At 47.9% G+C, this 233,276-nt stretch overlaps 6 protein-coding genes and 4 pseudogenes across 14 annotated transcripts; 6 read left to right on the top strand and 4 right to left on the bottom strand.

Annotated features, from left to right (window-relative positions):
• Positions 1-4,600: 4,600 nt before the first annotated feature.
• On the bottom strand, positions 4,601-94,714 carry LOC149332949 (glia-derived nexin-like). Of its 2 annotated transcripts, none has more exons than XM_089558506.1 (5): positions 94,200-94,712; positions 93,394-93,575; positions 5,590-5,856; positions 5,222-5,494; positions 4,601-5,106 (listed from the first exon to the last, which is right to left on the bottom strand). In XM_089558506.1, the coding sequence occupies exons 2-5, from the start codon at positions 93,505-93,507 to the stop codon at positions 4,897-4,899; spliced, it is 864 nt and encodes a 287-aa protein (XP_089414632.1). In that variant the 5' UTR covers positions 93,508-93,575; positions 94,200-94,712; the 3' UTR covers positions 4,601-4,896. The 2 variants fall into 2 exon arrangements, with proteins under 2 accessions (XP_089414632.1, XP_089414631.1); XM_089558505.1 differs by having other exon boundaries at positions 5,033-5,494; positions 94,200-94,294; positions 94,349-94,714.
• LOC149332951 (solute carrier family 2, facilitated glucose transporter member 8-like) lies at positions 18,174-22,607 on the top strand. Its single transcript, XM_089555777.1, has 4 exons — positions 18,174-18,199; positions 18,750-19,114; positions 20,357-20,580; positions 22,290-22,607. Exons 1-4 carry the CDS (start codon positions 18,174-18,176, stop codon positions 22,605-22,607), a joined length of 933 nt encoding a protein of 310 aa, XP_089411903.1.
• LOC149332950 (uncharacterized) lies at positions 23,869-28,350 on the top strand (annotated as a pseudogene).
• An 11-nt stretch (positions 94,715-94,725) lies between the features above and the next one.
• LOC149332948 (uncharacterized) lies at positions 94,726-98,319 on the top strand (annotated as a pseudogene).
• Positions 98,320-102,994: 4,675 nt separating this feature from the next.
• On the bottom strand, positions 102,995-126,272 carry LOC149332946 (BTB/POZ domain-containing protein 1-like). 3 transcript variants are annotated; one of them, XM_089558501.1, is made up of 4 exons: positions 126,102-126,272; positions 107,339-107,473; positions 104,355-104,572; positions 102,995-103,755 (listed from the first exon to the last, which is right to left on the bottom strand). In XM_089558501.1, the coding sequence occupies exons 1-4, from the start codon at positions 126,186-126,188 to the stop codon at positions 103,098-103,100; spliced, it is 1,098 nt and encodes a 365-aa protein (XP_089414627.1). In that variant the 5' UTR covers positions 126,189-126,272; the 3' UTR covers positions 102,995-103,097. The 3 variants fall into 3 exon arrangements, with proteins under 3 accessions (XP_089414627.1, XP_089414629.1, XP_089414628.1); XM_089558503.1 differs by lacking the exon at positions 126,102-126,272 and adding an exon at positions 114,426-114,678; XM_089558502.1 differs by lacking the exon at positions 126,102-126,272 and adding an exon at positions 111,026-111,079.
• On the bottom strand, positions 120,301-125,199 carry LOC149332947 (uncharacterized). Its single transcript, XM_089555773.1, has 2 exons — positions 123,174-125,199; positions 120,301-120,359 (listed from the first exon to the last, which is right to left on the bottom strand). The coding sequence occupies exons 1-2, from the start codon at positions 125,197-125,199 to the stop codon at positions 120,301-120,303; spliced, it is 2,085 nt and encodes a 694-aa protein (XP_089411899.1).
• Positions 126,273-146,850: 20,578 nt separating the features above from the next.
• LOC149332942 (uncharacterized) lies at positions 146,851-232,506 on the bottom strand. 6 transcript variants are annotated; one of them, XM_089558496.1, is made up of 5 exons: positions 232,260-232,506; positions 232,164-232,228; positions 150,551-155,654; positions 148,389-148,526; positions 146,851-147,328 (listed from the first exon to the last, which is right to left on the bottom strand). In XM_089558496.1, exons 3-4 carry the CDS (start codon positions 151,702-151,704, stop codon positions 148,496-148,498), a joined length of 1,185 nt encoding a protein of 394 aa, XP_089414622.1. In that variant the 5' UTR covers positions 151,705-155,654; positions 232,164-232,228; positions 232,260-232,506; the 3' UTR covers positions 146,851-147,328; positions 148,389-148,495. The 6 variants fall into 6 exon arrangements, with proteins under 6 accessions (XP_089414622.1, XP_089414625.1, XP_089414621.1 ...); XM_089558499.1 differs by having other exon boundaries at positions 150,551-152,202; XM_089558495.1 differs by having other exon boundaries at positions 232,164-232,506.
• On the top strand, positions 171,062-177,608 carry LOC149332945 (uncharacterized). The gene is made up of 3 exons (XM_089557594.1): positions 171,062-171,154; positions 174,111-175,574; positions 177,477-177,608. Exons 1-3 carry the CDS (start codon positions 171,062-171,064, stop codon positions 177,606-177,608), a joined length of 1,689 nt encoding a protein of 562 aa, XP_089413720.1.
• Positions 177,513-178,299, top strand: LOC149332944 (uncharacterized; annotated as a pseudogene).
• LOC149332943 (uncharacterized) lies at positions 220,205-220,766 on the top strand (annotated as a pseudogene).
• Positions 232,507-233,276: the final 770 nt, after the last annotated feature.

Genomic DNA, 233,276 nt, shown 5'->3' with positions numbered 1-233,276 from the left:
CAAGGTGTCATCGAGCCGACGCAGCATTCAGAATGGGCCACACCACTTGTCGTAGTTCGCAAGAAGAACGGAACCATACGCCTCTGCGGAGACTACCGGAGCACCGTCAATCTTGCGACTAAAGCGTCCTCTTACCCGCTACCGACACCTGAAGAAGTATTCAGTGTACTGCGTGGCGCAAGAATCTTCAGCACATTGGACCTCACCCAGGCGTATCAGCAGCTGAAGGTGAGCGAGTCAACTGCTGAATTATTGGCAATTAACACACTGAAAGGCTTGTACAAAGTCAAGCGACTGCCTTTTGGCGTAGCTGCAGCCCCGGCCATATTTCAAAAATTCATGGAGACAGTGCTTCAGGGCATCCCAGGAGTTTGTGTCTACCTTGACGATGTCATCATCAGTGGCACTTCCACTGAAGAGCATGCAGTGCGCCTAGAGCTCGTTCTCGAAAGGCTAGCAAACGCTAATTTGTGCATAAGCAAATCGAAGTGCTGTTTTGCGGTGCCAGAGGTGCAATTTCTGGGACACCGAATTGATGCGGAAGGCATTCACCCTACCGAGGACAAAGTGCGAGCGATCACAGAAGCACGAGCTCCAACAAACAAGCAGGAGCTACAGGCTTTTCTCGGACTCTTGACGTTCTACGACCGGTTCTTGGAACAAAGAGCTACCGTGGCCAACGACTTATACCAACTCCTTCGGAAAGATGTGACATGGACATGGTCGCCACGCCATCAGCGGTCATTCGATGCCCTGAAAGACCTGATTCGAAGATGTACAGTCCTCCGCCACTACGACGAAAGGAAGCCTCTGCTTTTGGCTTGCGACGCATCACCGTACGGAGTCGGCGCGGTTCTATCGCAAACTGACGAGCAAGGAAGGGAAGCTCCCATCGCCTTCGCCTCACGTACGTTGTCGCAAGCAGAACGCAACTACGCGCAACTTGACAAAGAAGGGCTAGCCATCGTCTACGCGGCGACACATTTTCACCAGTACATTGCCGGCCGGAAGGTGACCTTTATAACCGATCACCGACCGCTATTGGGCATTCTGGGACCACAAAGGCCTATGCCACCAACTTTGTCTCCGCGAATGACACGTTGGTGCATCAAACTCTCAGCGTACGACTACGCTCTGGTCTACCGCAATGGGAGTAAACATCAAAACGCCGATGCGCTAAGCCGTCTGCCACTAGACGCAACTGTTGACGAACCATTTCCACCAGGAGACGTTCTGATGTTCGAAGCACTGCCAGAACCTCCGCTTACAGCAGGCACAGTTGCAGCATCTACGCAGAAGTGCGCAGCTCTCCGGCTAGTTTACACAGCTGTTCAACAAGGCAACGTGCATAAACTCAAAGGGGACAACTTCGACGCTTACCGCAGGCGAGCTACAGAGTTGAGCACCCATCGCGGCTGCATCATATTTGGGTCCCGAGTTGTGATGCCGAGAGAACTACGCGCACAAGCTATGTCTCTCATCCACGCCGGACATCGGGGCATCGTTGCAATGAAAAAGTGTGCCAGAAGCTACATGTGGTGGCCTGGCATTGACAACGACATCGAAACAGTGGTGCGAGAATGCAAGCCTTGCCAGAGCAGCCGGAGCGCCCCGCCGAAAGCTCCTGTCCCAGAATGGGAAAAGCCAGACACACCATGGCACACACTGCACATTGATTTTGCAGGACCAATTGAGGGCTGCACTTTCCTTGTGGTCGTAGATGCCTACACAAAGTGGCTTGAGATAAGGCAAATGGGACAGACGACTTCGGCAGCAGTCATTGACAACCTCCGATCACTATTTGCAACGTTCGGCCTGCCGCGCAAGGTAGTGTCGGACAACGGAACACCGTTTGTGTCTGCGGAGATCCTCAAGTTTTATCGCGACAACGGGATCTCATCAGTTACATCGGCCCCCTACCACCCAGCGACAAACGGACAAGCCGAGCGCTACGTAGCCGAGCTAAAACGCGCCCTTGAAAGAGATCAGACAGGCTCGCTGCAGCGCCGCCTTGCGCGCTTTCTCTTCAAGCAGCACACGACGGTTCAGAGCACAACAGGCGAGACCCCCTCGAAAATGATGTTCGAGCGTGAAATGCGAACCCAGCTCACAGCCATCCTCCCCGAGCCAAAAGCAGAGACGTTCCGGGAAGAAAAAGCAATTCCGCGCTGCGGCACGCTTAATGAGGGGCAGCGCGTCCTCGCCCGACAGTTTCTGAAAAAGCCACGCTGGGAGGAAGCTACAATTGTCAGACGCATAGGCCTGCGCTCTTGGCTCGTCAACATACATGGCACAGTAGCACGCCGACATCTCAACCAGCTGCGTAGATTTACGACGCCGTCTGAGAGCTGTCCGCCAGCGGAGAGAACACGTGCACCATCTTCCCACATAGCCTGGCACCTCTTCCCGGAAGAAGAGACTTCGCCCAGGACAGACCTAGGAGACACAGCGAACAACAGCCAGCCTACAAGTGTTTCTCCCCCGAGCGCACAAAGCCAGCGCGCCTCCACGCGTGAGCGCCGACCCCCTGCACGATACCAGGCAACTTTCTAAGGGGGAAGGAAGTGTTGTGTCCCCTTATTGCTTTTGTGTGTGTGCGCCCCCGCATCCTCCTCCTAACGACCACTCGCATCCTCCTCCTAACGACCACTTGCCCTTCGTCGCACACTGTCGCCAGATGCCCCCCCATGGTGCGCCCCCGCATCCTCCTCCTGTTTTGGGAAGCCACTCCCTCCCGTGGACGCTTCTCCGCTCCCTCCTTTCTTCGGGCGGCCAGTTCGGCTCCTGCCTCGGTCGACGCTGGTCGCACCCTCATCGGCTTTAAATAAACGAAGTCTTAAAGTACCGTGTGCGTCTTTCGCTGCATTCAACACAGCGACCGGACACGACAAAAAGTAAACGCAAAAGTACAGCAAGTGATAAAAAAAAATTAAAATCTCAACATCCCTGCGGTTTCTACGCTAAAGTGCGTTTCCAGGAGGACGTACGCTGTCAAGTTCGCAAATCTGAAGACGCCGCAGGAAAATTTGCGGACATCTTGTACTTACTGCAGAATAGTGTGTTTGGTCACCTGATGATCTTGAACGCTTGTTACTGGTTTGGTTTATGGGTTACTGGGATTTAACGTCCCAAAGCGACTCAGGCTATGAGGGACGCCGTAGTGAAGGGCTCCGGAAATTTCGACCGCATGGGGTTCTGAAACGCGCACTGACATCGCACAGTACACGGGCCTTTAAATTTCGCCTCCGTCAGAAGGCGATCGCTACGACCGAGATCGAACCCGCTTGTTTGAACGCTTTTTATTCGTGACGCGGATTATATTAAGACTGGATAAGAAATGTGCGTTGTAATAAGCGAAATGTCAAACCACGGGCACTAGCAAGAAGTCCGATTAAAATCATTGTATCACAAACTTTTTCGCGTTCACACCGTAAAACAGCGCGCTTACACGGGACGAAGAAAGAAGACACGCACACACACAGCGCTGAACTTACAACTGCATGGTTTATTGCATTGCTCGCAATAAATACCGGAAAGGAAAACAAAAAACAACCAAAGGAAGGCGAGGAGATATCCTCCTGTCGCATCATGTCGTCAAAGGTTATTCAAGATATTTAATCTCTTTTCTTGTCAGTGCCATCGATGGAGTGCTAACGCATGACGCGCCTTTCCTGTCTATGATGAATGCTTCATATAGTTCACGTTTGTGCTGATGATTGTACCGCCTCAAAATCTGGCTTCGTCCAAGGTTAGGTGTGCAATGACAGGCAGATACGTGTTTTGCCAGCGTGCTGCCGTATCCCGTGCGGATGTTAATGGCGTGCTCTCGTAGACGGTCGTTTATGCAGCGTCCACTTTGGCCCACATAAGATGCGCCGCATGACAGCGGTATCTCGTAGATTATCTCCGTGTCACAGGTGGTGAACATTTTTTCATGTTTCTTACTGCACCGCGCTGGTTTTGGGGCATCTTCATTCACCATTCTGCAAAGCATATTGAGCTTTCTGGGTGCGGTTAGGACCAAGTTCACTCCAGCTCGCCCTACTATCTTCTTCAACGAGTGGCTGATCCCGTGCAGATACGGCATGACAGCCATCTTCGCGTTCACATGGCCTCTGTGCTGTTGAAAGAATGTTTGCAAGCATGTACAAATGCATTATGCGTCGCACGGACATGGATGATGCTGCGTAGATTACAGTAATGTGCGCGGCGGAATGACTGCAGTGAATGCTCAAAAAACGAGAGAGTTTTGGCGAAACCTACTATTTTGATCTTTTTTTATGAAATGAGCGAAACCAGGAATTTTGTTCCGCACAAAAGCGAGCTCTTTCATGGCTACGATTATAGAGTCAAGGCCGTGGCTAGCGTATTGTTATGCAGGAAACAACATACTCAACCACACAACGGAATACAAAAAGTAACAAAAAGGAATATACATGAAGACCCAAGGTCCAACTGAGCAACTTTTCTAGTTTTTCAGCGTGTCTGTGGACACCGGAAAGGTCATCATATCCTCAAACCTCTAGAGGAAGAGGGCACCCACTGTTGGTCCAGGGTCATGTTTGCTGGCATGTGCAGTAAATCGATGGAGACGACTGGAAACAATTGAACGCTCGATTTATTATCAGCGCGCTTATATTTGAGCGCTGTTTGACAGTCGCCATACGCTCAGCAGCCTGCGGCTACCTGCCTAGTGCCCACCGATCGCAGTGAAAAAAGGCGCTCGTTTCTTGAACGCGTAAATTAGAGGGGGGATAGGGGTGCGGAGCTTCGGCGTTTGGCCAGCATCCTTAGTTGGGGGACACCCTCTCTTCCGCTGTGTCACGTAGAGGTCGCGGCGGGACTCCTGGTTCATGTTCCTCCCCCGTGACACGCGGAAGAAGAAGCTGCGGCTCATCAGAGCAGCGCCGAGTTGTCGGGGCTCTCCGGGTGCGACTCGAGGGGCTGGCGGACGCACCCGTAGAGCAGGATGGCGCCCGTGGCCGTGCTCCGCACCAGGAAGAGGAAGGGCCGGTCCACCAGGAACACGGTGGTCGGCGCCACCTTGGACACCACCTCGGTCACCAGCGCCGAGGTGCGCGCGATCTCGTTGCCGTCCTCGGACACCTGTGGTCGCGCCCAGAAGAGGAGCATTTGTCTTTCAAGCACGACAGACCATAGATGCAGTCATATTTGGACCGATAGTGAACATTTCACATGCCAGTACACGATGTGGACACGCCTCTAGGGTGGCGGCCTGCAGGATCTCGGTGGAGTGCAGGCCCTTGAAGCCCGAGATGTTGGTGAAGTGCGCCTTGTCGGGGTCGAAGGGCCTGCCGGAGCCCAGCTCGTGCAGCATGTCGCGCAGCTTGTTCCGCGCCGTGAGCACGAACTTGGGCAGCCTGAGGCGCACGTTGGCGCGCGGCCTCATCCCGCGCACCAGGTTCCAAAGCGTGTCGCCGTACAGCAGGCTCTGCTGCGTCAACCGCACGCCGTCCACATCCGTCGGCAGGATCTGCACGGCGCATGAGAAGTCTGCAGTTGTACGGCGGCCTCGACTAGAGGGTTGAAATGGCGAGATGTAGCCCGGCTGGCGGCGCATGCACCCACCTTGAACTGCTCGATGATGGCCTCCACCTCGGGCAGCTGCAGGTTGAGCAGTCGGCACAGGTCCTCCTGGGTGGGGCCCTCGGAGCCGACCACAAGCGCCGCCAGCGTGCTCACCAACGATATGGGCGACAGGAGCACGTTCCAGTGGACGCGCGGCGGCTGGTCCAGCATGGACGCCAGCAGGGACTGCGCCAGTCGGTTCAGCAGGCGACCGTGCTCCTGCAGCGGCTGCAGCTCCGCCGGCAGCTGGGGCGGAGGCGGCGGTGCCTGCATATGAGTAGAATTTCATGTGAGGTCGCCTATTAGGAGATAATAGGCGCTGATATTGCCGATGTCTAGCGCAGTAATGTTAGCAGCCTTATAATCAATAACTTCGCGGGAATACAACGCTGCTACTGCTCCGACGTAAGTTTCAAATAGTTGCCAGTTAAACGGCCCACTGTCATCACCATCCTGGTGAATATCTGATGCCGGCAGTGTAACCCCTGTTCACTGAGGAGGAAACGTGATTCCTGTAAAGCTGACGAACAAGAAGAAAAATTGCCGAGGCTCAGCTTGGCTAAGCCTGGGGAATGCGAAGCATATTAGTGGCTAGGCTTTGTAATACATGGCTTTCCTTGGTTGAATACTTGGTCATTTTAATACAACCACTAGAAGCCTTCGTCGTGGGGGAAGACAACGGCATGGCTACAGCGGAACCCCGACTAACCCCGAGACGCGCGTTGGGTGAGCGCCTGGATTGCTACGGAAGCCGCGTCTGCCTGCCCGGTGGAGCGAGCGTTTCACCTACACCGAGTGTGAACGCGCGTTCGAAATGCGCGGGAATGCGCGGGTGTGACGGCTAGGGGTCCCACGGCGCGAGGTGGAGGCCGGCTCTCTCATCCGATGTCACGTGGTGTGACGCCACGGTGTCACGTGGCGTGACGGCTAGGGGTCCCACGGCGACGGCGCGAGGTGGAGGCCGGCTCTCTCATTCGATGTCACGTGGTGTGACGTCACGGTGTCACGTGGGGGTCCCACGGCGACGGCGTGAGTGGTAGCTCTAGCAATATGCTTCGCATAAAAAAAACGAGTCTCCCGGAAAGGATGCCAAGGCGAGAAGAGCGAAGTGCGTGGAATGCTCGTGATGGCGTCGGGGAAGGAGCCGCGGGAACTAGAAGGTGAACAAAGGTGCTGAGGCATTTGTGGCAAAGCTACGTACATCAGGCAAAGGTACAGCGGTTGTCGGATTGTTGTATGGTGTTCTCCCATAATGCTGAGCATGCAGTTCCCTTGAAGGTGGAGTTTCCACACTGTATGTGGACATTTCAGAGCGCAGCTCTTAGGCGCCGGTTCATGGCGTCGTCGTCTTCGGCGCAACACGCCACCTGACAACCGTGAGAGTTAGTAGCAGAGCGAAACGGCTAGTGCGACCGCGAGAGGAGAGGAGCTGACAACCGGAAGGTGGCTGCCACGGGAAGATCCCGGAGGCTGCATGGCTAGCAGCGTAACACGTCATCCGCTAGTGATGGCAGGTTGCGTGTGAAGAGCAGCGCTCAAACTTCGCTTTCGCGACTATCGTAATAGTATGTCCAATTTTTTCACTGCCTTGGAAGCACTCAGTCTTTGCAGACATATCGTACTGGGCGCTATGTGTGAGGAACAGGAGAACGGCGGAAGCCAGTTCGCCTGCCAGTTCGTTTGTCATTTGCTGGCAGTGGTGGCTATGCCTGGGACGCTGGCGCCGCGCTCGACCTTTCGATCGAGTACAACAAGATTTAAAAACTTTTGCGAACGGGTACAGAGAGCTTGTGCCACTGATTCCACCGTGCTATAGCAGCTGGGCGCGCAACCTAAATGTGGCGACGCCCAGCTAGGGATGTGTGCAGCTCGCGTAGACATGGTGGAAGCTGTTACACAAGCTAGCAGCACCTGTTCGCAAAAGCCCTAAGAGCAGGTGTTTTGACATCTGCGTGTTCCAGATAGAAAAGTCTGCTTCGGAGGCTCCATTTACGTGTAGATGCTCGTTCGTCTAAGTACTCGCCTTGTGCTGGAACGGGGGCAGTAGTTGTTTCCTATAGGACCTAGAAGAGGGTTAAAGCGACAAGGCTGATGTGCTGTTCAGCTACTATCTCTCTTCTCCCCGCGGAAAGTTTGTTGTAGTATATGGTATGATGCGGTACGGTATGAAGGGTTTTAACGCCCGAGAGGTGCATTTCGACTATGAGAGACACTGCCAAAGTGATGAAGGTTCCAACACGCGGAATCATTCCTTCGAATTTTGCGGTGTAGTTCCAATCGGTTAGTATCAAAATAAGCCCCCAGCACCTTCTCGCTGAGCACTGGTAGTAGTGATAGTGGTAATAAACTACCGTGGAAAGATTACCGGTAGAAGCACCAAAAAGTGGATGGACCACACAGTCCTGAGTGCTCAAAGGCGACACCGTTCGCTCAGTTCGGTCTATCGGTGGGAGGTAGCTGGGATGAAAGTTTTGTGCGAGTTGGTCCGCTCAGGCTTATGGAGGTGGGTGGGGTGGTAGCGGGTTACGGGAGACGGAAGCGTATACCTATCACGGAATCTGGCAAGCAGGCTTAGAAGAGGGAAGATTCGCGTACTCTGCAAGTTGACGCGGCGCTAGAGCGTTGAACTCACAGTATGGGAACTCCGGTGTTTTTCGAAGCGGTCGCGTTGGTCTGGAACAGAGAGGCCTGGTCGGTGGCGGTCTGCTGGGCACGGCGGTCTGTCTTCGGTCTCCGGCCACGAGCGCTCGAATGCCGCGTGCAGCGTGCTCCGACCCACTTCTTCCTCTTTCTCTTCTCCTGCCTTCTTTTCATCTTTGGATGTTTGTTTTATGGTTTATAAAGGATTGACGTCCCAAAGCTGCTCAGCTTATGAATGACGCCGGAGTGAAAGGGTCCGGAAATTTCGAACGCCTGGTGTTGTTTAACGTGCACTGACATCGCAGAGCACATGGGACTCTACAATACTGCCTCCATAGAAATTGGACCGCCGCGGTCGGTATCGAACCCGGGGCTTTCGGGTCAGTGGCCGAGCGCCATAACCACTGAGTCACCGCGAGAGCCCGCCGCTTAACCCTTCCGCACTGCCGAGCACCGAATAATGGAGGATCACTTGGGTACCGTTTGGTACGACAGTCAGCCCGCACTATAGCTGACCGCAACCCTCCTCCACCTGGAAAACACTACAAATGATCAGAAAACGAAGAGCCTCGTGAAGGAGTCTTCATCTCGACGATATGGTGACGGAAGTGGCTACAGTAAACGACGCGTAGAAGCCACAGAAGCCACTGATAAAATGAAAGAGGAGGAGGAGGATAAACTATTTAATAACAAAGAGAAAAACCTCCCTGGAAGGGCTCTCAGTACATGAGCCCTCTGATCTTCCCCTCCAGCCTAGGCCGGTCAATCAGCTCGTGTGGCCAGCAGGGTAGACTCCCACGAGGTTGCGGATGAATGGGCCGGACGCTGACGGAGTGTGGGCACTCCCATATATAGTGATATACTGTGTGTGTATGTGTGTGTTTGGTGGGGGAGGGGGGGGGGGCTCTCTCCGCATGTGGCACAGTATGAGGAGAAGTGGTGCGGTGGAAGAACTGAGCGAACTGAGAGGATGAGAATGAATCGTTTAAAGTTGTCGCCAATATATGCTTTGTAAGTGGTCTAGTGATGAGTGGACTGGTGGGTAGATGATGCAGCTTTGCCTGTCACAGCGCTAGTTTTGGGTGTGTGGTTGTGGGTTGGGGAGGTCATGCTAGAACAGGCCGGACTTATCAGAAAGCCTCGGGCTTTGAGTTGCGAGTCCGGGCCAGGCTATGGCGTGTGTACTTTCAATAAGCGCCCACATATGTTTTCAATTTTCCATGGGATTAACAAACGGGAGGGCAAGACAATTATAGCCAGTTTTCAACTGTTGCCAGAGTACGAACTCATTATGCCATGTGATAGCTCGAGCATGCAAAAAAATTTTAAAAATGCAGAAGACGCAAAATAATTCAGGGAGCACATAATAGATAACATTAATGATTCCTTAAGCTCATTTCCATTTTTTGCCAAGCTCTCAAGTTCTGAACCACCGAAAGTCTTATCGGCACAGTGCTTTTGCTTGCCACTTTCTCAGGTTTCGGTTTGGTGTTTATTTCTTTCAAAATGAAAGGGCAAGCCAAATCAAAAGCCGGTAGGCCTGACTAGACCTTGGCTTCCTGACACAGGCGGCAGCAGACACCTTTAGCGCAAATATGGGACAAAAAATGACACGAAACACTATAACAACAATATACACAGACAAGTATGAATTGAATACATCACATGATAGCTATACCAGCCAATAAGAAAATACAAATGAAGTAGCAGCACATATACTTGTTACAAAGAAGACAATAATGCATATGCATCAGTGACAAATTTTATACCACAGGACTTTTACACAGAAGCAAAACCACTAGTCAAAAACATATATTCGCGGCCGCAAGAGCATATCGGTGACTTGCGCTCTTTGGTTTCTAGATACTCGTATCCTGCCACAAGCTTACCAAGACTAGGGTATTGAAATAAATAAATAAATATTACAGTGAGTATAGGCCACGAAACGGTACAGGGTTCTCATCCAAATATGTTTTATTGCGAAAGCAATACTGCGCTAGGTTTTGAGCCTTCAGCGTCGTCCCGGCGGATCCACGTTTGACCTTTATCTTGGCCTCGTTTGACCTTTAGCTTGACCTCTGTTGTGACGTCACGCCAGACGGAGAGAAAATGGGGCCCAACTCAGCTCGTCGCTGCGCTGTCCCAGAGGATTCACGACGCGCCACGCAGCAGCTGCGCGCAGCTGCCGCGAATAAAAATTTAAAAGATACAAAAAAAGAAAGTCAGAGGATATAAAAAATAAAAATGGAATATTAAAAATAAAAGAAAAATAAAAAATAACGAAAGAAAAGCTGAGCACGGTGGCAATTGCCACCACTCCGTTTCAAAGGGGAGCTCCTATCTATCCATCCATCCATTCATCCATCCAGCGGTTATCCGCAACCTCGGCCGCCGGCTTTGGCCGCGTAGCTCGGAGCTTCTGGACAATCATCCGTTAGCGTCAGCCGCTCGTTTTGGCGACCGAGGCACGCATAAATCTCCCAGCACGTGGGGGCCCTCGTGTGGTGAGTATAATGCCATGTAAAACAAATGGGCAAAACTTTGATAAACATAAGCTTTACTAAGAGCACTACCAAGACACACCACCAGCCAAACCAGGCGCAGCCAGGGCTATTGCTTTTGAAATTTACCGGGCTTAACCAAGCTAAACCTCTGCAAATTTTTTTATACACTTTTTAAATACCTTACTTGATGTCAAGAATTCCCCGTCTAGTGAAATTTGATGACAATGGCACCTGGAAAGTCAATGTGTTTCCCGTAGTCGCTCCGAGTGATAGGCAAAAGTTTTCTTCGTGTTCTCAAATCATACATTACGGCAGGCCTGTCAGCTAGAGTGGCATACAATCGTTTACGGTGAATATACTGCAGTAAATGAAAATAATAAATTTGTTGTGCTGGTAGAATAGCATATTTTTTGTATAAGGGTTCTGTAGGCAAATCTCACGGCCTCCCATAATAGCCTTGAATGGCTCTAAGAGCTTTTTTTTTTTGAACAAGTAAAAAGAAATCGTTATGCATGAAGCATATAAGCACGGCGTCTTCACACAAACTGAAGAAACATTTTGCTTCAATCATTCGAATATAGCGTGCGGCGAACAGTAACTGTGAGGCTGTCTTTGCTGTTTTGGTGCTACATTTTCGACTTTAAAGTATCGCACTTACCACCTCCCCAACACGCGCTTTCGCTCTGTATTCTTCCGTGCATGATATTACCGTGTGTCATATTTCCTGATAACCGTAGTATTTTTTTTCTTCGTGCGGTAATTACTCCCCGGGTTTCCCGGATCGTAGAGGAGGCAGCGCGTGCGGGAAATCTGAGCTTTGGCCAGGTGCATCGAATAAATGCTTAGCTCATAGTCATGTGATTTCTTTCTTTTCGGTCTGTGTGTTCGTGCTAAGCACTCTCCATAAAGTACGGCACAATATTCATGAGGATTCTCTCTTTTGTATGCCAAGTCCTGGCTTTTTTAAGCCCGAAAGCATTTTTAGCTGCACTCCCCGGTTTCAGCGTAGTGTGTCTGTGTGAAGCCTCTGAGTAGCAACTGTAACTGACTGGCTGGGTGTCAGTGGACACCTCAATCGCTCTGAGAGTAGGCGGTGACGTCCACCTACAAACTGAGGCGTTATGCGCCTTTCCTTTTTTTGAAAACCAACGGAAAGTTTAGACTCTGTCGATTTTGAGAGAAGGAAAGACGCGTAACTAGCTCCCTGGGTCAGTGGATACCTCCGTTGCGCTTTTAAGTACGTGCCGGTGGTGTCGACAGCGTTAACCCTCAGTTTCAGCGAATTATGGGAGCCGTAGAAGTTAGCAGCTTCATTGCGTAATATATCCGAGCCCAACTGAGGTTCCAGCGTTTTGTTCTTGCTGAGTGGTAAGAGACAAAGCGAGAGTAGGAGAAGCATTACTTGCAACTCGCTGCCTTAGTCTTGCGCCACTTCTGGCTTGCCGGTGGCGGACCGATTGCAATGTTACAGGCAGATGACGCATGCTTGCGAAAATTAAATTCGAAACTAAACTGTAGAGGATGGCCTCAAGTGCTTTTTTTTTCAGCAAATTGGTGTGTGTGGCATTCAAGGCACACGACTTTCTTCTGGGCAAAAAAAAATATATGCATAAATGAAGGTACGAACTCAACCTGAAGCAGAAACTAGAGAATTGTAGATCTGTTCTGAAAGCCACGCACGTGCTCTTTTTAACTGAAAATCATAATAACAACGACTGCATTTGAGCTTCTGTAGCGCGCTTATACCTTTAGTGTTGTTTCGAGCCTGAGCCGGGCCCGCCCACTTGTCGGGCCGGGCCGGGTAGGTGAGTGCTTCTTCGGGCTCGGGCCGGGCCTAGGCATGTAATATAGAAACCGGACCGGGCCCAGGCGGGTGGCGGTACAGGGTACCAGGCCCGGGCCAGTAGTTAAGGCCTCTGCAGTACTAGAGGCCATCCGCCGGGCCTGTGAACATTATCTTGCAGGCGAAATATCACCTCTTGCCTCCCAAATTCTAAGACGCGCTCCCGCCGATCCAACTCGCACAAAAGTGATCTGGGCTCCTGGCCACCAGGGTCTACGAGGCAAATTCTAAGACGCGCTCCCGCCGATCCAACTCGCACAAAAGTGATCTGGGCTCCTGGCCACCAGGGTCTACGAGGCAATGAGGCCGCTGATGCGGCCGCCCGAGCGCTCACACACCGGGCTCCTCATCCTAGCTCTCCTGGCTCAGAAGCTCATAAAACGCTTCTGCGGTTTCGCGAAATCCTAATTCATTATTGCGACAGCCACCGTCTCTACCCGGCACCTGCCAAGGGGATGAGTAAGGCGGAAGAGCGAACTCTGCGGCGCCTGCAGACAGGAACTCTTCTCTGTACTGCCATAGCAAAACACTTCGATCCGAACACAGATGGGCGCTGCCCGCACTGTGGAGAGCTCTGCGATATCTTTCACATGGATTGGGCATGTGCTCAGAATCCCCACCTTCCCCCACCCCCACCCGAGAGGCATGGGAGACTGCCCTCCTCAACTGCTCCACACTGGAGTCCCAAAGGGCTCTAGTAAAGCGGGCGCGAGACGGGTCCTCGTCGTGCGGTGTCCCGGACTAAGGATACCGGCCATGCAGCAGGGTTTTTTGACCCTCAAACTCTCTTTGAACATTAAAGTTTTTCACCACCGCCATCATCCACCGGTGACCGGACGCTAAGTACGGGAGCATACGCATGAACGCGCTCATTTCCAGGGATTCCCTCATGTCCATGGCTTCATGTAATGGTGATTTGTTGCTGTGGGCTGGTAGCGTAGCTGATATGTCGGCTGAATATGAAGGAACGGTGCCTTTGAGTTAGAGTATGTATGCTGCTTAGGTACAGATAGATGGTCGCGTGGTCTGTGAGCAGGGTGCAGATATATGTCATTGATATAGATACCGCCAAGCATTCTGCCTCTGTGGTTTTCCTGGTTCTGAGGGTTGTTCCTCTTCGGGTAGTGACTGTGTCCAAGAAAGCGGCTGTGTGGGTGCCTGGGAATTGTGAATGAACGACGCCGGCATGGCCTTAAGAAAGTGGTCATCCAATTTTGAAGTAGTCCGAGCGGCGGTTAGCCACAAAGAATGCACACCTGACAACGTTAAGCAGAAGACTCTAGGGATGAAGTGAAACTCAAGTGACGATGAAATGGCAATATCTCTGGCCGGTGTGATCAGCTCATTAACGAGCGGTGCTGGAACGAGGCGCGCGGTGCTTCAGACGTCGGCAAGAATCTTCAACCTCTTGGCCCTCGTCGCACCGTTCGTTGTGCGAGCGAAGATCCTATTTCAAAGACTATGGGAGAGAGGTACCGAGTGGGATGAACAGTTGCCGAGCAACATGGAAACGGAGTGGGCAAGTTAGTGTTAGGACCTCGCCAATCTGAGACTGCTCTGCTTTCCACGTTGCATCGTGCCCAACGACGAATATTCCTGGCAGCTCCACATTTTCTGCGACGCAAGTCCGACTGCCTATGGGTTCTGCGCCTACTTCAGGATAGGAGAAGACAAAGAAACGGTGTGCGTCAATCTCATCCACGCCAAGTCACGCGTGGCGCCTCTAGAAGCCTTGTCGCTGTCTCGACTGGTGGTAATGGCTGCGGTAATTGCAACACGTATGGCCACCTACCTTCAAGGCCTAATCGATCAACAAATGAATTTCTCTTTTTGAACTGACTCAATGATTACACTCTATTGGATTCTAAGCACATCGAAAAACTGGAAACCGTTCGTTCAAAACAGAGTTACAGAAATACAGAGCGCAAGCAATCCGCAGAGATGGCGGCATCACCCTGGAACCCATATTCCAGCAGACTGCCTCATGAGAGGTACATGAAAGGAGCGAACCTCCTCAGCAGCAAGCTTTGGTGACATGATCCACGGTAGCTGAAAAGGACGCAACTTCATGGTATATGACTCAAACCGTTGTACCATGCAGCCGTATGGTCGTTGCAGGAGGAAGAAAGAGACAGACAAATCAACTTTTCGTTTCGGAGCCCAGCACTGTATTGCTGCGCGCAGAAAACTAACGCAGCCTTACTTGGTTGCTGAGAGTGACCGCCTGGATTTGAATATTCATAACCAAGTGCTGAAGATGAAATGCTACGGCTCAGTTCTTTACAGCGGAGGAGACTGACACTGTACGCAACTTCTGGATTAGATGTGCCAAAAGAGAAGGTTTCAAGCATGAAGTTATGACGCTATACCAAGGAGAAAACCTCCTCAACACGCAAGCTGCTCAGCTTCAGCTCTTTCGAAGATCCTGAGGGGTACTCTAGCTGAGAGCAGACGTCTATCGGCATCAGTGCTCTTAACCCAGGAGCTCCTTCGTTCCCAGGTCCGGTTTGTGGCTCATGTACCAAACCATTCACTCGCTGAGTACTGCATGGAGGAAGTTTCTAACACTCTCCCATCACAGTACCAGCGTCCTGTCACAACCTCCACCGCACCTTGGAGGTACGCAGCATGGCATATCAAGATCACAATCCCTGGCATTAAAAGAAAAACAAACACCCCCAATCCTGCACTTAAATACTTCGCGCTTGAGTACATCCATGGCTGCTACAATGCGTACCGCCACATCTACACTGATGGCTCTGTCACGTCCTTATCATCAGCGATTTGCGTTTGGCATCCGTCAACGTGCACAATTTCAGCGACACTCAGTCACCGCACCTCGACTACTGCTACCGAGCTCGCTGCTCTGCGCGCTGCACTTACTTACATTATACAACAACCGCCAACAACGTGGGTTATCTTCAGTGACTCTCGCGCTGCTCTACAATCGATAAAGTCACCAGGAAGCCATCAGGAGCAGATCGTCGATGACTTGAACAGGTTACACACCGAGGCCTGTGAGGTACGTCACCGTGTTGTGCTTCAGTGGTTACCCGGTCACTGCGGCCTCGCAAGCAACGATCGTGCTGACGGTGCAGCAAGGTCGGCGCATGGCGACACCTCCTTGTTCCTACCCATACACTTTTCTCGTAGTGATGGCGCGAGACTTCTCGCTGCTAAATCCTGGCAGATGCAACGCTCTCTGTGGTGTTATCCGCGGCGTCAATACAGACCCCTCCTTTGCATCGACCCCACTTGTGAATTCCGCATGCCACGCAATTTAGATAGACGTGACTGTAATTGCCTGCACCGAAATAGTCTGGACGTTGCCTTTACTAAATTCTATCTTTATGAAATTGGTGTATCAGGTAGCCCTCTGTGCCTGACATGTGGTGCGCGCGAGAATCTTAAACACTTGATCTGCCACTGCCAAATCCTTAATATTTATCGCAAGGCACTGTTAAGTGCTTTAGGACTTCGTCACGACGGCCCCGTGCACCTAGAGCATGTCCTTGGACCCTGGACTGATGCAACTTCGGCTGAGCGAGGGACAAAAGCTTTTTTAGTTTTTCTAAGGGACACGGGTTTAGTGGACATACTTTGATAGTCATCTAAGGGACACGGTTTTAGTGGACATACTTTGATAATCATTGTGTGTGTGAGAGTGCGTGAGTGTTGAGTATGTTTGGTGTCACTTTTTTTCTCACCCTCTTCTTTCATCCTCACCTGGAGTAGCATGCCAGGCCCATAACCAGGCAGACCTCTCCTTTGTTCATTAAAGTCTCCCTCTCTCTCTCTATTCCAATCGAGAGTCAGCGGCGCTCAAGGGTTTGACGTTGAGGCCATTGATTTTTGCCGGGTCACTGTACGCAGAAAGGATGGACGGCAATATCCAAAGTGACATCGCCCTATTCACATGCTCAAAAACAAGAGCCGTTCACCAGTAGCTAGTCTCTAATGTAACGACTGAATGCTTTTTACTGGCTCTACGAGCACTTTGTGGCCGGTAGGTGACTGCCATCGACTATATACAGGGACTATGATCTGGCGTTTAAGAGGCATGCAAAGATCATGTGCTACAAAGATTATTCGCAGCCCCGAAACGCAAGATTACAGCAATTCTCAGCAGCTGTCACGGCAGTTTATCGCAGAGAAAGCGGCATGGTGGGGATGCTGGTGGAAACGAATGGTGAAGACAGTCAAGGAAACGCTGCGGAAGGTCCTCGGACGCCAAAGCATTTCGTTCGACGAGCTAGCCACAGTGCTTGCGGACGTGGAGGCAACGATAAATTCTAGGCCACTGGCATACATGACCGAAGACCCAAAGGAACCGTCGGTCCTGACGCCCTCCCATCTCATCACAGGCAAATGGCTGACCGCTTTGCCCGAAGCAAGGACAGCGCCCAATCTTTCCGTGGAAGTGACATAGGTTGAAGATGGAAATACCAGCCAACGATTGTGAATTCATTGCGGAAGTGATGGTTCAAGAAGTACCTCCTTCAGTTACGGTCAGCCCACTTCACCTCTTCAAGTTCTGCGAATGCCATCGCGTGGGCGGCTTGGCGATCGTGCGCGGAGAAAATGCGCCGAGGCATGTGTGGTACACTGCTTGCGTTGTGGAGATCTTTGAGGGTCTAGATGCACACGCGCAGTCGTGCACCATGTAGATACCGTCCGGAGCCATCACAAGACAACACAGCTCCTGCATTCATTTGAGATAAGCTTAGAATGACTTATACTCATTTGTTTAGGGGTGGGGGGAGCTTAAATGCTCATAACGATACGGTAACAGCATATAAAGAAGCAGAAACATCAAACGCCGAGGCTTAACTTCGGGATAAACGCAATAAATAAAGCAGAGACGGCAGCAGAAGCCAGGGTCCACTTGGCGACACCCGAGCACTGTTGCAACCGGCGACATTTCTTCGGCCCGAGGAAAGGCGGACTTCATAGGAGTGCCTTACTTTCGACGCTCCGGAAGGAACCTGGAAAGAAAAAAATTTCCGCTTGAAAACATTATGTTCTGCAGCAGACGTAACTAAGTTTGCATAATACGATCTCATTGATAGCTGCTAACCTGTGGTTGTTATATCCTGTTCGAAAGGGGGTGCCTAGGAATGGTTAAAAGGCAGGCTTTCCTGAAACAAGTTGCCTTGTTGCTGTTAGCCGTCACTAGTTGGGTAGCTCCAATGGCTTTGTTGCTGACCTATACTGATCATGGCTACTCCACGCATGTTGTTGTTGGCCTCAAAGTAATGGCGCGTACCCATTGCGGGGGATGGGCCAAGACGCAAGCGGCGACTGACAGGTGCTTAAAACGTAAAAAAATAAATAAAGTAAAAATTATAAAGGTAATAATAATAACAATAATAATAATAACTATAATAATCCTAATACCAATAAGTAAATAAATAAAAGAAATTCAGATTTGTTGATTGAAAGAAGCTAATCAAAAACTGTGAGATCGGTGACTGAAAGAGGATAAAATGAAGGCGATGAGGCCTAAATATTTGCATGCGCAGCCGCTTGAGAGCTCATGCAAGAAGACGACGTTGGAATCAAGACGTGCGCGTCCCCGCTCCTTCCCAGCGTAATCCATGGCACAACGCAAGAAATCAGATGCGTACGTAGAAAATTTCCTATTCAACTTTAGAGAACGCTACTCTGACCAATAGTTGTGATCTCGACTGAAGGCGCCGAACGTATTCTTGCTTTTTTGCCTCCCTGTGTGGCATGCTATCGCGGCATGCACCGCAAAACGTTCGTCTCTAAATGCCGCCTCGATTTCGTACTTGCTTGGCAGAGCAAATGAAACTCAATAATTCATAGTAGCTGCGAAAGCCGAAGGAGAGATAATGAGGTTGAAATGGACACCATTCCGCCAGGATAACAGCACATGATTCCACAAAGCAACGCTAGTTCTGGACTACCACCCACCGATTCATTAAACACTATTTCTTCTGCGACCTACAATTCATGGCTTTTTTGTCATCACACGCGCTTGGTCGTCCACAGACCCACAGCGCTCGAACTCTGTGCCGTCCGCGCTCCGCAGAGCGACGTCTAGCGGCAGCGCCTGGTTCGAGATTGCGCATGTCTAATACTCAGCCCATACCCACCTCCCGCGCTGAACTGCACTGGTGGACGTTTTAATGCGCGACCTGGCTGTCCAGGGCCCCGCCAACCGTGCCAGAGCCGTCATCCCCGGATGGGGTAACGGCGCACGGCGCGGTCTCCGATCTCAGCGACAACGCGCAGTCGGCGGGCAACGCGGCCATGGAGGAGCTGCGCAACCTGCAGGCCCCGGCCAAGGGGGGCACGCCAGTCACCGACACCGACAGCACCACGGTGCGGGGCATCCACGTGCACGGCATGCTGGTCGCCTGCCTGGGATCCTGCGCCGCCGGCACCACGCTGGGCTTCGCGTCGGCCGCCATGGCTACCATCGAGCGAGAGTCCTGGTACAACCCGGCGACGGAGGACCGCTGGCTGGCTGACGCACTCCTCCTAGGGGCCGCCGGGGGAGCGCTCTTGTCAGGTGCTGCACCAGAAGGGGGGGGGGGGGGGGGAACTCAGGGGTTCCAGTAGGCTATGAGGGGCGTGTGTGTGTCGTTTTGGTTGCGGTGTCTTCGTTCAGTAGTTGCCCAAACCTTGCTTCGGAAAGAGGACAACCACCTCATTTTAGTGCGAAATCGCTATTTTCACCAGCAAAGCTGAAAAACCCGAGGTATGTGTGAAACCTCTACCTTTGACAAAGCGCCAGCGGCGGAGACCTCGCGCAGCTAGCTGCTCGGACGTTTTTGAAAATGTCAGTTTCTTCATGTTTGCTTCTTTTAAAAACGCTCTAACAGACGAAAATTCAACGAGGGGATGTTCTCCTAGCACCAAGCCGGGGTTGAATTGAATGTCTTCATTATAAAATCGTTTAAAACAGTTTTTTTCGTTGTTTTACTGGCTTTGCGCACGATAATAGGATGTAGTTCACTTTCAGTTTATCTCCACATGCTTTACATATAGGTTTGTCTTGTTTCATAAGCATGACATGACGACTATGATGACGTATTTTTATGGCGCAAAGGCACCTGCGGTCAAAGAGAGCCATGACAGAAAGTATTTTCGTATACTGAAGGTGGGGTCAACGGCCTGTTTCCGAAGTATTTCACCCTAAATAAACAGAGCAGTCAGCCAGGGTAAAGCTTTCACCCATTGTAGTAGCATCGGTGGATAGCCAGCGGCACTGGGGAATGAGTATGAAGTTGTGTTCGATATATTGTATGTGTCCAATTTGAAGCTAACACACTACTACAGTATAGCGTCCTTGATTATTACGTGTCTTCAATTTGTGGATATAGCCGCCACGGTGGCTCAGTGGTTATGGTGCTCGGCTGCTGACCCGAAAGACGCGGGTTCGATCCCGACCGCGGCGGTCGAATTTCGATGGAGGCGAAATTCTAGAGGCCCGAGTACTGTGCGATGTCAGTGCCCGTTAAAGAACCCCAGGTGGTCGAAATTTCCGGAGCCCTTCACTACGGCGTCTCTCATAGCCTAAGTCGCTTTGGAACGTCAAACCCCATAAACCAAACCAAACCAATTTGTGAATGATCGGTTTTACTAGGTTCAATTTGTTGTTCGGGTCGTTGTCCCAAGAAGCGTGCCATTTAGCTGTGAGTTTCTTATATAAACAAACCGAGTATTGCCTGGTTAACCTCCTTACATTTCCGTTCTATTTGTCGTCTGAGCTGCCTGCCGGAAGTGACAATAAGCGGCCTCTTCTCCGCAGGTCTTCCGCTCTGGGCGCTGGGCAGCCGGACGACTCTGCTGCTGTGCGCCGTGGGCCTGACGGCTTCGTGGCTCCTGCTGGCCTCCTCCTCCGAGTTGGTGGCGCTCTACGCGGCCCGGGTGTCGTGCGGGGCGTGGCTCGGCCTCACAACCATCGGCGTCAGCCTGTACGTGGCCGAGGTGGCGCCCCCGGAGAAAAGAGCCTTCTACACGGGACTCACCGAGGTCGGTGTCCTCTTCTCCTGCGGCAGCGCTATTACCCCATCCTGTCGCCTCTTTGCGACGGAACCTTGACGGGAACCAACCCACGAATATTCGCTTGTCCTCAGTAAGGTGGCCTAATGGTTCAGTACTCAACTGTGTGGCGTAAACGTGGAGGCTAACAAAAAGAGTTCAGCTCAAGTTACGGACAACGCACCGAGCTGTGGAAAGAAAAATTATAGGTGTAACGTTGAGAGACCGGAAGCGGGCGGAATGGTTGAGGGAACAAAAATTACATCCTAGTCGAAACTGAGAGGAAGAAATGGGCTTGGGCAGGGCATGTAGTGCGAAGACAAGTCAACCGATGGTCTCTAAAGGCAACGGAGTGGATTCCAAGAGAAAGCATGCGTAGCAGGGGGCGAAAGAAAGTTACGGACAACGAACTGATCTGTGGAAAGAAAAAATATAGGTGTAACGTTCAGAGACCGGAAGCGGGCGGAATGGCTGATGGAACAAACGCGGGTTAATTACATTATAGTCGAAACTGAGAGGAAGAAATGGGCGTGGGCAGGGCATGTAATGCGAAGACAAGGTAATCGATGGTCTCTAAAGGCAACAGAGTGGATTCGAAGAGAAGGCAAGCGTAGCAGGGGGCGGCAGAAAGTCAGGCGAGGCGGCGGATGAGAGTAGGAAGTTTGCTGGGATAAGGTGGCCGCGGCTGGCAAAGGACAGGGTTAATTGGAGAGACATGGGAGAGGCATTTGCCCTGCAGTGGGCGTAGTCAGGCTGATGATGATGAATGATTCAGTAATTTGATTTATTGCTACGAGGCAGCGCGCAGAGAGTAATTTGAAGAACTGACTTTATCTAGGCTTGCACTGGTAGGCCAAAAGAAAAGACAGGAAGCTACTGCGGTCCGGCTCCAAGTTCATCCAGTAGCGAAGTACAGGGATTGGTGAGACTGAAACTAAAACACAGACAATAAGTCAGTAGTTGCGTCCAAAAAAAAAGACCATAACGCTGAGGCAGCGTATGAGTATCGAGCGTTAGCACTATCGAACGAATATTAGATCATTAGCCATCTCCGCTACATCCGGTACAAATGTTTCGTTATATCCGGATATCTACTTGCAAGAAGACAAATCGCTTCGCAGGACTTCGAAAGTCCTACGTCAATTAGTTTGGCCGTAATGACGTTCCAAGTTATAAGAAGTCACGGTTTGGGGAACAAAAGGTCGTCGGTGCGAATCCTTATGATAAGCCACGCAGTACACGGGCCTCTAGAATTTCGCCTCCATCGAAATTCAGCCGCCGCGATCCCGGCCGCGGCGGCTGAATTTTGATGGAGGCGAAATTCTAGAGGCCCGTGTGCTGTGCGATGTCAGTGCACGTTAAGGAACCCCAGGTGGTCGAAATTCTCCGGAGCCCTTCACTATGGCGTCTCTCATAGCCTGAGTCGCTTTGGGACGTTAAACCCTAATAAACCAAACCAAACTTTGATTCGACTAGTTATCTTATGCTCCGTAACGTAACGCGCTGAATCGTATGATGCCACTCCGAACATTCTACGCCGATTAGGTGGTCCACAATCTGTGCACCAAAGGTCCCACTTGAATGACCCTGTGCTTCATACTAACGCGACCTTGAGCAATGGCAGCATTAGATCGAATGCTCTAAAAGTAATCGGAGTCAGCCACGTGGCCGATATGACTCGGCAGTGCTCGCGCACCCAGGTGGCTACCAGTACGGGTATCGTGGCGAGCTACGCGCTGACGGGCTTCTCGTGGCGACTGCAAGCGACCGTGTGGTCCATGGCTCCCCTGGGGCTGCTGGGCGCGCAGGGGTTCCTGGTCGAGAGCCCCCGGTGGCTGCTCTTGCACGGCCGCCGCCACGATGCGGAGACGGCCGCCGCGCGCCTCTACGGGTACGACCTGCCGCCGGAGTTGAAGCGCTGCAAGAGCCCCGACGATGGCGCCACGGCTACCGTGTCGTACGCTACACAAGCCAGGCCAGTATACATCCCGTCTAGGTTGAAACCGGGAGCTACTTAATCACCTAAATTTAGTGGCATGTTTCAATGCGGAAGCAATTCACATGAGTGGCGTCCGCAGGATGTGCCCGCAGGTTGCGTGAAAAATATTGTCCGCGTCATTAGCCACTAATTAACTATCACTAATTAGTCACTAGTTTACAATCACCAATTGGTCACTAATTAACAATCACTAATCAGTCACTGATTGGTCGCTGGCCCCATCATATGATCACAATGGCGTCACGTTAAAATCACGTGACCAGAGGAGGACACGACAAGTGTGGCACGTCTGCATCTCCATGACAACCACCTGCCAGTAGATGGCGCCACGGGGGGTCACGCGCTGCGCTAAGCCTTTATTGCGTCTACCCTTAAGGCGAAGCTTAGACGTTGCCCTAATTACGCAGTGACCCAGTTTACATGAACTGAAAGTTAGTAAGGCATTGGTGGAGAGTGAGACTGAGGAACCTGTTAATCAGTTTCATACGGTTGGTTAAAAACCCTTGAAGGTGTCCTTTTACGTATACGGGGTGACCCAGCTAGCGTGGGTTATATGTTTTAAAGACAATGATAGGCACTGAACAGCCATCTAAGCAGCATTCTGTGGCCGATTCATGTTGGAGATTTGTCCGCTGATCTCCCAGTTGAAATGCGCCAATGTGGGCAGCTCCAGTTGTTAAACGATCAGGGGGATCGAACTGAAAGAGTATTGTAGCCGGTCGCGCAAATGCAAACTCATTAGTTTTATGTGTACGTGCAACTTGGCCTGGAGCAGATGGCATCGTCGTTGCAACCGAGACATCGGTGCTCGTTTCCAATGAAATATCCCGGATGGCCATAATGGTCATGTAGGTCTTGTAGCTGGCACTGGCCAGAACGTGCCAAACGAGGCGATGCAATTCAAGGCCTGTATCTCGAAATGCTCACGCAGCAATTCAGCAATATCGTGTACGCACACACTTCCGCGCTATCTATATGCCTAAGAATGACGTCTTCTGACAAAGAACTATGAAAGTGGTCATCCTAGACTGGGCAGTTGGCATTGAGGCATCCTGCTAATATCAGAGTTTTCGATACCGGATCCTGATATATGGGCCCCATGAGAAACTTCGCTACAGCGATGGCCAGATACCTCTGAGCGGCCACGTCCTAATTCACATTCTATCCGTCGCGGTGGCTCAGTGGTTACGGTGTCAAGCTTCCGAGCACAAGGATGCGGGATCAAATTTGGGCCTTGCTTCGATGGAGGCGAGATCCAAAAAGCGCTCATATGCATTGCGATGCCGAGGCACTTTAAGGAATCCCAGGCGGTCGAAATTAATCCGAAGACCACCGCTTCGACACTTTTTTCTTCCTTCTTTCACTCTCTTGTGCTGTTATTTCGTTTAGATTATGAACACCACACGTGCCCGACCTGTACATATGTAGTGGAGTAAATTTATTACTTTTACCTCTATCACCCTATCCTTTTCTGCCTGTACCTTCAGGACCTCTTTCATTTCATTTCTCTAGTCTGCCTGCTATCGCTTTATTTCCGCTGCCCCAGCTCAGATGCTTCCCGTAGCGATGGCAGATGCCGGGGCTAGCAAAAATCTTTTCCTTCCTTTTGTTATTTTATCCGAAATAAACTACTACTACTACTACTACTACCACTACTACTCCCTCCTTCATATCCTCCCTTCAAGGCGCTGTTAGGGAGAGATATTTACTCTCGGAACGAATTAATTACTTCTCGATTCCCGCTTCTCCGCGTGCAGGCGCCTGTCGGCTTGCCTGGTGCTCCACCTGGTGCAGGGTTCCACGTGCGCCCACCTCTTCCTCTACCGGGGCACCCAGGCCACGGAGGGGCTGGTGGCGCAGGTAGCCGCGCCCCTGGCGGCCGCCGCCATCACGGCCGTGCACGCGGCCTTCGTGGTCACCTTCGCCTTCCTGACGCGCGTCTCGGGACGCCGCCTGCTGCTGTGCGTGTCCACGCTGCTGGTGGCCTTCTGCTTCTGCGTCTTCCCACCCTTCGAACACCTCGTCTTCAGGTCTGGCCGATCTGAAGGGATTCTAAGAATTCTGAAGGCTAATTGATCCCATTTTAATTCACTTACTGAAAAAGAAATGTTGACTCGTGTTTACCAGCGAAAGACTTTATTTATTGGTGTGAAGACTGCTGGATAAAACGAAACTCGGTTCAAACGCACGGCATTGATGCATGACGGTATGCACTAGCCTCTGAAAGGAGCAAAAAAAAAGCATGCATTGACGTCACCAGCGGTAGTGAAAATACCGTGAGGCTTCGGTGCCAGTGTTTAGCTTCATGCGGCTTTTTCTGCCGCATAAAGCTTCATTTCCCGTGAAAGCAGAGTTTACAACGAGGTACTCGGTCTCTGTAAGGCCACCTTCAATTTGTGCTCAGCCTGCCTTGAACGCATTTTGCACTCTGAACTCTGTGTCTGGAGCAAGGCACGTTGCCTTGATACATCGAAACAAAAGTGGGCGTCGTTCACGTCCTGGTAATATGGTTTTAAATATGTTAAACGTAGGGTTAAATACAGTGTTAATGGTGGTGTACAGTGATTTGACGCACTCGTACTGTGCCTCCCTGGTGACGTGGTCCAAGTGAGCGGTACCGCGGGATGTGAGGTGTAGCTGTCGCTAGGGGAACGTTAGCCGCAGCGTCCCTCTATGTCATTCAAGATGCTAGTTTCCGGGGACTGGCGCCTAGCTATTGACTAAGCGCAGCCACATCCCAGAGTTTAATTGAAATTAGTTTTGGTTTGGTTTAAGGTGTTTTAACGTCCCAAAGCGACTAAGGCTATGAGAGACGCCGTAGTGGAGGGCTCCGGAAATTTCGACCACCTGGGGTTCTTTAACGTGCACTGACATCGCACACTACACGGGCCTCTAGAATTTCTCCTCCAAAGAAATTCAACCGCCGCGGCCGGGATCGAACCCGCGTCTTTCGGGCCAGCAGCCGAGCACCACAGAAATTAGTTTTGAAAGGTTCCCAAATTGACCTCCTGAAGACCGCAGTACACCTAGGCTGCCGGTGCAGCACAGTTCCCTTGGTTCAGCTCAGTCTTTGCAAGGTACTAGTAAACGCGCGAGCGCTCGCAAGAAATATATAACAAAGGTAGCTACAGCACCAAATGAAACACTCAATGTGCACAACAAAACGAATTTTGCTGCTACTTCTGCTCTAAAATTAAATGTCTCGTGTGTATTACCCTATAGTCGGATGAAGCCCTACAGCGAAGCAGTCATTGGCCCTCAAAGGAGGCCTTTAACCAATGGCGTCGGCCAATTCTCATGACTGTGTGTTCAATCCCCTTAGACCTGCTGACATACGCAGGCTGTGGCGGATGGGAGGGTTTTGACTATGCATGGCTTAATCGGATTTAACCAACGCGTCACGAAAATCAATTGACGCCATTGGCAGGACGGCCTCCTTTGAGGGTAATAAGGGAGTAATTACTCATTGACGTCCACCCAAGCCCAGCCAAACGGCTACAAAGGAAAGCTACACAGCTTTCTCAGAAACTTCGCAGTTAAAGCAAAATTTGTCCTGGTCCGGGGTCCGAACCCAGGACCACCGTTTCCCTGACTGCGCTTGGGTGGATGTCAATGAGTAATTACTCCCTTTTTACAAATCTAATCCACCTTGGGGGGATTCGCCTAAACATTTGACCAATCCTTTGAGGAGTATTTGCCGTTTCGGTCTTGAGTTGCATGCGACTGCAGTGGAAAACGTTAGAAACTTGAAAGTTTGGGAAGATTTTATTGTAACAAAGACAGCGCAATACATATTGAAGATGCAGAAGCAGATCCCAGAGTGAAAGGCTGCTGAAGGGACGTCTTGTGATTTTTAATAGAGAGCAAGAAAAGGTTGCCGTCTTAAAACCTGTGCAAGAGTTTGTACAGAGTGTTGTAATTGATGAAAATAGCAACACGAAATGCCGTGACTTATGAAGTAAACACCCGAATGACCGTGGATATAATTTCTATTTCAAAGCTGAGCATTAAGCTTGAAATAGCGAAAAAATGATGTTACTGCAGGTGGCAAAATATGTCTTCACAAAAATGGCGCGACGTTCTAACCCACTCGCTGTTCGCTATAAGGCCAGAAAAAAGACAGCTTCTTTTGCGAAATGAAGGGTACGAAATTCACCTGAAATGAAGAACTCACTGATAGGTGCAGCCCGCACTGCTCCGAGTTCACTCTGTGTACAATTCTCTACATAGCGTGTCAAAGGGTTAACTCAAGCGAGAAGGACGTATTTGACTTGTGCATATCACGAAATGAAAATATCTGCCGTTCAGTCTCATATCACACAGTGGCAAGCGTTGTGCGATTTTTTTTTATTGGCCTATCAGCGCTGCACCTCTCTTCAACTTTATTTTTTATTTATCTGAGGGGTCTATTATAATTGCTAGCACGCTCGACTGGTCGCTGCTCGCAATAGTTGGGGCTCCATTGTGACAGCACAGCGCCAGGAACAAAGACACAGAGAAGAGACCAAAAAGTCGTGTCTCGCTTTCCGTCTTCTTTACTAAGTATTGCCACAATCGGGTCACTGTTGTCAGCATTTTTTTAAAATTGCTGGGGTTCAACGTGGCTTGAACCTAGTTATACGAGCGAAAGATCTCTTAAGCATGGTTTGCAGTATCTCAAATAAAATGTGAAGGTCAGGTACTGAATGGTAATAGTCATATGATCATGTGGTCACACTACCATAGCTTCGGCATTACTACCATGCAGTTGAATTAGATTTCACCTAGTGAGGCATTGAAGGTCAATGTCGATGTGGTGCCTACTGTCTCAGATGAGATGCCAAGGTCAGGGGACACGATCAAAGGTCAAGGTCAGGTATTCAATGGTCACAGTAATATGCTCGCGTGGTCGTGCTACCATAGTTTTGGTCATACCACCACTAAATTAAGTTCGGTTGGACCTTGTGAGGCATTGAAGGTGATTGCCTCATCCACATCGAAATCGGAAGTTATACCCCGAGGAGCAGAGCTCTCGCTCTAAAATAAAAAGCCCTGTTCGTCCCACCTACCTATATTTCTTCTCGCATTGATTACGCGCACAAGGTCGGCGTACCATTTGCAGCACTACTGTTTGCTTCGCATCTTTGAATCCCAGGACGTCATCGACAGCTTTACTTACTACTAACAACAAAAAACGATTTCGAGCTCATTTCAGCTCGAAATCATTAGTAGATTAGAATATGCACTTTTTATTTTCTTCACGGCGTAATCCCATAAGGCGATGACTCCGACTGCGCATATATATGTGTCCTTCTTAGAAGTTGTACCTCGAGGTGTAGAGTAAAAGAAATCCAGCATAGCGGCGGAACACGGCCTGCTTGCAATGTCCACGGTGCCACGTAGAGCCTCCTCTGTTGTACGCACACAGGCAGTGGTCGGCAGCAGCGACCCGCGGTGACACCAGCTGGCACGCCGTGTACTCGGTGATCCTGCTGGTGCTCAGCTACTCTGTCGGCCTGTGCCACCTGCCGCCGCTGCTCACGGCCGAGCTGTGCTCGGGGCCCGGCTTGATGCACCACGTGGGAGCCTCGGTCGCCTGGAGCTTCCGCTGGATGCTCGCCTTCCTCCTGCTGCACTTCGACCACGAGCTGCTGATGATCGGACGCGCCGTCAACGCGCCGCTTATGCTGGCTGTGACGCTGATGATGATCGTCGGTGGCCTGGCCGCCTTCTTGCCGGAGACGGAAGGGCGGACTCTGGGCGCCATCGAGAGCGGCGAATAAGAAACGCGCGCTCTTAGCAGGCCCAGCGGTGACCTCGGGGCCACGTCACCGTGTCCGGGTGACCTCAAGGCCACATCGTGCTTTATTCATTCATTGACATTAGTATCGTTCAGCACGTTCACTAGAAGAGCAGCAAGTCTCACGCGATCTGAAAGCTGTGCACAATGCTTGAGCACTTCTGGTAGATTGGACACTCTTCCGCGCGCAAAGTGGTCACGTGACTGCACTATTTCGTGCGTTTCCTGTTGGCGCAAATTACAACCTTGAAGTCTGTACAAGCATATGAAAGTAACAATCGGGATTAAAGATTTTTGGATAAGTCTTGCCCTTCTTTACCTCAATTCTTTGAGGTTCATGTGATTTGGAGGAGGACGGCGATGAGGACGAGTGGAAGACATGCATACACCACTTCTTAGGTGAACAGAGAACTCTAACTTTATGAACTTCAAAAGCGATACAGGAAATACGTTTGCAACAATATAAGAGACTCCACTCACCTCAAAACTAAAAAAAAAAGCTGACCTCTGATATTCGACTTCTCACAAACCGGCGGAACGTCTGCTTCCCTTGACGATGCTTGACTGAAAGCGAATTATATAGGGAGCCTAAGGTCAAGTTTGGCAGCGTTACAGCAGCCCCTCGCGGCATCAGGCGAATTTATCGGGAATGTAGAGAGATTGTTTCGCCTTGTCAAACGTGCTTCGTCTTCACTAAAAACTTGAAATCAGTAGCTACAACACTAAATAGACGGGAAACAAATTTTACCGCTGCAAAGAAAGTGGTATGAAAAGCAGAAGTGCGGACCACAGCAGTTCGCAGATCAAGCATTTTCTTTGTGGTATCGTCGGCTGAATCAGCATCGCGTAGCAGCAGTAGGAATAGTCTACGAGACAGGAAATCTCACCTAGCCCTTAACCAACTCGCTCGCTTAAGGGGTTGATGAGCTCGTGTTTTTCACGCCTGCGAAGGCAAGTGGCACTGTTTGCAGTATTCCGGGCCAACTTTCCGGCCAGGAAACAATTATTGGTGCACGGAATGGCTTTTGGCGCCCGGAGTATGCTATGCCCATCGACAATCAAGGTGGGCAAGCTGCTTGGTCTCAGTTATTCCGACCTTTCCTGGCTAGCTTCGCGAGTGCTTCTCGGAAGCCTCATTTGTCTCGGGCGATTCACCAAGAAGGTGATCATGTAGTTTTTACTTCGGGGTTTTCTTTTGTTTGATTGTCCTCGCGTTGGGTTTTCACTTTCATGAGTTTTAGGGGGTTGGCCGGTGCTTTTTTCCATCTTCGGGGTTTTTAATCTCTTCACTTCTTTCTTTCTTCCTCCTAAGTCAAACATGAACTTGCGAGGTCAAGGTGTGCTTGCTACCAAATGCGGTGAGCTCCGGCTCGCTCATTTTGGGCTCGCAAACCATGTCTTTCCCCAGCAGCGGCCACGTTCACTCTGGGTGGCATTCTTGCTACCCAGGGAAATGCATGATTTTAAGCTGATCCAATCCGAATTAGCAGCTCAATAAACAAAGGAAGAAGCTTCACGCTCTCATCCCACTTAGTCTGTAACAACACTTGGTGAACAATAAGATAAACCTAGGCAGCTCATTTTCCCACTGCTTTGAAAGCAGTAAGTGTGTTTTCCTGTGTTCAGGAGGCAGACATTGCTGCTGAGAATAAAATCTTCTATAATTCGGCCTCTGACGTCAGCATGTTCACTTCCACGGCGCCCAGTGACCCGTAAGGGTCAAGAACACCAATTTATTAACAAAGTTTTTTCCATCCATCCATCCCCAAAACGAGGAGTGAGGATTAAAATCAACTAAAAGATATGGCTCTGGTAGTTGTATGAAAAGTGCTTCTAAATCGTGAAGTCTGACGGTTAGATGTGGTTCAATGTATATGGAATATATTGTTGTGGTTTTAAAATCAAGGGCGGTGGATGCAAGTGCCTCATATGAGGTTTTTAGGTCAATTTTCCGAGTTGCGACACCACCCTGGACCACAACAGCAGAGCCTCCAGAGAGCCTGCTTGATTTCTGTCGGTCACAGCAGAAGACTTGATATTTTTTAAGAATATTTTTTTTCTGTGGTCCTAGGTTAGTCTCCTGGAGACAGAGTGCTACTGGGGAGAATGAATTTAAGATATCTGTTGTGTCAGTGTAGTCCTTTAAAAGTCCACGACAGTATCAGTGAACAAGAAATGCCATTGTTACGGAGCAGTTGGGGATAGGTTAAAACCCTAGGTTTGCGGGTCTTTTGGACCAGTTATAAGGACTTTATCCCTTTTTTTGCGCTCGAGAGAGCTTTGCCGCCGTTGCAGCGAGGGCGATGGAGGAGTTGTGTCCATCGCCTGCTCAGAGGTGCAGGAGGATCGTGCAGAACGCACGGGTAACTGTGGTTCAGACCTCGCCGTGTGAGGCGAGGCGTTGGGGCCTGCTGACCTGGAGGTGCGCACAGCCTGTTTCATGGGTGGTGACGCGGCGCTAGCTGCTGCTACCAGGGGCACGGGTGGCCCTGCTCCAGGCTCACTGTGTGTGGCCTGAGCAGAAGCTGGAAGCCGCTGTGATGCCATGCCCTGTTGCACCATATCGGCGAAAGTAGGGTGTTGAACCATTGAGAAAAGCTTTCCCGCTTCTCTGAAAGTGATGTTTTAACTCCGAGTGTGCTCATCCGGCCTAAGAACCGCCGCTCTCCCCAATTTCCATTGTATGAATGGTGACCCGGTACCTGAGGTTGACACCATTCGTGTATTGGGCCTGCACGTCCAGAACGATGGCAAAGACACCACCACCCTGAATAAACTTAAGCAGGTTGAAGGCGCGATATTGCACCTCATCCGCAGGGTTTCGGGACATCATCGAGGCATGAAGGAGCGCGACCTATGTCGCCTCATTCATGCCTTCGTCCTCAGCTGTGTGCTGTACACTACCCCATACCTACAACTATCCAAACATGACATAAAACGCTTTGGATACCTTGATTTGCAAGGCATTCAAGGTAGCACTTCATCTTCCCCTCAACACACCCAGACAGATTACTAGGCCTGGGCCTCCAAAACACGATCGGGGAACTGGTGGAAGCCCACCAACAGGCCCAATACATCAGGCTAACACAAACCTCCACAGGCCGGTATATGCTGAACTCCCTCGGAATCAGAACACCGGCCAATGACCCAACCCTCCTCACCATCCCACGACTCCTCCACCGGGAGCTCCTCATCAAGCCGTTCCCGGGGAATACGCACCCGTCCCACCATGAGCAGCGCCGCAGAGCCCGTGCGAAGGCACTCCATCGAGCGTACGGCTCCGAGCCGGACGCCGTAGGGGTGGATCCTGCCTGCACAGGTGATGAAGAGACAGTCGCTGTGGTGGACTCCTCTTCATCCACCCTTCTCACACTACCTCTCCCTCCAGACACCTCTCCAGAGGCTGCAGAGGAAGCCGCCATTGCACTTGCTATGACCCGCACGGAAGCCCGGTATATTTCAAGTGACTAAAACTGCGATTCTAAATTTTGCTCGAGGCCGAGTCCATGTCCTTGCTTTTGGCATACTGGACTCGCCCGATGCACCCCCCCCCCCCCCCCGCCAAGTGGAGCTGATATGGGTGCCTGCGCACTCTGGGAATCCCGGAAATGAGGCCGCCAACCTTTTAGCCCGAGGTTCTTTAAACCGGGCTCAGGTGGCCTCGGATCGGGGATTCACAAAGGAGCGCATGCACTCATTCAGCGAGCTGACGCAGGCATACAGCCCGCTCCAACCCCCCCCCCCCCCCCCGCACCCACCCCTCCCTAGATAACTAACAAGCAACGCTCTGGCGCAGATTACAGACACACACCCTCCCCTTAACCTAGCCCACTATCATCCCTCCTTCCCTGCTCCTGCTTGCGCCCTATGCCCAGGGGTGGTATTCTCCCGGTGTCGCCTTTTGCGACATGTCGCAGTCGCACTTCGCTGATTGGTTCGAGCCGCGGTGGCGGTGGCGTGACAACACGGATCCGCCTTCCTGCTACGTCGTCGTGACGTCGCCCCAATTTACTACGCTTAGTCGAACAACGGAATGCGCTGAAGCGATTCGCGCGGGCGACGGGCTACCGTTAGCGTACGAACGCAATCGGCAGTTGCGGCTTTTGCGCCCTTGGCGTGAAAACATGGCGACGTCCTTTCAAGCGAGAGCCGCCCGCTTCAGCCAATTCAGCAGTCCTTGCGATTCCGGTCGGCATGTTTACCGGCAACTACTGGTGTTGTTACTTTTCGCTATGACTTACCTTGCTTCGACGATAAAGTTTAAGCTGCAATTCAGCCTAGTTTTTTAGATACGCTCTCTATTCTGGAGCGCGCAAGCCTAATGGCACCTCCAGCTACACTGCTACCGTCTGCAACTGCCCGAAACGCAGCCGAAACCTAGCACAACCGTCCGGAACGAAAGAAAAATAGATTTGGAGCTTTTTCGCGGTGTTTTATAGACTTAAATGAAGTAAAGCGAGTTTATATTAAATTTGCAAATGTTTTTTGGTCATTAGACGTCATGTGATGGCAAATATTCTTGCTATAAAAGATACGAAACTACTGCTGCTAGTGAATCAGCAGTGGTAAATTGTCGCTTCTCGGAGTGAATGAATGCACAGCAGACGAAAGTGCCGGCGGCTTTTTCCGTTTCTTCGAGCATCTGTAAGCACTTTTTTAGGCCCCGCCCATATGCGACATGTCGCAAAAGGCGACACCGGCAGAATACCACCCCTGAACCCTTCGCTTCTTCCCTCTGCCCGGCGGACCCTCCCCCGCGGGACCTAGAGAACCTCAAGACCTTGGAGGAATGGGAGACCCTGCTGCGCTCGGAGGAACCGGCCGTGCAGACCATTGCCACCGGCCGGGCTGCCAGTGTATGGACCTTAGGAACATAAACACGAGTTCAGTGGGGTTGTGCGGGGACCCTGGGGCGTACCCCAAATTCCTCTTACAATAAATTTTTTTCTCTCTCTCCGGAGATCTCCACTGCGGCACCTTTCTTCTTGCACTCTCACCAATTCCTCCCTTCCTTTACGGCGCGGTGCAGGTGTCCACCGAAATATGCGAGACAGATACTGAGCCATTTCCTTCCCAGCTAATACATCACACGTGCTAAGCTTTCTGTAGATTGATTGTGTCCTTCATCCACACTTTATAAGTACGTTTGATCAGCTGAATCTGTATGATGCAATCTCGAGAGTCACCACCGCCTGATGTGACTGGGCGAGCTGCCTACTGGCGTCATCGAGGTAGGGGACGCGCGGTGAGGTGTGCCGCCCTAATCGGTAGCGAGCGACTGCCAGCAGCGATTTTTGAAATTCACTTCTAAACTATAGGGTCCACGCAAAGCTTTCAAGTTTGACTCCAATACCCAGAAAGGCGACCTATACTGATCTTCTACACTAGAATCTGCCCATCGACGTAATTTCAGTGTTCCTTCAAGGCTTCCATGGGGAAACAGACCTCTTACCTGGAACTCCGGCCAAGTGTCGATGGCCACTGCCACTTGGTTTGACCTAATAATGCCACATCAGTTTTAAATGATGGCAGTAAGTACAGGTACTAAGGATATTAGTCTGTACACCAGTTATAGACGATAAGACAGTGGTCAATGTTTTCCATTTTTATTCAGCCCTGCCGTATTTTATTTCAAGCAATGCGCAGTGACATTTTTTCATCAGCTTGTCTTGCTGATGGGTCGTCATGGTTTTCGCCATTCCGGACATGAAACAAACAGCAGCAGCGCGGCCTTCCCCTTTGGGCCACTGGGTGCACTGCTTTCATAAACGCTTCAGTGACGCTGGCGGGAGCTTCAGACGAGGCGGGAACTACTTTCCATCTGGAAAAAATGTTTTTGTAAATGTTATGATCACAATGCACTTCTTCGCGGAGCTTTCTAGCCTTTGAAAGCTAACGCGCACCCAAGAATGAAATGTTAGCACACCGTAACAGGAAGCTGTCAATAAATTCCAATAAGACAGTAGTAGATCACCTTGAAAAACAGCAGGCCGCCGCGGTGGCTCAGTGATAATGGCGCTTGGTAGCTAACCCGAAAGTCGCGGGTTCGACTCCGGCCGCAGCGGTCGAATTTCGATGAAGGCGAAATTCTAGAGGCCCGTGTACTGTGCTATGTCAGTGCACGTTAAAGAACCCCACGTGGTCGAAATTAACCATAGCTTCCACTACGGCGTCCCTCATAGCCTGAGTCGTTTTGGGACATTAAATGCTGTAACCCAAACCAATCCAAACCTTGAAAAACAGCCGGCTGAAATGTTTCTAGCAAGGTAGTTTTAAATACCTTTCTTTAATGTCCATAAAATAGCGCGCAAAAATAAGAAGGACATGGATTTCCCCCATGGCGCTACTAAGATCCCCCACCGCGTCACTGGTCACCGCCAACTCCTGCAAGCTTTCAACCCCGTCCTACTCCGCATCTGTGGTGTTAACCTCCCTGTCTCGCAAGTTATATGGCATTGTCACCAACTGCGCCCAACAGGAAACCAAGAGGCACTCGCCTGACTTCTGAAGAGTCTCTCCGCGGTGCTCTCTTCTTCCACAGGTCTGGAGGGACTCGCTTTGGCAGGCCACTGGCTCCTCAGTGACGTTCTTGGGTCTGCCGTCCACGCCACCAGTCTCGTCCGCCGTCCACCGCTGCTGTTCTCATTCGCCCATCGTTGGAGATCCTGTCGACTGCGCCAGATAAGTGGTTCGTACCTCGGGATGGTCTCCGAAGTTGTTGTTTTCTCCAGCAAAGTGCGGAATAAGATGCAGCCGGTTGCTGCCAGAAAAGCTAGATGATTTTATTTACATAGGAGGTTATAAGGAGTCCACCCCCTAGAAGCACACTGAAGCCACCTTTTATACATTCTCAATTCCCAAGGTACCTATCTGGGGAAACTTGGTTGTTCGAAGATCGCCAATCACATTCCTTTATGAAAACCGCCCACAAAAGGGCGGAACATCACCCTCTCGCCGATCCTCCCACCGCGACAAAAAGGCGGGACATTCACACTCTCGCCGGTCCTCCCACGCACAGATGATCGATTTGTGTATTTTGTTCACCCATCGTTCCGTGGAATTAGCAGTCCTTTGGCGGCAACTAAGGTGATATATACATTCTCGCTGTCAAGTCGGAGCCGTTCCGCACCGTGACGGACTCCCTTTCATTGTCGGTCCGCTGTCGGTTTTGAGCGAACTTGAGAATCCAAACACGCGTTTCCGCCGACAGTTGATTTAGGGGCCTCCGTCCCCTGGTTGCGCCGCCACGCTTCCCTCCGCAGCAGCCGCCGATAACAGCTGCTGCAAAGGTTAGCCAGCAGTGTCTCGCGTCCGTGAAGGAGGGGGCGACGGCCGTTTCTCGGCCTCGAAGGAGAGGGTAAGGAGCCACCGGCGGGCGCACGTGCGCGCAACCAAATCACTTCCCAGAACGGGACACCGGCAAGCAAACGTGTATACAAATACACACACACTCAGCGTGCTGAAACCGGCCGTTATTCACGTAACCCAGTCCCGCTGGCGCCAACTGTCGTCGCTGCAGACGGCGCGTCGAGTCCAACAGCAGTCAACGACCGTTTTTCTTTGTTCTCGGAAATCGAAGAGAAGATAAACAAGTTCAGTGCTGCGAACTGCGTGCAGCTGTGGAAGAGAGATACGAGGACAACCGAAGCGGCAAAAAAGTGCGTTAGTCTGATCGCTAAGAGGAGGTCGGAAGCACTGAAATATTATCAAGTGCGCTGCTGCTGCATCCACGGCAGTATGAAATTCTTGATCAGCACCAAAGGCACGCGGAAGCCATCGTAAGTCCACTGCTTTGATGCATGTTGTCACTTAGCAGACACCCTGAGAACTGCTTTAAACAAGATTGTTGTCATCATCAGGTTTCTTCGATTTGCTAAGTTCTGAACTGTCCCGGACATCTTGAGACTGTTGCAGATTCTTGTAGGTCGAATATCAGGCAGAGGTCCCGCACACTTCGGGGAGTCCGGGACGACAGATCGAAGAGACCAATTGGTATCGTTCCAGAGGGCGTAACTGTCATTCGCGACACCGCATGTCATAAGAAATTCTGTTCGACTTGGGTGCACCGGCTGGATCAGTTCTGCGGAGGCCTACATTGTCAGTTCAGGATGTTCAAATGTAACTTGCACTCCGCCGCTGCACTGGCAAAAAGAACGCACTGACCTGGTGCAGCAAGCTCAGCCCCAATCAAACAGATCTATTATCAAAAGTAGCATAGCTTGCCTCTATTTGAAGGCAGTATCTCTTGCTTTTTCGACCCCTCCCTCCATTGTAACAGAAAGGCCCTAGTGGTGTCTCCTTAGTTCCGATAGCTGAATGTACGCTGTACTGTTCGTGGCCCCTAGCGTTTGCAAACAATTATTGTTCGTCAGCTCTGTTTGGTTACGAACAGTACCGTTAAATGTTTGTGATGCGCAGTCCAGGATGTTTTTTGGTCATCTGTTTCGTCTTCAGGCTCAATTATGCTTTGGCCTGTTTAATTTTATTGTACCGTCACGTTTTTTTCTCATTATTCAAGAACATTCAAGCAAGACTGCCCATTCAGCATTTATATTGCTGCAAACAAGGGAGGCACTCATCTTTAAGTGCGCTCTCTGAACCTGCGGCACAATAACGCCATCACTGAAGAACTGTTCAGGCACCTGCTCCCAAAAAAGGCGACTTGCGCCCGACTTGCAGAATAGCGCGCGTAACCTTTTCGCAGCTCAAGGCTAATAAAGTGATGGTAATGGAAGAAATGCAAAACGAAAGTGGAAATGCTGTGCTCCTGAAAGACTTGTCGAATATAGCAGCTAAAGGAATGGCGGCTAATACAAGCAACGACTTGTCAGAAGTTCTGCGCGTTTTGACTGAAAAATACAAATCAACTGTGAGCTTCATTTTGTATGTTGGGTTTAACGGCACATGTGCTTGACGCATGATTGCCTTAGCTGCCTAAGGCATAGAAAATGTTTTCTGCAAGATTTAATAAAAATGTGAAAAGTGATCAGTGGTATAAAGGACCTAAAAGTGTACGCCTCCTTACAGATTGAGAATAATGAACTGCAGGGAGTGTTTTTTTCAAGACAATCGAATGAGGAAGTCATTTCAAGACTTTCCGGAGGTGCTGTTTGTACTAGCGGCAGCAAACTCCTGAAGACCAGAATGGCTTGTTTTTTTGGTAAGTGTTGAAAATGATAACGGGGAAAGTGAAATCAGTTGTTGGGCTGTTCACAACAGAAGACGGTGAAACCTTTTGATGGTTCTTTGAAACCTTTAAAAGCCTCAACCCAAGATGGCGAGCAGTGCGAGTCACAATGGCTGACAAAGATGTAAAAGAAAGAACCATTGCGAAAGAGCTTTTCCCATCATCTGCACTGCAGATTACAGGCCTTTGGCAGGGAAGTGAGCGTGCAGAAATTAGGTATTACAAGAGGAGAGCAGGACACAGTTCTGGATATCCTGCAATGCATGGTGTATGCAAAGAATGCTTATGAGGAGCTTTATGCCTTGCTACGGACATCAACAGCAGCTCAAGTAGTGGAGTACATTGACACCAACTAGCACTCCATTCATGCAGAATGGGTAATTGGTTTGAAACGGGAGCGTGGCAACTTCTTCAATTCAACAAATAATCGAGCTGAAAGCATGAATGCAAAGCTGAAGCAACTCGTTGAATGTTTCCGCTCTCTCGAGATGTTTGTTGAAAAGTTTTTTTTCAATCATCTACGCTCAACGAAGTGAACAAATGCATAAAGTGGCTGTTATGCTACAAAAGAGAAGAGCTGTAGCAAATGAAGATGAGGCCAGTGAACTGTATTCAAGGTTGTTAACACCGTACGCCTATGATCACGTTCAAGCTAAACTTGCTGCATCTATTGCCATAAGAAGAGTACTGATGCACTGACTGAGGCAAGCAGATTCTGTGGTACGATAGGACACTGCGTATGCCCTTTCAGGAAAGCTATGTTGCTGCTTGTCGCTCTCCCGAAGTCTGCAGGTTTTTTAAAAATTTGACAGAAACCTATGAGCTGAGTGGTGGTGTTGAGATCAATATGTGGAAGGTCGTGGCTTGACAGCCACCGATGATTATGGTGGACAGCCAGTGCAGCCACTCAAAAATATTCAAAATTCTTTCTGTGCACCAGAAATTTAGATAGGCAGCAGTCATTGCATCTAAGCTGGCAGACCGTGCATGAGAGGGCTCAACAGCAACATTCACAAGAGACTGAAAGTTCTAGAAACCATTCTGGAATGTTGGAATGCTGGGAATGAAGTTACCATAAATGAGGTGATACAGCCGGAGCAGTGCAATCAGCAGTTCTTTGATAATTGTGAGAAAGGTATGCAGCATGAACAATTGCAGCAGGAAAATGTTCAGACGCCGATTGCATTGGGCACTAACACCAGGCCAGATATGAACAATGCACATCTGTCACATGAAAAGGGTTCACTAGGCAGCTCTGACACCACTGCGGTTGTCTGCCAAGGGCAGGAGAGAAGTGTTGGAAAACCCAATTCATTGTCTGCAAGTGCTGAAGCATAAATGAGGGCCACACAATTGTCACGTGAAGAGGTCCCACATGGCACCGCTGACACTGCAACATCTTCTAGCTGCCAAGGTCAAACCGTCCAAGACGCAGCAGACACACTGAATATGGTTAAGTGCCGGCTCGAATGAGAAAGTGGTCGGCCAAAAGGCCAAGTTTTGAACGTCATTGGCTTGCCAAAAAAATGAAAAAGGACTGACAGGCCTTATGGACAGCTTACTGTGAGGCAGAAAAAAACAAAGTGTTGACGTGGCTAACAGGGGCAGGAAATGCAGCTGACGCTATGAAAGGGAAGCTGCTCAAAGATTCAGTCGAGTAAAGGCCTGAATATGTCCATAGTGGTATTCGTGACAACTGTGTGGACAGACTTTATGCGGCATTACTTTAATGAAAATGGATGGCAAGCTGTGGAGATGGGTGAAAATCAAAAAAGAGCAAAAGTGGAAGTGTAGTGAGTGTAAAACAAATTTAGTAGATGTAGATTCAGTAAGCTGTGACTGGTGCCTGGCTTGGAGTCACCTGCCGTGTTGGACTAAGCAGACAGCCAAAGACAGTTATGGAAATGCACACTCTGCAGTAGTACAGCGACAAAACGTGATTTTCCTTGTATTTGCAATTGGAAATTGTGTGAAAGAGCTGAAAAAACAGCCTTCATTAATCTAATGCTTCCTTGTAATGTCAATACTTTTCTGAGTGGCAGACAGCCTTCATTAATCTAATGCTTCCTTGTAATGTCAATACTTTTCTGAGTGGCAGACAGCCTTCATTAATCTAATGCTTCCTTGTAATGTCAATACTTTTCTGAGTGGCAGACAGCCTTCATTAATCTAATGCTTCCTTGTAATGTCAATACTTTTCTGAGTGGCAGACAGCCTTCATTAATCTAATGCTTCCTTGTAATGTCAATACTTTTCTGAGTGGCAGACAGCCTTCATTAATCTAATGCTTCCTTGTAATGTCAATACTTTTCTGAGTGGCAGACTCACTTTACTTGGTCTTCAAAAGACTCCTTTTCTACGCAGGCTGCCTAAACAAGGCACATGGCGATTTAATTTCTCTGGAACAAAGTTCTGCGGCACCGCAAATGTTTGTTTAACTGGAGCGTCAGTACCTCTGTCAGGGTATCACATATTACTGAAGGCCATTGTTTTTTCTGTGAACCGAGTACTAAACAGACAACCTATAAACAGTAAACGAAAACACTAGCCTCGTGTGACGATAATTCACCAGGTGATGCGCCAAAGGCCGCTGAAACACATTCTTTAGATGAAAATTTCACGCAACGCCTAAAAGTGCTAATAACAATAATATTTATTATCACTTCAAGGGAAAAGAAAAATACGTGAGGCAACATGCATGGTTGGACCGAGAGGTGAAAAGCCCGAAGCATTCCGCTGACGTGGTTGACTTCTGTGCCAACGATGCAACTGATCCTCCAACCATATAAACTACTCGGCCGCCTTGGCTAGGTTAAGGCGCGTATCCCCTCTACGGTTACCCGCCTTCCCATCAATGATCCCTGTGGCACATTAATTTTGTTAGACCGGTCAAACTGTGCATCCGATCGACCGAGAGAAGGAATTTGCAAAACTCTGGCTTGTACACATAAAAAAGCTGGGTATTTATATCGGAATGAAAAGCTTACAATAGAAACAGAAATACTAAGAACAGTGCTACACTGCTACATAAAGGCGAAATCAACAAATTCAACTTTTCAGCACTGTGCGAGTGTCTTGTCTCCTTCTTGGTATGTGTGTGTTTGCGCTGTTGAACCATCATTATGAATCTACACCAACTAGCCCAATCTGCAGTTCTTCTACAGTAAAATTCAACAAGTCTAGGATAAGGTGGCACAAACAATTAGATCAGAGCATATACGGATTAATTACATGGATATAAAAAATAGATTAAGGCAACACTAGAAGCTAGTTAGTTATATGGGGTTTTATGGCGCATAAGCAACTATGGCTATCATCCGCCAAACACAAGGTTAGATGATGTTATGTCAAGTGTACAGAGGTTACATTATAATAGATTTAAAACATTGGCTTTCTTTAGAAACTTATAAACAAGTGAAAACTCGACAAGTGTTTGCTCGCCTAAAAGCAATGCGGGATGAAATGGAATGTGTTCATTGTAAAATACCGTAAAAAATTTTTTTCTAAGTTCTTCGAGATGCGAACAAGAAATTAAAATGTGATTTACTGTGAGCTCGTCACCGCACATTTCACACAGAGGTTTGTCTTTTTTTGTTAATAAGAAGTTATGGGTGATGTGTGTGTGACCTATGCGTAAACGACATAAAATTACTTCGATAAAACGCTCTTTATGGCGGCATGATTTCCATTCTTTTAAAATGGGCTTTATGGTATGCAGCTTGTTGTGTCCTTCATTTTCCCAAGAAGCTTGCCACTTGGCACTTAGTCTGCTATGCACTAACTTCATGTAATCTCTAGGAGGCAAATTCACATGTTTTATTTCCATGGTTCTGGTTTGTGCAGCACACATGTCGGCTATCATTGTCCCTAATGCCATTGTGAGCAACACTAGAAGCGTACAGGCTATGTAGAATGTACGGGCATAGAACAACAACCAATAAAAAGCAGATGCGTGCAAATGGATCCTTCAGGATTGTTCAATGCTAACAGAGTTCTCACGTTCCGGTGGAGGCGAGCAGGGGGGTGACAGTGAGGTGGTCATGTCAGGGTACGGCGGACGCTCGGTTCTGCGGGAGGCACCCAAGAGACTGGATCTCCCTAAACTACACCACGGTGGTCTACATAGTAAGGCAGGTTAAGGCAGTCAACCTTGGCCGGCCGTGCGTAGCTTGTGGGCAGAAGACCGACATCTCGAACCGTTCACTCAGGCGGCCCGCTGATTGAAAGATTCAGATTCCCAGGAGCACCTAGGGAATCTCTAGATGCATCGCGCACGTGCTGGCGAATGCTTCCTGCTGCCATTTGAATGGTGGCTGTGACGCTTGTTGTGTGTCACTTTACGTGCGTGCAGAAGCTAAGCCATTTTTGCATGCTGGAGTGATCGGCGACATCGGGCAACTGAATATTCTCGATATTGCCAAGAAGGTATGTTATACTCATTTAGAAATTTAACCTGTGCAGTGGCGACCGCTTATATTTACCTACTGATTGTGTTTGTGCATTTCGGGACCTCATATTGAGGTTGTAGGAGCATGTGGTCATCGTCGCCTTTCTTTTGAAGGTCTTTCTGCGGTCCACACTGTGTTGCGAACAGCAAGCATTGCCAGCCAGTCCTACAGTACAGCCAAGGTGAAGTGCTTGTCGAGCGCGCACATTCTGAACCATGTGTGTCGTTGTCGCGGTGTTCATCGGGTATCAAAGGGTGTCACTGCTGCAAAAGCGAACCGAAGGAATGTGTGCAACGATGTTCACAGGTGCCTTTTGTCACTGCCGATAAGGGCCACAAAATGGAGGCGTCGGCTGCCAATCGGTCCCCGATTCGTCACACCACTGGCCTACAATAAAGAACTGCTCTGATCCAAAAGGCTCTTATTAGGGCCATGCCATCATTTCCTGACACATCGCACGAGATCATCCCCACACTCGTGCCCCATCATTTTCCATTTTGTTCAGTTATGTCGTGAACGATGAAGCTAGGCCTATCTCCATACTACCGTAGAGAAAGAAATTTGAAAGATAGCGAAAGATGGAGAGGAGGAAAGGAAATGGTGACAGCTGATTTTATCGGGTCAGGCAAACCGAAGGTGCCATCTACAGGAAGCGAGGGCAAAAGTGGTGTGTTGCCTTCTCAGAGGGGTAAGGTCCAAACACTCGGCATCAGCTCAACCACCAGAATCTCTTTTTGCCCGGACATGGCGCCGCCGCGCACAGCTAAGCAAGGGTGCTTGGTGGCGTACTGTAGAAGCAAAAATCTACTTTAACAGATGTCGATCTCCTGCGGGGAGCTAGGAAGAACTCTCGCCGCAACAGCTCTTGCTTAACTGCTGGTACTGACTTAGTAACAACTCTGTACCATTCGATGCCAGGACAACGTACCACCGTAAAAAAAATTCACCGGGCAAAAACACTGGGAATGCTATGCTTCTCAAAGACCTGCCAAATATAGCAGCCAAGAGAAAGGCTGCTAAAACAAACCCAGCGCTCATGCTTTGCAATGAAGCCATACAAATGTTTTAGCACGCAAGAAAATCTTTGCCTTCTGGGGGAAGTGGCCACAACAAGGCCATTCGGGGATGAACTGAGGTGACTGAGGGTTCTCTGGAACATTACCCATTAAGGACCGGTTTCTTTTTTTTTTTCGGTTTTCTTGAAATAAATATTATATTTTAACTTAATTCTAAACACATAACATAAGTCCCATGCAAAAAAACTATCGCTATTGTGTTATTAGTTTAGGAAATATAGCCCGTGGCCATATGGTCACGCTGGGCCCTTAGGCTATAGAAAAGTGCACGGAGTAACAAATGTTTATTTCAAGTGGCGAGAAATGAAAAAACATACTACTAAGTGAATATTTGGCCACTTATTTAGTGTGGTACGGTTTAAAGCATGGGATACACATGCCAATGTCACACTTTCAGCATTGTGTGCGCACCGCGCTGTTGCAATTGTCCCCAGCGCATCTTCGCCTCTTGCTATTGGGAACTGGTGCAACGAATTGGGCCACTTGGTCATACCATGCACCAGTCAAGACGTCACCAGTCTTTGGGGTTCTTCGTCGACCAGGTCCTTTCGGTTTATTGTCCCATCGCATCAGATAACTTTGTGCGATTTGCCTACGGAACTCAAGCTGAGTGACGTTGGACCCTGTGCTACGAATAAGTGCCCAAGCATTGCTGATTGACACATCACAAAGCCATGTGAAGATCGGCCACCACCATTTCTTGCCACGGATTCCGATCCTGTAGGCACCTACATTCGCATCCATCTGGTCTGTACCTCCCATAAAACTGTTGTATTGAGCAACAGCATTTGGACAGGGTAATTCGTCTCTTTTCTTCTGAGCACAGGAGTACCTGTCTGCAAAAGACACTGGCTCTACCCCGTGTATGGTGCTCGCGATGGTTACTACAGAATTGTCCATCCAACGGACAAAGATTATTCCATCGTCGCTCAACACGTGCTCTTCGTGTTCGCGAGGTTGGTGCTTCACGAAATCCGGTTGAGCGATAGGGCACTCTTTCGGAACACGGTTCTGCCTCACTGTGCCCGTACCTTCGTGGCCCTGTCCCTTGAGATGCCTAAGTAGAGGGATACTCGTGAATAAATACTCAAAATAGAAAAAGAAAGGAAGATGGTGAGCTTCTGCCGGTAGTTCATCCATCAATTGAAGAAGTGGCGCCGCAGCTTTCCCAAAGTCCTTTTCATATTTTGCAGACGTCCCTGGGTTCCCCTGATTGCCTTGATACACTTCAAAGTTTACAGGGTAGCCATTCTTGGCATTTGGACACCAAACTTTATATCCGAAGCGAATTGGCTTTCCACGTATGAACTGTTTACAGCCATGGCGACTGTAGTATTCAGTCATGCTTTCATCATAGCTAAGTGATACACAGGCTAAAAGTGCTTCAGAAACCTCGCTTTTAACAGTGTCATCAATGAGCGCAACTTTGTTAACTTGTCGCTGAGTGTCAGGCTCGCGTTGTCCGCACACTGCAGAAACCTCATTATCTGTATGAAGCGGTTTCTTTGCATGGCGTTGTGGACCATTGTGTTTCGCATGTCCATGCCGCTGTCCACGTAGCACTTTTTTCCTGGCAAGCGGGTATAGCCGGACAAAATGAGGACTCCGATAAAGCATCTCATTTCTTCTCTGGTGGCCTCCAGATCAGGCATATTCAAAAACAGCGCGTATTTTCGTGTTTGCTCAACCAGCAGCTCCACTATGGCTTCATCAAAAAAGAGTTCGAACAATTCCACAGCGGAAAAGTTCCTGTAAGAGGAAAAGTTTGGGTCGGGAAATATGGCAGGACTTTTTAGAAGATCCCACTTCTTCCATTTCGAAGTCAGAGGTAATTTCGCAGAAACGCCTTCATCACCCACAGGTGACGAGGTGTTCGATGCTCCGTTGCCTTGCCCACCATGGTCGTCATCGTTGTCGTCGGAATCACATCCACCAATGCGGCGTCCGTCCGTGAAAACAGTTTCGGCTCCGGCTCTCAGCTGCCTCACGCTCCATTGCCAATGAGCCCGCCGGAATCCTCATCTGCAGAGTCCTCATCCGAATAGCTGCTAGCCTCTGGTGGTTCTATGTAAATTGTTGACACGTCGTCATCTTCCTCTTCGAGTATCTTCGCTATTTCTTCCAACGTCAACCTATTTAGACAATAATGCATTAAATGAGTATTGCAGCGACAACCTTGCCATAGTGCGAGTGAAAACAATGCAGATATGAAAAATGAAAAAATTTACGGAGCCCTAAGGCCCAGCGTGACCGTATGGTAACACAGCAAAACATGCGCTCTTTCCTTCATAAAACAAACATCAATCCCTCTAAAACGCTGACCGGTGGTCGCATATTCAAAGACGTGTTATCTTTTATGCTGTGGATGTGACCACATAGTATTAAACCTATTAAATCACGAGCACGTATCATGCTCGTCATCTCATGCACTATGATGATTATCTTTAGGTAATAATTAAAAAAAAGACTGCGTCACTACTAATAAAGAATACTGCGTTTAGTTTTTTTTTCTTCCCAGGAGGTGGCAGCGCGCCAGAAAGCCAGATGACGAACAAGCTGGAGCGAGTTGGTGCTGCTTGAACTGTCCAACGGTATATGTGTACTGCCAGGACAGTTGTTTGGCCTAGTTGTCTGTTATATGCCAGCGAGCATAGATAGACAAGGAAAGGAGCTGCAGCAAAATCTCGTGAGAGGAATGCATACGAGCAGATTGCTTCCTTTAAAATAAAAAGAATACGAGGCGGCTCTATGTGTTCACTGCTGGTCACACTAATGCCACTGCTGATGCATCGATTTCAGGACGTCATGATTTAGTGCTGCTTGTGTGTGTTATAACCACTCCTTTGTGCTTTTATGCAGATTCCATCAACAAGGTCCTGCTTTCACACGTCACATATGCTTTCATTGGAGTCTGTTGGTAGTGGACAAAATCATTTCCCGGTATACTAGTTACATTTAGCGGAACAAATGTCCCACACCGCCTGTATGCGTGCTGTTTAAGCATTTCCTGTATTGGTACTGACTGTTCTCTGTCGCTAACTTCTCGTGAGTGTACTGTCAAAGTGATTAAAGTCTTCTGCATAAAATGCATATGCCTCCCAAAGGTATAATGCATATTGCCACCTAGTATTGCCAGGTGGCAGTTGACGACGACGAAGTAGGGCTCGCGCCGTGAGGAATCTGTCGCTTTTGCTGCCCAGCTTGCTTGGCCTTGCCTGTCTTCGCGCCTGGTATTAAAGCCCCCTTCGTCAACAAGTACGCTACAATATGCTTCCTGCTCCACTTTGTGCGAGCCCCTGCGAAATATGAAGCTGCAACTAGCTGCAGAACATCGGACACTGTGGCAGCAAACATAAATCAGAAAATGGTTGCACTGCTATCATTGACAGTGCCCTGCACATAGGTCTACTGGCACCACCAGTCAGCCGTATTATCAGGTAGCTAGAAAAAAAAAGCGAGTTTAAGTAAACCCCAGCAAAACCACTGTTTCTCTTGTGTGCCTAAATTATTTCGACAAGGGCAGCCAAAACTGCTGCCAGTGGATTGTCGTATGAGTCATAGGTATAAGAAGGCAAAAAGCCAGCTGAAATAGGCGGGCTGCAATTTATTGCATTTCATAAAGCACACATATGCTGATCAATACCGCACTTACAAAGTACAGTCTTTGAAATTGTGCACTCAGCAAGGTACAGTGACGGCTCGTAAATGCTTGCAGCTGCTTGCTAAGAGAAGTGCAACCAAAAATTGTCTGTTTACGCAGTGTAAAGTCAGCTTTTATGCATGTGGTGATCATGAGTCGTGATGAAAACTAACAGTTACCAATGTTTTTCCAGATATGACCTGTCAGTGGGACACTGCAGCGAGCCCCAGCGGTGGCAGCAGCCAAGTGGAGTGTGTCGAAGACAGGGAAAATACACCACCTGCAGCTGAAGAAGAGCAGCCACCTGGAGGAGTAGCAGCTGCCCCGCAACCACTGCCACAAACAACACCTCCAGTGCAATGCAGGAAGTGCACAAAACAGACAGCTATTGAAGGAGAACTTGGCGCACGCCTCAAAGCTGCTGAAGATGAAAATCGGAGAAAGAGGAAGGAGCACCTACTTAAAATGAAGCTCATGAGAGCTGAGAACGCACGTCACATGAAGAACGCAAAAGAAGTGCATGAACTGGAATGCGCTAATAAGAGGGCCAAACTAGAGCTCCTAAAGCTCGAAACTGCCACCATAAAAAATACCAGTTTGTAAACATAGAGAAATACTGTACTCTGAAAGTGCGGGCCATGTTTGTTTTGCTTTGCCACACTATGAAAAATGCTTGCTCGTGTCTTGAAGCTACTCGCCGAGTCAACGAGATGTGGCTGTTGAGCTTGCAAAGCTGGGTATGGCTGCTGAGGGTTGCATGTGTCCAGTTGCAGGGGAGCAGGAGGCATTTCATCACGAGTGGGCCTGGCCAAAGGGGCCCACTCATTAGTGGCTAACCAATAGTCAATAGGCCCGATGCAGAAAACACGGAAATTAAGGCACGCGGTTTTCATACCTTTTACAATGCTGCCTCCCAAGAGCTACCATGCTTGCCTTCAGCCGAAGCACTGACTGGCCTTTACAGTACAATTTAAAAGATGCAAGCTGAGCGCAGCGTCTCATTTCGTAGCGTCAGTCCAGCTGACCCTGGATATATAGAACCCGCATACTCCGAACACAAAGACTATCCTATTGAAAATACTGTGTAAGAGTATAGGACAATTGCGTAGTATATCGAACTCCTGTTGCGCCAGCCGTTCAATATTTCGAACGACGCGCTGGGGCCCTGGAAGGTGCGCTTTCCCCAAAAACACTCAGCTAGAGTTACTGTACAGTACTTATATAGTAGGAACCTTTACCGTGCGTGTTAACACAGTAAACCATGTTAACAATACCGGAGACACAGCGGCGCATGTGCAGTCTCAGGCTCCTGTTAACCACAAAAATTCACCGGAATAGTCTTTTAGCATACCGTGTACCACAGGCAGGACCGAAGTGTATCCTCGAGGCAGAAGTAAGAATGTTAGTTAGTTAGTTAGTTATATGGGGTTTTATGGCGCATAAGCAACTATGGCTATCATGCGCCAAAAGAAGTAAGAATGGACGCAAAATAAAAAGCACAATGCATAATAACGTAAGATAGAATAACAAAAACGACATAAAAAGTTTTGTTTTATATGATGACAAAGTGATGACAAAGTTTTACATGTCCGCTATATGCAGTGATAAACTTAGCAGATAACAATCGGCTGTCAAGCAAACAAATCTGCTGCAAGTGTCGTTCAGTGGTGTCGTCCCGTGAGTTACATTCTCTCTGTCATCATCATCACGATGTTTATCAACATCGCCATCACAGCCCAGTATCGTACCCGTTCGGCGGACGCCATCCGTGGTCTCAGGCATAAGGACACCTACCGGAACAAACTGGAGGCGGAACGAGAGCGACGTCGCAGGTTAAGAGTAAGGCCCTCTGTGGCTGCTCGGGTCCCAGCCGCGGCCCTGCCAACCGTCATTCCTCCTAGCTCATCCCCTCCAAGAATTCCAGAGGTGGATGAAATAAAGGTGCCGACCCTGGAGTTCCAGGATCTGTTTGAGGTACTGTCCAAATATCAGCTGCACTCCTCTGGCTTGGCCTCAAACATCTGTAACGGCCCACTAGCCACTTCCGACCTGTTACTAATATATGATAGATTTAAGGTAGCGCCAAAGACGAAAAAGGGGGGTAAGCGCAAGCTCTTTCAGGTGATAAAACGTCCCAGAGAATCTCAGAAAAGCTTTCATAGGAGGTTGTATGCATACCATCAACAGCTTTTTCGTAAGGGTCCTAAGGTGTTTTTGGACGAGCTGTGTAAGGATTACTCGCAAGGTCCACCCATTTCTCTCAGACATTCATCGACAGTAGAACCCGCTATTAGAGCCCCTCTCCACAGGTCGAATGGGTAGGAGTCCCTCCGGATATTCTTCCGAGGGATGCTCCTTGCTTCACCACCCGTGAGGTGTTGACCTGTTACCAATTCATGAGAGAGGGGTCCTCCCCTGGTCCTGACGGTCTTACCGTGTCTGAGTTTAACGATGGTGCTAAACAAATTCTGAATCACACATAGTCTACCTGAGGAGCTCCGCCTTTCCCGGACTGTTTTCATTGCCGCAACTGACATTCCTTTATTGGCAGTGGATCTGTGGCCCATTACTATTAGTTCTGTTTGGGTAAGGTTGTTTTCCAGACTAATATTGGGTCGCTTTTCACCCTATTATTCATTCCATCCACAGCAGAGCGGATTCTCGGACGACCGATCTGCCCAGTCCAATCTCCTCTTACTTCAGGGACTCATGAAATGGAGCAAAGTAAACAAAAACCACTTACTTCTATGCAGCTTCACTTTTCTCTCATGCTTCTCTTATAATGGCCGTCATTTCACAATTTCACTTGTACTGCTGCATCGGATGTGTTTAATCGCGCGTGCATTGTGTGTGTAGCAACCGTGCTCGTGCGTGAAAGGCTCAACCGACACTATAAACAATTGAGTCGCAGCTTCAAGCATGCCTTACAGCATAATTGACATCTTCCTTATGCTCGACACACCGTCGCAGGAGGAGATCAAGATTTATGCTTTGAATGCACAAGAGGAGAAGGGGCAATGATTTCTGGGCGAATATGGCTTTATCAACCTGAAGAACATGCCAGATCACACCTTTCGCTATCTATTTAGGTTCGAGAAGTATGACATGCATGACCTCTTGCACAGCCTGAAGATGTCTGATGTGGTGGCCAGCGCGCAGTGGGCGCAGGTGCCGGGAGACGAGGCACTCTGCATGCTCCTGCGGCGTTTTGCCCATCCTAATAGGCTCCTAGACCTAGAAATCCTTTTCAGACTTCATGCATCGGTCATTTCAAGCATTGTAGGCAAAGTAGTGGCTCACATCGAGTATTACTTTGCTCACTTGCTTGCAGATGTGACTACGCACCGCTGGCTGTCCCTTTCCAGCCTCAATGTATCCTCGGAGGTGAGGTGATTTTTCATTTCTGAGGAAAGCGGGAAGTTCGTGACCGCCGTGTTCTTTTTTAAAATATTTTCTTAGGCTCTCCACACAAAAGGGGCCCCGCTAGAAAACTGTTGGGGCTCCTTTGACGGGACAGCTCGATGCATCTTCCATCTATTGGTGACCAATAGAAATAGTTTTCAGGGCATGAAAGGTGCCATGCATTGAAATATCAGGCAGTCATGGCTGATAATGGCATCTGCCAGCTGGATGAGCAATACCGTTAGTGTGTTTCCAACTTTGCCTCAGTTTTCGTGTGCCACAGGATCTCAGATTCACGCCAGTTGTAGGAGAGTTAAACTGGTGTGTCACTTCCTTCTTACAATACATCTCAAGTCAGTGTCATAGTTTTCTTGAAACTTCTCAACCATCCGCTCATCGCTTGAAAGTTTTCATAAGCAATGATTGCATGAATGGGCTTGTTCGCTTTCTTACAAATATAGAGTCCATTGACCAAGATGTTCGTGTCTTGGCAGTCTTAAACAAGGGAGCATGAATCTCCTCCCATGATTGCCCGATACAGCGTTGTGCTTCTCGTCCTTAAGGCATTTGTTGTGGAGCGTTGACTGTACCTCACTAAAGTACCCTCTTGAAGGCTGCAGAAAATTCGAGTTCCCATTGGACCTCAGTGTCTTCATACCATAGTTAACTGTACTAGCTAGCTCGAGTGGCCCCTTAGCTCAAGATTCTTCACTATGGAAGATGACCCCTTTGCTTTCCAAGCAACAGTTAGATTTTCAGATATTGGTACAGAGCCAAGAAAGAACACTACACAGCTGCCAAGCAGCCATGTTATATTGCACAATCATGTGAGGATTCAAACTCATGCACGCGGAGTCTGGTACACGGGTAATAGTAGCCCAACACATGGTGCTTAAGTTTTCTACTGAAGCTAGACTTCAGTCATGTCTCTCCTAATTTTGTGGTACACTTTTCAAGGTGGCAAGACAGGTGCATGAATAAGAATAATTTATGTTGCCTCCATCTCATCTACATCGTTGACATCTACACCGTTGACATTGACCTAAGTGTGCACACTGCTAGTAGTAGCACAGCACTTTTTTTCATGTGTCTTTATGCCCTCATGCTTTCATGTATCCCTTTCATGGCTTCTGCATGTTTACTGTTTGAGAAGCACATTTCTCACGATTGTAGGGATTTTGCGGCTGTATGACAACCTGGTGAAGCTTGTGCAGGAACACAAATACGCTATGTACAGCGACCCTGCATATGGCCCTCTCCCGTTGAAATCATAAGGAGGTTCAACTCTTCAGCCCAACCAGGCCTACTGTTTTACGAATATATTTCTCACAATTGCAGGTATATTGCGGCAGACCATGCTCTATAACAACCTACAGAAGCTTGTGCAAGGACACGAATATGTCATCTACGGGGACCCTGCATATCCTCTTCACCTTCTCCTTTTCAAGCCCTACAGAGGTTTGACTCTGCAGCCCGACGAGGCATACTTCAATCGTGATATGAGCTCAGTGCGACAAGCTGTGGAGTGGAGCTTTGGCAAGGTGGCTGGCGACTTTGCATTTGTGGATACTCACAAAGTATTTTGCGGCAGACCATGCTCTATAACAACCTAGGTAAGCTTGTGCAAGGACACAAATATGTCATCTACGGGGACCCTGCATATCCTCTTCACCTTCTCCTTTTCAAGCCCTACAGAGGTTCGACTCTGCAGCCCGACGAGGCATACTTCAATCGTGATATGAGCTCAGTGCGACAAGCTGTGGAGTGGAGCTTTGGCAAGGTGGCTGGCGACTTTGCATTTGTGGATACTCACAAAGTATTTTGGGGCAGACCATGCTCTATAACAACCTAGATAAGCTTGTGCAAGGACACAAATATGTCATCTACGGGGACCCTGCATATCCTCTTCACCTTCTCCTTTTCAAGCCCTACGGAGGTTCGACTCTGCAGCCCGATGAGGCCTACTTCAATCGTGCTATGAGCACAGTGCGACAAGCTGTAGAGTGGAGCTTTGGCAAGGTGGCAAGGTGCAGGCTCTAAGGCGCATGTATAAGGTTGCCGCCCTCCTGGCCAAATGACATAGATACGTTTATGGCAGCTTTTCTTTTTGTTTTTTGCATGCAAAGCGCTGCTCTTCAAGGTCTAGGCGGCATTTTTTCTCAACCAGGACCACATAACGATCAGACGCTTACTCTAGTTTCTCCTTCACTCCTTTGTGTACTCAGCCCGCACTCTCGGAGCCAGTGCCGCTCATCTTCCGTCGTGCACACCGCTTCTAATCTCAATCTAGAGTTGAGAGTTTTCCAGCTGGCCCTTGCCCCAGACCTTAAGAAGAGAACGGCACAGTAAGCACTTAACGCTATTAAAAGACTCATGGATAAACATATGCAGGTATGCTATGCACTCCGTACTAATTGTAAAATGTGAGGGAATCACTGTTATGCTGAGAAGTTATTTGCCGTAGGTGATCATCTGTTCAGTAAAATGAGTCCCTGTGCAAAAATCATGTCGCATCGATGTTCACGTGGGAGGAAATTGATGACCTCATGTTAACCAGAAAAGACCAGTGGCTTCTGGAAAGGACACTGAGTACGATATGAGGCGCTGGAGGGAGCACAAGCTGTTCAAGTATCGTTTGCAGTACAGACTTCTAGATATTGACAGCATCAACAGCACGCTGTTCAAGTAGCAGTTTCGATTTGAAAAGGATGACTTAGATGATTTAGTGAGGGCACTGTGCATGCCAGAATGGATTGCGAGTGCACAGCGAGTGACCGTGCCAGGCCGCGATGCACTGTCTTCCGCTTTGACACCAGGCATATCCGAACAGGTGGTGCGACCTATGGCAGATATTCGAACTGTAATGTCCAGCGTGGCACCACAGGTAACCAATCGTATTGCAAAGGCTTTTGGACATTTGCTCACTGACTGCAACAATCACCTGTGGCTGACAACTACCTCTCTCTAGAAATTTGCAGACATAAGTTGCCTTGTTTATTTCTTGCTTGTTCATGCTGCACCATGCGTAAAGATAACGTGCATTTCCCACGAACCTTTACGCAATAAAAAATAAGCAATCGAAGCAGTCTGCGTGTTACACGCTGAACTCAACTGTGCCTTTATTTTATTTGCTTACTGCATTGATTTTTTTATTTTAATGAAGAAAGTGCCGAAAGGAGGTAGTGAAATTAGCCGTGCACGTTAACAGATAGTGCATGAAATTATCCTTGTTACTTCTGTGGCAAGCACTGATCAGTGGGCATTTCCGGAGATACCATAAAGCTTCGTTCAAGGTCTAACCAGACAAACTAAGCATTCCAGCACCAAGACAGCATTTGCCCAGTACTAATCAAGTTCAAACTGTCACTTGGTTTTCACTTTCAGCAGGAACAGAAGTTGGGGTGATAAACAGGGTAGGCCACCATTTTAATTAAGCCTTTAACTTTTAATTTGAACTTCATACTGAAAGTTGTGCAACGATAATCGAATGCATGCACACTCTTCTATGGGTACGACAAGATACTTCTGAAATGACTACCTGAATAAGCATAGGAAGTTCTGACGAGCACACACCCACGTAAACCGTGTGACCCATTGCAAATTATTCTCATGCACATTAAACAAAACATGCATGAATGCTTTCATTGATAGCACTGGCAGGGAGAAAATTGGGTACATTTTGAAACAGATTTCAGGAAAGCTATGTAGGACAGGTAGACAAGGCATATCCGAACAGGTGGTGCGACCTATAGCAGACATTCACGCCTCATCCATCTAATGTACAGGGTGCATCACATGTAATAAATCATACTGCAAAGACTTTTGGACATTTGCTCACTGACTGCAACAGTCACCTGTGGCTGACAACTACCTGCCTCTAGGAATTCACAGACATAAGTTGCCTCATTTTTTGCTTGTTTGCGCTGCACTATGTGTAAAGATAACATGCATTTTCCATGAACCTTTACGCAATAAAAAACAAGCAATTGAAGTAGATATTCCTCATGTGTCCTTAGTTATCCCTCCCATGAGCATACCATGCACGTGTGCCCATCGATGGGCCTGCCACTGGAGTATAGCTGGCCACAGCTAATAACAGTTGCGGAAGAAGGACCGTAGTGTACTGAAGAAAGCCAAGGTTGCCCAAAGTGAACGGAGGCTAGACCTCTGGCCCATTTATGGGTGCTTTCGTGCTTTGTGTTCGTAAATAGTTGCCTCATGCTGCTTTCTCTTCTGCTTGTGCGTGATATTTCCACACGCATGGAGAGCATTACTGACACCTTCTGCTAGATAGAACTGTGCAACGAAATTGATTTCACATCTAGTAATTTAATAAACGGATATCACAGTCACAGAGGTGGTCAGTGCAATGCATGTAATTGTGACGACTGCAGATTTAAAGAGTGTTCCTTCACTGCAGGGCACTGTTGCACTACTTTCTTCCTCTTCTTCCACTGCATGTGGCTTCCGACATCCCTGAGTGCATGCTGCTGCTGCTGAAACAGTTTGAAGCCTTGATAAAGTTCTACACTTGTTTCAAAGACCATTCGAAAGCTCCAGGATAGAGTTCAGCACTTCTTTGTTGACGATATATTTTTGACTCGATGGCCATTGGAGCTGCCCATCTAGTAGCACTCCTTTCGTCGTTAAGTTATTACTCTGATGGTTCGAAGGCTGTCAAAGTGCCCTTGCGACGATCATAAGTTTATCAAATCTTCATAGGACCCACTAAACACCCAAGTGTCCAGCACATGTTATACCATCAGTAGTTTCATGAATGCACATGAAATTTGTATTAGCAAGGCACCCAGAAATAAATATGTAGCAGCATTGTCCTATGAAATAAATATGCAGCTTTGTGTTCTTCTTCGTTCACCTCATGGAACTGACTTGTTTAGCATAGCAGTTTTTATTAGCACATATTCCTCTCTAACCCTTGCTTGCTTTTAGGAGAATACGCAATTAGATATTCCTCATGTGTCCCCACGTTCCTCGAAGAAGACAGTATAAATTTGAAAACTGTTAGCCCTTTACTACCTCGAGCAGGTGTGAAGGACTGCATACGTGAGGCCGATACATTGCTCGAAAGAACTTACTTTGTCGGCTAGTGCCAGAGCTACTGTGCCCATCTCCAGAATTACTGACGCGGACATGTCTTCGAAGGCATTGCTGTGGAATGCGGCGGGTGCTACAGAGGACGGACGACCACAAACAGCCAGAGGAAAGAAGATGAGAGGCCACGTGTGGTGCCAGATGCTCACCACAATTCCCTGTGGTTTGTTGTGCGGTTAATCCATTCAATAAAAAAATTATTGATTGGATACAGCCCTTTCTTTGGCTTAGTGTATTTCATTTAAGTACTGTGATTTATCATATTTTACTGTTGCAATGGTTGGTGCAGGAATCCTTCAGGACAGCAACATGTACAGCACATTGGAGAGGCTGGTAGGGAGCTGAAACTACGTCACCTACGGCAACCCAGCACACCCGCTGCAACCAGTTGTGATGAAGCCATACGGCAGCAACTTTCTGACCCCCGTGCAGCTAGCGTTCAACAGTGGTATGAGCCATGTATGACAAGCTGTTGAGTGGGGATTAGGTAATGTTACAGAGTTACATGTACAGCAAATTGGAGAGGCTGGTAGGGAGCCAGAACTATGTCATCTACAGCGACCCAGTACACTCGATGCAAATGGTTATCATGAAGCCATACGGCAGCAACTTTCTGACCCCCGTGCAGCTAGCGTTCAACAGTGGTATGAGCTGTGTACGACAAGCTCTTGAGTCAGGATTTGGTAAATTTGAAGTTTGCATTTCTGGACAAAGTGGTGCTTTGATTTTGTTGTCTCGTGTTGTTGTGCTGTATAAAAATGCATGCTATTTTGCACTGAATGTCATATCCTATAAAACGTGCAGGATATTTTCTTTATGACAAGTACCTTTTGTGATGAACCACACATCTAAAATCCAGTGAAGCGAATTGCCTCTCTGTCATCACCTGCATAACCCAGAAAGCTTACTTTTTATTTGTGCAGCTCATTGACAAAATGGTGCACGGCACCAATAGTGCCAGTAGCCACAGTGCTACACTGCCATCTCCAAGTGATGTGATGCTGGTGAGGCCTCCAGGGAATCGAGCAGGCCGCAGACCCTTGACACCAGCACTTCTGAGGGCAATGAAAATTGGCCACCGGCAGACGGACTGCCTCCGCAGCAGCAGCGACCAGTGCGCAAAAAAAAGCGCCCTACAAGTGTAACAGAGTTCCAACCAGCTCTGCTCACAGAACAGAGGCTGCTCAGGGAGGGTCTTGATTGTATGAATGGGAACAGCCTCACTCTCACTACTATGTAAGTGGCATTTGCCACAATGTAGACATTTTCTTAGCATACAATTGCTACAGTAGGGAAACTTGTACCTATTAAATATCTAATGAAGAGTTCTTCATTAGTCCAAAGGCACCTAACAAATGCGTGTGGGAAAGCCGACCCTTCTGAGGTAGTCGCCACTTTTATTTCTTGTCTCTCACTATGTGTTCTGTTTTTTCCCTTACCCCCCTTTCATTATATCTATATTTATGTTTACTATTTTCCTCTCTGACTACTTTTTTTGTAAGCCCCTGTCAAGGACATGTGATGTTACCCATTTTTAATAAAAAGAAAAAAATGTCTTCGCGCCCAAACTTGGGCCCGACATGCAAGACTTGTCCTGCAAACTGGCCGGCGGGGGCTGTGTCCCAACATACATGTACAATGTTGGAAATAAAATCGTAATTGCCCATGCAACGGAGCTCGTGTTGCGAGAAAAACATTACAAGCTGCAGGAGAAAATGGTCAGTGTCATGACAAAATTCTTTGAAACAGCATAAATAAATGAATTCAGCCACTACATCCTTGGTGTGGTTTTCACATCATATATGGATTCAGCCTGACACTGATGCAGGATATACTGTGTGTTGCAAGAACACCAAACAAAGTACAAGAATGACACATGTTCATAGAAAGAGTGGAAAAGAACATACTGCAGAGCACACTAATTTTAGAACTGAATGTTTTGTGTAGCCTTGAAGAAAAAAAAAGACCCAAGAACATCAAAAACAGCTAACTACACTGAATTCCTGAGACTGCTCCAAGTGTTACTAAGAGCTAATATCAGCATCTTTAATATGACATATGTCCACCATTACCAATTCCATGCAACAAAGCCTTGGCCCTGTAATGTTCTGAAGGGTTCTGTATCGCTTTGGGATTACCAGCAATGAGACAACAGATGTACTATCGTGCTCAATATGAGTTGCAACGCGCGGTCATCGACCGGGGCTCGTTCCGTGGTGTGCCTCCTCCAAACAGTCGCTCGGAATTCTGGGAGAAACTGCTGTTCCAGGAAACAACAGCACCCCCGCTCAGGAAAACGTTTCTCCCAGAATTCCGAGCGACTGTTTGGAGGAGGCACACCACGGAACGAGCCCCGGTCGATGACCGCGCGTTGCAACTCATATTGAGCGCGATAGTACACCCCATCAAAAGTATACAGCCCAAGGAGTTTGCTTGTGAGGCCTGCTCTACACCTAGTTATGCATGCTCAGCGACCATAGCCCCTCGAAAGAAGAATGGCTTCGCGTCCCCAGCCCTCCCAAGCTATGTACTGCTAGATGTGCCAGGGAGCCCCGTTAAACAGCTTAGCGAACCCCTTTGGCTGTATACTGTGTACACTACAGCCAGCTTCGCAGTCATGAGACAAGAAATACCTGCATGTGATGCAGAAACACTGTCACTATAAAATATACGTAGTGACTACAGTGAGGGGGCCCGTCCCTTCAAAATCTAGGCTACAGTGAGGGGGCCCGTAACTTTTAAATCTAGGCTACAGTGAGGGGGCCCGTCACTTTAAAATCTAGGCTACAGTGAGGGGGAATAACTAATTGTTGTAAACATGACGTTTAGTTTGCTTGCAGTTACACGTAATTATATATTTTTATAATTTTGTTTGCTTCCTCCGTCACCTGGAGCCGTTAGGCTAGGTTAGGTTAGGTTAGGCGTTGAGCCGTTGACAATGTACAGTGCAAGCAGCGTCTCGCGTCACTACAGTCGTTGGGTCCAGTCACTGTAGCGCAGATTTTAAAGTGAAGGGCCCCCTCACTGTAGCGTAGATGTTAAAGTGACGGGCCTCATCACTGTAGCGTAGGTGCTACACTGACGGGCCCCCTCACTGTAGCCTAGATTTTAAAGTGACGGGCCCCCTCACTGTAGTCACTGCCTAAAATATATTCTTCCTTGCGTACTTAACTATACAAGGATTTTAGAAAACATTCAGATGATATGTTGTATCCAGTCACCCTTGCAACAGGGAGCAAATTCCCATGTAGATTGTTCATGTATTTTTTATGGAATTTTTAAGCAATCAGTTCCTTTCGAGCTAAACAGCACAATATGCAAGAAACTAAAACATTGTACATGGCACACAATAGTCTTGTGTACTAATGTGCAATAATACAAGTTTTAAGTACACAGTAACACATAATGGAGCCTGCAATTCTCGTGGATGACTTTAATCAACTCTTTCCTTTGCTGATTAAGTGCAGGCCACTGGTGAGCCACAGATGACATGCAATATTTTGAAACTATCAATAAGCTTTCAAATTCGTTTTGAAATCAATAATACTGGGCATCCCAGCTAAATTTAATCAAACTTTTAAAAGACGAAGATGCTCCTAGGGCGGATTTTCTGCGACACAAGCTTCTTAACACTATCATGGTAAAAGCTGGCTTGGAGTGGTGACTTTGGAAGTCTGCAGGCGACAAGCATGGTAATTGTGTCGGGGGTTACGTGAACAACTGCAGCTGCTACAAATACTGTGGTGAAACCATGTTCGAGGCCGATCGCGATCCGAAGTGCCCGTGTGACAGGGCTATTAGGCCCCCAACTTCACCTAAAAATATTTGGCAGCTGCTTCTGGAGAGAGTTCTGTCCACTGCAAGAGTGTGCGGTGTTGTCAGCACAACATCTAATGTTCACGTGCTGCTACATTTCGCCAACTGTGCTCAATCACTTGGAACACAATGGGCACATTCTGTTCGTTTTTGAAGGCGGAAACATTGTCAAGCAGTCAGGTGTCCGCTGCAAATGGCATCCCTCAGCAATTTGTTGAAAGAATTATTATGCATCAAAATAGAAGGTGATGAAGAGCAGCTCGAATGAGACTAAGATTTCCCCTAGCCTTCTCAGAAAAGTGCCATGCATTTCCAGAGATGTCACAAAGGCTAAAATCGTGTGGTGCGACTGCATGCAAGCTTAAAACCTATGCGAGGAGCTGTTTCGCATATAGGTAATAAGCACAGTAGCATAACATAAAACTCTGAACAGGTGCATTGAAGAATTGCCTGCTACTCATTCAGCCACAGGAGCTGCCAATTCTGTTGCGGTGTGTTTTCACCGCCCCAGTTTGAACCGTCGGTGGCCGCCCTCCTTTGCAAACTCAAGAGGCTGTGATTCCAGGAGCCAGTGGTATGACTTTTTTTTACATCATACAGTCGAACCTGGATATATTGAATTATTGCCTATATCAAACAGATTTAGAATCCCCTTGGGAATCTCATGCAAAAGTATAGCTAATCTGTTTACATCTATCGAACTCACGTGTACCCCATATTCGATACATCGAACTCCATGCCACGCTGTGCCCCCGCAAGTGCGCTTCTCCCAGTGCACACCACCCTGGAAGTGGACTCCTCCCATTGATGCGCGCTCCTGCAAATGGGCTTCTCCTAATGGAGTTCACGATTTGAAATATGTCGTGCGCGGCACTGGCCTTGGGCAGCTTCGCTCTGAGCTGCATAAGTAACAGTCACGCGATGGGAACTTTGTGGGGGGTGTGGAAGGAAAAGGGAACGGCCATAGGGGCATGTAGGGAGCTGGGAAGAGGGAAACTGTGATGGCCGCAGGCCCGCAGACGGCCGATTTCTGCATGCTGGTTGGCTGACTCCGCTGGCGTAGCCAAAACAAGCGACGTCAGCTAGCCGTCACCAACGTTTTGGCCATTTTGGCTGTTACTACTGTCGGTGTTGCTTGTGCATATGCCTGGTGTCGTACTGATTGTGGTGCAGTGGTCGTTCTTTTCGCTTTCTTCACGGGGCCAAAGTGAGTTCGCTTCTGATTGTGTCCGCCGAGATATGCGAGACAGATACTGCGCCATTTCCTTTCCTTAAAAACCGATTTACCAATTTATCTTCTGACTTCTGCGGTGCCGTGCGTTTTCTTTTCACTTTGGTCTCGTGTTCAGGAGCCGTGAACGCAAAAAAACGAAAGAATTTGTACTTGGCAACAAAGGCGGATATCCTGCGACAGGTGGAGGCCAGCGAGAAAAAGTCGGTCGCCGATTCGTTCAGAATTCCTCGCAACACGCTGAGTACAATCGTGAAGAACAAAGCCGACATGAAGTTGAAGGCAGCGTAATCCAGTCGCCCTGAAGCGTGTCATATGCATGCTCCAACCTACGACAACGTTGAGAAAGCTTTGTGAGCCTGGTTCTTAGAGACAACTGCCAGAAACATCCCTGTCGACGGCCCGATGTTCATGAAAAAAGTGAAATGGTTTGCTGTAGCTCTCAGAGAAGAGAGCTTCACTGGTGGCACTGGTTGGCAGCAGCGTTTTAAGAATTGCTACAGCATCGTAGGAAAGACCCTCTCGGGTGAAAGCGATGCGACCAGCAGCACTGACACAGAGAAGTGGCTGTCCGAAGAGAGGCCAGAGATTCGCGAGAGCTTTTCGCCGTTGAAAATATTCAACGCAGATGAGAAAGCATTGTTTTGGCAAATGCTGCCAGATAAGACTCTTCACCTGAAGGGCAGTAGTGCATGCCATGGTGGAAAGAACAGCAAAGTGCGCGTCTCGATTTTGCTCGCTGCAAATATGGATGGGTCATGCAAACTGCGGCCACTGGTTATCGGCAAACGCAGGTCACCCCGCTGTTTTAAAAACACGGAAGGCCTCCCGGTTCGTTACGCATCTAATAAGAAGGCTTGGATGACACGTGGTCTTTTCACCGAGTGGCTCCAAATGTGGGATTCCGTACTGGAGAAGTCCGGCCGCAAGGTTTGCCTTCTTGCATCTAGCTGACCTACTTGACCCAACTATCCAGAGACATGAAGGACAAAACCAAGAGCCTGAAGAGCTGGAAAACCAGTTTGTGCGTGCTCTCACAGAAGCAGAATGTGACATCCTTGCTTATCTAGGAGGATTCCTGGTCAAGTTTGAGGAAACTCTTCTGGGCGCCAGGACGAGACGTTCTGATTGGTGGCGTGTGATAAAGGCCCTGCTCAACTTTTTGTGTGAAACAGGCCTGGATACTCGTCTGTGACCGCCTGTGCAGAACCTACATGGTTAATGACATGTGTCGGTATTTGTGTTGCAGACACCAGTTTTATGAGTTTTATGTGCGTCTACTAACCGCGATGCGAGTGCCAGCCAGTGTGGTGTGTGTATGTGTGTGTGTGTGTGTGTGTGTGTGTGTGTGTGTGTGTGTAGACATCACCCGTGAAACTCATTGTATTATGCCATCATCAGCCTTCATTCGCACTTTCCTTTTCCTCCTTTTCCCTTTCCCCTGTGTGGAGTAGCAGGCCAGGGCCATATGTTACCACCGGCCGACCTCTCCACCTTTCCCTCATTAAAATTCCTTTCTCTCTCTCTCTCTCCTGGTCAAGTCTATCATGAAGTCCATTGGTAACTGTAGGAACTGCAAAAATGCCTTTGTTGGAGATGCTAAAAATCAGTATAGCAATCTTATTATTAAGCTTAAAGAGTATGTGAAAAATTCCGAGAACCTCATTTATCCAACGCAAGCAGCGATTAATGTCCTTACAGAATCTGAGGGGCAGTTTAAGACTTTTGCAGATATGAAGGAAACCATGGTGTTCAAAACCCCATTCGCTAGCATTCTGAATGGCCTGTGCAAGGCTGTAAAGGTGAACTTAGGTTGCAGTGAAACACACCATGCTCAGGCAGGGAAGGTCCTCCTACCAAAATATACGAGGACAAGACTAAGGATCCATCTACGACAGCAGCATGCACAGAGGGTGGATGGAATGTCTAGCAAATCATGTGCCGCAACAGACCTGGTCTGAACTCTGAGCAGGATGGTAACATCATATGCTTAGATGCTTGCAGTCAGCTAGTTAATGATTTGGCCTTGCTTTCGTCGTGTTTTTCTATAGTTTGACACAACTCAAGAAAATAGGGCAGATGCCCTCAAAGAATTCTATCCAGCCAATGGCGTCAACCAATTTTCATGACACCATGGTTAATGTTGGGAAGTTGCATCACTGGGAGTGGCCGATGAACGGCAGTTAACCGTGGCTTAAAGGTGCACTGAAGAGGAATATGAACTTGTCTTTTTGCCGCAGGAACTCGATCTACACGTTCCTAGCATTCTTAGAAACAGTGCCTTATTGCCCTGTGTGGCCGATTTCCCCAATTAAAACAAATTAACGTCCAGCTCCTGCCTTTCTTTTTGAATTCTGCCTCGTACGGTGGGCGGAGTCGACCAACGCGTGGAGCGCCTTTCATCCAGTCCCGTGGAGGCTTTGCTTTCGCTTTATTTTGTTTTTAGGTTTCCATGAATAAATAGTTTCATTCGCAGATAATATAGCCGCAAAATAAGCCCGAAGAAATAAAAATACGTGCGGACTATTTGCTACTATGGGCTACTAAGTATTACTCCGCCGATGGCAGAGCGGCAAGCCGCCACGGGACTGGGTGAAAGGCGCTCCCTCCACGCGTTGGTCGACTCCGCCCACCGTACGAGGCAGAATTTAAAAAAAAAGGCGGGAGCCGGACGTTAATTCGATTTAATTGGGGAAATCGGCCACACAGGGCAGTAAATCGCAGTTTCTAAGAATGCTAGGAACGTGTAGATCGAGTTCCCGCGGCAAAAAGACAAGTTCAGATCGACAGATCGATTCAGATCGAAGTTCAGACAAGTTCAGTTCAGGAAAAGACAAGTTCAGATCAAAAGATCGATTCAGATCGAAGTTCAAACAAGTTGAGTTCAGGAAATCGGCCACACAGGGCAGTAAATCGCAGTTTCTAAGAATGCTAGGAACGTGTAGATCGAGTTCCCGCGGCAAAAAGACAAGTTCAGATCGACAGATCGATTCAGATCGAAGTTCAGACAAGTTCAGTTCAGGAAAAGACAAGTTCAGATCAAAAGATCGATTCAGATCGAAGTTCAAACAAGTTGAGTTCAGGAAATCGGCCACACAGGGCAGTAAATCGCAGTTTCTAAGAATGCTAGGAACGTGTAGATCGAGTTCCCGCGGCAAAAAGACAAGTTCAGATTCCTCTTCAGTGCACCTTTAATCAGATTGACCGCGTTGTCATGAAAATCGGTCACCGCTATTGGCTGGAGGGCAACGGTCGGGGGGCATCTGCCACTACTTCCTTGGGTTGTACCCGAATATAGCACTCCGACACTTTCACTGTGTATGTCGTGTGTACTTTGCTCGCCTGTAAATTGTTCACGTCTTTCAGTATATTTTTTATGTCACCTCTCTGTAGCACGCTGTTGCTTGCAAAATATGTGCACTAAGCAATGAAGCTGCTTTGCTTCAGTCAGCATTTGGAAATAACAAACTGAGATTTGCAATGCATACCACTAGTGTGTTCATCAAAGGTGAAGTTTTCAGGAGCAAGTGTTGGAACTAGATGCAAATGTGTAAACCACTGTTTCAAGTCTTTTGTGAAGTGCGTAACAGAAGAAGTGATGTAGCAGAAGTTGTCTTATTTGTGTGGCTAGAGCCTTAATGCATCACTACCATGCCTTGCATTATTTAGGAGCTGTAAAGCATACGCTCCCATAGAGTTGCCGTGGTGTTTCTCATTGTCATTTAGGTTGTTTGCGTTACTAGTCCTGCTGATTTAGGCGATTTATTGTGTCCTTTGTACTGCACTCATGCAGTTTGTTCATGGCTATCAGTATATTTTGTTTTATGTAGAAGTGTTCACTGAGCAACGAAGCTGCTTTACTTCGGTCAATGTTTAAAAATAATAAGCCTGTTTGCAATTACACCATTAGTGTGTGCACCAGATATGTTTTACAGGAGTGACTGATATGTGTACAAATGTTTCACAGATGCCGATGATGGTAGAATGTAATTTCGGATATACTTTAGCTGGCTGCGGATGCTTCTATATTCTGTCAGTTTATTTGAGAAAGGAAATGAGCGCCTTGCCTCCCCTTTAATTGACAGTTGCCAGAAGCGTGTCGGCAATAAAAGAAGCTTCTTGAATGTTTACATGAAGGCGTCTGAAAATGTCATTTGGTTTCTTGATTTTAGGTTTTCTCACTTGTCCCGTTGTTCGTATTGCTCCTCTTTCTTCGATTCCATTCCAGCAAGTCTCATGTTACACTCTGAACATTTCAGCCTCCTACTGAACACCCTGTGTAAGTTAGTTTCTCAGCACACATGGAAAAACTGTAGGCAATATGAAATGAAACACTGCTTTAATGTTAGCTCAATGGCAACCTGAACAAAACTAAGATGCTTACAACACTCAATCTTAATTTGTTAACATCAGCCTCAAGATTCCCTAAAGTTTTTTTTTTATTTACAAAATACTGCGGACACTGAGTCCAAGCAGGGTGGGCGAAACAAGTCAATCAAGAGACAAAAAAACGCAACATTTTAAAAAATAACAAAACAATATAGTAAAAACTGGTTAAAACTCATGGGACAATGGTTTAACTAGCTGATTCCAATCTTATTTTGCGTGGAAAAAACGAAAACTTGTAAGTGTCTGTTCTAGCGAATATAGGGGTTAGAGAAATGGGAGGGTGTTGACGAGTTTGTCTGGTTGGTGCCGGCGTTAAGTATGATGAGGGATCCAAACCAAGTTTGTTATGTAATAAGAGAGAAATAAATTCTAACCTAAGCTTTCTTCGCCGATGTTCAAGTAGTTCAATTTTATTAACCTCCATTAAAGTGGTTGGGGAGTCAGACCTTGCCTATTTATTAAAGATAAACCTGACAGCTCTTCTCTGTATTCTTTCCAGATTTTTTACGCTAGATTTAGTATATGGGTCCCACACTATGCATGCATATTCGAGTTTAGGTCTAATTATTGAAGAATAACAAAGTAGCTTAATGTTAGAAGGAGCATTTTTTAGTTTATGTCTTAAGCAGCACAATTTTCTAAATGCAGCAGAGCAGATATTGTTTTGCTGAAGCTACGGTGTGCTCGTATGGGGTTGCATAACTCATTGCGTAGGGCGTGCGTAACTGCTCGCAGAAGAGAAAAATCCACAAACTAATGGTACATTGCACACGCAAATGCCATTGTGGTGTCGGTAATAGAACTACTGGGGCACTTAAGTCTCTTCACGTGCTGTGAATGCATAAGCATTAGGTGCTACTGTTTCACTTCTGTTGCGTGGTTTTATTTCGAACCTACATAGACGAGCGTTAGCTCGGTTTTACGTGGTTCTTGCATGATTTACCATACCATTTTCGATTCTACTCATCGAGACCTTTCAACGATATATGATGATGCTATTTTTGATCAAATTTTTGGTCAAATAACTAATTAATGGTAATTAAGACCTGCAATTAGTCCAGTGGAATTATACTCAACACAAGCTATCCAACGATATATAGCTTGATGATGCAGCATAATGTTCGATTTTTAATCATGATTACCTAATTAACAGTCATTAAGACTTAAGATTAGTTCAGTGCAATTGTACTCAACATAAGCTATCTAACGATATACGACTTAGTGATGTAGCGTAAATTCCAATTACATGACAATTAACTAATTACCGGTAATTAATTGAGACCTACATTTAGTCCAGTGCAATTATACTCGACATAAGCTATCCAACGATAGAACATTTGTGGCGATTATGCCCGACATAAGCTACACAGCCACTACGGCCACATTCTGTACAGGCCGAGCATGAACCAAGTAATTGCTAAGCATTCAAAAGTGGGCCTGCGGAATCTTTTGATTACCGTCATAACATTAAATCCTGAACGCCCAACAACTAAGCTCGGTTAGTGCTCATCGTGACGAGGAGCCCTTCTACGTAATTGATAAACGCTGCCTTTTGGCGTGATGACGCGCGCAGAGGTGACACCCGTTTGGAAATGACATACTCAGTGTAATGCACCGTCGCTGAGAACTGCTCTATGTCGTCGGAACGGCGTCACCTGTTGGTACTAGCTTCGAAAGAAATGCCGATAAACTAGGATAGAAACTAATGTTGCAGATCGCCCCAGCGACCACGCCACTGAAAGCCGGGGATGCTCTCTTCATGGGCAACAACATGGCTGCCCGTCAAGTTTAGCGGCCGTTTTCGGCAACATTGGGAGAGATGTCACCACTCTAAGCCGGGCAACAGCCAGGCGACATGTAGGCTCCCTAGCCCCTGCTAACCACACACATGTGGCCTTCAACGTGGTGAGAGGGAATCTACACAACTAAAACGGTGATGCCTCTGGCTCGAAAAGTTTCACAGATTCCACCATCATCAGCTGCTTGTGAGCGAAACTGGTCCGACTTCGCCAACATTCATACTCTGCGTAGGAACAGGCTAAGTAATGACAAGGTGCAAAAGCTTGTTTTTGTGCACGCACATCTCAACGTGATGAAGAAGGCTACAGATGAAGCCAGTGATACTGACTCCGAATAAGTTGTAGAAGTTCACCTTTTCACCACCTTGTCACTGCATCCAAGGTCGAAGCAATGACGAAACAGCAGCCGCAGAAGAGACATTAGAGTTTTTTGTTATAACTGCCGTAACATTTCCCACAATGTCGTGCCTATTCACAGAGAACAGACCGCTTTCGCTGGATGCTTCTACAATTCTTTCAATCTGTGAAACCCTTGCACTTATTTGTGAAAAGGCAGAAAGAATTTCTCTTCTGTTATTTACATTATGAGAGTTATGGCTCTTGACACTGACAATAAACCGTTGTCATGCACAAAAGAAATTTTGTTTTTTTTCCCTTTTTTCCAAAATTTTGGAAAGAAACATGAAAAAAAATGTTTTTTTCCCGATTGTTCAAAATTTCCCGAAATTTTGCATCTGCTTCGGGCCCTAAGGATGGCAGCACTGGACCCTGTTCTTTCATCTGATGATGGTAGCACCGCACGGGCCAACATTTTGAAGGCATGTGGATGAACCCACGGTCAAACCTTCAAAAAATCAGCATGCTTCATTGTTTGCAGTGGAGACTGCAGTCCATGAAACATGGAGCGCCACAAGGACAATAAGACGCAGAATGCTTGCAGAAAGCCTGCATTCTGTCATTTGGTCAATGACTTCGAAAGGTCAGCATGATTCATTGTTTGCAGTGGAGACTGCAGTCAATGAAGCATGGAGTGCCACAAGGGCAACAAGACGCAGAATGCTTGCAGAAAGCCTGCATTCTGTCCTTTGGTCCATGACTTTGTTGCAATAGATGGGCTCACCCTGCCGCCCATTAGTGTGTGTGTTTTTTTTTTTTGCCATCCATGAACATATGTCTCCCACTTGTCGCTTTCCACCAGATGACCTTCTGGCCCGGGGAGCGCCTGGGGGGGCGTTTGCAGGCTTGCGCTCTGGTCTTCCGAAGAATTCAATTAGGAGCCTTGCCGGCTCACCCAAAGCGGAAGTTCTTTGCGTGAGCGCGGGCGCCGATGCCCCCCAAAGGTGCCGCGGTTGGAAGGGGCTTTGGACTGCGTGGGGAGAATCAGTTGTACTCCAGACGCCGAAAAACGAGCACCTAGCTTCGCTGACTGCTCGAGCGTTCCGAGAGATGTGCAGTTGCTTGCTATTGATTCCTTGTATTTATATGTAAATAAATTCCGCGAGTTAGGTTTCATCGACTGGATCAAGTCTGATAATTTATGATTAGGCCAACAAATAGCGGCAGCGACGCATAGTTACAACAAAAGTTCTGGTGCCGAAACCCGGGAATGGATTTCTTAGATCGACCGAACCCCAACAACAACGACAAGATGGAGGTGCTGAAGAAGAAAAGGAAGGCTGTCAGAGCATCAGCGACGCGTCTTACTAAAGAAGCCGACGACATCTTGGCCGCCGAGACAGCACCCGACATCGAAAAGGTGAGTGTTCTTCTCGAGCGCTTACAATTGGTGCAACGGCAGCTCAACGATGTGGACTCCGCGATCGATCCACATATCAAAGATGACGACGCAGACGCTGAGTTTGAACAGGTCCCTGGGTATACTCACAAGATTGCCATTAGCATCTGCAGATTAAAACTCAACACAAATACTGAAAGCCGGAAGGAATCAGCAACCACCTCTACGACTTCCGCACATCACAATATAAAACTTTCGAAATTAGAACTTTCGAAATTCGACGGAAGAAGAAAAAATTGGCAGCAGTTCTGGCAGCAGTTTGAGCCAGCTATTCATACGAATCCGGACCTCTCCCCTGTTGACCGCTTTAACTACCTAAAGTCACTGCTTTCTGGAGAAGCTGAAGCTGCCATCGCCGGGCTTCAAGCTACACCTGAGTGCTATACCGATGCCATCGAAATCCTTAAGCAGCGATTCGGCGACCAAGCGGCCTTGATACAGGAACACATGCAGGGGCTCATTGATATCCGGGGTGTGATGTCTGCGGGAAAAGTATGTGACTTACGGCGGCTCTACGATGACGTGTAAGTGCGTATGCGAGGCTTGAGAGCGTTAGGTGTTGGCGACGACAGTTACAACGCGATGCTGTATCCCGTCCTGCTTCGTGCACTTCCAAGGGAGCTCGTCCTCGCCTATCACCCCATGCATGCAGAGGACCAACATGCTCCGAGTACAACGTCATCTACAACGGCAGAAGATTGTGCCCGGTCCACGACATCCTCAGCAACAGCGAAGGTCAGCCGGACACCACTCAAGTCTCTACTTCGGTTCTTCAGACTGGAGTTGGAGAGCCACGACAAAGCCTTCGAGCATCGATCTGACACTGCACCCGGTAAGACAGTCTCATTTTCACGGGCCAAAGGAAGAATCAAAAGGGAGCATTCGACCTTCCTCGGCCGCAGTTTTGCATGGCTCAGCATCAACATCTTGTGCCGAATCTGCGGATGAAGCAATCACGGAGGGGAAGATTGTGATTCAGATCTGGATGTAAAGCAGAAGAAAGCAATTTTAACGTCCAAGGGCAGGTGCTTTCGATGCACGAAGCAGGGGCATAGATCCAAGAATTGCAGAGTGAGATTGAACAATAAAAAATGCACACAAAGGCACGCGACCTCCATGTGCAATCCCGCCTTCATTAATAACTCATCGAAGGGAGAGGGAGCTACCGAAAGAACTGGAGAAGTCATCCTGCATGCTTCCGAAGCCGAGGAGAATCGCCCCAAACAAAGTGTGCTAATGCCGACGGTGACCGCTTGGAACAAAGGGACCAAGACAAAGCGAATGCCTCGAATATTATTTGACAGCGGAAGCCAAAGAAGCTTCATTTCCGAAGATTGCTTGCGGCGGCTCGGTTGCCGACTGCTAGGAACCGAAATACTAACTATTGGAGTTTTCGGAGGAGTACAGAAGCAGCACACATTCCGATGCGTCGAAGTGCGTTTACTCGGAAAAGATGACCCCAAAACAGAATGTAAAATTGAGGCCTTGGAGGTACCTACTATATGTGACCAAGCCATCCCTGGTCCCGACGAACAGATCAGGAAGACTCTACGCGAGCTCTCATTGTCACCGGGTGACGAATTTCAGTATCCCCACACTGCCCTGATCGATGTCCTGGTCAGTTCAGATCACTTCTGGGAATTTCTAACTGGGAGGGTGGAGAAATTGGACGCTAGGCTAACGGCACTCGAAACAGTGTTTGGATGGGCAGTGCAAGGCAAAACTTCATTTTCCTGCCAGGAAGCGACTTGCGCTCATGCAGTATATCTAAAGGTTTGTGGCAGAACCCACTGTTCTGCCCGCGCCTCAGGTACACTGGAACTATACAGGACGGACTCAATGCCACCGCTATGAAGGAGAGGGCCACCCTGCTCATGACTGCGCAACTGAACACCGGACCAGACCAACCACCAGTCTGCTGGCACTGCCTGCAGCAGGGTCACTTTCAAGTTCAGTGCCTGGGAAACAGGCACCTGTAGCCACTGCCCCAGTGGGCATCTGCAACAGCGCACTGCAGGTGGCAACTACAGGCCCTCTTGGAGGAAGCCACTCTAGGATGTCCGGATCGGGTCACACCGCATTCCAGACACTGCTGGACACGGGTTCTAGCGTTAGCCCACTAATACTGCATTTATATCCTTGTCACGCATGCAGTATAACCATTGTTAAGCTTGACTGCGGTTAAGGCTAACCACAGTTACGGACATTCACACAATAAACCTAACTGCAGTTACTTTACTAACCGTGGTTACCACAAACTGAGGTTAGCCACCTCAGTCAGGCCCACTAACTGACACAATGGCAGCCCCCATGTCCGATGCATGTTGCTCGCGTTCCTGCGAAACGACCTCCCAAAAGCGTATTGGTCTGTGGCTACCACAGAGGCCGTAATACACATTTGAGAGGACAATTTGAGCGCACTGCGCTCAAATACGTGCAATATGTGCATATACCGCGTTATGGCGGAAGCACTGAACACGGGCCTGCCCGCGGAAGAAGGACCGTATACGCCGAAACAAGTTCGGCAGAAGCTGGAAAACCTAAATAAGCAGTACCGGTGAGTAGTATGCTCCTTCTCTAGTAAAGAAATGATAAATTCTATCACACTTTGCCTACTGTGTAGGCACAGGTGCGCGAGAGATGCTCGCCGCACTGTTACCACCAGTACAATTTAGGCCTTGCCCGCCGTCTCAACACCGCGCTAACGAGTTGAGAACAGAAGATGCGCAGCTTTTCTCGACTCAGTTTTCTTGCATTTACAGCATTATTATATCATTTCTAAGCATTTGTGTATGCTTCATTTATTTATCGGCAGCCACCAATTAGCTCTGTGCAGTTAGCTCGATTTGAGTTCATATGCGAAACTCTCGCGAAGGAGACAAGCGCGGTGCCCACGCAGCCGCCAATCTGAAACAGTATCAACTGCAGTACTCAGAATGGCAATCTGAAAACATCTTTCTGAGTCAGTGGAGGATATTATGACATCTTATTTTATCTAAAATGTCAGTTTCATTAAATGTCTCCCTATAAACAAAAAATGATACTTGACTAGAACACAAGGTGTAGCCCAAAGTAGACAGAATCACTGAAATTCGGCTGGTTAGCAATCTTCCTGCTAACCAGCCGAAATACAAGTTATGCTTAGTTCAATTCCAATATAAATCACATGTTGAAACAATCATTTCTATTTCTCAAAATGACCACGAGGTAAAAGCGCACAAGTATTCTCTCTGATAAGAGCACCACCTGAAGCAGCTAAGACTTTTCCAAAAAGCCTGAATTGGCAGCTATTAGGCTACGCTGTGAAAATGTATTGGCATCCGTGAAGTAGCCGTGATTCTTCCTGCATGGTACACTGTCTGCCTGTTGCACAAAATAAAGTCGCGCCAATGCTTAAATAGTTTGTCCTTTTTTGTCTTCTTTTGTAAGTAAGTAGTTGTGTGTCAGGTGTGTGTGTCCTATGCGAAGGCAACATAAGATTATTTCAGTGAAACGTTGCTGATGTGTGCATGACTTCCATTCCCCCAAGGTTATGAAGTGTAGTTTGTTGCTCAGTTCATTATCCCACTCCTTCTGCCATTTGTTCTTTATTATGTATCATCTTCATGCAGTCTTTAAAAGGTATTTTTACATTTTTTATTTCACCATTTTGAGGTCATACTGCTGCCGAGTCTGCTCTCTCGTTACCCTCTATGCCGACGTGGCTCGGGACCCAGTAGAACCTTATCATATGCCCTTGTGTTGTGACTTTTTCTATGTTATGTATGAATGCTGCCTAGCAAGGGTTCAACTGCATTTCTTGACTGCAGCGCTGTGGGTAGGTTCATAGAGTCGGTGTATATTATACTGTTTTCTATGTTCTCATCTACTATTTTCTCCACAGCCATACACACTGCATAACATTCGGCACTAAAAATTGATACATAACCTGGCAATCTTACTATTTTTTCCAATTTCTCCTGTACTACGGATTTAGTATTCCCATTCAAGATTTTTGCTTAGTGGGCAGGCAACCTTATAACTTGTGGGGTTTAAATTGGGGGAGATAAATACGTTCTCCCCGTTTAAGCGCGGCTGACTCAGTTCAAAACCGCGCTGACCCCACCCTGTGGTCGTGTACGCTATCGAGCGCTCGCCGACCACGGCGAGCCGTGCTCTGCGGGAACAAAGGAACGACACACTGGCTGACACAAACAAGGCATTTATTGCTGCAACAACAATAACGCCAGCTAGCAACAAAATACACTGAGGAATCGAGGATGTCCGACTCACCAGCACGGCTACGAGCGAACGTTCGCCCACGGTAGGGCAAAGGGATAAACTCCGATGCCCAACGGGACAGGCTCGGCGGGAGCAAGTTCCGACCAAGAGGCGCCCGCGGCGAAGAGCGGAGTGGCGTGCGGAAATGTCCGCTTGCGTTCCCAGTGCCGAGCAGAAGAGAGCCAGCTTAGCTATCCCTCGCGCGCGCGCAGCAAAACACCATCCGTGGCGCTGGTGTCGCTGCGACGCGAGCGCCCTCCCGTTAGTTAAAAGTAACCGAACCGAGAGGAGTGCTTTTCGGGGGCAGCTAACAACAGTGGGGTGCAATGCGGGGAAGTGACCGCAGGGGACGAAAGCGTCCCCACAAACTCCAAAGCTGAACGTGACCATGTTAGTTGTAAGGTATTGAAAAGTGGTATCAAGAGACGTTTGGTATGTCATTATGGCAAGAAAATGCATGAAATGAAAGGAGAACAGGTGATTGATGTGGCCTGCAGCTGTTTTGCCCGCACAGTCTCATTACTCTCTCCTATAGCAGTGTTAAATTAATCAAATAAATCAAGCCTGTTCCGCATTCAGCCCAGATGCATATTTTGCTTGCAGTGTCTGGGCATTCACTGATGACGATCAAAACAGCACTACTTGTAAGAAGGAACACCGTTTGTTGCATAGCTTTGCACTCTCCTTCAGTTTTACACATAATAAATTGTGGTGGTTATTTATTTGAAAAGGCTGCTTATTGGTATGGGCAGTGGTGTGTAAATGTTTATGAGGGTTTTCTTTCAAAACAGTAGGTTTGATACTAAGGAACGCATCATTTGTTTAGTTGTGCAGATGCTGGTTAAGAAAACTGCAGATCATGATATGCAGGACCATCACCCAGGTGAGCAGCTTATATATGGCCTTGCACTACTTTTTTTTTTGCATACAAATCTGGGAACATTTTTTTGAGCAACATTTATTAAACACAGGGGTACAGACCAGATGTCAGGCGAAAAAAAAGACTTTTTACTAGTTCTGCTTGTTACAAATATCATTTCTCAGAATGTCATTTTCCTTGCCTTTGTTACTTCACAATTTCCTGAAACTGGTGTTCAACAGCTTGTGGCAAGCCACTGGGATAATCAACCTGATTTGTTAGTGCAGTTGTAGTGTACTGCATGCTTTTGGCAGAGTAGTACTTGCATTGCTCCCAGTGAGAAAGTCAATCTGCCGAGTCAGTACCAAGTATAGTATGAGTAACTATTGAGATGGGGCTCCAAGGTTTGTCCAAAATTATCAACAAGCAAACATGTATCTATTCTTCGGGTCTAATATCATTCTTTCTGTACATGTTCTTCTAGATTACACATTACATACTGTGTGCTGGTACATCTTCAGAGTATGAAGGGCAGAATGAGGAGTTGCCAGTAGCATTTTAAAGTGTATGCATTGTTCATCTCTCCAACACTGTTCTGTGTTTTAGATACTTGGGCATGTACTCTCTGTTGGTAATGTCCACCATCCCATTTGGGGGTATGGCACTATGGAGTGTAAATGTTTGCAACAGATACATGCATATGTTCCTGACTGCACATCATCTTCGCCCATCCTTTATGCAGCTGTGCAAATCCACCTCTGAAGCCCATCGGAGAATACTGAGGCAGCCCATGTTTTGGCATCTGCAAGCCCCTCCCCCTCCCCCCCCCTGTGAAAGGATATTTCAGAGGCTGGCATCATCACAGAAGGAGGCAGTACATTCCAGAGCCCACCTCCCAGCAGAGTCGATGGGAACACAAGCAGCAATAGGTAAGAGCAATGCACAATGTTGACACATTAAGTATTCTGTAGAACTTGATGTTTTTAACAATTTGGCTGAGCATACTAATCAGAAATTCACATTTTTTCAGTGGATGACTTGCGAGCTGCTGGGCATGCCCCTTTCACGAATATTGGTGATGGCAGGGTAAGCATAAAATGATTGTCAGTTTTTTAATGCTGCATCTAAGTTATGCTTGTACTTTTCATTGCACAGTTCCATGTGAAAGGAGGTCTCACCATCAGCAACATCAAGGTAGAAAAAATATTTCAGCATTCAAAGCCAGCCCTAGTTGCGAAAGACATGGCCCAAGCATTATGGGGTTTTGAGGGGCTAGCCGAACGTACGTTCGATGGAAAGCCAGCTCCCAAGGACTACCACAAAGATGGTGTCCTCACAAGAAAACAGCCTACTCCTGAGAAGGTGGCCCTTATTGTTGGTATGCAACATTAGCCTCTAATTATAATTAATACAGCTTAGATGGTGAAAAAGTATGACCCCTGGCCCAGTCTTCTTGTTCAGTCTAAGTCCACAGTACTAGACACTGTAGCCTCTGATTCAGTCGACTTCACAGCAGCCCCACTCTCACATCCTTGGGACGCCCTTGCTCAGAACGGATGCAGAGATATTTACAACCTGCTGACAAGAATAAAGGCCAGACACACATGTTATAGAGTAATAAACTTCTACTCTAGACCTGGCGGCCCCTACACAATGGATGTGGTCCTTGGAAGTGGGGTACATTCTGCCATTACAGTCTTTCCTATGTATCATGTAGTGCACAAAATGGCAGACTCTCGAAAGAAACCCATCAGGATGGTTTCAGGAGTAGTTTCCAGAGGTCCTCATCCCGTCAGAGAGGCAACTAACAAGATCAATCTACTGGTCACAGAGAAGGCGAGCACTGAATGCGATGTGCACAGAGTGCTAGAGGAGGGAGTGCTCCTAGAACGAAAATGGTTCCCGAGAAGTAATGGGATCCGAAAAGCTGATGCCACCTATTTGGCATACCTGCACAATGCCTTCTTCGTCCCGATGAACTACGCAGGGAAGCTAATGGTCTCACATGCTCACTTTGCAGAATTGCAATGGCACAAGTCGCAATGGAAGCGGGTCTTCTCAGAAGTCCTATCAATCCCAAAGATGCACCGTGCGGAAAGAGTGACCGAAATCCTACTCATGGGGATCCTCGGAGGCAGTCAAGAAGAAGGCCACTTCGCCATTCTAAGGATGGTATACATGCTTCTTCTCGAATACAAGAATTCTGAACAAGTCTTTGTACTGAAACTGAAAGCTTCAACCAAGGCACTTCTTCCTCGACTTCTGAGCTGTTATCAGTATTTGCGGATATGACTTTTCCTCATTGTTTTTTTGTTTTTCTCCTTGACTTTTTGCAGAAACATTGACCTTCTGGGGCTCAAAGATGCGGAACACAACTCCGCTCCCGGGTGCATATTACCAAAGCCCGGTTGCCCTTCCCGCGTCCGAGCTTATGCTCACGTCCGCGACGGTAACTCTAGTGCTTAAAGGTGCTAGAGGCTAAAGGGAAGGAAGAGTGGACCTGGGTAAAGACCCTACACTTTCCCAGGCCACTAAGATCTAGTGAGGGCAAGTTCTCTGTGCTGACACGCTAAGCGTTTAGCACAGTTTTAAAGCTTGGCACATAATGAAAATAAAAACAGAGTTACCCGGCAGCCGAGAGGCTGTCGTTCCAAGCATCAATTTCAATTTCAATTCAATTTCAATTTATTTTCGAATTTCTTTTACAGGAAATACAAACACTTTTTGGACCCATAGCCAGCGGCTAGTTCGGGTCCAAGTACACGAAACACGTAAAAGCAAATTCAAAAACGGCGGACATATACAGAAAAGCTTAAGCGTTGTACAAGATTAAAAGCAAAGCAGTCTAAATAACACTGGTAGATAACATTCGGCGCGGCAAAAGAAAGAAAATAGCTTTGAAAACATGACATGCAAAAAGAACTTTCGGACATCAAGTGTTAGTAAAAACTATCGTGTTACATACAAAGTACATAATAACAGAAAACTGTGACGAAAAAAGAATTTCAGGTTAAATCAATTATTTCAATTAAGTGTTTTTTAAACATACCAGGAAAATTGTGTGAGTTTTTAAGAGAAATGGGTATCGCGTTCCAAATTTTTACCCCAGCAGACTCCACTAAACGCTCACCATATACATTGCGGATGGTAGGGAGGTTGAAATTGCCGAAAGAGAGGTTTCTAGTGGACCGAAGCGGGAGATGTAGTATTGATGCATGAAAAGGGTGGTTGTGTCTTACTATGTTGTGAATACATACAGAGATTTTTAATCGGTACAATGAATCAAATGGAAGGATCATTGACTTGCGGAATAACGGTTTGCTGTGCTCATAACGGTTGGACTTGTTTATTATTCTTAATGCACGTTTTTGAAGACGGATAATAGGATTTAAATACGTATGGTAAGTTCCACCCCATGCTTCGACACAGTATGATAGATGGCTTTCGATGAAGGCAAAATAAAGCATTCGTAATGTAGAGATGTCAAATAATTCCTTAACCTGCTGAAGAGCATGACATCCAGATGCCAACTTCCCGCAGACTGCCTCAATTTGGTGTTGCCAGTGTAAGTGGCTGTCAAATGTGACACCAAGATATTTAAATGAAAATGTGTGTTCTATTAGTGCATTATTTACAAGGATTCTGACATCAGTTGTAGCGATTAGTGCCAGGAGCTTCCATTGGAGAGTCGGCCTCCAAGACCCGGATGGGACCTGCCTGCTGTACACGGCGGCGGCAGCAGCAAGATGGTGCTCAAGTTCCTGCTGGGGCCAGTGGTTCCTGGTTCGTGGCTGTCCTGCCGGACGGATCTCCCGGCATCGCAGCCCCTCTGCAAATCACAGAGCCTGTAGACGGCCCTAAAAAAGAAGGGTATCACGGACTGCAGGAAGGTCGTGTCGGCAGACGGGGTGCCGGGTCGACCTCTGCGGGGCTGCCCGAGATTGTCTCCCAGGAGCTGCGGCTGCTGGTTGTTCAAGTAGCCAACGTGTCGCTACACGCCTGGTGCTGTTTGAAGTTGAACGCAGCAACGGATCTCTGATGTTTTCTGTCTTAAAGATGTTTTCTGTCTTGGGTTAAGGTGGCCTCCCTTTTCATTAGGGGCGCCGCTGTGTGGTGCCTGCCAGCATGGGCCGCGTATTTGGTGTCGACGCTGGCTGAGCTATTGCGAGGCATAAGCCTGGGTTTGTGGACCGCCTTGGGTAAGCGGTCAGTACAAATGGGGGCACGCAAAACTCCTCCTGCAGTCAGCCGACAGTAAGTCCTCGTTGGCCACCGAGCCCTGCATCAGGCGCGCCGAAAGGCAAGGCACAAAGAAAGTTCATGGCCGTTGCGTCGCAGGAGGCCTGCTTGCCGCGGGGAGGAGGTGCCCCCGCCCCGAACTGCCGGGATTTAGACAGGAGCCTTACGCTAAGCGTGGGTGGTATCCTAAGATGCAGCCATTTCGGAAATTGAGTACAATTGAGTACAAGTACGCATAAGACCTAGGCTGACGGGGAGCGCACACTGGTGTCCCCGCTGGGGGCGCCTGGCCCCCTGTCCATGGGTAGTGGAATGTGTACTGCTGCACCCCTCAGCAGGAATACGTCTGCACGCAGGAAACAATCAGAAAGCTGCCAATGATCCTGTTTCAGAAAATTCAGGATGTCCGCAAGAGAGTGAAGCGGTAGCTTCTTACCAACACGAGTGAAGATTGACGGCGCACACGACTGCAGCTGTGAGACTATAAAGTAGCTGTGAATTCATAGCTACTTTGATATCTCACAGCTCTTTAACTTCATTGTAGCTGCTTCACTACATTCAGGTTTTAAGCTTTTTATTCAGTACCTGTACCACCAGTAAGGCACTACAGCAAGTTTATACTATTAATTATTTTGTCATCCTACAGTTGGTTTGAATCTCGGATATCAAATAAAGTGCAAATCAAAGTTTTAAACTATGTTTAAGTTTTACTCAAGACTACAAACTGTCGCTGAGAGGCAGTGTAGTCGCATGGCAAGTGGTCGCTCTTGCCGAGTGGGACCACTTTCCAAGTGGTCCCTCTTGCGAGTGGTCTCACTTGCCAAGTGGGTTACTGGACAGGGGCCACTTGCCAAATGGTCCCACTTCGCAACTATTTGGCAAGAGCTCCTTTCCGAGAAGCGCTGAAGCCTTTGGCTGGCACAGATCAACTGGAAGGACTTGAAAAACCTAGACAATGTCCACGTATGCGGTCAGCACTTTATCAGAGGTAAGGAAAAGTGAACTTTATGGGTTGACCTACGATCGCTCTCTGAGATGTTTACCATGGCAGCGGTAACTGATAATGACCTTTGATGCAGTCCTCGCCGTCGCACCTACTTGCTTGTAAAGTCAATTTGTGTAACGCAGTGCGCACAATCACGCCTTTCATTTCTCCAGGGTGACCTTCAAATCTAATGGATGACACAAACCCTGACTGGGCGCCTACGCAGCACCTGGGTTACGAGCAAAGACCACCTGCTGGCATGTCCACCTGTTTTGAACAGTCAAAGACACAGCATAACAATGAAACTATAGCCAATACAGCAGCTTATCAGTCATCAGAGGACAAATGCACCATAGAGGCGGCACCTGCAGACGACTCGACGAATGAAAGCGTCAGTGTGCGCCCGGAGTCGAGAGCAGGTGTGTTTGATATACAAATACAACTTTCCGAGAGGCTAGATATTACAATTCCTGCAACCTGAGCAGCTAATAATGGTTTTAATTCTCATATGTTACAGAGGTAGCAGTACAGACTGATTTGACTGTGCAAGACATCTGTGCTGTTGAGGACGACAACAAGAAACTTGCTGCAGAGCTGCGCAAAGCAAAGGCAGAAAAAAACAAGCTAGAGATAACCCAGCCATCATTTCGTGGCGATGATGCTAAGGCTTTGTTTTATATGGGAGTGATTAGCTTTTCTGTGCTGCTTGCTGTTTTTGAGCTTGTTGATTGTCACGTAAAGCACAATGCACAAAATGGCCTAGGGAAGTTTGAGGAATTTATTGTGTTCCTCATGAAGCTCAAGTGGAATTTCCCAGTGCAAGAACTTGCATACCGTTTCTCTGTTTCTGATTCAACCGTGAGCAGAATTTTTGACAAATGGCTGCACGCAGCTTTCTAGCGTTTGAAATCGCAAGATAGGTGGCCTTCAAGGCAGGAGATTCAAAAGACAATGGCACAAGCGTTCTTCGAATATTTTGGTTCAAAAGGTGGCAGTCATGATAGACTGCTTTGAAATCAGAATCGAAAGGCCATCATCTCTTGAGGCAAGGACAGACATGGTCCAATTACAAGGTCAGCAATACCTCAAAATATCTAATTGGAATTTGCCCACAAGGAGTCATATCCTTTATTTCAGAAAGCTGGGGAGGCAAGACTGGTGATAAACACATAACTGAAAAATGCGGCATTCTGGATAACTTGACATAAAGCGATGTTGTACTCGCCGTGTGTCCTCACCTCGATAGAGGTTTTGTTATTGCCGACCCCTTTAGCTGTACTGTACTGTGCTGTACTGTGCTAAACTGCACATTCCTGCCTTCACTAAAGGCAAAAAGCAGCTCACTACTTAGGGAACTTGCGTGCCTACACTGAAGTATGCAGAGAGAGAGAAATGGATGGAAAGGCAGGGAGCTTAACCACACGATGCCCAGTAGGCTACCCTACACTTGGGGAGGGGAACAAAGGGGAAAAAAGGAAAAAGAGCGGCAATGAGATGAGTTTTCCAAGTGTCCAGCGACCGCTATGTCACGGGGAAAGACGGCGCGCACTAAAAACTTGAAGATTATAGACGGGAATACAACCCCGAGTCCTTTAAGAATCGCCGGGGTGCTTTCACCACTTTCCTTTGTGAGAAAGGTTGTGTCCAAGGCCCCAGAACCTTGGACTCTGTTAGAGCTCAGGAAAAGGACCAACAGAGAAAAAGAAGAGCCCGGAGTGCAGAAAAAAATGAAAAAGCAAAGGTATAAGAAGACCCCTGCAAGCAAGAGACCGAGTATTACAGCCCCGGGGCATTTTGAAGTACATGTAGTGGCTGTGCAACTTTAGAGCCAGTTTCCTCAGAGGTGAGTATTGAGCCCATTGTCCTGCTTGCAGAAAGCATAGAATGTGCCCTGTGAGATTTGCATGAGGTTTGTTGCTTTGTATTTCGTAGTAAATTCTCTATGCAGTGACAGTCCTATTTTTTTTAATAACTATCGTTTTTTTACTGTTTATCAAAATTGGCATGTTGATAACATAGATAAGATGTCCTGAGTAAAAAAAAAATAAGGGTGATAAAAATATTCAGAGAATGTTACTGTGTGAGCTATTCATTTGGCTAAAATATAAAACCAACTGTGGGCTTCTACCACACTTTTCTGTCACGACAGACTTTCTGCAAGTTGGGTATAACGATGATGCAAATAAAAATTTTCAATGTCAAAACCACTCAAGATATATCAATGAAACTGTATGTAGTCACTCAGCACACTTCCCAAAAACCATGCCAAATTTCATTGCTCTACTACAAAAAATAAGAAATTTCATTCCGCTCCCCACCTCCCCCAAGTACAAATTCTCTGAACATTCGTAGACGTATAAATAAGAGCGCTTTTTGGAAAAAAATGTTTTCAATGAGCATCGCATATCAGTGCTCACTGCTGCTTTGGCACAAACGGCATTTTCGGCTGGCAATGAGAACCACGGCTGATCAGCCAAACGCGCCAGGCACACTATTTTCATCGTGGTGCTGCGATCACACGCAGATGCAGAAAATGTCAAGATCTTTTTGACGTCTCCAGTTATTGCGTCTTCACAACATAAGGCGGCACCAAAATTAACAGTGGATGAAAAGTTGCTGCCTACCCCTCTGATCAAAGTGTTCCTTGAGTGCAAAACAAAAATGTCTTGTGTTATGCTAGTTAGTTAGTTATATGGGGTTCTGTGGCGCATAAGCAACTATGGCTATCATGCGCCAAACACAAGGTTAGATGATGTTATGTCAAGTGAACAGAGGTTACATTATAATAGATTTAAAACATTGGCTTTCTTTAGAAACTTACAAACAAGTGAAAACTCGACAAGTGTTTGCTCGCCTAAAAGCAATGCGGGATGAAATGGAATGTGTTCATTGTAAAATACCGTAAAAATTTTTTTATGCGAAGCATATTAACGTAGGTTTCGGGCCTTCGCGCGACGCCCGGTGGTGGCCACCATTGACCTTGAAGTGAGATCACATGATGTGACGACACGTGATGATGTCACGTGATGACGTCACACCGGCTGCAGATGGGGCCTCATATCGCGCCATCGGACGTCGCCCAGCGGAGGCCTCCACGCTTCGGTTCGCGCCGTCGCGCGCGACGCGGCAGCGGCGCCACCATCGCTGCATCACGTGATATGTGACGTCACGCCAGGGATGAAGCGGCGCGCGCCCCCCGTCGCGTCAGTCTCTGTGCCCGCAACCGCGCCAGCGTCTTTGCGCCTGGCTTGTATGCGGTCAAGATGCCTCCAAACGCTAAGGACATGCTTCGCATCCACTGGGCTTAACCTTGATAAGCCTCCAATTTTTTTTTCTAAGTTCTTCGAGACGCGAACAAGAAATTAAAATGTCATTTACTGTGAGCTCCTCACCACACATTTCACACACAGGTTTGTCTTTTTTTGTTAATAAGAAGTTATGGGTGATGTGTGAGTGACCTATGCGTAAACGACATAAAATTACTTTGATAAAACGCTCTTTATGGCGGCATGATTTCCATTCTTTTAAAATGAGCTTGTGTTATGTGGCGGGACCACCTCCAGCTCAAGCGCTCGGCCAACATGGCACAAAGATGGAAATAGGAGGTTGCCAAGCAAAAGAGGCAAGCAAAGCGACAAGACTGGTAAGCGCGCCTTGCAGGTCTTATGCGATTGGTGCATTTCGGCCGTGTTTACATTTTGCTCACCTGCATGTTTTTTTATTCATGGACGAAGACATGACAATTCGGGGTGCTGAGTATGAATGCGGTCATAAGCGCGAAGTGCTGGAATGTAGTGCTATGGAACACTAGACACACAGAAATATGCTCGAAATCACACTGTCTATGAAATGTGCTGTTCGCTTCCTTTTTTATGGCTGCACACGCACTCTTTGCTAGGAGTAACCACAGAAGTAATGAGAAGGCACTGTCACTGACCTCGCCATGCGTGCAGCAGCAGCCAAGGATGAGGTAGCCACCCCAGTGTCTGCTTACTTTTTGGAAGCACGAAATACACAGACAACTGTTTTGCCCTGTGTGCATTTCTTCGTGTATTTTACAGAGAAATTTAAACATTAGAAGTTGGCCGTGCGGAAAACCATTCTATGTAGTGCCTGAACGGTACCGTTTTCCCATCTGCTCTAGTCGGGGTAAAATTCTGCTCCCTTTTCAGAGAGTCGGCGTGGGAAGGCCGATGCACAGTTGAGATATAGCAGTGCTTTTGAGTGAGCTACATTTCTTCGCATGCTGCGCAGGATTCCATTCACTGGGCATGCTTGGTGGCCGGGCAATACCAGCACGGGCCAGCGAGTTTGCCATTTCAGTTCCAAGCATACCCGCATGACGTGGGATCCAAATAATAACTCTCAGCAGTCAGCCCTCGCTCAGTGTACGCATGTGTGCTTCAACGAAGATGACCACGAAGCAGTGGCAAGCTCTGCTGCTTTGCAACAAAGCGGAGATTCTTCGCAGCATCGAGCGCGAAGAATCGATCGGCTGAATGCTCATTCAGCCAGCACGGCCCCATCCATGACAGCATTCCGGAATCATTTGGTAGGGGCTCACTTGAACTAGTCCATGATTAGCATTGAACAGACTGAAGTGAATGTATCGGCGATTCCACTGACCTATGCACTTCATCGTTCTTTTCTCTTTACAACAGGCAGAAACAAGCCACGCCCTCGTCGACCAATGCCTGCCGACCGCCTTCCAGACATAGCAAAAAACTATGAGAAGTCGCTGGAGATCGCTAAAAAATAAGCAAAGAAGCAGCGGTACGCATTCTTTCTTTTGCAACAGCTGCTAATAAAATCACACCAGTAAGTGTTAACTGTGAAAGATTCACATACGCCTGGTACATAACGCACATTAAGCTGCACAATAATTGCACACATGTTGCTTTTACAGGGCAGTTTCACAGGAGAGTTTTACAGGGCAGTTTCACAGGAGAGTTTTACAGGGCAGTTTCACAGGAGAGTTTTACAGGGCAGTTTCACACAAAGATTGCACTGTATGGCAGCCATTACATACACCTAGTTCATAACACACTGTAAGCTGCACACTGTTATTGCATACATGTCGCTTTATACAAGGCAGTTTGACAAAAGCGGACGGCACAAAAGTTGCATTTTATGGCAGCCACCTGTGTGATCCTATTCCTCAGAAAAGGGCACAACCAATTACATCGCAATGCGATACATTCTTCCTGCTTTCTATTCATGAGATACAACTAACATGATGCTCTCTACACGTGCTATTTGTACAGGACAGGGAGCACGCAACCCAGGCAACTTCTGCTATAGCTGCAGGTGTGGAGATAATGGCACATGAAGCCCCAGTACAAAGTACATCTTTGGAGGCGATTGCTTCAGCATTACAAGCACAAGCAACTGCACAGACGCTGATGGCTGCAGCATTAAAATGCAGCACAGGGTGCCAGGCAGCCTTGGAACGCATAGCGGCTGCTGTGGAGCAAGATGCTGCATACCGCCGAGAGCTGCTTTCTCAACTCCGCATGCTATCTGCTATTGCACTGGCTTTGTTTGCTGTTCTGCAACAACTCGGGCTGCAGATGAGCACACCATAATGACCGCCTATAGGATACTGTGTTTAGTGCAATATGATGCCATGGCATCAATGTGACTGCAAAGAAATGTGCCTGTTTGAGCTGGAAAAACAAAAACCCCAAAGCGCTCCCTTAAGCCCGGGATACATGGAGCGTTTTTGAGGCGATTTTCGCCCGACGGCGAGAAAAGTGCCCGCCGCTGCCGATCAGGACCGACTAGATTTTGACGCGGCGCGTCGCGCATATGACGCTATCGGAAATGCCTGTCGGACTCACTTCCGTCTGTCTTCTGCGGCAGCGACCAGCCGTCTCACTGTCCCTTGACAGTTGTCACTTCGCGTGCGTGCGCTGGTCAGCACCATGGCGACGTCAGCGAAAGCATCGTGCGTGGAATTTAACGATAAACCTATAGGCACGATGCAAAAGCGTCCCATATTGTGGGACAGCACAAGGAAGGGTTTCAAGGAGCAGAGAAAGAGGACGGCGGTGTGGGCCGAAGTGGCCACCGAAGTTTGATGTGACCCGGAAGGCTATGGTTGCATTGCTACTAGTATTTCCAGCAAAACACAGTGCAATCGCTTTCTGAGCTTTCGAACGCTCTGCATGCGCTCTTTTTAGAAGCGAATGTCAGGCTGACGGTGCTCAGCCACTTCCCCGCTGCTGCATGCCGTCTACAGCAAACATGACGGACCCAAAAAATGAAAAGAGCAAAAAGTGGCTTCTGCAACGATTCGCTTCAGTCTACAGCGTCATGTTATCTAGCAGCAGTGTAACGCTTGCCTGTTTGAAAGACGGCCTTCTTTGAAATGTGTCTTGATACGTGCATACGCAGTGAGGTTGTATAGCTTGCTCAGTGTTTTTCGGTCCGGGATGTAAACAATTTTTCTGCGCGAACTACTGGACTATTTCGGCTCCAAAAGTGACCTCAAGGTAGATTTTGACAGTGTATGTTTATGTAACAAGCAATTTAACATCGGAACTTGCCTGCATTTTCCGGAATCGTCGAAAGAAAACTGCAGTTAGCTACAGCAACACTTCGTCTAGGCGAGCGGATCGGCCGAATTGACAGCCCCGAAAATTCTGCCACAGCCAAGTGCAGTTTTTGAAGATTCCGGAAAATGCGGGCAAGTTCCGATGTCAATTTACTTGCCGACAAAACGCGGGCCATCGTAAGCTACTTTGTCGTCGTTTTTTGAGCAGAAATGTCCCAGTGGTTTGCGCAGAATGTTTTACAACCCGGTCAGATAAAAACGGAACGCGCAGTATATCCACGTTGACTTGCTTGAATAACCAACCACGTCAATGCAAGCCAAGATAAAATAGTGGCATGCTTGTGCAATAAACAGCTGTCATTGATATTACAAAAGTATTATATTTAACTGTTTTATTTGATGGTAATGTGTGGTAATAAACCGAGATTAATATGCGCAAATCTACTTGCTGACAATAATATACAGGCACGGGGCACAAGAAAGAGAGGCGGGCACTGCGTCTGGCAACATGTTGGTGTCAGTCCGCCACATCGCTCAGGTGCAAGATTAAGTGGGTAGCCAGCTGTCAAAGACAGTGGTTATTGCGTGTGCCCGATCTTTGCAAAGACATCGTGCTGAGAAGGGACTTCTTGACAGTGACCAGCAATTCCATACATGTGGCACTGGGAGGCTGGGCCACCGAAGGGGTGGAGACCCAGTGCACTGAGTCCTTTGTCAAAACTAATAGGTGGCGATGAGAGAACCCCTGTCTGAAGAAGACTCTTACTGTTCTGACTGCATCTTTGCAGAGCAAGCCACTTTTGTTGCCATGATGCAGTGTTCCCAAATGACAGTCACTCAGGCAACATCACCAAACGTAAATGGCACCGTGGCATCACCATGGCAAATGTACATGGCAATACCATGTGTAAATGGCAGCATCTCGTGCCATTTACACATCGTTCCTCGTTGACAGTTGCTTATTATGGTCCCGAAAGTTATGTCTTTACATGCAGTGAAAAAACCTACTTATCCAAGCGATGGCCCTAAGCTGGCTGTAAGGCCGCACTTATTGACACCCCCATCTTTCTTGAGGCCGCTGCGCGCCTCCGGTCTACGCCGAGATTTCTTTGTAAAGCCACGGGCTCGGCACCCACGTGTCCCCTGCAAACACACACAAAAACCTGGAAGTGACTGCCCGCTTAGCAGCGTCGCCATGACTGCCGACTGCTAGCATTGTCGACCGCGGGTGTCCACCGGTACCACCGGGGCACCAAGAAAGCGTGCCAGCGGATTCCTGCACCATCCCGCAGAAACCTGCGAAACTTTTGATTTCCGCGAAGGACCCTTTTGTTTGCTGGCATTATATGCTGCCAGCACCAAATCAATGCAGGGCTCGTTTCCTGCCTTTGCCACGAGTCACTCCCAAGATGATTCAGCAAGTGACTCGCCCTGTTGTTCACCTAGAACTCGTCATCCCTGGAGAAGCGACACGTGGGTGCGGCGGCGAGAGTGAAAAGGGGAGAGAGTGCGGATAGTGTGAGAAGCCCCGCGTGGAGAGGGTCTCCTGAATGTTCTTTTTATATGTTTCTTTTTTTCGTTTTGCCAAGCCCTGGGTTCGAGGTTGCGCCCAACCTTCCAGGGCTGTGGTTACTGTATGTTAGACTTTCATTGGTTAGCGAAGTCTAGGGCGGGCCTTGAAACATGACTGCCCTAAGTTCTTTGTTTGTAAAGCATATAAAAATGCGTGCAAAACCGTTGGACAGCAGTCCTAGATCAGTCCTAGACTTGTGTAGTCTCGGGAAGGACTCCGTGCTTGGCACGTACTTCTACATCTTGCTTATTGATCGCCGAATCGTCAACGATTGGAAGGGTCTGAGCCTTTCCGAAGAACTCAACGAACCATCAAGATAATAATGAGCAGACGGCGCTATGTGCTGAACGATATTGGGGTCGCAGCTTTTGCATGCGCAGCGCGTGTGTGTTCGTGGATAAATCCCTTGATATAGCTTGAAACTCCCAACCACGGTACTGAATTTCGCGTTCCTGGTTTCAGCACTCTTAATTTTTTTTCTGTCACCTACTTCAACTGATAGTGAATAGCCAGCTATAGTTGTGACATACATGCCAGAAATACTAAACAGTTTTCAGTTAAAGACAAAATTTTAAATGAATTCGGCGCGCGTTTATCGGCGTTGTTCGGAGTAAACCGAGAAGTGTAACTTCTACTTATAGGTCCGAGCACTGAGTGGCACCTAAAGACTGAGTTCCATGTACACGAAAAAGTAAGCGACGTGATGAGGTGCCGCGGCAACAACGGCTGGCATTCACTCCGTTGCCCACCGGCCAAGCTCCATGCATTGCGACAACGCGAAACAGACGCGAATGTGAAACGGAGATGACAATCAGTGTTGCTGGCGTAATACACCGCAAAGCTGTTTGCACCTATAACAAGAGTCACATTATTTGCAAGGATAAAAATTTTGTGCAGAAAAATGCAAAATAAAATCAATTTACATCTTTGTGCATTGAATATAGATTGTTTCACTAAACGCTCACGTAATCTTTTGGTACTTGGTTGTGGAGTTTTGGTTTCAGCAGTTTTCCCAGCGCACTTTTCCTTGCTCGAAATGGAGTGGCAACGGAAAGTCGCCGCTCTGCAGTTGTGCTTGATTCTAAAGAGAAAAAAGGCTCTGACCAGTCTGGAAGCGGCGCACTAAGGAAAGCGAATTCTTCACAGCAGTACATTGTTCCTGGCGAAGAAATGAAAGCAGCACAACTGCACATGCTTCAATGCACTCTTGCAGATGAAGGTGATGCATGACAGGGATGCACAGCTCTTCTACAAGTTCTTGTAGAAGTTCTTGTATATAGGTCAAACAGGAAGGTGCTTGAACACCCGCTTAAGAGACAACAGCACTTCATTAAGGGGGGCTCCGTCGTCAAACTTGGCCTTGCATTACAGGAACTGTTCCCAGAATAACCAACCTGGTTCTTCCGAAAAATCATGTACCCCATTTTTAATGAAACTAAGATTCTGTACAAGCACAAAGATAAACTAACACGCGAAATCAGTGAAGGCTTTCATATCCAAAAAAACAGTGACGCGTGTGTCAGCATCCCCTCTGTAACAGTTCATGACTGTGAACTGAAGTATCTCGATCCAGGTGATTGATGTATCATTGTAGCTTTTGGTGTTGCCATGCGTTCTTGGTTGTCATTGGAGTATATATTGCGTGTTGTTTCTAATAAAGCCTTCAGTTGATAGTCAGCGCCGGTCCTGTTGTACTCTTTTTCGTTGTCCTTCGTTTAACGCTGTTTTTTCCAAGAAACATGTACCAACTAGCTCAACTCTCCGTTTTATACAAGTTCTACAGGATGTCACCGGAGATATTTCACTTCCTGCACTCACTGGTATAAAGTCGCCTTACAAAACAGTGGTTGCACAGAGAGCCCGTATCGTCTGGCGAGCGCCTCGCCCTGACGCTCCGGTAAGGACGTACCGTTTCTCAGAGGACACTGTGGGTACTGCGGGTAAATTCTTTTTTTTTTTGGTATGTTTGTGTTTGTATGAATGGAGCTTAACATTTTTTGTATTACTGAATCACTATTTTTTGTGATTGATTTTTTTTTCTTCTCTCATTCACTCATCATCATATGCATCTTCTATTTCTTTCTAAATGGCATTGCCATTTGTAGGTTATTTTTCTCAGAACAATGCTCTTTATTGCAGTAAATTTGCCCTAATTTCAGCCCTTCACTTTACCATCACTTTACCTTTACCTTTTCACTTTACCATCACATTCTGCTCCATGACGATTTTTTTCAATCACCTGAATCTTTTTTTCCACGTCGCGACCACCCGCTGAAAGTTAAACGCATATCATGCCACACTTCTTCGTTTGCTAACTCTTTCATACCACGTACTATAGTCGACTGGAATAATCTTCCATCGCACATCGCTTCTGAACGGGATCTTAATAAGTTTCAGGACCTTCTTACCCAAATGTCTGTTTAGCTTCACTAATTGATTGTACCACATGCTGCATTCAGCTTTATTTTGTTTTGTTCCTGCGGTTGTTATGCCTCTAAAACACGATCTGTTCTTTTTTTTGTGTAAATTACAATGTATACTACAGGTTTTTGTTTATTTCTTTTGTTTTCTACATGTGCTTTCTGTTCTTATGTATAGCACATTGGTGCTTGCTCAATATTATTTTGTGTTGTGTGTCATTGCTCCCCCCTATGTAATACCCTCGATTGAGGGCCTTTAGGGGTTTATTGAATAAATAAATAAAAAATTATCTCTTTTAAGGCATTACAGGCACCTTTTCTGATTTGAGTTCGGTGTCGCCTGCACTCCAGGTGGCTTTGAGTCTTTTCAGTTTTTTCGACCATTTTTCTAACCTTTTTTTTTGTGTCTTTTTCTTCCCCACAGCTAGCTACTTAACTTGCCGCCACCAAGGACATATGATGTTCCTTTGTTTTGTTTTTTTTTTCTGTGAATTGTTTATCGTACATAAAAAGTACGGAAAACCTGTGCACTTGTGCAAAGCCTGGCTGGCAGCGGCTTCTTAACCGGGTTTTTTAATACATTACACATGCCTTTTTTTAACATGTACAAGTGTTTCTTGTTTGTATTTCCGGAAATAAACGTATAATGGCCGACGAGCAGCTCTGAGCAGACGAGGCTTGTTTGGGGATATTATACAAGAGATTGCTTGGCTGTAATAATCTACAGAGTAGCACAACGCACGTGCATGCGTGTGTTTTGGAACTTGAAATTCTTGTTATTGCACATAGGTACCTGTCATCAGGAATGCTGATCAAAGATGCCACAATGGCGTTCAGGGTGGGAATCGAAACATCCAGACGGGCAATTCATCCTACATGCACGGTGCTCTGGAAGATGCTCGCTCCAATTTAACTCTAGCCTCAAGTACAGTACAGCTACGATAAAGGCATTTCAGTTTTCATTAAGCACTAGCCCTCCACACTGCAGGTCCCAACAGAGAATGAATGGAGGGAAACTGCTGCAGACTTCTGGAGTCTGTGGCAATTCCCAAAGTGCCTGGAGCGGTGGAAGGAAAACACATCGAAATAAAATGCCCGAAGAATGCTGGAAGCCTTCATTTCAACTATAAAGTATGAAGGCAAAGCATTTGTATGTTGTGATGTAAAAAAGGGAGTAATCCATTGGTCGCACTGCTGTCAAGACCCAATGAGCATTGTGGAAAGGGTCACATATGACTGTGAAACAGTCACACTGAGCTAGTGCATGAAAAGCAGGACCTTAACAGCTAAGAAAACATCAGTTATGGAAATGTGATATGAAGAATGCACGTGAAGAGACAAGGGTAGGGGAATGAGGGGCTTGTTATGACATGCATTTTAAGGAAGCCTGCAAATGGTGAAGCCATGGATAGCATAGGCAAATAGCAGAATGACGAGCTGGGCGAACTGATAAAGATTCATAATGATTGAAGAGGAAAAAAAAAACCACAGACAGAAAGAAAGATCGACACAGGACAAGCGCTGTCCTGCTTTCAGTATATATTTTTAATGTGTGGCCTTGATAAGTGGGAAATTAGTAGCGTAATCATGTTATGGCAGAAAAATAATTATTTTGGAAGTCGTTGCAAACGATCACTTATCTTCAGGAGGGAAGGCAATTGTGCTTTTTTGTGTGTGTGTTTAGGTAAGCGGCCTACAGCCCCTCAAACTGTTGGAAATAAAAGTTTTACAATCCACATCAGTGTGTGTGTGTGAAAAAAGAAAAGAAAAAATAATTTTGTGCAGTAGTGTGAAACGCCGAATTCCACACTTGCACTACAATGTGATGAATTTGTGAGGGGTCTGAACTGGTGTTTTGTGTGGCTTGATTGCAAGTGTGTATTCTGAGGAGGCAAAGTAGTTTTCTTTTTTTTGTTGTTGCAAAAACCACTAGGCTGCAATAATTTAACGCACTCCAAGAAACACAATTTCATTACACTCCAGTAGTGAACTCACTACAAGGGGGGGGGGGGGGGGGGGTGTCAACTGCTGTGGGTGCAGAGAACGAGCATCAGGACGTGGTAGAGGGTGGGATGACATGCCAGGTCACCGCACTGGGTACTGTTCACTCTAGTGACACCTCTGCACCCAATCCTTCAGTGTCTGTATTCGCACTTATTTCCAGGGTACCCATTCCATCGTCCTGCTGGCCGTAGTGGACAGCAAGGTATCTTTTTCAGCTGGTGGATGTGGGTGCACCTGGGAGACTCATTAATGGGGCCTTCTTCAAAGACTCCCCCATTGGCCAACGTATGCACTAGGGCAAGCTCAATCTGCCTCGTGCAGCTCGACTGCCAAAGTCAGAGAAGGTGTGCCCTCATGTTTTCGTTGGCGATAAGGCCTTCCAGTCGCGCCCAGATTTCATGCGGCCACTGCCAGGGAGCCGCACAGATGCCAAAGAGGTGTTCAACTACCGCCTCAGCCATGCACGGTATGTATCACTCCACAGAGAACCTAACCGTAAATTTAACTGTGTTTCTGGCCTCACTCAATTGGCAGTTACCATTATAGACTTGCAGGTGTGCGATATTTTATAAGTGCTAGAACCAGTGTATTGAGTCACAAAAGGGCTTTGCTTGGTGTGAAAAAAGTGAGACACGCAACAGTCCTGCAAGCAAAATTGTGATTGTTTTTTTTTTTTACAGAAGATGTGTTGAAAATGCTTTGGGCATCTTGGCATCTCGGTGGTTTATCTTTGAGAGAAGAATCAACCTTGAGCCGAAAAATATGGACAACGTAGTGAAGGCAACATGCGTGCTGCATAATTTCCTTTGTATGGAGAGCTGAGTCACAAAAGGGCTTTGCTTGGTGTGAAAAAAGTGAGACATGCAACAGTCCTGCAAGCAAAATTGTGATTGTTTCTTTTACAGAAGATGTGTTGAAAATGCTTTGGGCATCTTGGCATCTCGGTGGCGCATCTTTGAGAGAAGACTCAACCTTGAGCCAAAAAATGTGGACAACATAGTGAAAGCAAGATCCGTGCTCCATGATTTCCTTTGTATGGAGAAAAGTTCAGCTAGACACCACTGCCCTCCTGGCTATGCTGACTGTACCAACACATTTGGAAATGTTCGTGAGGGCTCCTGGCGAGAGGCAGTGTATAGCTCTGCAATGCTTCAGCTTCAGAGGATGAGGGCATGCAACTGTGCACAGGGTGCCACTGTTGTGCGAAGCACATTTTTGGAATTTTTTAGCACTTAAGGCCAAGTCCACTGGCAGTGGAGCCTGCCTGGCGTCGGCACGCCTTAAGGTTTGGTCAGTGGCTCAACCATGTACGCGTCGGGTACAGACCACTAATCATAGTTGCACGTTTCCTTCTCATCCATTATATTAGGTGACAGTCTATCATCATCTTGCATTAAGTTTTATGGGGGTTTAACATCCCAAAGCGACTCAGGCTATGAGGGACACCGTACTGAAGGGCTCCGGAAATTTCGACCACCAGGGGCTCTGTAACATGCCCCGACATCGCACAGCACACGGGCCTGTAGAATTTCACCTCTATCGAAATTCGACCACCACGGCCAGGATTAAACCTCCATCTTTCAAGTCAGCAGCCAAGCACCATAACCACTGAGCCACCGTGGCGGCCTTTCTTGCATTGGGTGGTGATAAGGATGCCAATGTTAGATTATCAAATTTTACAGTAATTCTAGAAATGCATTGGTTTTTCAGGTTCACTAATGTGTCTGTAAACAAATCCCTGTTGGCATTAACCACGCGAAATAAGAACCCCGGAAACTTGCGAAAATTTGTGCAAGTTTGCCATTAATGGTTAAAAATTGGTTGAGAAAAGGAAATGATGCAGTAACTATCTCGTATATCTTGGTGGACACCCGACCGCACCTTAGAAGGGATAAAGGAGGTAGTGAAAAAAGAAAGGAAGGAAGAGGCGTCGTAGTGGAATAATTTCGACCACCTGGGGATCTTTAACGTGCACTGACATCGCACGGGCGGCTTTTGCATTTTGCCTCCATCGAAATGCGGCCGCTGCGGTCGGGTTCGAACCCGTGTACTCCGGCTCAGAAGATGAGTGCCCAAACCACTGAGCCACTGCGAAGGGTATCACTAGTGCGACCGCCACGCCCCTTTCGGGTCAGCAGCAAAGCACCATAACCACTGGGCCACCGCGGCGGCGCGAAACTGCACATGACAGCAAACATTTAGTGAAATGTAATGATAACCTCCAAATGGACTTACGGAACAGCAAGCAGGTACAGCAAGCAGCCTTTCGATGAAATGCCAGGTGGGCGTTTCTTCAACTCCATCCGCCCCCGCCCCGCTCTTTTCCGCCTGGATGCGCCCTTTGAACATCCTCCTGAAGGTGTCGCGCAGATTTTTCCATCGATTCTTCACATCGGGAACTGCGTAGGCGTGAAAGCCTGTAACGAAATTAAGCATGCATTTAGCATGCAAATCTCCTGCCCGGCGAAGCACACTTTCTAGCGAAAGATAACGATCGCTCGACGTTACACAGCTTGCCACGAACACAGCATTTGCGAAACACCGCAGTCGGCGTACAGTCGATGGCACCAACTGAGTGCTTTGTTTACAAGACCAATCACCTGTTGCATCGACGGGTGCGGCTACTCGGCGGCACGCCGCTTCTGAATGCAGGTCCCAAAGGACCCGCTCGCACTCCACGGCCTCGACGAGCCTCTCATTGAAGCCTTGGGCTTGGCGTGTGCCATGGTAGTACAAATATAGCACCTACGAGCACTCGAAAAAAAATTAACGCAAAATGCGGCACTTTCAAGAAAGCGCGCGAAATTACCGGCAGTGACGTACGCTGCCGGATTAGGTGCTATTGGCTAATCGCATAAGCAACTTCCGGGCGACGAGAATGCAATCCGAGCGACACGGTAAGCGACATGGGCATTTTGCTTTGCTCGTCGTTAGCCGCCGTCGCGTGTTTTTTCGCGCACATTGACTAGGAACTTCCCAACAAAAGTTGCAATTGGATATGAACTTCCGACGGTTCTTGCGCTAATCACAATAATACTCACATGCTTCGGGCTCGTCGTCACGCGATAACGTCGCGGAGAGGCAAACAAGTGTCAGCGAATTTTCACCATTCCTCGCACCTCCACATCAGCTCCAACTGCACATAGGCACGTCAAAAATCCCGTTTGACTTGTCCGAGAAAGCAACACACCATATCCTGACGAACTGGTGGCAAACTTTCACACCGAATGTCCAGCCAACAAACTACTCAAACTTATCGAACTCGCAGCGCAACCTAAAAACCTGCCAAAACTTTTCACCACCCAACATTTCACGCCGCCAGTCCTCTTCTTCCTCCATGGACGCCGCACACGAGCTCAACCATGGCCCAACTAGAGTGTACTACACTCTAGCTCAACTCATGCTCAACTGAACACACTGCGCGAAAAACACATGTGCGTCCTGCCAGGCGGAAGCGGGCGGAAGACGACCCCAGTGTGGTGGCGCTGAAGTTGAGTCACGCTTCCGGTTGAGCAGAGTCGTCTGCTACAGACGTAGCAAAACATATGGATGAGATGTCGAGTAGCCATGCTTGCGGTGAGTTTACTTTTCTAGTTTTTTTTTTGCTCACCTCTGGTCGGGTGTTTAAATTAAAAGTACTTGCTCTCAGCTCTGGGCGCGAGCCTAGAGTCCGTTTTCGTTGCTTATCATTGGGAGTCAGGCATGTTCGTTGGGCTGTTCCAATCAGGCGCAGAAATCTCCTGTTGTTGCGAGTGAGCGCTTCCAAGAAATTTGGCTGCGAATTGCGTACATTTAAGGTGGAACTGATGTTGCCTTTGCCCGCCTGTCGTGAATTCACCCCTCCGCACCCCTAGCCCGAAAAACGCAGAATGCACTTCCTTACGCTCGCGTAACTCTTACATGTTCAGTTATAAATTACTCACTGCAGCAAATGAGCTCGCAGTTGCCCAGTTGCTCCGATGTGGATAGTGAACAGCACGCAATAAACAGCTTGAGTCTGAAAAATGGTGTCATTATAAGTTCAACCCTTTCTGCCCTATATGCGCACGGGTACCGGTAAGATAGACATTCCTCTTGAGGGATTTTTGTTCGATTGTTAACTGAAAATGCCTCCCAAATGCGCGTACTCTACCCTATTCTCAGTCTTGGTTTTCCTATCGTAGTCTGGATCTGCGGTCACTGAGTTCCAACGTACGCTTCGCTGCGTATCGTAAACTGCGAGCTTGCGATACTTCAGATTTCTACACATTAATTTTCAGGCCCACCGTTCTGGTTTGGTTTATTGGGGTTTAACGTCCCGAAGCAACTCCGTCTATGAGGGACGCCGAAGGGCTCCGGAAATTTCGACCACCGGGTTTTTTAACGCACTCACATCGCACAGCACACGTACGCGGGCCTCTAGAATTTCCATTGAAATTCGGCCGCCGCGGCCGGGACCCGCGCGTCTTTCGGGTCAGCAGCCGAGCGCCGTAACCACAGCCACCGCGGCGGGGCAAGGCCCACCGTTCTGTTTTGCCTACTTCATCCACTGAGGTACTTAGCAAGGCAATCAGTGAATCACAGATTACTAAGATATTTACCATTAACTTTTATCCCAGACTTTTCCAAATCCAAATCTCTCAATACCTCCTGCACACACATGGTGAAGAGTACCGGGCAGATCGTGTTTCCCTGTTTGACACCATGCATTCCTTCTTGGCCTTTATTAATTACCTTCTCAATGGATTACTATGATGGCTGTGCAGCCGCTATAAATATTTCCCAGAACTTCTGCGTATGTCTCTTCTACATCCCAGTGCTAGCGATGGCGTAGAGGTAGATCATCTACATCGCGTGCAAAGTGCACGGTTCGAGTGCCGGTCTCACCGTAATTCCCCAGCAGATAAAAAATATATATCTGAATGCCGCTGGAATTGAATAATCAGACCTGGGGTGCGGCAAAGGCCTGCGCAAGTTCTCCTCTCCACAGTGAGATGAGGGAATGAGGTCGGCCTCGGCGAGCACAACCAACGCGAGCTGAAAGGAGTTGGCACGAACTGGAACACCAATGTCAACGCGAGCAACTTGAAGTGGAATGCCACTGCATGAGTGGCGTGCCGCGGTTCACATTGTGAGCCCGCGTTCCTTCGAACTGTGTTTGCTGTGTTTCTGAGCACTGCTGCACAGATGTTTCCGAGCGAGGTACCTACCATAACTGGGTGCTGCTGTGCACGAAACTGTCACTATAACTACGCACCCAGAGCGCGCGTGTACAGGTTCCCGTTGGAACTGGCTCAAAATGCAGTGTGGACAAAGGCTGTGCCATGGAAAGACTTCACACCGACGAAGTGCACTGTGGTAAGAACGCATTCTCGTCTGCTTTCGTGATGCTGATACTGCTATTCACCACAAGGCACTTTAGCACCGTGTATTATTGCGTACGCATGCCCATGTCGAGTAGGCAGTTTGGACAGCACAGATACGAATAATCGGATATCATTCAGCCTGTCTTGAGTGTGGAACAAAAACTGTTTTGCAGCCTAAATTGCTTCCTTATGGAAAAATTTTGCTTCACTAGTAGCCAAGTGATTTTAGTTGCTGTAGTAAATCACCGGTTTAAGACAGAAGCCCCTGTCATATACCCAGCCATGTTAGCTGCTCGCTGTGTTATTAAACGGTGTCAACCGCCGCTCTTCTCTTACAGTGATTTGCATTACAGCTTTGTGAGCACCACTTCCGTTAAAGTGATTTCGAATGCAATGCATGACAAGCTACACCGACAGCATTACTGGGATGGTAATCAAGGTACTACAGAAGCTGAGGAAATTCAAGCCCGATGTGGTCCCAGGTGTCTTTCCGAATTGCCCAGCTTACCTGTCTCGTCGACGTGATAGCAAAGCTATACGGGAAGCCATATGCTTTTCAATTGAGTCCCACACATCTGAAGAAGAGAAGAATTCCATCATCACATTCCAAGACCTGTTAAAAGCTGTGAGTGGACTCACTGTGAGTGATTTCTGAACCAAAGTGGTTGCTGAAAACATGTACTTTTTCTATGCTTCAAAATCTAAGATGTTCAAGTTGCGCCTTGCGCAGTGACGGTATCTTCAGACATTTCTTTGAGAGTGTACTTGGGATAATGAGGGTAGAAAAACTAGGCAGCTTTGTGCTTCCTCCTTCAATGTGTGACTTGAGACAGATCGACAAAGTTTTGGTCGTGGTGGAAGATTGCAACAAGGGTGCTGCAAAGAACGGACTGCACCTTGAGATTCTGCTGAAGCATGGGGTGGAACTTCTAGACCAACTCTCTTCCTCAGCCTTCCCACATGAGTGGCAAGTGGAAGTTGTTAACATTTTTGAAGCAGCAACTTCAAATCCTCCTAAGCAAATACTGTAGAAGGTTAGGCAAGTTGGTGTGGCATTATTTTTTGCAGCGCAAGGGACAAAGGACCTAGGAATCCTAAGCAAAGGATCCTAAGCAAGTCATCAACTTACCCAGTGGATTTTTCTTGCGTTCTGCAACCTCGTGTTCACGATATCTCCTCATGGTTATAGAGTCACAAGAAGCGCAGCGAAGCTAAAAGCTCCCACATCCCTGCACGATAAGGCACATATGTACATCTTAACGCGTAAACCCATCCACAGAGCAGCAAGACGCTTCTTTCCTGTCCTATGCAAAAAGATTGGCATCAACGCTAAGTGACCATGAGTGTTTTGTGACACTTATGATGGATGAGATCCACTTGCAAGCATCGTTTGTATACAAGGGTAAATATGTCACGGGTGCGGCAGTCAAGAAAGAAAACTCAGCAAAGATTGCATACATCTTCACGATACAAAGTTTGCTGTCTTCCAACAAAGATGTCGTGCACATACTTCCAGTGGCACAGATGGAAGCAAAACAGCTCCTGAATATGTTGATCTACTGATAAAGCAGCTGGAATACTTTGGGGTCCGTGTAGTTGCTGTGGTGTCAGATAACTCCATCAACCGCAAGGCCATGTCATTTTTCGCCAGAGCTCCAAAAATGAGCATGGTGTACAAGAAACCGTCGAACCCTTAAGACCGTTGTTTTTTGTTCTGCACACAGTTCACATCCTGAAGTGCATCCTAAATAACTCGCTTAACGAGCATAACAGTGGGAGGTGTATCTTCTTTCCAGATTTCAATCCCCTTTCATAAAGTCAGTCTATGCTTACAGCTGCCTAAACACTTTGTGCAAGTTGTATGGTGAAGAAAAAAATGAGCTACTGAGACTCGCTCGAACTTTGTCACTGAAGGCGTTAAATCCTTCCAACCTTGAGCGACGAAACATGAAGCTCGCACTCAGGATCTTCAACAGTTCGACAGTTGCAGCACTAAAGACTACCAAAGCGGCACTCGAACATACAAAATAGTACATCAGAATTTATTAACATTGTCTTGACGTGCCTAGCGACCAGACTGAGTTTTTGAACAAGTATGTAGACTGGTTGGACCACTGCGAGAGCTTGAAATATGATACTGACAAGCTGACTCAAGAAACACATACAGCACTGCGCCATACCTCACATGCTCTTGTTGAGGTGTCAACATACTGTATCGAGGAGCTCGGCTTCAAGTATGTTTTACTTGGAAAGTTTCAGGGAGACTGCTTGCAGGACTGGTTTGGCAGATACAGACAGTTGTCTAGAGCTCAGTACTATGTATCAGTACACCAGATATATAAATCTGAGCAGATGCTGAGACTCCTAAAGCTTCTTGAACTGCCTGTCCTGGATGCCATCGCACCTTGTGATTCCACCACTGATCTACAAGCCATTGTCAAGCAGTTTGATGTTGAAATGATGAAAGATGATGTGAAGCAAAGGGAGCCTATGTTAACAGTCATAGCGTAAGTTGCTGGTTATTGCACACATGCTGCAGTAAAGAAACTCCTCTGCCTTTCTTGCCGAGAAAACTTGATTCTCGACAATCGGTTAATTGAATTGGAAAATGATGCTCCAATTCAAAATGCAACGCGGGGTGGACTAAAGGTTCAGCGAGCAGTTGTTTTGCACACCATACTCTCAATGGAAATTTTACTCGACAAGCTGAGAGGTGCAAAGTACACAACATCATTCTCTGCGTGTGCGAAACAAAAAAGTTCCTGCGAGCCTCACGACTTTCCTTGTCGAGTGCAATGAAGATTTGAACATCTGTGACCATGGTCATTCACCCGAACTAGTACTGGGTTATGTTCCTAGTGCTACTGCCAACACATTGCTGAACCTGTGCAAAGGTGAGGATAAACTCACTGAAAGCAAGCAGAGCAAGACAGCGAAACGAAAACTGAGAACTCTTAAAGCATAAATCTGCTTGCTGTTGAGGTATGGTGCATATTTTTATCTAATGTCATCAGTAAATGTGCCCTAAAATGGAAATCCGTGTCTCAGTTAAGGTTTAACCAAATGATTGGTCGTGAAGCTAAAAATTTACTCGCAACTTTACTTCTGCCACTGAATGAAATGCCAGGTGGATTATATCAAACTTTTCAGCTATTTCAACAAGCTGCTAATAGTATTAGGTAACTTAAGTATACCTCGCTGCATCGCTAGAGCTACAAATTTTAGAAGGTAGCTCCAAGAGCAGTGTAGAATCAAAAACCGCGACCGCGTAGGGTGAAGCTGAATTTCAGGATGACCTTGCAACAATGACGTCACATAGACATGTGCAGGCCTTGAGTCGAGGTGGTGTTGCCTGATCCCGGCAACGAGAGCTGACAATGCACCCACTCACCAGGACAACATGTAGTCACAGTGGTGTAGTACTGGCTCAGCACCTCCTAAACAAACACACCGATTTTTCTGCTATATCGGATTAAAACCAATGTCTACCTGAAGGACACCCTCAAGGAAATGTTGGTTGGTTGGTTTATGGGGTTTAACGTCCCAAAGCGACTGAGGCTATGAGAGACGCCGTAGTGGAGGGCTCCGGAAATTTCGACCACCTGGGGTTCTTTAACGTGCACTGACATCGCACAGTACACGAGCCACTAGAATTTCTTCTCCAAAGAAATTCAACCGCCGCGGCCGGGATCGAACCTCAAGGAAATGTAGTTTACCAGTGCAGAAAGGTGCACCGCATGAAAACTAGCTGATGTCTTTCTTGTACATATCGTAAATTGGTGCTGTCAGTTAACTGTTGATTATTTCAACCTTTTTCAATGTCTCTCACCCATAGCACTGGTTAATGAGAGGAAAAGTTGAAAAAATTGTTCTTACAGTTAATGATTGGACATCACACACCCATCAGTATCAGGCAAGGTATTGGTCTTGCGCTGACTATTTTCACGTTTAGAATGCCCGCTGTGTTTACGAGTGAATGTTTTCGCATTGTATAAACACAGATATGCTAATATGACGATGTAATGTGCAAAAGAAGGCATTTGTAGCAAGTCGTAAAAAAAAGAATAAATGCCCGATTTGGTACATTTTTTCGTATCTCTGTTTTTCATTGAAGAGCTCTCCCTCTTTGTAGTACAGCTTGCCATTAAGCAAAATGATAAGTAAAAAGTAAACAATCTCATTTGACATAGCTATAGGGAAGTAACTAGATAATGGTCAGTTATCCTTGCCGGAACAAATAACTAGAAAAAAAACATTTTGCATAACAAAAAAAATTTCTACTCGAGAACGAAGCAAAAAAATGACGCCCAATTTATTACTCCCTGAATCCAAACCCCCCTCTGCCCCATTTCACACACAAAAAAAATACGATTACCAAAGGGTTCTGTTATTTTATGTTGGAAGAAATCTGGAGCCTTAAATACATTATTAAGGCATCTTGACGGGCTAGTTGGTTGTTCATCTTGATACTTGGGATTAAACCCACCTAGGCGCAGATTTCACGACACAAAAAGAGACGAGGAGACAACGGACAGGCGCCAACTTCCAACTATTTATTGGTCGAAAAAACACATACATTTATAGTCTCAGGCAACGCCCACATTTACACACCAAGTGCCTTATCGCATCCCTGACTTATCGCCTAGCACGAACATTATTGCTCAGAAAATCGTACTCCGCCGCATACAACCTAACTGATGTGTCACTCACGCACAAGGCTGCCTTTTTCTTTATGTGAAAGGCTTCCAATAAAAGCCTCGCCTGCTTGAATTTGCGCCTAGGTGGGTTTATTCCCAAGTTTCAAGTTAAATAAATTACATGGCTACTTTTTTGTCTATTATGCTCTTCTGTTTTGGCTCCTTTTATTAGTTGCCAAGAGGCAGCCCTGATCACAAGCACACTTGACTTTTTATTTCACTCGACGTCTGATGTGCACTAGAGGTGAAAGTTATGAATGAAACCTTCCACCACAGCAAGCGCTCTTGACTTGCTAGATCAATAAGGATGTGAATGTTCACACATCTGATTATATGCGAGCTAAACAGGCATTTCTCACATTAAAGGGGCTCTGGAACACCTTCCAAGGAGAGCACATCAACTCGCTCAGTCACTGCATACTGTTGCCATGAGCACCTGAGCCAAGTAACACATCACTACACGCGGCAGGGAACCCATGCACAATCACGCTCGAAACTTGGCGAGCCCTTCCCGGCGAATTTTTCATGCTCGTACCCATCTCTGTCACTCACACCTGCATATACCGGGTGTCCCAGCTAAATGAACCAAACTTTTAAAAAAGGCTAAGTGTCCTAGTTCAGTGAAACCAACTCAGGGTTATTCATAGTCGCGTGGCCTAGTCTTGAGTATTTTTTTCGCTCTTTAAAGTTAATTAATTAGTTAAGTTTAATTAGCTAACTTTATAATTATTAACTTCAGGAAGAAAGTGTCAATGCAAAAGTTATGTAGATCACCTCGAAAAACCGCTAGTAGTGCTGTTTCTTTCAAGTTACGATTTACGTTGCTTCATTTATTGGCCTTAAAAGAAAGTTGTCACGTGACCAGCTGCTCACTTCTCTGCCCCAATGTGCACCCAAAGTCTCATCGAGGAGAGGACTTCAGAAAAAATGGATTTTATTCTTTAAGGCGCGTCTTGGGACGTTGAAATGGCACAGTTGTCATGTGGAAGCTTTTTCTTATTGTGCGGGTTATGATTAAAGGCCGGTAAAAAAACTACTTTACGTAAATATTACTTTGCTGCAAATGTCTCAGTAAGCTGTTTCTCAAAGCCATCTACAACTTTTCCATTGACACTTTGTTCCTCAAGTCAGTAATTAAAAAGTTAATTAAGCTTAACTAATTAGTCAACCTTGAATAATGAAAAAAATACTGCAGACTAGGTCACGCGACTCTAAACAACCCTCATTTGGTTTCAGACGGCTAGGACACCCTGTGTTTTTTAAAAGCTTGGTTACATTTAGCTGGGACACCTGGTACAAGTTGACAGATGGCTGTTGGTTAGATTCTTTCAGACATCAGGCAGCTACCACGGCTGCGGCCAATAAGCTCCGGCGGGTCAGGAAGCTCCGCCCCCGGAGGCGGGGCCGGCAGAGGAGCACCCACCTTCCAGCGTGAAAAAAAATGATGAGAAGAGAGGGAAAGGCGCGAACACACTTAAATTCATATTTTGACTACAGATAACACAGCTGCTGCAAAGCGCACGAAAGAATTCTTGCTGAACAATGTTCGTGAAACGGAGTGCTTTAACATCCCAGGCATACCCCAACGTTATTAGAGCCCCTTTCAGAGCCTTTTAAGGACCGATCTCTAGCCTACTAATGATGGATACATGAGCTTCAGGTCTGAACTGTATGTGCCTATATATTATCTGGGATATGTCCGATATCGATCGCACTGAAGACGTCTGGAAATGTTTCTATGTACTGTAGGTATCAATTGATAACTGTGGTAACTGGCAAATAAGCCACACAAGGTTAGCAAGATGTTCCTTTTTATTGGATTATTCCATCTTGGGTGTGCAGTTCTGCACTTCACTGAACATCATATGCGAAACAGCCACTGCTCATCATGATGGCATCACTCTTGACCAGATCTGAATGTCAGCTTGGATTGCAGTTCCTGAGGCATAGCTCTGTAGTGACGTTGGAACTGGCAACGAGCAGTGTTGTCAGTGTTCACCCAAGACGGAAGGAGCACCGACCCAGGAGCGACGATGTTCTCGAGGATGGCGTAATTCTCGCTATCACTCAGTATGTCCCACGAGCCAATACCATCGATGTATTCGTCCCCAGTGAGAGCCAAGAGGCGGAGCTGGGGTAAGAATGGCCGCATCGCTGTCTTCACCTCCAACACGGTTCCGTCGGCGTACAATTCCCTTTCGCACTTCTTTTGCGCCCACTGCCACAAGGCGTTGACCACGAGGTTCTCAGGCACGCCGGCCACCACGTCCAGGATGACATGCATGGTTGTATCATGTGAATCTAAAAACGTGTCCGAGCTTAGCACAGCAGCGCCGCTGTTCTTCAGCATCGCAATGGCTGCTCTGTCAATGAGCCCGACGTCCCTGGTATTCAAGCAGTCCAGGAGAGGACAGATGTTGTCCACGGTCAGATGCTTAGTGATGTACTCGGAGCATGCGCTTTCCAGGCCCAGTTCCTTGTATTGCTTGGCAGCTACACGGGTGAGCATAGCTTCTTCGAAAGAAGTCGCACAGAAGGTGCCGGAGTAGAGGAACCTGCGCAGCACAGACCATTTGGGGACAACGTTAGCAGCACATAACTATGAGCGGAAAATAGTAAAGATTGTGATCGTGTTAACGCTTAGTCCCCGTTGCAGTGGAGGGTTTCGACCATTTGGGGTTCTGTAACATGTACTGACATCGCACACCACATGGCCAGTTCAGCAAATTGCATTCCTTAAAAAACAGCCAGGATTCTATAGTGCAACGCGGGGCAGCAATATGAGACACAGTGGCGAGTGAGACGAGTCTCTCAATGCATATTTTGTACAGCCTTTGTCAAAAGTTTAGAGTTCAGGGAGTTGGCTTCTATGCCGAGTAGTGGGAATCTTGGAACATATGTGGAAACGTCAACCTTCGAAGGTGCAGGATGAGAGTTCCTTTTAGATGGAAAAGATCTGGAAGACGGGGCTCCATAACAAGCCATATGGCATGGCCCATAAGTAAACGGCATACGGCATGGCCTCTAAAGTTTTTGACAAAGGGCGCACATTTATAGTAACTGAAAACCTTTTCAGACCTGTACCTGAATGCCTGTTGCCTAGTTCTGACGGTTGGCTAACGCCAGGTGCAATATGCCCGAAACACAAACTCACTTGAGCAATCCTTGGAAGCCGTCGGGATGCAAGTCGTCCACATAGAACTTCGTGTCCCCCGGGCAGCGTTCAAAAAATAATTCATAAAGCACCTCATTCCTCATGGCCAAGAACTGCTTGTGCACGCTGATGGTCCTTGGGATAGGTTCGTTTCCGGTGCGAACCACGAACTCCGCATCCGAAAGCGCAGGGTTGTTAAAGAACTTCATCATGTTGATCTGCAAGTGAAAACGGGAGGGTGAGACAAGAAGGACTTCATTCGTGAGGGTAGTACTTGATACAACAATACCAATAACACACAGATGAGTAAGGCACCTACGTGCACGTGCGATGTCAGTGCAAACTAAAGATCCCCAGATGGTCGAAATTATTCCGGAGACCTCCACTATGGCACTTTCTTCTTTCACTCCCTCCTTTATCCCTTCCCTTACGGCGCGGTTCGAGTGTCCACCGAGATATGCGAGAAAGTTACTGCGTCATTTGGTTTCCTCAAAATCAAAACCTTTACAGGTATAAGTAGCATCAATATGAAAGGCATAAACGTGGAGGCTAACAAAGAGGGTTCAGCTTAAGTTAAGAACAACGCAGCGAGCTATGGAAAGGAAAATGATAGGTGTAACGTTAAGAGATCGAAAGCGGGCGGAGTGGGTGAGGGAACAAACGCGGGTTAATGACATCTTAGTCGAAATCAAGAGGAAGAAATGGGCTTGGGCAGGGCATGTAATGCGAAGGCAAGATAACCGCTGGTCCTTAAGGGTAACGGAGTGGATTCCAAGAGAAAGCAAACGTAGCAGGGAACGGCAGAAAGTTAGGTGGGCGGATGAGATTAAGAAGTTTGCGGGGATACAGTGGCGGCAACTGACAAAGGACAGGGTTAATTGGAGAGACATGGGAGAGGCCTTTGCCCTGCAGTGGGTGTAGTCAGGCTGATGATGATGATGAATATGAAAGGGAAAACAGAAGCGCTTGGCGTCTGCGCTTTGCAAAATGTTAGACCCGACAACCGGTGAGAGTGGGTGGCACTAGCACGTGCATGGGAAGAGCAGGCGCCCGCGCTTGCTGGGCATGTGCTTTTGCTGCCAATTCTCGTCACATCTCGATGGCAGCGCTTCACGATGCTCGGAGGCCATGCGCTCCCATGTTCCTTTTCATACTCCCACTATCTGTACTTTCAGGACAAAGGGTTCGTAAGATTCACGCCGAGGAAAGGACAAAAAAGCGTTATAAAAGACGTTGAAAATAATCAATTTCCTGAAAACACTCGTTAGTATTAAGTTTAAGATACCTGCCATATCATTTTGTGCCTTGCGGTTTTTATGCTGGTAAGCTACATTCTCCTGAAGGCGCCTCTTAAGGTGAAGGTCGGGATTACCTCAATTTTAACGCAGTAGTGTTAAGGCTCTCTTTTCGTAGAAAATGCGGTGTCGTCGGCAGCATTGTGAGTGAAAAAGCAAGTGGCTCGCCAGCCACCTAGTTCTCATCACCCTGTGATGTAATCCCAACCTGCCTATCGCATCAAGTGGCAGTGAATTATTAGTCATGAAACGTTGCTCAGGAAGAGCGACCTGTGTCTCAAGCCCCATTGAGGGTTGTGTTTGAAACAGGCATCAGCCAGGGCAGTGGCGCATAGCTCAACTGCTGCACCACTGCGCCAGGAGTGGAATGGGGACTCCCCGCGATCAATGAATGTAAAATATAAAATGACCAATTCCGCATATCTGGGCATGTATGCAGAACCCAGGCGAAACCCAGGTGAAAATCTTTCCCAGCTCAACTGGTTTATGGAACAATTTTCAGTTGGTTCCAGTTGGAACCAACTGGAGCCCAGCTGGTTCCAACTGGAACCAACTGGAAATTGTTCCATAAACCATTTGGGCTGGGAAAGATTTTCGCCAGGGAATGTGCAAAGAGGACCTCATTATGCTGAAGGGGCCCATTAATTGCCATCGCGTCATACCCTTACGGAGGAGCTTAAGTTTACCCTCAAGTATTTTTTAAAGAAATCTGATTGGTGAGGTGGAATGAACGGGGTAAAATGGGACTTGAAATGACATCTTTTATTTTCCATCAAATACAGATGGGGGATTGCAGAAAAAAAAGCTGTCCTTGGACAGCTTGACGGGTCCACAATCCCTTATTTCAGCAGAGTGGCAGCATCACATAACGTATTCTAGATATCCAAACATATACATACATATTTAATACAGATATAGTACTCATAGTAAACGAAAGCAACAGAAAACAACAACAAAAAAGAACAGAAAACAACAGCGGAACTCACTGCTACAAATCCAAAAGAAAACAAGAGCAAGGCTAGATAACATTACATAGAAACAAACTACATCTGCCGGAGGTCCTTGTAGGTCGCCGTGAAGAGGTCAAAATGGACCGAATTATTATAATTCAAAAGCGTTGGTATTGTGTACTTAAGGCACTGTTTCCTGTAACTTGAAAGTGACATCGGTACTGACCAATCCTCGAAGTGTCTTGTAAGGTAACTTGGAGTTCTGTCCTGTAATTGGGATAGGTTACGTATATTACGTTACGTATAGGTTGCGTATCTATAGATATCGCTTCAGCTGAAAACTTCATTCCCGACTCATGTATTAAGGGTCGAAACTATAGGAGTTGGGAGCTGTGAGAATGATCAAGGGGGTCGCACAAAAGGGGGCAGAAAATGAGTAGTAGCGAGCATTACAGAACAAATTCGAGTTAACATCTTAGTGGAAGTCAAAAGCAGCTACACGTAAATCTTTGATAGCAATTCAATGCGGAAAAGACACTGGATGATCTACGTGGGCATCAGGAAAATGATAGCTGAGGCCGGCATATAATTGTGTGGAGATGAAATTGAAAAATGTATTATGCACTGGGTGGCCGCGGCCGTTTCCCAGGAACAGGACTAGTTAGAGTCCACTGACAAATGGTGTTGTTCTGCCATCGACAGACGAACCCCAGTTGATTAGCATTTTGATGATACTTACGACTCTGGAAGGCACACCCGCTGTGGGCTCTGTTATAGAAGGCATGGCGAAAAGAGGTGACTGTTGCTCAAAAGCCTTCACAGAGGGCGCTGCTGACACTGGAAGTGGGTGTGGAGATAGACCGGCTTCCGGGATCTGCATCAGGTATCAGTGGCACATTTAATTTTTAAAGTACATTGTAATGAGTCTTTATGACTAGGTAACCTAAAAACTTCTGTAAGACTTTTAGCACATTGCGTACAGCCACCGCTACCGCATGTGCAGATTAGGGTGCCATATTCATTCACTCATTCATTTTTTGGGCCCACTTACAAGCAAATGGAAGGGCCCAAGGTAAAAGCAGCTATTTCGCAGCTTGAGTGGTACCTGGCCCCCCTTTACATATAGGTTAAATAACTGCTGGAATAGAAGCACTTCAAAAAACAAACAAAATAATTTGGTTACAGTACTGGGTGTTTTTTTTTAGATGGTCCAAAATTTTTAAAAAAAAGGTAAATTGCTTTAGATTTATTTTAGCACTGGGGCTATACTGGAGGCTACGGCGGGCGCCAGCAAGAGGAAAACTGCTTTAATTAGTTCGCTGATTAACTCAATATGTTAATTAACTTTTCTAATTTTTGTTTTAGGGGGCATGTTGTATTCGCAGAATTGGAGATCATCCTCTAAACAGTCCAACCGAGAAAAGACAATTTTAATTAAAAATTTTTCACGCATGTAACGAGGCGCGAAAAAGTCACCCTGGTAGGCATCTTCACACCGTAACTCAGCGGCGGTAGCGCCTCTGACGTAGTTCACTTCGCCCTGTGCTTTGCGTCACGCGTCCCGGACTGGCGGCCTGCGCTATCGCTGCTTATCTCGCTTCGCTCCGCGGCCTCACGGAATGCCGCGTTGGAACAAAAACGCACTGGCACAAAGCGCAGGGCGGAGCGAACTACGTCACAGGCGCTCACAGAGGCTGTGTGACAGTGTGAAGCTGCCTAGCAGGGTGACTTTTTCTCGCTTCGTAACGCGCGCAAAAAATTTTTCATTAAAATTTTTTTTCTTGGCTGGACTGTTTGGAAGACGATCTCAAATCCTGCTAATACAACATATCGCCTAAAATAAAAATTATAAGAGTTAATTAACGTATTCAGTTAATCAGCGAACTAATTAAAGTAGTTTTCCTCTTACCTGGCGTCCGCCGTAGCCCTTAGTATAGCCCCAGGGTTAAAATAAATCTAAAGGAATTTACCTTTCTTTAAAAATTTTGGACCTTCTAAAAAAAACACCCGGTATACCAGGGCGATTTAAATGATACTTTTGTCAAGAGAGGTGGGTGTCAATGGTGTCAAGGTTTGGATGTCAATTCAGATATTTAAAAATTTAATAGCCGTGGAAAGGTGTTTGCAATCATTTGATGGCAATAATTTGTTCTTGGATGTAGATTATACCATTTGTAATGACTGCGTGCATCATATTTGGGTGTATTCTGTTTTAAATTTGTTATATTTGTTATTACATCGTCAGTATCTTTTTTAGAGAAGAAGTAGGCATGCAAAATTTTTCGCTTGTAAAGCTGCTAACTTTTAGTATGTCATATGTGCTGAATAGGCTTTGGGTGTGAGAACTGTAGTGCGTATTTGCAATGGTGCCTATTACTTTTTGTGCTAGTAGTATTTTTGAGAGATTAGAAACCAATGTGCCCCATAGAAGATAGCAATAATTTACATATGAGGCAAACTGTGCATTATAAATTATCAGTTTGGATGACGGTAATATGTACCGATTAGTTTTATTATACCTGTAATGCAGCTTAGTTTCTGAAGCATAAAATCCACATGAGCATCCCATTCCAGTGTGTCAGTAAAAAGTACTCAGTACTTTTAACGACTCGGCAATATGTACATTTTCTGAGCTGTATAAAATCTCGTGGGTAAATGGGAATCACGTATACCTCCTGTTTTAAAGATTGCTGGTGGTGTTTTTTTTAGTTTACTTAAAATGTTGTCCTGGCTCCGTTTTGAAAGATGAGTTAGGAAATTGTTTCATTTACTAATGGGGCTTGTATTGGCATTTAATGACAAAAAACACTTCATAAATTTCATAAACAAGAGTAATTTATGAAATTTGCTTCTCGGTAGATAAGAACAATGATGTTTATGTACACATTGAATAAAAAATACACCAGAGGTGGAGCCCTGTGCCCATGAGCTGTGGGCACGTTGGCCACGTCGGGAACAATCAGCGCGTTTGCACTCACGCAGCACAGTAGCGGTGCAGACTGCTAAAACTCTGTATTGTTAACGTTGTACAGTTTCTTGTCAACACCGTGATCACATTCTCGCATAGGCCTTATGGGCATAAATATCGCACTGTGTTGTGATGTTCTAAATTATGAATAGCGATTTTTTTTTCTCACATTATAACGTCGTGCCTTTCTTTAAAACAGATATTTACCCTGTGCTTTCTCTTCCCCTGTAATGCACTCTCATATACTGCGGTCACAATAAATAAAGATTAGTACCTGACATCAAAAATCTACTAAAATAAATCGCGCAATCAATGCATTAAGTCGGAGCATAAAACGACCATTCACGCTACTGCAATAATTAAGATACAGATATTCCTTGATTCTACATTTTTAAATGCTTCAACAAACGCCACTCGGGTCCGTTCTCTCCGGGCGCAAAGCTGAGAAACTCGAGAATGGTTTCGAATTCGCTACCGAGCGACACAGACTTCCATATGCAAGTCGCTAAGTGTACAGGTCGAATAAAGTAAATTACCGTATTTGCTCGGGTAATTTACGCACCCACAATTTATCACCCTTATCTGCAGAAAAAAAAACTTATCTCCAGCACTTTACGCTCCCGGCGGGTGCGCTCGGGGCAGGCTTGGAAAGATCAGCACGAGCGCGAAAGGTGAGTGGACGCTGGCAAGGTCAAGGAGACCTGGTGTGCAAAGTGCGAGGGGCGAGCACGACCGGCTTTTTTGGGCGAGAGTGCCAGACAGCAGAACCAGCGTGCCTCGACCTGCTGCGAGAGCAAACTTCCGGTAGCCTCCGGAGCGTGCGTCGCGCCCGAATCCGAAACTATACCGAACCGTTGGCTGCTCGGTTTGCCGCTAGTCGGCCGGGCCTCACGCGAGGACGCCGTTTTATCGCGTTGTGTCTCCATATGCCTCGCTGGCTTTGCGATTGTGTCTTCCCACGTTAACTGCTTTTAGCTGCGCACGCGTTGTATGCCATCCCGCGTGAAAGTATACTCCGTTTCGTATATAGCAGACAACGCTCCCAAAGCTAGCGCGCCTGTTCGCACGGACTAAGTCCGTGCCCAAAAAATATTTACCCATACAACCAAAGTGACCCGCAGCGGTGGCTCAGTGGTTAAGGCGCTCGTCTACCGAGCCGGAGTACCAGCGGGTTCGAACCCGACCGCGGCGGCCGCGTTTCGATGGAGGCGGAACGCAAAAGGCGCCCGTATGCTGTGCGATGTCAGTGCATGTTAAAGATCCCCAAGTGGTCAAAATGACTCCGGAGACCTCCACTACTGCACCTCTTTTTTCTTTCACTCCCACCTTCCTGCCTTCTCTCAGGGCGCGGTTCAGGTGTCCACCGAGACAGGTGAGACAGATACTGCGCCATTTCCTTTCCTCGAAAACCAGTTTAACCAACCAAAGAGATCACAAGCATATTTCGTTGCGACAAACCTTGAGTGGCACCTTGCACCTTTCGGACTTTGTTCCCATTTTCGTCCTGCGGCTCATCGAGACTTCCGGAAGCAAGAATTACATGTGGTGATATGATACGCGGTTGGTAGGGCCAATCGCTGCTACTCAATCCGCGCCAAAAAAGTACCTCACACACAGTGTAAATTTTAGCCAGAGTGTAGGAACAGCGAGCGCCTCACAGCTTAGATAACGTGAGGCGGGGCGGGAGGCTGTGCGACTTGTATTTGAGTCAACTTTCTTTTTGACTGGAGAGGTGCGAATTGTGGGGTCGACTTATACGCGGCAAAACACGGTATACATTGCGTGTTATGACCTTTGCATAGCTTTATTTTAGGACGTGCACACGAAATCTTGGCATATATAATATGCGCACGCACTTCTGAAGCCTTCGTTTTAAAGGACGACAGACACCTAACTTTATTGCCTGTTTTCTTCTGGCAAATGGTACGTTAGACAATACATGGATTACCGCGTGGTATTTGCCTACGACCGCTAAGTAACTTGTAATTGAATTTTCTGTCCTGCTGTTTCTGTACAAAAGACGTAGTTTCGTTTAGCGTGGTGGATTACAAAAGCGCGAACATAATCGCTGATACTTAGTTTTAATTGACTACAACAGTTAAGCCAGCCTCTTTCAAGACCTGCAGTGACAAAAAACGACTTATCAGCAAATATACAGTAGATTTATCATTCCTCACGCGAAGCAAACATCAGAAAGTCACAGCACCCTTGAAACCGAAGCCGAAACAACGTCACGAACAAATCCAATTATAAATTATTTAACGGTCGCAGACGAATGCCACGGTGTGCTCAATGTATACCATTGTCTAACGCATCGTTTGAAAGAAGCAAAAATTTTGTATCTATAATCCTCAAAAGTAAAAAAAAAAGTGGAAATTACGCAGGTAAATACAGTACGCCATAGGAAAGCGAAAATCGTCCGCTACAGGTAGACGCGCATACATAAATGTTTCAGCAGCGTGGGAACAGTCGAGCAGCGGTGGAACTGATTTCATTCACGCGCCTTACCTGACAAGAAGACCGGCCGAATTTCGATGGAGGCGAAATTCTATATAGAGGCTCGAGTACTGTGTGATGTCAGTGCACGTTAATTAGAACCCCAGGTGGTCGAAATTATCCGAAGCCCTCCACTACGGCGCGTCCCCCATAGCCTGAGTCGTTTTGGGACGCTAGACCCCATAAACTAAACCGAACCGGGCCCCTAAACACACCAGCGAGCGCTGACTGCCGAGGTGTCCATGGCAGCGATATGACGGGCGCCACCACGCCTGCACATTCTGTATTCGTTTCTGCACTCACCAGAGTGCTCTCACATATTCCTAGGAAGCGCGCCAAGCTGTGGAAGCGAGTTACGCTATCAGTGTGAAAAGAACTGAGAACCTTCTCAACAGCTTCACCGTGCAGAACAACTGAACAGTGTTGATAAGGATTATCATGCCAAGAACAGAAAGGTTGACTCTATTCTGAGCGGAGGACGGCAAATGTGTGAAACTAGTGACGTTAACCACTACACATATGTTCATAACTAAATTTTCAGAATCACAAAATTTTCTCTACTGATTCTGCCGTCCTTTATTTTCTGCACTCCTCTTTGTTTGTTTTTTTGGCTCCCCATAACTGTTCCCTACAAAGGGCGGCACCTCGCCGAGTTAAACGCCAAATTTTCGCTTGCGTGCTTTCTTCTATAAAACGACGCGCTAACAGAGCACTCCGTGATATTCGCCTACGACCGCTAAATAATTTATAATTCAATTTTCTTTACGTTTAGACAACTGAACGATGGCTGTGACGTGTAGTTGATATTTACGTCACGTGAGGCACAAAAAAACGGCAATATTTCTGCTGAACGTCGTTGGTTACAATTATAGGTAGTGAAGCAGTGTGGTTCAAGTGCTGTAGTGAATTAAAACTATGTATAGGCATTTATATTGCAGTTTTTTCGTCCGTCACGTGACGTAAATATCAACATACACGTTACAGCTATCGTTGATGCGGTATTCTAATGTCTAAAGCATCATTTGAAAAACAAAATATGCAATAAAATTTGGTATCTCTATATAGTACTTTGATACGTTTCTCATTGACGAGCGTTCTATTTCTCCTTGTAATCTCAACTTGAAAATTACAATTGACGCCCGAGCTCACCAAACAAAACTGTGCGGCGAAAACCAGAGTGCGGCATCGCCCAGTGCATGCGAGCACAACAGCATCACTAGATTTCATCGCAGGTCAAGTGCTGTCACTCTGACACCGTTCTTTTCTAAAGCTCCCAGGCAACTGACATTGCAAGCGGGCCTTACATCGGAACTCTAGTAGACACTGACAATATGAGTCCCCGACGACGTGATAAAAACTTTCACCCTCTAGGGAATCTACTAGAGTAACTGCATATGCTATCAAAGGTACGTACTCTTGGTATAAAAGCATATACAGTAACTCTAGAATGTTCAATCTCGCAACGACACACGGGGAAAACTCCTCAGCACCCCGTTACACAGAAACTTTTGTAAATGACGACACACTGTTTCAGCCGTTCAAAACTACATCACAAATGTACAGTTATTAACCCATTTTAGGAGAGTCGGAAAAAAATGTCCCGCTCGCCTCAAGTGCCGGTATAATTACGTACAACGGTGCATCTGCATACCATACTTTTGCGTACTGGTTAATATAGAACGATCAACAAACAATTTAGCGTGGTTTTATTTTTCACCGTGGGGTTCTATGTTTTTACAAGCGCAACATGTAGTTCGGCGCGACTCATTTTAGCGAGGGAAAAAAATCGAAAACTTTTGAACTTCGAGCCTTTTCCACCAGTCAATTAATTGCCTCGTAATACTTATATGAATTTCCAAATATAATGCGTTTTCTCATAGGTCGAAAGGACTGAGGTACAGATATATCACACATATCTGGGGTCTCCTTATGAAGTAGTTGGTACAATACGTACCTCTTTTTCTTATAAAAATAATCTTCGAAACGACTTGCAAGCGACGTCATTCGATTTAGTGCCCAGTGAAACACCTTATCCCAGGGATATCCGAATCAGGACCGAATATCCTAGTCTGTGGTTGTACCTGGGATATACGAGCATTCGAAACATTCAGGGCGCAATTTTACCATTTGTATGCATGCCAGACGTGCATACAGCTCGCGCCTTATAAACGGGTAAAATGCGAGGGGACACGAAAATCATGCGTATACTTTTTACGCAATACGCGCAAAGGCAGCCGACATTTACTAGATCTGCGGAGGATAAGCTGCACAAATGGGCTTAGTGGATCCGCAACCAGTCCTGCAGTTACTGAAAAGCGTCCACGCACTAAACGCTAAGAACGAACGGCAAACAAGCACTCACCACACCGAGGCAACGTGCCGGCACGTCGACATGTGTGAGCACCGGCGCTCGCAACTGCCCAGCAGGTGACGCTAAAGGCTCCGATTCTGCCCCGGCAGGAGGCGAAGAGCGGTAAGGGGAGTCGCGTCGCAGCTACAAACACTCAGCTAACACTCAGCTAGCAAAGCTAGGCGGCAGGCAATCTGCCGCTTCCTCTTTCAAGCGCTGAGCGCGACGCGAGACTCACATACGGCGCCCCACCCCACTATCTCCCATCGCCTTCCTCCGTCATGACGTCGCCGGCAGAGCACCGCCCTCGCCCCCGCCGGCGAGGGTTCGCGACCTTGAGGAACGGCGCTCGCTCCTACGCCTGCGCAACGGTCGTGTTCGGACGCGCGAAAGGCTCTTCCGCTTGCGCTAGACAACGGTCTTCGGGCCAGCACTAACCGTACTGCACCGCACTACACGGTCTCCCCATGCCTCACGGTCGGAAAGCAAACACTTCATCTCATCGCTCCGCGATAACCGCTCTCTTCGACCGTGTCGCTTCGGCCTGGGGATCTGCGAGCGTTTGACGATGCGCTGGACTATGTTGTTGTTGTTGCGACTGAAAGAACGATGAAAAGGAAATTGCGCGGGCCTGCCGATTGGCTCGAGCTGAGCATGTTGAAGTCGAGGGTTCAGGACAGGAGTGTCGCTGGGCGAAGAGGCTCGAAGGGTGGCGAGAGGAGAATAGGTTTATTTACATCTTTTTACAGGAAGAGTGAAGAGAAGTGAGAGACGATTCTGCCGCATCCGTTGTCGACTTTTATACACTTCTGGTTCCCCAAATTCCCTAGGTTGAGGACGCCCGCGCCGGAGTGGGAGGAGCCTAGAGCTTTCACTTGTGCGCACAAACACAACACCGCACTTAGGGTCACGCCCCTGTAGTGCGCCAGCCATGGCGCCAGCCCTCGCCGGCACAACTTATGCGTGCTTCTTCCTATGCCTCCGGCAACGTGAGGTGAACGCCGTTGCGGTCGCAGTCTGCGGCGTCCCTTCAAAGGAACCCGACCGCACCCCGCGCGCCCCCGCATCTGGCGCGCTCTTTCCTTCTCCTCCCTTTTCCCTCTTGCAGCGGCGGGGCGCGCCTCCCGCGCTCCCCGCCGCAGCTCCGTTACTCAGAGAATAAACGGTTGAACAGAACAGACGTCTTGTCTTCTCTGAGGATCTCCGAGCAGCTTACGCCCTACAATTGGTGACCCGGTTTTCGACGAACCTAAGAAACGTAGAGCCAAGCTTTTCCACACGCTGAAGACAGGACGTCAACGCAAGCAGCTGAAATGGAACAAAATCAGCCACTTACGCCCAACCTCAACCAGACAACGCCAGATGTGCCCGGCGACGCCGTTTCTGCAGTCACAGTGCGTCTCCCACCGCACTTGACCGTCGCTGCCGTCAGCACGCCCACACAGTCGTCGCCGTTGGCCGCCCCATCACCACTCCTCAGCCGTCGCATGTTGCATCCACCACCGCTACGCCTTCCGAAGTTGACCGCCTTTGTCAGCAGCTCGAAAAACTGATTGCGGCAACCACGCACTCAGAGCCGCCTCTACGCCGTGGACGCCAACGTCACCGCTCCTCAACGCCTGGACAGCGCGGACAGAGTGAGCGAAGTCCATCCACAGGCCCACGCATCTGCTATTACCACCGTCGCTTCGGCGCCAACGCCCGCCACTGCCTCCTGCCTTGCAGCTGGACGGAAAACCGGCCGGCCGGCCGACCACTAGCGGCGACGAGCGGTCTGTGCCAAGAAGAGTGTCGCCTTTTCCACGTCTACGACAGAACCACCGGACAGAAATTCCTTATTGACACCGGGGCCCAGGTGAGCGTTCTCCCAGCCACAAAAGCAGAGCGTGCTTCCGCTGCAATTTCGTACCTGCAAGCAGTGAACGGAACGCGCATACCTGTTGACAAACAGCGCTCTGTGACGCTCAACCTCGGGCTTCGAAGGGTCTTCCGGTGGGTATTTCTAGTCGCCGACGTTGGTTCGGCGATAATTGGTGCCGACTTTCTAACGAAGCACGAGCTCCTCATCGACGTCAAGCGGAAGCGCCTCATTGACTCCGCAACGAAACTCTTTATTCACGGCATAGCAGCGCGCGCAACTACCGATGTAGCATCCTCATGCGCTACAGTTGCCAAAGAGCCGTTTGCAGCCCTGATTAGTGAATTTCCAAAGCTAACGTCACCCCCAGATTGGACTCAACCCGTCTGCCACGACGTTCAGCACCACATCATAACATCGGGACCACCTGTTTTCTCTCGCCCACGACGCCTGGCTCCGGACAAACTCAAGGTGGCCCGTGCAGAATTCGAGCATATGCTGGAACTTGGCATTATTAGACCTTCATCCAGCAGCTGGGCATCTCCACTCCATCTTGTCCCGAAGAAGTCAGGAGATTGGAGACCATGCAGAGACTATCGTTTTCTGAACACCAAGACCGTCCCGGACCGATACCCATTGCCCAACATACAAGATTTCACGTCTTCTCTGCACGGTGCAAGCATCTTTTCAAAAATCGATCTTGTTCGGGCATATCATCAAATCCCTGTAACAGAAGAAGATATCCCCAAAACAGCGATCACGACACCATTCGGACTGTTTGAATTCTTGAGAATGCCATTCGGACTTCGCAACGCTCCGCAGACCTCCCAGCGTTTCATCGACTCCGTCGTACGTGGCCTTCCCTTCGTGTTCGCCTACGTGGATGATATTCTCGTGGCAAGTTCATGTATTGAAGAACACCTGCACCACCTCCGCCAACTATTCGAGCGTCTTTCGACTAACGGCATTGTTGTCAACACCGAAAAGAGTGAGTTTGGGCAACCAGCTCTCGTATTCCTCGGCCATCACCTGGACAACAACGGCATCCGCCCGCTTCCCGAAAAAGTGAAAGCAATCACCGAGTTTCCCAAGCCCACTTCAAGCACGAAGCTCCGCCAGTTTCTTGGCCTCGTAAATTTTTACCGCCGATTTATCAGAAACTGCGCCACCCTGCTTGAACCACTTGACCGCATGCTGTGCGGCAAGCACTCGGCGAAAACGCTACACTGGGACACCACTGCGGACGATGCCTTCAATGCCATCAAGCGCGCTCTGGCCGACGCCACTCTACTCGCCCACCCAAACCCCGATTATCCGCTGGCACTCATGACAGACGCTTCCAACACAGCGCTCGGAGCTGTCCTTCAGCAGCAGGTCAGTGGCGTGTGGCAACCCCTCGCCTTCTTCTCAAAACGCATGACTCCTGCCCAGACACGATACAGTGTTTTTGGCCGCGAACTTCTCGCCATATACCTGGCAGTGCGTAATTTCCGCCACTTGCTTGAGGGCAGAGCATTTACCGTTTTCACGGATCACAAGCCTCTTACTTACTCAATTGGCCGTCCTGCATCCCTGTATACGCCACGGGAAGTGAGACAACTTTCCTTCATATCTGAGTTCTCGACTGACATCCGACACATCAGTGGTGCCGACAACACCCCGGCTGACGCCCTGAGTCGCGTCGATGCCGTCACGCGCAGTCGTTCCGAAACATCGACTTCGTCCTCCTTTCCCTTCGCCATACATGAACTGTCTGCCGCGCAATCAAGCGACCCCGAGCTGTCCCGCCTACGTACAGCGCAAACATCCCTGAAGCTCGAGACAGTCCTCATTGAAGACGTGCCAATCGTTTGTGATACCTCCGCAGGTACGCCAAGGCCCGTTTTGCCCATCCATTTCCGCAAGAAAATCTTCGAATCCTTGCACACCCTTTCTCACCCTGGAATTCGTGCAACTCAAAAGCTGATCACAGCCCGCTTTGTCTGGACCCGCATAAACACCGACATTCGCGACTGGGTCCGCGCGTGTGCACCCTGCCAACGTGCGAAAGTACACCGGTACCCTGTGCCCCCAACGCAGCGCTTCCTGCAGCCCGACGAACGCTTCGCAGTAGTCCATATCGACATCGTTGGCCCCCTACCCCACTGCCAAGGTTACCGGTATTTATTGACATGCATCGATCGCTTCACCCGATGGCCTGAGGCTACACCAATCGCCGACATCACAGCAGCCACTGTCGCCGCGGCCTTCGTCTCTACTTGGGTAGCGCGGTTCGGCTGCCCCACAACCATCGCCACGGACCGCGGTCGCCAGTTCGAGTCATCGCTTTTCACAGAACTCCTCAAACTGCTCGGAGCAGCACGGCTACGGACTGCATCTTACCATCCACAAACAAACGGACTCGTAGAGCGTTTCCATCGGCACCTCAAAGCAGCACTTACGGCGCACGGACCCCCCGTCAAGTGGCTCGAAGCTCTTCCGCTCACGCTGCTCGGAATCCGATCTGCCTTCAAAGAAGACCTTTCGTGCGCCTGTGCCGAGCTTGTTTACGGTACCTCCCTTCGTCTTCCAGCCGATTTCTTGGAAAGCACGAATCCCGCCGTCCCGTCCACAGCAAGTGAATACGTCGACAAGCTCCGGCATATCCTCCGCCACCTTCAACCACAGCCGACGCGAGAACACCAACGCACTGTGTACGTGACTCCAGACTTAAAGACAGCAACCCATGTTTTCGTGCGTTACGGCCCTGTGCGTGGTTCCCTCCAACCACATTATCTCGGCCCCTTCCGCGTCCTTGAGCGCCGTCCTTCCACTTTCCTGGTAGACTTGAACGGAACGCGAGATGCAGTGGCCCTCGAACGACTCAAGCCAGCGTACATCGAGGCCCCAGTCTCTTGCGTTTTGGCGCCTGCACTTGCGACAGCCCCATTCATTTCCGACCGACAGCAAGCTCCTCCGGCTCGTCGCGTCCACTGGCATCCCAGCTGCCCAAAGAAGTAAATCGTTCGTCGCCTTGGCTTCCTCTCTCGGGGGGGGAGCCGTGTAGTGCGCCAGCCATGGCGCCAGCCCTCGCCGGCACAACTTATGCGTGCTTCTTCCTATGCCTCCGGCAACGTGAGGTGAACGCCGTTGCGGTCGCAGTCTGCGGCGTCCCTTCAAAGGAACCCGACCGCACCCCGCGCGCCCCCGCATCTGGCGCGCTCTTTCCTTCTCCTCCCTTTTCCCTCTCGCAGCGGCGGGGCGCGCCTCCCGCGCTCCCCGCCGCAGCTCCTTTACTCAGAGAATAAACGGTTGAACAGCACAGACGTCTTGTCTTCTCTGAGGATCTCCGAGCAGCTTACGCCCTACACCCCCATCACATGTTGAATCCGAAGGAAAGAAGGCTGCCGTCGAGGAAGCGTTGACTGCGGTAGGTGATGGTTTCTGGCTAGCCGAAGGTTCCGTGGGTCCCGACATCTGTTGTTCCTCAAATGATACCCGCCGCTCGAGGCTGGAACAAAGAGGTCACGAAAAGGCCAGAAAGTGGTCCCTTGTCCCTTGTCGAACGATGCCCGCCAGCTCGTCGCGGTGCTTGGCACGACAAAGAGCCACAGAAAACGAAACCCTTTGTTCCCCCGGCACGCTCACAGCAATTGGGGAAGATAACGTCGGACTCCCCGCGGCGGCGGCGGCGGCGACACTTGAAGAGACTTCGGAAAGGCGGTCTGTTTTTTGCTAAAACTTCAACCTCTTCTTTATGGTTCTGTACTCCGATCGGGAAGGGCTCGGTAAATGGAATCAGCTGTCACCTGGGTCCCCTGTATGGTCCATGACGGCATGCTTGGGGCAACGGTCGCCGAGTAGAAAGCAGGTACTCTCAGCCACTCAGGAGACATATGTGTGCTGGCTGCCTCCGCCGCTGCTTAGCCTTCGCCGTACCTTGCTTAACGCGACGACCCACGTCTGGCAGTAATTCTTTCCAGGCCCGTGTACTACGATCTTTACAGCTCCTCTGCGGCCAGGAAAATCTCGACCGGCCAGTGGTCACAATCACTCGCCGGGGAGAGATGGGCTTGAGTTGTACAGTGGGATGCCTCTCTTGATTTTCGCTGCGAGCACACAGCAGAGTCCTAATCCTCGCACAATGGAGGCATTAGTCGAAACCAACCACACAACATAGCGCCACTCCCGAGGCAGTGCAAGGAAATTCACCCGAGATCCACCAGGCTGTTAAGCAATACAAATGGGAAGCCCAAAATTGAATTCAGAATTTTGTAGTTGACAACAACAGTCTCGGGTACTAAGATAAGCTTCCATGTTGGCTAAATTGGCTGCCAAAGCTTGATTCGCCGTACACGACGCGAAGAGGGGTAGCAAAATTTGGAAGCAAAACAATGATATTAATGATGACGTCACTACGCCATCAACAGAAAACAAACAAACTGGCACCTGTATACAAAGAGACGAAAAGGCACCGAAATGCGTCACAGCAGACACCTCAATTACGGAAATAACCTGCTCAGACCGTCGGCATTGCCATTGCATTTGCCCCTTTTGTAGCGCACAGAAAAGTTATATTGCTGGAGGGCCAGACTCCAGCGCAACAAGCGGCCATTCTTGGGTGACATTTGACGCAGCCATGTAAGCGGACAATGATCTGTCTCGAAGGTAAATTTCGCCCCGTAAACATAACAGGCTAGCTTTTGTGCTGCCCAAACCAAACAAGCACATTCCTTTTCTGAAGCGCTGTAGGCTTCTTCCCTTACGGTTAACTTCCGGCTGGCATAGAGGATGGGGTGCTCTTCATTGTCATCTCCGACTTGGCTTAATACGACCCCCATCCCTCTGTCACTGGCGTCGCACTGGACTACAAATTCCTTGGTGTAGTCCGGGGCGCGTAACACGGGCCGTGAGGCGAGCACACTTTTCAAGGTTTGAAACGACTTTTCCTTTGCCGCGTCCCAGATTACGCTATTCGGCTTCTCTTTGCGTAGCGCATCGGTCAGAGGACTCGCTAGCTGTGAAAAGTTTGGTATGTACCTTTGGTAGTATCCAACGAGCCCCAGAAATGAACGTACGTCCGTCTTAGATCGACGTTGCGGGGAATTCAGCAATAGGGGCGATCTTGAGGTCTGATGGCCTCCGTGTCCCTCTACCGACAACATGACCAAGATAGGTCACATGGGAGCAGCCAAAACTACATTTCTCGGCTTTAAGGGTTAGTCCAGCGTCCCTCAAACTCGTCAGCACCCTCCTGAGATGGGAAACATGTGCTTCCCATGAATCGGAAAAAATGGCCACATCGTCAAGGTAAGGCAGAGCGAAATCCTGCATGTCCTTGAGAATGATGTCCATTAGCCTTGAAAAACTAAAAGGTGCGTTCTTCAGCCCGAAACTGAGCACCAAAGGTCGGAACACTCCAACAGGCGAAATAAATGCCGCATACCGGCTCGCGCTTTCTGAGAGGGGCACCTGCCAGTACCCTCTCACTAGGTCAAGGGTGGAGATGTACTGTGCTGCGCTAACTGTCTCTATCCTTTCTTCGATGTTCGGTATAGGGTATAATTGGTCCTTCGTTATGGCGTTCAGCTTCCTGTAGTCCACGCAGGGTCGCGGATCTTTGCCTGGTGCCTCTACGAGTACCAGAGGAGAGGTATAGTCGCTCTCTGCTGGCTCTATCACGCCAAGTTCCAGCATGTGCTTTACTTCTGCCTCAATTATTTCTTTCTGCCTTGGAGAAACTCTGTACGCTTTCGATCTGACTGGATCGGTTGAAGTTAGCTCTATCTCATGCGTGATGAGATTGGTTTTCCCCGGCCGGCCGCTAAAACTCTCCTGGAATTCGCACAGCAGTTGCCTCAATTCCTGCAGTTGCTTCGGCTGTAGCACTCTGGTGTTCGCGGAACGGGACAGGATTTCCTCTATGCTGTTGTCAGACGTTTTGTTGGTGGGGCCTTTCCACTCAGGTCTATCGATTAGTGGCTCTTCGGGCATATTCACTGCCAGGTTTACAACCCCGCTCCTTTCTACATAGGGCTTCATTAAATTGCAGTGATAGAGCTTAATCTGCTGGCCTCTCCCTGGCATTTTCAACGTGTAGTTAGTTTCCGAAAGCTGATCCAAAACCTCCACTGGCCCGTCCCAGTGAACTTCCATCTTATTCTTGCGTGCGGACCGGAGAATAAGCACCCGATCCCCCACCTTGAAGGTTCTCAGTCTCGCGTTCCTGTCGTAGTAAGTCTTCGCCGTCTCTTGAGCAGATTTAAGATTCCGGTCTACTAGTTCCCGCGTGGCACTCAGACGGTTTAGCAACTGCAACACATACTCTACTACTGACTGGCTCTCTCCTGTCCCTTCCCACATCTCTCTAAGCATCCTAAGTGGGGAACGAAGAGCCCTTCCGTATACTAATTCTGCGGGAGTAAAGCCTGTCGCTTCATGCGGAACTGTTCTCAGGGCGAATAGCGTTGCTGGCAAGCAGCTTTCCCAGTCATCTTGGTGCTCAAAGCAGGATGCACGTAGCACTCTTTTGAACACCGAATGCCACTTCTCGACGCTGTTTGATTGAGGGTGGTAAACCGAACTATGGATCAACTTCACCCCACACCTCTGTAAGAACGTGGTCGTGAGTGCGCTCGTGAAAACTGTGCCCTGATCAGCTTGTATTTCTGCAGGAAAGCCAATTCGGGCGAAAACTGACAGGAGGCCATCAACTATCTCTGCCGAACTAAGCTCCTTTAGCGGTACCGCTTCCGGGAACTTGGTAGCAGGGCATATCATAGTGAGTATGTACTTAAAGCCTGACCTAGTTCTGGGTAGGGGCCCTACAGTGTCGATGACCAGGCGTCGAAAAGGCTCCGAGATAAGCGGCACCAGCTTTAGCGGGGCTTTCCATCTTTCTCCTGGTTTCCCTGTGCGCTGACATGCGTCGCACGACTGCACATAGCGTTCAGCATCCCGGAAACAGCCCGGCCAGTAGTATTCCCCAAGTAGCCTTTCCTTCGTTTTGTTGACACCTAAGTGCCCTGACCAACTGTTTCCGTGACAAAGGCCCAGAAGGTCAGAACGATACCTTGCAGGCACGACCAGCTGGTCTAGCGTTTTTCCCTTTCTATCCTTGTAATGGCGGTACAGCAATCCGCCTTTGTGGTGCAATGTCACATTACGCCTAGCAATACCCTCTTTTGCTGTAAAGTGTAATTTTGACAAGCTAGGGTCGCTTTCCTGTTCTTTGATTAAGGACTCTCTGTCCACGCGTAATAGGCGATCCATGCACAGGGAGGTTGGTAATAACACGGAGCCTGGACTGCCTTCTTCCTGTAGGCTGACACTGGTTGGGCTACTTTCGGTAACCGGTTCCTGCTGCTCCTCCTGCGCTTGAGTGTCATCTGCTTTGCTGGGTTCCGGAATCTCGGGAGTTCCCTCTCTCTCTCCAGTCGCTTCTGTCTCTCGGCTGTAGCTAAGCTTGGGAGCAAGCTCGCGTGATTTGGACCTGGTCAGGGCTTTTACTGTTCCCTCAGCCAGCTTCTGACCTCTCTCGTACAGCAACTGATTTGATCTATTGGAGAAGAGATACGGATACTGTGACGAAACAGCCGACGAGACGGCGGCCTCCGTCACTAGCTCTCCGAACGGGCCAGAAATGACCACCCTTGCCATAGGTAGGCACACACTCTGATCTTCCAGCACCTGCCTTATCCACGCAACTTCTCCCGTGAAGTCTTTCTCTTTAACATAGGAGGGGTGAACAATGTCCATCGTTGCCCCGCTGTCCCGAAGGACCCTGCACGGTTTTCCATTCACTTGGAGTTCGTGAATATACGGACGCAGAAGTTCCAAATTATCGTCACTGTCGTCCGCATATGAGAAGGCTAATCGTGGCTTTTTACACCTAGCTGCGATGTGCCCCGTCTCCTGACAGTTGAAACAACGGAATGGCTTCCTGCTCTCGAACTCCCTCGTCAATGCTTTTTGAGCTTCGGCCTGCTTGGCACGATCCTCACTTTTTTCTGGGACCTGTTTAGTGCCCTCAACCGCCTCGCGACTCCTAAATTGCGCTCCACTTTTGGGTACAAAGCGCTTTTTGAACCCGAAAGTTTTCTTTTCAGACCCGCTGGCCTCTGAGCTCAATTTTCTTCGTGTTGCATATTCGTCCGCTAGTTCGGCAGCTTTCTCTACCGTGCTCACAGTTTCCTTGTCTTGCACCCATAGCCTAACACCCTCAGGGATACTGTTAAAGAATTGCTCGAGGCCTACACATTCTACAACCTTATCTTTGGTTTCATACGCCTCAGCACCCTTCAACCATTCTGTAAGGTTGGCCTTCAAACTCAATGCGAAATCCGCGTAGCTCTCGCTACTTTTCTTGCTTGCGCCTCTGAACCGCTGTCGAAATTCTTCCGCCGACAAGCGGTATTTTCTAAGCAGACTCGCTTTGACTTTTTCGTAGTCGTCGGCATCTTTCGCATTAGGCCTCGCGACTACAGTGGCCGCCTCACAGCGCAACATCATAAGTAGTTTTTGTGGCCATGTCTCCTTAGCGTAACCGCGTTTCTCACACGCCCTTTCGAAATTCACGAGGTAATAACCAAGATCCTCGCCAATCTTATACGGCTGCATCAGTCTGTCCATTCGAAGCTCGGCCTCGCTCGCTCTCTCTGGAGTCGTGCCTCTAGAGCTCTCAAATGCCAGTCTCTTTTCGTCATGCGCAAGCTGCAACCTTCTGAGCTCCCGCTCCGCTAGCCTCTCATCTTCCTCTTTCTTTCGCTCATCTTCCTCTTTCTTTCGCTCCGCTTTTAGGAGCTCCCATGTATAGCTAACCGTTTCTTCCTCGGCGGTTTCCAAGAGTAATGTGCAAATGTCTGACTTTTTTATCTTCTCGTCTACCTCCACACCCACCTCTTCGCACAATGACAGCAAATCTGTCTTTAGCAACTTTATTAGATCCATGTTTGCTGCTCTGAGCCTTGACTTTGCTGATCAACTGTTGACGTGAGCTAAACACACTTGTCTCACTGAACAACTTCCCTCGATTCCCAGCAGTTCAAAGTTATAACCCAAACAATTGAAGCCTGGCGAATCTCAAGCAAAGTTCAAGCACTTATCCGCAGAAGCAACACCAGGCCGCATGGTCGATCCAACCGCTGCCAAGCAGTTGTTGAAGTCGAGGGTTCAGGACAGGAGTGTCGCTGGGCGAAGAGGCTCGAAGGGTGGCGAGAGGAGAATAGGTTTATTTACATCTTTTTACAGGAAGAGTGAAGAGAAGTGAGAGACGATTCTGACGCATCCGTTGTCGACTTTTATACACTTCTGGTTCCCCAAATTCCCTAGGTTGAGGACGCCCGCGCCGGAGTGGGAGGAGCCTAGAGCTTTCACTTGTGCGCACAAACACAACACCGCACTTAGGGTCACGCCCCCATCACATGTTGAATCCGAAGGAAAGAAGGCTGCCGTCGAGGAAGCGTTGACTGCGGTAGGTGATGGTTTCTGGCTAGCCGAAGGTTCCGTGGGTCCCGACATCTGTTGTTCCTCAAATGATACCCGCCGCTCGAGGCTGGAACAAAGAGGTCACGAAAAGGCCAGAAAGTGGTCCCTTGTCCCTTGTCGAACGATGCCCGCCAGCTCGTCGCGGTGCTTGGCACGACAAAGAGCCACAGAAAACAAAACCCTTTGTTCCCCCGGCATGCTCACAGAAATTGGGGAAGATAACGTCGGACTCCCCGCGGCGGCGGCGGCGGCGACACTTGAAGAGACTTCGGAAAGGCGGTCTGTTTTTTGCTAAAACTTCAACCTCTTCTTTATGGTTCTGTACTCCGATCGGGAAGGGCTCGGTAAATGGAATCAGCTGTCACCTGGGTCCCCTGTGTGGTCCATGACGGCAGGCTTGGGGCAACGGTCGCCGAGTAGAAAGCAGGTACTCTCAGCCACTCAGGAGACATATGTGTGCTGGCTGCTTCCGCCGCTGCTTAGCCTTCGCCGTACCTTGCTTAACGACGACCCACGTCTGGCAGTAATTCTTTCCAGGCCCGTGTACTAAGATCTTTACAAGCCGCAACTGCTGCCACCTGCAGACAGATGAGAATTCAGACATAAGAGAAAAGAGTGAAAGAACAGACGCGCGTCGCAATAACCGCGCGCAACAACCTCTCCGCACCGCCACATTCTGACTACCCTCCGCTGGACTAGTTTGCAGTGATGAACGCTCAACCTATCTGAGCATTCGTATTACTAGCCTAATGCGAACGACACGAGCAGCGTGAACGCTGCGGTTCCTGCGAATTGCATGGTAGCACGTGTTGTTGTTGTTGTTGAAAACTTTTATTGTCCAACAGATATGGACCACACCGCCTGGGTTGGTTTCGCCGGCGGCCACTTCTGCCAGTTGGACGGCGGTGAGTTGGAGCTCAGGGTCCGAGCTCCGCAACAAGGTTTCCCAGGCTTCCCTACTGCTAATGTTTTGCGCCCTGCCTGGGGAGTAAGGGCACTCCCAAATTATATGGTCGAGGGTTCTTCTCGCCCCACACTTTTTACATTTATCGTCCCCGCAGTCCGATCGGATATGTTTATTTAGTACTGGGTTTGGGTATACTCCAGTCTGCAGGCGTCTCCACGCCGCCGCCTGATTCCTATTTAACGCCGTGTTTGGTGGGGGAAAACACCTCCGGCATTGCCTGTAGTGTTCTGTAATCTCTTGATACGAGATTAATCGCCCTTATCTATCATGTTCGGCCTGAGCCGACCCATCCTGTACAGCTCGGAGGTAGAAATCTCGAGCTGCACTGTTACCGCTGACAGATTCGTGCGCCGGGGTCCAGATGATGTTGATCGTCCTATCAATCGCTCCTTGCGTTAAAATTTTGGTGGTGAGGAGGTTTACCCTACCTCTACTGAAATTTTGGATTGCAGTTTTACTGTCGCTAATAATGTATCTAGCTTTGGTGCCAGCGCAAGCGATCGCTATCGCGGCTTCCTCCGCTATCTCGGTTTCTTTCCCTAGTATGGTGGCCGCCGTGATGAGAGTGCCCCCCCATCTACCGCGTGGCGTAGCGGCAGATGAGGTCATTAAGCGTCAAATTACTTAGGTGGTTATGTGTAATGAATATTGAGGTCTAAAACATTACTATATGGACGAAGATTTTTCGTTTTTCGTACGATGACCGCCACATCGCCGGACACAACTTTTGATGAGTGAAGTATATAGTGAAATAGAATACATACCACGTGTTTCAGGGAAGAATAAAAAAAATTAACAATAGGCTTTTTGAGGTGAACATATGGCTTTTGTGCCATAGTAATGCCAGCGGTAGCAGACGCCAACTAATTTTTTTAAATATCAGAGGCAACTGGTTTCACTTAGAGATTTGTAGTCGGTCGTTAGTATTACCTATATCAATTTTTAGAATTTCGAAAACACGATTACCCTCGGCGCTATGGCTCGAGAAAATTTGACTGCATCGTGCGAAATACATGCGCTTTCGAAAGCATGCAGGCAAAGCAACCACTCCAGTGCATGTATCTAGTCGAAAAAGCCCAATTTTGTCGAGCCACAGCGCCAAGTTTAATCGCGTTTTCGAAGTTCTAAAACCTGATATGGCTATAACTAACGACCAGCTACAAAATTTCCAATTGCAACTAGGCGTCTAACTTTACGAGTTAAAAACTTAATTAAGACGATTCACGGTTTTCTGGTGTACGCGAACACAGGTAATGCTACTCCGCAAGAGGGATATTTTTACCCCAAAAAGCGCACTTATGAAAATTTTTGAAAGTGTTCGCTGAAACACCAGGTATATACATATGTAGCAATTTTAAGGGCCCAAGCACGCAGGTCCGCGGTGGCGGGGCGCAGTTTCTGTAAACACAGGGGCAGGCGAGTCCACATTCACGGGAGGTCGGCTGCGGAGGGGTGTCGGGGTTGCGCGGCTCGCGGGTTCTTCGAAATTGAGTCGCCGTTGTTTATATATACAGTGCTGCGCATCTTTATCATGAAGACTTGTAAAAATTTTCCTGCTTCATCCGCTGGTTGTTTGCGATGAAACTGCGCACAGAGGTTGAGTGTTGCGGTGACTTTTGTCTCGTGGTAAGTTTGACAACGGTACTTACATGGTTCAGCCGCGCATGATGCAAACCCGTTAGCGCCTGCACCGAGATTGAGGAACCTAGCCCTAGTAGCACAAAATGTCGCCAGGACGTTATGGCAATGTAGCCAATGTTTTATTATGTTGTGCCATATACTCCAACATTGCAGCATCGTGTCCATAAGTAGGTTAGGATGACTCTATCTGCGAACATTGCAGCCACATGCTCAGAAATTCGTTAGGATAACATACTATCTGCCATCGTTGGAACAACATCGAGGAGCAACATTGAGGCAATGCAGCCTGGTGAACATTGTTATAATGTTTGAATCATAACAAATCAACATTACAAATATATTTCAAGCACAGGGTTCCAGAACTTTTCCGACTGTTGCTACAGTAAACTTTTTTTTTTCAACTAGCAGTACTTTGCAATTTCTGTTGCGCCTGCCATAGATTGCATGCACAGCTGCATTAATATGTCGCAGAGCTTTGTTTATTACCTATTCGCCACTGTCACCCTTGGGACACCCTTCAAGGACGGCTATATAAGCTTCACTCTTATCCGCTTGGAGGTGAGTGCATGAGTTGCATGTTAATTGTATTGCCTTGTGGAGTTGAAGTGTCGGTCGCTCTCGTTGGTCCTTGCAAAGAGTTATGATGTGTTGTGAAGCTTACCAATTGCCAGGCCTGCATGCTTGTGCAGGGTTGTTGAACTTTTCAAGAATGTTACATTAATGTTACAAAACATTGTGGCAATGTTGCAGCAATGTTGTACATATGTGGACACAACATCTCGGAAAATGTTGCAGCAGCGTTTTTTACGTATGTTCTCTTGATATTGCCAAAGGAGGACACTAATGCAACCTAAAAAGGTAATATTGCTGCAATGTTCCAGCAGCAATCTGTGCTACTAGGGAGGTCCCTTCGTTTGGGGGTATGAGGCTCTCTTTTCTGCGGAACCGAGAGCCGCCACCACAGGGTTTCCGTGAAGGGCGGCGGTGGCGCCATCAAAGGACCCGTGCATCTAGCAACGCTCGGCTTGGCGCCTATCGCGTTGTGGCGCTTTCCGCTGCAGATTATAAGTGGCGTCAGCGCTGCTGGCTTTCGGTTGATCGTTCTCGGCGCAGATGGTTGGGGGTTTGCATCTTGCGCGGCTGAACCACGCAGTTGTTAAACTTGCTACGGGACAAAAGTTATCAGAACACGTAAGCTCTGTGCGCAGTTTCAGTGCAAACGAGCCAGCGGTTCAGGCGAGAACATTTTCAAGTCTTCACATAAAGATGCACAATACTGTATATATATATATACCTCCAGTCAGAAAACGCAACGTAAAAAAATGGCTGCGGCTTAGCTAAGATTAAGCCTGGATATAGTGAAAAGCTCTCGCTGCTTTTAAGGCGAAAGCCTTTAATGCCTCATACTGTCTTTAGCAGACGCGTCGGCAGCGGTGTCGACAGACGCGTCGGCAGATTTGTCCGCCTTTCGGCGTCACTGTTTAAAAAGAAACTGCGCCGAGGGTGGGAATCAGGACCTTTGGCATTTGAAGTGGAGACACTACCACGAAGGCTCAAGGTTCGAGCATGAATAAAGGCGCATCTAGTGAATGCATGGGTTTCATAAATAAAATAAAAGGAATAAAGTCAAGAAAAGGAAAAATAAGAAATATAACAAACAAAAAACAAACAAAATAAATAGAAGATATTAAAATAAAAATAAAAACAATAAAAATAAAAGGAGCAAAAATAAAAACTAAGAAAAAACAAAAATATGGAAAAATAAACTGTAAATAAAAACAAACAGTGCGCCAGGAAATACTTTCGCCTTGCAGCCCTTTAGAGAGCCAAAGTGTCCCCTGAATTTTTTCAGCCAACTCCCAAGCTACCATTTCTGGATCGGTGTTTCTGCCCCGTCTTACTGTTCTCCTTCCATAGCGAGTGTCTGCGCCTGTTGTGTTGTTGTTGGTGCGACTGAGAGAAGGATGAAAAGGAAATTGCACGGGCCTGCCAACTGGCTCCAGCCGAGCCACCACTGCTGCCACGTGCAGATAGAGGAGAGTTAAAAGATCAGAGGAAAGAGAAAAAGAAAAAAGACGCGCGTCGCGGTCCCTGGCTGAAAAAACAGATAAGCGGCCGTAGCCGCGCTATAGTGCTATAGCCGCGCTTCGTCACCACCTCCTCCATGCGCCTGTTCTGTTGTTGTTGTTTGACTGGGAGAAGGATGAAAAGGAAATTGCACGGGCCTGCCTACTGGCTCGAGCCGAGCCGCCACCGCTGCCGCGTGCAGAAAGAGGAGAATTAAAAGATTAGAGGAAAGAGAAAAAGAAAAGACGCGCGTCGCAGTAACAACCGCGTCCGCCGAAGCGGACGCTGCTGAAAAAACAGATAAGCGGCCGAAGCCGCGATCGCACGCGCCTGTCCTATGTGTTGCGACTGAGAGAAGAATGAAAAGGAAAGCGAACGGGCCCGCCAACTGGCTCCAGCCGAGCCACCACCGCTGCCACGTGCAGATAGAGGAGAGTTAAAAGATCAGAGGAAAGAGAAAAAAATTGGAGGCTTATCAAGGTTAGGCCCAGTGGATGCGAAGCATGTCCTTAGCGTTTGGAGGCATCTTGACCGCATACACGCACGGCGCAAAGACGCTGGCGCGGTTGGGGGCACAGAGACTGACGCGACGGCGTGCGCGCGCCGCCTCATCCCTGGCGTGACGTCACATATCACGTGATGCAGCGATGGTGGCGCCGCCGCCGCGTCGCGCGCGACGGCGCGAACCGAAGCGTGGAGGCCTCCGCCGGGCGACGTCCGACGGCGCGATATGAGGCCCCATCTGCAGCCGGTGTGACGTCATCACGTGACCTACTTGAAGGTCAATGGTGGCCACCGCCGGGCGTCGCGCGAAGGCCCGAAACCTACGTTAATATGCTTCGCATAAAAGGAGAGAAAAGACGCGCGTCGCAGCAACAACCGCGTCCGCCGAAGCGGACGCTATAGCTGAAAAAACAGATAAGCGGCCGTAGCCGCGCTTCGTCACCACCTCCCCGCGCCTGTTCTATGGGCAAGCGCGCCTTACATACCCCTCCTTTCAAATGCGCACTGCGCACGGCTGCGGCGAAAGGTCAAACGGTGGCGAGGAGGAGAAGCGGCGACGCACATGCGCAGTAGCGCGCGGCGGCGGCGAAAGGTCAGGCGACGGAGTCAGCGGCGGCCACCTGCGCCGTGCGTGACGTCGCTCGGTTTCGCGCATGCGCAGAAGTGGCAAATCTGGCCTCCGGCTCCCGCGAAGCGCGGCGTTGACTAGCCTAGCGAAGCTTTTCGCTTGAAAAGAGCAAAACGTTGAGGCAGCGTATGAGCATCGAGCGTTACCAATATCGAACGAATAATGCGCCGCAGTGGCTCCGTGGTTAAAGGTGCACTGAAGAGGAATCTGAACTCGTCCATTTGCCGCGGGAACTCAATCTACACGTTCCGAGCATTTTTAGATACCTCGATTTATTGCCCTGTGTGGCCGATTTCCCTGATTAAATCGAATTAACATCCGGCTCCCACCTTTTTTTTTGAATTCTCCGCATACGGTGGGAGGGGTCGACCAACGCACGGAGTGCCTTTCACGCAGTCGCGTGGCGACTTTGCTTTTGTTTTTATTTTGTTTCTTTTAGGTTTCCGTGAATAAATAGATCTGGTCAGAGGCTACATAGAAGCCCACGGAAATAAAAATACTCGTGGACTCTGCTTTCACTACGTATCACTCCGCCGATGGCAGAGCGGCAAGCCGCCACGGGTCTGGCTGAAAGGTTGGTCCACTCCTCCCACCGTTCGCGGGGAATTAAAAAAAGGCGGGAGCCGGACGTTAATCCGATTTAAATTAGGGAAATCGGCCGCACAGGGCAATAATTCTGTTTCCAAGAACGCTCGGAACGTGTAGATCGAGTTCCAACGGTAAAAATACGAGTTCAGATTCCTCTTCAGTGCTCCTTTAAGGCGCTCGTCTACTGAGACAGAGTACCCGGGTTCGAACCCGATATCGCGACCGCGAAGGCCGCGTTTAGATGGAGGCGAAACGCAGAAGGCGCCCGTGTGCTGTGCTGTTGTTGTGACTGAGGATGAAAAGGAAATACCACGGGCCTGCCTACTGGCTCGAGACAAGCCACCACCGCTGCCACGTGCAAATACAGGAGAGTTAAAAGACCAGAGGAAAGAGAAAAAGGAAAGAAAAGACGCGCGCCGCAGCAACAACTGCGTCCGCCGGAGCGTACGCTGCTGAAAAAACAGATAAGCGGCCGAAGCCGCGCTCGCCGAAGCGAGAACAGATTCTCCCCGACGCCACCAGTGTGCTGTGCGATGTCAGTGCACCTTAAAGATCCTCAGGTGGTGGTGGAACTTTGTTTCCAGCGGATATAGAGGAGCGACCCGAAGTCGCCCCCCGCTTAAACGGCGGCCGCTATCCCTTGGGCAGCGGCGGCGTCTTCAGCCAGCTGGAGGAGCTTGATCTGTGTCCCAGGGTCGGGGCTGAGCAATAGAGCCTCCCAATGATCAGAGTCGGTAATGAAGCGACTCGCGGGTAGGGACTGCGGGCAGTTCCAGATCATATGATTTAGATCGGCTTTCGCATCATAATTTTTGCATTTGTCTGAGTAGAGTCCATCCGAATAGAAGCTACACAATTGGGGATTTGGATAGGTTTTAGTTTGAAGTTTACGCCAGGCTTTGGCCTGTTGCTTGGAAAGCGTTTTATCTGCTGGGGGAAATCTGAGACTTGCAAGCCTGTAGTGCTGCAGGATTTCTCTGTGAGAAAACAACCTGTCCTTGCCGGAGTATAGGGCGGGTGGACTGCACGACCCAGCTCGGCGGCATAGTTCTCGAGCTAGGTTATGAGCCGCCTCATTACCAGCAAGGGAGGCATGAGCAGGCGTCCAGATTAGGCGAATGAGCCGCGTGGGCTGATAATTTAGCAGAATCCGTGCTGCTTGTGGAGAGATTCTTCCAAACGTGTAGTTACGTATTGCCAATTTTGAGTCGCTGACAATGGTTTCTGCCGAGGATCCCGCAATGGCTAGAGCAATGGCTGTTTCTTCTCCAACATGTGTGTGCTGAGTGCGTATAGTGCCCCCAGTTATGAGTGTACCACATTCCGTGGTGACCACAGCTACCATCTTGTCAGCCGAAGAATCTGCTGCATCAACATATACCACAGAGGTATCATTAAGGAAGCGTTTGCCTAATGATTTGGCTCCCTCTGCACGACGTTCAGCGTGGAAATCGGGGTGCATGTTCCGAGGTAGTGGAGGAATGACCAGAAGCTGGCGTATATGTTTCGGAAGGTCAGTTGTTGGTCCGCCTTGTCGTTCGTATGTTATGCCGAGTGTGGACAGAATGTGTCTGCCAGTTGGTGTGGCCGTTAGTCGTTCGTACTGCGAGACGGTTACCGCTTCAATAATCTCACTTAGGGTGTTATGAAGACCGAGACCTAACACTTTCTCAGTCGCTGTGTGCATGGGTAGCCCAACTGCCTGTTTGACGCATTTTCTGATTATGGCTTCCACTTTCTCTTTTTCAGCCGACTTGAGATGTAGGTAAGGGCACACGTAAGCGATGCGGCTGATCACAAAGGCTTGTACTAAACGGAGAGTATTGCTTTCCCTCAAGCCCGAGTGGCGGTTACTAATGCGGCGAATGAGTCGCATAATTTGCTGCGAGGTTCCCTGAAGCTCCTGAATTACGTCACCATTGAAGCCGTGTTCTTGTAGAATAAGGCCCAAGATTTTAATTTTGGGTACTCGAGGAATGGGGACTCCGCGAATACTGAGTTCGATGGCCCGTGGGGGTTGCGCAAGGGATCTGATTTTGCGGAATATGAAAAATTCAGATTTGGCTGGAGAGCACCGCAGCCCCCTGGGGTCTACATAGCTCCCCACGATATCGATGGCACGCTGGAGTCTCTCTTCGATTTCGGCATCACTGCCCTCGGCGGTCCACAAGGTGATATCGTCAGCATAGAGGCTGTGGTGGAGTTGCGGGATCTCCGCTAATTGGTGTGGAAGTTTCAACATTGCAACGTTGAAGAGAAAGGGTGACAGGACCGATCCCTTGTTGCCGAGGGGGAAGTCACGCGAGTGGAGACCTCCTTCTTGAAAATGCGCCTTTCTACCTGAGAGAAAGTCGCGGATATAGTTGAAGGTGCGGGCTCCCACCCCGAGTTCATGAAGGTTCTCCAAGATCGCATCATGTCTGACATTGTCAAAGGCCTTGTCCAGGTCGAGTCCAAGAATTATTCTGGTGTCCCGCGTTTTTGCCTCAATAATCTGATGTCTGAGCTGAAGCATTACATCCTGCGTAGAAAGTTTTGGTCGAAAGCCAATCATGGTTGGGGGGTACAGCTCGTTCTCCTCCATAAACCGGTTGAGGCGGGTATGAACTCCGTGCTCCATGAGCTTACCTACACAAGACGTGAGCGAAATTGGCCTGAGGTTCTCAAGGCTGAGTGCCTTCCCGGGTTTTGGAATGAGAATCTCTGCCGTTTTGCATATTTGTGGGATTGAGCCCTCCGACCAGCATTTTTGCATATATTCAGTAAATGATTGTAGCGACTGTTCATCTAGGTTGCGGAGGATCTTGTTGGATACTGCATCTTGGCCAGAGGCGGATTTACAGTTTAGCCTGGCAATCTCTGCCCTAACCTCATCCACAGTAATCGGGGAGTCGAGCTGCGTGTTTTCCGGACCAGCATAATCTGGGAAGGCTTGGATAGGAGCATTGCCAATATATCTGTCTTTAAGTTCAAGGAAAAGGTCCTCTGGTGTGCCTGCGTATGCATGCACAAGCTTTTGCAGGTTCTGCCTCTGGGTGGTTCTGCTACCTGCAGGGTAAAGTAGATGACGGAGCAAGTTCCAAGTCTTAGAGACTCCCATATTGCGATCCATGCGGTTGCATATGTCCTCCCAGTTTTGCTGAGTAAGTTTGACCGCATGATCCTTGTCACCCACACTTCGCGCACGTTTACATGGGACGTTCCCAGACACCCTTAGAGCGTGTGGGGGTAGCGGTCTCGGACTCGAAGGAGATGCCCTCGACTCAGCGTGGCAAACTCAGCGGAGACCAGCTACCAAGTGACAAGAGGTTTTTGGGCGTTCGGTGCCCAGCTTTCGCTGGTCGCAAGCCAGAGAATGGGTCGGAGCCAAAGGTTCACAAACAATAACAAAGTTTATACAGCAATTGAGACGATACAGAGGGTTTTACAATCACTAGTACAAACACATACAAAGTGATTACCTACAATGCAACTTGTGTAAAGTTAAACTCGAGAGAGAGAGTACAGTACAAAGGCAATATTGCACCTAAAGTGCACTAACACAAGATAGAGAGGTAAACAAACGAAACACAATTTGTTCACCGGGCACTGCGGCAGTCCGGCGACCAGAGTTACACGACGATGCCGTCCCGCAGACTGGCGAACGTTGCCTCGTTGGTCCGTTGCTGGCCGAGTGGTGTTTTCCCGGGAGTCGAACGGGCGCGCTTCGATGAAGCTTAAACGGCGGTTCGGACTGACTGTTGTTGTTGTTGTGACTGAGAGAAGGATGAAGAGGAAATTGCACGGGTCTGCTACTGGCTCTAGCCAAGCCACCACCGCTGCCACGTGCAGATAGAGGAGAGTTAAAAGATCAGAGGAAAGAGAAAAAGGAAGGTAGGTAGGTAAAAACTTTATTGATGAACCAAGTAAGGGAAGGAAGTAGGGGAGGTTTGGTTGGCTTGGTTCTTAATCCCGGTTGGCGGCCATCAGTCCATGACTTCTGGCGACCTTCTCCGCCCATTCCACCAGCCTCTTCTGTGAGGCCGGCTCGGAGCTAGAGACCGCGATCTCCCAACCGTCTAGGTCTGTGAGGTTCCAGCGAGATGGTGGTTGGAGTTCTCGGCATATGAAAAGTATGTGTTCAAAGTTTGCTCTCGGAGCCCCACAAAGAGAGCATTCGGGCTTGTATTGATTCGGGTGTATTAGTGCCAGATAGGCCGGTGAAGGAAACGTTCTGGACTGGAGTTGCCTCCATATAGTCTGTTGTTCCTTCGTGAGGGTGTGGTGTGGTGGTGGATATGTGAGCCTTTCCTCTCTGTAGTGTAGCGTGATTTCATTGTAGGTGATTAGTCTGTCCCGCGCGCAATCCCTCTCCACTGTTCGGCCTGCTCGGTTGACGTACGCTCGAGCAATAGAGTGCGCCTCCTCGTTTCCGGGGTTGCCTGCGTGGGCTGGCACCCAAACTAATTGAATTGGTCTGGGGTCGTGGGGGTTTGATTGGAGAATTTTGTAGGTGGCAGAATGGATCTGTCCCTTTGCAAAATTCCTGATTGCGCTTTTGGAGTCGCTCATTATGAGTGTGGCAGTAGAAGATGCTATGGCCAGTGCTATGGCCGCCTCTTCCGCTTCAAGAGAGGTGGTTGCCCTTATCGAGGCCGAAGCCTTGTGTTTGAGGTCGTATGACACCACGCTTAAGGCGTACGCTGGGTTGCATGGATATTCTGCCGCGTCTACATAGGCTGCGTCTTCGTTGTCCGCGTGTTTTTTATACAGGGCTTTGGCGCGTGCTTCGCGTCTTTCCCGGTTGTGGGTTGGGTGTACGTTCTTGGGTAGTGGGTGGACGATTAGCTTTTCCTTGATTTGCTTAGGAATGCTGTGGGTGTTGTCCGGAGGGGGACCCGTTGGTTTGATGTTTAATGCGGCTAGAATGTGTCTGCCCGTGTTTGTAGAGGATAGTCTGTCCAATTGTGCTGTGCGGTGGGCTTCAGTCAGTTCTTGTATTGTGTTGTGGACCCCCATGCGGAGGAGTCTGAAAAAGGAAAGAAAAGACGCGCGTCGCAGCAACAACTGCGTCCGCCGGAGCGGACACTGCTCAAAAAGAAGCGGCCGAAGCCGCGCTCGCCGAAGCGAGAACAGATACTCCTCGTGGCCGAAGCCGCGCTCTCCTCCTCAAATCTCTCTAAGCCGGACTGACTGGTAGCGGCCAACGCCCTTTTAGAGCGCAGCTCTTTGGCGTCCGTTCCTGGGTTTCGCGTCGTCGTCGGCGTCGGCCTCGTAACCAGCTCCGCCCCCAATGTCACGCTTTTCAATTGGTCGAAATGCTCGTGACGTCACAGAGCGCGAATTTCAAATGGGGCCAATTGTACTTTGGCTAGTAACCATGCAACCAATCAAAGGGATCGTATAGTGATGCTGCAACTAAGTTGGACTGAGTTTAGTTAATTGCTTAATTAATCAATTAGCCTAATTAATATAGAGGAGAATGAAGAAGTCAGAAGAAAAGAAAGAAAGAAAGACGCGCGCCGCAGCGACAACAGCGTCCGCGGAAGGAGACGCTGCTGAAAAAACCAGATAAGTACGAAGCCGCGTTCCCTCCACCACCACGCACTTCCCCACTCAGTAAGACGTTGCTCGTTTCATATACGTTGTGTCGAACATCCTAGACAGTTCCAACAATTGACAGGTTAATGACAGAACACGATGGATAGAAATACAATAATATAAATATGAAATAGCCTAATTAACCTTTCTAGTTAGACCGCATAAATCAATAAAACCGAGAACGAAATTGGTCGAGTTGGGGAATCGAACCAGGGTCTCCCGAGTGCGATACGAGCACGCTAGCCACTCCGTAATGCCAGCTGAATGGTTTGGAATGAACAAAGGCGCGTCTAGCTAATACGGCGTCTTCGTTCACTCCCATCTTCCCCCTTTCCCTTACGGCGAGGTGCAGGTGTCCTTCCAGATATGCGAGAGAGATACATTTCCTTTCCTCAAGAAATAAATTTACCGTCCAGCGAGGCGTACAGCCGAATTGGCGATGGCGTTCTGTGGACTCCCTGGCAGCGTTGCAAGACGCTGTCGCGTTCCACTCTTACAGGCGAAGCTTAACATGTTAACCACACATCAGTAACACACGCAGACAGCCAATGGACGCGTCATTCGCTGGCAGCACTTGATTCATCATTCACAACCACATTCTTAACATACGCTCCCTTGCCGCACATGCCAAGGACGTACACCACGATCACATTCTGCGCCATTCCTCTGTACTTTGCTTTGCTGAAACCTGGATGGATCCCGAAGAGCCTCTCGAAATCATAGATTTCCTATACTGCTGTGGTGCTCGCAGAGACCACAACAGAGCGGCGGGAGTCGCTATCTACTTGCGCACAGGTCTCTCTGCAATACCAGTCGAAATGTTTGGCACGTCACATGAAGTTGGCGAACTGTGCGCCGCAAAGTTGCCCAACGGCTTGCTGGTAGTAGCTGCCTACTTCGACCCTACCGCACTCACGAAAGACGTCGTGCACTTCCTGCAACTCGCATTAACCGTCCATCGATCCACACCGATGTTAGTAGTGGGGGACTTTAATGTTGACATAAAGACAAACAGCGATTTCCTAACACTTATGCGGGAGAACATCCCGTTCCTCTCGCTCGTAACGCGTCCCACGGCTGTGACAACCTCGCGAGACACTTGTATAGATCTCGTCTTTGAGAATCAAGCACTGGTGTACCAAGTCGAACATATATCAGTCTATTTCTCCGACCACAAAGCTTCCTTCATGACTGTCAAGAACTGTTAGTGGAGTCTTTCTTAAAGGAATACGTGTGAAAAATAAAAAAAAATTCTGTGATAGCGCATACATGTGTTGCTCGATTTCTTTGCCTCAATTTATCGAAAAGGTGAAACAGCTTATTTGCTGCGCTCAAATTTCGCATTAGGAAGTAACGTAATCGTCGGTAATTTTTTTATAGCCGCATTTGCACGTCTGTTTGTTCTACGCGCCAGAGTAGGCGCGCACATACACGCAGGATCTCCCGTGCAGGTTCCCTTCCTTTCTCTCGCCGGCCGCGCGCCCTCATTGGTTAAAGTCAGGAGTCGTTTCGCGAAGGTTCCAGCGTGTTCTAGCGTGGCGCCGTCGTGGCGGCGTAGCCGACGTCCGAGTGCAGAGGAGGGGGACATGTCTTAGCGCTCGCAAGGCTTCCCCCTCTTCCCCCGGTTAACAGTAGAAACGACTCGCACGTTCTAGAGAAATCGGCGTGGATGACTCATTCCTTCGGCGCACGCCGTGGCGGTGAGCGGTGGAGGAAGGGAGAGAGAGCACACGCACACACGCTAGGCGCCCAGCGGGGGTTTCCCTCTCCCCCTTTCGGCTTGCGCCGGCGAGACGCGTCCGCGCGGCGCTGTTTTTCCTTGTTTCTAAAATGCGCCGAATTTTGTGACAATCCTCGATCTCCTTGTTTATTTATTTATTTATTTAAAATACCTTACAGGCCCCATAGGGGCATTGTGTAAGGGGGGTTACAGAGTAAGCGGCAAAACATGAAACAGGAACAACTGTAGTAATGAAAGGCCACAAAGGTACACTTAAGGAAATAACATGAGTAAAACTTAACGTAAGGCATTAATACTAGAAAGTAAAAAAAAGAAAAAAGAAAAACGCAAAAAACAAAAAATGACCATATCAGGGAGTACAATTCGTGAAGTGATATTCAGGGAAAAAGACGCAAAAAAGCAATAATATATACAAGGCATACAAGTGAACACACGACGCAGCATAAAATAGCAATTCACAAGAGCGAGGTAGCAATGAAAAAAGAAAATCACAAGAAGTTCAAAGCAGATTGCCAAGTGTAAGAGACAAGATAAAGTGATTTGTAAGTGCTATTGTGAAAAATGCTCGTGTAGGAGATGACGAAATTTTTCTTGATCTGACTCAGAAGCAATGTGATCAGGCAGATTGTTCCACAAGCGAATGGCGGTAGGGAGTGCGGAAAAGTTAAAAGCATGTGTCGTACCGTACATGCGCGCAAAACTTAAGTGGTTATTTAATCGACGAGACGTGTTCGAGGCGGTCTGGGTATGAAGTGTGGATTGTGTGGCATTATAAACATATTTGTGAAACAAGGATAACAGAGCGATATAACGGCGAAGAACTAAAGGCTGTATGGAATGATCGAGTTTCATTTGCGTTACGCTGGAGTGATGGCTATAATTACGTGAAATGAAACGGGCAGCTCGGTTCTGGACTGATTCAAGCATGTCGGTTAAGTATGTAGGATGTGGGGACCAAATGGATGATGCATATTCGAGCTGTGGACGAACAAATGTCTGATAGGCCAATTTTCGGATGTTGGAAGGTGAATTACCCAGATTACGACGTAGGTAACCTAATGTCCTTGAAGCTATTCTTCTGCGCAGATTGCGGTTCCGCCGCTGTCGTTTGAGTCGGTTCTCGAGTCCTCTCTTTGCCTCCCATAGGTGAAGAAGCCGGCTGTCCGCCATCTCCAGGTGGTCAGCCTGCACTAACGTACAGGTGGTCGAAATTATTCCGAGACGACCACTACGGCACCTCTTTCTCTCTTTCACTTCCGCCTCCCTCCCTTTCCTTACGGCGCGGTTCAGGTGTCCACCGAGATATGTGAGACAGATACTGTGCCCTTTACTTTCCTCAAAAAACCAATTATTATTATTATTATAATTGCGTCATTAGCCATCTTCGCTATATCGGGTACAAATTTTTAGTTATATACGGATATCTATTTTTTGGATGCCAACGTATGCGAAAGAAGACAAATGGCTTGACGTCACTTCGAATGCCTTATGTCGAATAGTTAGGGCGTAATGGACGTTTGAAGTTCTAAGAAGTCACGGTTTGGGGAACCAAAGGTCGTCGGTGCGAATCCCTATGACAAGCTACGCTTTCATTCGACTCGTAATATTATGCTCCGGGACGCGCCAAATCACTTGATACCACTCCAAAAATTCTACAGCAACTAGGCGGTCAACAATCTGTGTACCAGTGATACCACCTACTGGTCCCTTTTGGAGGGCCTTGCGTTTCATAGTAACGCGACACTGAGTAACGCGGCCATTCGGACGAACGCTTTGAAAGGTGTCCTACTGATGGGTCTCTCTGTGGCGCTGTTTACTATTTGAGCTAGCGCAAGACGAACTTTCGAAAGCAACATTCGGCTGAGCATTACAAGGTTACAGCGCTACCATCAAAAATCTTGGGGCACTTTGTTGACATAAGGTGCTGTGAGGCGAAAGGCTTAGGCGCGGCGTTGATGCTTGTGTCACTGATGTGTGGTTGAGAGAGTGGAACGCGACAGCGTCTTGCAACGCCGTCAGGGAGTACACAGAACGCCATCGCCCGTTCGGGTCGAGCTTTGCTCGTCGGTAAATTGGTTTTTGAGGAAAGGAAATTGAAAAGCGTGACATTTCTGTCGACAACTGCTGCTTACAACGATGAGACATTAAAGGCTTTCGCCTTAAAAATTGGCAGTGGCTTAGCTGTGGCTAAGCCTGGATATACGAGCGAAAAGGTTCAGTACGCTTGCTTTGACGTCATGGCTGTCACAGTTCGCGCACAATGCACTGGGAGCACCACGATAACGGTGGAGGCGTTCGGCCGTCCACACACTGCCAGTACGGAGGCGGAGGAGGAGACGCGCGTGTAGTGAATACGGTGCTGTCTTAGAAGGTTGCTTTAGAGACGCGTACCAATTTTAATTTCATTTCATTTGCCCTTACGGCGCGGTTAGGGTATCCACCGAGTGAGTGAGTGAGTGAAGAAACTTTATTTCCGCCAGAAGAAGACCCGGGTCCGCACGCAGGCGTCCGGGGAGGGGCAGCGTCGCAGCTGGAAGACTAGCAACGGTATAGTCGCGCAGCTTCTGCTGCCAGGCGGGTAGCGTATCATTGTATGCTAAGGTCGGCACTTCTGAGTATGGTCTCCCATTCCTCTGCATTATTGATTCTGCCATATCCTGGGGCACTGGGGCATCTCCATAGTATGTGTTCGAGTGTAGCGGTATGCCCGCAGAACTCGCACACCTCCGCATCCTCCCTCGTGTCACCTCCTGTCCAGCTCCTCCAGAGCGGGGATGCGAAGTTTCTAGCTTGGAGTCTTCTCCAGTCATAGGCCTCAGCCGAGCTAAGCGATCTATCCGGAGGAGGATAGATCCTTTTGTTCTTTTTCTGAATGTCTGTGATGCTATTAAAGGTATTGGTTTCCTCTTTAGTGCTGAATTCGTATGAGGTGTCCACGGCTCCCCGAGGTAAAGAGGAGTGGGCGAGCCTGTGGGCGGCCTCGTTTCCAACCAGACCCGAGTGGGCTGGGGTCCAGATAATTAGAATATTGTGGGCTGGGATAAAGTCTTTTAGATATTTAGCCGCCATTTCGTGGATGCGTCCCTTGCTGTAATTTCTAATTGCGGCTTTGCAGTCGCTTACTACGTATTTGGTACCTGGCTGAGTTAGAGCGATCGCTATTGCAACCTCCTCCGCCACAAGGGGTTTTAAGTCAAGGTGTCGTACGCGTAACGTTCTGCCTGAGTCCCCGACGGCTACGGAGACGGTGTCTCCTAGCGTGCCTACCGCGGCATCAGTGTAGGCCACGGTTCCCTGTGGCATCTTGCCTAGCTTAGCAGTCAGCTGTGCGACCCTGCTTTTCCTTCTGCCTTTGTCGTGGATGGGATGCATGTTTCTAGGTATGGGAGCGATAATAAGATGCTCTTATTTCTCTTCCCAGATCTGTTCTGGTGTTCACTGTGCTATCTACGGTTGCCCATCCACCGAGATATGAGAGACACCGGCTTCATTTCCTTTCCTTAAAACTATTTTTTTTTTCATTTTCCTTCCTTTACGGCGCGGTTCGGGTGTCCACCTAGATATGAGTTTCCTGGCGCACTGTTTCTCTTTTATTTATGATATTAAGGCGAAAGTCTTTAGAGAGTTTTAGTATAGCGGGCTTTGCGTAATTGCGTGCATAGCGGAATAGCGGGTCCAGAGTGCGCATGCGCAGAACGCTAACGAAGAAATAGCGTTAGCGTACGCACGCAATTTTCAGAATTTAGCGTTGCGGCATTTGCGCCCTTAGCGTGGAAACATGGCGGCGTCCTAACAAGCGACAGCCGCCCGCTTCAGCCGATTCAGCAGCTCCTGCGATTCCGGTCGGCATGTTTACCGGCAACTACTGGTGTTTTTGCTTTTCGCTATGACTTACCTTGCTTCGACGATAAAGTTTATGCTGCAATTCAGCCCAGTTTTTAAGATACGCTCTCGATTCTGGAGCGCGCAAGCCTAATAGCACCTCCAGCTGCACTGCTACCGTCTGCAACGGCCCGAAACGCAGCAGACACCTAGCAAAAACGTCTGGAACGAGACAAAAATAGATTTGGAGGTTTTTCGTGATGTTTTATGGACTTAAATTATGCAAAGAGAGTTTATATTAAACTTCAAATAGTTTTTTTGACATTACACGTCAAGTGATGACAAATATTCTTGCTCGAACGGCTTGTAGTTAACATAGCCTTGACTAGATGACGCCACTGCTTTACGTTTGTTTTTTCATTTTATTTAAATTTCGGGGTCATTTTGCAGACGAAAATAAGCACTACAGTAATAAATCGTTTAAAAAACTCGGAAATATTATATTTTGGCAAGGTAGCGGCAGTGTCGACCATTTTAGAAGGACCGTTCGCATCCATGTTAAGCAGATGGCGTTTACCGTTTTCAGAACGCTATACTAAAACTGTCTGTGGGGATAAGTTGCTTGCGGCACGCTAACGTAATTTCCCTTAGGTCCGCTATCGCGCTAACGCTATACTAAAACTCTCTATTAATGCCTCATACTGTCGTTAGGAGACGCGTCGGCAGCCGTGTCGACAGACGCGTAGGCAGATTCGTCTGCCTTTCGGCATCACTGCTTAAAAGGCTCAAAGGTTCCAGCATGAATAAAGGCGCATCTAGTGAATGCATGGCCTTCGTAAATAAAATAAAAGGAGTAAAGTCAAGAAAATGAAAATAAAAATAAGATAATAAACAAATAAAAACAATAAAGACAAGATGTGAAAATAAAAATAAAAAACAATAAAGTTAGGAAAATGATCAAAGAAATAAAAAATAAAACAGAAATATTAAAAATAAAAAAGTAAATAAAAACAATGGCCAGTAAACGCTTGCGCCTTGCAGCACTTTAGGGAGCCAAAGTGCCCCCTGAATTTTTTTATTCCTTTCATTCCCTTCTTTATATTTTCGTTTCTGTGCTTATTTTTATTCTTTTTTTTATTATGGAGTCGGCGGCCACCTGCGCTGCGCGTGACGTCGCTCGGTTTCGCGCATGCGCAGAAGTGGCAAATCTGGCCTCCGGCTCACGCGAAGCGCGGTGTTGACGAGCCTAGTGACGCTTTTCGCTTGATGATGAAATAACCTTATTTACACCCGTCACGGAATTAGAGGGCGATGAATACTTGAGTCTTGATGACCGCCGTCATCTTCCTCCCCTTTCAGCAGGCTGGGATCCCTTGGGATTCAGCGGTGTCCAGGGCCAGACGGATGACTTTTTTGTTCTTCTTCTTTCTGGCTGGCCATTAAAGCCTCCCAGGACTCTATATTCCTGTCTGGTTCGTTGTGGCTAGGGCATGTCCACACCATGTGGATCATGTCTGCTATTTCATTGCACTGTTTACACCTCGGGTCTTGGATCGCCGGATGCCATCTGCTTAGTGCTAGTGGGTTGGAAAAAACTCCCACCTGTAACTTTCGCCATATGACCTCTTCCTTTTTGCTGAGGCCCTTGCATGCTCCAGGTAGTGTCTGTCTTCCTAATGTGTAATGGCTAAGAATATCTTGGTACGTGTTCAGCTCCTCGTCCCTCTGAAGGGGCTCTCTGCTCGACGAGACGGCATTTTGGTCCCGGTGTGCGAGTCCTCGGGCCAATGCGTGCGCTGTCTCGTTTCCCCGGAAGCCCTCGTGGGCCGGAGTCCAAACTAGGTTAAGATAGTTCTGCCGGTCTCAGGCCGGCAGTCAGAATTTTGACTGCTTTGACAAATACCCTGTCTGCGTTGTAGTTTCGGATAGCCGATTTGGAATCTGTTATAATCACCCTGCCATTCTGTTGAGTTAGGGCCAGCGCAATGGCTACCTCCTCAGCCGCTGCAGCACGAGACTCGGTTTCCGCCCTCCCTAGTCGCTACCCATTGGACCACGAAAAGCCATCGAACATCCAACGGATGCCATGGCAACGTATGTTTGAACGTCCGCTGGACATTTGTAGAGGTCCGCAAATGTCCGACGGATGTACATAGGTTGTCTGATGGACGTCCGGCGCAAAGAAAATGGCAGTTCAGTGAGAGCCCCATGGACGCCAAAATCGTATTTTCGGACGTCCGTCAAACGTCCGGAAACTGACGTGCCTTTTTTAAACGGCTACAGGACGTCCGGTGGAAAATTATCGCTTGTGCAAGGGACGTTCAGAGAATGTCAGAACACGGCCGTCGCATGCGGGACGTCCGAACACTACCCCACGGACCAAACTTTCCAACTGGCAGACGTCCACAGGACATTTATTTTTGATCAAAAGAGGCGTATTGATGCAGTCTGCAGTGTTTCAGCAATACCTACTATTGGCCCCTTGGTCAAGAAAGTTAATTACTGAGTGTGTAAACTTAATGACTCGCATCCCACCGGCTGTCAGTTGGTGCACTGTTGAATGCCACTGGCTCTTTCCAGCAGACAGCAGATCCGGAAACATGCCTTGAACACATAGCATGTTTCTGCATCTGCTGTCTGCTGGAAGAGTGCCAGTGGCATTCAACAGTACACAAACTGACAGCTGGTGGGATGCGAGTCATTAAGTTTACACACTCAGAAATAGAGCTTTCTTGACCAAGGGGCCAATAGTAAGTATTGCTGAAACACTGCAGACTGCATCTATGCGCCTCTTTTGATCAAAAAGAAATGTCCTGTAGGTGTCACTGACACACAATGAACCACAGCACTCTGGAAAACTGTCCCGATCTGAACATAAAAAACTGGCTTCCATGCACAGCAGGAGTTCTCTCTCTGCTGCTAGAGTGCACCTATGGGATATGGTTTCGCATTAAGCTCACGGGACGGCATCAGGATAGCAAAGCTGCTCCCACAATATAAAGGTGGCCTCAGAGGCTTTCAGCCAAGGGCCTGGTTTCTAAAGTAGATGTTTTAAAGGCAATACGCTTTAAGTACTTAGTTACTAATAGCTTTGTTTCTAAGAACGGCCTGTTGTAGCGTGCATATTTCATGGTTTGTTTTTTACAGCCACATCATGTATCTAAAAAGTACATAATTTTTTTTACTGTTCTGTTTGTTGGGAGCCGTACTGCTTTTGAAAAACGTTATGTGGTGCACTGTTCCAAGCAATGTTTTATGCTGGGTTCGTGCCCAGTGTTTCAATCAGTTACTGTTCGCCTTCTCTATATTTCTTCAGTACATGTATGGAAAGGCACTCATTTCTTATTTTGGAAATTGTGCATATAATAGCCATGTGTTATACCTATCCTATTATTTTTGTTACCCTATCACAGTTCACTATAATGCAAAATTGCATTTCTGGAGTTAAATAAATAACTAAATAAAAACCCTAATGGTAGTGTCACTAATTAGAATGAGCCAAGCAGCACAACTGCCAGAGATACACAGCCCTGAAGGACTACCATTCTCTGCATAACAAAGCAAGAAAGTGCTCTGTAAACACAAGCACCAACAGCATTTATTTTCCCAGTACATAATTCTACTGCTAGCACTGGCCAACATGGTTCAAGCTTTGCTCAGGAAGGCAGAACAAAACAAAAAGGACATCACCGTGCAGACTTTTGACTTGTCCTTTGTCCCTGAGTGCAGTACCACCTTGCTCAACGACACCTCCAATGTGACTCACAGTCAACAATAAAAGTGTCTGATATCCAGGCTTTCGCGGCGCTGTAGTCTGTGACGATAATAAGGAGAATGCACTGCAGTAGGTTGCTTCATGAAGGATGTCATCTAAATGTAGCATACATCAGAAAAAAAGGTGCACACGGCTATTTCTTCTTGATGTACTTGAGGTACCGATGTCTGTCAAAGTTGTCTTCCAGCTCTTGCTGGATCACAACCACCTCCGGAGGCTTCTTCTGACTAGAACAACCTGCTGCTGCTCTGGTGTCAGCTCCTCAAACTTTAGCGGCATCTAATAGGAAGCGAAGCAGACAAGATGGCAAATTCCATGAAGATCATGCATCTTTAGATTACGAGAGGTTGTCGTGTCCTTTGTGCCAGAATGTGCATAAGCAACACGTGCTTCAAAATAAAAATATTCTCTCTATGAGAGAAGCCAACAGCCACAGATACTCAGCCACAGATGGTTGGATACAACTTTGAGTTCACAGTGCAGCTCTGCCCACATTGGCGACTACAAGACACTATTTCTCTGAGAAAAGGAATTAATCCTTTATTAGATTTTTTTTGTTACCTAAGCAAAAAATAACCATCATAAATTATATGCGCATTAATTCTGACGCCTCTGACTTTCATTAAAATTTCAATAAGCGAGACAAGATGAGCCCGCAGCCTCTAGGCACTTCAAACGGGCTTAAACCTACACGGCATTACTTAAAAGAGTTAGTGATTACAATCATAAGCTTCCAAGATTATCCGATTCCCACTTCACAGCCCGCCACTATGCACGGAAGCAGACCGTAACCATAGTGTTTTTCTTCACGGTTCATTGTAATGAATGAGTCACTACATACACCTTTTGTCAGCAGCCGAAGTGTCCATATAACCATTAACAAGGCACAACTGTACATACGAGCTAGTAAGGATGCTATGTTACGAGACTATGCAGGGGAGGGGGATTATAATTTTTGAAGACTAACACAACTTTTTCCTGGAAGAGAATAAAAAGAACTAAGTATAAAGAATTTGCCAAGGCACCAATAATGTCCATGCGTACTCACAGAGCCAGGTATTCTTGAAGAATGCTCAAGCTATATATATACACACACTTTGACTGACGTGAACTGTAAACATACTTTTTTAACAACTTCATAAGGTTCAAAGCTTTTAATAGAAACTTCCATTGTAGAACTGTAGTGGAGCAATGCACAAAAATAGCTTCCTTCTTTTTTGATCACAAAAGTAAAGGTTGACATCTTAAAGTATAAGCAGGCTACAATAGCAAGTGGGGCTGGGTTTGATCAGTCAAGCAAATTATGGCTGCTAATGATTATGGTTTGCACAAAACACACCTTCAGATTGGTCGGCAGAAGATTCTGATTTCTTCCGTCTTTGACTTCCGGAAAGCCTTTCAGGCGCATGTCTCAGCCATGATTTTATTGACTCCTCGACGCTGGCCCTACTTCCTTGTGGAAACTCCCCTGCAGCAGCTGAAAATAAAAACCACAAGTTGTTAAAATTTTGTATTTATAGTGTGTGATAGCATTCGCCACACACTAAAGCACTGCTAGCGACAAATTACGATATTAGCAAAAAAGTTTTTTTAAGAAAGAATACACATATTATAATAAAATTGAGTATATACAGTTGGCGGCTCTTAAAACAGTAATGCTATAAGAATTCGTTATCAAAGTAACTCAAACCACTAAACCCACTTATAACAGCACAAAATAGCTCCAATAGAAGTGCACTTACTTATAACATAAGGATACTTATGTCCTTCCACTAGACACAAACCTTACAAAGAGGAATGAAAACTCTATTCAGGATTATGCAGGGCAAAGTATCAATGACAACTCAAATGAATCACATGACTACATATGAAATGTTTTTCAGAGAGCCTCCATGGCCCTTATCACTGAGGTCTACCTGCATAACTTTCTATTTGGCCAGAAGTTGAACAGAGGTTAATGCAACACCAGTTAGCAAGTTCCTTATATAGCTATCACTGCAAGAGGCAAGCACTGAACTGGTTTGCAAAAATCCTTTTCATGCTCATGTGTCCAGCAGAAAAAAAAATTGTAAATAAAAGGGGATAAATGTCTTTTTTTCTCCAAGTTTCATTCTTACAATGAGGAGAGAGGTACAACATTTGCTGTTGCTACAGGCCACCAAAATTCAATTTTCTGCAACTGGCTCTGCACCCCCGCTGAAATTTTTAAGCAGGCAGTAGTCTTTGGCTTACTTATATTTGCATTGAACATCTTCACGGCTGAAAATTCCAGCTTGTTTTTCCTCCCAACCCAAGAGAACTTTGCTGCCAGCTGATCGCTTACTACATATACCAGCGACATTTGAATCCCCCCCCCCCCAAGCTGCACAAGTTCTCGGACCTGCAAAGAAAGCATGCGCGGTTTTTAAGGAATGCATCTCCAGTACATGAAGAGGAACAGATCATTTTGCAGAATATTTTACATTTTGAGAAGTGTTATGCACAAAAGGAAACAAATGCTGTAAGGGATCGGTAGTGTACGCGGGGTCATCGGAACGCGGCTGGGGGCGCTCAAAGCGAAGCGTCTCCTATTTGGAACGCGGCCGCCCGCGAACGCGCCAAGAAGTACGGGTGTCCACCCCGCCCCGCGGTACCGATTCGCGCACGTGCTGGCACGAATGTCTATTTGTGTTTGTTTTTATTTTGTGGTGGAGGGAGTGCTCTACCTTACGGAAGCTGGCGGGCTGGCCATGCCCTGGATGAACCAATGATGTTAAGACCGCAACATGATTGGGAGCTACGGAATGTGGGCCGGGCCTTTAGGGCTTTAAAACTGGGCCCCGGAGCCGGAAGCGAAGTTCTGGGCTAAGGTGAGATGCTACGCATCTTCGGCTACGCCGAGTAGGGGCCTCCCCTAGTATTAGCCAGTTCCGCCTTTTGGTTGTTTGTCTTTTTGCCGTTGTATCTAACTTGTATATTCTGTAAATATTTGTATATAAATCTTCAGTTATTCCCTTTTTTATCCCTGCGTGTCAACACATCTTGAGACCGTCTCTGACGGGGGCACCTCTGGTGCGAAGATGAAGTTTCAGTCTTGAGAGTTAAACCAACCGTCTCTGGCGGGGCACCCCTGGTGCAAGGAGAGTAGAAGAACCTGAAATTTACTAATGCTGAAAAAGGTGTACCACATATAAAGAAGCGAAAGCAATGCTCAAAACAGGCTTAACAGCGGACAACACAACTGCCACTAAGCATAAAACATACAGTCGAGTTGCATTACTGCTAAAACCATGCACATGTACAACGGACCTAAATAGGCTAAAGATTGTAACAAAGGAGATACTCCAGGCGAACGTCAGTCGGCTAAAGGAAAGAAAAAACGGAACCAACTCACGTTTCTTGCCTTTTCCCACCGGCTCCTAGCCAGTTTGACTGCAGCTACGCATCCAAAATCTGCACAGCAAAGGAAGGCCCAAAATTACGCGAGAAGACTGTGCTCCAGATTAAACTAATCGGACTTACCACTTCCACTCCGGTGGCCTCGTCGGGTTCCCGGACTTCACAAATTTTGGCGGCCCGGACTGGGCCTTCTTGGGTTCGGGCTTGGGTCCCGGAGCCTGCTTTGGTCCGGCCTTGGGCGTCTGGGTCTTTTTGGGTCCCGGCGTCTGCTTCTGCTGTGGGGCGGGTGGGGGTCCCGGCTTGATGACCTTGCGGTACTTGCCCGCGCAGCCAGGCGCCCCAGTGGGATGGCTGCCTCCGCAGATGAGGCAGCACGGGGAGCACTGATGTTCAGCTGGGCCACCGTCAGGAGCAGCAGCAACCTGAGCCCCGCAGCGTTCACAGCGTCCAGGCTGCGGCCGCGGGCAGGCGTCAGCCTGATGCCCCAACGTGCCACAGCGAGGGCAGGCAGGGATCGTTTTCTTATAGAAGCGGACGGGGAGACGCTCGCAACTATAAAGCATGGTCCGCGGCACCCTTGTCCCCGCAAAGGTGACCACAGCAACCTGCGTTTTGCCGAGTTTGCGCACGGATACTACGTTGGGGTCCTCACTGAGCTTTTTCTTGACACTCTCAGACGTCTCGTCCGGGGAGACGGTGATGACGCCCTTGCAGAATTCGCCAGAGAGCTTAGGGTGGCCCCGGAATAGCAGCTTGCGGCCTCCGACCGGCAGCATGACGTCCCGGAGCAGCTTCTCCACAGCTTCAACTGATTGCAGTGTGCACACGAGAATATTTTGCTCCCACACGGGCCACACTGCAAGCCCCACACTTGTGGCGTCCCCGAGGATGCTGCGAACGGCAGCGCCGGCTTGTCCAGGACCTAAGGTAGCCTTCAGGTCGATGGTGTCTCGCGGCTTAAGCACCACAATGATTTCATCTTTCCCAATGCGGGGCGTGTGTTGCGGCCGCCACCGAGGCTGCTTTGCTTGCTGCACAGCTACATGTTGCGCGTTCTCGCCCTGCACATGTGCAGAGCGTCCCGCCACCCATTGCTGGCTGGCGTCCGTGTTGGCGTTCCTGGAGGCCTTAGTCTCCTTGCGTCCGCGCCAAACGCGGACCATGTCTTGGAGGTATTCCTCCTCACTGGGAAGAGGCTCCTCATGTTGGACGGTTTCCATGTTAACGATCCCTATGGAGGTGGGATCGTATCCAGTGACTTTGCCTTGGACCGCCATAGCCGGGGAATCGCAGAGGAAACCCCGAACGCAGCTGGTGCAGGCCTTGCCACCGTTAGGCTTAGCGCCGCAGAGGTGGGGCGAGGTCTTCAAAGCACTGAATGTGGAACAAAATTCAGCGCACCTTGGAAAATGTGGTATCCACGGATGCCACTTAGGTTGCCGGAGACGATGGTGCCAAGCTTTCTTCGGGAAAGAGTCGAGGACCGCAAATAACAGCGATCATTGGCAGAGCCGACGTGGCGTGCAACCGCTCCCGCTGCCTGCGACCTCGGAGAGCGGTCGCGGCCGGATCAGAGGATGTGGCAGATGTCCAGCTGCCGCGTCACCTGTAGCTCGGCGTCAGTGGTTTGTTGTCTTTATGGCGTAGACAAAGGTTCCACAAGGGCAAACTGGCAGCGTCGGCGTTCCCGGTGCTTGCGTCCACGGCCCTCGTTCCGTAGACGGGGAAAGCATTGTGGCCCGCGGAACCGGAGCGGAAGCCTGTGGGGGCCACACCTAGACGGGAGGGAACGAACGCCTGGCGACACCCAAACAGCAGCCAAGACATAGAGAAAGAAAAAATAAAAACACTCGGCAGAATCAGTCAGTCTGTCAATCAACTTTATTTATCGAAAGGGTGGTAGCTTGCTCCCCCGTGGGCCTCAACCTAAGACTAGGGCCCGGGGGTCCGGGGCAGAACCACCTAGACTAGGAGAAGGCCTCGGCACTCGCGGGGGGGGGGGGTACGAACTCCGAGCTCCGCTGATTTCGTGCCTTCACTCCAGACATTGAGATCCTAGCATAATTTCATCCAGATCACCGGTTTCCTGAAGACGAGCCGAATCCTGGGACACCAACCAGAAGTACGTACGACGAGTTTGGACCATTTTAGGTCATCTTTTCACCGCGACCAAGCCAGATGCCTCGCTAGGCCTACCGCGCAGCGCCGAAGAATACAGAGCTCCGCGTCGCAGTGGCGTTCGCCACCTGCGTCGCAGCAGCGTTCGCCAGCTGGGCCGCACCGTGGACCGTGCTTCGCCATGAGGTTCACCGTAGAAGGCATCCCAATTTCTCGAAAAGAATTGGCAGCCAGTGATTGGTTGACTAAAGTTAACAAGGTCCGGGAAGCGCGAACAACATCAGGGCCATCCGTGCCCGATTCCCAAATCAACAATGAGCTGCATGCGAAAAAGATGGCAGCTGAACTCGCGCCTCGGCAGCGAGGACGCCTACTAGCCAAGAAATCTGTAGCTTCGAACCAGCCTCGCTTACCCAGCAACGCTCTTAAGTTGATTGTGCGCCCACGCTGCGGACTGCTACGCTCCAAAATTACAACCTACTGGAAGCGATCTGCACGGCTGCTCACTTCACCAGGGACGCTGTTCGTCACGAAGACCTAATACAAGCTAACCTGACTAAGAATACTTTCGCGTACAACACCCCAGTCGTCGAAAGAGCTTAACGGGCCATGCAACTCAAAGAGATCACCGTCGACAACAAGGCGTATGAGATATCAGTCTACTGCGCTCCAGAGGATAGTTCGAGCCGCGGTGCGATTCGCGGCGTCGATCTCCGGCTGGATCGAAATACAATTCAAGCAGAGTTACAAGACAACCGTAACCCACCCATTGTGGACTTTCGGCGGCTCGGGAACGCCACCGCTGTACTCATCACGTTCACTCAGCCCCAAGTGCCTACCTGGGTCTACTTTTGCAATAGTCGCCACAGGTGCAACTTATGCAAGAACAAATACGAGGTGCGCTATCGCTGTGGCAAGCTCGGTCATTGAGTCGACGTTTGCGCAAGCACAACCACCAAATGCAGAGGTTGCGGACTATCCAATCCTACCAACGACCACACGTGCAAACAATCTGCCGCCTGTGCGGCAAGAAACATCTCACGGGCGATAGTCGCTGCAAGGAAATCTTCAGGACTGCTTACGAAGTCAAACGCAGGAAGTGGGACAAAATCCAAAATGCTGAGGCAGATAAACTCGCGACGTCCCAAGAGACCGCCAAGCGGGTCACGCTCCAGCACACCAGCCGATGGAACCGGCAACGCTCCGATAGCCAGCAGCGGCAGCCCCGAGACCGCTCGAGTTCTTTTCCACCGCTCAAGTCTCCCGCTCCACGGATGGGGTCTCAGGATACCTCCGGGACCATACCCGGCCCGCCTGCAGTCGTCCAGCAGACGCGGGCCTCTTCTCATCCTCTGCAACAGCCACCTGGGCTACTACCATCTCTACCCGATCTACGAGAACGTCAAGAACCGGTGAGTACGCACAGAGGGACTCCCACTACTCTAACACACACAAAGCAATTACGGAACTGACAGCAGTCATCCAACAACAGATACTCAGAGTAGAGGCTCTCGAAAAGCCAACGGCCACAATCACTCCGTCTCCCCCGTATCAGCAGGGATCACCTGAAACAGTACCTATGGCTATCGCTGCCCCCAACCGATCCGCACAAAAACGCAAAGCAACGTCCGACATTGACTCACCCGCGGAGGGTTGGCAGGCGCGTTTTGTCAAAGTCGAGGAAACCTGCGACCTCAGTCAAAATCGCGTCGAGGCTTTAGAAGCACACATCGAATGCTCACTCCGCACAATCGGCTCACAAGTCACACAACAATTTCAGATTCTGAGCAAAGCTATAGAAGCACAGGGGAAACTACTCGCTGCTGTGGTACCCGAGGCCCCTGCGCTGACACCTGCTCCAAACCCACAACTTTCCCAGCCTAATGGAGGAACGCGGCGTTCAGTCAAGGAGTAAGTTGGCTCACATGGGCTCCTGTCAAAGTACGTTGGCTGGCCGAAAATTTCGCTTGGATCAACGTTTCAAGCATCAGAAATGACATCGGAAGTGCTCCAACATCGATCGATACCACTTTCAAGGCAAGAACTGGAGTATTTTCTACTTTCTCGGCGCTTTTCATCTAACCTCGCCTGCCCGTCTCGCTAAGCCTAACCTCAGCCGAGACGGCCGCCGCCGCCACCGGCACAGACTATAGTATAGGTTCCTCATAGCACAGGGCATGCTCTCCGTGCCATATCGCGGATATCACCCCACAAGAATTTCAAAGCCATCAGCTCCCCGGCTTTTTGTCGCGGTAAAGGCAGCAGCCGGACTACGCTACACCGACGGCAAGGGCCTCGACCAAATCCTTGTTAACGACAAGCAGAACACGTCATCGTCAGCACAGCAAGTAAGGAACATGCTCATCACTTCCTGAATATCAAGACTCTCCACATCAACAAGATGTACCAAGTCTCTGTGTACGCGGCGGCTCCGGAAACCTGCGGGTGAGGAGTGGTGCACGGTATCGACCTCGAGTATACAACAGCGGACCTCCACGCAAACTTTGACGACCCACGCAACCCTCCAATATTCCAACTTCGTAGAATGGGCAAGAAAGCGTCTATTCTACTGACTTTCCAAGACGAACGCATCTTAAAATGGATCTACTACGATGACGTGCCCTTTCGGTGCTATCTTGACAAGAAACGCTACGAAGTTTGCCACGCATGCGGTGAGCCCGGACATCGGGCCGATGTGTGCGCCAACTCAACAAATCAACGCTGCAGAACGTGCGGGACGCTAAAACCCGCTGCAGGCCACGCCTGTGAACCTCGGTGCCGCCTCTGCGGGGACGCACATCCCACGGGAGACAAGGATTACAAAGAAAGTTACCGTACACCATACACTGTGAACAAACGCCGCTGGGAGGATATTCGCAAGTCCGAGGAGGAAGCTAAGACAGAGACGCAACGCAAGAGCCGCCTCGACCTGCACCAGGAGCAGAAACAGTCCCGGGGCAGCTCCAAGAGCAGATCCCGCTCCTTTCCTCGGCTGCCCTCCCGCCATTCCTAGGATCGAGGACACGCCAGGAGCCGGACTAGGCGCCAAGAGTCACCCTCCAGGTCCAGATCCCGACCATCCCGCTCCAGGGCTCCCGGCAGCGACACCCTGAACAAGACGGCAAGGTAGGCTGGGTAGATTGAGCCTCTCAACCACCATCACAACAACCACCACCTCTCCCTCATGTGAAATAGATGAATTTAAAGCTCTCATACAACAGCAAGCACTAGAAATTTCAAATCTTAACTCAGCATTACAGGCCGCACAGACAACTACCAACGCACCAGCTACCCAACCCACTCCACCACTTCCACTGCCCCCGAGGAGGACGATTCAATGCAAGAGCCTCCTCCACCCAAACGCAAAACTTGCACAATCTCGCCTTCATTAGACAGGCGCCTCGACAGACGCATGGCTAACATTTAAGACTCTATCAATAACACTTTTCAACAGTTCTCTACCCAAGTCCTCACGCAGCTTCAGAGCCTCACATAGGCCATCGATAGGTCATGATGCCCGCTTCATGCAGGTCGGAACGCGCATACAGCTCTTAGAGCAACGCTTCAACCAACATGGCTCGCAATAACACGTCCACCCGTCTCACCCTCTGGCAGTGGAACTATCGGGGCTTCACCCGTAAACGCGCTCTCCTCCAACAGTTTCTGCAACACAGAGATCGTCCAGAAATAATTGCCCTCCAAGAGGCGGGGTCCACCTCCAAGCTAGCGGGCTATCGTACTTTTCACAACTCTCTTCATCGAACGTGGTCACTGTTACAGTTTCGGTTTCGTGTTTGTTTCGTGGTGCCACCCGGTGCCGACGCGATAGACCTTGCGAGGCAGCAAGATAATAAAGAGGACACGGCTCTAGGAGCGGTTGTTCGTTGCGCAGTGGAGCGCGGTGCATCATCGTCCGTTTCTTGGAGCCTAGCCGTTGACGGCGACCGCCGAGCCGGTCCGCCTGTCGGCATTGCTCGGTCCACTAACTCGTTACAAGTGGCGACGAGGAGAAAAATTTAAGTTCAAGTTCGTCTTTCCTCCGCCCCTTCTGCGCACGCGAGTTCTTTGTTGTTCTGACGAGTTCAACGCGCAAGAATTCCGTCATGCCAATGTTCGGCAGCCTCGAAGCGTTCGACGGAGGAGGGAGAGATGCGTGGCCTTGCTACGTTGATCGCCTTAAAGCTTTTTTCACCGCGAATGACATCGCAGAAGAAAAAAAGAAGTCAGTCTTCTTTAGTTGCTGTGGACAGAAAACGTATGCTCTCTTGCGGGATCTCGTGAAGCCCGCCCAACCGCAAGACAAAACCTTGCAAGAAGTTCTTTCTGTTCTTGGTGACCACTACCATAGCCTCCTTTATACTTTCTGTGCCTGGCAACTCCGCGCTCCGTAGCCGTCGTCGCCGCTCCTCCTCCCTCGAGAAGTTAAGCCGCTGGCTGCCGAGAGATGGCGACACCGACGTTGGGGGCACCCTCGCGAGGCGAGTGCCGGGTGCGCTGTGTTGCACAGCAGCCCGGATAGCCACGTGCTGTTGGTCTGTCGTTGTTATGTGGGCTGTTTTGCAGTGCTTTTTTAAAGCTTTGATTATTGCCACGTCTTGAAAACCATCCGCACTCAGTTTCTTGCACGCGACCTTGGAAAGAAAGGAGAGGTTTCGTCATCTCACTTGAAGAAACTCTACGAGACGTAAGAAAGATTGGATTGTAAAACCTGTGAGGAGTCTAACCAGAAAACATGTTTTTCCGAACAATATTGAAAAAAATGAACGTCTAACGAGCTGTCCAAGTTTTTTCTCCAGACGTTATCATCTGTTCTGGAGTTTTTGAAAGAGCACGCAGGACAGAGCTGCCATACATCATTTGCCTATGCGGAACCAAAAATACTGTTTATGAAGAGCATCCATCGATGATTACTACTGCACAACACCAGCAACAAGTGCCAACATATCAAACAAAATTTCCCTGACGTCAGGCACTTTGACGACAAAAAATTATTCTAGGCTGGAATGGCTGGAAGTTACATTTCCGCTATATATCGACCCAACTAAAGAAAGATGCAACTTATCCTCGTGCCTTTTTCACAGCCGAAACGTACGAGGTCCTTCTGCTAACTATTTACTCGACTGCTTGCTGCATTCGCTATCTGTTAGCTGAGGAGAAGTTCTGTTTTGTACTAACGCGGAAATTCAGCAGTGACCCAATTGAAGCGCTGTTTGGAACCCTGAGGAGGTCACTGGGATGCAACGACCAAATTGACGAGCGGTCAGTATTCTCAGGACTAGAAAAAGTCTTGAGAACGGGAATTGCCGCGACATCTGAACACAGCAACGTACTATATCATGAGAGTCACCACAGCACTGGACTTAGGACTGCAGGGCTATGTGCACATGGGAGGAGTGATGAGCTTCCAGAGGCTGCTTTGGAAGTCTTGGGACGCTTAGACGTGCAGCAAGTCCCTGCTTCTCTACCTACATTGCAGCTGTCGGTCACGTTCTATGTAGGTGGCTACATCGCTCATGTGATAAGTGTACATATGGAATGTGAGGAGTGTTGTTTACTTTACAACCAAGCCACCTACTAGTAACCCATTCGAGCAGTTCACCCGAGAACAGGACCGTGGTGGGCTGCTTTACCATCTGACGAATTACTCTTTGTCTTAGGCTGCGTGAACATTTTCTCTACTTGTGGCAACTAGATTCATCAGACCACTGCTGGTGAACTACGCCTCTTCAATAACAGACAAGAATGTATAAGCCGCTGTTTCGGCAGAAGCCACTCTTACGAAAAGTAATGAAGCTGTAAAAGTAGTTACTCTTGCAGCACAGCTGCTGTTGTGAAATGTGTAAATAAATGCTGGTGCCTTTCTTCTTAAATTTTGTCTTAGCGCAGCGTCGACTAGGATTGTAACTGTTCTATTACCATTGACGCTAGCGGAGCAGTCATGCGGTTCTTCTAGCCATGTCCACATATCTTGAAACTGCATCACATAACATAACATGTCATAGCGTTGGTGCTACCGGCTAACAACTAACGTGATCACTTGTTATGCTTAGAAGATGTTGGCCTTGCAAGTAAATATAATGAATATGTACGATTCATGCTCAGTAGCAGTTATCCCGCGAGCGAATAACAGCGCTCCCATCCTCGCGCCGGCATTCGCACCAGTGCGCCTCGACACCTACGTCAGTGGCGCCCTCAGAGGCAGGAGCGGCGGCGCCGCGCAACTTTACCCGACGGCGCCGCTCTATAGTTCGCGCGGCGCGTTGACAGGCACAGAGTATAAAGGAGGCTATGCCACTACTGCCCCAAGCCATTCTTGGGGTCGCCACCTATGAATTTAATAGTGGCGCCCTCTAAGTGAAGCGCAGCTAGGTGGTTTGTAATAAATCACTTTGTGTTTGGTCCTGGAGCGGAGTGGTTGCCTAGCTATCTTTTTCTTCCTCACGGCCTCCCGGCACGACAGCACGGGAACGCCCACGCAACATGGTGTCAGAAGTAGGATCAGCATGAAAAACCAGTCTTAAAAGCAGCTCTCAACGACCGTCAACGGCAAAAAGATGCTCCCGGAAAGCGCCCAGCAGGCCCAGTGGCTATGCCTCACTCTGCAGCCGACAGACGCGTTCGATTTCTGCAACCCTGCAAGTTGGTCTTCATGGAAGTCTCGCTTCAAGGACTATGCCGCTGTCTCCGGGCTACGGAACGCTTCGCAAGACATGCAAGTACTATTGCGCTCAATATGACTTGCAACCCGCGAGCGTGTGGCCGCAGCGTTTTTCGGAAGCACGGTGGGGACGACAAGCGGCGCGCCTGAAAACTAAGTGGAAAGGATTCGGCTGTTCCAGCGTGCATCCCCCGCGTCTGCTTAACGGAATCTGAGGCCGTCATTTCTCACAGGCACCGGCGCGTCTAGCCTCGCACAAGCGTGGTTTCATGCTGGGGCCGACAGTTTTATGTCAAAGCCAGTGAGGTAGCTATAAACTAAAGAAGTGAGCTACTGAAGCAAGCAGTCGTAGGAAGGCCTGCAATTCAGTCAGCGAAAGTTTTATTTGCCGCAGGAAATGTAAACAAATGAGGCAGAATGATGGCCGTCGCTTGAAGAAAAGAAATAAAACCGAAACTAAACACTTAATAGCGGGTCATCCCTCCACTGGCGCTGATTACTTCAGGCATCCTCGATGGAAGGGAGGCATAGAGGGCTTCAACGCAGCTCGCGTCCTCGCGGATGGCGTTCCACGCTCTTTGGACGGCGACCCACAACTCGTCGCGGGATGCACTGTGGAGGCTTTGTTTGCATAACGTGCTCTTCATTCGGCCTCAGACATGTTCAATAATTAGAGACCGGATTTTAGGCAAATGCCTATTTTTTTCAACGCTTCGTAGGCGCACCATTTTTACAGATGTGCACGAATTAGGTATTGACAATATGTTTAATACTATTTTTATAGTGCCTATAAATGCCTATTTTGGGTGTCAGTGCCTATAAATGCCTATTTCCGACGTCGGTGCCTAAAAATGCCCTATTTTACAGAAAAGGGGTCTGAAATACGCTGTGGTTTTGCTTTCAGGTTCTGTTTGCTTTCGAATCCATTCCGGTTTTGAGTACAACACACACGTTGCAACATTAGATGACCTCGTCAGTTGGCTGTGGTGAACACTGCACCTACGCCGGATGCGTACACAGTACCAACCACGTCAGCCGAAAATATCGAAGCAACATTTTCCTATTTTCTGCCATTTTATCATGGCAGCTTCTTGATGACTTTGGCTGTTAAAGTGGTAGTTGACCAGATGGCACCACATTTCGGAAAGTATACGGAGTAAGTTACAGGTTCCTCCAATAATTCCCAGTTGGATCCAATTGAAACCAACAGTAAAATGTTCCATAAACCTGCTGGAAACAGTTTAACGGATTAAAATTTCCACCTGGGTAACCTGCCTTATTTTCGTTCCTCGTGCCCCAGCCGCATGCAATCTTCCATCAAATGGCATTTGGCGGTAATTTTGTTGGAGCAGGCCACACTAGTCAGCTGGCAGTCGTGCTTGCATACGAAAACGTATTCGTGCACTCAAACCATAGAGTAAATGACTCAATGTTCATTTAATGGTTGCATGAAGGCCACTCTTCCGGCATCGCTACCGTGCCATATTCTCTCAATCCTTAAATCGAAATGGTTTCTTCGCTCTTCAATCAATTTCTAAATGCATGGCCTTCTCTTAAAGTGTTCATTGTTTCTACTTTTGTACACGACAAGCGAATTGTTTGTTTCGAGGTATACTAAAGTGTTTTAAAAGGGTTGGTAGCCATTCATTTTGCTCTGCTGAAGCATTTGTATTGTACGAAAAGTTGAGCGACAGCCTTAAAAGAAAACGGCTTCTAATGTTCGAATCTTGCTTAAGGTCCGAAATCATTCCTGCTGTGTTTTTGTTTTATTTTACGGCAAATATTGCGCGCTGAAATTCGGAACAGTGTGCACTTTTGATAAAGTTTATAGTGCCTATTTTTCTCCGTTAGGTGCCTAAAATTCAATTTTAGCCGCCTATTTATGGCGCCTAAAACGTGCTTTTTAGTGCCTAAAAATCCGGCCTTTATCAATAATATTCATGTCCGCACCTTTAGGGATCCATTGAAGCTGGGGTACACCACGTTCTTCTAGCAATGTCTTGACCCGCCTTGCTGTGTGGATGGGGGATAGGTCTTGTTGAAACAAAAAGTTTCCGTCGGGAAACGAGCCATCCAAGACATACGGAATCAATGCATAGTCCAAGATCTCGCTGTACTTTTCACAGGTCAGGGTGCCTTCAATTCGGACCAGTGGACCGAGTCCTTCCCACGACATGGCTCCCCATACATTGACCGCTGTCCTGCCACTTGCAGCGACATTCTGAATATATTCTTGGTCATAGCGAGCATTGTCAGGACGCCAAACCCGCCGTGTCTGGTCCCAGACGATGGTGAATGTCGACTCATCTGAAAAAACGACCGTTTTGCACTCGTCAACACTCCAGCCACTGTGCTCATTGGCGAACTAGAGGCGGGCCGCTTTGTTTTGCTGCGTCAACTGTGGCTTCTGCACGGCCACCCGGCTCTTTAGACCACCTTCAGCCAACAGTCTCTTCACAGTTGAGATAGATGCAGAAACCCCTGCAGCATCGGAGAACTCTTGCGCGGTGCCGAACGGGTTAGCGTAAGCTGCCGCGAGCAAAACTTCATCTTCTGTTGCCTGTGGGCGCCGTTTATGTGGAGCATCTGAAATGCGGCCTTCGTTTCGATACGCTTGCACGATGCGGTTTACTGTGTGCGTTGACCGCCCCATAATCTCTGCAATTCTGCGCTGAGTGTAGGACCTCATGGAAAGTTCTACAATCCGTAAACGTTCGCTTTCCGGATCTCTAGCCATATTCGCAGCAGCAATGCGCTCAGCTCTTCCGACACCGGCACAAACAGTGAAGACAACTACACTCACTGCGACTGATAAATTAAAATAAAATGATAAGAAAAGGAAGGAAACAATCAACTGCATCATGCGCCTTGCATTCGTCACGCAAGCGCCGGCGATACGATAACGCCATGGTACTGCCAAGAGCAGACGACGCAGGGGAGAAGAATGAATGCTGGAATAGCAAAATCCTTTCCCTTTTGTTTTCAAGCTCGTCGCTTGTCGGCCCCACCATGCTTCCGGGGAGCGCTCCGGCCACGCTGCTTGAGGTTGCAAGTCATATTGAGGTCGGCGTTCCTGGCCTGGCGTGCAGACGCGTGTGCGTATGGGCTCCGGCCATTTCTCCTATTTTGACCGACTTTTGACCTTCCGCCGACTTTTATTGTGTCTCCCGAAGTTCACGAAGGTGCTCGGCACCTGCCCAGCCCAATTTCGGGACCGGCACTTCGTTTCTGTGACCTGCATGGACACTTGTTTCCACCGAGCCCAGCGCCAGCCTCGCTGAGCCTACCACCGCTGGCAATAGGCTCTGCTTCGCAGCCGGGCCCAGTGCTTCGCCAAGCATGGACGTCGTCACCGTGGAGGGGGAGGATCTAGCCCCTCAAGATTACATATCCACGGACTGGACCTACGTAGCCTGCTGCTACGAACGCGGCTCCACCGCTTCTTCATCGAAACGCACTCCCAAGCCACCACTGACGGAGTCGCCTTCCGCGTCCGCCCAGCATACCGCATCCCAGCAGCTACCTCGAGGTGCACTGTCACTGCCACGTCTCCCTCTTGAGGACTTTAAAGTCATCATTCGCCCTCGCGGGGGCCTCAATCTGCGTGCCTGGGGCGAGAACGCTCATCGCAGAGCAATCACCTCAAGCCTTCGTTTGACCGACTCCGATAGCGCAGAGGACCGCCTTCGGGTGAATTTCATTCACAACACCCTCACCTTTAGCACCCCGAACCGGGACCGCGCCATCACTTACACGAAGCTACAGGAAATCATCCTGGGTCCGAGAAGCTACTCAGTTGCCACCTATTTGGCCCCACCAGGCGCATACGTCCGAGGTATCATTCACCACCAAACGTGGATGAGACCCAGGAGGAAATCATGGAGTACTTGATACCCCAGAATCCAGAACACTGCATTCTCTACGCCCGCCGTTTAGGCAAGACCCAATCTATTGTCATCAGATAACCACAGTTATTCTGCCAACCATGGTTACCGCAAACTGAGGCTGGCCACCTCAGTCAAGCCTAGAACTGGCAATATGGCCGCCACCATGTCCGACGCTACCGACACCTGCAGCTCGGCTCCCAGCGAAACATCTTCCCCAAAGCGTGTTATCTGTTCTGTGGCGACGACAGAGGCGTTGATACGCATCTGGGAAGATCATCTGACGACGCTGCGCTCAAACACTCGCAACGCGCGCATATATCGCGTCATGGTTGACGCGCTGAACTCGGGCCTGCCGGCGGGAGAAGGCCCGTACACTGCGAAGCAAGTTCGCCAAAAACTTGAAAACCTCAACAAACACTACCGGTGAGTGGAATTCTCCTTTCCTAATAATGAAACAATGAATTCTGTCGGAAGTATGTGTGATGTTGCAGCATTGACGCTCAAGACAGGGACGCCGCGCTGTTAGCATTGGTTAGCACTGGTGTAGTTAGGCCTTCTCCGCAGTCGTGACACCGCGCCGACATGCTAGCAGGATTCTGCGGGGCTGCCTTGAAAACCTATTTTCTGTCGTACGCATAAGGAAGCCGGTTCCGAATGCATAGATATGAAGTGTGCATTGAAGCTTGTTTGCGTAAGTCAGTTTTTGCACACACCAACGACAACGAACTATGAAGTCGACGATGGCCAATACCTTGTTGACATGCTGTCGAAAGGCCTGAAAGAGCACACCGAAGCCGAAGTAGAAGACATTGACGACGCGGAAATACCTTTCATTGAGGCGCTATCATCAGCTGATTGTGCCATCCTGTTTCACATTGGTGGCTTTCTGATGAAAAGCATCATCAAAGCGGTTAACTCGTGTGAGCAGTGCAAGGCCGCATTCTTGGGGTCCAGCAGCAGCGAGCATGCACATTTAACTGTGCTCAAGGAATATGTTTGCAATGGCAACAGCCTTCCCTATCCAAACTATGCAGTCATGAGCACTCTACAGTCTTGTGAGGAGCATTTCAGGGGCATCACCACTTGGACGGATAATGCACTCACCATGAAATCGCCAGTGCAGGTCGTGACTGCATATCTGAACAAAATGTTGCGACCCAATTTTGAAACTTGCGAGCAGCACAAGAAAGCCGTGCAGAAGATGCTCATCTCAAGCTATACAGTGGTCAACCAGTAAATATATACAGGGTCTTGAATATTTGGGGGCCGGGTTTTAAAAAATTCCTATGTAAAATCTACTACCCCATTCGAGCTGAAATAATGTTCACAAAGTAGCGAAATGTGGTCTACGTTATCTGATAAGTGATTCAACTTCGGTACTTGCCTAGATTTTCTGGAATGGACGGAAAACTGCTCTCGGCGGCGTGCACATTTTTTGCAGAAGCGAGTCGAGGAGCTGCGTTGACATGGTGCGACATCTGTCGAGCGGCGAGGCAACTCGGCAAGGCCGTTGGCGCGCTTGCCGGAGATAGCGGTCGCCTCGCCGCTCGACAGATGGTGCACCATGTCAACGCAGCTCCTCGACTCGCTTCTGCAAAAAATGTGCACGCCGCCGAGAGCAGTTTTCCGTCCATTCCGGAAAATCTAGGCAAGTACCGAAGTTGAATCACTTATCAGATAACGTAGACCACATTTCGCTACTTTGTGAACATTATTTCAGCTCGAATGGGGTAGTAGATTTTACATATTAATTTTTTAAAACCCGGCCCCCAAATATTCAAGACCCTGTAGAGTTTGAATCCTATGATAACTATGTTATATCATTTCAATCTGAATGGATGGCTCCAAATCAGGATATAAGTTTGTGCAGTTTTGTGTCCACTCTTAGACGGCAACACCAGCCTCATCATTTTGCTGGATTATTTAGTTGCTTCTAGGGAATGTACCTTGAGTTGTCCTGCAAATTTAATGCGTTGCCAGAAACTTCTTTCACTTGCAGGCCCCTCAGGCACACAGAGTGTGTGTATTTCAAGCCCCGGAGGGGAGACTGCTGCACTTCAGGTTGATTTCAGCTTTAAGCTTGACAGTGGCAGCTTTCCTGAAAACGTGCTAGTCTGCCTGAGGCCAGGCGGTCCACTTCTTCGCCCAAAAGAAAGGCGGGACCTTGTACAATGCACTGTTGGGCAAATGATGGCAAAACGCTCATGGCCCAAAAGAGAATTTATCCGAAGCTTGGCTGAGATTGTTTTAAAAGAATTCCCCATACTAAAAGGACAGGGGTGTGGACGGGTGCCTGCTAGGCCGTGGATATGATTCGCTGTTCCAGCAAATGGAAAACAGAGTGGAGAATACAACCCGTGGCAAAAGGCGACCATCCCAAGTACTGGACCGACATGCAAAGAAGCGTGCCAACGTTCCATGGTCGCAAAAGGCGACCATCCCAAGTACTGGACCGACATGCAAAGAAGCGTGCCAACGTTCCATGGTCGCAAAAGGCGACCATCCCAAGTACTGGACCGACATGCAAAGAAGCGTGCCAACATTCCATGGTCGCAAAAGGCGACCATCCCAAGTACTGGACCGACGTGCAAAGAAGCGTGCCAACGTTCCATGGTCGCAAAAGGCGACCATCCCAAGTACTGGACCGACACGCAAAGAAGCGTGCCAACGTTCCATGGTCGCAAAAGGCGACCATCCCAAGTACTGGACCGACATGCAAAGAAGCGTGCCAACGTTTACTACGGGTGCTAAATTGGCAACCAATCCTGGATGCAAGTGGTGACAGCATTGAAGAGAAAATACGATTTTTGAGGCAGGAGGGCCTCAAGAGTGCCAGAGAAATCAACCTGCCTTTGGCGCTCCAATACATGCAAGAAACATAAGGTGACCAGAGAGACTACATCAATTCGAACGATCCAGTGCACCAGACGAGTGAAATCAAAGAACAGTGGCCTCTGCTTTACCATGCCCAATTTTTCTATGGACATGCAGACCAGCTGCTAGGAAAAGATGTAAAGGTGAAGGCTGCTACTGCTGTATTGATCAGAAATGCTTGTCATTATTCTGGTGCTTAAAACCTAATAAGATTATTAAAAACAAATTATAATTTAGTAAGGGTAGAGCGCTTTTTTACATCATGATATAGTCATTGCTCCAAATCACATTGGCAGCAATGCTTTAGAGAACAGTAATTTCATTTGGTGTGAAATTCTGCAACGTCTTCACTTCACCTTTCTCCCACTAGGGCGGCAGCAGCCTGTATCAAAACAGATTTAAATTTTCATGGAAGCCAAGAAAACTTGTGCTCAATTCTTGCAAACTCTTCGGGTGACCTGCATTTATTCTGTACTTCTATACATAGAAATCAAAGCACTGTGGCAAAGCTATCCGCATATCATGCCGGCCATTTATGAAGCTTTTTCATTTGTAGTGCTAGTGCTTGTCACAATCAAGAGCCTGCATTTATGCTGCACTTCTATACATGTAAATCGAAGCGCTGTGGTAAAGTTATCTGACAATCACGCCAGCCATTTATGAAGCTTTTCAGTCATTTGCAGTGCTCGCGCCCGTCACCATCAAGAGAATTGAAGAGTTCTCTCTTAGTATAATTTTTCACCACCTGAGACAGATGCAGTCTGTTGATGATACCTTTCATAATGAATGCGAATGTAGTTTTACTCATCTCCTGAGTTTATTTCCAGGCCATATCTGAAGAAAAAACAACACTCTGCGCTCTTGCACAGGCCAACCACCTCAAACCATTATGAAAAAGGAGGTGCTATACTACTATGTACAAACGGAGCAGGAGGAAAGTAGGGGCAACAGAGCAACAAAAGAAGCCGCTTTTGTGCCACTTATCTCAGCCCATTTCAAGGACGATGTTCGCCAACTCTTGAGTTTTTGAAGTGAGTTGCTTGCTCTTTCTGACCTCGAAACTGTAGTTAGATGTAAATTAAAATAAGGGCAGCTGGCTGCAGCGACTCACGGCAAGCTCACTATGTTATTCTGCCTAACAATCGGTATAATAAGAGAAGTTGACGTCATATGACCTTTTCAAAATGATACCGAATGCATCTCTGAATACTTCCTTTGATCAGTGCCATAAAATGTGATTTTGTATTGACACAAACAGTCTAGAAGGCAACATTTAGGCAATTTAATTATGTCGATAGGACATGCTAACATGTTACATGCTGCTGTCATCCTGTGGATAGGACACAGAGCAGTGCTAATGCCTATTATCTCGTGTTTGTTAGAATGCGTTGTGTTGTCGTTTGCTGGTTCTCATCTCCAGAAATTATGATCGTCACTCAAGCATCACAAACATTAAATTATCGCTCTCTCTTTGTACCTTGCAATCACGAAGATTAATTGCCCTAGTCTGCTTATTTCACAAGACAGTCTATAGTACTAATCATCCGACTCTCCCTCTTGCGCAGCCTCACCGCACCTCGCGCCGTTTAAACAACCATCTCAGCTTCCAACGCCTTTCAGGTAAAACCGTTGCATTCAATTCATCCGCTTTGTTCACTGGAATGGTCTTCCGGAACACATCGTCAATATTCGTGATCCAGCTTCTTTTAGGACCGAAATAACAGCCATTTTTTCTGATTACTGACAGGTCAATAACTATTGTATAATGATGACAGAAGCCAACAGCCACAGAAGCCAAGGGGCACAGGGGATTTTTTTTTTATTTATTTATTTTGTGGTGTTGATCAATTTAGAATATTACTGAATATATTATCGCTTAAAGCTAATTGATTAGAAAAGCAGAAGAAAAAGCAACCACATGCCGCCGGTGGGATCAGAACCCACGACCTCCGAATTACGCGTCCGGTGCTCTACCTCTGAGCTACGGCGACGGCTGTTAAATCTTCTGCTTTCGGGGGTATTTATGTTTACAAGTAACCTAACCTTGAGTGTGTTCATCAGCGCCACCCACGTTCATAAGCGGCGGACGTCGAACGTCCTGAGTTTCCGCAGGTGTGACGTAGAACGTCATCGAACGGAGAGGGTGGAAGCTGCGTGAGAACCCTCTTATGCTTCCGCCAGCCCCTTGGCTTCTGTGGCTGTTGGCTTCTGTCATATTTATAACGAGCCCCTCATTCCCCTTCCCTTGTTTGCTTAATTGTATAATGATGTTTTTTTTGTTTTATGATGAGTACTACAGTCAATTAGCATTGTGCAATGATGTTATGTTTAATGAGTACTAACAGTCAATCAGCATTGTATAATCATGTTATTCATGCTCCTGTTATTACCCCTATTTATGTAATCCCCCCCTCACACAATACTCCAACTCTTGGAGCCTGTGAGGCAACCTGAGTAAATAAATAAATAAATAAGTATTTGGTGCAGGCAATCGCTTGTTCTTGCCAAAGTGCTTGCAGCAGTAGGGTTCTTGAGGGAATATTATAATATATGAAAGCTGTTTAAATTTCATGAGTTGCATTTTCACTATGATAGAAATTGTGACAGGATATGAACTTTCACTTTTTGCTGGGTTAGTTTTCTGCTGTACTCGCGACACAGACGGTTATTGGAGGTATTCACTGCCACTATTTTTGACACACACGGCGACGAAGACCTCTTCTTTTTTGTCACTTTTTTAGCCTCAAATAGAATCCTTTCTTAAATGAGCCCTGGTGTAGGCTTAGGTACACCATGACTGAATGACTTTTACAGAGGACCAGTTTTCCCTCTGGACTGCTGAAAGTGATGACTACGACCATAACCACAACATTGAGTAATGCCTCTTTTCTTTTAATTGAAATGGTTTTCATGCTCTGTTACTAATCTCTTATGCGGGCTCTCCTTTATGCTGTAGGTCTCCCAAAAGAAAGTTCAAGTTGGGTACATGCCGAGGTACTTCTCCTGATTTCATCTTATGAGAATCATAAAGAAGACTTCAGTGACAGAAATAGAAAGAGGAAGGACATTTGGAAACAAATTAGTGAAGAAATGTGCAAGCACGGGTACACACGAACTGCTGTGGACTGTGAAACGAAGTTCAAAGGCTCAAACGCACGCATGACAAGCACCACCAGCACAAGAAGAAGATTGGGAGAGAAAGAAAGGAGAGGGCATTGTTCCAGGTGATGGATGACTTGCTTGCAAATAGCATACAGTACCAGGCTCCAGTGGCGTCAAACCAGCTCCCACAGCTCTCCACCTCAGCTGCCTGCACATTAGCTGTGGCCACCCCGTGCAGCATCAACGAACCACCGACAACAACAGAAGACAATGTGCACTGCGAAAAGAACTCAAGAAATGATGGTGCCCCGCACCAGAAAAGCAAACCAAATGTGAAGCGTCGCCGAACACCGGCAGCTGTATTGGAGGAAATTCTATTGAACTTGCACAAATGGCAGGATGAAGAAAGAAGACGATACCAGCAGCAATTAAAGATGCAGAGGCTTAAACTGCATATGCTGAAATGCCTCGCAGCACTGGATAAGCAGCAGTGAACTTTGTGATGTTCTTTTTGTGTGTCATGTTGGGGCAAACACTTCGTTCATTTTGTATGAGTTTGCTGTTTGAATACTGTGCAATTTCTCAGTTTATAGTCTAGTCAGTGATCGCTGTACAGGCCGGTACCGCCCAGTTTAGATTTTGTTCGGAAAAAACATCCAGACACTGTGTTCAACATTTTATTGCCAGTGAGAGTTCTTCTGGCCAAAAATGATCAACTCATGTATACAATAAATAATTTCACCACATAGGGCTTGTGTGTGTGATGCATCTTGCATGAATAGTACTTCGAGACTGGAAGTACCCTGCCCGTTGTAAACCTTAACACTACTTTCTGCACAGGAAGCAAGTTATTGAAACCCTCTTCATTGTAGCATGGCTGTCCGCAGCCTCTCTGTCCTCATCATCAAGAGGCGGATCTGCATCACTATCTTCCTCCATGGTGCTGTCATCATCACCGAATGTGTCCGCATTGAAGGATTATGTTGTGAACAAGGCACGATGCCGCAATATAGTTGCTCGTTCTCACAGTGGGTTTCATGTCAAGGTACTTAAGCCTTCTGAATTTTCCTTTCAGCTGAGCAAAAGCTCGCTTAATTACTGACCTTGCTGCTCCTAGCGTTTCATTGAACTTGACCTCCTGTGTTGTCAACTGGCCATTCTGTACAGCCGCATGAGACCCATTGACAGGGGATAAGCAGAGTCACCTAGTTCAGCACTGAGGACTCTGTTGTCGTCGTGAAACCCAAGGGAACACTGAATTTGTCAAATTACAAGGGTACCCCATCAGATAGGAGAAGCTATATATGCTGCTGCCGGCATCGAACGCAAATCACAAGCACTTGCAATATGGCCAGCGTGGGATCAGAACATAGTCACTGTTGGAATTCGAGACGCAGCACTTATTCGGCAAGTCCTCGCGGTGGAGAGTCTACGGATTGGCGGCCAATTACAAACGATGTAAGTCTACCTCAAGATGCCCGAAAATACGTGCCGTGGAGTAATTCAAGTGGCTTCCAGTTTCCGAAGCAGATATTGCTCAAGCTATTTACTCGCCAGGCACTCCCGTGGTGGGTGTGAGGAAATTAGGAGAGTCGAACGCGGCGGTGATTACGTTCGAGGGCCGTAAAGTGCCGTTTAACGTGTTCTACTGGGGAGAGGCTGTGCCCGTCCATCTCTACCGGAAGACCACACCAGCTTGCACCCGCTGCGGAACAGTGGGACATAGAGCGGACATTTGCCCTAATCCACGAGATAAGCTCTGCCGGGCCTGTGGAAACATCGTCCAAGAAGAGGGGCACGAGTGCCAGCCCCGATGCCTAGTGTGTGGGGGCGGACATCTCACGAACTCCGCAGACTGCACCTCGAAATACAGGAATGGTGCCGGAGCCGGGCGGAAGGAAATCCAGCAACCAGCGTCAAATCCAGAGAGGACCGGAAGAATTCAGGGCCTGGGCCACAACCACAGAAGAAGCGGATCCTGCAGCGAAGACCGCAATGGGGGCGTCCCGGCAGGGGCCTGAAGGAAGCGGTCGTCCAGGCGACAAGAAATCGGGAACAGCCGGATCGAAGGAAACCACGGGCAGCAAGGTGAGCTTGGCACAGGTTGCCGCTTCCCCGCCTCCCACGTTGGCTGTTGGAGAAACTAGAGGAGGAAAATAGCAGATTAAAAGAGGAACTAGCGAAGTATAAAAGTCAGGAACTGAGAACATCGGCAGGGGGAGTAAATATGCCATAAACGCCTGGCGTACCTGCAATGGAGGAGGATGCTTCCCTCCCTGCTACTCAGCAGGCACTAACTCCTGTCCCCCAGGGTGAGAAAAAGGAGGAGGAGGAGAGAAACAGTAACGCAGTGGCGACTGAGACCGATAAGGGGGCCGGTGCCAGAGAGAAAGAAGCCAGGATTGAGGCTATTGTAGAGCGATGTTTGCTGAACAACCTTCCGCGTTTGGAAGCTCGCACAACGCAAAATATACAGGCGAGCCTCGAAGGAACTCTACAAATTATTATTGAGAAAAACGTTCAGGCAGCTATTGAAAGGGGCATTCAGGCAGTGGTAGAGCGGGTCTTACAGAGCATCTTGGAGCCCCGTCTGATTAAGCTGCAAGCCTTTGAAATCAGAATCGATCGGAAATTTCAGGAGCTTGCGAAGTGTACGCAGACGAAGGTTCCAAAATTAACTGGCCAGGTGGCTAATAGACAGCTTGCAGCTGATGATTCGCCCGACACCGGAGTGGACGCACCAAGCGTGATTTCCTTTAGTGTTCAACATGGCCCACCCTCCTAAATTGCAGATTTTACAGTGGAACTGCCGGGGGTTTAGAAAGAAGAGGGATTCGCTACAGCAATACGTAGAATCGTTGGATAAATTACCAGATATTATTGCACTGCAGGACGTGAATCCAGCTACGCTTCACGCCATTGAGCCCGAGTCCTTTTTGGCACAGTGCAAATTTTGTGGCCAGAAGGCATACTTATACCATATGGTATGGGCTTGTCAGAAAAATGACAGCATTGACATCATAAATCAGCCAACGCGGGAGGGCTGGGAGGCGGCCCTGTCCAGCTCGGACCTCGAGGAACAACGAGCCCTCGTCGCCAGAGCACGGGCAGCGGCTTTCACCAACGGCGTCCCGGACTAGGGACCCGATCAGCCTTCCCTTTAACTAAGGCACTGTGGCTTTAAATAAACATTTTCATCATCATCTTCTCTCATCATGCCTCCTGAAGGGGTGAAGAAAATAGGAGATGGTCCCCTAGTTCCGGAGCGCGGAGGGCAGAAAACAGGGGAGCATGCCGGCTTCCAGGAAACTACGAGGTCCGCGCATCGGAGCCGCAAGACGACACTGCGCCTCAAGGTCATGGGCCTGGTCGGGCCGAAACTGCAGGTGGCCTCTTTTCAGTGCCCCCCCTCTTTCCCTCTGTGTGTGTTTTGTTTTCTTCCTTCAAGTGCTCTGACTCTATTGCAAATAAACTCCTAGTCTCAAAACGGAACCTATCGAGTGAGCATCGTTTTTTGGAGGCTCCTGCGTGCGCGGCGCCCGCCGCCCGAACGAGTCTACGCGCAGTATAAGAACACTAGTGCAGCTCAGTCGTTTTTAAATTTGTGGCGCTAACAGTATTTGTGAGACAGTGACCTAAGTGTCAAAGAAACAGAGTTGATAATAACATTTGGTGCCGAAACCCGGGAACTTAGTCAACTGCCATCAAAGACGCCATGGAACGACTCCAAAAGAAGCAAGCCGCGCTACGTCAAGCCATCGAAAAGATCATCGCAACAGCCACCGCCCTCCTACAAGAGCCTGCAGCACAAAGCGGTGAGCTTGAAGAACAATTTGACCTCCTTATCGAGCAAGCAGAAGAGCTAAAGTCGGTTAACGACAGCATTGAGAAGAAAATTGACCTACAGGAACTCGACGCAGAATTAGCCGCCGTATCTGCTTACAACGAGAAGATTAGCATCACGAAAACTAGAATAAAAAGAGCCCTACGAAACCAAACTTCTTACGGAGACCGGTCAAGAACTCCATCAGTAACGGGGAACCCTTCCGAGCCTAGTTCTCAGCCTTCAGTTCACGCCAGCGTTACCACGAGCCAGCTTCCATCGGCAACAACCAAACTTCCGAAGTTGGAAATCGCCAAGTTTAATGGAGACCTGAGATCATGGCAGAAATTTTGGAATCAATTCGACTCAACAATCCACAGAAATGGCTCTCTTTCATCAATCGATAAATTTCAGTACCTGACAAGTTATCTAACAGGGAAGGCGGCAGCGGCTATCGAAGGGTTATCCCTAAGCAATGAAAATTACGGAATTGCCATCAGGACCCTCACCGAAAGATTTGGGAGAGAAGACGTCATTATCGAAGAACACATGTCTCGCTTGCTCGGTGTTCGCCCGGTAAACAACCTCCATGACACAGAAAGGCTCAGGACCCTTTATGATGAGGTACAGTCGGGAGTCCGAAGCCTAGAGGCACTGGGCGTGACATCAAGCACGTACGGCGTGTTATTGCTGACTGTCCTTCGGAAGAGCATCCCAGATCAGCTTAGCCTCGAATACTACCGAAGGAAGGCTGCCACTTCAACCGTTCCGCAAGACGAGCTCCAAGACTTCCTCGATTTCTTGAGAACGGAAGTGGAGAGCAGAGAACGAGCACAGTGCAGCAGCCGACAGTCACTCAACAGGGATGTTAAACCGAGGGAGCCAAGCATTAAGGGGAAGCCACCATCTGCAGCCGTCTTCGCTGTAAAGGGCAGCGAGTCACAATGCTCATTTTGTGGGGCAAAAGACTACGTTACGGCAGACTGCGTGGCCTCCGTTGCGCCAGAAGCCAAGAGAGAGATCCTGGCCAAAGAAAGACGATGCTTTAAATGCACGAAAATGAATCATCGAGCAGCAGATTGCCGAACAGCAAAGTGGCTCAAGTGCGCGAAATGCTCCGCCCGGCACGCTACTGGCGTCTGCGATCTCAGCAAGTCGACACCACCCCTTTCAAGAAACGGTTCTGCACCTTACGAGGTTGTCGTGCAGTCATCGTTACAGGTGGCACAGACTGGCTGCACGCCCAGCGTGCTCCTACAGACAGCACAAGCATGGGCGGAATCGAAACAGAAGCGCGCCTTGGTGAGGATTCTGCTTGACGGTGGCAGCCAGAGAACTTTCGTAAAGCGAGAGGTATCCCGGTGTCTCAAACTTCAAGTGGTGGGAGAAGAACGTCTCGCCATTCACGCCTTTGGGACCACTACGCCAAACATCACAACATGTAACAGAGTCGAGTTGTGTCTACGAAGCCGACATGACGACCACGTAATAAGAATCGAGGCCCTCGAGGTTCCAGAGATTTCCGGGGACTTCCTGCCACCACCTGACGCCTCCGCTACCAGCCTGGCTGCAGACCAAGGGCTCCAACTCGCTGACCTGGCCCCGGACGACCATCGACATAACACCGGAGTCTCTCTCCTGATTGGAGCTGACCATTACTGGGACGTCGCCACTGGAAGTGTCAAGCGGGTCAACGACAAGCTTGTCGCCGTGGAGACCATCTTTGGGTGGACGCTGCAGGGTAGAGTGGCAAGAAACACAGCGACGACCTGTCTGACAGCCACCGGAGTCATGCGCGTGTTGGTGACCACTGAGCAAGAAAACGACGACCTCTCCAGGCAGCTGAAGTCATTTTGGGAATTGGAACATCTTGGAATCGTTGACACAGGAACCACAGAGAAAGGAGACGAAGTTCTTCGAAGCTTTCAAGAAAGCATCACCTACAGAAATGGCCGTTATCAGGTCTCTCTGCCCTGGAAAGAAAATGCCTCAGATTTGGCAGATAACAAGGCCATAGCTGCGCAGAGACTTCGGTCGTTGACAACAAAGTTGATAACAAACGACGGCGACATGCAAGCTTACGACCGAGCGCTGAGAGAATACCTGATTGCTGGGCACGCTGAGGAGGTCGACGAAAATGGTGAGTCCCCAAAGGGGCCTATTTACTACCTCCCGCATCGAGGCGTTGTCAGACCGACAAGCGAAACAACTAAGCTGAGGGTGGTCTTCGATGCCTCCTCGAGCGCACGAGGCGAGCTTTCGCTAAATGATGCTCTCTCTGCGGGACCAAATTTGAACCCAAATCTTTCAGACATCCTAATCAGGTTTCGAACCAACAGAATAGCTGTCATGGCCGATATAGAAAAGGCTTTCCTCCAAGTGCAGCTCGTCGAAAGTGACCGCGACGCCTTGCGCTTTCTCTGGTACGAGCGACCTCCCAAGCAGTCAGAAGCTCTTCCTCCTATAAAGGAGTATCGAATGACACGAGTGCCCTTCGGGGCAACATCAAGCCCCTTTTTGCTCGCGGCAACTCTGAGGTATCACATTGAGTCAGTGCAAGACGTTTATCCGAGGACAGCGAATATACTCAAGAACAACCTATATGTGGACGATTTGGTGACAGGCGCTGACTCAGTTGAGGAGGCGGAGCGCATCTGCCAAGAATCGCAGCACATTGTGCACAAGGCAAGCATGCATCTACGCAAGTGGCGATCGAATTCGATTGAACTTTCGACGATGTTATCCGAAAATGAGAATGGACGAGGCAGCTTGCCGGAGCTCACAATGACCAAGATCCTCGGTGTCGAATGGAGGCCTCACCCAGACGATTTCGTGTTTGAGATGAACACCCTAATAGAATTTTTGAGATCGCGGAAAGACACAGAGAGGTATTTGCTGCAGGCGTCTGCGCGTATTTTCGACCCCTTCGGTTTCTTCGCACCAATTTCTACTACAACGAAGATCTTGTTTCAGACCCTTTGGGAGCGAGGTACAGATTGGGATGAGAAACTGCCTCCAGATGTACTTAACCGATGGGACATTTGGTGCCAACAGCTCCCTGAGCATTGCCACATTTCCGTACCTCGTAAAGTCGCCTTGAAAGAAGGGCATGCCCAGCCGGAGCTTCACATTTTCTGTGATGCCAGCCCGAAAGCTTACGGTGCCGTTGCTTACACGAAGACAACAAATGAAGACGGCAACTTCACTGTATCTCTTCTGATGGCTAAAGCAAGGGTGGCGCCATTAAAGCGCTTCTCATTACCGCGGTTGGAGCTGATGGGGGCCCTAAGAGGAGCTCGGTTGGCCAAAACGCTTCTTCAGCAGCTGAATGTGACAGCTATTTCAATGCACTGCTGGAGTGACTCGACCGTTGCCCTGAGCTGGATAAAAGGCTCCGAACTCCTAAGCGAAGATGTCCCACATCCAGCAAAAATGAGCTGAAGCTCATTGCGGGGGAGGATGAAGAAAATAGGAGATGGTCCCCTAGTTCCGGAGCGCGGAGGGCAGAAAACAGGGGAGCATGCCGGCTTCCAGGAAACTACGAGGTCCGCGCATCAGAGCCGCAAGACGACACTGCGCCTCAAGGTCATGGGCCTGGTCGGGCCGAAACTGCAGGTGGCCTCTTTTCAGTGCCCCCCCCCCCCGCTTTCCTTCACCCTCTTTCCCTCTGTGTTTTCTTCCTTCAAGTGCTCTGACTCTATTGCAAATAAACTCCTAGTCTCAAAACGGAACCTATCGAGTGAGCATCGTTCTTTGGAGGCTCCTGCGTGCGCGGCGCCCGCCGCCCGAACGAGTCTACGCGCAGTATAAGAACACTAGTGCAGCTCAGTCGTTTTTAAATTTGTGGCGCTAACAGTATTTGTGAGACAGTGACCTAAGTGTCAAAGAAACAGAGTTGATAATAATCAACAAGGGGAGCGATATAGCAAGTGTCAATAAAGGCTCGCAGGGCAGTTTTCCCGCCACAGTAACAATGGTGTAACGTCTGTTCACTACAACAATTAGTGCCATTTTTGGCTGCAGAACGAGAAGCAATTCTCCTGCTACCAAAGACAAGGCACAGCCACATATCGGACTGTCCAGTTTGCCCGCGGTTATTAAGGACCAATGTGAACGAACAAGGCTCTTGTCTGAGCAGCGCCGCAGCATTTGGCTGGCAAAAATAATTAGAAAGGACTTGAAGAATGAGAAGTATGTCCGTGTTTGCGGTCTTCACTTCGTCAAAGGTAAAGGCATCTTCAGATTACGCCGTTTTATAACTAACTCGCCTGGCCACTTCTCTTTCCTGCTACCGACTGTTTACACGCGGCATTCAGACGAGCTTTTTCTGAAAGTGCTAGTCAAAGCTTTGTAGATTGCTAACTGTGCGCTTTACATTGCAATTAATATAGTACATGTGCAGTTAATGCATTTGCATGTGTGTTCCTTCAAAGGGAAGCCTGCCAATTTAATGGATGATGGAAATCGGGACTGGGCACAGAGTCTGTGGTTGGGCCACGGCCGTTATGACCGTACTACTGTGGTTGCATCCATGCGGTGCAAATGGCGACCGCAGAATAAGCCACATGCTGCTGCATTGTGCAACAGTCCATGGGGCCTGTAACACCATCTGAGCATGCCACAGGCTCGGAACTAGAGCCTGATGAGCCCACTCCAATGGGCCCCATTCTGGAATCCACTACAACACGTTCGTGTGCATACGATTTCCAAGCTTGTTAGTCCAAAGTTCTCTCAATTTTATTATGTCCAGTTTCACAAGGCAATTCTGTTTATCTGCTTCTTTTTCCAGAGGCAGAGACCTCCAATTGCTAGAGGAAGATTACGGCAAACTATCCGTTGAGCTCCTCACGGTGAAAAAGCAAAAAGAGGAAATGGAAATGTCCGAAGTGTCCTTGCGTGAAGACCTCAACAAAGTGTTATTCTACACAGGTCTTCCAAATTTTGTAGTAATAATGGCTGTGTTCAACCTCCTAAAGACGTTTGTTAAGCACACACCACAAAACTCATTAGGAAAGTTTCAAGAATTTTTAGTGTTTGTAATGAAGCTGAAGTTAAACCTGCCATACCAGGACCTTGCTTATCGCTTTAACATATCAGAATCAACTGTATGTTGGATATTTTGACAAATGGCTACATGTTGCATTTTGCAGACTGAAGCCTCTCATTTCATGGTCCTCAAGGCATGCATTAAGGAGGATTGCCTCAAGCCTTTTTTGACTCATTCGGAGAGAAGGTAGCGGTCATAGTCTACTACTTTGAGATCAATCTTGAACGGCCGTCATCCCTGCAACCAAGATCTTGGACTTGGTCCCAGTGCAAATCTAGGAATACAGCCAAGTACCTCATAGGAATATCTGCCAAAGTGGCAGATGTGTTAATGACCGGGCACGCGAACATAATAATTCTCTGAAAAATTCGTCAGATCCAAATACTCTCCTACGTCACTGCAGGAGTTGTGAAAAATGTGTTCCAGGTTTTAACAACATTTCTGTTATCGGAAAAGGGAAAAACAGGGAGGAGAGGGAAATCCTTGAGGCCTTTCATATTAGAGTGACACATGCATCAGTGCACCGTCCTTGCATCTCACTAGCAAGGAAGTTAATTTCCTTAGCAGAAGTGTGCGCGTGCAAGATTGATAGACATATTATCTGTGTTTTGTTGCTTGCCAGTGTTGGAGCGTGTATCCACTCCTCGGTGATCTGCCACTTATGTATCTGTTTGTTTTGTTTGGTGTGTCTGATACGCATGCGTCTTCTGGTGACCTAGGTTGGCCGTTTCTCGATTAAACTTCAGTTGTTAGTCCAGCGTTGTCCTGTGTTCTTCTTCTCCTCGTGTCTCGTTCTTTCGATGGTGAAGTTATGTCTGATGTACACCAACTAGCCCACATGGGTACCTTGTTACAGGAATATGTCCTCAGGGAGTGAGCACCTTTATTTCCGATGGTTGGGGAGGAGGACCCCTGACAAACATATTACTGATCACTGCAGCATTCTTGACCATTTATCTCATGGTGATATGGTACTGGCCGACAGAGGCTTTGATACTGCTGACAGTGTAGGCTTGCACTGTGCAAAGCTCCACATACCTGCATTCACCAAAGGCAAAAGACAATTATCAGCAGTAGATGTCGAGACAATGAGAAATCTTGCAAATGTCGAATTCGCGTTGAGAGGGTGATCGGCTTGGCTCGTAACAAGTTTGTCATAATGAAATCTGTTCTGCCACTAAAACATGCGACTCTCAAACAGGGAGACCAGTTCACACCTCTAGACAAAATCGTCAACGTTTGCTGTGCAGTGACAAATTTCTGTCAATCTGTTATTCCTGCAAATCCAGAGCCATGTAGCTAAGCTTGCCGAGTATGCGTGGTATTTGGAAAAGGCTATTCCTGCATATACTAAGCAAAATACGTTTACCAGACACAAATTTTTTGCCAGTGATTTTTTTACTGTACTCAGCATAAAGGCTGCCAGTTCTTTCTTGCTTCTACAACCCTACATCTAATGTTATAACATTCATTCAGCACTAAGGAACAAGGACACAAAAAAAAAACATACCACAGGACGGGCGCTAACTGCCCACTCTTTATTGCTGGCAGTGTGATATACTGATTGAAGCTGACTTTCTCTTCATACCGCACTGATAAAGCAGTCTTGCCTAGTCAGCTCTCAAATCTGCATCACATCACATCAAAGACAAATGCAATCAAAACCACCGTTGCAACTCGAAGGGGAAAGTTCATGGACATTGACAGTTACAGTTGTCTTTCAATCTTTCTGTTGTTCGCCTAGCTTGTACTTGGGCATAGCATAGTTTTATTGGTCCCCACATGTGTGACGGATGAGTATGACCTTCTGCTTCGGTGTGTGTTCCAAGAGACATTGCACAGCAGAACAGAAGACACCTTCTTGGGATGCATAGTGCCACTCGAGGAAAGCATTGTGGCAGCCACTGGTTACGTGGCCAAACTTCTTTAGGAGTTTCTTCCTTTTCCACAGGCTCTGTGTCGTGGTGCCAGAACAACGGCAGAACGCACAAGAAGCCAGGAACTAGTTTCTTTCGTACACCACAAGACAGCAGGTGTGTTGAGTTTTCTTAAGTTTTGGATTTCTTTACGCTTACTATCTGCGCAGTAAGGGTGAAAACAAAAATCGTTTATTCACATTTCTAGCGCTAGCTTCATAATAGGAAGGCTTGGGCAAAACGGCTTCTTCATTTAAATTTAATGTATTGTAAATTATTACCATTACGGGTTACTAAATATTGTAATGATTATTTCGGAATGTTTGCAGTGGCAGAGCGACTAAACAATTTTTATTTTTATTTTAGATAAGCCGTAAAAGAAGTGGCAAAAAAGGATAAGTAAGTAGGGCTCTCAATACTGGCTTTGACACGTATTATTTCAATTGGTGTACAGGGTCAATCACACTTAGAGGGAACACGGCTCCGCGTGGCTGCGCACACGTGGAGCACTATTGCGACCAAGCCGGTGGCAAACCCATGCAAAGGGGCAGATGACACGAAGCACCACATCGAGCACCCTCTTCTCGTGCGCCACTCTGCATTGATTCATGAACGGGTTGGATGCAATGGCACTCCGCAGGTACGTGGCCACGCGGAGCCGCGTTCCCTCTAAGTGTGATTGACCCTGTACATGCTAATTCAAGACCACCTCAAGAAAGTAAAGTTATACTTTTTGGTCAGCACCTACCATAAGCTTGCTGCAGCCCCCGCAATTTTTTATTCCTTTATTTTTTATTCCTTAAAGTGTGGCTATATTAACTGCCTCTGGTACAAACACCTTGTGGTACCAAGTGCAAGAATATTATTCAAGCAATTACGTTTACACTAGGGACTTCATTGCCACTGCAGGATAGCAGTACACTGGAAGAGATGACCTAAGAAATCCGGCCAGCCATTTCACTGCTAAAGATTTCATGGACCTTGGCCACACAACGCTCACAAAGCCGACTGTGCCTAGTGTTCTGCCAGTTGTACAGTGTAAGTGTTTGACAGGAAATCAGTTCTCTGCAATGGCTGCAGCCTGTTTAAATTAAGTGTCGACAGTTTGCTCTGAAGGTGTTTATCCCGCCGATTAACGACACTGGCTCTTAAAAAATCCTAAATTTTATTCTGTCGAGGCTGTCACTTTTATTGCAGCAGGACACTGCCTTCACTACTTAAGCAATGGACCTAGGCACCTTTATTGTTAAAGACTCTGCAGGGCTATCTCGCCTTCACCTGAAGTCTGTCTGTAGCTCACGCCACTATAATATTTGCACTATCAGTTATTCAAAGGTCTGCAAATTGCTTGTTTGTGAACTGGTGGATTTCATATTATTTTGTTCCAGCTACCAAGAAATGCATGTGAAAGTGAAGTTTATTTTTTTAATAGTACGTGCTGTGCAATTTTCGCAAACAAAAAATATTTCCAGGTCTCTCTGGCGCATAGGTCGGCACACTCACTCATGAGTGCACTCATATCGCCTCACTCACACTCACGTCTGTGAGTGTGAGTGAGTGGTCGTGAGTGTGAGTGGACGTGAGTGTGAGTGCGAGTGAGTGGATGTGAGTGTGGTTGGTCACGAGTGTGAGTGCGAGTGAGTGGTTGTGAGTGTGAGTGCACGTGAGTGTGAGTGCGAGTGAGTGGATATGAGTGATGGTGGTCATGAGTGTGAGTGCGAGGGAGTGGATGTTAGCATAGGTTGCTATGAGTGTGAGTGTGAGTGAGTGGATGTGAGTGTAAGTGAGATGAGTGTGAGTGAGTGGATGCGAGCATGAGTAGAGGTGAGTGGCGAGTGGACATGGTTGATGAGTAATGTGAGTGGACATGAGTGGCAATGAGTGGCTGTGAGTGGACGTGAGTGGCAGTGAGTGGACGTGAGTAGACATGAGTGGCAATGAGTGGCTGTGAGTGGACGTGAGTGGCAGTGAGTGGATGTGAATGGGTGTGAGTGGATGTGAGTGGTGAGTGGACGCGACAGCGAAGGCGGCCACGTATGTTTCGCGACGACCGCTTAGCTATCTTCATATTGTTGACAGCTGAGGGAAGTCAATTTTCACTACTGAGGACGCCCGAGGCAGCATAAGGCATCATGCCGGTGTCATTCGACAACTGAAGCAGAGGATTCCGCTGGCACGGAAATGGCAATCTTTCGTTGCATTTTTAGTTCACCAATGGCACGGGCCGCAGACCCTTCGCGGATGTAATGAGCTGCTACGATTTTTTTTTAGATCCTTTATCGAATTTCTCATTCCCAGTCCTGAAAATATATACAGGTAGACAGGAAAATATTGCCACGCTCCCCCCAACTCTGCTCTGCCCGTAATTTGTTGATTGGGCCGGACCCACGCGAAAATCTGACCTACTTGGCGCCGCTATTGAACTGCACAAGCTCAGCTCACGCCCGAAAACGACGCGAAAACCAAGTGCGCTTTTCGGTATGTTTCTATCATGCACCTGAAGGCGCCCAGCATCGCAGATCAAGCATGTGGTTTTTATTTTTTTATGCATGGCATCAGACATGGTGATGCCTTTGACGCCCAAGGAGATATACAAAATGGTAATATTTTATTTTTAATTTGCGCGAGAAATGATTGTTTCGTCCCCATGTTGATAGTGAAGTTCACGGTGCTGAGCATTGTTTGAACGAATACGTACTTGCGTGAAGAATACGGGACCCAACAAAGGAACATGCACCTTTGTTGTGTCCCGTCGTCGCCCAAGTACGTACCCTTTCAAAGATGAACCAACTCGCCCAAACAAAAGTATTACTTGTGCATTGTTTATTACGCGAAGAAATCCTCTACTTGCGGCCCATTCCAGCCATTTTCCTTTCCGTGAGGAAAATACTCGATCATTTGAAAAACACGCTCCATTTTCCATGAAGCAAAAAGTATTCATAGTCGCCACTTGACTCCAATGTGTTCATGCAGAGTCACGGAACGTCATTGTCAAGGAAGTCAAAATATTGGTAATTAGACATCATCCAAGACTATTGTCAAGGCAAACTCATTATTGTTACTTAGATACCGTCATCGCCGCGCGCACAAGAAAGGAGGGAGCGCCCCCCCCCCCCCCCCCCCCAATCATCTAAGCACCCTAATCGCCAAGTCTGCGCCATACATTTACTCTGTCGGACCTGTTCCGTCATTGTTTACAGTGCAGTGCTATGACCAATCAGGTTTTTTAGTGGCCGAAGACCCATCATGTTGCGTTGAAAGAACTGTTTACTTTGCCGGGTCATTTTGAGGCAAGCTTTCAGGTTCTTTTTTGCAGTGAGAGTAACAAAAAACAAATCTGTCACATTTTCTGGGGTCTAGAGAGAATGGAAATTACTCTGGAAGCGCGATGTTACATTGATGCTTTCGCGACGCAGTGACTGCCTTCCTCTGCAGGTACTCACGAGGTGAACAAGGGAGGGGAAAGCCTCAATGTGCTTGCAAACGTTTCAACAAGAGGGCTGTCTTCGTGTGGGTGAAGACGAGACCTTTTGTGGAAATGCTGGCAAGCACCCTGACGCTTTCCCCTCCCTTTGTTCATATTTTGAGTGTGAAGAAACCAGCGCCTTATCCTCTCTATTCCGTATATTGCTCTGCCGATGTTACACATTAAAATAAAAACTACTGCTGAATAATATCTTGTATATTTTGAAATTGGTCAGATGTTCAGGGGAATCCCCCAAGGTGGAGTAGATTTATTGTCTAAGCGTCTTAGCTGACGCTGAACAGGCACTCACCGCCTCAGCAGCAAGCCCAGGAGCACACGTGCGTAGCATTCGGTGCATGGAATATGCGTGATGAGTGACCACTTCCTTAGAGCATCGATACTGTTGGCCAATAGCCCGACAAAGCCTGGGCTGCTCGCCGCCCCATCTTTGTGACTCAGGCTATGCTAGGGGAGCAACGAGGGCAATCGGCCGCGGCAATAAATCTCTCATCCCCTCCGTTGTTAGCAATGAAGGAAAGATTGAATGAACTTGAATGAGAGTGAGCGGTCATGAGTGTGAGTGGAAATGAGTGTGAGTGAGTGGTTGTGAGTGCGAGTGGTCATGAGTGTGAGTGAGTGGTTGTGAGTGGGAGTGGTTATGAGTGCGGGTGTGACTGTGAGTGAGTGGTCGTGAGTGGGAGTGGACATGAGTGTGAGTGCGAGTGAGTGGTTGTGAGTGTGAGTGGTCATGAGTGTGAGTGCGAGTGAGTGGTTGTGAGTGTGAGTGGACATGAGTGCTAGTGTGAGTGAGTGGTTGTGTGTGTGAGTGGTCATGAGTGTGAGTGCGAGTGAGTGGTCGTGAGTGTGAGTGGCCATGAGTGGGAATGTGAGTAAGTGGTTGTGAGTGTGAGTGGACATGAGTGTGAGTATGAATGAGTGGATGTGAGTGCGAGTGGCCGTGAGTGTGAGTGTGATTGAGCCACCTTTATTGGTGCCGAGGTATGCTCTGGCGTAACATCTACCCGTGACTGCCGCGTGACTGCAACCTGCATATCGAGGTGAGAATAAGCTTGTCTTTTGTTTTATGACTGGCACTGACTAACTGTTGACAACTTTCTGCAGGATTCCCAGAAGAGTCTTTGAGCAGCGGCTCCTACATACTGGAATGCCCTGATGTCCACAGTGAGTACAGAACTCAGACTTTTTTTTTTTTTTTTCATAACGAAGTGACACATAAGCAAACCTCTGCAGGCTGGCGAGGGACCTTCTGCGGGCTTACTGGAGGAATCTTTGACCAGTAGCTCACTCGTGACAAAAGAGGCTTCTTTGATAGGTGAGTTCATAGTGTTTACTCTTAGTTCACAGATTTTGCTGCTGTAGTAAGTAAGTTCTTCAGGCAGCGTGCAAGATTATTCTGGCAGCAGTATTCAAGTGACTGAACAGGATACTTTCGAGGACCAGTTCAGCAGCAGCTCCCGAACGGAATGTCGTATTGCACATGGTAAATATGGCTTTAATATAGCTGTTTCCAATGCAATATTTTCTATTCACAACATTTAATTTAGGCTATCTTTAAAAGGACTATGCATGTTCAAGAGGGTGAGGTCAGTGTGGGCTTTGAAGGATGCGTTCATTTCACTTGGGCTATTCTCTCACAAGAGGAAAGGTCTCGCATTTTTTATTGTAATTATGCTTTCTTGCCTACATAAATAAGAAAATGTGTATACAGCTTCTTATTAGGAACCCTAAGGGGCAAGGGTTGGGGAAATGCACAAAAACATTTCATCAAGATCACAGGCACGTGTACTGTCTTCATGCTCATTGTTACTTCCTGTGTTGCTTAGTCATTTCTGCTTCTGAATGCCTACCACTGGCTCAGGGAGGACCATGTGCACCTGCAATCGCACTGTTATTGCAATATTATTAAACATTGCTCTCCGATTGACTATGTGCCAGTCCTTACCACCATAGAGTGGCTATACCCACAGCTCCTTTCAAATAGAGCAGATATAATGGAATTACGCTTGCAATATTTAATGTGAGTAGGCTTCTTTCAAAGCAGTGTCTACGACGGAGGAGCTTTTAAAACTTCCTATATCCATTATACCCTTGACTTGGATTGGTCATAAATAAGTGAGGGTAGTGCTAGTATGAGATGATTTGCTGTTCGCTTGTGTATCATTATTTTTGTCTGTTGCAGCAGTTTCGATCATACCCAAGACCAGTTCTCCATCAAAGAAGTACAAACGGACCATTAAACGTCTTCAAGCCAAGATAGCAAGCCAGCGGAAAACTATTAAAAGACTGCAGGGACAGCGGCGCAAGGCTCCGCCATCGATCTCAGAGGCCCTTGGCATCATCCAGCCGTATGTCACTGAGAAAGTTTTCAAACTTCTCTCTGCATATGTTCGCTTGAGGCCAAAAAGCAAAAGCACGCGATTTCCTTTGTGGTTAAAGAAATTTGCCCTGCAAACTTTCGTGGCCAGCGAGCATACCGATTTCTGGCTCCATATTTTTCTCTTCCCACCCAGCATTCATTAAGATGATAAGAAGCAGGGGTAAGCAGTGCGCTTATCCCCGAGCTATACTCATAAAAGCATACCTTACCCCTCCTATACTTTTATAAGAGACGCAAAGTGCACCGATGTTTCATGAGCCCACTCCGCCTTCTCATCAGCTAAGATACGCGACGGTGCATTGCCAATCTCCTTCGCGCTTCAAGATCACAGAGAGAGAGAGAGCAGGGGCGGCTTGCACGAAGCAAATAGGACAGTCTTATTTCATGTCTGATCTTATTCGTGGTGCAAAACCTCTCTCTCGGTTTTGAGAAAAAGAAAAACACATTGCTAGTTCACTTTGTCAGTGGACACCTCAAGCGCTCCACGGACGCAGACTAAGACCCATGTCATACGGGCATTCTAAAGGCGCTTTAACAAAATGACACCTTCCCAAAAGGAGTTGCGTCCGCAGACACACAACAGAGTGCCTTTCCAGAAGCAGTCTTTTCCCAAACCGGAGATCGCATAGTTTCATCCAGGAAAGTAATCGTTCACTGCACGACTTCCAGGCTGCGGAAAAGAAAAAAAGCAACCAGGCATTGGCCAAAAAGGAGAACTATACTTCGATCCTGCGAACACAGTTAGACCACGCATATCGAAAGAGTTTTGCAGTCTCTGTTTTGCAGTCTCTTTCAAAGTGGTCTGTCAGAACGCCGATGAAGCACCTGAAGACCACGCTCCATGCACACCAAGCGCTCGCAGCCAAGGCATCACGCAGAACATTGCTCGTCATCAGGGAGAAGAAGCTAACGCCCCTGAACTGACCGCCATGGCAAAGTATCTGATTCGACGCGACCTTGTGAGTACCTCGCTTACGAAGTTCAACCACTGCCCTGAAAACTACCGTTCGTGGAAATCTACGTTCGAGGGACTTGACCTTCCCGTGAAATGGCTTGGGACAGAGTCGTCAAGTATTGAGGCTGCGTTCCGTGCACGTCGACAGCCCAGAAGCCAGACTAAAGGTAGTTTGGGAAAGACTTGAGGAATGCTATGGTCGCCCAGAAATTATAGAAGAGGCCATCTTTCGAAGAATTTCGAGCTTCCCCAGGCTGACCGACAAAGACACCCAGAAATTGAGAGAGCTGGAAGATCTTGAAGTTCAGGCAGCAAAATGTGACCCTCACCTGACTGGGCTCTCCTATCTGAACTAAAGTGGCTGTTTGGGCTTGTTGGTCAGTGATCATGGTTAAAGAATGCAGCGCGAAAAGACAAGGACAAACGCCAGCGCTAGTCCTGTCCACTTCTTTGTTTGTCCTCGTCTTTTCGCGCTGCATTCTTTAACCATGATCTCCTATCTGGACACCGCAAGAGGGGTAAACCCCACTGTAGAAAAGCTGCCCCAGCGCTGGCAAGACATGTGGATCGTGAAAGGCTCCAAGTACAAACAGAATCATCAGGCCGCCTTTCCCCCTTTCTCGCTCTTTGCCAGCTTTATCAGGGACCAAGCGAAAACAAAAAACGATCCTAGCTTCAAACTCAGCTTCGCAAGCAGCACCCCTTCAAGGCTCACAAGAGTAGACAGATGGGCAACAGATGGCAGCCCGAAAAGAACGCCCATCTCAGTGCAAGTGACGGACGTGGAAGCAAGCACTGACCATCCTCCCTCCAATGCATTAAAGAAGTGGCATGATACAACCAAGTATTGTCCTCTGCACAGGAAGCCTCACCCCTCCGGAAGTGTCGCGCATTCAGGGAAAAGCCGCTGGATGAACGAAAATCTCTGCTGAAAAAAAATTTTCAGTCTCTTGTATTCAGTCTCAGAGAAACCAAATTCAAGCCATTAATACCACTTCCTAAGTAAACCTTTCCAGACATTTGTCATACATTACAACCTGTAGAGCACGAATTGCTTGTGCATTTTGAAAAGGTGACATAACAGTTCTGCGCAGGTGTGCGGAAAAAATCACAAGGGAGATCATGGAAGCATGTGAAATCTATAAACTTAAGGATAATTGTGTCAGCTTTACTTCTGTGCAGTTAAGTGCAAAGGAGCGTCATTTCTTAACATTAATGCCCCAGTAACGGCTGTTGCTAAATGTTGCCCTTCCACGTGTTTTACTCTGTCTCGATAATGTTTGGGTTTTCTTGTTTATGACGTGGCCTGGTTTCGGCTCGACGGCCTTCACCGCTATCAAGGAGTAGCCAGACGTATCACCGTGGTGTTTGTTTTATGTTTGTTCTTTTTCCACGAGTGCCAGTGATGCATTGCATAAATTTAGGCGCTTCACATGCAAAATAAATCAGTTGCAGTACGGCGCTTTGTGGTGTGTGTCTTCTTTCAGTCCTCGTTTCATTCTCGTGCGCTCGTTATAATTTTTGAGATGTGCCCGCCAGTTCGTCCTGAGTTAAGGACAGTCGCAGATTATGTGGTAGTTTTTTTTGTTTTTTTTTGCATGAAGGCATGCAGCTGACTAAGCTTACTTTCAACTCATAATTTTCTTTATATGCAGCATCAGATTGAACCCGAGGTGAAATCTTCAAAAGACGATAAGTTGGATGCTGCAAGCAGCTGAATGGATTTTAGATGCATGACCTTTACTGTGTTGTTGTTGTATACAGAAAGTGGTGGGCTGCTAGTACAATATGTTGCTGAGCCGGACTGCTTAACAGGTGCGGAGACATTACTGCAGGTTCATTTTGTACCGAAATGCATCATCCTTATTCTGTTCCTTTTATTTATAGCTAGACAACCCGTACTTAATGCCGTTGCCAGCACATCCACTGCAGGTGAGTTTATAATTATGTCCTTTTTCCATTAGAAATTTATGATTTAAGTTCTACTTACTCTGTATTTATAGCTTGTACAGCCTTGCTGCGGTGGCTCATTGGTTGGGCCGCTCAAGTGCTAAGCCCGAGGATGCAGGTTTGATCGATGCCAGCCACAGTGGTCATGTTTTAATGGGGGCCGAAAGCAAGGCACCCATCTACCATGCGACGTCAGCACACCTGAAGAACCCCAGGTGGCCCAAAATATTCTGAAGCTCTCCACTCATCGTCCATCATAGCCTGTGTCACTTTATGACGCTAATCCCCATGTACTATTAGCAACAAATAAAATGCAGACAAAGTAACTGAACCATGAACAGCAAGCCGAGAACCTCTTAGACGAGGGAACATCAATTCCAGCGGGGGATAATTTCATTTCGAAGGCACAAAAACTGTATTTTAGAAGTGTTAAACTCACTTATATTTCCTCTCCACGAACTAATACACTGGTACTTTTATGTTGGCACTTCAGTACTCCTGCTTGCATTTTATTCGTTGCTGACAGTACCATATGTAGCCTGTGCAGGAAAACTAAGTTTTGCTAACTCAGTGTGACGGTAGATGGGGCGCTAGCGTACAAAGGCCTAGTGAAGCATGCAACGTATTGTCACACAGGCCTCTCTACTCAGCTGCCTCAAGCTGGTGGTTCTACAAAAGGTGAGTTGCCTGGAGACATTAAGAGAATTGTCAGCTACCTAGCCCAAGCGTTATTGTCTCTATGTTGTTAACCGTTGAAAAGTGCAGGCCTTTGACCGTTTTAACAGGGTAGAACTTTCAAGGACCAGCAAGGAACCTGCTACAGACTTCACATACCTTCCTGATGGCTCTGTAACCACAAGCCTTATATTAAGTGAACTTGCCTGTGAAGCCAGCTCATTTTCCAGGCTGATATTTTAAGCATAAAATGTTTGATTACAGCTTCACTTCCAGAATGGTATTACACTTTCAAAAGTGCAAGCCATCAGAATTATGACTCACAGGAAATCCACTCCAGTGAAAGAGATGGCCCAGGCGATTTCGACTCAGCCGGGTCTTTGCTATGCGGAGTGTGAAGCGTGGTACTGCACCATGGAAGAGGGGCAGGGCTGAAGCAGCCAAAACAAGGCTGACTCCAGAAAAGGTGGAAGTTGTCGCACGTGCCGCTCATAGATGTAGCTCACGTTCACGACTGACATTGTGCCATTTTATTTTCAGCAACCCTTGAGCACTGGGGGAAAGTTAATAGGAGTGACAGAAGTGCTGTGATGAAAAAAACCAGGCCAATATCCTATGCAAAAAAATTCAGGACTCAATAAAAGCAGAGTGATGGCACCAGTTGGCACAGCAAGCACTGCTGTAACTGCATCATGGAATAAACATCCACCAGTGCAAATACTTTCAATATTTCATATAAACTGCATTTTTTTCTGCAACTCTGACCAGTTGCAACTATAATCTAACAGGTCCCAGGTTAGCTGACCTCCCTCACGGTCGGAGACAAAACGTATCCGTGCGCGGCATACACTCTTAATCTGGTTCCACTTATGTTCCACATAAACTGAGTCAGCTCACCAGTTTCACTGGAACAAGGAGGATTTTATCTGGATCACACTTAATAATGTGGAGCCATAAGAATTTTTCATTTATATTTGTTTTTCTTTATGTGGAACAGGTCGTCCCACAGCGAACCATGCAGGTTTAAGTGGAACTTGCTGGTTGTTGAACTTATTTGGATCCGCTTATTTCTCACACGTTCCACATAAGATCTCAGACCTCACGCTTGAGAATTTTCTGCATTGCAACCTTTGTCTACACCCCGCAGTGTAATGCACCACGAGGATACTGTTATGGATCAATGCGCTGCTATATTTGTATATACGCCACCAGAATCGTTTTCACTTAGAGTTGTGGATCGATTCGGCCTCACCATACCATCAACAATAGCCACGGTTAGCTTCATTGGAAGAGCGACTGTCCCGCAGATAATGGTGGTCCCGGGTTCGCTTCCTGTTCAGGACTGAATTTTTGAAGCGAAAGCTTTACTACGCCAGGTTTTCAAGAGCAGCGACAGTGAGTTTATCCTTGAATTTCTCCTGTTGGTTGGCAGAGGTCATGTGACCTACTGACGTCATCACAATCTGCCCACCATGGCAGATGGCAACAGCACCATCGGACTGTGAGCAACCTCCTTACTGTGGTAGGTGGAGATTAAATTGATTATTGGTTTGGTTTGTTTTATGGGGTTAACGTCCCGAAGCGACTAAGGCTATGAGAGACGCCGTAGTGGAGGGATCCTGGAAATTTCGACCACCTGGGGTTCTTTAACGTGCACTGCCATCGCACAGTACACGAGCCTCTAGAATTTCTCCTCCAAAGAAATTCTAGCCGCCGCGGCCGGGATCGAACCCGCGTCTTTTGGGTCAGCAGCCGAGCACCGTAACCGCTGAGCCACCGCGGCGGGCTAAACTGATTATTGGCTGAGAGGCCACCTAACCCTTTAACTAACCAGCGACGCTGAGTCGGAGGCTTCTCCAACTTCGGCACTGGACGCGGAGATAGTTTCAACTGAGATGGAGCGCCGGAACACTGACTTTGTGATCAGACTCAGCGAGTGTGATGACTCGGCTACGCGTGCATTTCATCAACGCTTTACCGACAATCCGTTCGGCAGTGTGCGTGGCGTTTGTGAACGTAGCCATGCAAAGGAAGCTTTAGCTTCTCACCATGGTTAGCCAAAGTTTAAACCACAGCTAATTTTTCTTGAAGCATCGCATTTTTTTGCCTATTTTTTTATTATTGCTTTTGCCCCGTGCTTTCGCTGAGTGTTTTGTGGACTCATTCAACAAGGAGCGGATCATCTGCGTTGCTTGCTTTTTCGGCAGCTCAGTGAGATAACATTAGTGCTTTAATGCATCTTCATTTATAATTACCAGTGGGAAATCTTCTGGACCTTATTAAAAAAATGATTCACAGTAATCTATGGTCGCACAGCTGCTTCAGATCTCTGGAAAAAGGTCTCTAAATGCGTAACGTACTTTCATGTCCGGTCACGCAACGAATCTTACTTGTTATAATCTGCTCTGTTAAATTTCAAGACTATTTCACTTCCGAGCATGACCAGGATAGAAATTATTAACTGTGCAAGGTACTTCTAAAAATTTTTAGTTGCTTTGCTCACGTGAATGTTTCATTAAGATGATGACCTTTTACCGTCTTTGAGCGTCACATTGTGCTCTAGCTTATAAACGTCTTTTCTGCACCCACGGCCACAGCACATAAAAGGCCCCCTATACGCAATAGGCAGGGCGTCTTGCAACTTCTCGTAACATTTTAGTATAGGATGTTAAAACATCCATTTCGTGTTTGGACTCTAAAGTGAAAGAGTTCCATATCATTGCAGCAGAAAGCTTGAATATTGTACAAATCCGTTGCTTTACACATTCGTCAATGCGATCGTAGTTTTCTTTTTATTTCAAACGTATACCACGATACCCACACCTAAAGCGCAGCAGGGACCGGAAGATTGCAATGCATGACCATTACATTTGAAACGGCAGAAATATTAAAGAGCCACTGGCGCTCTTTCTAAGATTGCGGCACTGAACCATGGTCGTGGTGTGCGCATTTAGGTGCCCGCAAAATGCTAAAACAGCCCTGTACTACGCAGTGTTAGTGCATGATACTGAGCCCAGATGGCAGAAATTACTTCCGCGCCATCACGTCGTCAACACCGCCCGCACACACAGCCCGTACGGAGCTCGGTAGTACGATGCAACTAACGTTCATGTGCATGCAACGAAACCCGCCATGAGCCGCGCTGACGGCCGCGGACATGGAGGAGCCCGAAAAACATAACACCATAGTAAAGAAAAGTTCCTCTCTTATGAGAGCACAGATTTTTTTTCTCGGAGCCACTAACACGACCACAGCGCCACCGCTTCGTCAACTGAGGCACCCGCAGCGCTGATACAATATCTCTCTCGCGCGTCACTGGCGGCGAGCTCCGTTAATTTTTGCGTTCATTTTGTATTCCGCACTACGCCGCGATATTTGAGTACCTTCCGCCAAGAGAGGTTGCCGTCTCCTTTGGATTGCTGAAAATTGCTAAAGGTAGGTGGTTTTTTCTTATTTACTGTAAGGTTAATTAGCGGCGCATGTGTGTTTTGTGCTCCTGCTAGGTTAGTCATTATGCCGCGCCTGTGGGTTAGAGCAGGAACCAATGGTTGGAAGATTGAAATGTGCACATGCTTGCTACGCACGCGGGCAATGGCGTTGTCAGTTTTGCGGATAGCGCTCGCTGTTCTGCCAGGATCCTCCTCTCGGTTACTAAAAATACTGCCAGACATTCTTTGTCAGCTATGACCGCCGTACAATTAGGAATGCTGTTCAGTTGTACGGCGGTTATGTTTAAAGTAGCAGGAGCTTCTAATTTCACGGCCGGCGCCGTTCGCGGCCGTTGCGTTCCGGGCGCTTTTTTATGTGTGTGGTCAGGTTTACACGCGCTCGTCATGGACCTTGCGAATTCGGGTTCGGCAACGAAATGGACCATACACTATAGTTTCCTGTGGCTGTGGATTGCAAGTTGCCGGTGCCGGGCGGATTTCAGTTCTGGATTTCGAATTACGTTAAGCTCGATCTGTGCATATATCAGGCGTAGAAGGTGCCGATCGACAAGCCCTGAGGCATCGTTCTTATTCTGAAGTATGTATACTAGCTAATAGCGCCCTTTATATTTCCCTCGTTAAAAAGTTAGCGGCTTCAAAAAGGTGAGCAAAATGATCCTGTGCCTTTACGTCCAGGTAATGAAAGCGTGCGCAAGTTTGGTTTATGGTATCTGGTTTAGTGTTCATTCCTGTTGTAGCAAATACGGTGCGAATCGTAGACCTGTTTTGTAGACGCCACGTAAATGTGATTTCTTTGCGTGCAATGGCATATTGAACCAGTTGTCAGGGCGATGAGGAAAATGTGATAAAGTATATATAAATTTGGTGTATTGGTTGTCCCGACACGCCTAGCTCTGTCGTCGCCTACCAATGCGCCTCAGTTGCCTCCTCCTTTGTGAATGTGAATAGGACAAATTCTCCTGAGGTCAAATTTTAGTACGGCTGGGTAAGCTACTCAGGAATGCTTGTTATTTGAAGTGCTTTTGATATTGCAAGGGTAACTGCATGCAATATCACTATATTTTTTTATATTATATTATATGATATTATATTACTATATTTTTGAAAAAGAGTAAAATTTTGAAAGCTCCTGTAAATATAATGTAAGCTGTAGATCAGGTCTATTTTGTGAAATAAAGATATCTTTTTAAATATGTTTTGTTCCCTTGCCGAACTTATGTTTAAAGGATTGTACGAAATGTAAGCACTAAACTGATGCACTCAGGTTTTTCATATTATGGTTTTCCCACAGTGCAAATTCATTAGCTCTGTAAGCTCGGCAAAGAAAACAAGAGAACTGCATGCAAAGTAAGTAGCTGGTGCATGTATTGTTCATAATGCTGATGTTTCTCAGCCAGCTGTTTCTCTAAATGATGCCCTGCTTGAATTGAAGGTAACAGTAGCCTTTCTTTGTTTATAATAAATGGTTTCTACTTCAGCTGTATACCTGATGATGAAAATGCACAGCTTCAAATGTTACGTTGGTATTACAAGACCTTGCAGTGACGTAATAGCCATTGCAATGATATGCAATGTCCTTGAAACAATCATGGGATTTCAGTGCACACAGTTTTCGGCTGCCGTGTGATTTTGCTAACAATACTCACTGGAATGAATTTTGTAAAAGTTTTTGTTCACACTTAGGCACTACAAGATGCTGCATTTGATGCTGGACACTTGAACCTGACAAGAATGAAGGCCCTTCTGCATGTACCATTTGCGGCTCATAAGGCTGAGACTCCACAACAGCTGCCTGCCTACCTATTGAATGCAGACGTGGTAAGAGTATGCTATTTTGCTTTTGGTTCTTGTCAGGAATTTTGAACAAGCTTCATAGCACAATGCAACCTGCAAAGCACTTCAGCACATTCCCTATGAGTAAAGATAAACTGTTCTGTTGCTGGTAGTGATCGCTTTTCTCAGTGCATGTCACTAGTTGCATATTCCTTCATCTGTAAAGAGCTATTGCAAGTTGCATTGGAAAACAAGGATGTGGTTTCAATGTAACTTACCCTGGAGCACATAAATGAATCAGCATATATGCAGTGCATTACAGAAGTGTCATCTGTGCAGGTAATGATCGGCAGTATCTGGATCATTTTAATGGCCTTACCTTTACTTATGTAAAAATAGGAAAGGTAGAGCATAGATTCTGCATTTCGCAATTTGCCCTAGCATCTCTGCATTTGGTGTCTTGCTGTGTGAGCTCCCTATAGACTCATGAAATTGTCAATATTTTTGATATCTTTGCAAATTAATGGCAGTTTCCTTACGAAGGTCGAATAATAGTTTCTGTAAAATATGTGCTTAAGTTGATGTGTTTTTTTTTTTGCAGCTTACACTTGAAGCAGAAATTCTTTTTAAAGCAACGATGCAAGATATGGAAAGATAAGAGATGTCCAGCAGTCACTTCACAGGGGAGATTTTGTGGAGCTGGATGGGTATCTTCGACCAAAAAATTCTGAATTCTGTCTGATCATACAGGTAAAAGCAGCATCCTTTTGTAATTATTGCTGATAGACTTCAGCAACAATGAAAATGCACAAAATATTTGGGGTCCCTGGGCAGCATAATAGGTATTTCTGTAATACTTGGCTGAAAATGTGCAGGAACCTGTGGCGCATGTTTATTTTATTGTTTAATATAAATGATGAATTTTTCTTGACAAAAAATGTATGGAGGCTAGTATTCAGTTCTTCCACTGCTATAAAAAAAGCCATTCAAATGAGTGTTCACTAGCATACATTCAAAAGAATGCAGAATGGAAATCATTATAGGCAGTGATTAATGTTTTTCATGCTTAGTTAAAATTGAGCTTAAAAAACTATAGTATAGACACTTAAAGGGACAGTGAGGAGAGCACTATTAATATTTTTTGATAGCAAAATCCGATAGTTCGGCATTTCATGGCTTTGTTGCCACTTGGCCGGCAGTGAAAGATGCATTTATTTCTAAGAAATTTGGATTCGAAGTTGACAAAGTTTTTCCCGCCGCCCTGATTCAAACTTGGGATTCTCTTATGACGACACAGGACAAAGTGACGTGAAACATGACGTGCACATGACGTAATGCAGACTCCGTGATTTCTGGCAGCCAGCAGAGCGGCCTAGGAGCAGCCGAAAAGAAAGCTACCGCCGGCTGCACGTTGAAGGCATCTATCGGCTATTGCGGCCGTCGCTACCGTCGCTTCGCTTATGTTTGCACAGGCGTTTTGCTAGCGTTACGATGGATCCCGTTCTCGAAGTCGTCAACGAAGTTCTCGCAAATAGACACCTTTAGCATAGCGTGTACCTTGTTACCGCTAGCGGAATACCGGGAGCCCGCCTCACGCCGGTGAGCAGGCGCTGATCGGTCCCGATGCTGCAGGCGCGCGCGTAGCTGCCGGGCACGTGGCGCCACCTGGCGACGTCAAGGAGATTTGCGCATGCATTGGCTGCGCCTCAGTGATTTGTGGCTTCTCTGGTCTTAGTGTTGCTAGAACTATTGGTTCTAGCAACAGTGTTTTGTCCTATGACGTCACCACGCTTGTACTTGCGAGTTTTGCCTGTGGCGGCGATACCTGTATTTTGGTTCTTGCTCTTTTCTACGTTACAAGAGCTTTGTAGTCAGTATGAGTGGCGTTTTTGTAATCAGGAGGAGGTATTCTGTCGATACAAGCCAACTTCAATTTCTCCTCAGTGTCCCTTTAACATTTTGATTCGTGTTTTCTTGCTTGTGATGATGTGTGAGGCATTATTATACATGAATTACCACCCGGTGTTCTCCTACGACCAATAAATAAATTATAATCGCATTTCTTTCTCGTGCTGTTTCGGTTTCAACAGCCGAATTAGGACTGTGACGTCAGTGTGTGCTTGCAGGTCATGTGAGACGTGAAAAAACTGCAATATGATCACTGCTTCCACATTTGTTGTCATTGTGGTCCTTGAAGAAGGCTGGCTTCAGCAGTGCAGTAAATCAAAACAAAGAAGCAGCGACTACATGGATGTTTTTCCATGCCTCACGCGACACAAAAGCACTTTTTGATGTTACAGCTATCGTTCAGCTGTTGAAGCCGAATTAGCATGACAGAAAAAGCTCAATTATAAATTATTTAGGGGCCTAGGCTAATATTACATGGTGATTCATACGTAGTAGTGTCTTTCACATCCTCGTTGAGTAATTTAAATGAGCATTTATTGTTTTACACTTGAAATAATGTATCATGCAAATCATCGTTTCAAGGCAGTCAATGAATTGTTGCGTATGGCCTGGACTGTTGTTGCATTAAAGGGGAGATGCAACACTGACAGGCCCGTACCAGGCCCATGTATCATTACTGACGACGGACTGATAATGATCGTCACCAGGAAGAACACCATTGCCATGGCTCCCGGCTCATCTATGGAGAGTGCCCTTATTTTGTGCCTAGCTGTCTACTTCATTTTGGACCTTTCTTATCCGCATGCTTTTGGCCAAACTTTGGGACTAGTTCAGACATTGCTGCTGCAAAACGAAAAATTTGATAAAGGGCTCATATCCTTCAAACTGAAGAGTCTGCTTAAAGGCCTCCGACTTATTTAGACACAGCGATTTCTGTATAGTTCATGGTTTTCATAATAAAGGATTGAAGGTTTCGGATAAGCTTTAAGGTAAAGCTTAACACATCAAATATAGCATCTTAAGAGGTAGCTGTCATATTTGAAAATAAAAGCCTCAATTTCCTCCGAGTAATTAAATATTGTATTTTTTGTGGCAGTGAAATAAAGCTTTGATGTAATGGATGCTTGTGTTCATCAACCATGAACAACACTGCTGAAGTGCAAGCATAATATCTGTATTATTGCCCATTTGTCTGTGCAGGAGGTGATTTTAGGTTGCATGGTGATGAAAGAAGGGTTTTAATATCTCTCATCTCACAACCTCAAGCTTTAAACTTAGGGGTGCATCAGACTCTGTTTGTATAGTTTGGCTGATGGACTAGGTGTCCAACCAACAGAAATCATGATTGTATACTCTGAATTTGATGCAAGAAGTGTGGTTTACGGGTACAGGAATATGCATATAGTATGTCTGTTCAGAATTACTACAGAATGATTTTATTCATATCAGGTGTTTTGTGAACTTTATATTTCACCCTATAGTCCCTTGTGTGCAGTGCACTGCATGTACAATACTATTGTTAAATAATTTTGTTCATATATAGGCAAAATTATTTTGCTATGGTTTGTACAAACAGTGCACTGCGTGCAAGGAACTCTAGAGTGAAATATGTGGTTCACAAGATACCTGGAACGGGGTTCCAGCTATCTATATGATGCAGCATTCCTGCTAAATTCCTAGAATTCTGTTTCAGATATATAGGCGTAGCACTGTTCCGGCTAAAACCTCGGAAATTTGTTCCACATATTTTGGAGTATCTGGAGCATAGTTCCAGCTATATAGGTAGAAATTTTTTGCAAAAATATTCCAGCTACTAAGTGGATCCTTAGGTGGAACCAGACTAAGAGTGTACGTGGCACCCCCACCGGGGGCTACCACAGGAGTCATCACGAACGCCTATGATGACGAAACGCCAACGCAACTCAACCAAGACCTGGTCAAAAGAAATCCGGAGTACACCATACTAGCAGCATGACGCATGGGAAAGACACACTCCATCTTAATTACCTTCGACGCAAGCACAGTCCCTCACTCCATTAAATACATGGGAGCCATCCACCACTGCACCCCCTACCGCGGCAGTCCGAATGCCTGTACTGCAGACTAACTGCAATGTACTAACTGTAACTGTAACTAACTGCAATGTACTACTGTAATGTACTAACTGCAGACAGCTGGGTCACCAGCACGACATATGCCCAAGCCCCAAGACCAATATTTGCCCCTGTTGTGGAACACAACATTCTGAGCAAGACTCTTTGCACGCCCAAGTGCATTCTGTACAACACCTGACAGGCACGGGATCCTGCAAGGGACGAAACCTTCACCAGCCATGGAAACAGCCAAATCACCCACAAACGCAGCAGCAAGGATTGGTCGATTCCAGGGACAATTTTCCCCAAGTTGTTGTCTGGACCCACCCAGCCCAACCAACACAAACAAGCCTGGACAGTGCCATTGAAACAAGTCTGGGACACCTCCCCCTCTTCACAAAGGGACATGACATCTTTTGACAGCAACTCCCAGTCTACAACATGCTCTGGTGAAATCCCAGGGAGGAGGCAGCAGCGGCTAAAGCAGAAGCTAGAACAGCCCGAGCAGAAGCCGCCGCCTTTCGTCAACATATCACCAAGCTGGAAGCCCTTGCCACTGGATCTCCCATTCCACCTGCCCCCGCTCCTACCACATCCCAAACTCCGCCCATACCTCGTCCACCCACTACGAGCCTAATTCCTCTCCTGATTTGCTAGCAATGGAGGCGGACACTGATTCCTTTACAAATTCTCCTCCGTGCACAATGCCCCCTCTCTCCGCGCATCTCACTAAACAACATACCAACCCTGCTTGAGTCATTTGCAGCTCGCTTTGAGGCAAAATTGCAGGACGCTATAACTCACATCAACCAGGAATGCGCACCCATCAAAGACGTCATAATCCGCATAACACAAGACAATGCTGTTCTTCACCACCGATTCGACGTGCTAACGCAAGGATTCTCTGACCGCTGTAACGATCTTGAGTCCCGGCTCCCAAACTCCGGCTAAGGGGTCATGCTTTGTGACCCCACCCCAAACAGATGCAAGAAGCCAAAAGCACCAGAAGGACAGGCTAGCCATAGTTCAGGGCTCCTAACCCCCCGTCACAGTGCCCTCCTCTATAGATAGTCATGATGACAGTTCCAAACCATAATCTTACAGTCTGGCAGTGGAACTGCCAGGGATTTGGCCAGAAGCAACACGTGATCCACCAAATGCTCCTCTTCTGCCCCCATCCCCAACACCCCCTCGGGTAGCATTTCTGGTTCGTCGTTCAATCACCACCATCTCCCATTCCATAGTGATTGAATACATTGATCACCTTCTAATTGAGCTTTTGCTGCAACACGCTCGAGCGAACAGTAACTTTATCCTAAATGTGCATAGCCACCCTAAGTGCATTCAAGGTAACTTCGAACGCCTCTTTACACTTGCGAAGCTCATAGCCAACAAGTGCCCCTTACTCGTCGTGGGAGACTTTAACGCCCTACATACAGCCTGGGGTTATCCACACGACACACCGAAAGGACGTCGGGTATAGTTAGCCACGCAACAAGCCGGTCTCTCCCTGCTCACCGACCCTACCTTTCCTGCACACACGGGAAACAGTCTCCGTAAAGACACTACGCCAGAACCGCGCTTTGCTCTTCTTTGTGTGCATACTATGTGAGCACTGCTGTTTCTTGTGAGTTGTGTGTACGTGTTTGTGCATATTACGCGAGTAAGCAGTTTTCCTTCGTGGGAAAACTCTAAGTGGGGGGGAGGGTACCTGTCACGAATGAGTGTGAGACACCCCGCCATGAAAAGAAAAGAAGACAAAAACTATGGCACTCAGCGGACGAAGCCGAGGTAGCCACGGGGAAGGAGCGAAGCAGACGGCGCAAAGTGCGCGCGTCTACGCGGATGCAATAACCGTTTACACGCAGACCGAAGAAAACCAGACGGCGTGGGTGCGCAGCTCTGGGGACGGCAAGTGCGTGTGAATCCATGGCTACGAAGATACATGGGCATAGAGCACCCGCAGGGCAAGGAGGACCGACCGTATGTCACGGTGTCAAGGGGACTCGAGTTTTGGCGCCAGTGAAGGAAACACACACTGAGGCTGCCCTCTCAGGCCGACACATCTCGGCAATGATCCGGAAAGTCGAGACACTCCTTCGGCTACGCACCGCAGGCCCTGGCGAGGTCTCCTCTAGCGACATTCCTCACCACCATCCACCTTAAGTACCGACTGGACTCTTTTCATTATCCTTCATTCGATTGCTACATGAACTCAAAAGACTAATTAGAACTACTTGACGTTATTCTTAAAACTACCTGCGTGTGGGAACTCTGCCAGATTTTTGCATGTTTATCTATGTGATGTAACCCTTTTATTTTTAGTTTTGTAGTTGTTGTTGATTGTTGCAGTAAACATTGTTTTGGGAGACGTACACTTCTCTGGTTTTTTTTACTCCCGTCCTAGACAGATAGTGACACCAGCGAAATTTAGTTACATTTGTGTCCTAGTTGAAATCAAGAGGAAGAAATGGTTTTGGGCAGGATATGTAATGTGAAGGCAAGATAACCACTGGTCCTCAAGGGCAACGGAGTGGATTCTAAGACAAGGCAAGTGCAGCAGGGTTCGGCAGAAAGTTAGGTGGGCGGATGAGATTAAGAAGATTGCGGGGATACAGTGGCCGCAGCTGGCGAAGGACAGGGTTCATTGGAGAGACATGGGAGAGGCCTATGCCCTGCAGTGGGCATAGTCAGGCTGATGATGATGATGTACCCAACAAAATAAATACAGAAATAGAGAGTGAAGCAATCGTAATGATGTTCAGTGCATTTGAGGACATGGCAGTAGCAGTGCTTGTGCTAAGAGACCTGCTCTACGAGCTTGACGCTGAAGGCCAACTATCCACGTACAACCAGACACCAAGGTCCAGAGGCAGGCTACCCACCAGAACCCCGCACCACCTTGACAGCTGAAGTCCCACCGCCAGCCAACCAAGCAATTCTCGATTACGAGGCCAAGGCCAAGTGGTGAGGAGTGTTGTCGTTGGTGTCACAGGAAAATGCGAATCCTTTTTGGTTTAGTTTTACCACAGCCCTGCTGTCACAGAAATCTGCGCACATTAGGAAAGTTCGTGCAGTGCGAAAGGAATCTCGTCCACGCATGCCGCAGAAGTATCGAGAAGCTTGTAGAAACAATCCCTGGTTACCTATGGTGAGCACATCACCTTGTACAAGTTGAGTGATACCTTCTACACTTCACTCTCGCGCAGTGGTGCCAGGTCGGAGAGAAGCGACTCGAACCCTCATGCTGACAAGTGCCTTGGCGAGAGGGTAAGAGAGTGGTTGTGCTGTTGATGCTAAGTGTATGTGCACGCCTGCCTTGGCTTGAAGTGACAGACGCAGCACATCCTATATAAGAAGAACGTTTAGCGCGTCAGTTAGTCCGTGCCATAGTTCTACAGCAGTTTCGAAGTGCTTCCGCACGACTCTCAGGCCAACACCACTCACCCAGGCATGGTCCTGCAAGGGAGCGCGTGCCAGTCCTTGAGACAGCCTATCGTGATACTCCAGTCGTCAGGCTGCCACAGTGCCTGGTGAACAAATTTGCTCTTGGCTTGTCTCTCTTATGCACAGGTGCAATTTTGTTGCAAGATCTTTCGCTGCACTGTAGCCTCTCTCTAGTAGCACTTTGCACGTGTTGCATTGTTTTGTATATTGCTTTGCACGTCTTCTTATCAGTGCTAGGTAAATAATCTCCATCATCTCATTGCTAAAAAAAACTGATTTTTGGCTGGGGACCTTTAACACCAACCCATTGCCTGGCTTGCGACCAGCAAAAGGTGGGTACCAAACAACTACTCCCCATTGTCACTTGGTGGCTGACTTCTTCCCAAGCTTGCCATTCTGAGTAGAGGGCATCTCATGAGAGACCACAGCAGCTATCCCCTGTTGCAGATCAGGTAGCATGGTCGCGCCGGAGAGGGAATGAGGGAGGTCGGAGACGAGGTTACGGGAAAGACAAGGAGAAAAACTTTATACAATTAAATTACATTATGTATAAACAAAGGAGCTTGGTGGCGAGAGGCTCGATGATGAGATGCCCGATGGTGAGACGCTCGAGGGGAGAGACGCTGCCGAGTTTTTAAAGCATTTTCTTTCCCTAGGTTCCCTAGATGCGGGCCAGGCCTGCCGAGGAAGGAGTGTCGTGGAAAGTTCACTGCAGCACCCATCACACCCTCTCTCCTTGGGGAACACGCCCCCGCCACGCACTGCGAGGGAGGAAGATGCCATCCACGTCGCGCAGACGCTGGAATGTCCACGAGCAGCGTTCCCGCGCATTTCATGCGTTCGCACATGCAGGGTCCAGGCTACGTGCAAGTCTACGCGGTGTAAGGAGACGCTCGCTGAAAACTTCTTCCTGGCAGACGGACGCTGTTGTCAGACTGGACTCAGCTAACCCCTGGCCAGTTGCGGGTGGGATTATTGTCGCCGCTTCCGTGGCTAATCCGGGAGGTCACCCCGCGTGCCTGCAGTGACTCATCGGCATTCCGCTGGAGCCGCACCGTTTTTTCCACACGACGAAGACGAAACATAACACCCCATATGCTCTAAGGGCGTCTGGGAGCACACAGAACCAGAGCGCATGGCGACACCGGCTGCCTTGCTTGGGCCCCTCCGTCGTGGCTGAGTAGCTTACTCATTTCAGCATCCAAGGCTCGAGGATATCTTCAAGATAGGATCACAGTTACATGCTGCTCCTACATCCTTATGGCTCCACTGGAAGCATGGACACGTCTCAGGGCACCCAGGCAACTAAATGGAGCAACCGAGGAAAGCGAAGTCCTACTGCTGTGGCTTCCCTACTGAAAAGCAAGAAGCAACGAGGCCAAGGGCTGCCCATCCTGAGCCCTAACACATGCTTGGCACAAAACTAAAAAGAAAAACAACCAATGGCCACCCCGTGATGGCCACTCCAGGAAGGGCAGTGATGGCAAAGAACCCCTCGAGTTGTAAGATGCTGCCTGCATACACAGAGTCCCTTTGAACCTGGCGGCCACTTTGGACGTTACTGGGCGGTTTCTTTCAGGCCGACAAAAAAAATGATTGGGTCGCCATCTTTAGGCCCATTGCTTTGGCCTGGGTTCAGCATTCCGAGCCATGAAAAATATATGAACTCATGACAACAGCACAAATTGGCAGTTGAGAGCAAGAGTGTGCGCCTCTGCCGTGCTAAGACCGGCGCTGTTGACGCCACCTCGCTTGTGACCGAGGAGCAGAGAAGCCCAGCACTCTTGACGCAGCTAGAATGCAGTGAACACATAGCCCATGCGGAGGAGTGCACTATCGTTCTGCAAAGACCGGCTGTCAGCCACCTCGTTGTCAACCAAGTGGCGAGGAGAGTGCATGCACTACTGTGCACAAGGCGCGGAGGAAAGGCTTGCCACCTATTTTGCGTCATGAAAATGACGCCAGTGCCTCAATCCCGCCAGGTCCTTACGAGCTCTTTTGTGTGAGTGGGCAGTGCATAGAAAGAAAACGGACAGCAGTCAAGGATGAGCTGCTGCTGTTGTGCGAGGAGTTCAACATGGAAATGGAGGCAGTGAATCATTAAAATGCCCAATAATGTGAAACAAGAACTGAGCTGACTCCCAAGACATCCATATAAGCACCGACATCACTTTCTCCTTCGTCTTCTTCGTCATAGCGCCGAGAGTAAACAAACAAAATGGCGGATGATGGGAACGGCGGCTGCAGTGGTGCTATTTTCGCCATTTTTTTACTCCATACCTAAGAACGGGTTCGCGATTAGAATTTTGCAGGTTGTTCCAAAGACACTAAAGGCTTTAACAGTTGCAGAACGTTTTCTGTGTGGTTAATACATTTGTCGCAGCACGCCACGATGTGTGTGTCCTACATATAAGACACTAGGCCTAAGTGGTTATAAACCACCGGCGCCTGTTGCATGCAAGGGCAGAACATTTTTTTTTGGTAATGCCTAATTTTTTGTTTTTTTTTATTGTAGAGGCGAAAATTCCGACCGGAATGTTTTAATCAATGGCAAAGCGGCCTTGATTAATCGACATCTGCGTCTCGTCTCGAGGATCCAGATGCCATGTTTTGCTGCACTGAAGGATGGTTACGTGTCGGTGGTTGAAGACGCTGAGAACGACGTGGATGTGAGCTCTCGGCTGCCTCCAGCGGTGATGAAGTTGACAAAGCAACACCGGCAGAAAGGTCGTGGTGCAGGAGAGCTTTCAATAAGCTAGCAGCCACTTATCCCCCTCAGTCATCTGGTGACGAGAATGAGAATGACCTTGATGGTCTACCGATACCGTATGCGTATTTTTCGCGGTACATGCCGAAGAGTGCTTTTGTTGATCTTCCCGAGAAAACAAACATGTATTCTGTTTATCAACAGGGAAAATCCGTTGAGACAAACTGTGGTGTTGGCCGTCTTAGTAACGAGAGCCGAGTCCGTGCTGCTGTCCCATGACCAAGAAAGACCAAGACGCTTTATTGAACGCAGACAGCCTATATATACATGAAATGACGTCACAAGACAGAATCCAAGACAATCCACAAAACCGAAACAAGAACTGAAACATATACAGAAAACACATGAACCACAATACAACACAAACGAAGAAGAAATCAGAAAGAATGCTGATTTCACTGCATTTAGCGATGGGTGTCTTTCGCTACCCACGGCTGCGCATGTACTGGACACGGTCGCTCAAAACTGAGCTTTTCTCGACTGTGAAAACGTCACGAAACCGACCTGAGAAGCTCAGAAACTGCTTGCACACTGTTGACGTGAACGGAGACCACACCAGCAACAATCGTTTCTGGAAGGTCAGGACAGTTTTGGACACAATTCGTGAAAGATGTGTAAACCTCTCTTTGGAGGAGCATCTTTGCATCGATGAGCAAGTCATTCCGTTTAAAGGACAGCTAGACATAATACATTAAAAGGAAACCAAATACGTGGGGAGTGAAAGTTTTCATGTTGTGCGTGGTGCTTCAGGGATTATCTACGACTTCCTCGTTTATCAAGGTTCAACCACTGAACTCATTCCAGCAGACAAGAATGACTTTGGAGTGACCGCAGCATTTGTCCTCCATCTTGCGAGGCGAATACTGGACGGTGCTGGGCACGAGCTTTTTTTGACGTTATTTTACGTCCTTGCCAGTTTTGCGGGTGCTTCATGAGAAGACTACCGTATTTTCCGGTGTATAAGACGCAGCTTTTTTTCAAAAATCTTGCTGGTGCGTCCTATACAAGGGTGCGTCTTATATGCGAATTTTTCGGCATTTTTTTGTGAGTTCAGAAATTACTCAGGTTCATGTTGAAGCTTTTTTCACCGGAAAAATATCGCTACCAATAACGTGGTTGTAACACGGCTATAATACGGGGACCGCCATGCGCAACTTTTTTAGGTGAACTTTATCATGAAACGGCGGGGATGATGACTTCCGGGATCATAAACACGCGGCCGTTTCGGAGGCCCCAAGCAAAAGTTATGTGAAATGCCAAAAAGATGGCGACATTCGCGCTTTTCGCCATTGTCAAGACAAGCCGGCATTTTTTTTTAGTCTTCCTTTGCAACTTTGTTTGCCCTGTGTACATAGTACGTGCATTGTGCCAAGAGAATGTTTCAGCTGCATTGCCTCCAGAAAGGGCAAACTTTTTGATAGCGCATCCGAAGATGAAGACTTCGAAGGTTTTAAGTGAAAATAAAATGTTGTTATAGACATAAGGAGAGTTCTTTCGTTTTTTTTTTTTTTGCTAAAACGTGGGCGGGTATGGCATGAGTGTTGCCTTATTGATCACTTAGCGTTGCTTAAGAACTCACAGGTACGGTGCATTTCACGATGGTCACACAAGCATGCTTAATTAAGCCTCACTAGCCTAACTGGGTAAATTGGGGTGCGTCTTATAAACGGGTGCGTCTTATATGCCAACTTTTTCAATAACTGCCTGCATATATGGCAGGTGTGTCTTATACAAGGGTGCGTCTTATACACCGGAAAATACGGTATATATGCTGCTGGAACCATCCGATCAAACCGGACCGAGAAATGCCTGCCAAAGCCAGAAGGCCAAATGAAGAAGGAGGGAAGAGGGCCCTCCGACTGCATGGTAAGCAGCGATGAGAAAATCATCACCACGACATGGCTGGAACAACAGGGTGGTGGCCCTAGCCTCAGATTTCCTTGGAATTGATGACGAGGATGAAGTGCCTCGATGGAGTAAAGCAGATGGGAAATGCGTAAATGTGAAACCGCAGTTCTCCGCGAGTACAACCAAAGTTTGGGAGGCGCTGACAAGACAGACTTTCTGATAAGACTGTACCGAACGTTCACTCGCAGCTGAAAATGGACACTGCGAGTTATCAAACATTTTATCAACCTCTCCGTGACTAACTCGTGGCTCGAGTACAGGCGTAATGCTGAAATTCAAGAGCTAAGAAGAGAGAAGATGGATTTGCTCGAATTTACTCTAAGTGTCGTGGAAAGTCTAGCAAAAGTTGATTCTGCTGATCTGCCACGGAAACTTGGAAGACCACCATCTTCTCCCCTGCAGCCACTCAAAAGGCGAAATTGCACAGCCTAGCGACCAGTGTACGGCGTAAGATATGATCAAGTTGCGCACTGGCCGCTCATGGCCAAAGACCAACAGCGACGAAAGTTGGAACGATGCAGAGGAAAGCCAAAAACTAAGTGTGAAAAGTGCAACGTCCACCTCTGCGTATCAAGCACAAAGAATTGTTTCAAAACTTTTCACACGCATTAATCAATGTCCAGCATTAGCTGCACCTCAAGGTAACCAGCATGTTTGTTTTGAATATTTGAATTTTTGTGAAAGCTTGAAAATAACGAGTAACGCCAAACATTGTTTTTTTTTTTTTTGTTCTTGCAACCACTGAGCCCTGGTGTCCTATACATAGGACACAGTGCCATCTTTAAGGCAATTCAATGGCGGGAACGACAGAATTGACGCAAGGGCTGCAGTTTTCACATAAGAGAAAATATTGAAGGTACCATTTGCGAAAAAAAAGTAATAAACGGAGACAATACACATTTCCCCGTGCTTTGTGCAGGTTGGCATCTTGCAGGCATCAAAGTCTGCAAATGCACCTATCAACTCTGAGGCAAAACTTGGCATTCATGATTACGAAAGTCGCACCTTGCCAGCTTACCCGGAAGGAGGCTTACCCGGGTAGGGGCTTACCCGGAAGGAGGCAGTGTTATATAGACAGTTACAGACGGGGTCCCTGCTCACCCCGGTGCTAGCTAAGCACGTGTGTCCGAGTGTGCACGGAGCGACATATGCAGACTGTGCGCGAAGGAGAGAGCCACCGCGGCTCACATCCTTTGGGACTGTAGCGTAAATCCGCGCGAAGCCAGCGAGAAGACGATGATCCCGCCGCAGCTAGAGGCTGCAACGAGGAGCTGTGATCAAAAGACACAACTCAAGGCCGTCCAGCAGGTCTCGGCAGCTCTCGAGAGGCAGCGACCGAGCGAAACCGAGGAGAGGGGGGCGGCACCCCCAGGAAGGGGGCGGCGGCCCCCTCGAACCCGCGGAAGTAGCGAGGGACGTAACAAGACCTCAAGGAGCACAACGCACGAGATTGACGTAGTGGCCGCGTCGCGGTAAAAGCTTGTCCTCCCTGCTTGGAGGGAGCCTAACCGACTCTGCAGGCTTTCTAAATAAAAGTTGTTCTCTCTCTCTCTCTCACCTTGCCAGCTGCCATCATGTCTGCTGCGAGGGAACTTTCGAGTGGGCTTGGATTCATCCATGTGTGGTGTGAACCAGCAGCTGACAGAGTTGGCACCGACTGCATGCTTGGCTGGTTACTAGTGCATGTGAAGAGAAGGTATGAATATTTTTACGAAATTGCATGAACCATTCTTTATTCTGGCTGTCGTTTTCAGTGCCTACCCTTACTTTCATTATTTTATATATAACCAAAGTTTAAATATATTCGAGTGCTTACTTTAAAGTGTCATTATTTTATTTTATGTCAGTCCCCACCTTTTTCCTAACTGTTTGTTCTCGTTTTCAGGTGCCTTCTGATTCTTGCAAAACCCTGCTGCAGGTAGCAAAGCCAACTGAAGAAATTTATGGACTTATCAAGAATCTTGATGATGGACGCCTGAGGTATCCGAAAATGGAAATAGTTGCCCTGTGCAAGCTTGCATGCACCTTTGTTAGCAAGGTGATGAAGTGCCCAGAGGTGAGAAGAAGCAGCAAGCTAAGCAACATGTTGGTTTCAGCCCTTCTTCCCTATTCTGAGCAATGTCCGGAGTTGATTTGCGAGAGAGAAGACCGTAGTCACACCTAGGACCTCTGCAAAGCCTTTCTAACCAATAACCAAACTAATGCGACCACTGCTGACCAATTGGGCAGGAAACATCAATCTTACGGTGGAAAAAATCATACTTGCTCATAAACCTCTTTCGGAGAAAGTTCTTCGCTTGTAAAATAGGCTTGAATTCCTTTGGTGCACCACGTGACTTCAAAAGAAAATGAAAAACATTGGCTGAGCCTGCTGGCATCTGGTTGAACTGGCTGTCTTGTGTTGTTTCTTTTGTAACAGTTTGTGTCAGCAGTATATTTACGCGGTGGTACCCACTTGAAACTATTTCCAGCGAAAATGGAGCAACAGGCTGAACTGTAATGCTGAACGTTACGACCGCAAACATAAGTTTACAAAAAGTGCATGTTGAATAAGTGGCCCAAAACCTTGTCCCAAGTTCAAGATTGTAATATGTAATAAGTTATTAGAGTGGTTGAAACGGCCGTAACTGAATGGGCGACCGCTAGGCGAAGCGCACTTCTGCATTGATTCTGTGCGCAAACGCAAGTCCACGTGCGATTTGGAAAAGCGCAGTGATGGTGACATGCCGCTATCACGTTGTCAATAGCAAACTTGCACGTGGCATCACCATAATGTGTGAAACGCAGCTCATAAATGCTAAAATTATAAAGCGCCTACCGCGCAGAGCCTAAACGAGAAGCACTGCCTCTGCCCGGACAGCTCTCTGCCCGGACTCGTTTCGCAGTGGTAGCGCCACAGTGGTGGCGATGAGAACTAGGCGCAATATGGGTCTTTCGGAGATGTGACGGGCCGCAGTGCGCTCTCCATTGAGCAGCCGTGGTACTACGCTGGACACCTTCCCTTTTCATTATTATTATCCCGACTGGGCGTTTCTGCTAGGCAAGTATGAAAGAGATCCGAAAAAGAGGAAAGATGTTGATCTGACGTATGCGCAGAGCGGCCAGAAGCGTAGAGGAGGTACTCTTACGATGGAGGGAAATTTCTTTGTCACTCTACCAGTGGAGCAGCAGCTTGCATCAGTGCTTTCATCAAAAAAAGTTGCCAGAGAATTTGAGAATTTGACACTATATATGGAGAATTATATAGAAAGCAAAAACAGGAACATGACCTCAACACAATAGACATAACCATGATAATGAGTCAAAACCAGCGTCACAACACTGCCCTCAAGCCTGACAATGCAGATCGGGAATTATACAGAAAGCAAAGACAGGAACGTGCCCTCAACACAATGGACATAACCGTGATGATGAGTAGATGGCTGCCCACTGTTTCACTCGTCAAAGTATTCTATTCAGCCAGTGCAGATGGCAATTTTTGAGCTACCTCCAAGTCTATGATTAAAGTGCTAACCACATGAGGCGATAATTCGCGGCGACGCCGCGCGATGAGCTGACGGCCGCCAAACCACTGTCGCTCATCGCGTCGCCCAGTTTCTGGGTTTGCAGAAAATTTCGCCTATCGCCCGGAAGTGGCGTGCGAGACTAGCCAATAACGCTAGGTCTTGCGGGTGCGCAACTTCCGAGCCGTTTTGCGCGCGAAAGTCGTCGTTTTTTTTTTTTTCAACGGAGCAGCAGCCGACGAACGCCTAACCATGGCAGGCTTGCAACAACAACAAGAATTTAATGAAAGGCTCATTAATGAAGTTGAACAAGAAAGGGTGCTATGGGACATGTCCTATACGCACTACAAGTCCCAGCAGCGCAGGAATGTCGCCTGGCGCCGCATCGCAGCGGCCCTCGGGTCCACCAGTGAGTTGTCAATGTAGCTTCTTTCACGCAAACTTCGTGTGCTGACGTTTGTTGATCCCGCGTGATTACGTGTCTACATTTATTGACATTCATAACTGGAACGTTATCAGTGTGTTTTTCTTTATGATGCTCAGCGGATTGTGAAAATATGGAGTCTTTCGGGTGGCGGCAATTCGTGAAATGTGAATGTATGCAAGCGCTTAGGAACGATTCAGCGAGTAGCATGCTTTTATCGCCCGCGGTCACGGCATTGAACTTGATTGCATCCTGGAGCTAGACTAGCTAGACATACGGACATACAGTACACCGCTGCACGCAAGCACACATCAGCAGCGTCAAGGCAAGCCGTTCCCCCGATGAGATCGGGTCTCTGCACAGCCGCTGTTTCGACAGCTTTTCGACAACCATGCTGTGCAGCATGTCAAATGTCTCTGGAGACATTCGATAATATTTGTGGAATAAGCTTCCATCGCCATCCTTCATGAGCTGCACATGAAACAGCTCGTTTCAAGGAGAAAATGTAACTGTAGTGCACTCACACTACAGCATATCCAGCTGGCTTACCGCTGTGAAGTATTCGCTCTCCTCCGTGCGATTTTGCCACACAGGACGCACCCAGTGTCTGCGAGCCCCAGCTTGCAGCTGCTTCAGAACGAGCAAAGTTCTGAGCATTGCGAGTTTCCGTCGGCGTTCCTTGGCGGACAACGACGCTGGGGAGGCCGGCAGCAGACGGAAAAAGTGCGCGCTCACGGAGGAAGGAAAAAATGCGCGCGCTTTTCTTTGTCACGCGACTTTGCGTATTAGACAATGTTAATGTTTTTATTGTGTTTTATCATGTATGGAGCCTTAGGAACGTTGTTCTACGCATTAACGCAAAATGACTGAACACTGAAGCAGCAGCAATCGAGCAACACTGAAAACGCGCCGCTCCGACGCCGAATCCCGTCGCTTCGTGCGGTTTGCGCTAGCGACAGCGGTGGGCGACGGCATCTTCATCGCGACGGAATATCGCCTCACACGGTTACCGCTTAATAGTCACCATGCTCCCATTCTAATATGACTCCTGCTCATGACCTTCAAAAGTAGATCGGGTTGCTAGGTGACACTGGTGTGGAATGGGCCTGTGATGGCAAGACTTTCCATTAGTACAATTAGATTTCATTTTAGATCTAGACGCTAAGGCAGCCAACCTATTTTACAACTAGAGAAAAGAAACTTCAGCATTACCAATCTAAACATCTTTTCTCTACCTTCATTTCGGTTTCCATCACCCTTGAAAGCCTCGGTTGTTGCTAAATGGAGGTAAAGTATCTGAAGGAGAATGAATACTCCCTTGTCCATTTTTGTTTTTCATGGATTTACAACAGGAATAAACCTTCAAATATACAAAGTGCTTAAAAGACCTTCTCTGTCAATTCACTTCGGTAATAATACAGTCGAACCCGGATATATCGAATTCGAAGGGGATCGGAAAATAGTTCGATATAGCGAAAATTCGATATACAGATATAGGCTAAAACTGCACTCCCGATCATAACAAATTGTGGCTTACCGTTTGGAACAGCCGCGAATCACATAGTATGGGCGCGCAATGTGAAAGCGCTTTATTTCGCGGAAAAAAAGATCACTAATTTTGGGCTGCTTTTTCCCCTGGGAAACGAAGTTCAAAACACTGGCCTCGATCTTCTCGAGACTGTCCAGGTGCGAGAGCACAGTGCCTTCCATTTCGCCGCAACAGCGCCGAATCAGGCTAACGCTGACGCCAGTTCAGTGGCTGCGCACGGACGCGTTTCTTCGACAACACAGTTGCCCTCGTCGTCACTGGAGTCGGCGTCTTGAATGCCAGCTACCGCTTGAACTTCGCTGTCAGCGTTAAAGTCCTCAACAGTCACTTCGGACGGAACGGCGCCGAGAAAATTGGACAAGTCGCGAAACGCGTCGTCCAAGCACTCATCGTCATCTAAATCTTCCGGACATTAATCTCCGGCCACTTCAAGGCCTGCCTTGCCAAAACAGTTGGCTACTGGGGCCTGCTTCACGTCGCGCGTTGAAACACAGGCACACACACAAAAAAAAACACGCGAGGCGCAGATGGAGCGATAAGAGCGAAGCCTATGCGAGCGGCAGTCAACGCGGCTGCGAAGGAACGACAGAGGGAAAAGAAAGAGCAGGGAGAAAGATCGGCGCTCTGGGCTTCGTTTTTTTTTTTCTTTTTTTTTCTGAGCTCTCTCTTTTCCCCAGACCCACGATGTGCCCACGAGCGACCGTTTTCTCTCTCTCTCTTTCCCCAAGAAGCGTGGTCGCCGCGCGTCTCCATGCGGCGCTCTCTCTTCGCTGATCTCCAATGACCTTGACGGAGCACACGCCGGCGGTACAGGAGGAGAGGAGGAGTGGGAAAGCTCGCGCCGGTGGGGCGCAAAAACGGGGAACAAAAAAAAAAAAAAGGGCCCTGCGCCTGCTGACTGCGGAAACGTTCTCCGCTAAGGCGGCTGAGGACCGGACAGGAATGTCTTTGGGGAAAGCGCACCTTCCAGGGGCGCGGCGCGGCACGGCGCGGCGTTCGATATATCCAATGTCCGGCGAAAATGGAATTCGATATACAACGCAACTGTCCTATACTTTTACATAGTATTTTCAAGGGGGTAATCTGTGTGTTCGATATAGCCAATAATTCGAAATATGCGGGTTCGATATATCCGGGTTCGACTGTATTTGGAAAAATTGTAGAGGAATGAAAGCTTTCCAGTAAGCACAGAAACAGCCCTGCACAGTAAATGATGGAGAACTGAACTATATTGGCATCTAATCTTCGTCGTTCATTGCAAAGCACAAATATCTTACAGGCATACTATCTGAATGGTCGCGCTGACACTCCAGCCTGTGCATTCACGCAAAGCATGGTGCAGCATACGCACCCAGTGTATGCATGGTTGCACCCAGGAAAGTACATTGAGGGTACGAACATAGTGTACGGTGCAAGAGAACCTCTCATGTTTAATAACAGGCCTAGTACCGCATATCTTTCAGCTTCAGGCATTAGCTGGCGGTCACATCCCATTAACCATACTGCATCCGTGATGTAAACTTAAACTCTCTTTGTCAGAAAAATTTTTCTTTTGCTATCTAGTGAACCATTCCACGTCTTAAGTATTTGCTTTCAAAGTTATTGTGCACCTTAGCAGTGAAATTGTTCATTTTGTTCATCGTGTTGCAGCTGCCAGGGAGTCCATGGAACTCCGTCGGCCGTTCTGCCTATTATGGTTGAGGCGCAAAAATGCACCCAGAAAGGCGTGTGTGTACTCAACTGCACATAGCAAGATTACTTTTCCAGACTGTGGAAGTCCTCTGCGGGCTGATTAAAGTTTCAAGAGAATGCTATAGCCTGCTCAACACCTTGAAAAATCTCCCTTACCAGATATGGCTGGTGGGCCAGTTTTCACTGGACTATATGCACCTTGTTTGTTTGGGCGTAATGCGAAAGCTTCTTGCACAGCATTGGGTGACAAGGAGGCCTTGCCTGTCAAAGATACGCTCCACATCTAAGGCTTCCCTTTCTGCAAGTCTTACTGTATGCAATGCTCACGTCACTTCCGACATGAAGCTGAGACCAAGAGCTCTTCCTTTCCTAGAACAATGGAAGGCTGTGGAGTTCAGGAACTTCTTGCTCTATTATGGGCCTGCTGCTCTGAAGGGGAAGCTGGAGAAACAATTTTACAGCCATTTCATGAAATTCAGTGTAGCAGTGACAGGCCTTGTCAGTGAGAAATTCTTGGCCACACATGCTGAGACTGCGATCGCCTTCTCAAGGAATTTGTTGCTGATGCTGGTGATCTTAATGGAAGTGGCATTTATGTGTACATAATTTATGTGTACAATGTTCACTCACTGGTGCACACAGCCAATGGTGTCAGAGCATTTGGCTCTCTTGACTCTTTCTCAGCATTTCCTTTTGAGAATTATCTGCATGAAGTGAAAACGCTGCTGAAGACGCATGGTCGAGCTCTTCAACAAGTTGTTCGACGACAGACTGAGAAGGAAGCAGGGCGTCAAGCCCAGTCTGTGTTGTCAAGGTTACCCTACAAGCTGTCAGGGCAACACTCTCAGAGACCAGTGCCTGTAGGGTTCAAGGGCATTCAGTACAGTGCTCTTGAAATGAGAGACACCATATTTGCAGCTGGCAAGGGAGACAGCTTCGTGAAGATGAAAGATGGGCACACCGTCCAAGTAGCCAACATCATTAGTACAGATGAAGGTGTGGGCTTGTGCTGCTGCTTTTTTGCAAGATTGGATAGCCTGTGCCAGCAACCTATTCAATCTGAGACCCTGAATATCTTTGCTTCTGCACAGCTTTCCGCAGATTGTTCTATATGGAGCATGAGTGACATAGAACACAAGTGTGTGTGCCTGTCAATATGGACCTCGTTATGCAGTTTTTCCCCTCCTACACACATATAAGCAAAAAAGAGTGCAAAGCTGAAACGTGCTTTTATCTGTGTTTGTTAGGACAATCCAGTTGCTATTTGTGAGCTGGGTAGGAATGTTGGTTTAGTTGTTGGTTTTCGGGCGGATGCCTCTCAAAGTAGCCCCTCCTGGCAATCGATGACATCGGCCGTTTTCCATAACGGCGCAGTTAATCTAATTAATTCGCCACGCTACGCGCTAGCAGGCATAAGGGGATTGGTCAAGGAGTGGAGGGGGAGAATTGGTTGACATGATTGGTTGGAGGGGTTCCTTTGAGTAGAATTTGCCGCTTCGTTCTTAGGTTGTACCCGACTATAGTTTTCTACGCTCGTCTTGGGGTTGGAGGGCTGTGTATGAGCGCGAGATGGGCATTGAATAAAAACTACTTGCTGAAAGCTGAAAAAAAAGAAAAACAAAAGTGAATGAAACAGCAAGAGGCACATATGATCCATTCACAAGCAACACTGAATGATTGTGATGCTTGTGATGACCGATTGTAAGGGGGGGGGGGGGGGGGGGGGGTTCCTTGGCACATGTTGAAGGCTGTTATTGGGGAAAAACGTTTGAAAACCCCTGTACTAAATAATATTTTCATGGCTTTTTCAGTGTGGAAGAAGTCTTCCGTAGTCCACTTTGAAGACAGTGATAAGGTGTCTGTGATCCCAGCCATATAGCTAAGAAGTGAAAAAAAGACTGCCTAGCCACCACCATACAAACACACCAGTAAAATGACTATGGCAATAAAAAATTCTGAATGACCAAAAAGTAACTGGCAAGAGTACAATTGTCGTGCTCTTTGCAAGTGTGGTAAGCAAACTGCTTTCTGCATTGTTGATCATTATATTATACCACTGATGTTTTCAACATGGTCCCTAATTCCTTTTTATAACTTTATAGGCACATATGATGCCGCGCGACAAAAGCACCAGGTGGCTGCTTTCACTTCTGACCTTACAAGTGAGGACGAAAGTGCTATACAGAGAAGGAGACGGCGGCCAGCAGTGCGATTTTTGTCCTCGGACGAGGACAGCGACAAGAGTTCCTTTTTATAACTTTATAGGCACATATGATGCCGCGCGACAAAAGCACCAGGTGGCTGCTTTCACTTCTGACCTTACAAGTGAGGACGAGAGTGCTATACAGAGAAGGAGACGGCGGCCAGCAGTGCGATTTTTGTCCTCGGACGAGGACAGCGACAAGAGTTTTGGCCACAACACACTTGTGGAGCTGCCAGAGCCATCATTTTGTTCTGGCCTGCAATCAGAAGGAAGCTTTATTCCTCTAGCCTGAATCATTGATCTCCGACCACACCCTCAGGACCTGGCAAAAAATCGCAAGCTGACATGTTCAGGGAAATCAAGTGAGTAGAAGTTTCAGTAATTTCCTTTGTTACGCCTGCTACAACGTTTGTGCAGGCCCAACCCAGAATTATCACATTCGTATTTTGCTTGATCTTGGACTGAAAAAAAGCTTGCCTTGGTTGTGTTAATCACCAGTTTCCTTAAATATGTGCTTAGCTCAGAAGCCCATGGCAAATAAAATGGAGCTTTACTCTTTGCTTAGTGTTCAATGAGCGCAGCATAAACAAGTAAGAAGTTTTGAAGTTCAGGTGTCATTTGCTAAACAAAACTAGTCGTCTAAAGTATGGTATGAAGCGTCAAGTCGCATTCCACCTTTTCTTCAACAGCACTGCAGAAGAAGACGCTCAAGGCCTTACAGGAGATAAAAGCAGAGCTGGCAGAACATGGCAGAATATTAAAGAAGCTGTAGCAGTTAAGCTTACAGCGCCAGCCATCTGAAGATCCTGAACCTATCGACAACGATGTCCCGGAGTTGATGCCACTGCCATCGCTTGAAGTTTAGCAGGAGCTGGAGAATGAGCTGTGTAACCCTAAGAAAAGAAGTGACCTGGTAAGTTTTTCATAATTGTAGCCGATTGCATGAAGCTAGCGAGACAGCTCAGATGTACCTATTGCTCTTCAGTAATATGGCTGCCGTACAAGAAGACATAGACGACAGAAGAAACGACGTGGACTGGCAAAGCGATACAACTTAGTCTTTTATTGAAAGATTACTTGCTTTTGTGCAGCAACCGCTCTTTCAAACACTGCATTGTGCGAACTCATTTTATTATTCTTCATATTTTAGTGTACTAACTATATAATAGAGCCATTTGACAAGTGCCAGCTGACCTCGTGCAACAGCATCAAGCTGTTGCAGCCTTGACGTGCACTGGTAGTTAATATGTCTGCTCTTTATGTAGCTTCCACCTGTACCGGTAAAAAGTAAAAATGATTTTGGCTTTGCTATTCCTGATAAATTTTAACCTTGCAACTGCTCATTAGTAAAAGATAAATAGCTCTAATGACAAGCTACTAGCAACAGATGATTATGCTAAACATGACCTATCCCTTGTTTTCCAGGTTGCTTATCTGTCAGAAATTGGGGGTACATCACCACAGGATTCGCTGTGGCATATTATGTGGCATTGTATGAAAGATGAGTGCGCTCAACAGTTCAGCATGCCCTGACGAAAGGGGAAGAAGCCATTTTTGGGACTCCGTCTCCTGGGAGTCACGATCGATACAATGACATTTAAGTTGCGATATAGAAAGCTGCATTTATTAATATTCCTTACATTTCACAGTGACCTACTTAAACACTTAAACACAATTACTTACTTCGCCTCACTTCAGCATTTCCAGACTCCATACCCACAACGTCACAAACCACACCGGTCTATACCTGTTACACGAACAAGTTACAGACACCAAATGCTTAATTACCGTCTCCCGCTACTTTTAAACATATTTATTGACTCAAACGTTGATGTCCTTCATGTTCCATTTTCCACCGTACGAGATTTTATAATTGAAAGCACGTAATTATACTCATTCTTATTCATAAGCAGCACTGACACAACTTTTGGAATGAAGCCTTGCATTATGTGTTATTTTGCTTTACTATGTGTGTTAATGTTGTATTACATGTTGTTAATTCTTTTGTTGTACTTTCCTTTTTGTTTCTGCTGCATGTGTGCAGTATGTACAGAGCGCAATGTTTCTTGCTGTATGCCGCTGCCTGAGAGGGGGTGAGTACTCAGTCAAGCGTCCTCGCTTTTTTTTTTCACCACCTCCATCATTTCTGTTATGATGGAAATAAACATTATTATTATTATTATTATTATTATTATTATTATTATTATTATTATTATAGCAGTATCTGCACCACCATCGAATACTGCTGCAGCATTAAAATGCCATCTGACTGTATGTTAAGCATGCTCTCCAGTGCCGTCCAGCACTTTTCAGCAGCAGCCTGTTATTATCATGAGGCAGGTTGAGTCCGCAGCATAGATGTAAGGAGACAAATTTGTTCCGACCCTTGTATTAAAACTCTCAAAGTGAATAAACTAGGGCTGCCCATTTCCACGTCCAATGATATACTGGAGAAAATGGGCCTGCATAACAATTGGAGAGAACTGACTGAAGCGGTTAGAACATCGCAAATCGAAAGGCTAACATCCATACCCGCAGGAAGGAAATACCTAGAGGTAGCGAAATGGGTAGTCGTAGATAACACAGTGAACACTAGAACAGATCTGGGAAGAGAAATAAGAGAGCGTCTGATTATCTCTCCCATACCCAGAAACATGCATCCCATCCAAGACACAGGCAGAAGGAAAAGCAGGGTCGCACAGCTGGCTGCTAAGCTAGGCAAGATGCCACTCGGAACCATGGCCTACACTGATGCCGTGGCAGGCATGCTAGGCATGTGTAGAAGATTGGCTGCGTTACACTCCATCATGGATTAAGAGAGGGTAGTAAATTGTTTCCGCAGAAGTGATTCACTTCACCGCTTTAGCAAAAAGCTGTGGCTGTAGACATGCAAGATGCCCATTGGGCACAATGTGCTTGACAAGCAAAACTAGCAGTGCATTTGTGACGTGGCAACTTGGACAACATAAGTCTAGAAAATTATGAAACTGGCCCAGTGGCTGCATTGAGAACTGGTAATTCTGAAGATTACGCCCCCTAAGCATGTATTTCCACTTTTGTGAACGATGTCATTTGCAGATGTATTCCTGGGAATGTAAGGTTGAAAAACAATGACAAGTGACCGGTTAGGGCATATGCAATGCTGACTCATGACTGCTCTGCTTTGGTTATAGACACAAACATATTCTGCCAGCATCGGCTTCTTGCAGCCATAGTTTCGCATCGAAACGAACTTAAATTCCATGTTTCGCATCCTTTATGATGTGTTTGCTGGGGGAACATTTTTGTTCTTTCAAATAGTATTTTCTATAGCATTCACCGCTTGCCTTTTTTATTTATTTTTTTACCATACAGGACCCATCCTACACCTCACGAGATGGCGCAGAATAGCAGCAGTGCTGAGTAAAAGGACTTTCACTTTTTTCTTTTGCTTTATATTTCTTTAGTAATCTGTCCAACTTCATGATACCTATAAATGTGCCATTTTCTTTAAATGCAACTTTTAATCCTGAACTTGTAACCTGCCAAGCAAAATTGGCCAACTGCCGACCATCGGTCCATGCTCGGCTTATGACGGGATGCTGATTTAATCGGCTCGCCGAGCTTGGCATAAGCATGGGGCAACATGAGGAGCCAAGGCCGCTGGTACCAGCTTGGTCACTGACTCCGGACCAATCATTTAAGCCAACCAGGCGCCGAGAAAGCCACTGCTGATTGGCCCGAGAGGCCGGCTGTTCGTTGAACCTGCACGCCTGGCCGAGCATTTCCATATTTCGAACAGCTTGCAACCGGCGCTTGTCGTTGATTTGCCGCCAGTTACTGATGCAATATTTTAATGATTGTGCGGCCATTTAAAAGATCCGAGATCTTCAGCGGTGTTGCATCGGCGCAGTGCATATCTAGTGTGCTGCACTTTGCTACTGTGCGCCGCGTATCTGATTTTTGCAATTACTGTTCACGTGTGCAGTTGTACCGCTGGCCAATGGCATGCCTCGGTTGCACCCAGGCTGTCTTTATAAGGCGAAGCCACTGAATTGTTTCTGTCTGTTGTGTTCGTGTTGCTGCCCGAATAAATACTTGACTTCACGGCGTCCGAGTCCAACATGGCGACGAGGATGGGATAGTTCGTGCAGAAGCATTGATCGAGCCTGCAGAACCGACGAAGATGCTATGGCAAGCAAGGACATCAGAGATGACCACCACCCTGGGATCTTTGGCAGAGTTATGCCCAGACTCTGGCAATATCGACGTCTACCTGGAAAGGTTCGACCTGTACGCAACTGCCAACGGAATAGACGCAAGTAAGAAGTTGCAAGTCTTCCTAACAATCCTGGGTGAAAAGGCTTACATGACTCTGCGTAGCCTGCTGCTGCCGAAAAAGCCAACAGAGGTCAAGTACGAAGAAGCTTCAGAAGTTCTTCAAAAGCACTATGCTCCAAAACGGTCTGTGGTTACCGAACGGTATCGCTTCTACCAGCGAAACAGTTTATCGTCGCGCTCAAAAGGCTGGCTACTACGTGCTCGTTTGGAACATTCTCGGAAAAAGTGCTCCGAGATCGATTGATTGCTGGAATCCGTACGGATTCGATTCGATGCCGCCTTTGTCGGATGACGAAGTCACCTGGGAACGAGTCTGCAAAATCGCCACCGCCTTGGAAACGGCCCAGAAGGACACCCGGAAAATGCTACCCGAGGGGTCAACCGCCAGTCCTGCCGACGTCTACTGGCAACGGGAGCTTGCCACGCAAGGCTGAAGACACTCGACTGAGGAGAAGACCGCGAGCAACGTGCCCCCCAAAACGGTCCAAGAAAGCAATGTGGGAAAGGCACTGTTAGCGCCTGTCATAGGTGTTGCGGACTGTACGAGCCAGTGAGTTGTCCTTTTCTCAAAAGTACATGCTTCAAATGTTCGAAGCCAGGTCATGTAGCGAAAATGTGCAAAACAAAGGTCGTTCACAAAGTTGAGCAAACCTTGTCGGAAACTCCTGAGTTGCTACAAACAGGTTTGTGCTACAAACAAGGTTCATAGCTCTCCGCCCATCGTGCTTAATGTAAAGGTAAACGGCAAGGATATCCCAATGGAATTAGACATGGGAGCCGCTGTGACCATAATGTCTGAAAGAGACTTCGATGCAAATTTCCCAAACTACCCATGTTCCAAAGACGACGTACATCTAGGAGTGTATAATGGCACTGCACTCAAAGTAAAAGGTGTAGCGAACGTGAGTGTGTCTTATCGGAACCGGAGCTACGATCTGCCTCTGATAATTGCAAAGCAAGAAACTCAAGCTCGCATGCCGACGCTTTTAGGTCGCGATTGGATAACGACATATGACATAGCATATAGTGCGGTAGGCAGATGGTCGCAGCGGAATCCGAGAAGAGGTCAAAACAGCTGTACGGTGATGTGTTTGAGCCAGGCTATGGTTCTATCAAGGGATTCAATGGTAGCATCCAAATAAACAGCGATGCGTATCCAACCTTTTTGTAAGGCGAGACCAGTGCCATATGCTTCGCGCGAACAAATGGAAAATGAATTGCACGACCTTGAGAAAGCTGGTGTGGTGTACAGAGTCCGACACAGTAGTTGGGCTACACCACTCGTGATTGTACCGAAGAAAGCTGGAAAAGAGATTAGGATATGTGGAGACTACCGAGTCACAGTCAACAGGGATATTGAACTCGACCACTATCCGCTGGCTCTGCCAGAGGACATATTCGCGTCACTGGTTGGGGGAACCATGTTCCCTTTGCTGGATTTGTCAAAGGCGTACCTGCAACTTGAGCTGGATGAGCAGGCACAGGAATTGCTGACTGTGAATACGCACCTGGGGCTTTCCAGATTTAGACGATTGCCCTACGGCGTGGCAAGCGCGCCCGCAATGTTTCAGGCCATGATGGATCAGGTTTTGCGAAGCATCCCTGGGACTGCCTCTTACCTGGATGATGTGTTAATAGCAGGTAAAGACCTCACAGAGTGCTACCGCCGTTCCGAGCAGGTGCTACAAGCGCTCAATGAGCACGCAATTCGTGTAAACGCAGGGAAATGCAAATTTTTCCAAGAAAGTGTGTGTTACTTAGGACACGAGATAGGCAAGCACGGCGTACACCCAGCAGCGGAAAAAGTGAAGGCAATTCGAGACGCGCCAAAACCAAGTAACGTGACTCAGCTAAAGGCATTTTTGGGCCTAATAAACTACTATGCCAAACTTTTGCCTGATCTAGCAAATGTGCTAGAGCCTCTGCACCAACTGTTGCGCAAGGGCGGCACATGGAAATGGTCGAGCCAGTGCGATGCATGTTTCAGTCACTGCAAGAATTTGATCAGTGAAGACGTGGTCTTGGAACTGTACAATGTAAGGAAAGAAATACAGTTGACATGTGACGCTTCTGCTTACGGCTTAGGCGCAGTGCTGTCGCACGTGGTTGAAGGTGTAGAACGACCGATTGCGTTCGCATCACGGACAATGACTCCTGCCGAGCGTAACTATGCGCAAGCGGAAAAAGAAGCTCTTGCAGTTGTTTATGCAGTGCGGAAGTTTCATAAATATCTGTACGGGCGCAGCTTCAATGTAGTCACTGATCACCAGTCCCTTACCGTCCTTTTTGAGGCTAAGCATCACACAAATGCAGTAGCTGCAGCTCGTGTACACCACTGGGGAAATTTTCTTGCAAACTACAACTTTCACATTTCGCACCGAGCAGGAACAAAGATAGCCAATGCAGACGGACTGTCACGCATTCCACTGCCGGAAACCGGTGACGAGGTAGAAGCAATCTTTTATTTTTCGCCTGTCAACAAACTCCCCGTTACAGCTAAAGATATTGAGCGAGAAATTGTGAAAGATCCAATGCTCAGCGCTGTTCCTGAAATGGTATGGCATGGATGGCCGCATGCTGTTGACGCTCCTTATCTACCTTTCTTCGTGAGGCGATTTGAGCTTACTGTGGATTGTGGTTGTTTGGTGTGGACCAACAGGGTCGTGATACCCCAGTCGCTTCAAAGTGAAGTTATGTGTTTGTTACATGAGCAACACATTGGCATTACTAAGATGAAAGCACTTGCAAGGTCAATGGTTTGGTGGCCACAGATAGACAACAGCCTCGAACAAACTGCGAAGCAGTGCGAGATTTGTCAAAGCACAAAATCTGCTGGGCCACTAGCACCACTTTCATCTTGGAAATGGTGCACAAACCGTTGGGAGAGGATACATCTTGATATTGCGGAAAAAGAAAACAAGTTGTTCCTTTTAGCTGCTGATTCCTATTCCAAATGGTTGGAAATCAAGATCATGACATCAACGACAGCGCAAAGCACCATCGAAACAGTGCACTCGTTATTCGCAAGTCATGGCTTACCGACTGAGATAGTCACAGATAACGGACCGCAGTTTCGTGCAAAAGATTTTGAGGAATTTCTGTTGGCAAACGGGGTTAAGCACACCCTTACTCCGCCATATCATCCTCAGTCGAACGGTTCGGCAGAATGCGCGGTTCAAACAGTAAAGCAGTCGCTGTTGAAGCAATTACTCGAAGATCAGAGGAATAAAAGTTCCAGGTCACTGCAGCACAGAATCGATAATTTTCTGTTCGCTTATAGCACAACGCCGCATACATTCACCGGCCAAACACCAGCTGAACTCTTCATGAAAAGGAAGTTGCGCACAAGACTGTCGTTATTGAAACCAAGTCTGCAAGATGCACTCAATGCCAAATCGGAGAGGAATGTACGCAGTGCAAACGAGCGGAGGAGTTCACCTAAAGCATTTTCTGTTGGGGATAGGGTGTTTGTGCGTTCAGTACGTGGAAAACAGGTGAAGTGGCATCCAGGCAAGGTTGTGGATGTGAAATCTGCTATGACATATCTTGTCATGATGGATGGACAGACTCGGTTTGTACATGCATGCAGACCATTTGCGACATACTTGTGTGAAGCCTGCTGTTGTTAAAGAAAGTGAGATACCTTTACCAGTTGCTAGTGATATATTAGAAAGTGGTTGGTTGGTTTATGGGGTTTAACGTCCCAAAGCGACTAAGGCTATGAGAGACGCCGTAGTGGAGGGCTCCGGAAATTTCGACCACCTGGGGTTCTTTAACGTGCACTGACATCGCACAGTACACGGGCCTCGAATTTCTCCTCCAAAGAAATTCAGCCGCCGCGGCCGGGATCGAACCCGCGTCTTTCGGGCCAGCAGCCGAGCACCATAGCCACTGAGCCACTGCGGCGGCTATATATTAGAAAGTGAGTGTTCCCTTGGACCCGCCTCAACTCCACAAGTGTTGGATGGGAGTGATGGTTGCCCACTCGCACCTGAAGCCCAAAGTGCGTCAACATCGGAACAGAGCGATGCGCACCATGCGTGAAAGGCGGAAGCCGGATCGTCTGGTGTATGACAGTTTCTGATCTTGTCGGAGGGGAAGTGTTGTATCGGTGCAGTGCATATCAAGTGTGCTGCACTTTGCTACTGTGCGCCGCGTATCTGATGTTCGCGATTACTGTTCACGCGTGCAGTTGTATCGCTGGCCAATGGCATGCCTCGGTTGCACCCAGGCTGTCTTTATAATAAGGGAGTAATTACTCAATGGCATCCACCCGAGCGCAGCCATATGGCTACAAAGGAAAGCTATACAGCTTTCTCAGAAACTTCGCAGTTAAAGAAAAATTCGTCCTGGTCTGGGGTTCGAACCCAGGACCACCGCTTCACCGGAGCAGTCGCTCTACCAATTGAGCTAACCGGGACGGCAAGCTTATGGTAGGGCGAGAGCGAATTGATCTATGACTCGAAGTGGGAACTGTGTTGGTCAAATGTTTAGGGGAAACCCCCAAGGTGGAGTAGATTTGTAATAAGGGAGTAATTACTCATTGACATCCACCCGAGCGCAGCCATACAGCTACAAAGGAAAGCTATACAGCTTTCTAGCTATACAGCTTTCTGAGCAAGCTGTATAGCTTTCCTTTGTAGCCATATGGCTGCGCTCGGGTGGATGCCAATGAGTAATTGCTCCCTTATTACAAATCTACTCCACCCTGGGGGATTCCCTTAAACATTTGACCAGGCTGTCTTTATAAGGTGAACCCACTGAATTGTTTCTGTCTGTTGTGTTCATGTTGCTGCCCGAATAAATACTTGACTTCACGGCGTCCGAGACCAACAAGTGGGAACCTGCATACGTCATCGTAATTTAGAAAGTTCCCTCTAGATGAAAAGCGTTCAGAAGTAGATGAAAACAGCATGAGAACTTACTATTAGTGATTTCCGTTTTCAATAAATGGCAGATAGGATAGTGCGGGCAGAAAGCCGAGATTGACAGATGACGCTGCGCTCCCCTTTACCCGGGAGCTCTAGCAGAGAGAAGAAAGCACAGAACCAGTTTCACCGGTTCTGAAGACGGCAGCCCGACTGTGTCCTCAGCACGCAGATGGTGGTCACTGCACTTTTCTTTATCTCCATGTTGTTCTTTTTCCGATGGTGCCACCGCATTGCGGCGGTGGCAGCGATTAACCGTTGCCTGAGCGCTTCAGAAGTCTCTTTGTTCTTCGCGTTCGGTGTGCGGGCGCGGCCGCTCGTTGGAGTTGCAGCGGCGTGGCGCAGAAGTGGCGGAAGTTTCGCAGGCTTGCTTGAAGTGGCAAGCAAGTGATCCCATTCCGGTGTCCCATGTCTTCAGGTAAGCGATGATTATTCTAACACGTTGTTGCAGGAACTACCGTTTGTGCCCAACAGTATATGGCTTCCGTGGGCGTTATTAATGAAGTCGCGTGTTGACATACTACTGCGATCTCTCCCTGGCTAATTAGCGCTCGTTGAAATTAAGTTTGAAAGCTTTAGCTTGAACGTTTTGGCAATGAGGAGTTCAGTTTTTATCAAACCTAAATGCAAATGCGTGCATGGGCGCCACTGTCAGAGATGGCAGGTTGTCTCATGTCGCGACATGCATTGAGGACCCACTTAAGAGTATTTGAGGTTTTATTAAATTAGGCACCAAACTTTCATTGTGTTGTCTTTTTGTGATGGTGCGCAAGACAAGAGTTAAGTGATACCACGTGGAGACTTATATGCATGCACATGCATAATTAAGTGGCTACATGCACATGGCATTCAACTGCACTAGTGAAATAATTGTTCTCACCAGCTGTTTCTGTTTCAGGTCTCGTGACAATATCTCTTAATAGTTATAATTGTGACTTTTAGGGCAGGCTGTGAGTTGAGTGGTTTAAAGTTTGAAATATGCCGCATTTTTCGTTTTGTTTTCCCCTCATGCGACTTAAAGTGAAAACAGTGGTATTGAGGGCACATTTAAGCTGTCTAAACCAAAATAGCATGAATAAAGAAACTATATTCGCCCCGCATATGCGGAGAACACGTCGTGATTCATGCACCGTATATACTCGCATATTACCGACACGTTGTATGGGTTGCTCCTGCTGCTTTCTCCAGCATCCGGTTTTATGCAGGTAGGCTTATGCAGAATGTATATTTGTAATTATGCTTCTGAGTGCTGTACCCGTGGTCATCTATGGAGAGAATCAGATGAATTGAGACCTTCATACATATGCCACTTCTATTCTGCACTTTGTCTTATATTTGCTGTCACATTTTTGTGCTTCGTTATGCCTTCTGATCTGTAACTTTTTCGTCAGGCATAAAGTTGCCTCTTTTCAAAGGCCTACTCAGCCTAGTGTAATATGCATGAGTGTTCTGAACATAATTGTAGTATATGTATGCGCGTCAGCACAATTTTCCATCGAACTTGCATATGCATGCGTTGCAGGTTGTGCCCAAAGCGGCTTTCAAGATGCAACACTGGCCCCATTCAGAGCCCCAATCGGTCACATGACGTCTTACGGGGGCCCAAGACAGGGAGAGCATTCGTAATGAAGACAGTTCGAGGACCAGCAGCAGTGGCACATGATAAAGCAAGAGGCCCCAGACTCTTCCAGCCCCAGGCCCAAAAATATTGTCACTTTTTGTGTACAGAATTATCATATTTGTCTCAGATAAGTGAGATGTTCTTACCGAATATATTTTGAATATGAAGCGTGTTGCCCAAGCAACAAACAGGGAAGCAGCCAGCGGTGCAAGATCGAGGTGGAACAGCAGAGACTGCTACAGAACACACTACATCCTCTGGACCGACTAGAGTGGTTGGTGCAGAACTAAGCAGACGGAGGGGGCCTCCCCGCCGATTAGCCTACCAGAATTAAGACGTCCAGTCCTGCATATCACCCGCTCCCTCTTGTGCAGGACTTACTCTATAGTCAGCTCCTCAATGTTTAAAGAAAAGAGGATGTATCGGTGACCGCTAACACTGTACGGTGCACGCCAGCCAGTCTGGTAATGTGCTGGAGCACTTCCGGTGCGCGGACAATAAACACCAGTTGTTCTGTGGCTACCGCACGAGTCAGTCTCTTGTATACAGTACCCCTATAATGCCACATGTTTAATTGTCATGACATATTTTCGCCCATTCACCCTACCAGTCTGTTAGTGCTTTTCCATGTATTTTTGTTCTTGAGCATACATTAACCGCACAGCAGCTGCTCTCCGACTATCCCGCCTAATCTGCATGACAGGTTATAACTTAAAATTGGATTGTACGGTTTTTATTATTTGAAAATATGGCAGACTTTCTTCCGCTGTTGTTTCAGAACAAGAGTTTCGGTTTTTCGGCTAATATTATTTTTGACAAATTAAATACTGATTTTTTTCGTTGGTGATTTAATGTAGCATTCCTGTGTGGTAAAAAGTCAGTTGAAGTCCATCTTTGTTTGGTTTGGTTTGGTTTATGGGGTTTAACGTCCTAAAGCGACTAAGGCTATGAGGGATGCCGTAGTGAAGGGCTCCGGAAATTTCGACCACCTGGGGTTCTTTAACGTGCACTGACATCGCACAGTACACAGGCCTCTAGAATTTCTCCTCCAAAGAAATCTTTGTGTTTTTGTCATAAGGAACAATTTAGTTACCAGTAGTTAGCACGCATATCGGAGTACTTGGAGCTGTACTTGTAGAAGAAATGGCTATAGTCATTAAAAGAGTAACTCAAGTTAAATTAGATAGCCGACAAACAAAAATGCAAGTGAAAGTTTACTCCTAAAGGCCGGTTCACATGCAAGCGACTGAGCGATTGAGCGGCATGTCGCAGCGAAAATTTCCAACTTGTTGAAACCTCGCCGCTCGTCGCACCAACGACTCAAAAAAGGTTTTCCCACCGCGGCGACAGGATTCGCTAGCATTTTCGCTTGCATGTGAAACAGGCTTAAGAACTAAGATGACATGCCATCATAGGGATGTCACAATGGGTTGAGTGCAAGGGCAGGGCATCACGTGGTCTGCGTGTTGATGGCAACAATGGCACTGGCGCTCAATCGTCGCGATAGGCAAAACATACTTTTTCGTGACGCCCATGCACAGTTTTGTGTCAGTGTCCTACATAGAGTTGACTAACCTACTTTTAACCAACTAACAGTTCTAAGCAGGCCATGATAATGACAAACTGTTTATCTACCAGGCAGCGAGGAGGTGGTGCTTCTCAGTCGTCAAAGGCATGCAAGCTAAGGGAGCAACACCTCAAATTTCGCAACTGCACTGCTCATCCAACAACACCACCATCGCATCATGGCCGTGGCTTCCCTACTTAGTTAATTTTGAGCTTTGACTGAGTCATAGTCCTTCAATGCTTTTATGGTCATGAAACTTCTCCGTAACGCTATGGGAGAGCTTCATATGTTGACCGCACATTCCACGAGGCGGCGCTACGAGTCCTGTGGGGGCAACGACGCGAGGGAGCGAGCGTCTCTACGGCCGCGAGTCTACGGGTAGAATGGGACTCCGGCAATGCGGCAGCAACTATTTTCTCTTTTCACTCTGCCTTCGTTTACAAAATAAGTACAGTGCACGTGACGTGCAAGCTTGTGATGCCGAATACTAGCTGCGTGACGGGTTGCCGCTCCGGCTTCGGAGGTACGCAGGAAAAGGCCTCGCTGTTCTGTCTGCCGAGCGACGCCGAGCAGCGTAAAATATGGAAGCGGGCGATACCCCGACAGGAAAGCGGTGGATTTAGCTTCGACTCCAAGCATGTACAGGGTCCGTCAAAAGTTCCCAGGCCACATGGTCCGCTTTTAATCGGTATATCCTGGCACTTAAGATTCCAATAGAGCTATCGAGGTTTTCAGATGGTAGAACGACCCTTCTTCTGTTCTCTACAAATATTTTGAGCTTCGAGGGTTTCTCAACAGCCCGACTATGCTGCTCAAAAGCAAACCCTGTGGCCTTGGTACTTTTGACGGACCCTGTACGTGTCTACGAGAGGCATTTTGCCCGACTGATTCGGTATCACGAGTTTATGATCAACAAAGAAGCAGTGTTGCTGCAATGCGCGAGAAACCGAAACTCAGGCCCGGCGTCGTCCCACGGATATTCCTACCAGCGTACTTGGGCACGAATCTGTGACGATGTTGCATTTTAGACAGCTGTGCTCTTCAATGTGCTGATGGCTTTTGGTGCGAAAGCACTACTTCATGGGATGAAACCCACCACGAATCTTGTGGCGTCCCTGAATTTAAGGGTGCAGAAATAAAATAAATATTGCTGCGACTAGAAATTTCGTACCCCCGGCGGCGCGAACGGATCAGCTTCACTGGCCACTGCACGAGAGCACTGTGCTATCGCAGCAGCCGATCACGCCACCTGTTGTTGTTGTTGTTGCCTCAAAAACGATGACACATACCCACGGTGGGAGATTGGCCAGGGTTTCGTGCAGATCCAAACAGGAAAAAACTAAACTGTAACACACTCTCGCGCTGCGCGCATTGTACACCGTCGTCTTCATCAACGTCCACCTTCGAAACGAACACATCAGACTAGCTTAACCTCGATCAGAGCTTAACTTCAGTCTAATATCGTCGTAGACGTGCAACGACCCAGCAAAGCAAAACCATGAGCCAAACAGCATGCGTTCGCACGTCTGCTGGGTTTAACCACGTTGAACACCTAGCGCTTTTTATTTTTTGTACATGTTTCTCCGTGATTTCTATCATTGCGCATTTCTGGCTTATTGCGTCGCCGCTCACAGCTTGTCTCTTATCTTGGTAGCGCGAAGCGAGCACATGAGCAATATTTTCTTGCACTCGTCAGCGCCTCCGTAGTCACAGCGTGAAAAAGTGTAAATAAATGGCTTATGAAGCAAGAGTCTTCAGCAGCTGGCTTTGCCACCTCCGAAAGTGTCGGCAAAAAAAAAAAAGAGAGCACCATCAAACTACCGGTGCATTTGTCATGTGATCGCTCTTCTAGCGCGCACTCCAGTTCTTAAAATACCGCCATAACGTCATGTTTTCAGCATTACTGAGATTGCAGTATTTATCACAAGGTAAACGCCAGCCTTAAGCATTCTTGTGCACTTAGATGAAAGCGAGGACTCGGCCGAGACAGGCGCAACCCAGACACATACAGACATGTTACTGATCGCTGCGCTAGATCTCCAGAATAACGTTGTGGGCAAGTTGCGGTAAAAATGAATGCCAAGGCTGGAACATTGTACGAAAATCGCTTTTTTTGTGAAAATCAACGAGAGAAAGTAAGTGCGTTAACTGTTTGCCAGTAAACAGCCGCTAACAAGGTTTACTAGTGGCCGTCGTCGATCGTAGAGGGTTTTTAGTGTCTCGACGTTGCAGCCAAGCTATCAGGTGATAACCGGTAAAGTAGTGGCCATAGTAAGCCCAAATAGCGATCCCCAGAAAGCATAACTACCAAGCGAATATGAGCCGGTTGGCCGGAAAACAGCTGCTGTGAGCAGGGCTCGCGCAGCGCCTCGTGCCCCCTCGCTGACAGCCGCGCCTCTAGCGGCGCGCGCTGTCCCTATATGAAACTTTGGCCGGAGTTTCGTGACCAGAAAAAACATTGAAGGACTATGACTGAGTGTAACTCGCCAACTAGCTAAACACTGCATGCCAAGAACACTGACCCTTTTCGGCTCGAACCGAATTTCAGCATAAGATTAGCTGTTTCTTTTCAGTTCAAACTGAAACGTTGAACCCCCCAGTTATAACCTAGATTACTTTCTTGTACCAACTAGCTAAACATTGCGTGCCAAGAACATTGATCCTTTTTGGCTCGAACCGAATTTCCGCGTACAATTAGCTGTTTCTTTTCAGTTCAAACTGAAACGTTGAACCCCCAGTTATAACCTAGATTACTTTCTTGTAGCCATCTTTTCATATTTATTATATAAATCAAGAAGAGCAGCAGTGATAGAGGACAATCGTGCCTTAATCCTATGCGTACCTCAACAGTTGTACTCCTTATCCCTTCCCATGCAATTTCAACTTTATCTCGGTATATTTCCGTTAGGAAATCAATTATGTCATGTCCGATACCTTCATCTTTGAGTATGTTTGACAGGTATTCCCTATTTATGTTATCGTACCCACTGCTTTTGTTCAGGAACGCTAAACACCGAGGTCTTTTTTCTGCCCTAGCTTTTTCTATGTACTTCTGAACCCGTTCTGAAGTTCTCAAAGTGTCTGATTACTTTCTATTCATGCCTACATTGTAAGCCTGTATGTAACAGATGTTATCGTAATCGATGTGCATAATTTTGTGGTCATCCATCTCCTTTTCATTTATACATCAAATTCATTCTGCTCTGTCGTCAGCTGTCCGTAATTTGCTCATATGTTATGACTGTTCCCAATGCTTTTAACGTTTCCTTGCTGCTTGGACCAAGTCTATTACTTCGCTTGATTGGAATTTATCTGTGCCTGCGGTTGTGCATTTAGCTACGTGAGCAGCGGCCCCACGAACATGAGCGGCAGCGCCGCACTTCTCGAACGACGGCGCATGCCCTTTGACGCTCCGTAAAGTACCAGGCACAGAAGTATAGAAGGGTCCGTGAAAAGCTCCCAAAGGTCCTAATCAAACTAATCCTTCTTAAGTTAGAAGTATATAGTAGGCGTTGAGCAAAAATATCCCTGCTGCGGCACAACTCGACGCGAGTATTATTACAACAGGGAAACACTCATTGTCGAAGCAAGCATAGCAGCACGCGAATCCATGCACGCTCACAACACGGACCAACTGTTTCCGACATCAAAATACGTTGGCAACTGCACACTGCTTTTCGCGCTTACCGTGCCGATATTTACACTGCGTACTCACATGCATCAGGGGCCGAATTCGGTTTCGCGGCAACGAAGTGGAGAGAGGACAGCAGCGGCCGAGTCCTGTGGCCACGACCTATACAGTAGGTCGTGCCTGTGGCCACCTCTTGCAGCTTCACACCAGCGTGTACACAGCGCGTCCGGTTAGGAGGTAGTTTGTTTTGGCTTCTCTAGGAAAGCACATCGAACAGCCAGATCTCGGCTAAGCGGACCAGCAAAGCGACTCGAAACACCGTCTCATACCCGTCGGAACACAGGTCGAACACAACACGAAAGGCGCGAAAGCACGAACGAGCGACAAGCGTCCATGCCTGGACGAAGGAAACCGCGTGGAACGCTTGTGACCCTCGTGGCTTTTGGTTACAAATATCACGTGACGTGATGCTAGTGGGACGTAATTTTCTGTGTAGAAGAAAGTCTCTATAAATAAATGACAATTTTTTGTTTAAACAGCAATTTTTTGTTAATACTCTGGCTTGCAAAGTAGCAAAAGTCAGGTGCAAAAAACGGTGGACAGATACCACGTATCTCTACTAGATGGTTGGATACCTCATTCCCCCTTTGATGTCTTGTCCCGGAAGTCGGGTGTCTGATGTGTATTTCAATGTAAAAAGTCGCGTCTTTCGCCCTTTTGTTCACAGTTTTTTGCGCTGTTCTCGTGTAATGTCTGCTGTTATATGAAAGGAACAAGAAGCTCAACGCGACAAATGTGGTCATTGTGTGCAGAACCCTGTAATTTCAGAGAAACCGAAGAACACAGGCATGCAGGTCTCACCCTGTCGCGGCAAAAGGGCACGTGCATTACGCGGAGTAGTAGTGGAATGACAGTGAGGCTTAGTTATATCATGGTCATATCAAAACCGAATTTTCGTGTAGCAAAGAAAAGGCGCACGGTGGCGTGGATATCCTTACAAAAAGCCACTTGTTAATTGTTATACAGCTGCTGCAGTTTCAGTTTCGAGTTTGTGGCGGACGATGACTTTTCTTATCGATGGCAGGCACGTGATGTTTATCGCTTTAGGGTGTCATTTACCTTCCAGACGTGCTTTCAACCTAACTCCAAATTACAGCCACGTTTCACCTGCAGAGCACGATAGAAACGACTGACGAG

The sequence above is a fragment of the Amblyomma mixtum genome, chromosome 8, assembly GCF_055824585.1.
Source record: "Amblyomma mixtum isolate Tamu chromosome 8, ASM5582458v1, whole genome shotgun sequence".
Lineage (NCBI taxonomy): Eukaryota > Metazoa > Arthropoda > Arachnida > Ixodida > Ixodidae > Amblyomma > Amblyomma mixtum.
This window is presented reverse-complemented; position numbering and strand designations above follow the sequence as displayed.

Excerpts from the sequence above, each read along its gene's own strand:
- LOC149332949 (XM_089558506.1), bottom strand. The coding sequence starts at position 93,507 with ATGTTCAAAGGGCGCATCCAGGCGGAAAAGAGCGGGGCGGGGGCGGAT. Across the intron at positions 5,857-93,393 it reads CTGTACCTGCTTGCTGTTCC|GCACCGCCGCCTCCGCCCCA; the intron begins GTAAGTCCATTT and ends ACTCATATGCAG. Across the intron at positions 5,107-5,221 it reads TGCAGGCCGCCACCCTAGAG|GTGTCCGAGGACGGCAACGA; the intron begins GCGTGTCCACAT and ends GCGCGACCACAG.
- LOC149332945 (XM_089557594.1), top strand. The coding sequence starts at position 171,062 with ATGGGGGCGTCCCGGCAGGGGCCTGAAGGAAGCGGTCGTCCAGGCGAC. Across the intron at positions 171,155-174,110 it reads AGGAAACCACGGGCAGCAAG|GTGGCACAGACTGGCTGCAC; the intron begins GTGAGCTTGGCA and ends TCATCGTTACAG. Across the intron at positions 175,575-177,476 it reads CGCAGCACATTGTGCACAAG|TCCATGGGGCCTGTAACACC; the intron begins GCAAGCATGCAT and ends ATTGTGCAACAG.
- LOC149332947 (XM_089555773.1), bottom strand. The coding sequence starts at position 125,199 with ATGGATCTAATAAAGTTGCTAAAGACAGATTTGCTGTCATTGTGCGAA. Across the intron at positions 120,360-123,173 it reads TGTGCAGTCGTGCGACGCAT|CGAAAATCAAGAGAGGCATC; the intron begins GTCAGCGCACAG and ends GTGTGCTCGCAG.
- LOC149332942 (XM_089558495.1), bottom strand. The coding sequence starts at position 151,704 with ATGGCGGTCCAAGGCAAAGTCACTGGATACGATCCCACCTCCATAGGG. Across the intron at positions 148,527-150,550 it reads AGGCCACCGGAGTGGAAGTG|CTGCTGCAGGGGAGTTTCCA; the intron begins GTAAGTCCGATT and ends TTTTATTTTCAG.
- LOC149332946 (XM_089558501.1), bottom strand. The coding sequence starts at position 126,188 with ATGTCTCCTGAGTGGCTGAGAGTACCTGCTTTCTACTCGGCGACCGTT. Across the intron at positions 107,474-126,101 it reads GGACCACACAGGGGACCCAG|ATCCCGGAAGCCGGTCTATC; the intron begins GTGACAGCTGAT and ends TACCTGATGCAG. Across the intron at positions 104,573-107,338 it reads CGGGTGTGCCTTCCAGAGTC|ATCAACATGATGAAGTTCTT; the intron begins GTAAGTATCATC and ends TTTCACTTGCAG.
- LOC149332951 (XM_089555777.1), top strand. The coding sequence starts at position 18,174 with ATGGCACAACGCAAGAAATCAGATGC. Across the intron at positions 18,200-18,749 it reads CAACGCAAGAAATCAGATGC|GGCCCCGCCAACCGTGCCAG; the intron begins GTACGTAGAAAA and ends CTGGCTGTCCAG. Across the intron at positions 20,581-22,289 it reads TCTACACGGGACTCACCGAG|GTGGCTACCAGTACGGGTAT; the intron begins GTCGGTGTCCTC and ends TCGCGCACCCAG.